Raw genomic sequence first — 265,741 nt, forward strand, 5'->3', positions numbered from 1 at the left:
CCCACTTCACGCTCCGTCTAGCAGAGCTGGGCCCAGGCCCAGCCCAGATGCAGCGCTGCTGGGTAGAGGGTGGGGAGCCTCTGAGGGGCTCCCCTCGCTCTCCCAGCCCCGACATGGGGGCTCCCGGCGGGCAGAGCCAGGCCCCCCTGCCTCAGGGCCTTGTGGTCACCTTGGCTCCCGGGGGCTCCCGTCGGACACCCCTGGGGCTGGGCCTGGCCGAAGCTGACCCGGCACAGCCAGCCTCCCCAGCGGCCGCCACCACAGGACACCAGAGCACAGCGGGGAGAGCACCTTTATTGTCAGAGGGTTACAGGCTTCCCGCCGCCTCTGACCGCCCCTTCGTGAAGACAGGCCTGCAGGAAGCCACGTCTTGGCTCCCACACGGCCAGCCCTGCCTCAAGGTGGGCAGTCGAGGCCTCAAGGGCAGGGAGAGGTTACCAGGGCCCAGAGGGACCAGGCCACAGCCTCCCAGGCGCACCAAGGGCGGTGGGGACGAGTCGCTCCTGCCACGAGGGGAGACGCACCTGGGGCGGTGCCAGCACCTGTGAATGTCTGAGTTTGCAGCCGTCGCTGAGACAGCGAGAGAGGAGCACCAGGGCCAGTCCAGGGCACAGGGGACCCGACACCGGAGAGGCCTCGAGCGCTGTGGCCTTGAGAGCTGCTCTGGGGCACCGGGGACCTGGGTGTCCGCTGCGGAGCCTGGCTGGGACCACAGCACCGAGGGAGGGAGCATCTCTCCCCAGCAGGGCCTGGGAATCAGGCAGCAATCCCTCCTCCTCCTTGGGACATAGGACTTGCCGTGTAACGCAGAAGTGGCCAACCCTGCAGCTTTCCAGAGAGCCTGGGAGAGGGCAGGGCTGCAGGGATGGCCCCTGGAGGGTGCACATTTGCATAAATCCTCCCTCCTCCCAGCTCAGCGGTGGGAGGCCCTGGCAGGGTGGGTGGGGTCAGAGAGATCGGGATGCAGTGGTGGACAATGCCAATTCGGTCTGAGGGTCTTTGCACCCCAACGCTCCTCTCTCATGGTCTCCAAGTCCACGTGACTATTATGGGTTTAGTCAAGGTCTCCCTGGCCTCCGAGAGCAGCTACAGGCCAAGCTGCTCCCCAACCCATGGACCAGACCCCGAGCCCAGGGAGAGGAGTCGAGGAAGGAGGCCCAGGGCCCCCGCTGTCTCGTGCTGGGCAGGGCCCTGCCCTCCTTCCCAGCTGGAGCCTCAGGAGCCACCCGGCCCGACACCCGCCCTGAGTTTCCCCGTGAAGAGGGGAAGCCAGCAGGGTAGAGAGAACATGGGGTCAAACCCTGCCCCAGCCATCCATGGTCCGGGGGCCTTGGGCAGGTGAGTTACCCTCTGCAAGCCTCCGTCCCCCGTGTAAAGTCGGGGTAACAAGCCTACCTCCTAAGGGTTAAATGAGACAATGTAGGGAAGCTCCTCGGACAGGCCCAAACGATGCAGTGACCCAGTAAAAGATGAGTATTATGACTATTCTCACAGCCCACGCGGCCCACCAGACCCCGTCTCCAGCAGGGAGTGCGGGTGAGGAGGGAAGGGACCAGGGCAGGGCTCTGGCCTCTGGCCCCTGCCCCTGGAGCTGCCATCTGTCCCCAAGGCCCCCAGCCCCCAGGAGCCAGTGTCCCTGACGATCGTCCAGGCCTGGAGCCCGGTCCCACTCGGGGTGTCCTCAGGTGCCAGTGGCAGCACAGGCCCCGGGGCTGGGTCTCTGGCGGAGTCGGGGCTTGTCCTGGAGCGCTGGCCTCTCACTTCCCGCCGCTGGCCCGGCCAGCGCTCCTCTGCCCAGGGTCGGGGCCAAGCAGGGCAGCCAGGGAGCCATCGGGGGGGGGGCCACCACGCTTCATCTTGAGGTTGGCTCTCAGAGCGGCGTCCTGGCCGGAGCCCCCATCAGGGGAGGCCAGGGGATCTGGAAGGAGAGCAGGAGGGTGGGCTTGCGCAGGGCCTTGGGAGCAAGCAAAGCACCTTCACTTCCAGCCCCGCCAGCAGCGGAAGCTCTGTGCCCAGTGAGGACGCGACAAAGCAGCAGCTGGTTTCTACTCGTCACGCATCCATTCACTTACTCATTCATTCATTCATTCATTCATCCACTCATCCACGTGCTCATTTCATTCATTCTCCCAATTGCTCATCTATTCATTCACCAATTCACTCATTCACCCATTCTTCAACAACTGCTAACCAGGGCCGGGCTCCAGGCCCTGCAGAAGTGCCAGGGAGAGACATGGAAACCCCACCCCACAAGGGAACTGAAGGCTCAGCAGAGCACGGTGGGGAGACAGGAAGGCGGCTTCAGGGAGGAAGAGATCCTGGCGCAGGTCCTGAAGCGGGAGCTGGTGCTCAGGAGGCCGAGGGACCAGCCTGAGCAAAGGTGCAGAGGTGGGAAAGGGCCTGGGGTAACCGGATGATGGCTCTGTGTCACTGGACACCAGGCTATGCTGGGGAGGGACTTGGGACCTGGATGTCGGTCACGGGCAGCAGGGAGCCCCTGAGGGTCCTTGAGCAGCGGTGGGACAGGGCCAGACTGGCAGCCAGGTGAGGGGCCGCTGGGGCAGGGAGAGCAGGCACCAGAGGCAGCAGCATGAGGGCAGCAGGGAGGGGGAGCAGAGGTAGATTTGGACTCAGCGGCCACCTGTGGGCCTGCCTGTCCCCAGGTCCTGGTCACTACGCACCGTGGATCCCAATCATGTGCTCCAGGATGAGGACCCTCTCAGCCAGGATCTTCAGCGCCTCCCGCAGCTGCTGCACCCCCTCGCCCTGGGGGGGAGGAAGCAGCCAAGGTCAGGGCCGTCCTGCTTCAGTGTACTGTCCCAGCCCTCCCCACGCCCGCCACTTCCCTCCTGTCACCAACATCAGTACAGCAGCCATCATAAGGTGGACATCCTGGTGCCAGGGCTGGGGTTCACAGACACGGAACTTGATGCACAGAGAGGGTAACCAGAGTCCTGTGGCCACACAGCCTGGAAATGGCCGACCGGGGCTTCACACCCAGACCCGTCTGCCTCCAGCCTGGGCTCGTCCTGCTCCCATGGCTGCCTGCTGCTTCCTCTGTGTGCCCTTCTTTCCAGAAAATACTCTGCTGTGGGCAGAGCACCTAGTACGGGCCCACGGGTTGGGGGTGCTTTGCTTGTTTCCTTCCTGGCACTGCCCAGCCGAGAGATTTCCACAGTGTCACCCGGGCGAGAAAAAGAGAGGGAAGAGCCACGGCTTCTGGAATGCCAGCAGGAGGACGCGATGATGGCACGTCTGCATTTCTGGGACCCAGCCTACACACGGGCGAAGGACCTCGTGTGTCGAGACACGTGAATGAGCTGATTAATTGAGAAGACAGGTGACAAGGCCACTTTGAAATAAAAAGTGATGGTGGAGAGACAAGGCCCCGCCCTGGAGTCAGCAGCAAACAGGCATCTCTGGCTGGTAGAACATGACAGTTCTGTCATGACATTCAGATTAATTGAGCTTAAAACAAAAGAAAACCAAAAGCATGCTACTGAGTTACAAGAGAGAGGTCTTCCCACCATAGGCCGTGAGAAGCCGGGCTGTGGGTGGTGTCTGGGATGGGGGTGTCCCAGCGAGGAGCAGGGGGTCCAGGCCCCCTCTGTCAGGACCCGGCTAAGCCTCGGTCCCTGGGCCACAGGATGCACGCCGATGAGATGGGGCGGGGGAAGTCGTGGGTATCCTCTCTGTCTCCCATCACAAGTGACCCCCGCATCCACATCTTCCTCCCACTGCCTCCTGTGCCCAGTACGGCTGCCCTGATTCCAGCCTCTTCCCCCTTCTCCAGTCCCGCAAGGACCTCCGGAAGGTCCCCTGGCCCCAGCTTCACCCCTCCAGCCCAGCCCGCCTCCCGCAGCTGTCCGCCTCCAACGCCCACCTCCCACCTCTGCAGATACCCCCACCCCCGGCTTAGAACCTCCCTCAGCTCACTCAGTTAAGGGGCACTGTGTGCCCGCTGAGCTGGCCAGCCCGCTGAGCCCTGACACTCCCACGGGACTCATTCTCAGCTTGCAAGACCTCCCCTGCTGGCCCTACTGCCTCCGCCCCCTTTATCCATCACCCTGGTCCCCAGCCTCCTCTCCTGGTCCCAGAAGGCATGGCTCCCCACAGCCATGCTGGCACTCCATCTGTGCCCCCTCCCCGTCCCATCTTGCCCTGGCCCCTGTGTGCTCCCAACCTCACTCTTTCCTCGTCCTCTCCCACATCCACATGCCCACGTATCCTTCAGTCCACCACCGTGACCTTGGGCACACCCGTGTGCCAGGTGCTGTCATGGGAGAGTCCTGTCCCTGGAGAGGGACCCCACGGCTTGAAGCCTCCTTAAAAGAAAGGTCTTTTCTGCAGGTCCGTGTTTCCTCCGGCCCTCTCCGGCAGGGTCTCCCCCCAACTCAGGCCCCAGGCCGGTCACCCCATCTGTGCTACCCCACTGCAGCCAACTTCACCCTGTGCTGCAGTCGCTATTCACTCAGCTGTCTCCCCCGCTGGGCTGGGACCGCATTCACCCCGTGACTGATGCCCGGCTCAGGGCCGATGGTGGCAGTCCAGCTCTGTTGGGTACCCGCTCTCCTGCTGAGACACAGCCAAGGGGCAGGAGGGAAGCACGGGCCCAGGGGCACAGTTACCTCGGCGGTAGCTTTCTCCTCCTCTTCCCCCTTCCCGCCAGGCTCGCCCTGGGAAGAAAGTCATGCAGTCAATGATGGGTGCGGGGTGGGGCGTTTCTCCACCCTCTCCAGCTTCTCTCCCTGGGCACCCCTGCACAGCCTGGTACAGGGTTGATTTTAGGGGCTTAATTCTGTTTCTAGGGAGGGAGGAGTCAGGTTTGGAACCCCATGAGCTCAGGTGTTGGCCCTTCCAGGGATCAAGTCCCCTGCATCTCAGGCCTCTGCTTCCCTGACTCTAAAATGGGGCCAGTAACATCAGCCTCACAATAACACCTAGGTGGTCACTTACTCCTGTGTGACCTTGAGCAAGTTACTTTACCTCTCTGTGTCTCGATTTTCCCATCTCCAAAATGGAGCTAATAATAGCCTCATAGAGCTATTAGGAGGATTAAATAAATCAATCTCAATAATAAGCTTGGAGAAGGCATGGCTTTGGAGGCTAACACTCCTGGGTTTAAATCTTGGCTCTACCGTTGCCTAGCTGTGTGACCTTGGGCAAGTTGCTTAACCTCTCTGAGCCTTAGCTGCCAGTTCTGGCAAATAGGGAAAATAAAGCACTGTCTCATGGGGTCACTGTGCAGCTTAAACACTCTGTGGATGAAGAGGGTTTCCACATAGAAGATGCTCAGCAAAGATCCACCCCTTTCCCCCCAGCCCCATGCCCCTGACATAAGACTTGGGCACGAAGGAGGTACCCACCTCCTTGGCCCTGGAGATAGGGGCTGAGACTCATGAATTCTTATTTCCAAGAGGGGAATTAGAGGTCAGCTGTCTATGTCTCTATTCCTAGAAGGTTCAGAGAAGGCAAGGGACTCTGCAGGTCACACAGCACATTAACCCAGGGGCCTGGGCTCCCTGGAAGGGACCTCAGGACTCTCATCCAAGCCTCGCAACAGGAGGCTATTTCAGTCCTTACTTCATACGTTCAGTGAGGGGGCTCCCACCTCCCAAAGTCACCCCTTCTCAACTTGGGCAGCTGGCACTGCACCCAGGTTGCCCGTTTCTCTCCCCCCGCCCCATCCTGGCTGGGCTGGATCTGGCCATGCCTGGGGAGGCTGGGGGGCTGAACTCAGCCAGGCCGCCTGGGGCAGATGCCCGCCCACCTGGTACCCTGGGACTGCACCAGAGCCCATCGTCCTGGGGGTGGCCCATCCACACGGTCCCACACTTACAGGCGGCCCTGTCACGCCCCGCTCTCCAGCCAGGCCCTGCAGAAAATCAAACAAAGCAGATTAGGCTTTGCCTGTCCTTGACAGCCTCTCGGTCCTCCGCTGGCCCTCCCCCTGCACTGGGCTCTGGAAACCTGAAAAATGGATGGGGGGAAGAGGATGGCGTAGAGGAAACACGAAGGCCACAGCTGGGGGCCTCCCCGGTCCTGACGCCCCCGCTACTGGCCTGTGTATGACCCTGGGCCTCAGCTGAGCCCTCCATCTCCTCACCTGTGAAATGGGGCAATGCCAAGTATGGTTATCACTCAGAGAAGGGGACCGGCTGGCAAAGCACACATCCCCCCAGCACGCGAGAGAGGGGCCCTCAGAGAACGAGTGACAGCAATGGTGATCGTGAGGGTGCCTGCGTGGACACCCCATCAGCGCTGATGCCCAGCCGCAAGGCTCCCCGGGGCCCCAGACCTGTGCATCCAGCCGTCCTCCAGCACCCTCAACCGGCCAGCCAGGAGGCGCTCCCCCTCGACTTCTCCAAAGTGGAACTCCTGGTTTCCCCCCAGACCTGCCCCCACCCTGCAGTCTCTCCTCTCGGAAACGGCTCTGCGGTCCCGCAGCTGCTCCCACACACACCTTGGAGTTAACCTTCCCTTTCCCTCCCTCACCAAATTTATTCCATCAGCCAGACCTGTCAGGTTCACTTTCTAAGTATGTCTGTTCACTTTGCCATTTCCTCTGTGCTGCTGTGGCCTCCTCCCTGGTCTCCCTGCTCCACCGCCGCCTCCCCCGCCTTCCATCCCTCCCGCAATAGCCAGAGGGGCCTTGGAAAGCTGTAAATCAGGTCACGGACTCTCCCTCCCTGAACCTCGATGAGTCCCCTTTCCACTGTGACCCAAATCCACACATCAGCCCTGCAGGTAAGGCCCTGCCCAATTCCCCCCCTCATCTCTCCCCACACTCTCCTCCGCTCAGTATGCGCCACGCGTTTCCCTGCTTCAAGACCTCTGCACCTGCTCTCCCCTCTACCTGGAACGCTCCTGGCATCTCTGCAGGACTGCTCTTTCCCGTTCCTCGGGTCTCAGTCAGAATGTCACCTCCTCCTATCTGTCACCCCCTCCTGTCACCATAGGTCCTTTCCCAGTTACTCTCTATCACGTCTGCCTCCTGCACTAGACTATCAGCTACCAGAGGGCAGGGATCCCCACTTCCTTGTTCTTGTGCCCAGTACAGTGTCTGATGCAATTGAGGCCCCAGGACATACGTAGTTAATGAATAGCATTCATTAAGGGTCTCCGAAGAGCCTGGCATTCTCCACCTGTTTTCCCCATTATTTCTCACAATGAACCTACCCAGAAGGGATTTTTATCCTCATTTCACAGATGGAGAAACTGAGGCCCAGGGGCTCAGGGACTTGTTCAGGGTCACCCAGCTGGAAATTGGCAGAACCAGGCTTCAAACCCAGGGCTGTCCATCCCACTCAGGAGAAAGTCGGGACCACGTGGTCCCCTGTTATTGTCCCTTCTCGCTCTTCTTTGACCCCTGTCTAGGAGACATCCCTCCCCACAAACCGCCAATTCTCAGAGGCCTCGACTCCTTGGCAAGGATGGAGACGGAGACTGGGTCATCAGACTGGCCCCACCATCCACAATGAAGCCACGGTCCAGCCCACCTGGTGGCCGTTCTGACATTGTCAATACTGGGGCAATGGAGAATTGGAACCCAGCTCCATCCCTGCAGTGTAGGGGCCTGGGTGGGTCCTGGCAGTGGGTCCTGGAAGGGGGCTCTTCGACACCTGTTCAGTGGGGCCCTGGGGAGCCAGGGACAGGCCGGGCACTGCCTGGTGCCCCTGGCATCCCAGCCCTGGCTACAGACCCTCAGGTTTAAGGAAGGACCACTGCAAGGAGGAAAGGGGCCAAGATGCCACCAGCCTGAAGACGCCCCATGCTGATGCCCGGTCACACCGTCTCGAGCGGGGCTAGACGAGCAGCTCTAACTTGGTCCCCTTGAACCTCATTGGAATCTTGCAGGTCCTGGGTCCCCACAAGGCTGCTGTGGGCACGGTCTCCACAGCCACCCAAGGCAGCCCCGCCCGCAAGGGCCTGGAAGACCCTAAAAATCAACAAGCCGGCAGGATCAACCACCCCAAAGCACCCATTGGCACTCTGCCGTCCTGCTGTGTGACTCTGGCAGGTGACAGAGTCTCTCTGAGCCTCCACTGCCCCATCGCTGCTGGGACAGAATGATGGGATCCCTTCGCATCGCTGACCTGCCCTGTCACTGTGCGCTTGGGCCACTGGAGGAGCCCCACTGCCCTCAGCCCTTTCCGTGAGAGCATCTGTCGGCCTTTCACATGCCCTCCTCCCCCTCTTCCTGCCCTTTTGTCAGGGCTGAGCAGGCCCAGCCTGAAGGGAGGAGGGAGCCCCCAGCACCGGAGAACCAGGAGAGACCGCGTTGCTGGCACAGAGCTCCTGGCGTATGGAGCTCGGCCAGACGCCCCCTGCCAACCTCCTACAGTTCCCGGGGCCTCTCCGACCCTCACCACAGTCCCGTCACTGTCACTGTCATTCTCTCTCGCCCGCCCCCACCCCTTCTCTCTGGGGCCTGTGGCTGGGAGCCTGAGGGGCCAGGAGGGTGCTCTGGGGGGCCCCGACCCCTGGCTAACCTGGCCACCCCACCTGACTCAGGAGCAGATCAGGTCTGAAGGCCTCCTTCCCCCCCTGCAGCCACCCCCCACCCCCAGGCCCCGCCTGCCGGCCTGGTCTGTACCACATCCGCCCTGGCTCTGCCCTACGCCGTGCACCCCACTGGCCCTTCTCCTCCACGCCACATCCTCCTGGTGTGAAAACACACGGGGGACGACAGAGAGAGATCAGGAGCCGTGGGACACTGGTTCTTTGACGTCTAGAACATGTGCTCTAGAGGGCTGGCCTCTGGCCCCAGGCTCCGGCTGTGTCCTCGGCTGGCGTGGCTGGTGCCCTCCCTGTGTCTGGGGAATATTTGTCAAATGACTAAAGGGATGAATGAATGTGTGGGACTCCTGAGGTCCCAGCACCCACAGGGCCAAGGCCCGGATCCACCTCCCTTGCAGTGGGATGGGGGGCACCTCTCAGCCACTCCACCCCACCAGGGCCTGAGTTCCAGGGACCTCAGAGCCCTCGGTCTGGATGAGGCCCAGGGGAGGGGCTGCAGGAAGCTCCATGCAGACATCCCCAGACGCCACCCTTGCTGCCTCTACGTCCCGGACCCCCCCCTCCTCCATGTGACCTCCCCCCTGGGCCCCTGCAGCACAAGGCACGTCCCCCTGGCAATTTATTTCTCTTTCACTCCCTGTGACAATCCACCAGGGAGGCCCTGTACACCCCGTCTTAGCAGCTGAGGAAGCCAGAGCCCAGAGAGGCTGCCTTTCTGCCGAAGGTCACACAGCTGGGAGGCAGAGCAAGCTGGGGTTCCGGGCCGCACAGTCAGGCATCAGAGTGCCCCCCTCAAAGGCAATTCTCCTTGAGGAGGGGCCACGGGCTGGGGTGGACCTTCTGTGATCCTGGCCCAGCTCCACCACACCCTCCGGACGACCTCGGGTGGCACCTGGGTCTCAGCTCATTTATGTACCAGGAACCATGTTAGCACCTCCTTGGCATAGGCAGAGTGGGCAGCAAAGGGTCGCTGCTGCTAACAAAACCAGGACCCCATGCCTGCCTTCCCCTGAGGCCCTCGTGGACCCAGGTGGGGACCGGCCAGGTGGGCTGGCTCCTTCCTGAGCAACTGTGCTGGTAAGAAGCCAGGCTCCTCCTTTCCTGGCGAGACAATGCCCCCTCCCTTGCCAGAAATGGGAAAGACCTTACCTGGGATCCTGGTGCACCTGGGGGTCCAGGGGGACCGTGTGGTCCAGGGGGACCTGCCGGCAGAGTCACAGATGGTCACCTGGGGCCAGAGAAGCCTGCTGCCCCCATCAGCTCTGGAGAGGACCTTTCCACCCTCCCACCCCAGCCCCTGCCCTGGGTCGGTCTCCATGGGCAGCAAAGGAAGGTGCGGTGAACGAATGGTGGGGGAGGGGGGCACCCGCTCCCTTGGCCTCCCCTGCCCACCGCCAGAGCGGAGAGCCCACCTCCACCCACTCTCCCTGCAGCCCTGACACCACAACCAGAGCCCCATCCACGGGGCCACCCCGCAGCCCCTCCCCAGCCGGCTAGTCCCCCGGCAAATCTCGAGCCTCTCCCTCCTCGGGACCTCAGACCTGACCCCTCTGAGGCCATCCTTCTTGCCTGGGTTACTACAACTGCTGCCTGACCATCTGCCCTCCACGCAGCCCCCCAGAGTGACCTTTCAAATAGGTCCCTCTCAGCCCAGCCTCCTCCACCTTCATCAGTCAGATACCCCCTTCTGGAAAGTTCCTCTGCATCCGTGCTTTTGCCGATGCTGTTGCTTCCTCCTGGAGCTTCTCCAACCCCTCCACACCCCAGAAAACTCTTTGCTACTAGTCTCAGGCTAAGCATCACCTCCTCCAGGAAGTCTTCCAGGAAACTACCCCGCCTCTTCTCTAGGCAAAGCCCTGACACAGACCAGCCGCTACCTCTGGCCACTGTCGGTTTGCATGCCTGCCACCCCCATGGGCCAGGGAGTGCCCAGAGGGTCAGGCCAGGCCTGATGGGTACAGCGCAGGGAGTGGTGTTCCTGACTGAACTTCCCGAATGCTTGGAAGAGGGAGGCCTCCGTCCCCAGTGGCCAGCACAGGTCTGTGCCTCTTGGGCTGCTAGGCTGTACCATTGTGCCCCCGGCATGCTTAGGGAGGACCCGCAGGAAAGTGTACCCCTGGTGGGGTGACGATCTGGAATCAGTCTAGCTAAAAGACAAACACCCTCCCAGCTCACTCCCAAATACCACCTTTTAAATGGGGCCACCCTGGCCCAGCTGCTCGCCCAGCCCTGCTTTCTCAGACCCTATGGGATTCACTGATAGTATTTGGGTACTGTTCGCCTTCTCCACTAGAATGTAAGTACCATGAGGACGGGAATCTTTGTTTTGTTTATTTAAGTATCCCAGGAGCTTAGAACACTGCCCAGCTGAACAGTGCTTGGTGAATATTTCCTGAATTCATGAGAGAGTGAATGAACGACAGAGAATGAGTGCCCGGGTCTGGAGCCCTAATCAAGAGGTGCCCCACCCGCTGGCCCTCAGGGCCTCCGTTGCTCGTTCATTCACAGGTAGAACCTGTCAGAGGAGACTTCCACACACCTGGGTGCCAGCCCTGCCCCACACTCCCCTCCTCCCCCAGCGAGGGCCCCATCCCGTCCCCTCCCCACACTCCCCTCCTCCCCCAGCGAGGGTCCCATCCCGTCCTCTCCTCACACTCCCCTCCTCCCCCAGTGAGGGTCCCATCCCGTCCCCTCCCCACACTCCCCTCCTCCCCCAGCGAGGGCCCCATCCCGTCCCCTCCCCACACTCCCCTCCTCCCCCAGTGAGGTTCCCATCCCGTCCCCTCCCCACACTCCCCTCCTCCCCCAGCGAGGGCCCCATCCCGTCCCCTCCCCCAGGGCCCTGCTCTCTGCCTGCAGGCCCAGGGCCTCCCGTCGCTTCTGGGCACCTGCCCCGCCAGCTCCCTGGGTCTCCCGCGTGGCCCTCACACCGCCCGTGCGGACCCTGCCTCCCCATACCCAGAGAATCCCTGCTCTGGCTCACACGAGGGCAGCCCGGGGCTGCATCATGTGGGTGTCAGGGCTTGTTCTGGCAGAAACACTGTGGCCAGTCCCAGGGGAGCTGCCGCCCGGGAACAAGAGGCCCCACCTCAAGCCACTGCTGGCTGGAGCAGATCCAGTGCCCTGCCAAGGCCATGACCCCCAACTGGCCCCCTCAAGGCCCCTTGGTCCAGGCCAAGCCCAGGAGGGGTTACCAGTGGAGACCAGCCTGTGCTGTGGCCCTCTGTGCTCACCTGGAGGGCCGGGGGGGCCCCGGGGCCCTGGGACGCCCGCCAGCACCGTGTCCACGGCGGCAGAGGCCAGCTGCGTGTCTGCATCTGCGGGAAGGGCAGAGCGGCCCGTGACCTGGGGGGCAGGGCTGGCGGGGCTGGGGGGCTAGAGCTGAGATCCCCCGGAGCCGGGACGGGCATGCCCGGCCCCACTGGGCCTCACTGCAGCCCTGGTGAGCAGTTGCCACTGCTCCCACGACTCAGAGGAGCACACAGAGGCCAAGTCAGAGGGCAGGGGAAGCCCCGTGGGCTCCATTTAAAGCACAAACTCCTTCCTGAACACTCCAGGCCCTTGACTCTGGCCCCACCTTGCTTACCACCCAGGCTGGACGTTCTGCCAGGGTCCACCCCACACACCCATCCTGACGTACCTGACTAGCTCACTCCTGTGGGGCCTCCTCCAGGAAGCCCTCCCTGCCCACCCCTCTGAGCTGCAGGGCCCTGGGCTGCCTCCATCAGGGCCCCAGAGCCGGGTGGAGTCTGTCTAATGGCCTGGGTCTCTCCAGGGGGAGCCCCGTGTGACTTCACCCTGCCCTATTCTCAGAGCCAGGACCAGACAGCCAGGCTTGGAAACGTCTGGACGGGGGTGGCTGCCTCTGCCTCTCCGCAGTGCCAGATGCAGGGCGTCGCGCCCAGGCCAGGGCAGGCTGCAGCTCTTCTGGCCCCGGGATGCCGGCTGCTGAGCCCTTAGACGCCCGAGGCACTTTACACGCATCATCCATTCTCCCCACTAGGGGGCACCACTGAGCCCACCGTGAGGGTGAGGAGGTCGGGTCGTCAGGGAGTTAACACTTTCTCCTGCCCCTGTACCCACTGAGGGCAGCCCAGGCCCCTCAGTCCCCTTGGGAATGAGCCCCTCCCTCACGGCTGGGGGCTGTGTTTTCACCCCCAGAGCAACTCCATCAGGATGTATTACCACCCCTCCTCTACGCAGGGGGAAACTGAGGCTCAGAGAGGGACACTGTGATTCAGGCGCAGGTCTTAACCCTCAAGGGAGGGCTATGCTGCCGCGGGGCGGAGGGGGCTTGGGTTTCTCCGACAGCTGACAAAGCGGTCCCTGGGATGTCACCCATTCAGAATTTCAAGTCAGTCCTGCTTCTTAAAACCCTTTCCACTCCCCAGGGCCCTTAACCAAAATGATGCCCGCGTGGGCTGCCGGCCCCACCCCCACCCCCGTCCGCGGGGCCTCCCTGGAACCGCCCTCCCCGCGCGCTGGGGCGGCTGTGTGTGTGCTCAGAGGCGCCCTCTCGCGCTAGACTGTAGCCTCTGCAGGCAGGAGGCTGTTTTGCTCAGGGCTGTACGTGGCGGGCGGGTAAAAACAGAGTCCCACACGTCGTAGGCGATCCATCAACACATGTCCAGTGGCCTACAGTGAGGGGATTTGTGGAGAGGACATGGGGTAACGGATGACCCGAGGCCAGGCCAGAGAGCGGAGTGACCCGTGGGGGTCAGACCCCGGGGCAGGAGCTGAGCGCGGGTTGCCGCCCCGCCCCGCATCAGTGCCCCCAGGCGACCCCGCCCCCCACTTGGCAGAGCCGAGGCTCCCCTCGCTGACAGTCCGCTCGCTTCATGGGGTCCTCTGGGGAGGGCTGGTCCCCCTGAAGACAGGCTCAGGCCCGCTCTCCCGCCCCACCCCGCAGGCATGACACTCACTGTCCTTGTCTGTCGGCGGCTGCAGGGAGTAGAGGACGCCTTGGGGGCCGTTTGGAGGGAGGCCTGGGCTGCCTGCTGGGCCGGGGGGGCCGGGGGGGCCGGGGCGCCCCATCTCTCCAGGAAGCCCACGGGGCCCTGGCGGCCCCAAGAGGCCTGCAGTGGGGAGGAGAGGAGTCACAGGAGGGCCGGGCCTCGTGGCTGACGTAACAGAGACGAGAAGCAGACCCTGAAGGGGACGGGGCTGGCGAGGGCCGGTGGTGGCCTCCAGGCCCAGGGACACCCTGGAGGGCTCTTCCGGGAGCTAATAACATGACTCCCCTTCCCAGCCCAGTGCACAGGGGACCCGGGGCAGCTGGGTGGGAGGTGAGGGAGGCAGGGACCACAGACCCACTGGGGGCTCCGGCCAGATGCCCTCTGCCCGCTCCAGGGACCTCAGCTCTGGGGAAGGGGCGCCGAGGGTGGCAGCCAGCCTGGGCCAGCCCTGTACCTGCCCTGACAGGGCCCAGGAGGAGCTGGGTGGTCTCTGGAGGTGTTGTTTACATGGCTGAGCACAACCCCCAGCCCCCAGGAGCCCCCCCGGACACCTGTGCCCACAACTCCAGAAGCCTTCTCTTCCCACAGCCCAGGGCGAGACGGAGCCCTAAGGTGCTTGGGGTGAGGCTGCCGTAGGGGTGGCAGTGGGAAGAAGTGAGCCTGGAGCCCCCCAAGATGGCAGTCATTAGCCCCAGCAAGAAAGGGGGTGTCTGGGATGCCTCGCCTGCTCAGACAGGGGAGAAACCCCAGCCCCCTTCCCCCCGTGGACAGAGTCGGGTCGGGGCGTGTGGGGGGGTGTCCTTACCAGGAGGACCCGCTGGGCCCTTCTCTCCTGCCTGGCCCCGGTCACCTTTGGAGCCTGGGGGACCTGCAGGCCCTGGTGGTCCCGTCTGTCCCGGGGGCCCTGGGGATAGAATGAAATGAGGCCTGAGAACACTGTGGGCTGAGCTGCCCCCTGTGGCTCCAGGCTTGACCACCTGGGCTGTCCGGTCAGACATGCCTCCAGGAATCCGGCCCACCTGGGGCCCCTCACAATGGGCAAAGGGACCATCATTAGCTCACATCAGTCATTACAGCTTGCAAACCATTTTTGTTCCTATTAACTTCTATGATCTCAAGAGCTACTTGTGTCCCCACTTGACAGATGGGGAAACTGAGGCTCAGAAAGGTGCGGCCCTTTGCTCAAGGTAGCAGAGCCAGGCTGTAAATGAGTCAGAATCCTCTCTCCACGTCCTGCTGTCTCCTTGCTCAGGCTCAGGAACTGGGCTTCTGGCAAAGAGCTTCCAATGAGGTCTCCTTAGAGACCCCAGGAAGCCCCGAAGGACATGCCTGTCCAGCTTCAGGGTCTCCAGGCCCCAAGGGTGGGCAAGAGTAGATGGAGAGGCCAGAGTCCCCCTGTGTGGCCTGGGGACAGCCCCTTCTCTCCCTCTGGAAGCCCTGGGCCTGGGGAGGGTGCTCAAAAATGCCTGCTGAACTGATGGAGGCCCTGGAGCTGCCCGTTTCCAGAGAGATTCCCAGCTGCTCGCCAGGATTCCAGGACTCACCCAGGTGTCAGCATTTATAGGGTTTTTACTCCACCTGGTGGCCATTCTTGGGAACTGCACGTCCCGGTAAGAAGAAAGGTGCCCCAGGAGACCCGGAGCCTCTCCCAGCTTCCTCCCTCCCCTCCAGGGGGTGTTGGGGCCTGGGTCCTCCAGGGGATGAGAAGCTCCCCCTTCCCCCCAGCCCCCGCCCCCTCCTCAGTCCCTGAAGAAGGATCTGAAGATGAGCATGGGGCAGCCCTCTGGAAATGAGACTTTGGGGAGAGTGGCTAGAGAGGTGTGGGGGGCTGGGGGGGGGCCCAAAGTGAGACGCCCCCTCCTCTCATAGCAGGCCTAAGCTCACCCCTACACCCTCCCAGCCTCCAGAGACTGCAGAATATCTGATGCTTCCCTGGCCCCGGGACTGCCCACTGGAGGCAACTCTCCCACTGCTGGGGGTCTACAGGCAGGGGAGGGGATGGAGCGTGTGCTCAGAGCTGAGTCTGGGCAGGAGTGCTAAGAAGCTGGGGGCTCAACCTGGGGACAGGGGGAGGGAAGGCGTCACCTGCAAAGGGCTCCTCTCCATCTACTCCTGCCCACCCTTGGATATAAAAATATTTAATAACTGGCACAGCACGGATACTGACCAGTCAGACGAGATCTCAGCCTTAAACCCTTGAGTTCAGCCACACAGACAGTGCCAGCTCACCGCCCAGGGTAAAGCCCCAGCGCTTCTCCTGGCACGTGGCAGCATTCAACAATGCTGACTACTAGTATTACAGTTATTATTACTGTTCTGCAGTCCCAGGGAGCAGAGCCTAAACCAATGGATAGAAGCTGCAGAGAGAAAACGTTTACCTCTGACTTCAAAGTATGGTGGGAAGGGTGAAAACAACAGGTGAGTGGATGTCTTCCAACTTGGGTCAGAGAGTTCAGAGAGGAGCCCCCAGAAGGGGGGCAGTCAGTAAGCTGCCCTGGTGGTATGCAGGCAGGGCCTGCTGTAAAATTGAGCCAATCAAGGATGGAGCTGGGCTGGGGGCCTAAGTGCAGATGCTAAGGGGCAGCGGGGCATTCAGTGAGGACAGTAGCTGGACTGTGAGGCAATAAGGAATGGTGAGGACTGTGGCAAACTGCAGAGCTTGAACGGGATCTGCAGGGGCAGCTGTGACTTAGCTGCAGCCAATTGTTTCTCTTTTTTTTTATTTTTATTTTTTATATTTTTTTTTGGCCACACCACACGGCATGTGGGATCTTGGTTCCCTGACCAGGGATCAAACCCTTGCCCCCTGCATTGGAAGTGTGGACTCTTAACCACTGGACCACCAGGGAAGTCCCAGCCAATTGTTTCTATTAAGAGACAGCCAACCCCAATGGCCAGATCTTCCATTTTTCTAAGAGAAGCGAGAAATCCTGGTTTTTATGTGAAATCCCCCCAGGTTTTAAACATTAGCTCAGTTTTTCAAAATACCACGTGGGCACGTATGACCTCCTTGTGCAGGCCCTGGGAGGCCATGCCTCCCCTGTAGGCCTCACTCACCGGCCGGGCCCGTGGGCCTTCTCCTTTGGGGCCCGGGGTGGGCGAGAGGGAGGGCGTCAGGGAGGAAATCCTCGTTCCAGGGCGGTGGGGTGCTCTGGGGGGTCGGCAGGTCATTGTCCGGGCCCGAGGGCCGCTCTGCTGCTTCCAGAAGGAGAACCTGGGCCGGAGAAGGGCAGAGGGTCAGGCCCAGGCCAGGCCGGGGACACATGTGAATGGGAACGTGTGCCCCGGGAGACCAGCAGCTGCCCGCTGCTCTTGGGATCACCAGTCCCCTCGCTGGAATGTTCTCCCACCCCTGCCCCGCTCCCCTTCCCATTTCAGGAAGCCCTCCTGACCCTCGGGCTCAGGCAGGTCCCCTTTGGACACGTTCAGAGTCACCGTACTTTTCTCCTAGAGCGGCTGTCTCTGGGATTAGACAGTGGCTGTTGGAATAACGACCACGGCCACCTCCACTTCCCCGGCTCCTCCCAAGGGAGGGACTGGGCCCGCCTCTCCCCCACACGCCTGGCTCAGGGCGCAGACAACGCAGACAACGCAGTCAGGGAATGTTTGTGGATGAACCCGGGCGCAGACAAGGCAGTCAGGGAATGTTTGTGGATGAACGGATGGATGGAAGGAGGGAGGGAGGAAGGAAGGAAGGGAGGGAGGGAGGGGCAGAGGGAAAGAAAGGGAAGGGGAAAGGAAAGGAAAGAAAAAAAGAAGAAAGAAAAGAAAAGAAGGAGAAAGAATAAATAAATGGGCCCAGCTTGATGCATGATATTTAGCAGGAGCTCCAGAGAAACAAAGGTGGCCATGGTCACTCAGGGCCAGCCTGGAAAGCAGCCTGTCCCCTCCCCTGGAGGAAAGCAGGGGTCAAAAACCGAAAGGACCCAGGGCATCGGTGGGAGACTCTCCCTAATTCACGTGAACTGGGAGCCAGGAGGCCTCAGAGGCCCTGCTGTCCCCACAGAGGCTAGCAGGGGGCGCTGCGCGCACGGGATCCGCACAGGGCGGGCAGGCAGGCAGATGCTAGCACACAGTAGACGCCCCCAGCAGAGGGGGGCCCTGGGGTTCCCGGGCCACATCGGATGGAGCCCGGCTTCCTGTCCCGATCTGCCAGACGGGAAGGAAGAAGTCCAGTGTCTCACCTCCCCTCCAGCTCTTAGAAACCCGAATCCCGCGTCCTGCTAGAGTCTCGGACTCAGTGTGTGAGATGAAAGTGTTCTGAGGACGGGGCTGAGGGTGGCCCTGGCTGGGACCCCCCACCCCAGGCCTCCCCCACCCCCATCAGAATCACTGGCGTCTAATTCTGCAGGTGCTGCTGCCTGAAGGCATCCAAACTCCAGCCCCCTGGCCTATACCCCACCCTACGCCCACCCCAACACGGGAGTCCGTACTTCCCGGAGGGCCTAATGGGCCCCCAGGCCTCTTCCAGTGCCCCTCCGCCTGCCTGTGGCCCTCACTCGGCCCGTTGTGTCCCCCCTCCCCAGGCCTGTGGCCTCAGGCTCTGTGACAGCCCTCTGCCTCCCCCACCTCCGCCTGCCCCCTCCCTCTCCTGCAGCCCCCGGTCCCCACAATCAACAGCAGTGGGTGAGGACCTCCTGCAAAGCAAACCCCCCTAAAAACTGCCAGTATCTACTCACATGTCGTACACAGGCGCCCGCCTTGGCCTCACCTGCGTCTCTTCCACCCCGCTCTGCTCCAGCTGCTCTGAACTCTCCCAGTGCCCCTCAAGCCCAAGACCGCCCCACCTCCAAGGCCGAGCTCCTGCAGGGCCCTCCACCAGCCCTGCCCCCAACCCCGATCCCCCCCCACCGGCAGATTCTGAGATCCAGTGAGCTGTTCCCTCCTCCCTGTGTCTGGCTGACCCTCTGGGCAGAAGGGGGCCCTCCCCTCCTGTGTGTCCCCTCAGCTCCTGTACAGTCACTTTGTGCCCACGGCCAGGGCGGCGGTGGGAGCAATGCCACCAGCCCCGCCCTCAGGAGTCGGGACCACCTGGGGAGGGGGCGCCCTCCTTGCTCTCGGTCCCCAGAGCCCAGCACAGGTTAAGTGCCATGTGATGGGGGAAGCTCAGACCCTGCTACCAGCCGGGCTGGTTTGAATCCCTGCTCTCCTACTAGGTGACCACTGTGTGACCTTGTGCAAGCATCGTGACCTCTATGGGCCTCAGTTTTCCCATCAGCAAAATGGGGGTGATAACACTGACCCTGCAGGTCCACGGGAGATCGGGAGCATTCAATACATGGGCACCCTGGTTAGTCCTGCTGATGCTGGGATGGTGGGGGGGTCACGGGAACAAACGGCTGCCTTCCCAGCGCCCAGGCCTAGCTGGGCTGAGGTTTTGTGGCTGTGCCGAAAGGGTTCCTCTGCACGCCCCCTCCCACCAGTTCTGCAGTGTCCCGGGGCCTGGGTGACAGAGTCTCTGAGGACTCTTGGGAACAAAGTGGCGCCCCTGCATCAGATCTCAGGTCCCCATCTGTGTTGGGTGGGTGGGTTCCTGACCCTTGAGGCTCCGGTGACCCCCAGGGCCCCTGTCTCTCAGCCCCTCTCCTTTCTGGTCCTCACAAGGGCTCATGAGGCAGGAAGGGCCGCTGCAGCCCCATCACAGGTGAGGTGGAAATAGAGGCTCAGAGACTGCAAGTGACTTGCCCAAGGTCACCCAGCAAGTAGGTGGTGGGGCCAGGGCCACATGTGGCGCCTCACCCACCTCCCCACAGCCGGGCCACAACCTTGGCCTCAGTGGAGCTTCACGGAGGCACAGAGAAGGGGAGCAGCTGGCTCAGATCACACAGCAGCTCAGGGGTGGAACCCCCCTCCTGAGCCCCGGAACCCCCTCTAGGAAGGGAGGGTTACAATTCCTGCCCCAACTACTGACTGTCCACTGGGAAGCTGACCGGCCACGGCCAAGTAGAGGAGCTGGGCGGCAGGGCAAGGAGACTTGTCTGTCGGTGCCCTGATGTGGGACCCAGAGCCGTGGGTGTAAGGATGGAGGTGAGGAGAATTGTCAGTACCTGGTGCCCCAGGGCTTGGGGGCAGGAGGGTGGGCGAAGGCAGGAGTAGCTCCCTTGTTTCTGGCCTGGCTCCGGGGATGGTGGGATTGCCACCAGTCAAACAGGGGCACAGGAGAGGGCAGGTTTGGGGGTGAAGGTGATCAGTCCGGGGGGTGAGTTGAGATGCAGTGTCTTGGGGGAACCTCCAGGTGGATATATTTAACAGGGAGTAGCCAGGAGCAGTAGGGGGTTTGGAGCAGCTTGGAAAGATCAAGGAGGGGGCACCTGGCCTGGGCTCCTGGGGTCAGGCCCAGCTCTCCTTTTGTGGCAGAGCTCCCAGGACTCCCAAGGGGACCCGCCACCTGCAGCCTTGCCCCTGCACCAGACACCCGGCTCACTTCTTCCTGGGGCACTTCCCACGCAGACACCAAGGCCCACAGAGCCCACAGACCCGGGCAGAGCAGCCCTGGCCACGGTCAAGTTAGAATCAGCCCCCACCAGAGTCCAAGTCCTCCTGGCCTGGCCATGGCCAACCTCCCAGAGAAACTGACCCCGTTCCTGCCGGGCATGAGCACACCAGGGCGGGCAGCAGTGGGCATGGGGACTTAGCCCAAGAAAACCAGACCTCGGCCAGCCTCGGAGGGCAGTGGCTCTGATGACGTCATGGCGGCCTGGCTGATTGGCCAGGACGCCGCCCTCCTGCACCGGAGAGCAGCCGGAGTTCCAAGGCTCCTGTGACCCTCACTCAGGGAAATGCCCTCGGGCTGCCTCCCACTCAGTCTGGTCCTTGGAGTCAGAGTGTAAATTGAGGGGCAGGAGAGGAAGGAAGGCAGGAAACTTTTTCTGCTGGCCTTCCACCCCACCATCGCCCAGCAGCCATTCCAGCCTGTCCCAGGGAAAGAGGGTGGCAGGAATCTAGATGAGCTCCTAGGTCTGGGTCCTTTGGCAACTCGGGCACCGTGCAGAGTGTAAATGGAACAGTTCCTTGTGGTCGCCTGGTCTCCAACCTCCTCCTCTTCCCTGGCTCCAGAACCCCCTACTGTGTGCCTGTGGGTGTGCCCCAGAGGAGGAATCATGACTGGCCAATTACTCATTTTCCCAGCTCCCTTGCAACTAGGAGGTGGGCATATAGCCCAGTGCTGACCAATGACACATAATGAGTCTGTTGGGGTGCTTTACTTCCCCCCCTACTTCCTGCCTTTGAACAAGGTATAAAGATGTGAGGCCTTGAGCTGCAGCAGCTACTTTGTAACCATGAGGCACTGACCATGAGACCAAAAGCCAATTCACTAAGGAGGTGGAGAGGAAGACTGTGAAGAGTCTGGGTTCTTGAGCCACCAAATTAATCCTGAGACCACTAACTTCTGGACTTCCTATTGAACTAACAATAAATGGTAAGGAATAAGCTGCCAGTGGCTGGGTTTCTGTTACTTGCCGCTGAACACATCCCTTCTGATATGCCAAAACAGGTTTCTTGTCTGAAGAAGCAGCAGTTGCAGTTTCCAGGCCTCAGAGTTACTGCTCTCTTATGTCAGCTGCCTGGGTTCTGACTCCCCATCTGGGGTCTGCCTGCCCGGTTCTGCCTTCACCCACCTGACCCCAGCCCCTGACCCCAGCTCCATGTTCTCTCTGACCCCTGCGGGCTCACCTGACCTCAGCACAGCCCCTGAGGCTGCGGGGCTGTCCTGGCTGCTAGCCTGGCTTGTGTCCCCCTCCCTCTGCAGGCTACTGCCTCTCAGGGCCCTCTGACCGGGCTGACGAAGCTCCCAGGGGCCCAGTTTCTCCAGGGAACACTTGGGCATAAAGCAGGCAGGTGGGCAGCTGGAAGGTGATCCAGGTAAGACGCAGGAGTTGAGACAGGAGTCTCCCGCCCCCTACCTGGGGATCCAGAAGAAACGCAGTGGCAGCCACGTCTCTGCACACCCGTCTCGAGCTCCCTCTCCTGCTCCCCACCCAGGAGCTGCCTGAGCTCACGCCTGTCCGCCAGCCTCAAAACGACCCAGTGAGGGGCCGGGAAATGTCTCCTTCAATTTCCATTTTACAGGGCAGCAAACTGAGGCCCGGAGCTAGGAAGGGACCTGCCAAGGCGGAGCAATTACTGGGACAGCCCGACCCCCTCCTCTGTAGTCCCCTGAGGTCTACAGAGGGGTCATGACCCTCACCCTCAGGGCCAGAGAGTAAGCCCCACCCCCAGCCCGCTGCCGTGGCCTTGGCCATGGTCGTGGTGCAGCCTCTCTAGGCAGAGGGAGGTGTCAGGGTGGGAGGACCAGGGGAGGAATTGCTCATGGCTGGAGGGCATGGGCGAGGGCTAAGTGGGCGGGGGACAGCTGGCACGGTGCCAGTCCTCCCCCAGAGCTGTGACTTTTAACACCCCAGGGTACTGGGCCTGGGCCAGGGCAGGCTGTCAGCCAACGCTCTGCCAAACCATGCAGAGGTTTCAGGTGCCTGGAAAATGTCCATCAGGCCAGCCAGTCTGGGGACCCCCACCTTTTCTAAAGTCTCGGGTACCAGAAGTTCATCCCAGCATCTTCCCCAGCATCCCTCACCCCTGGGACCCTCAGGTTTCTTGCTCACCCCACTCCCTTCCCCAACCCCAGGAGACTGGCCCGGCCCAGAGAAGGTTACCCAGGACCACTGAAGCTCCAAACAGCACCCATCCCCCAGGACCAGGCTGCTCAGCCCTGCTGGGCTCCCTGGGGCTGATGCAAGCCCCTCCCCAACCAGCTCCCCAGGCCCAGTATCCCCAGACCATCTGACCTTGGCCTCCAGCGTGGTCAGCCGGTCACTCATGTCACTGAGCCGGGTACAGTTCATGCATTCTGAAAGAGAAGAGGTGAGAGTGGAGTAGATCCTGGGGAGAGAGCAGCCCAGCCACAAGGATAGCCTCTGGTCAGGCAGGCAGGGAAATCTCTGAGCTGTTGCCAGCAAAACTCCTACCCATCCTTCAGAGCCTAATCCTTAGCGTCCCCTCCTCCATGCAGTCTGCCTGACCTCTGACCCTCCTTTCTGGGTATCCACAGCACAGAGTACTGTCTGTTTACTCAGTGAATTGTCTGAGCCAGCACCTGGGATACCTCGTCAGTCTGTGGGTGCCGTATGGGCGGGGTCTTTGTCTATTTTGTTTGTTCATGAATTTCAGTGCCTGGTACAAAATAGAGGCTCAAAAAATATCTGATAGTTGATGAATGGATAGTAAATGAGACACGCTCCCTGACTTTGAGAACTACAGTCTGGGGAAGGATACAGGCAAATAGACACAGGCTGGTAAGGGCTATAAGAACAGAACATGCAAAAGAGCATCATGGGGGATGTCAAAGCCCATCTGGGGTGGGCAGTGGTCCAGGAGGGCTTCCTGGAGGCAGTGGCACCTAAGGTGAGGCCTGAGGGATGCACAATGACTGGTCAGGTTCAGCAGAAGGAGGAATAAGGGCTGAGGCCCCTAGGAGAACAGAACAGGGGAGCGTCTGCCAGCAGCCTGGCCTATCCCAGCACACCTGCGGGTCACCAAGGCTGGAGCAGTGGGCTGGGCCCTGACACAGGAGGCCTGGGGGGAAGAGCTTGGCAGTATCCTGAGGCCAATGGGCTGCTGTTGGAGGGGGTGAAAGCCAAGGTCAGATTTGCATTTTTAAAAGCTCACTCTGGCAGCGGAAGTGTCCCATGGGTGGGAGTGGGAGGGCCTGGGAGCCGGAAGGCCAATTAGGAGACCAGTAACTGTTAACCTCCCAGGCATACATCTCCCTGGGCTGTAATCATCTATTTATGTCTGTCTCCCCCAGAGACCCAGAGCTCTTTAATGAGGAAATAGATGGTTCAAAGCTGTTCTAAAGAGCTTTTATTGCTCTAGAAGTCAAGAGATGCTTAGATTCCTCCCTCAGTGCAAAGCCTGACCCTACAGGAACCCCATTCTGGTTAAACAGACACACGAGAGGTATTAGGGTAACTCGGCAGGTCCCACTTGGTGTTCAGAGGCCCCTTGGCCACAGCGAGGCCCCCATGCTCACCAGCGGGGTCCCCGGCCCCCCATCGTCAGCCTTGTCTGTCCCCCATCTCTGTCGCTGAATGCAAACCACCTTGTAAATGTCCCTATTTTAAAATAATGATTGCTTTGTGAGAGATGTGAGGAGACCACCAGGATCTTAGGACCGTGGGAGTAGGTGATTCAGGCTGTGTCCTCCCCAGGGGCGCCCAGCCTTGAGGCCAGGGGTGCTGACAGTCCCCACTTTTACAAGGCACCAGCCCTACCTGGGTTTATGTGGGCTGGCAGGGGTCCCCTCATCCTCATCTCCCTCCGCATCTACCCTGGGTTGGGCCCAGTCAGTGGTTTATAAGCCTTTTTTAGGAACAGAACTCTTTTCTCCCCCAATAAAACCTTGCCAGTAACCCCGATACATAAAAGAGATTAAAGACTGAGGCGTAAACACTGAAACTTTAAAACAACCAGAAGAATGTATACAGTTGTCTGACTCGGGGACGGGGCAAAACTTCACAAAGGATCAGCGAGAAAGGAGGCGGTTTTCTGGTTAAACATGGGGGATTGAACACACATGTTTCCCTCTAGTTCCTCCCAGGAAAGGGATGGTAAAGGAAGAAAAAGGTACAAACCACAAAGCGGGGAGATGGGCAGAGGAGACTTCTCAGTGAAAGGCAGCCAGGGGCCGTGTCCCAGGCTCGCAGACACAGGAGGGCTTGGAGATCAGGGAAAGGCGAGGGTCCTCTCTGGGCTCAGCGACCCAGCCAAGGGGAAAGGCCCACAGGCACTGATACCTGGGGAGGCCCCCTTCCCCCCGCACCCCGTGTACAATGGCCTCCAGTCAACAAGGCCAAAACACACGGAAAGCGCCCCACAGGGCTTTTAGTGCCCCCCTCCTAAATACAGATGGTCCAGGATTCCTGTGCCTCTGAAAGAGGCCCTTCATGGGAAAGACAGACATCAAAACAAACAGGGTCCCATTTGTCATTCCACCCACCCTACCCTCCACCCATCCACCCACCCACCCACCCTACCTCCACCCTCCATCTTACTTTCCACCCACCCACCTTCCCATTCATCCATCCCCCACCCCTCCCTTCACCCCCCGACGCTACCCATCCCCAACCATCCCTTCCTCCACCTGGAGGCACCGTGGCTGCCCGTGAGCCCCTTGGTGACCCCGTGCTGATCCTGATGGGTGGGTGGCAGGGCAGCATGAATGGGGTGCCTGCCCTCGCAGCAAAGGCCCAAGAGCATCTCATGGGGGAACAGGCGCTGACTCTGGAGGAGGGCTGGCCTGGAGAACTTTCCTGTTTGAGCCTCAGCTGTCCCCTCCACACACAGGAGGGCACCACCCCACCCTGGGGCCCAGCAGGAAGTGGGGGGGAGGCAGGATGGCCATGGGTGAGGTGTCAATCAGAGCCCCAGCCCCGCCTAGTGAACATTCCTGAGGCATTTAGGGGCCGTGAACACATTTCCAGGGTGTGAGGCAACAAATAGGACTCGCTGCAGGGGGGAAGGCCAGCAGAGGAAGGGGTGAGCCTTGGGCTCTCCCAGAAACCTATTTCTGGAAAGTGTGCTGGGCCCAGACCTAGTTTGCTCTGGCACCGGGCACCCTGCTTGGCCTGTGGGGAGCGGCTTGGCTGTCAGCAGGCACAGGGGTTCCAGCTCCCCAGCCGCGGAGAGGCACAGCCAGCGGGCAGGGGCGAGGTTGCCAGCTCAGTCTTCCTGTGCCACCTGCCCGGGCAGGCGCTCTGAAACCGGGCAGGTTTCATGGTTCCCCTGGCATTCTGTCATCGACAGCAATTAAATTATGCATTTGACTTTCTCTAACTATTCCTCGGAGCGGTGGAAATATGGAGATGGGCCTGGTGGGGACAATCCTGGCTGTGTGACTGGCCGAGGCCCTGCCGCCTGGCTCTGGGCCGGTTCCCCCTCCCGGAGATGCAGACTTTAACTCTCTGGGATTCTAAGGATTCCCACGTTCCCAGCACACACAGGCCCATGAGGGTTTCCTAGTTTCCTAGCACACTGGTGTGTGTGTATGTGTGTGTGTAAGAGAGAGAGAAACTGACTGCTTGGCGTGGTCAGTAGAGAGAGCACTATAGAGGCCACTAACTCACTGTGTGGCTTGCGAGGCCCTCTTTCTCTCTGCACCTCAGTTTCCCCATCTGTAAAAGGGGTTTACATTGCTCAGCTCCAGGGACCTCAGGCTCCTGGACTCTTTGCTCCTGCCCTCGCCGGCCGGCTGCCCTCTCTGCCTCTCTCTTTCTGTTCCTCTTCCCAGGGCACCCCACCTTGGTGCCTCCAGCTTCTGCCTACCTCACCCATCCCTTTCCTGCTTGGGCCACGAGACCCTGACAGGCGCAGCCAGGGCACTTGGATGGTTCTGTCCCCAGAGGCCCAGCTCCCTCTGAGAGGTCTCTGAGATGGTCTGCAGGTACGGGGCATTCGCAGGGTGGATGTCACCTGCGGCCAACTCAACGGGGCCCAGCTGGAAGAGACCCCTAAAACCCCCCGGGAGAACTTTGACCCTAGTCAAGACTCCTAGGGGAAGAAACTTCCAAGGAGGTCAATAGGGTAAGATACTGCGGGGAAAGGGGTGGGGCAGGCCAGCTAGACTGGCCATGGGTGCCCACAGGGCACCACAGGAACAAGGAGGTCCTGAGTGATCTGTTTCCCTAATGTGACAAGAGCTATGGAGGTAAGCTCCCCCCCCACCAAAAGCCTGACTCTAGGGAATGAAAATTGGGGGTAAAGAGGGGTACAGGGGACTCTCCTTTCTCACGGTAAGCCTTGAAGAGCTACTGGCCTTTTTAAAACAATGTATATATTTAATATACATAATATAATTTAAATTTTTAACTGGGTGAAAACATGAAACGTGCTTATGATGCTGTGTGGAAAATATATAATATTGTATCTATTCATGAGCTGGCAGGAAACAAGCCAGCTGCAGGCTGGAGTTCCAGAGATGGTGCCACCAAGACATGATCATTCCGGATTTTTCCAGTCCTGGTGTTTCCAATTCAGCCTGCAGCTCTTAAGTGCCCTCTGGTGCTCTGAGCCTAGCTCCGTGGAGAGCAGCGAGGACCTGGTAGGAATTTTGTAAAATACCTTCCCTGCGGGGTTTCCCTGGTGGCACAGGGGTTAAGAATCCGCCTGCCAATGCAGGGGACACGGGTTCGAGCCCTGGTCCGGGAGGATCCCACATGCCGCGGAGCAACTAAGCCCGTGCGCCACAACTACTGAGCCTGCGCGCCACAACTACTGAGCCTGCGCGCTAGAGCCCACAAGCCACAACTACTGAAGCCCGCACGCCTAGAGCCCACGCTCCGCAACAAGAGAAGCCATCGCAATGAGAAGCCCGTGCACCGCAACGAAGAGTAGCCCCCGCTCACTGCAACTAGAGAAAGCCCGTGCCCAGCAACAAAGACCCAACTCAGCCAAAAATAAATAAATAAATAAAAATACTTCCCTGGGCCTGGGAAGCCACCTTTCCACTTAACTTGTAGAGAGAAGCTTGTTCAGGTACTTGCAGACAGATCGGATTTTTCTAAGACACATACCCCAGAAGGAAGCGTGGAAAGGACAAGGCCAGGCCAAAGGCGGGGGCCCTACCCTGGGCCCCCCTGTGCTCCTCCACACGTGCCAGAGCAACGAAGCCCATCGGGGGCCGGGAGCCCGCTGGTTGGATGGAGCTGTGGCTGTTTGCCAGGCCCAGCCGCGGGGCTAATGGACAGGACAGGATAATTAAATTCCATCTTTTTCTATATCACGGATCACAGAGAAGGCCAGATATTTTTTCAAGAACTTCTGCCAAGAGTTTTTATTGAAAAGTAATTTGCGTTTCTTCTTGGAGAGGGGCAGCCTTGCAAGGGTGTCATCGCGGTAGAAACACAAATCCCCAAAGGCCCAGCTGCGCTGAAGCTGCTCAGAGCACAGTGGTAGCTGGCCACCTCCCCCCCGACACCAGCGGCCCCTGGACTGCAGAGCTTTCCAGCGATGTTCAGAGACCCCCCGCGGGGAAAAGGGACAACACTGCTGAGTGAAAGCAATTCACTAATGTTAATCAGTCACCTACAGGGTGAGAGGCAGAAATACCCTGGCATGTGTCCCTCCCTTTATGAGTGAGGATGATGAGATTCAGAGAGGTTCAGCAATGCACTCAAGGTCACACAGCTTGTCGATTAAAGGCCAGAATCAGAACCCAGGCCTTCCATTCCCATAAGGCCATGGTGGGCTGGGCTAGGTGCCCTGGCTGGGGCAGCAACTCTCAACGTGATGTGAAAACAGTGCCTGGACCATGGCTGGACACGGGTGAAGTTTGTGATTTCTTCACCCCACCATGGCCCTAAAGACTCTGCTGACCTAACTGGCCAAGTCTGTCTTCCTCCCTCTCTACCTCCACATCCAGCCCAGAGTTCAAGATTGTTGGGTCTTGTACCATGGCTGGATCACACCCCAAAGCATCTTTGCCCCAATGAAATCTAAAGAGGAATTATTGGAATTATTAAGTTAATTTAGCAAGGTTGATGGAATACAAAGACAGTTTATAAAAATCAACCATATTCCGGGACTTCCCTGGTGGTCCAGCAGTTAAGACTCTGCGCTCCCAATGCAGGGGGCCTGGGTTCAATTCCTGGTCAGGGAACGAGGTCGTGCACGATGCAACTAAAGGATCCCGCATGCTGCACGCCACAACTAAAGATCCCCCATGCCACAACTAAAAAGATCCTGCCTACAGCAACTAACACCCAGCACAGCCAAATAAATAAATAAATAAATAAATAAAATAAAAAGCTTGCCTTCAATTAAAAAGAAAATCAACCATATTTCTATAAACTGACAATAACATCATTCACAAAAGCATCAAATTATCTAGGAATAAATCTGCTGAAAACTATAAAACATCACTGAGAGAAATTAAAGAAGATCTAAATAAATGGAAAGATATGTTCATGGATTGGAAGGCCTTATATTATAGATGTTAACTCTCTCCCACTTGATCTATAAATTCAATGCAGTCCCATTTAAATCTCAGAAGACTTTGTGTATGTTGTGTGTGTGTGCGTGTAAATTTGCAAGTTGATTCTAAAATATATATGAAAATGCAAAGGTCCAAGAATAGCCAAGGCGACCTAGAACAAATAGAACAAAAGTGGAAGACTTTTAGGACCAGAAATGAGATCTATTATGAAACTACAGTAATTAAGACACTGTATTATTGGTGCAAAGATAGACAAAGAGACCCACACTTACACATTCACCTGGTTTATTAAAAAGGCACATATGAGTACAGGAGAGAAAGGATGGACTTTTCAATAAATGGTGCTGGGTCAATTGGACATCCAAATTGAAAAGTAAAATAAAAGAATCTGACCCGTAACCCACACTACACATGAAAGTCGATTCCAGATGGATTGTAGATCTAAATGTTAAAAGAAAAACAATACAGCTTTTTTTTTTTCAGTGCAGTATGGCTTTCAGCATCTTAGTTCCCCAGACCAGGGATCAAACCCATGCCCTGGCAGTGAAAGCTCCAAGTCCTAACCACTGGATCGCCAGGGAATTTCCAACAATACTGGTTTTAGAAAAAATAGGTAACTTACCTTCATGACCTCAGAATAGACAAAGGTTTCTTAGGACACAAAAAGCACTAACATTAAAGAAAATTTTGATAAAATGGATCACATTAAATTTAAGAATTTCTTTTCATCAGAAAACATCATTAAGAGAATGAAGAGGCCTATCACCGAGTAGAAGAGGTCCTTGGAATACATAAAACCACAAAATAAGATGCCAAATGATTCACCTGCCAATGCAGGGGACATGGGTTTGAGCCCTGGTCCGGGAAGATCCCACATGCTGTGGAGCAACTAAGCCCATTCGCCACAACTACTGAGCCTGTGCTCTAGAGCCCGCGAGCCACAACTACTGAAGCTCGCGCGCCTAGAGCCCGTGCTCTGCAGCAAGAGAAGCCACCGCAATGAGAAGTCCACGCACCGCAACCAAGAGTAGCCCCCGCTCACCACAACTAGAGAAAGCCCGCGCGCAGCAACAAAGACCCAACGCAGCCAAAAATAAATAAATAAATAAATAAATAAATAAATAAATAAATTTTAAAAATAAATTTAAAAAAAATAAAAACATCTTAGTGATGGTGAAGAAATTTAAAAAGAATAAAAAGGGATTCCCTGGTGGCGCAGTGGTTAAGAACCCACCTGCTAACGCAGGGGACACGGGTTCGATCCCTGGTCCAGGAAGATCCCACATGCCGCAGAGCAACTAAGCCCATGCGTCACTACTACTGAGCCTGTGCTCTAGAGCCCGCGAGCCACAACTACTGAAGCCCGCGCGCCTAGAGCCGGTGCTCCACAACAAGAGAAGCCGCTACAATGAGAAGCCCGCGCACTGCAAAGAGTATCCCCCGCTTGCCGCAACTAGAGAAAGCCCGCGCGCAGCAACAAAGACCCAACGCAGCCAAAAATAAATAAAAATATAATAAATAAATTAAAAAAAAAAAAGATGCCAAATGGCCCACAGTCATAGGCGGAGGGATCAACTCATTAGCCGTATCAGGAAATGCAAATTAAACCACACCCACAAGAATGGCTAAAATTAAAGACTAACAATGCAAGTATCAGAGAGAGTATGAGCCACTGGAACTCTAAGAGAGCATCAATGGAACGTCCATGGAATAACCACATTTTTAAAATGTGGCAGTTTCTAATAGGGCTGAGTAGGAGCAATTCCATCTCTAGATACAAAAATGAATAAATACTATTACCAAAAGACACGTGCAAGAATGAGCAGCGTTGCTCATAATAACCAAAAATTATAAATAATCCAAATTCCCATTGGTGGCCAACTGGGTAAATTGAATATTCACAAAATGGACTATTGACACAGTAAGAAGCACACGCAAACCACGTGCAGCCTCGTGGATGAACTTCACAAAGATGACAGACGCCCCCCAAAAGAGCACACACTGTGTGAGTCCATTTATCGAAAGTTCCAGCACAGGCAGGACAGGTCAAAGGCAGTGGCCTGCGGGTTAGCGGTTACCTTGGGGAGGGCAGTTACCAGAAGAGGCAGGAGAAGGGCTTCTAAGATGATGAAAATATTCTCTTTCTTGAGCTGGACGCTGGTACACAGGTGTGGTCAGTGTATGTAAAACATGTCAAGCTGCTGTCCTGCTCATCCTAAACCACCAATCTGACACGTCACCCTCCAATGCTCCCCGATGCCCTGAGGATAACCCCCACCCCTGGGATGGGCTACTTGCCATGCTCTGAGCACCTCTAACTCTTCTAGGCCTTTAGCATTTGTCTGTCTTGTCATCGCATCTAGAAATGCCTTGCAACCACCCCATTGATCAGCGAATTCCTAGTGAAGCACCACCTCCTCCAGGAAGCCTTCCTTGACCACTCTAGGCAGATTCAGGCACCCACCTTCCCACCAATTGCCATGCATCCTGTGTACACCTTGCTGACAGCACTCGGCGGCGTGGACAGGGAACCTCTTGTGTACCCCTCTTCCCTGTGGGGCCATGTCTCACCCATTCTCGTATTCTGAAAAATGGGGGCAGAATGTTCCTCCATCATATGGGGCTGCAAAGATGCTCGTGTGTCCTCTTGGGAAGCAGCAGTGCCACCCTTGGGGAGGGGGTGAGCAGATCTGGAAGGGGACTCCCAGCTCATTGTGCAGGTAGCCTGCCTTGGAGGACCTCAGGGGGCCCCGGGGGAGGGAAGGGACTGCTCTCCTCCTGCAGGGGGCCGTCTGTCCCAGGTGCACCCTGGCAGCCCTGTGCCGGGAGCTTCCTCACTGTACACGGCAAGCGCTGCAGCCCCTGAGCAGCTGTTTTCCATTTCCACCAAAGTCAGGAAAAGCGGAAGGGGTTTAAAGTAGAGATAAGGAAGATGTTTTGATGCTGAAGTTCATTATATTCTGGCTTGTGTCATGGTGGGAGGGGAGGAAGGGAGGAAACGTTCTCTTCCGATTTCACAAGAGCAGAGGGTCTGGCCCATGTGGAGCCATGCAGGTCATAATAATGATCAAAAGAAGAAAAAGCAACTGGAGTTCACGGAGCACTCAATCTGCCAGACGCTAATGGAAGGGTGAGACCTTGATGCACCGCTTTTCATGTAAATTTGTCTAATTCCCGCAACAACCCAATGAGGGAAGAACCATTATTATCTCTGTTTTACAGATGAGGCAACCCAGGCACAGAGAGGTTAGGTAACTTGCCCAAAGTCACACAGCTAGTAGGTGCCAGAAGCTGGATTCAAACCCAGGGAGTCAGGGGCTGTCACTGGCTCTTAGCCATCATCCTGGCAGCTTCAGGAACTGGCCTGCTGAAAACGCCTGAAGTCCCAGGGGTCTCCTTGGAGCCCTGCCCTCGGTGGCCCCCACCCTGCTGTCCTCTGGAAGTCCTACCCCCAGGGTTGTGGGGTGGGGCTCCACAGCCTTTCCCCAGATGCCATCCTGGCCTCTCACCCCAGCTGAGGGCACCACGGCATTTCCTTTCTAAAACATTAGGGCCCTCGACTTCTGCGGGGAAAAGACAGGAATTAAATAAATGCAATTCTTTAAGAAATGAGACCCTTCCGAAAAGTGAGTAGAGTCCCGCTGCTATGTAGGGATGACATGGTCCCTTTGCCCCCCTTTCCCAGAAGGCAGCTGGGCCCTATTGAGAAGAAACCCAATCTGGCAGTGGCATGGGGTGGGGACTGCGGGGCCAGAGGGGCTGGCATACAGGGAGGGGCATCAGAGCAGCATCAGTGGCTCCAAGAGGGTCAGGGCCCTGCTGCTGGGGAGGGCGTGGGGGAGGGGGCCTAGAGAGAGACCAACCCACAGGCCACGCCCATGTACCAGAATGCAGACATTCAAGGGTGCGCGTGGGAGTGAGCATGAGTGTGGATACACTCAGGTCTAAGGCAGGGGGTCTACATGGGAGTGTCTCTGCGCGTGGACATTTGTGTGCACATTGTGTGTGTGTCTCTGTCTGGTACTATTTCTTTCTTTCTTCTTTTTGGCCGCACCACACAGCATGCGGGATCTTAGTTCCCAGACCAGGGATCCAACCCGTGCCCCCTGCAGCGGAAGCACAGAGTCTTAACCACTGCACCGCCAGGGAAGTCCGTGTCTGGTCCTATTTCTGACATGTGGGTGGAAGCTCAGAAACATTCTCCACTTCCATGGGCCCCGGGGTTTACAAAGCCCTTTCGCATCTTTGACATCTCTTGGTACCTTTGTGGCCAGTGAGGCCCCACAATCCATGGTCCCAATTTATAGCTGTGTTAAGGGCAGCTCAGAGTGGGAGAGGACCTCCCCAGGGCACACAGAACTGCAGCAAAAACCCCAATGTGTTCTGGGGAAGGCCAGGAACCCTCCCACCCCACCTACACCCACCATGGGGACCCAAATGAGCCAGAAGAGGCTGCAGGAGGAGGAGCTGTTAAATCCAGGGGGCTGGTTCCCTGCTCTGGGAGCACACGCCTTCTGATGGACCAGGAATGGGGTCAGCATTAGGAACTGTGCTGTGTGTCCTCAGGCAGAGTGCAGCCCTCTCTGGGCCTCAGCGTCCCATCAGTCAGATGCAGGGTTGGACTGGATGCTCCCTTTCAGCCTTTTGTTCTCTGAGTCAGTAACCGTAACCGGAGCCAGAAGGCACATCAGCTGGGCATCCACCTTTCCCCTTCTCTCTCCTGTGGGAAAAGGAGCCAGGCTTTGCTTCCTGCAAGCAAATGGATCATATCACGGTGGCCCATTCCCTGGCTTCTGTGGTGAAATGTGATCCCCTGGGAAGCATCCTGTTGGGCTGGAGAGGCCACCTGGTGGGTCCAGGCAATCCACAGCCCAGGTGAGGAGCAGAGGCCCTGGTTCCATCTTGGCTCACCTGCTCCCCATCACTGGGCCCTCAGCTTTCCTCCACAATAAAATGGGACAATAGTCCCTGCCCTGTGTATTCATGAGGCCCAACCCAGACCTTTGCCATGGGCTTCGGTACTCGCGCTTGCGCAGGAAGGATATGCAGGAAGGGACAAACTCTCCTGGGTCCATGCTGGGCGGGGCAGTTGCTTGGACATCCAGAAGCCGTCAGGAGGACAGCACAGCCGGAGAGAGCACGGCGTCCTCGGGACCCTCCAGGCAGCAAAGATCCAGCCTTCTGGCCAGCAAAGCCTTTGGTATTTGGACCATTTTGGAGAGGAACTCATCTAAGAAGTACCTGACTGCCCAGCCCCCAGAGTGGAGGTATACAGCACACCTGTGCTGACCACTCACAGGGCACCCAAGTGTGGAGGGCGCTCACCCCTGAAATGAATGTCTCCACTGCACCCCTCCTTCCGCCCTCACTAACCACCGGGATTCCTGAGCCCTGGATTCTGGGTCTGGATTCATGCTCTCCCTGAGTCCTCTCTGTGTTGATGATGACCTAGTAACGAAAGCCGTTCTTCCTGGGCATCTCTAACGCTCTTCGGGCGTCACCATGTGCATTACGCATCCTCCCCATAGGTGTTTTGGTTCCTCTGTTACAGGTGATGAAAACGGAGACTCTGAGAGGTTATGAAGTCGCCCCAGGCCCCACAGGCAGGGGCAGGAACCAGATCAGAGATGCTCCAAAGCCAGTGCTCTTTCCTTAACGATTCCTGGCTTCTGATTGCTCTGGCCACGTTGGAAACCTCCTAAGCAAGGGAGTTAGAACTGTAGCGTCGGTGAGTGCACCCAAGAAAAGTGTGTGCGCTTTAGTGCCTGGACCCTGGGGCCCCCCGAGGCTGCTCCATCCCTGTCATGGCTGTCTCTGGACAGGTGAGTTTTAGCAGGTGATGGCAGGTTTGCTTGACACAATGAATGACTTTCTCATCAGCACTGCTCCCAGTGGGCTGTGGAGTGGCTTTCCTTCAGACTGGCATGGCTGGGAGAAGCCCATCCCCAGAAATCCACGGCATGAGAATGGAACAGCCAGAATCCCGCAGGATAAAGGACTTCTTGGTCCTTGGTTGGGGCTGGAGTAGGGTCCCCACAGCTGGGGGCGGTGCTTGGATGAAGGCGGCTGTGGGACCATTTGCTCAGCGGAGCGATTTCCAGCCTTCCAGGAACATTCCTCAGGACTTAAAGGGGGCTTTATCACAACAGAAATAAGAGATCCAGTCTGTGCAGCCATTTGGGGGATCGAGAAACTGGGGGGGAAGGTCATCCCTGCATAGGTTTTATCTTTCAGGGTTCACTGATCCAGCTGCTTCTTTTGGTTGGATTTCTGCGGTTCGTGTTCTTAATCTGAAGTTATTGTTTGAAGTGCTCTTCCTCTTTTTTCCTCATCCAGAAAGAAATCATAAATATCTCCAGGGTCCCACAAAGCTGGCAGGCGGCCTTGCCTGGATCTGAAAGCTGACACCAGGCACAGCCCAGGGAGACGAGCTCTGATTTCCCGACCCTCTTGGACTTGTGGCGTCAGTACTGCCACCATCACTCTGTGTCAGTGGGAAAGAACCCCTTTTAACAAGGCTCCAAGCCCAAGGTCAAGGTTCAGGGGCCATAAAGCAAAGCTTGCTGACCGAGAGCCTCCAGAATATGGGAGGGGCTGCCTGACTCTGCTGGGTAGAGCGCCCACAGCCTCGGCCCCGGGCTGGGGCCTCCCCCTCCTGCAGCGCTGGTCCAGGCTCAGGAGAGGTGATGAGCTCTCTTGGGGAAACAGATGAGGTGCCCCAAAGACAGCAAGAAGGGGCCATAGTCACTTTGGTCTTGGGGCTTTCAGAGGAAAATGGTGGCAGAATTCAAAGTCCCCAGGCGGGAGGTCTGGACGGGGCAGTGCATCAGAGGAAGCCCAGGCAAAGAGGCCTGGGAATCAGCTCTGACCTTTCCCTGCATGCACCTGGGCAGGCCCCTTCCCCTTTTGGGGTCTCTATCCCTCCAAAGGCAAGGGGAAGGCCCAAGGTGGCTTCAGCTTTTATTCAGGGGTCATCTGGGCTCCAGGAAAGGCCTTGGTCTCTTCATGGCGCCATCTGCCTCTTGATGGTTGTTTAGGGGAGCTGGGACATGAGCGTGGGATGCTTCCTCTGACACCAGGTCTCCGGAGTTCTCTATAAGAGGTCGAATCTCAGTCTGGAGGACCATGGGCCTGACCTCATGTTGGAGAGGGCCCAGAGTTATCAAATGCTCTTTTTTTTTTTTTCTTTGGCTGTACCCCACGGCATGCAGGATCTCAGTTCCCTGACCAGGGATCAAACCCGTGCCCCCTGCAATGGAAGCACAAAGTCTTAACCACTGGACCGCCAGGGAAGTCCCATCAAATGCCTTTTTTTTTTTTTTTTAATTATTTATTTATTTATTTATTTTTGTCTGTGTTGGGTCTTCGTTTCTGTGCGAGGGCTTTCTCTAGTTGCGGCAAGCGGGGGCCACTCTTCATCGCCGTGCGCGGGCCTCTCACTATCGCAGCCTCTCTTGTTGCGGAGCACAGGCTCCAGACGCGCAGGCTCAGTAGTTGTGGCACACGGGCCTAGTTGCTCCGTGGCATGTGGGATCTTCCCAGACCAGGGCTCGAACCTGTGTCCCCTGTATTGGCAGGCAGATTCTCAACCACTGCGCCACCAGGGAAGCCCCCAAATGCCTTTTTAAAAGGAAGAAGTCTTTTTCCTACACACAATAGCTTCTGGGATCCCAACAGGTAACAAGTCAAGAGAGGCTGCTCCGACTGCAGGGGGTGGGAGCCTAGAGCCCCCAAATCAGCCACCATCTGACCCCTGGGTTCAAGGTGGGCAAGAGGTAGATGGGTCTCGGTGTCCCCACCCCCGGTTCTCAGACACCCAAGGAAACAGCATGTGATGAGGCCCGTCCCACGTCCAGTGGGGGATGTAGAGCCCACACAGAAGCTTCCTGCTTCGTGACAGGGGGCCGTCTGGACTCAGCTCCCCCAGGCAATGTCTGGGGCTTACATTCTTCCGGGCCTGGCCTGCCCTCTCCCTCAGGGGCCACCATGCACTGGTCAGCTGCCCCTCCACCCTCCTAGCCAGGAGTGGGTCTGGCTGGAGCCCAGGCCCACGTGGCCTCCTGTCGAGACACGGAGGGAGGAGGAGTGGGCAGGTGACAAGACTCCTGACTCCCAGGGTCAAACCTGGACTGCATCCTTCCCAACAGGAGGAGGTTGTCATGGCAACTAAAGGACCACTTGAGATGGGGCCAGTCCCCTCATCAGGCACAGACCTTCACTGAGGATGGATTTTTCTGCTAATTGCCTGTAGTTTCCAGCCCCTGATATGACTTTCTAGATCACAAGTCAGACACAATCTGACTCTTTCTTAGAGACACTTTCCCTCTGCCGACTGTCCCAATAGCTTAAAACACATTCGAACAACAGAAAGGCATTTGTGCAGGATTTACAGTGTTTGCCTAATAGCTCAAGGCTTAGTCATCTCTCTGGGCCCTGCCCCTCGACAAGCTGTGTTACCTTGGGGAGGTTATGAATTTCAGCTGCTTTGGCCCAAACGATGAGGATAATCAAGGCCACCTCCTAGGGCCCTGAACCAGTTAGAGAGAATGCAGGATCAGCACAGAGTACGTGCAGAGAAAAGGCAGCTATTATCTGTACTCATATTAGAAAGCAAATCTCCCATACAATTGTAAAGACCAGAAGGGGCTTAGGGCTATCTCACCGGGCCCTTTCTTTTAACAGATGAGAAAACAGATCTGGGGTGGTAAGTGGTTCATGGCCAGTCACACATTTGAGGTGGTGGCCCACCCAGGGCTAAAACCCAGTTCTGGGTATGCACCTTTTCACCTTCCCAGGGCAGGCACCTCATTCCTCCCCCTTAGTCATTTACACCATAGTAAGAATGAGTCCATACTGTACCACTGGGAGCACAACACCTTACAAAGCACTCTGCCGTCCCTCTCTCCTGCCAGAAGAGCCTAAGAGGAAGATAATATAATCCCCATAATTAAGGAGGAGCAAGATGGTCCAGCCCAGAAAGGTAAAATGTGGCCCAGGATCCGGAAATGCCAATCCTCCTGGCTCAGCGGCTCCATCTGCGTGCAGATTAGAGGAGGCGGACGAGAAACCTGCTGCTCAGGCACGGAGTGCGGTTACTGGGTCGGGGTTCTTATTGGCCACATTTTCCCGCATCCAGATCCTGGTCCGGAGCAGCGGGAGAAGTTTCTTTTCCATGAACAGGGCTCATGTCCACATTGGTCCTACCCCAGGCTCCTGGGAGCCCCGCTGGACTCACCAAGTGGCAGATGGGAGAAGGCTCGGGCCAGAAGCAGAGCCGTTGAGGGGGAGGTGAGGGGACCGCCAGAGGCTGGCCTCAGTGTCTGATGCCTGCTCCCTGCTCACAGCTGGGCTGCAGTATGCGGGGAGGGAGAGCCCCACCCTCCTCCCTTCAGCCTCTCTGAGCTTTAGGGATATGGGGGGCGGGGGGGGGGGCAGGCGGGCCGGGGATTCCGGCAGATTCCAAGGAAGCGGTCTCGCAGAACCCAAGGGCCTGGGGTGGAGGGGCAAAGAGTGGAGCGGGGAGGGGCTGGGGTAGGACCCAAACAGCACCGCTTTGGGACCACTCACCGTCCCAGCCAGAGCCAAGTCCAAGGACGAAAGGAGTCTGGAATGTGCCTCCCTACTGGGAGTGCGGGGCACCCGGTCTCCTCTTCCTCCAACACCGCCCCCTCAGCCCCGTATCCAGGAGCCCCAAGAGGCAGCCGTCCAAGACTACAAAAGTCTGCCCATCTGGTGGGTGTGAAATGCTATCTCATTGTGGTCAGAATTTGCATTTTCCACACTGCTAATGAGGCTGAACGTCTTTTCATAGGTTTTGGAGCCATTTCTCCCCAGCGCCTCCCCTCCAGCCGTGAAAGGCCTGTCCGTGTTCTTGACCCATTTATCTATTGGATTTTTCTGTCTTTTCCATATTGATTCATGTGAGTTCTTTCTGTATTTCTGATACCAACCCGTTGTCAATTTTACGCATTGCAAGTATCTCCTCCCAGCCTGTGGCTTGTGTTTTTGCCTTTGGTAAGGCTGCCTTTTGTCAGAGAAAGTTTCCCAAACTACTTTTTTTTTTTTTTTTGCCACGCCATGAGGCATGCGGGATGGTAGTTCCCCTTACCAGGGATTGAACCCATGCCCCCTGCATTGGAAGCTCGGAGCCTTAATCACTGGACCACCAGGGAAGTCCCCCAAACTATTTGCTTTTAATTCCTTTAAAGGTTTCAGGTGGAGTCGTGATAGTACCTCCCTAGCCCGTTCACAACTTTAAAGGGGCAATTCTAATGACTCACTCATACTAGCGTGATATTGACTGACTCGGTAGCTGAGTTCTACACGGCCAGAAGTTCCTTCCTCTACCTTGTCTGCCAGGAGTTTCCATCATGAATAGGTGTTGAATTGTATCTCTTAAACTGTTTGTGAGCTGAATCACATGAATAGACTTTCTAAATTCTCCTTGGTTACAATCTATTACTTTTTGTGCATGGCCCGATTTAAATAGCTAATATTTTATTTCAGATTTTTCACTTGACTCATCTATAGCTCCAACCCAGAACCAACTTGGTGGTCCCAGAACTAAGGTAACTTTCAGTCCTGAACGTGTGGGAGGTTGAAGCCCAAGGCTTTGGTTTCTCAGGCTTATTTTTCCCCTTCCAAAGTCCAGACAGACAAGCTTCCTCGTTACCGCAAGTCAGGGGTGGACTTTTCCTGTCTCTTCTTTCACTACGTCTCAGCTATCGCACCCCGTGACACAGGAGCCCACCCTTTCCCCCTGTTTTGGCTCAGGTATAAACCTTGGTCCCAGATTCCCAGGACCCACTTCCCCGCCTACCACGGGCAGTCACAGCAACAGCGTCAGACCCTCTGCTTCCTTAGCTTACTGGGCACCGGAGCTTGAGGGGGCCACAGAGCCTGGATGGATGCTGTGGGCCCCCGCTTGGTCTCTGCCCTGGAGCGGAGGCACAGAAGCACCGGCAACCTCTTCCCTGCTTTTTTTCAAGCTGAAGTTCTATGTAAAATGTAAAAGAAATGCTTCTTGAAAATGCTGATGAATGAGGCAAAAGGATACAGTCTTCCTCCTAGCCAACCAGCCGATCCAAGCACAGGGTAATAATACACAGTACTTAAGTGCTGGTAGAATTCACAGTAGTCTAATGTTAAGAGGTCACCTGGGCCTGGATTATGGAGAGATCCTCTGTGTGTGAGCTCTGCCCTGGGTTCACACCTTTATGAACAAGGGCTCCTGCACCTGGCCAGAGCCAATTCCCTTGGGCCCAAAGTTCTTTACGTAGCATACACATATATAATATTTATATATATATGTGCATATATTCACAGACATATATACACACATATATATATGCCCAAGGACTGATGTCCAAGCTCTGAATGAGCATGAAGAGTCTGATGCTGGGATCACACACACACACGAACATGCACGCACATACACACACAGGCACACACATGCACATATACTCACAACACATGTGCAGATGCCCACACACATACCACTATACATCGTGACACTCTCTGAAGTCTTCCTTTTTCTTTTTTTTTTTTGGCTGAGACTTGTGGCTCGTGGAATCTTAGTTCCCAGACCAGGGATTGAACTCAGGTCCCCGGCAGTGAAAGCACTGAGTCCTAACCACTGGACCGCCAGGGAAGTCCCTGAAGCCTTCCATATAGGACATTCCAGGTTGAGACTTGACTCAAAAGCCAAGAGTTGGGACACCCCTCCATCCAGCCCCAAGGCCTGTGGCATGTGAGGGTCTGGGGGAGCCAGGCAGAAACAGCAGCCAGCTCTGGGAGGCAGGCCTGAGGCTGTATGTGAAGGGGGAGGCGAGGTTTCAGCACCGATCGGCTCCCAGAGCATTCCCCAGATGGCAATGACCCTGGAAAATTCCGGAACACAGAACTGGGCACTCAAAACTGCCCAACATTGGGAGAAATAGATAGTAAATAACCTCACAGATATTCATTTGGCAAACACTGCCCAGGACCCTGGCACTGGCCCTGGCATTCAAGATTCAGGGAGTGAGAACACAGACCCAGCCCTTGAAAGTTCCATGGCCCTGGGAGAGGCAACCTATGGGACCACTATAACAGCGAGCCAAGGAAGCCAAGGGGGGGGGCAGGGTAGTCAAGGAGGGCTTCCTGAGGGTGGCGGCCAGAATATAAAGAGTAAGTCGGAATTACTGGGAAGGGAAAGTGGTACTTAGGTAGTTTCCAAATCTAACTTGGTTCATAATTCCCCAGACTGATGCCAGGAATCCAAGACTCCAGCTCAGGCGTGCCCAGGGCTCCACCAGGTGCCTATTGGTCCAAAGCAGCAGGATCTCTCACCGACCATAGAACCTCCTTCCCAACAAGTAGGGCTGATCTGCATTCCCAGGAGTCCATGATGGCTGTAACCATAGTTGGTCCCTCAACGAACATTGAGGCTAAACTCCATCTTATCTAGATGGGGACAATGGCCCAGGGAGGGTAGGAATCTACCCAAGAAAGCCCAGCCAGTCAAGAGCAGAGCTGGACCAGAGCCTGGGGCCCACACGCCAGCTCCAGAAGGGCTCAGGCCTCTGCAAGTTCTCCATCCTGCAGTTGTCCTCAGCCCCGTCGGGGTTCCCCAGGCTGTTACCAGCTCCCTTAAGGAAAGTCTCAAATTCTCTGGACAACGGGCTCCCCATCACCTGTGGTGTCAAGTGCAAACCCCTCAGTTTGCCCTTCAACACCCTCACAGAGTGGCTCTGGACACCCCAGCCCGAATCCCCCACCTGTCCCCTTCCCCACATCCTCCCTCTGCATCACATCGCATGGTCTGCAGCTCCCAGAACAGACCTTGCCCTTCTCTGGCTCCTGAACTTCGCACATCATCTCTGTGACAGGGCCCTCCTTGACCCCACTGACGGATGCCTCAATCATGGCCGAGCAACGGACCTGGAAGGACTGGGGCCCCATGTTGGGAGGTTGGTGGTCTCGGGGGACTTTGAGGAAACCATTGCTCCTTGGTGCTTTGGGCAGGGTTGGGCTCTGCCCATATTTAGCACCACTGTTTATGAGCCGACTGCAGCCCCACCCTAGGACAAGACATGGAGACTACGGTTTTGATCAAAGGCTACAGAACCCAGACCAAGTGCAAATACAAGGAGGCACCAAAGCATCCTTCACTTTTTGAAAAAGGAGGGGGAAGAATTTTACCTTGAATAAAGATAAAGAAATAGACTCAGCAGATGCAAACTATTATATATATAGGATGGATAAACAACAAGGTCCTACTGTATAGCACAGGGAACTATAATGTCCTGTGATAAACCATAACGGAAAAGAATATGGAAAAGAATGTGTGTGTGAATATATATATATATATATATATATATATATATATGACTGAATCACTTTGCTGTACAGCAGAAATTAACACAACATTGTAAATCAACTATATTTCAATAAAATAAATTTTTAAAAATAAAATAGAGGGCTTCCCTGGTGGCGCAGTGGTTGAGAATCTGCCTGCCAATGCAGGGGACACGGGTTCGAGCCCTGGTCTGGGAAGATCCCACATGCTGCGGAGCGACTAGGCCCGTGAGCCACAATTGCTGAGCCTGCACGTCTGGAGCCTGTGCTCCGCAACAAGAGAGGCCGCGACAGCGAGAGGCCCGCGCACCGCAATGAAGAGTGGCCCCCGCTTGCCGCAACTAGAGAAAGCCCTCGCACAGAAACCAAGACCCAACACAGCCATAAATAAATAAATAAATAAAATTAAAAAAAAAAAATGAAATAGACTCAGAGACTCAAAGAAGAAATGGGAGTTAGACAAGATCACGCAAAAGAAGCCAGGGCTTGAACCCCACCTGCCTACCTCCCAGGACAATGCTCCTTCCTCCATCCACACTGCCCACCCCACCCCAGGCCAGGGGGGCTGGAGCTGGGCTCCTCAGATGGAGAGTCAGCACCGCTGGACCAGCCATCTGCAGGTCGCAGAACCCCCGCAAGCCTGCGAGGGGACAGCACCTCCAAGCTTCGTGACCTGATGATAAGAAGATGTCTCGAGAAGCATCTCCATGGGAGAGGCTTCCGTCTCCACATCTGGCCAGGAAGGGCTGCCTCCAGCTCTGTGAGTCCTTGGAGGCCCAGCAGCAGAGCCCAGCTGGGGCTCTGGGCAGCTGCAAGTGATGCAGAAGCTCGGTGGCTGGAGCCCTTGTCGGCCCGCGAAGTGAGGGAGCATCAGTCTGCTCCATTCTGGGAAGCACAGGAGACCGGGCAGCAGGCCGGCATCACGTCGCCAAGGCCATGAACCTGGAGGCGCTGGGGCTGGTGGGGAGGAGGGAATGGCTGGTCAGGGGAGTCTACATCCCACGCCCCATCCTCCCGCAGGCGGCCGAGGGCTCTGGGTCACTGAAGCTCTTGGGGCTTAGGGAGAGGAAAAGGACCGCACACTGAGGCCAGGAACAGAGGAGCCCTCAGGAGAATACGTCTATTGGAAAGGCAGCGGGTTATTCCCCTAAATGTATCACCCAGCCACACTCGGCAGAGCGCAGGATGCTCGGCTCAGCAGGGCTCAGCAGCTGTGTTAAGGCCAGTCGAGGGCTCCAGGCAGGATGGGAGCCCAGGATGCTTCTCCCTCCACCGTTCACACATTCAACCTTCCATCGTCCGTTTATGCGACAGATGCTCTACTGTGTCCTGCCGCGGGTCAGGGGCTACGGCACATAGTAGCCAGGGGGTCCAACATGCTCCTTGACCCTGAGTCTGATGGAGGAGACATGGGGTCACCAGACGGCTCCTGTGATGTCCCATGTGCTGTCACAGTAGTAGTGATGGGCCATTTGAGAACACGGAGTCATGATTTGTCAGCAGAGGCCCCCAGAGCGGGAGCAAGCAAGTGAAGATGGCAGGGACGCTGGTTAGGGGAAAGGCCAGCCCGGGCAGGGGCCCCAGAGCACAGAGAGCCCAGCACGTCCCGGGTCAGGGTAGCTAGAACACGGGCCCCGGTCTCATCATGCCGGGCCCTGCACGCCTGCTAAGGTGCCTGGGATTTATCCCCAGAGTGGCAGAAGCAGAGGAACAGTTTAAAAGAGGGAATAAGAAGCAGCAGAGGCTTCACCATGAAGCTTAGGCTTCTGGAACCTTCACTTGCAAGGAGTCCTTCAAGAGAAAAACTCTAGCCAATGTGTTCACACACTCACAGGTTTTTGTAAAATTCACCAAAGTAAGAGTTTTCTGTGTATTCTTTTTATTTAAAAGCCCCTCAAATTGGATAAGCTCAGGGCCCGTGAACCTGGATCTGCCCCTGGATGATGAGATCAGATCTGGTTGTTAGAAGGTGCTCCCAGCATAAGATGTACGACACCAGGGGTGAGCCGGAGCGTGAGCGATAGACCTTGGGTGATTAGGGTGTGTCCGTGTAGGTTCATCCATTGTGACAAATCCACCCGTCTAGTGGGGGATGTCAATGATGGGGGAGGCTGTGAATGGGTGGTAGCAGGGGGTACAAGGGAACTCTGTGCTTCAGCCCAATTTTGCTGTGACCCTAAAGCCGCTCTGAAAAAAATTAAGTCTTTAAAAAAGACAATTGCTGGGGAATTCCCTGGCGGTCCAGTGGTTAGGACGCTTCCACTGCAGGGGGCACGGGTTCCATCCCTGGTCGGGGAACTAAGATCCAGCAAGCCACACAGCATGGCCAAAAATAAATAAATTAATTAATTTTTAAAAATTGCTGTTGGAAGGTGCTGCTGGGCTGAGTGTGGGAGGTGGACGGGGTCCACTTTCTTAGAAGAGGGTCTTGCCCACTTTTTCTGGACACACAGTAGGGTATTCCAGGAACGCTTGCTGATGGAGTGAGACCTGCCCCCTTCCCTTTGGGAAAACTTCTCCCAGCCCTGCACTTAGGTGGGTTCCAAATGCTGAGGGCATTTCCTATAGACAAGCAAGATTCCCATCACTTGCTCAGCCCCCCTGTGGCCGGCGACTGTGACACCTCCCAGGCCCACACCTGACCCCATGGGACGGGGCAGCTGCAGGGAGCTGGTGACAGAGCCTGGCCTGGGAAGACCAATGGCATCTAATATTCAGTCTGACATCATCTGGCTGCAGTTCCCAGAGACTAAAATTAGGCCGAGGAAATTTAGGATGCTGCTTCAGATTTCCAAAAGAAACAGGGGTGGGGGCCAGAAAATGGATCATAAAAGAATTTTTGTGACTCAGTCCCAGCTAGGGAAAACAGACACGAGCACCACTTGTGGGAAGAGGTAGAGGAATCTTTTATCCATTCACTATAAAGGGAGACCCAAGCTCTCTGAGCTAGCACACTCCCACTAGGGGTTTCCTGGTTTAGCCCCATTTCACCAGTGGACCCGAGAGACGCCAGGCCCTGTCCAGGGTCAGTTGGAAGCTGGCTGGGCTCCATCTTGAGCCCAACTCCTCCATACACTGCTCTGCCCCCCAAGCACAGAGTTTCCTTGGGGTTTCTTCCCCAGTTATGAGCGATGGAGGGGTCCCAAACGTCCTGCTGTTCCATCAGAACTTAGTGTGTTTACCCCCAAGGATCAGCTGAGAAAGGTCTGGGCCACTCTAGTGGGTGGGCAAGTGCCTGAGAATTTGTGGGGGTTTTGTGGCTCTTTTTGTTTGTTTTTCTATAAATCCATTTATTTTATTTATTTATCTTTGGCTGCGTTGAGTCTTTGTTGCTGCGCGCGGGCTTCCTCTAGTTGTGGCGAGCAGGGGCCCTCTTCGTTGCGGAGCACAGGCTCTAGGTGCACGGGCTTCAGTAGTTGTGGCACACGGGTTTAGTTTGCTCCGCGGCATGTGGGATCTTCCTGGACCAGGGCTCAAACCCGTGTCCTCTGCCTTGGCAGGCGGATTCTTAACCACTGAGCCACCAGGGAAGTCCCAAGTGCCTGAGAATTTGAAAAGTGACCCTTATCCCATGTGAAATAGGACCCGGCAAGGATTAGGGGGGTCTCTTCTTGTTTTCCCACTGAGGCTGAAGGACCTTGGATGCAGGGTTCTTAATGAGAGATCAGGGAACCCTCGAAGGTTTTCAGTCTCTGAACCCTTGGAAACTGTAAGCAAGATGATCTGTCCTGCGCATGTTTTAGAAGAAACTGTCTGAAGTTTTGTCTAATTCTCAGAGTTGGGGATCCATGACCCCCCTAAATGTTAAGACCACTGCCTTGATTGTCCAGTTCAATCCCTCCTCTTTGAGGGAGGATTGGTTGGAGATGCTGACACACAGACATGCAGGTCAAAAACAGGTAGAAAGATGGAGCGGAGGAAATATCAGGGCAGAAAATGGAGCCAGGGGTAAGTGAGGGGATGAAAACTGGAACTGGGAAAACCACCACAACTGTCAACCGTTTGATAGTACGGGGCTCTAGGCTTTTTAAAAGGTAAAACAGAGAATCACATCCCTAGAACAGAAACCACCAGCTGCTGGAGAAAACGGAACTTGCACTTCTGGCAAAGGTCTGAGGAGCTCCTTCAGGGTCTCCCAAAAAGGAGGGTAAGTGGAAAGGTGATGTCCCCAACGCCTCCACAGCAGAAAGCCATCTCGGCACATAAGGAGCCTCTCCCAGGACCTCCCAAGGCCTCTAAAAGCAAACCTGGGCAAGGCAGCCCCCTCACCTGTCCTGTGGGCCATTCTACTGCCCTCACACGGCTATGGTGAGAATTACAGGTGCCAGCTGGCATGAATCCCCACCCCACACCGAGCCAGGCCCAGGGTAGGCAGGAGCTGTATACAGATGTGAGTTTTCTTCCTCAAAATGAAAAGAACAGGGACTTCCCTGGTGGCGCAGTGGTTAAGAATCTGCCTGCCGATGCAGGGGACACAGGTTCGAGCCCTGGTCCGGGAGGATCCCACATGCCGCGGAGCCACTAAGCCCGTGCGCCACAACTACTGAGCCTGCGCTCTAGAGCCCGCGAGCCACAACTACCGAGTCCACGTGCCACAACTACTGAAGCCCGTGTGCCTAGAGCCCATGGTCCGCAACAAAAGAAGCCACCGCAATGAGAAGCCTGCGCACCGCAACGAAGAGTAGCCCCTGCTCGCCACAACTAGAGAAAGCCCGCGCGCAGCAACAAAGACCCAACACAGCCAAAAATAAATAAGTAAATTAATTAATTAATTATTTTTAAAAATGAAAAGAACAGGACAAGTCACCATTGATGCCTGTTGCAAGGTAGGGAGAAGCCAGGTGGGCAACTGTTAGGAATTTTCTGGCATCTTCAGGACTGCAGTATTCCGAGAGCATCCCCCAACAGAACTGTAATCCTGGCAGCGCAGCAGAGACTTGGGTCTAGTTTGGGGATTTCATTTCCAACTTACTGGGCAAATGCTTTCAGAGTTGCAGAATAAATAAACAGGGAGGCGGATGGGAAAACTAACATCCTCCACCCACACCCCCAAACAGCAGATTGAAAGTCTGACTCCAACACAAGGGCTATGGAAGACTGCAGACCCGGAAGATTTTCAGTAGCTCCACCAACGGGAAAGAGAAATGTGCTCTCTGAAGAAGCCAGAGAGGGATCAGCAATAAGTGGGAGCCAGGAAAGGGCGATACCCCTCCACACTGGCAGAGCCAGCTCGGAACCGGCCTCTGCCCACGGCAATTACAGCTCAGAACATGGAACCCTTAAGGCAGCCCCACAGCCTCAGTGCTGAGCAAACCCAAGGGTTCATTTCACAAACAAGGACATGGAGGCTCAGAGAGCCTAAGGCCTTCCCCACAGCTCACACCGGGAAGTGGCAGAGCCAGGGAAAGAACCCAGGCCTTTAAAAAAGCCAGAGCCATAAGTCTTGGCCAACTGATTTTCATCAAGGGTTCCAAGATCATTCAACGGGGAAAGAATAGTCTCTTCCACAAATGGTGCTGGGAACACTGGATATCCACATGCAAAGAAGGAAGTTAGACCCCCCACCTCACGCTATATACAAAAATTAACTTGAAATGGATCAACAACCTAAATGTAAAGCTGAAACCATAAAACTCTTAGAAGGAAACACAGGGTAAGCCTTCATGACCTTGGATTTGGCAATAAATTCTTAGATATGACACCAAAAGCACAAGCAACAAACGAGAAAATAGATAAACTGGGCTTCATCAAAATTAAAAATGTTTGTGCATCAAAGGACATTATCAAGAAAGTGAAAAGACTACCTACAGAATGGGAAAAATATTTGCAAATCCTATATCTGAAAAGGGTCTAGCGTCCAAAATATCTTGCAACTCGACAACAAAAAGACAAACAACCCATTTTAAAAAAGAGCAAAGGACCTGAATAGATAGTTCTCCTAAGAAAATATACAGATGGCCAACAAGCACAGAAAAAGATGCTCAACATCATTAGTTATTAGGAAAATACAGATCAAAACCACAATGAGCTACCACTTCACACCCTCTACGATAGTTAATAATAAAAAATTTTTGGAGGAATTCCCCAACGGTCCAGTGGTTAAGACCCTCCGCCTTCATTGCCGAGGACGGACGTGGGTTCGATCCCTGGTCGGGGAACTAAGATCCCACAAGCCTCACGGTGTGGCAAAAAAAAAAAGGAAAAACAAAACAAAACAGAAAATAGCAAGTGTGTACGAGGATGTGGAGAAATTTGGAACCCATGTACATTGTTGCTGGGAATGAAAAATGGTCCAGTTGCTATGGAAAACAGTTTGCTGGTTATTCATTAAGGTAAACAAAGAACTACTATATGACTTAGTGTAACAGGGAAGAGCTAAATCAGACTCCATGTTCGAACTATTTCTTTTTTTTTTTTTTTTTTAAAAGGAAGCAAGTTTTGTTTTGTTTTTTTAATTTATTTATTTTTTATTTATTTTTATGGCTGTGTTGGGTCTTCATTTCTGTGTGAGGGCTTTCTCTAGTTGTGGCAAGCGGGGGCCACTCTTCATCGCGGTGCGCAGGCCTCTCACTATCGCGGCCTCTCTTGTTGCAGAGCACAGGCTCCAGACGCGCAGGCTCAGTAGTTGTGGCTCACGGGCCCAGTTGCTCCGCGGCATGTGGGATCTTCCCAGACCAGGGCTCGAACCCATGTCCCCTGCATTGGCAGGCAGATTCTCAACCACTGCGCCACCAGGGAAGCCCCCCCGAACTATTTCTTTGACTTTAACTTTTGCTTTTTGTTGCTTTTGTTATTGTAATCATACATAATGGCCTGCCTCAGGGAACCCTGCCCACCTGTGAATGGCTGCAAGAATAAAGAAACTAACACATCCCCTCACCAAGGCTGGTCATTCCAGGACATGTTTTGCAAGACTGATGGCCCTTTTACTTATTACTTCCTCACCGCCTCTCCCTCTCTGACTCTATAAAAGAAACTGGCACCCAGACCCAGATAAGATGGTTTTTCAGAGACACTAGTCTGCCATCTTCTCGGTCTGCCAGATTTCCGAATAAAGTCGTATTCCTTGCCTCAGCACCTCGTCTCCGATTCATTGGCCTGTCGTCCGGCGAGCAGAGCGAGCTTGGAACCGGTAACAAATTTGGCTTGGCCAGGCACGAGCCTTGCTGCCTAGCTGGTCCCGCTCAGGAAACGTTGGGGCAAGGCCCTAGCAGCTGCCAGGACCATTTGTCCTGAGGACCTTCCCTTCAAAGTTCCCTTGAAGTGGCACCAGGTACCCCAGCACTTGGCAGTTGAGGCAAGGAACCGAGAAACTTCCATTTGGGGAACTTCGGTTCCATCTGGGGCTACAAGTCGACAGACTCGATTCGATTCTGGGGGGTAAGTCGCTCTGGCGTGCACGCTGGGAACATATTCCCCCTTCAGTCTGGGCTTTTCCTTTACGGGAAAGCCGATCTGATCGGGGTACCCTGCTGGAGGGGGGAATTGTTGTTGGACTCTACCTGATTCTGGGAACCGGTTCACTGGGAACTAGTTCGTTGGTTTTGTAGGGTAAGTCTACCCGATCTGGGAACGGGTTCGTTGGTCTTGTCTTGGTTTTGTCTTGGTTTTGTGTGCATCAGTGCTAGAATTTGTGCCTTTTGTGTTGGAATTAGTCTGCGTCTTTTGTGTCTTGGTGTTACAAACTTTTAAAAGTGGAAAATATCTATCCTGAAGGAGAGCCCTTTGGGGAATATATTAGATAAATGGGCAAAACATAGTCGTGAGGCTATGACTAAGAAAGACATGATGTACTATTGTAATAGGGTGTGGACCCAATATATGTTAGGATCCGAAGAACGATGGCCCCTGAACGGCTCACTCAATTATGACACAATCTCACAGTTAGAAATGTTCTGCAAAAGAGCAGGAAGGACTTCCCTGGTGGTGCAGTGGTTAAGAATCCGCCTGCCAATGCACGGGACATGGGTTCAAGCCCTGGTCCGGGAAGATCCCACATGCGGCAGAGAAACTAGGCCCGTGCGCCACAACTACTCAGCCTGCGCTCTAGAGCCCACGAGCCACAACTAATGAAGCCCGCGCGCCTAGAGGCGGTGCTCCGCAACATGAGAAGCCACCACAATGAGAAACCTGCGCACCGCAACAAAGACCCAACGCAGCCAAAAATAAATAAATAAGTAAATAAATAAATTTACTTAAAAAAAAAAAGAGCAGGGAAAAGAGATGAGATTTCATATGTAGGAGCATTTATGCTATTGCATCAGGAGGAAAAAGAGTCAGAGGGCTGCACCTTTATGGCGCAGCGGCCTGAAAGGAAACCCAAGGGGAAACCTGTTCTACAAGGGAATAGAAAAAAATGAGAGTGGGGACATGTTATTTCAAATCTTAACCCCCCTTCCAGCCTATCCAGCTCCCCCAGTGGCTGAGCTGGCTGCACCGGCAGTTGTTCCAACTGCCCCCCTCCCGTGCCGCCAACATATTCACTGCCTCCTGTTTCCCCTACCCAAGGGGATCAAATAGAAGTTTCTATGATAACCCCCAGGGCACAGGGACCTGGTTTAGTACCACCATCTAAGACCCGACAGGGCACCCAATTTGGACCGGGAGCCGCTTCTGCAGCAGGGCAATTTCCCTTGCCCCAATATCTTGTAAGAGGCCAGGGGACTCCCTTGCACTTGAGGCGTCAGATTCTGATTTCCCCACAGGGGCCTGGGTAACATTGACAGTGGGGAACAAGTTGATTGATTTTCTAATAAATACGGGTGATCTTAAGAGGCTTGTAAATACTAAACAAAGGGGAAACAAAGTCATCCTAGGAGAAACTTGACTGTATCTTTGAGATACAAATGTCCTATCTGGTCTTCTCAAAAACCCTTATCTCTGCTGTCTTTTTAAAATGCAAATTTTGAAAAAGCGGGTACAGTAATTTAGAACTTGACTTGTTTTCCTTTCCATAAATATTAGTAGAAAGGGTTTAGCCATCTAGACAAGTGAGCTTGATTTCTTCCATCTGCCAGAAAACCAACTTTAATCCAACCTCTTGTAAACTGATGGGGTTTACATTGCCGTACCTGACTCAGGGCTGAAATTTTGAAATGAGAACTATGATGTCTCTCTGTTTGTGTGTTTGTATGTGTTTGTGTCTTTGGATAACATTGCTGAGGTTAATCTGTAAATGAGCTCTATTTAATTGGCTTAAAGAAAAGTAAGAGCTTACAAACCAAACAATTCTACATACAAGAGAAATTAGGGCTTCCCTGGTGGCTCAGTGGTTAAGAATCCGCCTGCCAATACAGGGGACACGGGTTCAAGCCCTGGTCCGGGAAGATCCCACATGCCGCGGAGCACCTAAGCCCATTCGCCACAACTACTTAGCCTGCGCTCTAGAGCCCGCGAGCCACAACTACCGAGCCCGCATGCTACAACTACTGAAGCCCGCATGCCTAGAGCCCGTGCTCTGCAACAAGAGAAGCTACCGCAATGAGAAGCTCGGGCACCGCAACGAAGAGTAGCCCCCGCTCGCTGCAACTAGAGAAAAAGCCTGCGCGCAGCAAAGATGACCCAACGCAGCCAAAAATAAATAAATTAATTAATTAATTAATTTTTTTTAAAAAAAGAGAAATTAAGCTAAATGAGTTTCAGGTTCACGTGAACTGGGAAATATATAGTATTAAATTAATACCTGGTATTAATGTTTAAGTTTGTTGATCTAATTAATATAGACATGTCTTTAGAGCCATCAACATTAAGTATAGTACTTTCACTGCACCTAGGTTTAATAAAAGTTAAATAAATCTTGTTATATCTGTTGCAAATTTGTCAGCAAGAAAAATAACTTGATATGATGAAACTTTAAATATAAATGAGATAAGAGCTTTTAGGTAAACTATAAGAATAATTATGGGGCTTACCTGGTGGTGCAGTGGTTAAGAATCTACCTGCCAATGCAGGGGACACAGGTTCGAGCCCTAGTCCGGGAAGATCCCACATGTCACAGAGCAACTAAGCCCGTGCGCCGCAACTACTGAGCCCGCGCACCTAGAGCCCGCGAGCCACAACTACTGAAGCCCACGTGCCACAACTGCTGAAGCCCGTGTGCCTAGAGCCCCTGCTCCGCAACAAGAGAAGCCACCACAATGAGAAGCCCGCGCACTGCAACGAAGAGTAGCCCCCGCTCGCCGCAATTAGGGAAAGCCCGTGCACAGCAACAAAGACCCAACACAGCCAAAAACTAAATAAATAAAATAAATTTAAAAAATAAAAGAATAATTATGTTCTAAAAATCATCGAAAATAGTTTCTCCAGATTTTGGTAACTATTACTTGCCTCTTGGTTGTCACTGGAAATTAAGGTTTTTAAGAATCGAGGATTCTAATTTAAATATATAATTAAAGCTACTGAAAATAATAAGACATTTCAGTATGGTAGAATGTGTGTTTCCAGTTAAGAAGGTAGTAATGGAATTACATTTTACTGAGAAAGTTTTATACATGGTCAGGATTAACTAAATTTACATTGAAGTTAACTAAGTAAATGGATTTTGTTAAGTAAGCTAATACAAGACTGGAATTTGATCTCTCTCTGTTAGAAGTGCTCCTTTTGATAACAGATGATCCGTATTTGTATTCTTTTAATCGTTTTGTGACTTTGGTTAAATGAATAAGTACTGTTTCACAGTGACCTACAATCCTGTTGTGTTTTAAAACCTTTTTGATATTTTTAACAAACTTCCCAAATATCAAAATCTGACTAAAGCTTTTTAGCCTCCAGCTGACTCTGGGATACTTCGAAAGAACATCTGAGACATCTCAGAGAAAAATGTCAAACTAAGTTTATTTGCTATGTTAAATTACTTCAAAAACATTGTCAAGTGATTGGAGATGAACCTTAGGTTATAGTGTACGGATAAATGTCATTTATATAGATATTCCAAAATTCATATGGAATCCCTAACATCTGATATGTCCTGATATGTTATCAATCATAATACTAGTTATTCTAAAATGTTATATCCAAGTTTCCTGCTAATTGCATTGTACTCAAATCTTTAACCATGCTATTTTAAGTTTTGTCCTGATGCTTTTACAAAATGAAGATTTTCAAGAAGACTGATTAAAAAGGAACTTTTTAACAAATATAAGTTTCTGATAGCCTTTATTTTTATTTTTATTTTTTTAATTAATTATTTATTATTTATTTATATTTTGGCTGTGTCGGGTCTTCGTTTCTGTGCGAGGGCTTTCTCTAGTTGCAGCAAGTGGGAGCCACACTTCATCGCGGTGCGTGGGCCTCTCACTATCGCGGCCTCTCTTGTTGCGGAGCACAGGCTCCAGACGCGCAGGCTCAGTAGTTGTGGCTCACGGGCCTAGTTGCTCCGTGGCATGTGGGATCCTCCCAGACCAGGGCTCGAACCCGTGTCCCCTGCATTGGCAGGCAGACTCTCAACCACTGCGCCACCAGGGAAGCCCTCTGATAGCCTTTAGATAATATCACTGGACTTGCCTGAGACCTGGGACATGACCATCCTCTCTGGCCCCACTTTTCTTTCCTGCAACAGGACTATGGGTAGGGTTGTTTTTGTTCTTGTAAAAATTCATGAGGAAGGACACACGAGGTGCTCACCATAGTGGGCAATTAATGTGCATTGTTATTATTCATTTTCCCCTTCAGCTTCCTTTTGTAAAAGGGCTTAGTTACTCCATAAACAATATCGACGAAGGAATATTTATTTTACCATTTTGAACTGAGATCCTACATGATGCTACTTCACTTAAAACCAGTATGAAACAGCAAAATGCTCGAAATGAGCTGAGGTGATTTTCAGGACAAGCTTTGGGAAGTTCCTATTCTGAGGCCAGCATTGGGCTGGGGCCTGAACATTCACACCCTAATAAAACCTCTTTCCTGCTGGCAAGGAGCTCACAGCCCAGGGACATCTAAGGGACAAGGGCTATGCCTGAGGGTCACCCAGGGGCTGGGGGAGCCTGGAGGAAGAAGGGAGGGGACCTGCCTGGTCTTGGTCAGGAAAGGCTTTCTAAGTCCTGAAGTGTGAGTAGCTGACCAAACAAAGAAGGGCAGAGCAGGGTGGGAGAGAGGCCATTCTTAGCAGAAGGAATATATGCAAAGGACCAAGATGTGAGATGATGATGATGATAATAATAATATAATAAAAGATACTAATAGCATTTCGATGCGCCAAGCCCTATTTTATTTTATTTTATTTATTATTTTGGGTGGCTGCGCCACGCAGCATGCGGGATCTTAGCTCGCAGACCAGGGATTGAACCTGTGCCCCCTGCAGTGGAAGCACAGAGCCCTAACCACTGGACCACCAGGGAATTCCCCACCAAACCTTATTTTAAACATTTTACAAATATTAACTCATTTAATCCACACAAAAACCCAGTGAGGAGGGTCTTAGTCTCATCCCTATTCTACAGATGAGGAAACTGATTGGACCCAGAAGGTAAGGAACTTGACAGCCGGCGTGTGGTAGAGCTGGGATTCTGTCTCCCGAAACATCCTTAACCACCATACATTTGGAGCATAGACAGCTCAATACCCTTGGAGGGTAAGATGTGAGCGGGTCAAAGGGGCTGGAGATATGAGGGCCCTCAGGAGATGTCTGGATTCGGGCCACTGCGCATGCACAACCCTAGGGGGCGCCATCACTGCCCGGCCATCAGAGATCCGTATACTTATTACAACCATTTTCCAGCAGATGGCAGTCAAGTGCCTTGAGGAAGAAGCACCTTTTCCTAATCTGCACAAAGACACTGCATGCACTAGTGGTGATGCTGCTTGGTTTATATCCAGAAGGGTCTCAAAGAGGGAAAGGGAATGTTTAATTTGCATCTTGGACTGGAGGCTGCCGGGGCGGTCCAGGTGTTAGGTGGGCGGAGTCTAACCAGGGGCTAGAGAAGAGAGGATGGGTTCAAAGGCTGTGAATCCACAGGACTTAGGGATCCCTGGAACTGGGGTTGCAAAGGAAAGGAAAGCATTGGGGCTTTGATGTTTCCGGACTCAACAGCCGCTAGAGCAACACGCATCCCTAAGCAAGGAGAACCCGAAGTGGTTCTAGGGAGTGGTGAGGAGTTGGCTTTTGGACGTGTAGGGGGTGAGGGGACCTTTGGAATCTAAGCAGGACATCCAGAGGGTGGTTGGACGTAAAGGAATGAATCTCAGCGCACGACCCATCAATTCGAGATGCTAGCACTCTGGCTGGGAATCCCATCTGATCCAAACCATCCTGCAGAGCTATCATGGGAAACCTGGGAGGGAGTGGGATCTTTCTGTGGTCTCAGAGCAAGTCGAGGTGAAGCCAGGATATACTTCCATCCCACCTGAGTGGGACCCTGAGTCACTGTCGCCCTGCCGTGCCAAGAAGATCCTTAAACATACTCTCTCAATGGGGGCTGCAGAGCCCACTTACTAATAAGAAGGAATCCGTGTTGCTGGGAACAAACGGAGCCCTGACACCCCAGAACACTGCAGCTGAACCAAAAAGAACAAAGAGATCCAGCGTCCCACAGCCTGGATGCAGCAGACACAGGCTGGCACCGAGGACCCACCTCCAACGTCTGGACCAGCCGCATGGCCCACCCAAGGTCTGGGGTCCCCTTCCCAGCTCCCTTGAGCCGGAGCCGCTGTCGCTGTCCATGGGGGCTGGGTGGGCAGGTCTGGCCTGGGATGGGTTTGGTTTCTGCTAAGAGGCCCCCACCAGCTCTTTGATTAGCAGCCAAGACATGCTTCTTTCCAAGTCAAAAATAAAATAAAATAAAGCATGTTACAAAGTGACTCCCTCTCCTCGGCTCATTTTAATGTGGTTTTCGGCATCAGCTTATTAGAGAACATGTGTGTGCAATATGGCTGTCACAGCCGGGATCCCGGGAGGCCGCCGGGCCGCGTAATCAAGACGAGCAGGAAGCAAGTCAAAGGCATGTCTTTGAGGATCAGGTAATTGGTGACTCTCAGACATTTGTCCTCAAGGCTCTGAATGGGTTGGCTTTTACTGTGTCCTTTCCCTTTATAAAACCAAGGCTTTCTCAAGCCTGGTGGAGGGGAGGGGGGAAGACAGAGTGGGAGAAATCAAGGGCTGTGGCTTGGGGGTGGGAGGACAGTCCCGGGTCTGGCTTCTCCTGTCTTAGGGTCCTCAGAAGTGGAACAAGGTGGGGAGGGCAGAGCCCTCCAGCAGGCGATCAGAAGACCGAAGGTCTAGCCTATAACAACGCTGTGTTATCCTGGGCAAATGTCTGTTCGGCTCTGGGCTGCTAGGTCTTGGTTTCCCCATCTATAAGAGAAGGTGTTTGACCTAAATGTCAAAAGGTGACTTCCATCTCTGACATTCTCTGGTTTCTCTCGGCTGGGGGACGGGGGGAGACGGGGAGGCAGGACAGTGGAGCAGGCCTGGTGGAGTGGCCCCAGTCCCAACTGGATCTTGTGGGGTCCCTGCAATTAAGTAGAGTCAGAAGGTGACTTAAACGCGATCAAGCCCACCCCAGTGTGCCATGTGACTCTTCGCCTCAATGTCCCCCCACCAACAAGAAGTCCACTGCCTCTCTGGGAACCTGCCAGGGGGTCATCTCTCCCTCTCTGTCCCTTGGTCCTAGGTGTGTTTGCTGGTCCTCCTTCCCCACCCATGACAGCACTTTAGATGTCCGGGGAGCAGGGACAAGCCTCCTCTGAACCCTTGGCCCAACGTCCCACTCTTCAGCCTCCACATGCAGGTCTGGTGTCCATCTGGGGCAGGCTCAGGCGAACAAGAGCCCATTCTGCTAACAGCCCACTCCACCGCCCCCTCCATGGGTGTGTCCAGAGGCAACAGGCAGAGGAGGGCAGGGCATCTCTTGAGCACCTATGATGTGCCAGGCATGCTTCCCTCACGTTCTGTCATTCACTCCTCGTGGGGACCCCTGTTTTACAGTCTTGTTACTTGCACAAAGTCGCCTGATTCGTGTGTAGCACTCAGAAGTATCAAGAGGCAGTGGAGCCCAGTGGTTAGGACCTGAGTCTAAAGATTGGCCTCACCTCTATTTAGCTGTGTGACTCCCGGCAGGTCGCTTAACTTCTCTGAGCCTCAGTTTCCTCATGAGCAAAACAGAGATAATAATAGGACCCACTTCCTTGGGCTGTAGTGGGATCTAGTTTACGTAAAGCACCTGGTACAGTGTCACACAGGGAGTGTCACAGTGCAGCGCTGAGGCACCATGCGGTGATCCCGGCTCCATCGGACTCTACAGAACAGTGGGGGATGAGCAGCCACCTGACAAAAGACTCCTTTCAGGGGCGGGGTGGGGGGCCACGAAGGTAGCATTTGCTTCTTTGTGAAATGACAAATCTCTACGGATTCTAGAACACTTCCAAGGATCGGAGGCACAGAGCCCTTGCTCCCCGGGCTGTCACACCCCACCTGGGAGGCTCAGACCGGGAGTGTGAGCCCCAGTCACAGATCCTGCCCTTCCTCTCTGTGCATCTTCCTTTTGTTCTACGGATGCTCTGTCCCAACTTAGCAGAACCTCCGGGGGCCCGGTTCCAAGGGAGCTGGACTTGCCATGGACGTCAAAATGAAAAGCAAATATTGCAGTCTGTGGTTTCCCATGGTCATCCCAGTCCCCAGGCCATTTCTGAACGGCAGGGGAGGGACAATGCCACACATGTGCTGTGTACAAACACGCACACGCATGCACACACACATGCACTCATGCACACACACGGGACTCACACGCATGGCCACATCCAGGCCCACTCAGGCCCATCCACACACGTGACTAGATACACAAGCGCACACACACGCGCGTGCTCGCACACACACTGTGGGCGGGGCTGACAGTGGCCCGAGCCCTCGCTGGAGTCAGAGAATCTGAACAATAATCAAGAGCCTAGGCTGTGACACTTGGTGGCCAGGGACTCTGAGCAAGTCACAGAGTTCCTCTGAGCTCGGGGGCCTCGTGTGTGTAATAAAAAAAGCATCATAAAAACCCTCTCCACCCCGATGGCCTCCCGGGGCCTGGGGAAGAGGACCTATGAGGCAGCAGAGGGAGATGTTTTATGAATCACAGATTCCAGCACACATATCAGAGCTCAGCTTTGGTGTCGCCCGGACAGACAGAAATGCTGGAGCCTTGGGCATGAAGAGGAGCTTGGTGGAAACCCCCTGAACTGGGAATTGCATATGGGGGGACACAGCCTGGATCCCTAAACCCTGAAGCGTGAGGAGGGGTCACCTTGAGGCAAAGAGGGGGCACTGGCTCACGTGGGGCAGTAAACCCAGGGGGGCTGAGAAGTTGGGGTCCATAGGAGCCAGATGGCCATGAGGGTTCAGGTCAAGGCCACCTCCCTTGTCCTGAGCCCGCTGCTGAGAGAAAGGGTCAGCTGGTGCCTTACACACACCCTCTTCCCAGAAGTCACTGTAAAGGCTGAACAACTGTAAAACAGGAAGGGGCAGACCCACAGTAGCCAAAACATGTTTCTACGACAGCTCCGGAGCTGTATTCAATAACCCAAAAGAAGGCTGAAGCAAAGGACTCTGTATGGACCACAGCAACACCTGCCACACACGCCCCTTTGCTCTCCAACCTGCCCAGTGCCCACGATTTCAGGCTGAAAGATGAAAAGTCCCCACGTCTGGCCTTGAGGCTCCTTCTCTGGGCTCTGTGTTTCATCAGCACCTTTGCTGCTCCAAGTGGGGTCCACAGACCAGCAGCATCACATCTCCCGGGAGCTTGTTAGAAATGCAGGCTCTCAGGTGAGGCCCCAGACCTGCCCAGTCCAAATCTGCATTTTACCGAGACCCCAGGTGATTCGTGAGCAATGAGATAGTTTGAGAAGCGCTGGTTCACACCTTATTTTCCAGCCACGGTTTCTGAGACACAAAGAACCAGGAACAGGGAGACAGGGCAGTGACAGCTGTGCCACCACCAGTGCCCTGCATCCTCAGGGCCACAGGAAGGAAAGCGTTGCAGGAACAAAGGAGAAGGGGAGCCCCGCAGAGTCTCTGCACCTAGGACGCTAGACCTGGGTCCTGCCATGAAGTCCCATCTCTGATGAGAGAAGAAATAATGAAAAAGGTGTGTGACAGGAGGGACCCAGTACATGTAGCCCAGGCTTGATTCTTTGCGGGTAATGGGCAAACTGGGGCGGTTCTGGGGGAGCAGGCAGGCGGGGTCCTGGGGAGCCACAGAAGGTACTGGGCCAGTTCACCCTGGGGAGGAGGAGGTGGCCCGGGCCAGCAGATGAGCGCTGGGGACAACCAGAGTGAGTGTGCAGACACCACACAGGGTCCCAGTCCCCTCAGAGGAGGTGCTCCCTGCAGAGAGCGGGAGGGAGGGAGGGAGCGCCCATCCCTAGAAGTAGCCAGGAAGAGGGCGGACAGCCACTTGGTGGGCATGCCGAGGGGAGGATTGATCTCCCAAGAACGCATGGGCTGAGGCGCCCATGGGCTGAGCCGCCCATTCACACGGGGCCAGGGAAGGAGGTTCCTGGCCAAGCCACCCTCCCAGGTTGCAGCTGCCAGGCCCTGTTCACGGGTCCCTGAGGACGGTGGGGCTCCAGCCCAGCTCCCACCCAAGCCCTGTCTCCTTCCTGGCAGCCACCAGTCCTTTAGAAGTCTCCACCTCCAGCTGTGAAGGAGTTTCAGAGTCGGGGCCAGGAGGTATGGAGCGCCCAATACCCCCTCTGAACCTCGGTTTCTCCATTTGAACAAAAAGGGGGTTGGACCAAATGACCTCTAAGGCTTTTCAGGGCTAATCCATCCCACGTGTATTCTTCTGGAGAGCTGTTTGAACTAGGATTGCAGAGCCATGGACACACAGCTCACACACAAGCATTTATGCACACACAGAGTCCTATACACACACATCCTACGTTCACACACGTCCCAAGCACACACATACTATGCACACAGCCCAGGCTTGCACACGAGGTGCACGTACACACCAGGCTTAGGCACACACACCTAGAATCCGAGCACCAATGTAGACCAGGGTGTGTGCTGGGCACTGTGGGGACAAACCCAACGACCATGTTGCCAAAATGGAGCGTGTGGCCGAGCAGGGGATCGAGACCTGGGGCAGAAACAACAGGCAGAGAGTGACAAGAGCTGAAAAGAGGGCAACTCCTAGAGAGAGCCTGGCTTCCACCTGGAGAGACCCAGGTAGGCATCCTGGAGGAGGTGCCCAGTGAATCCGGAAGAAAGAGTAGAAGGTTTTGGGGTGTGAAGAGATAGGCCGTCTCAAAGGGGGTGTCACCTCTGAGCTCACAGCCCCTCCTGGCCTCACCCCACCGCCGCCACCACCACCAGACCCAACGGGGTGGCAGTGGGAGCTGGAGCAGGGCCAGCAGTGAGGATGTGTGCAGGTCTGCCGGCCAACAGCTCTCACGGCCACCATCCCATTTCCTCCCTAATCCTGCAGGCTTATTTCAGTTGGCAGCTCCCTACATGATATTTAACGGCCTTGTTTAAATGATCAGGGCAATTTTCTTTTTAATAAGAATAAAAATAAAACACCTCCGGATATGAGGCCCAACTCCTGAGCCCTGCAGTGAGAATCTGGTTCTAATGAAGCGGACGACGGCCCCGCCCCAGAGGCCTGGCTTCATCCTGGAGCCGATGCTGCTGGACCGATGTGAGGAGATGGCTGGCTTACACAAAGGACATTAAAGATGAGCGTGACTTACAGAGGATCACCCTGGAAGTCTGTGATATAGGATTTGCTGTCAAAAGACCCCCTTCCTCCCCAGATCAGGGGTCTCTGCATAAGGCCAGGTGCAGCATGCTCCTTGGGCCTCACCATGATCTGGAAGAGATGCCACCAGCCCACCAGGCCCGGTTCCATGCCCACTGGGCCAACTTTCTATGTGGTTCCTGGGGCCTCCGGTACCCAAGCCCTGGGCATGTCAGCCAGTGGAAAGAGAGCCCACAGCTGGGCATTTTTACACACCCTCCTAAACACACCAACTCCCAGCAGAGGCCTGAGATCCTCGGAGATTCAGGAGGAAAGGGAGTGGTTTGCAAGAACAACCCTGCTCCTTCCAGCAAGGTGCACGTCAGTAGTTCAGCCTGTGTTAGCGTCTCGAGGCTGCCTTTGCCCCCATGGGCAGGGACATTTCCTGCACGTGAACTTTGGAAAAAGGCAGATCTCATTCTGGCCCTTACGTCTGGATCAAGGCAGAAAAGCCCAGTGGGTAAACAAAGGCCTGGCAGTGACCAGCCACCTGCTGGCTGTGTAGCCTTTGACAGGTTACTCGATCTCTCTGAGCCTCAGTTTTGTCATCTGTAAATGGGGATAACAATCGTAATAATATATGATAATATATATTGTTATGTTATATAATTACACATATATTAATGTGATGATATGAAATAAAATAAAATAAAATAAAATAATATAATATAATACAATACAATATAGCCTGCTTCATGGCGTTGTTGGGAGGATTCAGTGAGAGAACGCTGGCAGCAAGAAAGCGTTCACTAACTGTGGTATTGTTTCCACGATGAATCAGGACGTTCCCACTGGAAGTTTCCACTAAAGCACTAAGCTGTCAAATACCAAAGTGAATTTAGAAACAAACCATCATGCAGGAAGTTCAAAGCAGGTGACGGAGAACCTCTTAGCTCGCTCCCATCAGCTATCCAAGAGTTGAGAGGATTTTTGAAGTTTCATTCGGACAGGATGGGGCGTGCTGAGGAACCCCAAAGTGCTGGCCTCTCACCTCAAGTCTGGTGAGCGGGCTTCAGTGGGACGGCTGGTCCGGCCACTTGGAGAGCTTAAGGGGAGTTCCTTGTAATTACAGGACACTGAGGCTGTCAGGTGGCCCTGGCCCTGGAAATCTAGAGGGTGAGAGGCTGGCAGGCTGGCTGCTTTGGCGGCACCAACAAGAATTGTAGGATCAGCCTGCCTGGGCATGATCTTAACTCCTGTCCATCGCGGATGAACAGACCTCAACAGAAGTCAGAGGTGGCCTCTGGATTCCCGGCCGTTGAAAAGGGCAGAAGCAACTGCCAGAAGAGAGTGCATTTGCCCAGGTGATTGGGACGGGGAAGTGAGGGGTGCCCCTCCAAAAAGAAGGCAGCTCTAAGCATGGAAGCCCCACGCAGAGAAGCCATTTATGAGCATTACACAAGTAGCCGCTCTCCTGCCCTTCTGGCCTCGCCTCCACCCCACACCGCTGCTTCAACCCTGGAGAGGCCAGAAACAGTGCTGAGAGAGATGGGGGCATAGCGATGAGGCAGAGAAGGTGAGAATGCCCACTCCACTCTGAGTAGCCCAAGAGCCGGGGAAGAACTCCCACCTTGAAAACATTTTAAAGGGAGTATGGGAGACAATAATAAAGGTGCTTCCTGACCACATCCACAAGTCCTGCTTCTCACACACCTTTTGGGATAAAGGCATCTGCCCCATGGAAGGGCATGTCCTTTGTTTGTTTTCCAGCATCCTTAGAGGGATGACCAACATTCCAGTGGAGAAAGATAATTAGCATGATCATTATTAATTAATTAATTAATTAATTAACAGTAGTCAATTATGTGTCACTCATAGGTTGTGGGTGATACATGTCATGGGGAGAAATAAAGCAGAGTAAAGGAATAGGTAAAGTGGGGCAGGGGCCACTCTGCTTAGATAGCTTGATAGGAGAGTGTCCCAGCTGGAAAAAATCGTAAGTGCAAAGGCCCTGGGGTGGACGTGGGCTTCTGGTGTTGAGGTACAACCAGAGGGTCAGTGGGGCTGAGATGGAGGAGGCAAGGGGGCCTGAGAGGTGGGGAGGCGGGAGGCAGATGCCAGAAGTTGCCCTGTTCCGTGGCTGCCCCCCAGGGTGGGCAGAGGCCAAGTTGGAGAAGGGTCCCAGACCCCTGAGAACAGATCACACAAGGGTGGGACTCTGGGAGGTGGACATTTCCCGAAGCATTTCTGGGGCAAGAAGCAAGGGGCCTGGGGGGAGGCAGGAGACCGCAGTCTGTCCCCACCCAGTCTATGACTCGGACCCCAGCAAGCTCCATCACCACCATTGCTCAGCTGTAAACTGAGTCCTAACACCCACCTTGCAGGATGGGAGGACATGGAGACCACAGCTGGAGACGCAAGGTCTTGGGGTCAGCCAGTGGTCCTGCACCCACGCGGAGAGAGGGGCTGAGGGCCTCCCCCTCCCCAGCCCGACCTTCCCAGAAAGAAGCATACCTCTGCTCCCCCAATCTGGAAAGCATTGAGACCCATGGCTCCATTTCAAGAGCAATTATTACAAACCCTTCAGGGAATGTGCGTTCCAAAATGAAATCTCTCTGTCAAAACTTTCATTAAGGCGCTGTTGCTGTGCGCGGATCAGCTTACACCCATGCCTGCGAGCGTTCAATGGAGACCAGATTCTCGGGGGTGCCGCGTGCGGGGAGCCACTGCACGGCCTCTCTGTCTCCCTCGAGTTTGCAAACCCCAAAGAATCCGTCTCCAGTCTGTGTCTCCAAAAGACAATAGCCTTCGCCTTGGGAACACGTCCGCTGGGATTTCGCGAAAGCTGGTGACAAACATGTCAAGGAAAACACACTACTGTTCGCTAGTCTCCAAGAGCCCTTCCTGACCTCAAACCAGCGTCATGAAGTAACTCGTGGGTGGGTAGCATCTTGAGGACACCACGCATGTTGCAGATAGAGAAACGAGGCTTAGCGGCTGGGCGCTCAGAGCCAACATGAGAACCCGGAGCTCCCAACCCCGTGCCCGGTTCTCACACCTGGATTTCCTCTCTCAATCCCTCTGATGTGACTTTGATGGCCCCCCGGGGCAGGATGCCCAGGGAAGCACCAAGCAACCTAGCACAGGAGGCAGCCTTGGGTTTAGTTTTCCTATAAGGTGAACTAAGGGCTTTAGTTTGGGGCAATTCCTGGACCAGAAGCCTCCTTCCACCAGTTCACGCAGCTCTTCTCAAACGGACGTGGTGAGTGAGGGACAGCAGAGCAGTGACCACCACTGTCCCTGAATTCCCTCCCCGATCTGGAATCCTCCTCCTGCAACTCCACAGACTTCTTTCTGAAACGTGGGTCTGAGTTCTCCTCGCTTCCCCGCTCACCAGCCTTGAATGGCTCCCCGTTGCCGACAGGACCAAATTCCAGTCCGCCTGGCCAGGCGGCATCACCGCGTGCAGCCACGCCCCCCACGCACCCGTGCTCCAGAGCTTTCAAAGAACCACTCATTTCTCACTGAATCTGCCTCCATGTTTTTGCATTTGCTGTCCCCTCACCAAGAGGGCTTTCCCAACACATCTCACCTGGTCAATTCCTCCTCGTCTTTCCAGGTCCGCCTCCTCGAGGAAGCACTGCCCCTGGGGGAGCTGGCCGCCCCGCCCCTGAGTGCCCACAGCCTGTGTCCGCCTCTGTTATGCTACATATGAGGTTGTGTCCAGTTTATCTGTCTCTATGTCTGTCCCCTTGCTGACTGGCATGAGCTCCTCTGGGACAAAGACTGGGTCTTATTTCCCTAATTTTCCACTTATTGCCTTAGTGCTTGGGGCCATAGATCATTACAGGTTATAAGTTCAAGTCCCGACCCTGGCACTTATGTGCTGGGTGAGTTCAGGCAAACTATTCAACTTCTTTCAGCCTTGAGAGATGAGTTTCCTTGGCTACAAAATGATGCCAGCCTCTCATGGTAGTTGCAGGGATTCAGTGAAGATTAACTATCTTTAAAGGGCTGAGCCCAGTTCCTGGCACACAAGGCACTCAGCACAGGACAGACAAAATGAGACGAACACAAAATTGGATGAACTTCCTGCCGCCCTAGCCGCAGGTCTCAGCTCCAAACACTGGGAATGCAGAGCAATCGCCCACCTTGCCCGCCAGCAGCCATACAGGCAAGGTCCTACTTTGCTTCCTAAATGCTGCAGACCCATTGTGGTAACAAACTAGATCCAGAGGAAGTAAAAAAAAACAAAGGCTAAGGATGACGCACGTTTTCCAGCCTGCCAGACAGAGCATGCTGGGAGCCACAGGCACCCACCCCTTGGGGACATCTTGCTCTGATGAGGCCATGCTACCTTTGGCGCCCGGCAGGTGCACGTTCCTCCCCCCGATGGAGGCCAATGGCTGAAGCCACACTTTGCTCCTAAGACCTGATGGCTCCTGCTGGATGTGGCCTGCCATCAGCCCCATGGCCCTGGCCACAGCCCCCTGGTCCAGGAGTCAGCTGCACCGAGACCCTGCTCCACTCCAGACGGTAGCAAATGATCTTGGCAAATGTAATGTCAATTTTGCCCGCAGACATGGGGCTGCTAGAGGCCAGGTCACATGGAGGAACGCTGAGCCACTTTCTGGTTTCTGCAGAGGGACTTTGAAGGCTCTGGGCCCAGAGCGTCTGGAAGGGGTGCACAGCACCCCGGGCTGTCCACAGTGCCTGGCTGTGCCCTTGCTCCAAATCCCATCGCCAGAAGTCCCCTGGAAACTTGGAGAGCTGGACAGCTTCTCTTGGGAAGAAAGGGAAATTGAGGCCACGTGCTTTGCAAAGCCCCGAACTGCCAGAGCTTGGATAACGTTACAACCCTGTGCTGCGTGCCAGTGACAGCTGGGGGTGATGGCTCCTCTTCCCAGGCAGCTCCCTGATAGCCTGACATTCTCAGCGGATAGTGTAATGCCTCTTTAAGATAACCCTCGAAGTCTTTTTTCTCTGGGCCAGAATAGTATCAGGTCAATTAATTTCTCCAACCGTGGCAGCTCCTTCAGGCTGCGCTTGCCAGGAGGAAGGTTTAGAAGCAGGGGGGAAGCTGGGGCGTGATGATTACAGCTCCCCTCTCCCAGGGAAAAGATGAATCACAGCCAGTTTGAGGCAGCAAGTGACAAGCACTGATTCCGAAAAGGGGTCTCACTTGCAACCTGTGGTGGTCCAGACAGCCAGCGTATGCTCCCATCACAGAGCCGGGCTAAGCCAAGTCACGTTCACACCACTAAACCAGTAGAGGTGGAGGACCAGAGCCTGCGGAAGAGTGACGCCTGGCCCCCTGCCATGCTTTCCTTCACTTAATTCACTCACTCACTCACTCACTCACTCACTCTTTCAACAAACCTGCTGTTTGCTAGATTCAGCTTGTGTGCAGGGTCCAAACCAGGCACGACTCAATGTCCTGGAAATGCAGACAATCCCGGCCCTCAAGGAACCCTGACTCTGGAGCACAGGTTCTTAGCCGGGGTCCAAGGATAGAAATCAGGAGTGTATGAACTGTGATGGGAAACAGAATTATATATATTTTTTAAAAAATAAAATTTATTTATTTATTTTTGGCTGCATTGGCTCTTCGTTGCTGCGTGCGGGCTTTCTCTAGTTGCAGCGAGCAGGGGTTACCCTTTGTTGCGGTGCGCAGGCTTCTCATTGCAGTGGCTTCCCTTGTTGTGGAGCACGGGCTCTAGGCACGTGGGCTTCAGTAGTTGCGGCGTGTTGGCTCAGTAGTTGTGGCTCGCAGGCTCTAGAGCGCAGGCTCAGTAGTTGTGGCGCACGGGCTTAGTTGCTACATGGTATGTGGGATCTTCCCGGACCAGGGCTCAAACCCATGTCCCCTGCATTGGCAGGTGGATTCTTAACCCCTGCAGCACCAGGGAAGTTCCCTAGAATTACATCTTTATTTTCACCAACTTCTAACTGAAATTTGGCACTTCTTTCCATGGTGACCGTACTAACGACAATGTGAACGATGCAGAAGTAGAAGTACCTGTATCTTTGTTCCCTCCAGAACTCACAGAATTCACGTTACCGTTGTTACAGCTATCTAGAAATATTATTTACGCTCAGCACTACTTTGACGTTCTGGGAGCCATTAGGCTCGCTATTAGATCTTCCTATTTGTGTGTTAGTATAGAAACACATGGGTTAGTCTACCTATAATTTGTATTTTTTAAAAGTTGGGGTTTTTTCGGGTTATTTTTGGTTTGCCAGGAGGCTTGTGGGATCTTAGTTCTCTGACTAGGGATCAAACCTGGGCCCTTGGCAGTGGAAGCGCAGGGTCCTAACCACTGGTCCGCCAGGGAATTCCCTAAAAAGATTTTTTGATAACTGTAGCTTGCAGCAATTTGTAATCCTGATCATTTCTTTTATGCATTTAAAAACATTATCCTGAGAAAAGACCTGCAGGCTTCTGCAGACAGCCAAAGGGGTTTGTGGCACCAAAAGTGAAAAGGGGCGGCCGAGATGCCCAGCAGTGTTCACATAGTGTGGCCAGGGCTCCGATGATGGAGCAGAGCTGCCATTGCAGGACCCCCGGGGAATCTGGGGCGCTTCATGGAGGAGGTGATTTCTGAGCTGGGTCTTTGCAGAAGAGCAGAGCCTGCTGGGCAAACAGGGAGGGGCTGGGGTGGGAGTCCTTGCCTAAGCTTGGATGGAGGAAGGAAGAAGCGTGGCCAGTTTGGAGGGGAGGGGTGAGGAGGGGTGGGGAGGGGTGAGCAGGGGTGGGGAGGGGGCGCAGGTGCTGCGGGGGCAACCAGGGTGCGGTGAGGGCCAGGCTGGTCTGTCCCAGCTTCTCTCTCCCTAGTGCAGTGAGTGGGGCTCATACAGCTCCGGGTTGGACCCCAGCTCTGGCCGAATGTAGATTTTGTTGAATTTTGCAAATTCAGATCCAAATTTGATTTTGCTCCCCTGTGGAAGGGGTATGACAATGCCTGGCTTGTTTGGGCGTTAAATGCAACAAGGGGCCATAGTTTGCCGACCATACCTGGCACCTGGCAGCGGCCCAAGAAATAGTGACAAATCGTTGTCATCATTATCCATATTATTTGAACCACTACTTCAATCTACTGTTTTTGTTCTTAAGAAAAAGCAAAGAAGGCTTTTCCCAGAAGGTCCCACTGTCTGGGCAAGAAGAGAGAGTAGGAAATATCACTGCCAGCAAAGTTCAATTCTTACCCTCTTCTCTTAAATTCAGCACCCGTGCTGACCTGGATTCTGAGCCACTGGACTCTCCCTCAGGCATCCAGAGTCTCAGCCTCCAGGCCAGGGCCGCCCCCTTGTCAGCCCATCCAAACCCAGTGATCTTGCATCCTTTTACACCAAAGTGCTCTCACCCCAGAGGGGACAAGTGTCCCAAGTACAGGGCACCAAACACCTGCCATGCATTCGCACAACCTCCAGTGGCGTGCTGGCAACTGGTTAACAACCGGTTCTCCGCAGGGGCGATCCTTTATTTGTAGCGTTTGCTGGTTTCCATGGTGGAAATACTCCCCCCCCCGTGGCCGATTTCAAGCTACCAAAAGGACATCACTGAACACAAAGGTGGATGGTGATATGCAACATCGGCTCTTGTGAGCAAGTAGGAGGCAGCTCCAGTGCACAGCTGACCAGACCTTGCAGGGAAAAGCACGATCGTCCCCATTTTACAGATGAGGAAACTGAGGCTCAAAGAGCTTCCTTGGAGACTCTGAATTTATGTCTCTCTGCTGTACCACGAGGCCTCCCATAAAAGTGCATTATTTTCAGAACAACCCTGGAGAGCTGGCAGAAGGACAGATGGACAAAGAGAGGCTGTGGGGGATGTTATGATTGCTGGGAGCCAGCTGCAAGGGGAGCTCCACTACCCACAGACCCCTGGGAGGGGCCCAGCCTCGCACCCGCCCCGCACCCGCCCCACACCGCCGCCGGTGCAGCCCTGGACTCAAGGTGACCTGCCGGCTCAGACAGCTGCGGAAGGGACCAAGCCTGCAATTTCCCCCAGTGACAGATGCATTTTTTTAACCAAATGAACAGCCACCCAGCAGGCGGTATTTACATTTCCCCTGCAAACGCTTTTTATTGTTTTGGTTTTTTCTTTAACAACTCCCTTTCTTCTGAACCAAACAAAAGCCCATTGTCTGAGTGGTTCCAGGCACCCTGGAATGTGGTTTGCTCCCCTGGGGACCACTTGGGTCCCTCTGCCTCTTGACCCTCCAATGTCAGTGGGTGGACAGGGCTGGAGGCCTGGGACCCTTAGCCGCTGTCCATCTGGCCACAGTGGGACCTTGGGCTGGTCACCTGACCCTCCTGAGGCTCGGGAAGTTCATCTCCACACCTCCCAGGGATGTCCCAAGGGTCAACAAGAGCAGACGTGATGGGCCCAGAGTAGGCACTGGCACACAGGAAGCACTCAGAACCTGGCCAGATCCAAACTGGCTCCGGGGCCTTGGCAGTAACACAAGCGAGTTGGCGAGCGACGTGGTCGCAGGACCCCGTCCAGCTCTGGCTGGCTGACTGTGTCCTTGCTGTCGTTTTCTCCCAGGGTGACAGGATGGAATATATCTGACATCTCTTTCCCCAGCTCTGACAGCTGAGAAGACCCCAGGCCTTGCCCTTCCTACAGCTGGGTAAAGGCCCACCCCCAGCCCTTCTCCCCACCCCCCTCCTCTCCCTTGTGACTTTCTCACCTGTCAGATCTGAGCTCCTCACAGGTTCCCAGTGAGGCTAAGGTACAAGGAATCCCCAGCCCTGCTGAGTGTCCACGTAGTCCAACCCCATGTGGGAATGTGACTTTGGCTGAGGAATTTCAGGGGTAAACCACTTCGCCCCCAGCTCCGCAGACTATAATCTTGTTAAAGGACCAATTCTAGGGCTTCCCTGGTGGCGCAGTGGTGAAGAATTCACCTGCCAATGCAGGGGACACGGGTTTGAGCCCTGGTCCGGGAAGATCCCCCATGCTGCGGAGCAACTAAACCCACGTGCCACAACTACTGAGCCTGCGGTCTAGAGCCCACGAGCACAACTACTGAGCCTGCGTGCCACAACGACTGAAGCCTGCACGCCTAGAGCCCGTGCTCCGCAACAAGAGGAGACACCGCAATGAGAAGCCCGCGCACCGCAACGAAGACCCAACACAGCCATTCATTAATTAATTAATTTTTTAAAAAAGGACCAATTCTAACAAAAGGGAAAAAAAGCCATAGTTCTCTAACAAACATAAAATGAACATATGTCAAAGATTTTATTTAACGCATTAATTAAAGAGGGAACAAACCAGTAAGATGCTACAAGCAGTTCAAAGGAAAACTCTGAGAACCACAAGACCATGTAGGCAAATAAGGAATGCTGGGGTGAATTCACAAATAAATGCAAACCGACCCATCCCTAGGGCAATAACCAACTGCATTTCACTGGACTCAATTAATTTGTTTTAATATGGGCAAGCATCATTCGCGTTATTCCTAGTTTGGTACAGCTTTACAGAGCTGTAAAATACCTCAAAGACAACGAGAGGTGGCGATAACCCAGAAGAATACATTGGTCAGGAGACACAGTCAACTTTTTTTCCCCTTTAAAAGTCTGCAATTTAATTGGGATGATGAAAAAGTTCTGGAGATGGATGCCGGGTGATGACTGTACAACAATGTGAATGTACTTAATACCACTGCGCTGTGCGCTCAACACTAGTTAAAACGGTCAATTTGATCTTATGTATATTTTACCACAATTTTTTTTAAAAGGCTTCCACGTGAAAGATACGGCGGTAGCCCCACCAGTGACACGGAGGGTTTGCTTCGTGGCCTCGGAGACCAGTGTTGCGAAGGGCTTTGACCTGCCCCAGGGGCTCTTTTCTGCTCAGAACCTCTCCATACCCAGCTTCAGGGGGGGGGAGGCGTCCCTCACAGGGGGTGGAAAACTAAAGGGCTGCAGGTGAACATGACCGTCCCAGAGGAGGGACGGGAGCCTTGAACTCCATCCACCTCGAAGCCCCCAAAACACACCCCCAGGCAGGGCGGCTGGTCCTGAGCCCCTCCCCTTCTCGAGAAGGTGTCCAGGACGGCAGGAGAGAACACTGAACACCTACCTGGTCATAAGGGGAGAGGTTGAGGTCACATGGAGGAGACCCTCCCACCCCACCCCCTGGGGCCATGTCAGCCCCTAGCCCCCAGGGCCTGGCAGCAGGCAGAGGGGGCAGGCATGACTGGGGAGCCCTACACGGGGTGGCGGGACTCAGACTACAGCCCAGGCTGTCCGGTGAGGAAGGAGCTGCCCACCAGGGGGGGAGAGAGCTGCTTCCTCCTCAGCCTCCCTCATATCAGCTGCCCTGGGGGCAGGAAGGCCCCAGAGATCTGCCTGGGCTGTGCACCCCTGGAGTGTGTGTGGTCCCGAGGCACAGGGCACAGAAGAGACCCCTGTGTCTCCCCCACCCTCGGGGCCTGAAGGGAGAGAGTTCCCCGGAACCCATGCTCCTAGAGGCTCTTTCTCTAATTCAAACGAAGGTACCCTGCGCGGGGAAGGGACCTGGCAGAGCTGGGGGCAGGCTGGGCAGTGCATTGGACACACTCTGCACTCAGGACCAAAATCCGCAGGCTTCTCCAGAACCTGCACATGTCCACAACACTTCTGATGTGTCTCTCGGGCTCAGTGATGGCTCTGGGCAAAGAATGCCAGCCTCAGCGAGGGGCAGTGACCGTGCTAGGGTCAACCGTGAGCAAGAGCGCTCAGGTCGCCAAGCTCAGCCTCGGGTCCAGGTCTGGTGGCTCCCAGGGCAGTGTTCTTGCTCACGTGGCCTTGCCCTCCTCCGGGAGACACCTCCCTGGGGCTTCGTCCCTCCTGGATGCCCAGGGTCCAAGTTCTCTTCCCCAAGGGCTCAAAAACCCTGGTCCAGTGTCTGTGACCAGCTCCCCAGGGGTTCTGCTCATCTCTGGGTTTTTCAAACATCTTGTGCCTCCCCCTCCTGGCTCTGCATCCTCTCAGCTCCCTTTGTCCCCACCAGCACCCTCTGGCCTCCTCTCCCACGCCTGCCTGGAATTCCCTTAATTGGGAGCTGTCGGCCTGGGCTCCCTCCCTCTCCAGCCCCTGGACTGTGCTTGGGTTCCTGGTGCCTGTCTGATGACCAGGGGGGCAAACAGAGAACTCCTGCCTCCCTGGAGATTGCCCAAAGGCTTTAGAATTAATAGTACAGAGTCTGATTCCAAAATAGCATAAATTACATCCTGGAATCCATTACGTTCTGATCTGTTAGGCAGGAGGAAACGTGGTCTGTAGCAAAATAAAAGACATCCTGGAACCCATTATGGAGGCCGACAGAAGACAAAGGCAGCAAAAAAAAAGGACATTATGGGATCGAGGTGCCTAATAAACGACGTGTTGGCATCCCCCTTCCCCGGGATGTGGATTAACAACAGATGTACTACACTAATGTCGATTTGTATGCTAATCTAAAACAACTGCGTGGCCTTTGCAGACAGGGTCCTCTTCCCCGCAGCTGCTGGGGACAGAGGCTGGGGCTAGCTGGAGGAGCGCGGGTCTGGCTCCAGCCCTTCCCCGCAGAGCCGTCTCGGGGACCCCCATCTCAGGCTCAGATCCCCAGCCCGCTCTCTTCACAAGGCCTCTGCTGAGCCTCGTCTGTGAACCCCAAGACCCAGGGTGAACCCCAAGACTGCTGTAAGGTAGGCACAGGCAGACTTGGGCTCTGGAGGAGCTTCGGAATCAAGAATTCAGCTGGGTCCTCTGCGGGGTTTGATCCCTGACCAAACCTTTCCCAAGGTTCAGGCATGCCAGAAGGTGAAGACAGATCCCAGAATCCCAGAGAATCTCAGACCCGCTGGGATCACTTTGCCCCCCCAACACCACCATCCAGGTTGGGAGTCGGAGGCTGAGAGAGAGAAGTAGCCATCCCAGAGTCACACGAATGCAGCGGCCAGGCCTGGACCCACCCCAAGCCTCCCCTGTCCACTCCCCGACAGCCCAGGCAACACAGGTTTGTAACAACCTGCTCTCAAGGATGTCAGAACAGTCATTTGTGTCCCACCAAAGAGCCTTTCCTGAGGCCTCTTCAGGGTCAGGCCCTGTCCTGGACACTGAGATAAATTAGGTGAAGACCCCAGCTTCCTGACCAAAGCAGACATGCAAACAAAGGCAGCCACAGGTCAGGGGACAGAGGCTGAGATCATGAGGACCTTTCTGGTCCATGAGCTCCCAAGTGGATGTCCCAGGGGAGCCTGGGTGGCCCCTGCAAGCACAGCAGCCTATGGCACAAAGGATCCAAACTCACACTTATCACATAGCATTCATGCCTGACTTTGGAATGTGTCCACAACTACGCATGTGTCTGGCATGGCATGACTAGCCCCTGAAGCCAAGGGGTGAACCCCTCACACAGGTGAATTGGAAGGCTGATCAGGCTCCCCTGCTGCTGGGGCTTCAGGGAGAGGCAGCGTCACCTCTCAATGCCAACACGTCCAGTGCTGACCTCTGGGCTCCTCTCACCTCCCTGCGTGTCTCTGGCCCTTTTTGTCCCCTGGCAGAAGTAGATACCATGGAGTCAGAAGGTAGAATCCAAATTTTGGCTCTACCACTAATTAGAAGTGGCATCTCACATGAGTTCCTTAACCTCTCCAGCTCCTGTTTCTTCATATGCAAAGCTACCTTGAAGCACTGTTGAGAGTTGAGAAAGTAGGACACATGCCTAGTACAGTGCTGGACACTTAGAAGGCGTCTGAGAAAAGTTCCTATCTTTCCATCCTGCCTGTGGCAGAGACAGATGTAATCACCCCAGACCCCATTATCTTCATTATATTTCCTCGACTCCTTAGAGTTGACCAGTGCCACATGACTAGTTTGGGATAGTAAGTTATGAGAGATTGAGACAGTGAAAATCCATGCACAGCTTTCCAGTTCCCCACCTGTTGTACAGGGTGCAAGTGCAAGATGGTGGAACTTCTGTCAACCTGGAGCCCTAAGGAGCTCTGACATGCTGGGTCCTCTTCTGCCCTGCACTGGACATGCAGCTTGAGCAAGAAAGTAACTTTTGTTGGATCAACTTCCCCTAAAATCATGGGGCTCTTTGTTACCATCCTGACTGTTACAACATCCTATGTCATGGGGTTATTATATGGATGATATGAAACAATATATATTATTGTAATTAGCATACCATGTGAACCCTAACTTTTAGTTTTATCGCTTTTCCCCCACCTCCCTCTGAGAATAAATATGGTACAATTAAAGACCACAACCTGCATTGGGAGAAAATTAGCTATTTTATTTTCAAAGGTCTCCAGCTAGTCTACCCACAAATATCAATAAAAAGAAAAAACACATATGATATCAATGTAACAGTAATCATTATTGCTAGCATTTATTGAGTACTTACCCTGTGGCTAGATTGATTATGTAAATCTTTACTTGATCCTGATAACTCTTTGTAGAAGGCAACATTATTCCTACCTTCTAAGTGGAGAAATTGAGATGGAAGGAGATTAGAGACCTCGGGTTCTAACAAGATGGTATATGGGAAAATCAGAAAAACGCCTTTCTACAAACACTTAGAAATGTTGGATTAAAAAAAAAAGAAATGCTGGACAAAATACAACAAAGATTATTTTGAATGCATAGCTGACTTCCCAAGAAAGAAAGGAGGTATTTACAAGGATAAAGAGGAAACTGAAAACAGAGTAGCTACTATATGAGCAGATGGTCTAACTGACCTTGGGGAAGGAGTGAGAAGGTTATCACCAGGGTAACCTGGCTGCTTCAGTGTGGGGTTTCCACACCCAGGTGCTTTGAGTGTCTGTGAAGGGGGGAAGGGGAGCACCCCCCATGAAAGATTTTCTAGAAGACTATCTGCCAGTCAGCACAGGGAGGGAATAATGAAGCTCCTCTCTTTTGCCTGGATTTAAACAGAAAATCTCCCCTGATGCAGCCAACCTCAGGCCTGTGCCTTGTGTGGATCTTAGGTTTGAATTAGTATTATAAACCCAGAAGAATTTACCTAGAAACCCACAAGCCAAGAAATTAACATAAAAATCTATTCCTAGTCAGTGATACTCTGAAGTACCTTATAAAACTTTGTGGGAGAATGGTTCCACGATCCAGGCTACAAGGCATCCTTACAAAAAAAACAAGCAGTGACAAAGAAGAGCTCACCATAAAATAAAATTACAGAAGAAACAAGGAAAACAGCTACCATAAGTGAGAGAGCAAAGAAGACAACCAGGAAGAGTAAACCCCAACAATGGGAGAAAATAAAATTCCAGTAAGAAAGAAAATATGAAATATATATAAAGTAAGGATGTTTTAAAATATTAGAGTGCTAAAAGAAAGAAGTTGGAAATTGGATAGAAATAAAAATGAACTAAATATAACCTATAAAAATTAAAAATATAATCATTAAAAATGAAAATGAAATAAGTTAAAAGGCACGTTGGACACTGCTGAGGAGAAGACTGATAAAATAAAAGTTATATCTGAGGAAATTTTGCCCAAAGTGCAAAAGTGAAACATAAAGAAACAGAAAGAATGAGTGGTTAAGAGACATGGAAGACGAAATGGGGATCCTATCTGCCTAAAAGGAATTTCAGAAGCACCAAATAGAGAAAATGGTAAAGAGACAAAAATCTGGAGAGGTAATGGCTTGGACTTTTCTGGAATTGATTTTAAAATATATGGATCCTCATATATCAAAGATTCAAAGACTGCAATGAGTCCCAAATAGGTAAGTAAACCGATCCAGACCTAGACAAGTCACAGTGAATCTGCAGAACACCAAAGGCAGACAAAAACTTACAATCAACTAAGAAAAAAAAAAAAGATGAACTATCTCCAAAGACATCTTCAGTAGACCACTCAACAGCAACAACAGAGGCCAGAAGATAATGGTACAGTATCTCCAAAGTGCAGGGCGGGAAGTAACTGTCAACATAGAATTTTATACCCAACTAAACTATCATTCAAGAGTCAGGGCTACATACAAACATTTTTGAACAAACAAAACCAGAAAGAAGCTGAAACTCAGAGGTACTAGGGGAATGCAGATCTTTAAATTGATATACATTTTTTCATCTAACAGAGTACAAAAAAATCACATCTGGCAACACCAAATATTGGCAAGGACATAGAGCAATGGGGAACTTTTGTACACTGCTGGTGGAGTGGAAATTGGAACGACGAGATTGGAGAGCAATTTGACACTATCTAAAAGAGTTAAAGATCAGCATTCTCAGTCTGGGCAAGTCTTTGCTCATGTGCAGAAGGACCTGAGGGCATTCTCTGTAGTCTTGCTTGTATTTGTGAAAAAATGGAAGCAATACGTCTTTTAGTGGGAGAATGATAAATAAATTTGTGCAGTGGAGTAGTATAGTATACTCATGCAGTGGAATACTAGAAATCAAAATTGATGAACTAAGGGTAACAAAGTCATTATGAATAGAGCTCACAAATATCTTAAGTGAAAAAGCAAACTGCAAAAGGATGCATTCAGCAGAACATCACGTATGCAAATTTTAAAACACAGTCATATATATTTTTATAGATATAAATATATATAATAATTGTATAGAAATTTGCCTGAGAAGGGCACACACCAACTTGAGGTTAGTGTTTTGTCTGGGAAGGAAAAATAGAAAAGGCATGGAGGGTGGGGCTTCAGCTGTATCTGGCTTTAGCCATACCTGTTAACATTTTATGTCTTTAAGATACTGTTCTGAATTATTTCAAAGTTTAAAAAGAAAAAGAAAAAACTGTTCTGAAGCAAATATGAGATGATGCTGACGACCACTGTTTAATCTCAGTGGTGGGTACCTAAGTATCTTATGGGATGTTTTATGTACTTTTTAGTTAGTTTGAAATAGTTCTTATGTACATTTTTTAAATTAAGAGTTTAACTTGGGCTTCCCTGGTGGCGCAGTGGTTGAGAATCTGCCTGCTAATGCAGGGGACACGGGTTCGAGCCCTGGTCTGGGAAGATCCCACATGCCATGGAGCAGCTGGGCCCGTGAGCCACAACTACTGAGCCTGCGCGTCTGGAGCCTGTGCCCCGCGACGGGAGGGGCCGCGATAGTGAAAGGCCCGCACACCGCGATGAAGAGTGGCCCCCACTTGCCTCAACTAGAGAAAGCCCTCGCATGAACCGAAGACCCAACACAGCCAAAAATTAAAAAATAAAATAAATAAATAAAGTAGCTATAAAAAAAAAGAAAAGTGCTTTAAAAAAAAAAAAAAAAAAGAGTTTAACTTGACCATTCGTATGGTAAAAGAGGTACTAAGGGTTACTGAGCTAAGTTGCCCTGTGTCGTGACATGCATCCACAAAGGGACGTGCCATTTTCCTTGGCTCACCTGTTTTCAGCAGAGATGTCAGATACACGTTTATCAACACTCTCCTGAAACCCCACTAAAGTGACAGGAAGAGTTTTGGGGGTTTGGGTTTTTTAAAGATATAAATTGACAAGGATAAAGAAAATAGGAGGGGCTTCCCTGGTGGCACAGTAGTTAAGAGTCCGCCTGCCAATGCAGGGGACACGGGTTCAAGCCCTGGTCCGGGAAGATTCCACATGCCGGGGAGCAACTAAGCCCATGCGCCACAACTACTCAGCCTGCGCTCTGGAGCCCGCGAGCCACAACTACTGAGCCCACGTGCTGCAACTACTAAAGCCCGTGTGCCTAGAGCCCATGCTCTGCAACAAGAGAGGCCACAGCAATGGGAGGCCCGCGCACCACGGTGAAGAGTAGCCCCCGCTCGCCACAACTAGAGAAAGCCTGTGCACAACAATGAAGACCCAACACAGCCAAAAATAAAAATAAATAAATAAAATTTATTAAAAAAAAAAAGAAAAGAAAATAGGAGAGGAGTCAACTGCAGCAAATGTGAAAACTGCAAAACAAATGGACAAATGGGAGCTGCCCTTGCTGACTCAAGGGTGTTGAGTCCTGAGTCAGCAGTTGGACAGGCTGAGAAAAGCTCGTTTCCCTCCCCCAGAGGGCAGCGGATCAGGTACTCAGAAAAGTGAAGCTATATGGAGGTGCTAAAAATAGGACAGGTGCAAAGTCTCAGGGAGGAAGAAGTTTCTAGGTCCTCACACCCACTCAGGCATAAAACTGGAGACTTATTCTCTGGAGAGAAAAAAACAGAATCTCGTGATGGAAGAATACCAGGTGTGATGGAGGGTGAGGGAGCCATACAGAAAGCCTGCGGGTTAAGTGCAAGTTTACAGGCTGAGGGTCAGAACCTCCCCCCCAGCCCTCCTCCCCACCTCAGCTCCCAGTATGCAAGTGGCCAGACGGACACCCTCCAAGTTCAAGATTAGACATATTATCTCAGGGGAATCCAACCAGTCCACGAGAACATCACGGAGGGTTTACTACACACTCACCACACATCTGCACACACCACACACAGATAAACCTCACACACTAATGCACACATGTGCACAGACATTACACACATCATAATTCACTACACACACATACCACGTAGACACAAATACCTTACAATCCACTCGCCAAAATACACACCCCTCACATGCTCACACGTATCACAAGCACCCACCATGCATAGACAGCACACCACCCCTCACACACGCATGCACTTGCACCAGTGTTATGCATACACGGACAATATGCATAGTCACCGTACACATCCCATGCACACTAGGCGCACGCACACATTATAAACAGGACACAGAAGCACATGATATAGGCAAATAGCCCTGGTCCATGAGTCCACCTTGTGATCCAGTGGCCTGGACATCCAACCTGGCCCTTGGTCTCTGAATGAGGCCTCTGGAGACCTATCCTGATGCCAGAACAACCAGCCAGCCACCTGCTTCTCTTCATCTTGCCCAGGCCTTCTCCCCCAGCCCGAGGAAGCAGAGCCAACTGCAGCCACAGCATGACCGTGTATGTAATCATTCATTCATCCATTCATTTCCTCCTTAGTGAGTGTGGAGCAGTTCAAAGGCAAGACCAGGTTTCTGGTCCAGGATCAATCACTTACTAACCATGTGGCCTTCATCTACCCACTTAACCACTTAGCCTCATCTTTCTCATCTGTAAAATGGGAACATGGCAACGCCTGCCTGTTCCATGGGGTTACGGGGAAGGTAAAAGGAAATCGTGCCCTAGGGCCAGGTGCAAGGCAGCACCTGCTTCTTTCGGGCCAGGCACTGGACTGGTTGAGTGCTCCCAGGAGCTGGGCAGTGAGCTGGGCACTTCCAGAAGCCTCTAGAACCTCCTAAGACCCCTGCAGAGTAAGCCTTAACTTTCCCATTTCATTGCTGGGGAAAGTGAGGCTCTAGGCAATCATTTGCTTGTCCAAAATTTCATACCTAAGAAATACTGGGGCCAGATTTGACTGTAGACCGAGAGGCTCCAAACCTCATTTTTCCTCCTTTGGGTAGTGTCCTTGCAGACCAAAAAGCAGCAGAGAAAGACCCAACCCCCAGGCAGCTCATAGAGTAGTTGGGAAGATGGACATGTAGGCAATTGAGAGAAACAGGAGGAGGAGGGGAAGAAGGAGAGGGGGAGGGGCAGGAGGAGAAAACCCCAAGACTGGGAGAGAAGCGCTGAATGAGAGGCCCAGGCAATAAATAACTGTTCAAAGCAGAGTGAGGCACAGGGATTCTGGAACATTCCAACCCCAAGTCAGGAAATGCAGCCTCTCCTGAGGGGCAGCCCAGGCAATGCTTGGCCACAAAGAACATTTAGGAGGTTCTTATGGGAACAGGGGACCCAGGGCCAAATGCACCCCCTCCGCAGAGCCTGAGGGTCCCAGGGAGGCCCCTCCGCCCCCTGCAACACTTCAGCTGGAAGGAGTGAAGGTTTGCGCCATAGATTCCAGTGTTTATGGGCTCCTCAGATATGTGGGCACTTCATAAATGCGATTTGATGGTGAAACAGCTAGCTGAGGGACAGGCTGTCCTCATCCCAGCTGCTCTGTGGTCCCCTGGGGGTCATTTTCCCTGTTCAATCACATTTTCATGTGATGAACATGACCCTGGTCTAAATGTACAGGGATCGCAGAGTCCGTATCCTTAGCGCATGCAGTGTACCACTGTCTGGCATCGATGCCTTCCATGACTGAATGGGTCCACCTACACAGCAAAGGCACAAGTGCCCCGCAAAGCTAGCCACCCTGTTCAAAAGCTTGGCCATCCCTCTGCCACATGCATGACTGCAGCGGAGCCCTCAAGCTGTCAGGTACATGACATCTGGGAACAGACCCCTGTATTGTGCCCCATGGCTTCTGGCACCATGGAATGTCATTGCCAGACGCCAGGGCCTCCCCTGTCTCAAACCTAGGGCCCAAGGTGGGCCTCCTCAGCATCCTCAGTATTGTCAATCCCAGCTGCAAAGGCCTTCGTGTCTGTGGTATTATAAAATGTATATATTCGATCTCTGGCCCCAGTTCCTGGCACCAAGCTCCTAAAACCCTTGGAATTTCCAGAGTGAAGGGAGCATCTTTTGATATCCATAAGGAGCCCCTTTCAATCACACCTGAGTTCATACTAATGAGGTGACTCCTGTTGGGTCCCTAGATAACTTTAGGTTGGGGGCTGGTAGCCAAGGGAACCAACCACGTGATTAGGAGGTTGGAAATTTCGGCTGGAGGGGCTGGAGATTGAATTCAATCACCAATTGCCAATGATTAAATCAATCGTGCCTATGTAATGGAACTTCCATAAAGATCCTAGATGGTGGGGTTTGGAGAGCTGGATGGATGAACACACAGAGGTGCTGGGAGGGTGGTAGACCCAGAGAGGCCATGGAAGCTCAGCACCCTTCCCCCCACCCTCGCCCTGTGCATCTGTTCCATTTGGCTGTTCCAGAGTTGTATCCTTTATGATAAAACTGTAATGGTAAGTCTAGTGCTTTCCTGAGTTCTCTGAGTCATTCTAGTGAATTATCGCACTTGATGGGGTGTCGTGGGAACCCACAGATTTGTAGTCAGCAGGGTGGCAGAAGTGCAGATGGCCTGGGGACCTCATCTGCAGCTGGCGTCTGAAGTGGGGGGCAGTCTTGTGAGACTGAGCCCTTAACTTGTGGGGTATCCACTAACTCCAGGTAGTTGGTATCAGAACTGAATTGGAGTGCTGAACCCCCAGTCGTGGTCAGGGAGTTGGAGAATTGGTGTTGGAACAATGTATTTGGTGTCAGAAAGAAAAACAAAAACACAACAGCGTCCATCTATGCCACAAAGATATCCCCTAAATTGCTACCAGCATAACATTCAGCCTTTTTCACAGAAGGGGACCCCAGGATTTCCGGGCCAGGCCCCCTGACATCAGCACTTTTCAGCCTCCCAAGCTGTTCCTCTGTCTTGCTACATTTCTCATCACCAAAGCCACAGGAGGTAAGTCTTAAATGCAAAAAGGCATTCCTTCCGCTCCACACGCGTGTCTACTGCTTTGCTCTGCCAGGCCCTAGAGGACTGGTAGGGGGAAACGTTCGTGCAGGAAGCTTCTCTCTTCCGCTCCCATTTTACAGATAAGGAAACTGAGGCCCTGAGAGGTTGGGACTTGCCCAAGGTCCACCCAGCTCATCAGGGCAGAGCTCCAGCTACCAGGTCTCCGGAAACCAGTGCCGGTCACTTCCTGCTCTGGAGGAAGCCGCCACCTGGGACCAGAGTCTCCATGAGTCCCAAGGGCCTTGCCCCAAAGGCGGTGCCTGCCACCCACAGATGCCAGAGAGGAAGTGAAAAGGGAAGAAAGCGCCTTTCCTCCTCCTCCTCCTCCAAGAACAGTCTTTCCCAGCATATGTTGGAGTCACAGAAATCTCTCGTTAAAGTTTTACAGTCTAACCACTGAACATGCTACTTTGTCTCCATAATTTATACCTGACCTGGGTGTCTAGACATGACATCATGGTAAGGTATGCCTCGTTCTGTGGGAAGTTTACAATAACCAGAGCTCAGCATCATTGTTACAACAGCCTTGCTCCTGCTGAGGGGAGCCCAGAACTGCAGGCTTGCAGACCTCAAAGCTACACCCCTCCCCAGCAGAACAACCGTTTCCAGGGGAGAAACCGATGCGCAGGTGACTTAAAAAGGTCGCCTGGCCAGGGATAGTCACAACTTCTGGCCTTGCACCCCAAGCTCTGTCCACACCACCTGCCACCTCCCAGGTTCCATTCCCAGCATCCTTGGTGTTGATCAGCTGCCTTGAAGGGGAATTTGGTTGGACCCCAGCCCCTGGCTGTAAATTTCCACTCCCCAAAGGAGAACAGCACCTCGGCAGGTGAGATCACTCACCTGGCCTTCAGCCTAGGACACCCAGCACCGCCAGCAGGACCAGGGACCCCTGATGCCCTCTCCCTGTTGGGGCTGCTCAGAGTCACTGGTAGCTGAATGAACTCCACTTCTGTGGCCCCTAGTGCCTGGGAAACTGTGGGCCTAATTCTCATGCTGCACTCAGACCCCAGTCCTGTTCAAAAACAGCAGAGACTGAATCAAATCTTTCTCTCTCTCTCTCTCTCTCTCTCTCTCTCACACACACACACACACACACACACACACACACACACACACACACGTGCGCGCACGTGCGCGCACAAGAACAGAGATTTTAAGGTCCATTTCAGCCCTAAGCACCCGTATTTGGAAAGGAAAGACACCATAATCAGTCAATGCATATTTCTGGCATCATGTCTAGCACTGGGCAAGTTGGGAGAACAATAATAGTAACAAGAACCACTTATTAAGGGCCTCCTGTGCCCATCAAGTACTTTTTATTCATCTCATTTGATGTGCAATAGAATTAATAATTCTGCAAGACAAGTATCATTGTGCCCACTTTACAGATGAGGAAACTGAGGTTCAGAGAGAGGAAGTGACTTGCCTACAGAGCGATTGTGTGGAGCCAGGATTTCAGCCCTTGGTCTGGGTTGAAGCCTGTGGCCTTTCCACCGTCCAAGCGAATGAGGGATACAGAATCTTTCTGCAGAGATAGACTGATTGCTCCACGGTGCTGGGCATGTGAATTGTGCTGGGAGCCAAGCCTAGATCCCCTGTCTGGGAGCTCTAACTGGGAAACAGCCACCATGGGCAAAGCAGGACCATAGGAAGGGGGAGGGTGACCAACCCTCCCTTTCCTCCCAGATGGGTGGAAAGCCATTGCCCCGTGGTGCCCAGGGTGCCCTTACTCTGGGCCAGCTGGCCTGGCTCACTCCACACTCCAGGGGATCATGTGTGGTTCCTCAGGGAGGTGAGACTTTGTTCTCCACTCTGCTTGTCCTGTTTGTAAAATGACCACACTCTGCCCATGGGTTTCCGGTTACATGGGAAGGGGCCTGATGCCTTATATCACCGCAAGGTGCTTCCTGATGTCTGCGTGGGCTGGAGTTCTCCCCTCCCCTCCCCAAGCCCGGGGCCCAGGGGCTGCAATTCTGTTAAAATGGTGCAGAGAGAACCTTCCTGGGCTCCCAGTGGACCCCAATTAGGCCTTGGTCGGTCACGTGGCATTGGAAGAAAAATATTTAAATGGAGCCCATAAAGCAAATCAGACTGAAGCTCCACCCACTGGTCATGGTATAGTTCATCCACCATGGTCCCCAGGGGCAGGAGAACCAGACAGGGCAGCAAGGATGGAGGCCACGGTGGCCTGTGTGATCTCGAAAAGGATTGGGGAAACTGAGTCTGCTCAGCAAGAGAGAGGGAGAGATACTGTATGATGGGAAACTGTAAATATGAAGCAGGGCTTACACGTAGACACAGGCTCAGGGTGGGATTCAGATGAGATGTTAAAGAAGCTGCCTCTCTGAGCCCATCCACCTAGGACGTGAGGATCCAGGTACCAAAAAGTAAGATGGAGAGAGGGATAGAGGGATGGATAGATATGTCACCAAGCAAATATGGGGGGTGGGCCCCCATGATGGGATTAGTGCCTTTACAAGAAGAGACACCAGAGAGCTCTCTCCCTCTCCCTGCGTCCCCACCATGTGGGGACATAGCGAGAAGGTGGCCAGGAAGAGAGCTTTCACTGAGAACCGAATCTGCCAGTATCTTGATCTTGGACTGCATAGCTTCCAGAACTATGCAAAACAAATGTCTGTGGTTTAAGCACCCCAGTCTATGGTATTCTGTTACAACAGCCCGAGCTAAGACAAGCAGATCCAAAGAGCCTGTCATTGAGTTCATGAGAATACAAACTGTGCTGTCACCTCATACAGGTAAAGTGGGTCAAGCTTCCCCAAGGGGCACTTGGGCAGCCCAGAGGGTGGCTCTCTATCCTTCCTTGGGGGAGGACAGCCCAGCCACCCTCACAGAACAGTGCCTGACGGGGCTGCATTGTGCTCCCTCCGGGGACCCTGGACGAGCCTGCGGAGGTTGGAAGGGTGAGCTTGGCGACATCAGCCAGGACTCCAGCATCCCCACCACCTCCTGCCATGACTCCCACATGGCTGGTGAGGGTTACGGTCAGGCACCAAGAGCGCAGGCTTGCGCAGCTCTGGCACGTGCTTTGCACACACAGCTGATTCTGTGGTTCCAGGAGACTCAGCTCCCACCAGCCCCTCCTCACCAGGAAGGCCCCACCATGCTCTCAACTTCCCATCCTGAGAGCTGGGCCCTCTCTGCCCAACACTATGATCAACTGTAAGAAAATGTCCTGTCCAGCCTTCAGAAGGGCTGGACTGCCACCCACCTCCATCCTCTTTCTAGAAAAGACTGAGCTGAGCGTCAGGATGGCAGCAGGCCTTGGCAGAGGAAGCCTAGTCCAATGATCCCACATCTGTTTGTCCATCATGGCCTGTCCTTGCCACCTAAGAGGTCTGGACCACTCTTCTGGGGAAGGAGAGGGTGGTTCACAGCCGCGTCACTCTTTAAGATCATGGGTCACGGTGGGACACCCTCCCTGTAAGCCCCTCCTCAGCTCAGGCATGGGGCTCATGGTTTGCTTTGCTTAGTCTCATCCTGTGGACACCACTGTTCTCCAATCTTCAGTATACCCCAGTTCTAGGACTGTCGTGATGGGTCCAGACCTCCCCTCACCCTCCCATGTGTCACCTGGGGTCGAGACACGGAGGTCCCCAGTAAGAGTACGGGGAGCTGCTGATGACACCGCAGTCCTGGAGGTCCCAGGAGGAGGAGCAGAGATACTTAGACGATGGAGTTGTCGGGTCGAAGGTGCTCCCTGGGTGGGGCCCAGATAGCGCCATCCACCATAACCGGCCAAGGCTTCTGCCCAAGCACAGGCAGGCCCCAAACAGTCACCCCTAGACCCTGAGGGTGGGGCTGGGGTGGAGCAACAGCCTCTGCCAGCCACTGGCTCTGCCCAGCCTGGGCAGCATCGCATGTATACGCTTATGGCTGATGCCCATTGGCCAAGGCCCTTCCCCTCTCCCGGCCACAGCGCGGCTGTGATGTGCTCACTGCCTGGGACCCCAGCCCCATTTGGAAGGTTCTGGAAATGCTTCCCTGCAGCAGGCCAACCCAGTCCTCTCCAGTGCATTGGCCCTGGCAACTACTGCAGCCACCCAAAGCCAAAGTGTGTGACCTTGAGCCCCAGCATGTGGACTTGGCCCCAGAGAGGATCCTAATGAGAAGCAGGAGGAGGAGGAAGAAAAGCAACTCCTTGATCTGCTGAATTAGTGTAACTACTCCTCTCTTTATGTTTTCCCCTATTTTCCTAATACCACGCCACCCCACCCCAACTTCTCCCTGCCAACATGCAGGCTGTGTTCTAGAGAGTCCTCCACTCCCTTCCTGAGTGTTCTGGAAGGAAGCCCGCTGGCATCTAGCACGTCACTTAGGGGACGGACACGTTCTCCCTGGAGCCTCAGATGTTAATTGAGGGACCCAGTTTCCCCCACAAAGGCTGCCTTGGCCCAGCCACTCAGCGGGCAGAACACACATCTGCTGCCCTCTGCCTGGCCCCCCCTTCTCGCCCATGCACAGTTCCCTGGCATCTCACCCCATACCGGGTCTATGTGGTCCAGCCCCCAGCCTCTGGACTGGCCGATACTCACCTCTCAAAGAGGTGGTTGACTAGAGCAAGAGAGCCTGACTGTCCCAGGCTCTGCCCACCTCAGCAGAGGCCCCGATCTCCCTCCCTGTGTTCAGCACATCAGAGGGAGTGACAGGAGAGCCTTGTCTTACACCTGGAGCCTCTGCCCCGGAGAGACGCTGGATCCCTGTGGCCAACGGGAAATGTCTAGGTTTCCCTGGAGGTCGTGTAACCCTGGCCAGGAGAGTCTCAGAAAATTCACGAGCTTAGCAATCATCTCCCTTGGCATCACTGTGGCCCCTGCCATGCCCTGTGAAATGCCCATGGATGCAGAAGCAGCAGCCTCGGGGAGGGCTGAGAGCCCTCTGGATGTGCAGACAGCCCAGCAGTTGAGCAATGCGCCAGCGACCTGGGCTAGCCCCCGTGCAAGCGCTTTCCAGGAAAAGAAAAGGCAGGTGACATCTGTGGATATTTACAGCCCCACACAGCATGACGGGAGGTGCCGAAAGATGCTTGCCTGACAAGAAAACCCATCTCGATGTCTGGAACCACTCCAGGCTGGGATGGAGTATCAAAGGGCCCGGAATCTCATCAGTGAGGCCACACTGTCTGTTGAAGCAAAGAGCAAGAGCAGATGCTGAATGGAGCAGATTCATTCAGCCCATTCTCCACATCAGGTCAGGGCCGGAAGTCTACCAAAGATGCCAGAAAAGAGGCAGGTGTTATAAGCGGTTGAATGGTCAGTGCCCTAGTGGTCCTCCCAGCTCAGCCAGCCAGAGAGCGGTCAGTGGTGATGGTACTTTCTTCTTCCCATCACTCAGTCTCCAGCTCCCCCATGGGCTCCAGAAGGGCCTCACATAAATAATATCAACATTTCTCTAAGCCTCAGTTACTCGTCTCTACAATGGGGAGAATCATCCATCCACCATCTGAACCTCATATCTCACACCCATGAAAACGGCTTTTGTAATCATTCATTCATTCAAGAAATGTATTGCATTCCAGCTCCCGGCCAGTGACCGGTCACTCAGTGAAAAGACTCTCTGAGTGGTAAGTGGAGCAGAGGTTTTACCTTGCAGGTTGCAGAAGACCCTGGAAGCAAGGAAGCCAAGTCAGGGAAGGCAGGGAAGCCAATTCTTCCAAGAAGCTTGGCCAAGAAAGGAAGCCCGAGATGGGATGGTGGGTAAAGGGTGATGCAGATTCAATAAGATTGTTTTCGTAAAGATGGGAGATGCTTTATGTGCTGACGGGAAGAAACCAGTGAGTGAGAAAGATGGAACCTACAGGAACTAAGGGATGCCCAGAGGAGTGCAGACCTGAGAAAGTGAGCTGAGTTGGACCCAGAGGGTAAGGTCTTGAGCTGGAGGAAGATGGCCCCCGCCCCAATTCCGACCTCGGGTGGGTCCCAGAACACCTCTAACAAGTCTTTAGCAAAGCCTTTCTTTTGACCAGATTATCTGCTCACCCTCTATCCTCAGCACCCAGCAACACATACACAACCCCCATCTGGGAGCTCCTGAGGTCTCCTTTTCATCAATGTGACCCAAGCATCTTGCACAGTGCCTGGAACCTCCAGGCTAATTTGAATATATGGCTCTACTGGCTTGTCCCACCCTTTAGTGGCAGCCATGGTAGCAAGTCTCGGAAACATCATCAGATTCACTGAACATCATTTCCCTAAAATGCTGAGCTCTGCAGATTGGCCAGGAGGCTACAGCCTCCTCCCAAGAGAACTCCTTCTGGCTTTGAACCCTCAGCCATTCAAAACACAAACACACTCATATACAGAGCTCGAGCCAGGGGTGAAATGTCAGCATCGTCTTGGACTCAAATCAAACAGTTCAGTGCTTGGATGCACTGGCTGAGCCACCTCGCCCCAGGCCTGCCCTTGCCCATATGGAGGCCCAGAGGATTCATTTCCTGTCCTGGCCAGGACTCCAGCTCACACACACACACACACACACAGAGGAAACATCCCCTAGTTGAATGAAGCTTATCATCTCCTGATGAGTTTGAGGCAAAGCTCCTCCACGACACCAAAGCAACATGAGATCTGGCCTTTAAAACACCAGGGACCAGGCCACAGCAGGTACTGCATGAAGGAGCCAACTGACCTGTCCTTTGTGCTGGGGCAAATTTGAGTGGGATTCCCCAAGACCTTAAAGGTCACAGGTAACTAAGAGTAAGGATCATTTAATCAGGAGCAAGAGACCCAGGTTCCAATTCTGCATCAGCCACTTCTCAGCTGGATGAACTTGGCCAAGTTCCTGGTTCACAGGTGTCTGTCTTCTTCAACTGTCCTCACATGGCAGAAGGGGTGAGGGAGCCCTCTTGGGTCTCTTTTACAAGGTCACTAACCCCATTCATAAGGGCTCCACCCTCATGACCTAATTACCTCCCAAAGGCCCCTAATATACCTATATTTTGAGGAATAGGTTTCAACATATGAATTTGGGGGGGTGGACACAGACAGTATATAGCGGCATCTATACTGTGGAAATACAGAATAACGTGACTGAAGGCCCTTTTGAAAGTATAAAATACCATCTCAGAGGTGAGGAATACTGACATGATTATATGAGGTTGGTAAAGGTGTTGGTGTCACTTCTGCTGCCAGCCAGTTGAACTCACTGGAGGGACATCTACTGATGGAATGTGACTTAAGGAACACTTTTAAAATTAGTTTTAGTGATGAAGTAACGGTACTGTATCCCATGCTTAATGCTGACTCCTTTGATCAGCACTGGCAAAAATCATGTTCCAGATTCAGAGTCAGTCAACAGCCTTTACAGACCCTAAGTGCCAGGCACTGTGTCAGGTACCACAATGGGAAATTATCCTCTAGAATTTCTCAATCTGTCCACAGCAGTGTAATCAGCAACCTTTCTAGGGGCTAATTTAGCAGTATGATTAAAAAACCTTGATGTGGTGTGTATGCTCCTTGACCCAATAATTCTGCTTAGAAATTTATCCTAAGGAAATCATTAAAGGTGTGGACAAAGATTTAACAAAAAAGATGGTCGCAAAGTTCCAGTGCCAGTAAGGAAAGAGTAGCTTGTGTCAGACTAATTCCACTTTAGATAAAAATAACAAACTCTAGATAAGAAATTTTAAACAACTATTTGAAGGCACTAGAGAGCAACAAAAAGCCAGTAGAAACTGGTGGGAATTCAACCCTTGCAAAAAAGGGAATAGCACCGAGTGAATTCTACATTACATGGCTTTTCCCCCAAGGGCACACCCCAATTCAAGCAGTGCAGGGTGGCCAAAACTCAAATCAAAAACTGCAGTTGTTTAGTCTTAAGGCTGCCAGAGGACCTGGAAACTGGGGGAAGAAATCTAATTAGGGAGGAACAACATAGAGCAGAGAGACTCAAACTCTGTGTACAAACTACCCTGAAATCCTTGGCTGATCCCTGAACTGTGCATGTGTAGAGGAGATTCCAGTGAGCTCAGCAGAAAACAACAGTGGGAAGGCTACAAAAGCTGAGCTGATATATCAGCTGCTACCCAATAAAAGGAAGGTGATTTAGAGCTTGAGTCTCTCCAAGTTAAGGGGCTTAGTTAACACCTTACTAAGCTTGCCTTTGAAACCAGAGAAAGGCTATGCCTTAGGTGAAAAAGCTATATCCCAGGTCTAAGAGATTTACATATCCACCCCAATAAAGTATAAAAACCAAGCCTTCACAAATGTATAGTGATTTAACTGCTTGCTACAACAAAAATCAACACTCTCCCAAGAAACCAGAATCTCTACAAAATATCATTCAAAGGGTCCAGTTTACAAGCAAAAGTTGTTAACATGGAAGGTAGGTAGGAAGGAAGAAAGGAAGAAAGAGGGAAAGAGAGAAAGAGGAAGGAAGGGAGGACGGGAAGAAGAAAGGGGGAAATGCTACCCAAGTCGAGAGAAAAGTGTCAATACAAACAAACCATAAGATGACCCGGATGTTGGAAATAGAAGACAAGGACCTAAAAGCAGCTATTACATATACATTCTTGGATAAAAAATAAATTATATGCAGAAATCTTATCAGGGAAATATAAACAAAACAAAAAAACCACACATATACACAAGGACATTCTAGAACTGAAAAGAATAATATCTGAAATGAAAAATTCACTGGATGGCTTAACAGAAGATTGTAAAAGTCAGAAGAAATAGTCAATGAACTTGAAGACAGATCAACAGAAATTATCCAATCTGAAGAACAGAGGGGAAAAAAGATCCTCAATGACAGTATCAAGCAATCTAACATGTATGCAAATGGAATCTCAAGAGGAGCAGAGAGAATAGGGCAGAAAAATCTATTTGAAGAAATAATGGACAAAATTTTCCGAATTTCGTCAAAAACATTGACTTATAGATCCAAGATGCTCAAACAACCCCAAGCAGGATTTTTTAAATCCCACTTGGCAACATCATAGTCAAACTGCTGAAAGGCAAGGATAAAAAAAATCTTAAAACAACCAGAGGAGAAAGGGAAACAATCTTAGTGTGGAAACAATATGATGACAGCAGATTCTCACCTGAAATAATGGATGCAAAAAGACAATAGAACGACCAAACTTTAAAATAACTGAAAGAAAAAAAGAAAATCAATCCACAATTATAAACTCAATAAAAGTATTTTAAAATTAATGGAAAATGAAGTATTGTAGATAATGTGTAGAAACTGGAGCCCTTGTACTTTGCTGGTGGAAATGTGAAATGGTGCAGCCACTATGAAAACAGTTTTGCAGTCTCTCAGCAAGTTAAACAGAAAATTACCACATGACTCAGAAATCCCAATCCTAAGTATATACTAAAAAGAATCGAAAACAGGTGTTCAAACAAAAACGTGTACATGAATGTGCATAGCAGCACTAATCACAATAGCCAAAAGGTGGAAACAACCTAAATGTCCATCAACTGATGAATGAATAAACGAAAGTAGTGCATCCATATAATGGAATACTGTTCATTATTCAGATATATGCCACAACTTGGATGAAGCTTCAAAACATTATGTTAAGGGCTTCCCTGGTGGCACAGTGGTTAAGGATCTGCCTGCCAATGCAGGGGACATGGGTTTGATCCCTGGCCCAGGAAGATCCCACATGCCGCAGAGCAACTAAGCCCATGCACCACAACTACTGAGCCTGCGCTCTAGAGCCCATGAGCCACAACTACTGAGCCCGCGTGCCACAACTACTGAGCCTGCGTGCCACAACTACTGAAGCCCATGCGCCTAGAGCCCATGCTCCGCAACAAGAGAAGCCATGACTATGAGAAGCCTGCACACCACAACAAAGACCCAACACAGCCAAAAGTAAAAACAAAAAAACCCCACATTATGTTAAGTAAAAGAAGCCAGACACAAAAGCCACATATTGTATGACTCCATTTACATGAAATATCCAGAATAGGCAAATCAATAGAGACAGAAAGCAGATTTGTGGTTGCCAAGGGCTAAGGGAAGGAGAGAATGAGAAATAACTGCTTAATGGGTGTAGGGTTTCCCTTTGGGGTGATAAAAAATTCTGGAACTAGATAGCATGATGGTTGCAAAACATTGTGAATGTATTTAATGCCACTGAATTATACACTTTAAAATGGCTGAAATAGTAAATTTTATGTTATGTGTATTTTATGATATATATATATATAATATAGATAGATGATAGATAGATAAATATTAAGGCAAAATAGATACTAAAAAATTTTTTTAAGTCGAGAGAATTCACTACAAGCAGATCTGTACTACAAGCAATGCTGAAAGAACTTCTTGGGGTTGAGGAAAAAGGATTCTGGATGAAGGCTCAGAGTTCCAGGAAGAAATAAAGATCACTGGAAATGATAACTATGGAGTACAGAGAAGACTATTTTTCCTTCTCTTCACTTCTTAAATAGTAATCTGACTGTTTAATGCAAAAAAGTATAATATTGAATTGTAAAGTTTATAACATATTCATATTTAAAGCATATGAGGGACTTCCCTGGTGGCACAGTGGTTAAGAATCTGCCTGCCAGTGCAGGGGACACGGGTTCGAGCCCTGGTCTGGGAAGATCCCACATGCCGCGGAGCAACTAAACCCATGAGTCACAACTACTGAGCCTACGCTCTAGAGCCCGCGAGACACAACTACTGAGCCCACATGCCACAACATTGACACAGACATTGAACAATATGAGCACTGATTCCTGAGAGAAGGAAAACAAACAAGGTAATTCCTGGAAGCACTTTCTGCACTGGAGCACATGAGGGTGACACTAGGTAGAACACAGCAATCTCTCTGAAATGGAGAGAGAGAAGTCAGAGTACAGGGAGGCTGAGGCAAATTTGGTGAGAGGAATACCAGAGAAAAGAGAATTATGTAGAAAATTATTCATTCATGGGGTCAAAACTTATTGAACTGTATACTTCTGGGGTGTGTAAATTAAATACATGTAATGAGTTGTATGCAAATTACACTTCAATAAAGTTGATTTAAAATGTGTAAATAATTATTAAAATAAGAAATAGAAAACATGTGTGGCCCTATATAGATGAAAGAGAATGAATTTGTTATCAAAAACTTCCCCACAAAGAAAACTACAGGTCCAGATGGTTTCACTGTGAACTCAAAGTTCAATTAAACTCTTAAGGAAAAAGCAATATGATCTTTAAAAAAAAAAAAAAGATTTCAGAAAATAGAGGAGGAAAAATGCCCAAGTCTTTTTATGAGAACAGCTAAGTCCTCATAATTAAAAACTGATAGACATTAGAAGGAAAGAAAATTACAGATAAATAACAAACATGGAAATATAAAAAAGAATAATGTATCCAAAAGAAGTTTATCCCAGTAATAATCAGGTTATTCCCAGGAACAAAAAGTTAGTTTAGTATTCCAAATCAATGCAATGTGCCACATTAACATAATAAAGGATAAAAATATAATCATCTCAATATAGATACAGAAAAAGCATTTGATAAGATTCACACCTATTCCTGATAAATACTCTCAACAAACTTAGAAGTGACTGTCCTCATCTGATAAATGGCATATATAAAAAATCTGCTGCTAATCACATACTTAATAATTAATTGTGAAATATTGAGAACTTCTCCCCTATGATAAGGAACAAAGCAAGTATATCTGTTCTCACCACTTCTATTAAACATTTTACTAGAAGTTCTAGCCAGTCCAATAAGGCAAGAAAAAGAAATAAAAGGCAAAATATTTGAAAGGAAAAAGCAAAAATGTTTTTATTCACAGAAGACATGATAGTTTATTTAGAAAATCCAAACAAATCAATAAATAAGCTGCTAGAACTAATAAATGGATTTAGCATGGTTTTCAGACACAAGGTCACTATTCAAAAATCAAATATATTTCTATATAGTAACAGCAAAATGATTATAATATGAAAAATTTTAAAGTAATCCCATTTTTTAGAGGCACTAAAAATATGAAATGCTTAGAAATACATTTAATAAAAGACAAGCAAGCCCTCCACTGTGAAAACTACAAAATATTGCTGAGAAAAATTAAAGCTTTATATGAATGGAGAGCTATACCATGATCATGAATCAGAAGATTCACTATTAAGACCTCCATTCTCCCCAAACTGGTCTGCAAATTCATCACAATCCTAATCCCAATTCCAATAGACTTTTTTTTGGTAGACATTGATAAAAGGACTGTAAAATTTTTATGGAAATGCAAAAGAACTAGAGTGGTCAAAACAGTCTTAAAAAAGAAGAAATTACAATTACATACTATTCCATTCTTACCGGAACAGCTAAATTTAAAAAGACTAATAACATCAAATCTTAGCAAGAATGTGGAACAATTGGAACACTTTGCTTGTGAGAGTATAGAACGTTAACATCTCTTTGGAAAACAATTTGGCTGTTTCTTATTAAAATTAAACAACTCAGTTAAAAATAGGCAAAAGTCTTGAAAAGACACTTCACAAAAGAAGATATACAAATGGCTAGTAAGCACATCAGTTAGGCATACAAAAAGATGCTCAACATCATAAGTCAACAGGGAAGAGCAAATTAAAATCACAATGAGAAAGCATTTCATACCCACTAGAATGACTAAAATTAAAGGCTGACAACACCAAATGTTGACAAGGATATGGAGCAATTAGAACATACTTTGCTAATAGGAGTGTAACATGGTAATAAAACCACTTTAGAAAACAGCTTGGCTCTTTCTTATAAAGTTAAACATACACCACAACCAAGCAATTCCACTCCTAGGGATTTACCCAAGGGAAGTAAAAACATACATATTGATAGAAAGACATATACAAGAATGTTCACAGAAGCTTTATTCTTAAAGGCTAAAACTAGAAATATCTCAAACATCTATCCACAGGAGAATGGGTGAATAAAATTGTGGTTATTTATGCAATGGAACAATACTTAGTAACAAAAATAAACTACTGATACACATGTAACAACATGAATAAATCTCAAAAACATTATGCTAAGTGAAAGGAACTATACACAAGAATATATATTGTATGGTTCCATTTACATGAGGTTCAAGAATAGGTAAAACTGATCTCTGATGATAGAAATCAGAACAGAGGTTGCTAAGTGGGGGGAACTTTCTGGGAGGTGATGGAAACATGTATGCATTTATCAAAACTCATCAAATTGTACACTTAAAATTGGTGTACTCTGTATATGTGAATTTTACCTCAGTTAAAAAAAAAGATGTTTACAGCAATTTTTAAAATGGAAACAACTTAAATATCTTTTAGTGGGGGATAGTTAATAAAGTGTATACCCAAACTCCACACCATTGAAAATGATACGAGAGAAAGCAACCTATTGACAAGGAGAGATGTTCATGACAATTTATGTGAAAAAGAAAGTTATCAAACAGCATGTAGAGTACAACAGATATGTAAGCACAGAAAAAGGTCTGGAGGCTTTTCACCAAAGTGAGACTGGAGGTTACCTTAAGAGGTATAATTCTGGATGTTTTCACTTTTTCTACACGGAACACGTACTTGCTTTTGTAATAAGAAAAAAAATATTTCTAGATAGATGTTATAGATCCACAGATACAGTTAATTCTCCTTATTCGTGGTAGTTACATTTTGTAAAGTCCCCAGAACTCTGAATTAGTGAATACTGAACCATCACTCATGGGGGAAATACAGGATTTGGTTCCTGTGAGCGTCTGGGTCACAACATTTTCGTCAGCTAATCAATACATAACCTTGTTTTATGTGGGCTTTTATCTAAAGACATCTTATTGAATATATATTGTAGATTCACTAACATTGAACTCACAGGCAACAGCACTATAACTCATGCCGAACAAAGTTTACTTAACGCATATATTTTCTCAGGAAGGCACATCATAGTCTTTTTGCATTTAAGAACACTGGACAGCACTATGCTTGGGGACATTTTAGACAAGGGAATTGTCACAAAAAAAGGGGGGGGCACAAAAATGCAAAAATCACGGCACTAAACAGACCATGAAAAGGACACTTGTTTGCATGAGAACTGGAACGAGGAAGCAGAGGGTCACCTTGTTCAACCTCAGCTGGTAACACACGTGTTAGGCGACTCAAATTTTCTGTCACTCTGCACATAGCTGTGAATGACCACAAAAGTGGTCATTGATTTGGGGGGGGGGTAACAAATAAATTTTAGCAAGTAGGCCAAATTCACAAATATAGAATCCTCAAATAATTAGGATCAACTGTATATAGACTTATCTATGGAGGAAAGTATCCCCAAGCCTCGGACCAGCACTCCTGGGGTGTCCAGGGAGGAAAGGGAGGGGGAGACCCAGCAGGGGGGAAGCAGGCCCAGAGACAGGCCACCTGGGAGGCAGGAGCCACCTACCCCCAGGCAGTCCCAGCCCCAAGTCCTAAGACCAGAGACCTGACAGCTTGGAAGGAAAGCCGGACACAGCAGAGAAAGATGCTTCTCCTGGGGAATCTCATCTGAACCAAAGCAAAACCACAGAGGAGGGCCCCTCTGACCTGCTGGCTTTCCAGAGAGGCTGGACTGGGAACCGGGTGGGAGCTCATGGTCCAGACCCCTCCACAACCATCTCAGGAATGTGTCTGAAGTCACGGACACCGCCTTGATTTTGTCTTCTGTCATTACTGTTTCATGTTTGGGAATGCAAAGTCTTTACCGGGGCTTACAGGAGCCAGTCCCGACCTCAGCCCAGGGCCTCACGCTCCCAGGAATTCCTCAGCCCCACAGGGTTCCCAGGACCCTCGTGCTCAGAGCTGGGAAGGGGCTGCTCAACCCTGACACTCCCTGAAAGAGGCAAGCCTCATCCCATGCCCTAAGATGAACACGCATCCCTCATCGAAGTGGGCGAATCTGGAAGGTTCCTCCACCAGGGAGGGGCTGGCAGAGACTCTGAGGCTGACAGTGTCTGGAGTGGTGCCGACACCTCTTAATAATTAGCTCAGGACGCCCAGACGTTTCTGGTGAGTGCATTGATAATCCATATCCCTGTGGTCTACCAGGTCAGAGCTTTCTTCTGGAGGTGAGGTGCTAAGCTCTCAAGGGCGGGCACCTTTGGGGGCATTTGACCAGCTCACAGTTACATCTCCTCTCCCAGGAAGGATGGGCCCCCAGCCCTGCTTGAACCTACTCCTGTCCTGATGGGCAGAACCTCCCTGAGGACAAGGATTGCCCCCCACACATGCCAGGTCTGCTGCTCGCCAAATGCTGTGCTTCGTCCATTCGGTCTGCAAGAATTACCCAAAACATGGACGTGGGCAAAAAGGTGATGGCCTAACCTTTTAATGTCACGCTACAGCATTCTCTAAGGAGCCCACCCAAGGGCCATGGGACATCCTGGGGGAAGCTCACCTTGTTTACTTGCCATTCACTGTGGATTACAACCCAGGTTCTGCAAAGTTGGATGTTAACTTGTACAAAACTGGGGATATGTAAACAATTTCTGCTCAGTAGAGAGGATAACCCCAAAGGTTTTGTTTTTATTGTCCTGTAGGATCTAACGCAGTGATTTTATTTCAGGTTCTTATTTCATATATATTTAAAATATATCATAGTTCCTATATTTTCATATGTATGAAATATATGCATTATATATGCATATATTCATATATATGTGTATCCACACACACACACACACACACACACACACATATCAGTAAAGGATTAACCTAACTCAAAGAGAGGTCTGGCCTTTGCACTTGGCTCCTGGGAGGTATCTCTAAGCTCTTGAAATGTCCTATCTGGTAAGAGGGTCTGGGAGCCTTGGGCCAGATAGTTTATGCCAACACTGTGATTTCTGGGGGCATCCCTTGTGCCAGCTCAACCACCAGAGGGGCTAGAAACATCTCAGCCATGCAGGAAGCCACCGTGTATACACAACTGAGTCCCACTAAGAGCTCTGGTTCAGGGCAGCAACCTAAGCGTGGTCTTGGGGACCCCAATCTGCATATCTATCAGTTTCTCCAATCTCTTTTGAATCAGCTTTGCCATGTTGCTGGTTCCACAATCCATGAGTTCAATACAACGCACGCTCACAAGCCACTTGTGTGAGAATTATGACTTACACATTTTGAGACTTACACTTCATCTCGTGGTTCATTCATTTCTCTAATGAAGAGAGTATGAAGAGAGATGAAAAACATATACGCTCCAGCACTGCAGTGTTTCCAAGAGAGGAAGGAAGGGGCCCCATTCGGGTGCGGCTTAGTTACCCCTAGAGGAACTGGACAGCCCTGCAGGGTGGCGAGGGGTGGGGGGAGGCCAACGTGAAGACACATGATTACAGTTGGCTGAGGCGATGACGAGGTGGCGGGGGGCGGGGGGCCCTCGGAGGCTCCGGAGCTGAAAGAAGGACCCAGGAGCCTTCCTAAGGCTTAGGGAGGCTTCTAAAGTGGAGGTCTTGATGGCAAGCAGTACTTCATCGGGTAGAGCCAACGGTATTCATTTTATTGGTCACTGAAAAGCGCTGAGTCAGTTACTTAAGGGTAAATCAGTCACTGCCCTTGAACGCCCTGTCTCCCCAGCCCCTCGCAGAATCCAGAGGACAGGTCTGCTCTACTCTGTTGGAGGGACCAGAGGTCTCTCCCACAACCATGGTCCAAATCCTGGTTCTGAGGGCCTCCGGCCTCAACAAGGGACCCAGTGTGAGCCGTGGTCATTCAACACATAAAGCACAAAGTCCTGCCGCCCACGCCTTCACCTGGGGGAGCCAGGCCTCCCCTCAGCCCCTCACACCTGGGGTCCCTTCTGTTTCTCCCCAAAGAAAGGCCCAGGCAGTCCTGTGCCCCCCAAGTATGGGCCAGCCCCTGAGGCTGTCCACCTCCCTTCCCAGAATCAGGCTCACAAACCAGTAAAGGAGGTACCACTGGACTCTTCCACGTCCCAACCCCTTCCTTCAGCCCAGCTTTGGGCCACAGGCTCACTGAAACATCACCATCATTATCATTACTGCCCTTCCTGTTCTTAGGCTATTATTTGTAATCCAAAGACTTTTAGGCAGTTTACAATAAAAGCATACACATATAGAGTACTTATATTTTAAATATACATATAACTAAAATCAGTAAGTTAGGTAATAAAAAAAGATAAGAGAGGATCATTTTGTCAGAAAGTCGAGGTTGAGGAGAACTACTGTTTCCAAATTCAAAACTGACCCCTGAGCCTTGGGACTGCCCAGCTCTTCTGGAAAACCAGGTGGGCTGCAAACCTGTTTGTCAGGCAGGACCCACTGTCCCTGGATGTGAGTGCTGCGGGGATGGGCTCTGTCGCTGTCTCTGAATCCCACCTGAGCGCTGCTCTCTGGGCCCGTCAAGCTCCAGTGCCAGGCTGAGCCTGGCTCCGGGGCTCAGAGGGAAGGCTGCGGCTCTGGGTCCCGACCTCCCCTCCTCCCTCTGGGCACCTGCCCAGCAACAGGGCCAGGGCAGCAGGGTGAGGTCTTCCTGCTGCTGCCGCCCACCAGGTCCATCTGCCTTATTCTACAACCAGCGTGGCTTCAAGGCTCCTGGCTCCTCATCTGCATTTGCTCAGAGCCCAGATATCCAGCTCTGCCTGCCCCGGCTCTGGGGTAAGTCAGAGCCAGAGCAGAAGAAATAGGCTGTACATTGAATCTCCTCCCCAGGCCAGGGCTTACGATTCTCCTTCATGCCTGGCCCAAGCAGTGCACACGGGACCCCACCTCTGTGCCCACAGGCAGGGTGCCGGGCTCACCCCAGTTTGGCCAGTCCTGAGCATTTGGTTCAGAGATGCTTAGGAAAAAGAAGGAAGGAATGTGGAAGAAAGGAGAGCTGCTCGCAGAAGGAGGGCAGGGGAGGGAGGAGCATCCGTAGACTCTGAAGCTCGGCCTGGCCAGCACCCCCTCCTCTTGCCCCCTGCCCCCGGCGGACTCACCCTCGTCACAGTTGCTCCCGGTAAAGCCAGGGCAGCACCTCCACTCCAGCGCCGTCACTGTGCGGTAGGACACTCTGTACGTGGGTCTGATCAGAGTCCTGTAACTAACACAAGGGCAGAGTCAGGACAGTGTGAGCACCTACCCGCCCACCCCAGATCCCACTCCTACTGAAACCACCCAGCCTAGGGCTCTGGGAGCCCCCCAGGCAGTAGAGCCCATCATCCTAGCTCTGTTCCCACAGGCTATGCGGCCCTGGGCGAGTGACCACCCCTCTCTGTGTCGGGTGCATTGTAAAGTCCCTTCCAGCTCTGCCTTCCCACAAGTCTCCAAGGGTGGCCCCCTAGGGTGGGGAAATGACTGCTACAGACTGAATTGTGTCTCCCAGAAATCATATGTTGAAGCCCTAACCCCCACAATGTGACTGTACTTAAGCATAGGCTCTGAAGAGGTAATTAGGTTAAATGAGGTCAGAGGGGTGGGGCCCCAATCCAATAAGATTGGTGGCCTTTTAAGAAGAGGAGGACAGACAGAGATCTCTCTCTGCGTACATGCACACACTGAACAAAGGCCATGTGAGGACACAGAGAGGTGGCTGGCTGAGAAAATAAATTTCTGTATTGCAGCCATCTGGTCCATGATATTTTGTTAAGGCAGCCCAAGATAATGAATACGGAAAAGAAAAATATCATTAGAACCTGTACAACTTCCAACCACCCACAAGTCACTTAACTCCAACCTTTTTCCCAATCATTATTTCTTTTGGTTGATTCATCCAATGAATATATATACGTATTTTTTTTGGCTGCGCCCCGTGGCATGTGGGATCTTAGTTCCCCAACCAGGGACTGAACCCGTGCCCCCTGCGGTAGAAGCATGGAGTCTTAACCACTGGACTGCCAGGGAAGTCCCCAATGAATATTTATTGAGCATCAACTACATGCAATACTGTGGTCACAGATTAATAAAACGGAGTCCCATCCTTGAGAAAATCCCAGCCTGATAGATGAGAGAGAGACACTTCAGTGAAAACTTGCAATTCAGTAGTGGGGCCCTTGCAGCAACAAAATGCTCCTGCAAACTGCTGTGGGATTCCATGGTAAATTTTCACACAATTTTGAAATTTTTCTTGAAAATAAGTTTGATACTATTTTGTGAAACTCCAAGAATAGTGAATATAAAATATATGACCAAACCACACCTCACAAACAGATATCACCTCACACCTGTTAGAATGGCTATTATCAAAAAGACAAGATATAAGTGTTGGTGAGGATATGGAGAAAAGGGAACCTTCATGCACTGTTGATGGGAATGTAAATTGGAAACCATGGAAAACAGTACGGTAGTTGCTAAAAAAAGTTGGAAATAAAACTACCATAAGATCCACTTCTGGGTGTTTATCCAAAGGAAATGAAAACACTAACTCAAAAAGATATCTGAACCCCCATGTGCACTGCAGCATTATTTGCAATAGCCAAGATATGGGAGCAACCAAAGTATCCATCAGTGGGTGAGTGGATAAAGAAAATGTGGCACACACACACACTAGAATATTATTCAGCATAAAAAAGAGTGAAATCTTGCCATTTTTGACAACATGGAAAGACCTTGGACAAATACTGTATGATCTCCATTATAGGTGGAATCTAAAAACAAAAAAATAAAAACAAACCAAGCTCACAGATACAGAGAACAGACTGGTGGTTGCCAGAAGCTGGGGGACGGTGGATAAGGAGCAGTGCAAAATGGGTGAAGGTGGTCAAAAGGCACAAACTTCCAGTTATAATAGGTCATGGGATGTAACGTACAGCACGGCAACTATAGTTAATAATACTGTATTGCATATTTGAAAATCGCTGAGAGTAGATCTTAAAAGTTCTCATTACAAGAAAAAAAATTTTTGTAACTACTTGTGGTGATAGATGTTAACTAGACTTATTTGTGGTGATCATTTCACAGCATACACAAATATTGAATCACTATGTTGCACACCTGAAACTAATTCAATGTTATCTATCACTTATACCTCAATGAACACACACACACAAACACAAAAACATATGACTGATTTTCACGAGGGGCAAAAATTCGGCTTTATTATTCGATTTACATGCATCATTATAACTTGGCTGCTTGATAAAGTCTGCACAACTTCCTCTTGAAAGCAAAACTGCATGACTTCACAGAATTTGCATCTGCTGACACCAAGCAACTTAATCGTGAATGGGAAAATTATGAATTAATTGGTGGCAGCAGGCGTGACGTTTTGAGATGCACTGTTGACAGGAAAATACATAAGTCAGGTTTTGAATTTCAGAAATACTGCACTAAATCTGAAGAATCCTGCTACACTAATTTTTCTTTCAAAAAAAAAAATCCTCTCACTCATGTTTCGTAAACATTCCGGCAAACCAGCTTCCCTCTGGAGCTCTAAGTGGGAAGCGGCGGGGGGTGGGGGGGGGCGGTGGCGGGGGGCAGGGGCTGGCAGTGTGCAGCCAGGGGCTGGAACTTTCAAGTGAGGAGCCAGAAGTCTGCACGGAGAAGTGCCCAAGAGCAAATGCAGGCCTTTGGACTCTCAGATCCACGGCAGGAAGCAGCTGGCATAGGCCACTGGGGAGGGGGTGGGGGGTTGGCAGAGGACCAGTCATTGTCACCACTCCTTATAGAAGGAGCCTGGGGGGACATAAGTGGGTAGGCGAGCGTGGGTCCAAGGAGTCCAAATAGACTGTCTGTATGATAAACACACGATTTCTCACTCACATATACACTCACATGCTCACACACATGCTGTCACACACACACACACACACACACACACACACACACACATGCACACACGCTCACACCCTCTTCCTGCTGCAAATTTCCCAGCCAGGAACTGGCCCAGCTGGGAAAGGGAAGATGCTTTAATTTCAATTTAAAAAGTCAGTTTTAAAATTAATTCTTGAAAGAAGATTGTTGCTCTGGCTGAGAGGGACCAGAAAAGCTATGGAATCCCTCCCATAACCACTGCACCATGGAGGAGATGGAGCCCCGGGCTGTGGGGGCATAAGCTGAGAGTTTAGGGCCCTGCCCCTGATTCACGATGTGAATTGCACACGTTCCTTAACCTCCCTGAGCCCATTTCCGGGTCTGCCCGCTGAGGACTGCGATGCTGGGTCTGGGGCTCCCTGGGAGAGCACGTGTGACAGCAGAAAGGGACGTGTAGCTGCTGCGCTTGCGAAACACAGATCTGACCCCTTTCTTCCTGGCCAGCACCTTTCGCCTGTCCCCACTGTGGTCAGGAGAGAGTCTGAGCTGTTTAGCCACGGGGGCCAGTCCTTCTCCAGCTGCCACAGCTGCCCTCAGGCCCCCTGTGCCATAGGCTGCCCCTTGGCCTGCAGCCCATGAGCCCTCCAAAGGTGCCAGGCACTCCTCACTTCGTGCCCTGAGTGATGATGGTGATAAAATAATAATAGCTATAGTAAGAGCTTTGCACACTTACCACGTATCAGGCACCGTTCTGAGTGCTTTACATTTGCTGACTCATAACAACCCTGACAGGTGGATGTTATTACTATTCCTAATTTACAGATGAGGAAACTGAGGCACTGAGAGCTTCAGTAACTTTATCAAGGTCACACTGCTAGAAGGTGGTGGAACTTGGTTCCAAACCCAGGCAGAATTAGCAGAACCTAGTAATACTAATTTGTGTTCGTTCAGTATAGGGGAACATTGTTCCTCCCTGCATCTGCACAAGGTACTGATCTCAGGCCCCTGAACCAGAGGGAGAGCTCATCCCCCAGAGGAGGTCTCTTTCTGCCCCCTCCTTCTGAGGGCCACGGGCTGGCCTGTCCCACTGCGGGACCAGAAGCATCCTGGTGGCCTGCGAAGTCCAGGAGCAGGGCGAGCCAGTAGGTGGCGCTGCTTCCCCAGCCCAGCAGGCCAGGGCTCAGACCCTCAGATCTCTCCTGAATGCCCAGGGCAGGTGCAAGTGTTCATGCTCTGTCCCCATCGTTTCACCCTCCATGAAGAACTCCCAGCCCTTCCCCTGGGCTCCAGTCTGCAAACCCACTGATCTTTCTAAAATGCAGATCCGCTTTTGTGACTGCCCTCTCTCAAAACCTTCCATGGCTCCCATAGACTTAAGACCACACCCTTTAGGTCAGCAAATAAGGCCCTGCCTACCTTTCTCCCCTCCACTCCTCCCACCACAGCACAAACAAGCAGCTCTTCCTGCCTCTGGGCCTTTGCACATACATGCAGGCTCCTCTGCCTACTCACCCCTCCTTCTTTACTCTGCTGAGAAAAATCCCCAAGGGGTTTCAGGGTGTGACTCCACATCCCCTTCTCTGTGAAGCACCCCCAGCCCCAGCCAGAGCTGACAGGCTCCCTCCTCAGTACCCCCAACACCCTGTACACAGCTTGGTTTTACATGTGGGGTGCCTGCCATGTGCCGGGCACTGGGGATACAAGAATGAAGGAGGCAGCACGAGCTCCACTCTGCCAGAGCTGGTGGCACTAATCCTGTATCACACTCGTGAAAATGTGGCCATGCGCGGTGGTCAGTGCCAGGGAGGAAAGCGCTCAGTTCACTCCTCACATTGTAATGGATTTGTTTTCTCTTTTTAAATTAAAATATAATTTACATGCAGTAAAACACAGATTGTCCCCAACTTATGATGGTTTGACTTACAATTTTTTGGATTTCACGATGCTGCGAAAGTGATACGCATTCAATACAGACCATACTTGGAATTTTGAATTTTGATCTTTTCCCCAGGCTAGCCATATGGGGTACGGTACTCTCTGGTGATGATGGGAAGCTCCCAGTCAGCCCTGCGATCACAAGGGTAAACAACCAATACTCAACAGGGTACTGTGTTACCAGCATTTTTTTCGATACTGTGTTTCGCGTTTTCCCATCCCATTGTGTCTACAAAATGCCCATCTTTGTCTCCTGCTTCTGGTGAGAAGAAGAAGAGGAGGGCAATTACTCTTGAGATGAAACTCAAGATAACCGCCCAGCATGAAGACGGTAAGCCAGTAACAGCCATCGCAGGTGAGTTAGGACTTTGGCAATCGACGATCTTGACCATCTTAAAGGATAAGAAGCAAATGAGTGATGCAGTGAAATCATCAGCATTGGTTAAATTCACTGTCATCATGAAGAAAAGGGCTGGGCTGACGGATGACATGAAAAAAAAAAAAAAGTTGTCTGGGAATTTCCTGGTGGTCCAGTGGTTAGGACTCCGCGCTTTCACTGCTGAGGGTGCGGGTTCAGTCCCTTGTGGGGGGACTAAGATCCCGCAAGCCACACCGTGCAGCCAAATAAATAAATAAATAAGAAGAAAAGAAAAAGAAAAAAAAACTTGTCATGTGGATGGAAGACCAGGTATAGAAGTTCATACCGCTTAGCCTACTGACCATCCAGGCTAGGGCAAGAAGTCTTTCCATACACTAAAAAAGTGTGTTGATGATTCTACAAATAATGCAAATGTTTATACCAAGTTATGGCCGGTTCCAATGCTTCAAAAGGCAGCATAATTTTCATAATGTGAAAGTCAGCGGTGAGGCAGCAAGTGCCAATACTGAAGGTGCCAAAGTTTTTAAGGAAGAGCTTCAGAGGATAATTGTGGATGAGAAATATTTGCCAGAACAAATATTAAATGTCGATGAAATGAGCTTGTTCTGGAAGCATATGCCAGAGCGTAGATACATTCATCAAGAGTCCAAGACGATGCCAGGATTCAAGGCATTCGAACACCGTGTAAGGCTGCCTTGGGGTAGAAATGTTGCAGGGTTCCAGTTAAAGTTTTTCCTAATCTACCACTCGGAGAGCCCTAGAGCATTCAGATATGTGAGCAAGCATTCGCTTCCCGTTTGTTATCACCATCACAAGAAAGCCTGGATGACATAAGCATTGTTTGAAGCCTGGCTTTTGAAGTGTTTTATCCCTCAGACAGGAGAATATTGAAGGCAAAACAACATCCCATTCAAGAGTCTGCTGATCTTGGACAACACTTCAGGGCATCCACAGCATACCAGCGACACGCATCCTGATGTCAAGGTTGTGTAGTTGCCACCGAACACAACTGCACTCATTCAACCCAGGGACCAAGGCGCCACAGCTACGTTCAAAGCACACTCTTTACACCAACGGTCTGTGCAGGCTGTTGAAGAGACGGGATCTGGCCGAACACTCTGAGAGTTTTGGAAAGCTTTTAACATTCTAAATGCTACCCAGACCATCGCTGCCTCATGGGAAGAAGTCACGTGGCAATGCATGAACAGCATTTAGAAGAAAGTTTTAAAGACATGTGTGAACACGTTCAAAGGCTTTAACTAAGATTCTGCTGTGGATGAAATGGTCCCCAGATATTAGTGCTTGGGAAACAGCTAGAATTGGACATTGACGAAGAGGATGCTCGTGAGATTGTTGGTATCGAAGCTGAAGAACTTTCCACTGAGGAGCTGATCGAACTGGAGGAAGAAAGAAGGAAGGAAAGAGGAAGAAGTTATGCCTGAGGCACCAGGAAAGTTCACAGCAAAGAAACTGGCAGAGACGTTTGCTGCTATCAGCAGTGGTGTAAGGATGTTGGAAGAAATGGACGTCAATTATGAGACATTCGCAAGAGCTGACAGGCAGATACAGGATGTTCTTGCTTGCTCTAGAGAAATATAAAATGGAAAGAAGAAACAAACCGGACAGTCCAAACTTGATATCTCCCCGAAGAACACTATGCCTGCTAAACCATCAACAAGTGCCGATGCCCCAGTGCCTTCTCCCAGCTATTCTCCAGCCTTATCAGAAGAGAGAGAAATTGACGATCTTGTCGCTGTACCATCCCCATCATCCAGCAGTTAATCTTAGTTCAATGCTTCAAACATTCTTCAGGCCCAACGTGCCTTCAGCTGTGTACGGTAACGGTGGGTACCCTTCCATTCTGTTCTTCACTTTTAGTACAGTATTCAATAAATTACATGAGATGGCCAACACTTTACTATTAAACAGGGTTTGTATTAGATGAGTTTGCCCAACTATAGGTTAATGGAAGTGTTCTCAGCATGTTTAAGGCAGGCTAGGCTAAGCTACAATGTTCAGTAGGTGTATTTAATGCATTTTCGACTTGCAATGGGTTTATCGCGAATGTAACCCCATCATTAAGTCGAGGAAGATCTGTAGATAAATCTAGTGTTTCGCTCAACGAACTCTTACCTATTCAATATGTTTACACCAACATTCCCATTGCTCCAAAGTCCTTTTGTGCCCCTTCCAAACTGATCACCCAGCCCCCAGACATAACCATTCTTCTGACTTCTCTCGCCAGATACTAGTTTTGCCTATTCTAGAATTTTATATAAATGGAATCTTACAGCATGCACTCATTTGTGTCTGCCTTCTTTCACTCACTCATCATGTCTGTGAGATTCATCTATGCTGTTAAGTGTAGCACTCCTTTGTTTCTTTTTATTGCTAAATAATATTCCATTATGTAAATATACCACAATGTGTCTATTCTCCTGTTCATGGACATTTGGGTTATTTCCAGTTTTGAGCTTTGATGAATAAAGACACTATGAGTGTTTTCGTACAAGTCTTCATGGACACTTTTTCACTTCTCTAGGGTATATACCTAGAAATAAAATTGATGGGCCATAGGATGGTTATATGTTTAACTTTAGCAGATGCTACAAACACTTGTCCCAAACCTATCTGGATGAACCAAGTTCACATGCCCAGCAGCAGTGTATGAGTTCCAGTTGCTCTATAACCTCGCCAACATTTGATATTGTCAATCATTTTCATTTTAGTCATTCTAGGGTGTATGCAGTACTCTTTCATTATGGTTTTAACTTGCAATTCCTATTGACTAAAGCTGAACCCCTTTTCATGCTTGCCAGTTAGATATCTCCTTTTGTGAAGTGCCTGTTCAAGTCTTTTGCCCACTTTTAAATTGGGTTTTGGGTCTTTCTTATTGATTTGTAAGATACATGAGAGACCTTTGTCAGATATATGTATTGTGAATATTTTCTCCCAATATGTGGCTTGCCTTTTCATTTTCTTAAAGGTGTATTTTTTTTTTATTAACTTGGAAGTATTTTTGATACCAGTTTTTAAAAAAAAAATTTATTTATGTATGTATGTATATATTTATTTATTTTTACCAGGTCTTAGTTGTGGCAGGCGGGTTTCTTAGTTGTGGCATGCAAACTCTTAGTTGCAGCATGCATGTGGGATCTAGTTCCCTGACCAGGGATTGAACCCGGGCCCCCTGAATTGGGAGTGTGGAGTCTTATCCACTGCGCCACCAGGGAAGTCCCTTAAAGGTGTATTTTTAATGATCAGGTTGTAAATTTTGATCAAGTTCAATTTATCATTTTTACAATTTTACTATCTGCTGGGTAGGAGTCAAGGTTCATTGTTTTCCATTTGGATATCCACTTGCTACAGCACAATTTATTGAAAAGACCTTCTTTTGGCCTAAATTTTCCCACTAAAATTAAATTATTTAGTGCCTTGTTGAAAATCAAATGATTGTTTAAATATGAGTCTATTTCTTGACTCTCTGTTCTGTTCCATTGATCTGTTTGTCCATCCTTGCACCAAAACCACACTGTCTTAATTAATATAGCTTAATAGTAAGTCTTGAAATACAGTAATGTAAGTCCTCCAATCGTGTTCTCCTTTAAGGTTGTCTTGGACACCTAGGTCCTTTGCATTCCCATTGACTTTTTTAATTGGCTTATCAATTTCTACAAAAAAAAAAAAAGCCCACTATAATTTTGATAAGGTTATATGGAATCTATAGATCAATTTGTAGAGAATTGACATCTTAATAATTTGAGTCTTCTTATCCATACATATGGCATAACTTTCCATTTATTTAAGTCTTCTTTAATTTTTCTCAGCAGTGTGCCATCTTTTGTTCAATTTACCCCCAGGTATTTGTATTCGTCTGCTCATGCTGCCATATCAAAATATCGTAGACTGGATGGTTTAAAACATCCTCACCAACACTTGATCCCAATACATCTCTGCCCATCTGTGAGCCGTTGAGCAAGTCCTGCCTCTCTGAACCCCCTGTAAAGTCTGTCCTTGCCTCTCTGAGTCTCCTGTGAAGTCTGAGCTGAGATGCAAAAACATACAGATCCCTTGCTACCCTGAAATTCTCCAGATACAATGTGGAGTCTCCTGTCTGGTGTCTCACTAGCCCTGGTTGTTTTTTTTTTTTTTCCAAGACAGACCAATTCTAGGGACTTCTGATCTCTGTGTATTTGTTCCCTCTGTAGGGCAGATCCTGGGACTTCCCTCACTATCACTCGGCAAATTCAGGGACATATATTCTCCAGGGGGTTGTTATTCACTCAACAAATATCCATGGAAACCTTGACCCTACCCCTCTCTGGCGCCTCACACCGACGAGTCCAGGGAGATCACTCACCAAGTAGATCCTACCTGTCCACTGCTCTCCCCCACCCCGCCCTAGTCCAGCCTCCCTCATCACCCTCCCAGACAGCAGCAATGGCCCCTGACTGGTGCCCAAGCTTCCAGCCTATACCCAGAAGCTGGCTCCAGTGATGTTTTCAAAGCACAAATCTCCTCCATGCACCCTTCCTGGCTTCTCTTCAATCTTAGGACAAAAACCAAATCCTTAGTATGACCACGTAGACTTCTAACTAATGTCCACCTTGGCTGCCCCGCTGCTTGCCGCCCCCCCTCCAGGCTACTCAGAACTCCAGCAGCAATCGGCTTTTGAGTTTCTGAACCCCCAGAGCTCCTTCCTATATCAGGGCTTGTCATCTACTGTTCCCTCTGCCCAAGATGTCCACTAACTCCAATGCAGCCTCCAGTGTCGCCTCCTCTGAGAAGCCCTCCTTGATCAGCCCACCCTTCATTTCCACCCACCCCACTGCAGGCTGAGTCCCTTCAATTTACACTGTCATAGAACCCTGACTTCTAAACACTTATCACCCTTCCAAGTATATAAGGGTGATCGCACCTGTGCGATCATTTGTCTGATGTCCGTCTCCTCCACTAACCCCAGGCCTAGTTCAGGGTTTGGCACATCATACATGTTCAATAAAGACTGGTGGAATGAATAAAACAATCGCTGAATAATTTGTACCAGATGGAGTCCCAGGCCAGGAACTGTAATGCTAACCAAGACGGGGTGGCTCTCTGGAGGAGCTCAGGGTGACATCCATGGAAACTGATGGATGCAGGGAGAGGGAGCAGGGCTTGGTCACTTCCATCCACCAGGAGGGCCCAGCAAAGACTTCCCACACGAGGCGACACTTGAGGGAGCTCTGCTGAGCTAAAAAGGTGAGGAGGCAACCAGCACCAGGAGAGCCAGGAAATTTGGGTGAAGTTTGGTGCATCTGGGGGGCAGAGTGCTTGGACAGGCAGACAGGGCATTCGGGGCGGCTGTGAAAGCCTGTAGTGCAGGCAAGGAGTCTGCACTGCGTCCGTGGAGACTGGCCATGCTCTCCAGGCATCCGGGGGTGCTCCTGATCAGTAACATATTTCTGAGCCTGCAAGAGAGTCTATTAATTTATACATGTATATATACGCATATTATTTACCATCTTTGCATGTATAAAAAACAGTAGAGCTTAATTTCTCTTTTATTTTGTAGATTAAAAAATAAACAGAAGACTTGATACAGTCTTTCCACCCCTCGACAGACAGCCTTGTGTACCCACGGGGAGACCACCCTTTTCCTGGCCATGGGGAAGCCACCCAGGCACCGTGGCTCAGAGGAACATCATGATCAGATCTGCCTTCCAGAAAGAGCCCACCTGTGTTGGCACAGCAGCCGGATTGGACAGGAGAGATGCGAGGTGAGGAAGTGGGTCAGGAGGCTGGCCGAGGAAGAGGGGCCAGCAGGGATGAATGGCCGCACTTGATGGAGGGGAAACTGAGGCCAAAGAGGGGCTCAGATTCCAGGTGATAAAGCAGCAGAGGTTTGACTGAACCAGACCTCCTGATGGGAGCCCCATGTTCTCTCCCGCTCAACAACACATCGAAGCTGCCCCCCCGACCCCTCCCAGGAGTCAGAGGAGGACCTTGTCCTCTGCAGCGCCCCCGGGACCCTCCCAGTGAGCACAGCGGTCATGAGGTGCTCTGAGAGTCCTGGCCGCAGTCCTCCAGCCACTCAGTGACTGCCCTAGATAGGGTGCAGATGAGTCCTGTGTGTCCTCAAAGGTGGCCCTGGGTGCACAAGGTCATGTGAGAGGGAATATGAAGAAAGAGCTCCAGGAGGGGTGAGATGCCCGTCACTGGAGGTGTGTAAGCCCAGGCCATGGCTCTCTGGCATCCAAAGGCCATGTCCCCACAGCATCATGAGGTCCTTCAGTGGGTGCCAGGACAGGGCCATCGTCTGGGCATTGCCTGCTGGGAACGACTCTGCCAGGGCAGAGACCTCATCGGGTGGAGGCGGGGGGCCTCCCTCCCTCACTGGGCACCGCAGCTTGCAGGCCCCGGCTCCTGCCCCGGCCCCACTTCCTCAGCAGGGACCACCACGAGGAGGACCAGACTGGGAGGTACCGAGACAGACTGGAGACTCAACAGGAAACGGGAGTGGGGGTTTCAGAAAGGGAGGCAGGAGATTATTAATCTCTTGATTAATAGCAGCGGGCCGGCGGGGAGGGGGATGGGCTGTCCCACCGCAGTTCTGCGGCAGCCGGCAGGGTCCTCCAGGCTCTGGCCTCCCCACAGTCCAAGCTAGTCTTTCCCAAGTGCGGACGGAAGGGACAGAAGGCCCAGAGGGCAGTGTCCCCCGCCCAGGCCGCCGCTCCCACTCAAGACCAAGACCACGGTCCAGTCGGGGGGGAGGTGGACACATCGTGGGCTTCTCGAACCACACAGGCTGGCCGAGGAGGGGCAGGAAAGCAGGCCACGTTTTAAGAAAGCACTAAGTCCAGGACTTCATGTGGCCTTGAGGGCGGCAGGCAACCCAACCAGAGGGGGGGAGGCGGCCTGGCAGGGGGCCGTCTGGCGGAGGCAGATGAAGTTCCGGCAAACCCCTCGGCTCAGCACATCTGGAAAAGGTTGGCTCTAATGCCATCAAAGAGCTCGGAGGGGCCAGGGAGAGAGCCGAGGGCAGGAGAGCCAGGCCGAGGAAAACTTAACCCCCGAGGCCCTGGGGTTCCTCCTTCCAAATCTGTCTGGCCCTGGGGCCCACCCCCTCCAGCAGCTGAGCGGGGGCTCGAGAGGGCAGGAGGGCAGCGACGAAAACGTGCGACATCCTGCAGCAGTGAACCAGGCACAGCCAGGGCTGTGATTTCCACCCCAGAGCAAGACGGGGGCGTTTATCCCCATTTCCCAGAAAGGGAAACTGAGGCACAGGGAGGGGCAGCACCCCTAGTCCTCTCCACTGGTTCTGAAGGCCCCTCACAGGGAAGTGTCCCGGTCCAGCCCCTCACTACAAGCCAGGAGGAGAAGCCAGCAGGGAAGGGACTCCCCCCACCCCACCCCGCTCCCCTGCCCCGGCTGTTCCCTTTACCTGACCTGCACCCCCTCCCCTAGCGAAATCCCCTCATCCCCCAGATCGCAGCTCAAATGCCCCCCAGGGAAACCCCAGAACCAGGTCTTATAGCAGGACACCCTCCGCCCCCGCATAGCTGTGAGTCTTTGATTGACATGTCCCTCCCTCCACTCGCCCCCCCCCAACCCTGAGAGGGAGGGGCCGTGATCTTTTTGCACACTAGTGCCTGGCGCTTAAGTGCTCATTCAGTACCAAACAAACAGCTAAACAGACCAAACGCATGATCTGAGAAACCCGAGTCAGAGCTGCAGGTCCTGAGACCAGACCCGGCCCGGCAGGACCCCGCTCCACACCAGCTTGGACTGACTGGGCGCCGGGCACCATCCTCTGGGGCTCATGTTTGTATGTGAACATTAGGTTTGGGTGCCACCCTCACCTACATACATACAGACAGACAGACAGACAGACACACACACACACAGACACACACACTACAAAAACCCAATATAAAAAAATCATGGAATGGGAAAATCCAAGCGGGACACAGTTGTATTACAATTTTTTTTTTTCATTCAACAAGAGGATGGATACGTTTCTTTAATGAACATTTGTTAAGCAGCTTAATGTGCCCAGGCTCTGGGATGAGGACACTGTGGTCCTGCCTTTGAGGTGTTCATGGATGGGTGGAAAGAGTCAGCCCCGAAATCAGACCGTCTGGGTGTCACATGGTTGGACCCGCATGGGTGATGGGTGCCCCCCACCCCGGCGTTCTCTCCTAGTGCTGCCCTGACAAGGCCCTCCCCCTCCCTTCCGGGTCCACCCCCCACTCCTCTCACACCCCTTAACTCCCCCCAACCCCTCACTCCCCCACCTCCCCCCACCGCCACCCACCCCCACCCCCCGGGCAGCTTTGCTCCTATAGCCACCCTCTGCTCGCCTTCACCAGCCGCCTCCCCTCTCTCCCAGGTCATTGCTGGCAGTTTACAAACATGCTCCTGTATCTCCTACCTTAAAAACACACCAAAAAAACACCTCCCTGGACCTCTTACTCCCCTCCAGCTACCAAGCCCCATTTAAAAAAAAATTTTTATTGGAGTATAGTTGCTTTACAATATTGTGTTAGTTTCTACTCTATAGCAAAGTGAATCAGCAATATGTATACATATATCCCCTCTTTCCCATTTCTTCTTTTTTTAATATTTATTTATTTGGCTGCGCTGCATCTTACTTGTGGCACACAGGATCTTCGGTGCCGCGTGTGGGCTCTTCCTTGCGGCATGCAGGATCTCTTTTTTTTTTTTTTTTTTAGTTGCATCATGAGGAATCTTTTAGTTGTGGCATGTGGGGTCTTCAGTTGCAGCATATGGGTTCCAGTTCCCTGACCAGGGATCGAACCCAGGACCCCTGCATTGGGAGCACGGAGTCCTAGCCACTGGACCACCAGGGAAGTCCCCCAAGCCCCATTTCTTGCTTCCTTCACAGCAAAACTTCTTGAAAGAGTTTTCTATCCTTCGGATCTTCATTTCCTCACCGCTCGTTTTTCTCCTCCACCCACGCCATCTCAGCCTCCATCCTCACCACTCCCCAAAACTGCAGTTGCCAGGTCCCCAGTGACTCCACATTGCCAAATCCAATGGTCACTCCTCAGCCCTCATCCCATTGGCCACCCAGAAGCACTGAAAGACTCACAGTCTCCCTCCCAAAAGTCTCATCCCAGAACACTGGGTTTTCTTGATGCTCCTTCTGACCTGGCTGCTTCTTCTCATCTCCTTAGCCCTATCTCAGAGGCTGGGGCCCAGACTGTTCCGGGACCAGCACCCCTTCTCCATCTATTCATCCCCAAGTTCACCTCCAGTTCCATAGCTTTAAATACCATCAAAATGCTTGTGATTCTCAATCATCAAGTTTCCCCAATTCTAACATGCACATACTGTGACACTTTAACATCTCTGACATTGGGATTCATGTAACAGTTGATGGTGCACTATAGCTTAATTAGCAACATTCTTAGTGATCATAAGATAATGCACTTCTTCCAAACCAATGGCATCTGAGAATCCATGAAATTCAGTATGGCCCCAGGGTCTTCCTGGAACTCCAAACTTTTAAAATCAACCTCTTGCTGGATACCCCTCTCCCCGTGGATGCCCCATAGGCATCTCACACTTCACTTGGCCAAAGCAGAGCTGTTGTTTTCTGCCTCCTAGGGGTGACCTCCGGTCAGTGTCCCCAACTCAATGAACGGCATGACCAGCCAGCCAGCCACTCACACCAACAATTTAAGGTTATCCCAAATTGCTCCCACCCATAAGTGATCAGACACTCCTGTCGTCTCAGTTTCCAGAACACCTCCTGAATCCACTCACTTCTCTCCACTTCCCCAGCTATCACCCGCCATCATCTTGAGCCTGTGTCCATTTTTCCCTCAGCAGCCAGTGATCTTTCTGAAACCTAAATCAGCCCATCTCAGGAACCTCCAAAAAGCAGAGAAAAAATAAAACCAAAGCAAGCACAAGGAAGGACATAGTATACCTAAGAGCAGGAGTCAATGAAACTGAAAAGAGAAAAACAATACAGAAAAATCAATGAAACCAAAAGCTGGTTCTCTGAAAAGATTTTTTTTTAAAATGATAAACCTCTAGCAAGACTGGCAAAGAAAAAAGGAGAGAAGACACAAATTATCAATATCAGGAATGACATTGGGAAGATCATGATACACATAAATTTAACAACTTAGAGGAAAGGGACCAATTCATCAAAAAACACAAATTACCCCAACTCACTCAATATGAAATAGATCATTTGAATAGCCCTATAACTACTAAGGAAATTGAATTTGTAGCTGAAAAACTCCCCCTAAAGAAATCTCCAGACCCAGATGTTCACTGGAGAATTCTAACAAATGTTTAAGAAAAATTAATACCAATTCTATATAATCTCTTCCAGAATATAAAAGAGGAGGGAGCACTTCCTAACTTATTTTATGAGACCTTGATACCAACGTCAGACAAAGACAGTACAAAACCAGAAAACTACAGACCAATATCCATCATGAATATAGACACAAAAATCCTTAACAAAATATTAGCAAACAGAGTTCAGTATTACATTAAAAAATTATATACCATGGCCAAGTGGAGTTTATTCCAGGGATGCGATGTTGGTTCAATATTGCAAAGTTAGTCAATGTAATCACCATATTCACAAGCTAAAGAAATCACATGACCATGTTAATCAATGCAAAAAAAAATTTTGGACCAAATTCAGTGCCCATGATAAAAACTCTGAGAAAAATAATAATAGAATTTACTCAACTTGATAAAGAACATGTACAAAAACTTTACAGTTAACATTATAGTTGATGGTGAAATGCCTTCCCCCTATAACTGGGAACAAAGCATTCTCTCCACTCATTTATAAGTTCTGGAAGTTCTAGTCAGTGAAAGGTTGAGAAAAGGAAATAACAGACATACAGGTTGGAAAGGAGGAATCAAGACTGCCTCTATTTACAGATGACTTGATTGTCTTTGGAGAAAATCTCAAGGCATATACCCCAAAACTCCCAGAACTAATACATGGATTCAGCAAGGTCATAGGATCCAAGATAAACATACAAAAATCAACTGTGTTTCTATATAATAGCAATGAACTCATGGACATCAAAATGAAAAATACAATTTTACCAACTGTACCAAAAAAACCTATTTACAATCACTCCAAAAAAAAAAAAAAAGAATAGAACTTGTATGCCAAAAACTATAAGAAATCCAAGAAATCAATGAAGAAAGATGAAAGAAATCAAAAAATATCTAAATAAATGAAAAAAAAATCTAAATAAATGAAATCCATAGTTCTGGATTGGAAGAGTCAACGTAATAAAGATATCAATTTTCCCCAAGTGGATATACAGGTTTAATGCAATTCCTGTTAAAATCTCATGAAGATTTTTGGTAGATATAGACAAAATTAGTCTAAAGTTTATATGAAAAGACATAGGAACTCTAGTAGCTAAAACAATTTTGAAAGAGATGAATAAAGTGGGAAAAATCAGTCTACCCGATTCCAAGACTTGCATAGCTACAACAATCGAGACCATGTGATACTGGCAGAACTATAGACACACATATCAATGGAACAGAAAAGAGAACTTAGAAAGAGACCAACACAATTGTGCCCAAATGATTTTTGACAAACATGCAAAAGCAATTCAATGAAGGAAGGATGTTTTCAACAAATGGTACTGGTGTAGCTGGGACATCCATAGACCAATAAAATGAACCTCTCCCTAAATCACACACCTCATGCAAAAACCAACCCAACATGGATCACGGACTTATGTGTCAAATATAAAACTTTAAACTTTTAGAAAAAAAAAATAGGAGAAAATGGTCTTAGACTTGACACCAAAAGCATGAATCATAAAATGAAAAACTGATCCACTGGACTTCGTTGAAATTAAAAACTTTTACTCTGCAAAAGAGTGTTAAGAAGATGAAAAGGCAAGCCACAGAGTGGGAGAAAATATTTGCAAACCACGTATCTGACAATGGGCTAGTATCTAGAATATATAAAGACATCTCAAACCTCCAAAAAAAAAAAAAAAAAAAAAATCCAATTAGAAAATGGGCAAGAGACATGAAGAGACATTTCACAAAAGAAGATATCTGGATGACAAATAAGCACATGAAAAGATGTTCAACATTATTAGCCCCTAGGGAAATGCAAATTAAAACCGCAATTAAACAGACTACACAGAATGGCTAAAATAAAATATTGTGACAACACCAAATGCTGGCAGGGATGCATGAAACTGGATCACTCAGACTTTGCTGGTGGGAATGTAAAATGGTACAGCCACTCTGGAAACAGTTTGGCAGTTTCTTTAAAAACTAAACATGCAAATACCATATGACCCAACAATTACACTACTGGGCATTTACCCAAAGAAATAAAAACTGATGTTCACACAAAAACTTGAATGTACACGAATGTTTAAAGCAGCTTTATTCAATATAGCCCCAAACTGGAAACGACCCAGTTGTTTTTAAATGTCTTTTAACAGACACGTGGTTAAACTAACTGTGGCACATCCATACTACAGAATACTACTCAGCTATAAAAAGGAAGGAATTCTTGACACACCCAACAGCCTGGATGAATTTCCAGAGAATTATGAATAAAAAGACCCATTCCTGAAAAGTTATATACTGTATGATTCCATTCTTGAAATGACAAAATTATAGAAATGGAGAACAGATTAGTGGTAATGGTGGTTTCCAGGGGCTGGAGGGAAGGGAGAATGGGGAGTTATTGCTTAATGGGTATAGAGTTTCAGTTTTACAAGGTGCAAAGAATTATGGAGATGGATGGTGGTGATGGCTGCACAACAGTATAGACGTACTTAATACTGCTGAACTGTACACTTAAAAATGGTTAAGATGGCGGGACTTCCCTGGCAGTCCAGTGGTTAAGACTCCACGCTTCCACTGCAGGGGGCGCGGGTTCGATCCCTGATTGGGGAACTAAGATCCCGCATGCCATGTGGCGTGGCCAAAAGAAAAAAAAATGGTTAAGGCAGCAAATTTTGATTTATGTGTATTTTAACACAATTAAACTGTCTTACAACTGCTTATGAATTTACAATGACGTTGAAATAAAAAGTTTAATTTTTTTTTTAAACCTAAATCGAGACATTTATCATCAGTACTTGAAACCTTCAATGACGTCCCAGTACTCTTACAATAAATTCCAAACTGAGGCTTGTTGAGATCAGTCTCTGCCTCTGTATCCTCCTCACCTGCTCTGCTTCTGGACACGGACCTTTCTCTCTGTTCCTTCATCTGGGACCTCGCTGCCTCAGGGCCTTTGCACCAACTATCTCCACCCCATCTTCACACGGAGGCTCTTTCTCACCATTCATGACTGAGCATCAACGTCATCTCTTCAAAGAATCTCTCTCCCATGTCCTCTAAAGTAGCCCGGATTTATACTCAGTCATTACCCTATTTTAATTTCCTGAACTCGTTAGGAGGGAATATTTTTTTCTTGTTTTCATATTTACGTGAATAGAAACTCCATCAGAGAGAGGATTTGGTCTTACTCACCATCATATTACCCCCCGGGCACAAAGTAGGCCCTTAATAAATATTTGTTGAGACGCTTGAGTGGATGAACAAACACAAAGAGGCCTACGTGGAGCTCCCGGGGGAGTGGGTGGGAGCACAGGGAGGGACTGGGGACACATGCCAGTCCTCTAGTGCATTCCAAATCGGCTTCAGTGTGCCCAGATTCTGTTACACTCATGTTTTGACAACCACACCCTCCCTTCCCCCACTTGAACAGTTTTGTCATAAAAATGTCATCGGGGTGTAATGAGATAATGTGCTGACTTCATAGCGCTCAGCAAAGAGAGGCGCCACCAAGGATTATGGCCCCGCTGATCCCCAAATCTAATTCTGCAGAATTGCAGAAACCCCTTCTCCCTGTGGTGGCCCCAGCCCAGACTTCACACTGAGCAGATGGGCAGCAGGAGGACGCTGGTGCAGGTGCCCCAACCACTCGGCAGCAAACCAGCTCTGTGTCCCCTCATGAGTCACTTGATATTTATACCTCTTCTCTGGGAGTCGTAGCCAACGTACCAAGAGCATATCACCAGCAAGACACTGGCCTACACATACCATCGCCCCAGTACTGAATCCCCCCAATAACTTCATACAACACATCATTTTTACAAATGAAACAAGTGAGACCCCGATCCCCACCCCTTTCTCTTCCTACCCTCAGCTCCATCCCACACTTGGTGTGTGGACCCAGCCTGCACGTCCCAGCTCCATCCATGATCCTCACTCCCACAAATAGCCACCCCTCACCCTCCTCTTAAGGCTAGGGGTGCACCCACCACAGGCACCGTCCCCCAGATTCAAGGAAGAGGCCAGAGCAGGCCTGGAAGCCACTCAGGGCTGTTTAGCCAGGTACCCAGAGAATGGTCTAGAAGCGGGGCATAGGCTCCAGATGGACACATCCCCCTGGCCTCATGGACTCCTTGCCCCATGAGGATGGGCATGGCTGAAGGAGGGCCAGAGTGGCCTCCCTAAAGGGTCCCCTCTGCCTGGGTAGAAGGGCCCTAGGACCCAGGCACTCTGTTCTGCGGGGTAGGGGAGGGGGTGCAGGTAGGCCCCCATCATGCCTGGTCCGGCTCCATCTCCTACGGCTCCTCAGGTGGTAGAGCGTGGCCAGTCTGCTCCTCCGAGAAAACCCAGAGCTCTGAGCCAGCAGGACACTCCCCAGGCACAGATGTGATGGGTAGAGGGCTTCTCACCCAGCTCACGCTCCTTTCTGCCTCCTCCCTCCTGCTTTGGGCTCTCGCTGCCCAAGGTGCTCCCATCAAAGGAGAAAGCAGTCCCTCAGCCAGTTGTCTTGGCAGGAGGGGTGGGGAGATAATTCTATTTAACTGAAAGCTCCTGGACTAGATGCTGCAGAATCGAAGGGAAGGACCAGCTAAGCCCCAACTCCTCAGCTGAGTGCATTGGGCCTGTGGTCCCCCCACCCCTGCTTCATGGGCCCCCCTCATCTGTCATCACCCAGTCCCATGCAGGGGTCTGGAGCCCCTGAGCCCCTCTCATCGTGGCCACCAGCTGTTCTGTTTCTTTGCTGCGAGGCCCTGCCTCAGCTCAGATGTCACCTCGTCCCAGGAGCCTTCCCAAGCCCCCTGTCAGGATGAAGTGCCTGGCTTACCTTGGACCCCAGCCACCATTCAAACCATCCTTCCTCGCTCCTGGAGAGTCATCTCTTTGAAGAGAGACAGATAGCCATGCGCTCTCTTTTGGCCAGGGCCTGGCATGCAGCCGGCCTCCAGGCAAACATGAATGAATGAGTGAATGAATGAATGAATGAATGAGTGAACAAACAAGACATTCCAGGCCTCCTGGGAAGGGATATCCAGGGACAGGGGTTTTCCGAGCAGCCCAAATCATGTTACCTATTTCTAGGCAAAGCTAAGCGCACCTCTAGGAGAGTGACGAGGCCATTGCTGATCCTAGGGGTGGGAACACGGCACAGCCTGTGTGCCCCAGGAGAAGGTCCCAATATCTCCTGGACTCCAAGGAGGGGACGCCCGTGGACAGCCGTGTCCAGGTGATGGGGCAGGCCCACCAGCATCCATTTATTAAGTTCGACTCCAGATCGAGCTCACGGTGAGTGAATGGAGTCGGGGGAGAGGGACGGCCTAGCATCCGGGCCCAGACTCCGCACCCAAACTGGGGAGAAGGGAGGAGGAGACCAGCAAACAACCAGCGATGAAGACAGTGCTCCTGACTGGACCACAGGCTCCAGATACACGGGTCAGAGAGCAGCCCCTCCCCTCCCCAGGCGGCGCCCAATCACGTGCCACCCAGAGCACTTCCTGGCCCCGCCCACCGACCAGCCCTTCCCACCAGCAGGCTCACTGCCCGAGACAACAGCCAGGTTAAACCCGGACATTCCAACCCTTCTCCACCGGGGCTCGGGCACGCTCTCCTGACAACTAGGCTGGGGCCCCATGTCCTCCCTTCTGGTCACACTGTCACAGCCACACGAGGGAACTGGGATGGAGCCCCGTTTCCAAACACGGCCAGAAGAAGACAGGACGTTTAGGGTTCTACAAGCTTCCTTGTCATGTTTATTCTTTTCTGGTCCGACTGCCCACAATTCTACACAGGACCTGGTGAAGCCTGGTCCAGGAGTCTTCAGTTAAAGATGAATTCCCCTGAGGTGTGTCACACCTCTGGTGAAGGGATCCAGCTGAGGGAAACCCTTCCTTATAGGGTGGGAGCACCCCAGCCAGTGGGGGAGTGGGGGGCAGGTAGCAGAAAGGAGGGGGATGTAGGCAAAACTTTACCAAGTTCGTGATAACCTTCTCCAGGCAGACACAAAACCCCCAGAGGATCTCAGGGTGAACAGCAGACACCGCCTGCCCTCGAGGGACAGACTCCAGCAAGAGGAGAGATGGCCAGGCAGACAATTAACTAAAACAAGTCCAGCTGTGCTCTAGGAGAGGACAAATAAGATCCTGGGGGAATATAACTGAAGGACTTATCACTTCTGCTGGGAGGGTGCAGCTGGACCTCCAAGGCAAAGAAAGAATTCACTGGCCAAGGGAAAATAACAGTTAACAAATAACTGTCATTAGCATGTCCCAAAACACATCACGCACACAGCACGAACTAGCACTTTCTCTCCTGGAATCCTAACAACCGCCCTACAAGACAGGCATTGTCTCCGTTTTAGAAATAAGGCTCAGAGAGGGCAAGTAACTTGCTCAAAGTCACACAGCTGGTCTTTCTGACTCTGAAGCCCACCTTACTGTATACCCCCCAACCCCCATAACAGGCTATAAGGATGGCAAGGAGGCATGAGATGCATAGAACAAAGTAAACAAAATGCCACAGAGAGAAAGAGAGTGCAGGTGAATTATTCCCAGGACCAAAAGGAAAACTCCTCCAAGAGTCAGAAATGAAGAAGGAAATAAGGGAGGAGAAAAGCACTGGGGGGAGCCTGGGTGTCTTTAGTATGCAATGGTGAGAACAGCCTCTTCCTTTTCCAGTGAAATGTGGACAAATATCTGTTCAAACACGATCACATCATCTTAGATGACACGTTTGGGGGACATTGTGCACAAGCTAAACTATATCAGCCCCAACCAAAACATTCACGGGGATCTTGACAACTTTGCACCAGCTCTCGTGAGAATGAGTCACCCTCCCTCTTTCTCTTTCTTGTGTCGTCGTGACCAGAAATCTAGATACTGATGTAACGTGATAAGGTGTTAGCTAAGGCTACTGCAGCAATTAGACTGTAATATATAAATGTATCAACTTGTACAACTCAAACTTACACAATGTTGTGTGTCAATTATGTCTCAATTTTTTAAAAAAGAAAAAAGGTAAGAAATCTGGGATTTGTTCATGTCCTAGAGATCAAAGGGATGGTAAGATGGAGGGATGAAATGGAGAATTGGGAGAGGCAATCTGCCACTGATCACGCCACAGTCATGCGCCATCTTGTTTTCTGTGGCAAAATTCTGTGTGAACACAAATAAAGCATCCAAAATATTTCCAGAAATGAAGGGAACAACGGATTGAAATATGGCAAGACACAGCTGAGTAGCCAGGATTATAAACAAGAGAATACAGCACAAGGTGGCTATGGGGGTTCAGCTGGGGTTTGCCACCCTAACCTCAGAGTGAGAAATGCAAGCTCAGAGCACGCCCAGGCCCGAACTACCTGCTGGGAGCTGACTTGGGGTGGTTTTCCTGGGATCTGCTTCTTTACTTATTTTTTAAATTTTATTGAAGTATAGTTGATTTACAATGTTGTGTTAATTTCTGCTGGATAGCAAAATGAATCAGTTATACATATATATATATATTCTTTTTCATATTCTTCTCCATTATGGTTTGTCACAGGATATTGAATATAGTTCCCTGTGCTATACAGTAGGACCTTGTTGTTTATCCATCCTATATATAATAGTTTGCCTCTGCTAGTCCCAAACTCCCATTCCTGCCCTCCCCTACTCCCCTTCCCCGTTGGCAACCACAGGTCTGTTCTCTGTATCTGTGAGTCTGTTTTTGTTCTTAGCTGAGCCATGGCCCGGCCTCAGGTTGCATTCCCAGAGCACTTCTTACAAGCCAGGGTCTGTGCAGGACTTCCCCCACTGAACTTCAAACCATCCTCCAACAACCTCTTAAGGAGCGCTCTATCACTCCCATTTTAGAGGTGGGGAAACCCAGGCTGAGAGGACAAATCCGGGCCAATGAAACTTCAGGGGAATTAGCTGAAGGCTCTGGAAAAGACAATCCTCTCTGACAGGAAAAAACGGTGCCAAATCCCCTTTCCTCCTTTTTTGGGACACTGTTATATGAGACGTGATGCCTGGAGCTGCTGCCGCCCTTCTGTAATCTTGAGGAACCATGTGGCAGACACACAGGGGCTGGCAGAGAGGAAGATAAAGGAGGCCGAGATCTTGAGCATATCATCGGCCCAAACGGAAGCACCTCTTCCAGATTGTTGTGAGATTAATAGGCTCCTGTTATCGAAGCCTCTTTCAGCAATGTCATCTATTGTTTTCAGCCCAAGGTATTGTGAGACACAGGAAAACATGCATAAGACACAGTCTCTGCCTCAAAGGGCTCCCAGGGACCTCCCAAGCTCCTCCCACCCTGAGGCTCTGCTCTGGGTAATCAGCCCAGCACACAGACTTTTGCAGCATGCAGACTCTTAAGAAAACTGTAAAAGTATGCTTTAAAAAATTAGGCTAAGAAACAATAATCTCACTGAGACAGGGCTATACAGTCTGGAGCTTTGTCTTTATTTTTTGGCCACACCACGTGGCATGTGGGATCTTAGTTCCCCGACCAGGGATCAAACCCATGCCCCCTGCCCCTGCGTTGGAAGTGTGGAGTCTTAACCACTGGACCACCAGGGCAGTCCCTGGAGCTCTTTCTTACCTCGGAAAAGTCCCCTCACAGGATGCCCCAGCTCAGGAAAGCTCTCCCCGCGGGTCTGGGCCCCACTCGGTCTCCACACAGCACCAGGAACAGACATAACTGTGCACTTGTTACTCTGGTGCTCTGACTAGTGTTCCCCTCCCCAGCCCCACGGTCATCTCTCCAAGTCAGGAACTGGTCCGTGTTCTCACCCGCACTCTCCTGGGAGCCTCAGGGCCTGTATACAGGAGGAGGTCTACAAATGTTCATTTGGGGGAAAAGGGAGCTGGGCCTTGAAACCTCAGGAGCAACCCAATGGGGCCTGCTTGATGGGCCAGCATCAAACCCAACCCAGTCGCTGTGACTCTCCTTGTGACCTTGAGCAAGTCATTTTGCCTCTCTGAGCCTCCATCTCCTCATCGCAAGTTTGCAGACCGGTTTAGAAGACAAGAACTTTGCTCCATAGAGATCTGTGCTCACAGCTCACCATCAACGCACTCGCTGTGCACGATTTCAAAGTGTTCTGACAACTTTGATCTCATTTCAATCCTCCCGACATAGAACCATCAATTCGGTAAGGCTTTTTCAAGGTTTCTTGAGCCCCTGAACGCTAGGCACTGGGGGTACAGAAGGGAGTAAGACAGCCCCACCCCTCCCCCAGCCCCAGGCTAGAGGGCCAGGCAGACGATGACCAGGCTGACCACAGGACGAACACTGTGGGTCAGAGAGTGACAAATGCTAAGAATAAGATTAAGTGGGATAGGGCTTCCTGGTGGTGCGGTGGTTGAGAATCCCCTGCCAATGCAGGGGACACGGGTTTGAGCCCTGGTCCTGGAAGATCCCACATGCCGTGGAGCCTGTGCTCTAGAGCCCGCATGCCACAACTACTGAGCCCGCGTGCCACAACTGCTGAGCCCACGTGCCACAACTACTAGGCCCGTGTGCCTGGAGCCCGGGCGCTGCCACGGGAGAAGCTCCCGCAATGAGAGGCCTGTGCACCGCAACGAGGAGTGGCCCCCACTCGCCGCAACTAGGGGAAGCCCATGTGCAGCAACAAAGATTCAACGCAGCTAAAAAATAAATAAAATAAATAAATTAAAAAAAAAAGATTAAGTGGGATAAAGGCTGGAGAATTATGGGGGCTGAGGAAGACAGACGCTGGAGCAGAGAACTGAATCACGTAATGGAGATCCAGCTTTTCAGCTGCTCGGGGTGAAAGCAGTCGAGGCAAAAGGACAAGCAAATGTGAAACTCCGAGGAGGGATACAGCCTCCAGGCCAGCAAGGTCCGTGTGACCGGAGCCCAGGGAGCGAGGCAGCCCATGAAAGGCCATGGGGTCAGGAAGAGAACAGGGTCCATGTCACATGAGACCTTGGTTGGCCGCAGAGAGAGGTGTGGACTTTTAGGTGAGATGGAAGCTTCTGGAAGATTTGGAGTAGGGTCGTGCCATGATCTGCCAGAAGGAACTGGAGGGGGACAGGAGGGACGTGGGGACACAAGTGAGGTGGCTGCTACAAAAACAATGCATCGTATGTGAAACCAGCAGAACTGGGACCTGAAAGCAGGATGCACGTGATACCCCAGGTCACCGGGGAGCAACCCGCCACCCTCCTGCCCAGCCAGCGGCCGGAGACCACAAAGGGGGTACACCCCAGTTCTAACTCAGATATGAGTTACTGGTGAGGAAGAAAAGTGGGGTAACCCCTCCTTCCTTAACAAATAACAATAACAGAAGTAGAAATGACAATTACATCAGAAATACAGAATTCCTTGAAAGAATGGGAATTAAGTTTTCCTTAACAAAGTTCCTGCTGGCTAAGTCTTGAAGGCAGAGGGAAGGCTCGTGACAAATGCACGTCTGCTCTGATTGAACATTCTGTTCTCAGCTCCTGATGCCAAGGAGAGGGAGAGGCCTCCCTGAAAGGCCTGTAAACACCCACCCCAAAGACAAGACCCTGATGCTTCTGAAACATTATTCCTGTAATCTCTTAAGCCATAAAGTAAAGGGCATTGTGAAAATTAATGATCATTTAAACATTTTTCAGTTGAGGTCAGTAATTCAGTACTTAGCCTCGTTTGGCTTTTCTTAAAGGTGCCTTACTGTATTAGAAAATATAAAACCTCAAGCTGTAATTTGACATTAAGAAAGCCAGCCCACTGTTCCCTTCCTTCCAAGGTTTTTTCAGTAAAGGGAATCCTGACAGTTCATTCTCTAAACCCAAATACAATACAATGGCACGTGCGTGTGCGCGCACATGCGTACGTGCTCTTTTTTGCTTCCACCTTGGGAGCTGACTGTGGGGTGCACCCAACACATGGGACTGTGGCTAAAGTCGAGGCATAAACTCTTCGTGTGCCTCAACTCCAAAGACAATATGAGTTTGCTGAAGTCAAATCCCATGTCTTGTAAAGAGCCACTTCCAAGCTTGGCTCCCCACTTGCAAAAAGCGAGACTGGTGGGGTCGGAATTGTGAGACAGGCATAGCCTTGCTTCTCAGTGGCCTGAATTCTGGGACCAACCAGCAGCTTTGTTGTCTGAAGGGCAGGGCGGCCACTCCAACACTGAGCAGGAGCCACACTGTCAGGTCCACTTATAGACCAGACTCCAAAGACCCCTCTTCTCAGAAGATGCTCCCAGGATCAGGGGGTGGTGACCTGGGCATCTGACGCTCCCTGATGATAGGAAAGGCAGGAGGTTCTTGGAATTCGGCTCCGGGGACATGAGGGAGGGGGGGAAAGGCGGGGGGCGGGTCTCTGTGCCCTCTGCTGAAAAGGAAAGGGGGTCAGCATCTTTTCTTCATTATGATCCATTGGCCATCCCTCTAACACAGCATTTAAAAGCAGTCCTTTAGGGACTTCCCTGATGGCACAGTGATTAACAATCTGCCTGCCAGTGCAGGGGAACACGGTTCGATCCCTGGTCCAGGAAGATCCCACATGCCGTGGAGCAACTAACTCTGTTGCGCCACAACTACTGAGCCCGCGCGCCTAGAGCCCGTGCTCTGCAACAGAGAAGCCACCGCAATGAGAGGCATGCACACTGCAAGGAAGAGTAGCCCCCCACTCGCCACAACTAGAGAAAGCCCGCACGTAGCAACAAAGACCCAACGCAGCCAAAAATAAAAATATAAATAATAAATAAATTTAAAATAAAATAAAGTTTTAAAAAAGCAGTCCTTTGCCTTCAATTTTAATGGATGTATCCATTTACTTAGCCATCCCTCCTGCAGAATGAGAATATAAAAAACACTTGTGTACCATGCGGACCCCAACTTAAGAACCTCTACTACTAAAAAAATGATGAAAATAGAAAATCACTATTTGGCCAACACCATAATAATAATTATGGCAAGCAAGAATCACCAATGGATGCTAAAATTACTGGATGAAAGTAGGATGAGGAACAGGACATTTGCTAGACTCAGATATCTCCCCGCAATGATACTTATAAATGACAAAGGGAGAAATAATTACACAACAGTGGGAGAAACCTGGCAGACACCACCTAATCAGTGATCAAAGTTAACATCACCAGTATTGATTGATGTACCTCCTAATATGATGCCCTGAGAAAAGGTATAACATGCCTTTTACAGTCTCCTTTCCAAAAATGCATAATCTCCATCAAATAACTGGCCAGTACTTTCACAAGTGTTAAGGTTTGTGAAAGACAAAGTAAGACTAAGAAATGGCCCCAGATTAGAGGAGACTAAGGAGATATGGCAACTTAAATGAAAATGGGGGAAAAAAACCAGAAAAGTGATATTAGTGGGACAGTTTGGTAAATTTGAATAAGGTCTTAGTTTATAGTATTGCATTGTTGGTTAATTTCTTGCTTGGATAACTGTACTATGGTTATAGAAGACATTAATTTTTTTTTAAGATTTTTTTTGATGTGGAACCATTTTTAAAGTCTTTATTGAATTTGTTACAATATTGCTTCTGTTTTATGTTTTGGTTTTTTGGCCACAAGGCATGTGGGATCTTAGCTCCCCAACTGGGGATCGAACCCGCACCCCCTGCATTGGAAGGCAAAGTCCCAACCACTGGACTGCCAGGGAAGTCCCAGAAGATGTTAATCTTAGGGGTATGCTATAGACTCAATATTTGTGTCACCCCACTAAATTCATATGTTAAAACCTAATCCCCAGTGTAATGATATTTGGAGGTGGGGACTTTGGGAGGTGATTAGGTCATGAGGGTGGAGCCCTCATGAATGGGATTAGTGCCCTTATAAAAGAGACCCCAGGGAACTCCCTCATCTCCTCTGCCATGTGAAGATACATTGAGAAGAGGGCTGTCTGTGAACCAAGAAAAGAGCTCTCTCCAGACAGTGAATCTGCCAGCACCTTGATCTTGGACTTCTCAGCCTCCAGAACTGTGAGAAATAAATATTTGCTGTTTAAGCCACCCAGTCTATGGTGGTTTGATATAGCAGCCCAAACAGACTAAGACAGGGAAGCTGGGTGAACGGAAAAGTTATGCAGAAACTCTGTTTACTATTTTTTGCAACACTTACGTAAATCTAAAATTGTTCCCCAAAAAAAGTTTGAAAAAAAAAAAAAAAAAACACTTGTAGGGACTTCCTTGGTGGTCCAGTGGTTAAGACTCCATGCTCCCAATGCAGGGGGTCCGGGTTCAATCCCTGGTCAGGGAACTAGATCCCACATGCATGCCACAACTGAGGAGCCCACAAGCTGCAACTAAGGAGCCTGTCTGCCGCAACTAAGAACCAGTGCAACCAAATAAATAAATAAATATTTTTTTAAAAACACTTGTAAAAGTATTAAAATATATATAATGATGCAATTGAAGCATAGTCTGGAATGGCTAAACTAGGAAACCACTTAAATATCCATCAATTGAGGACATGGGAAATAAATGATGATACTTTTCTACAGTGGAATACTACACAGCTGTTAAAAATGAGGTGGCTCTGTGGGAATATATTTCAAAATATTTTTCTGAGGGAAAAGCAAGTTGTAGAACAAAATAACATCATTTAGTATTTGTTTAAGATACATTTATAATCAGGGACATAGAGAAGAGACTGGTGGTTGCCAAGGGTGGTGGGGAGGGAATTGGGAGCTTGGGATTAGCAGATGCAAAGTGGTATATATAGAATGGATAAACAACAAGGTCCTACTGTATAGCACAGGGAAATATATTCAATATCCTGTGATAAACCATAATGGAAAAGAATATGAAAAGAATGTATACATATGTATAACGGAGTCACTTTGCTGTACAGCAGTAATTAACACAACATTGTAATTCAACTATACTTCAATAAAACATAAATTACAAAAAGAAAAGAAAATATATTTACATATATACATATAAGTGGAGAAAAAGTCTGGAATGACATATTAATAATGGGATTCTGGAGGTGGCATTGGGAGAGGAAGACTGCTCATTTTTTACCTTATTCAGTTATTACTGAATGTTTGAACTTTTTCTGGCAGTGAGTATATATCACTATCTTCATAATAAAAACAACAATAATAATTCTGGCCCAGGACCAGACTCTCTGCCACATTTGTGGGTCCCACTAATTCATGCTGCAGGCTGATTCTGGTGTCAGCTCCCACGGTGAGCCCTATAGGGGGCAGCACTGTGTGGGTACAGGCCCTGACTCATGGGCTCATTCTCCATCTCTGGTGATGAAAACATATCCAAACTCATGATGACCCTCTGATGGTTAATTTATGTGTCAACTTGGTTGAGCGACAGTACCCAGATATTTGGTCAAATGCAAATGGATGTTGCCATGGAAAGTATTCTTTAGATGAGATGAATATCGAGGTGGTAAACTTTGAGGTAAAGCAGATTACCCTCCATAATGTGGTGGGCCTCATCCAATCAGGTGAAGGCTTTCAGAAAAAAGACTGACTTCCCCTGAGGAAGAGTACATTCTGTCAGCTGATTGCCTTCTGATATTCCTTCTGCCTTCTTCTTGCAACATCAGTTCTTCTCTGGGTCTCTGGCCCATTAGCCTATCCTGCAGCTTTTGGATGCGCCAACCTCTACCACCACATGAGCCAATCCTTAAAAAATCTCTCCATCTCCTATATATAATATCCAACACACACACACACACACACACACACACACACTTATTCTATTGGTTTTCTGGTTTCTCTGGAGAACCTTGCCTAGTACAGACCTCATGCAGTAAGTCCTTTCAGCGGAGGGCACAAAGAGCTCTCTTAACACAGAAGGGAAGGGATTTGGAGTTTGAGGAGGGTGGTCCCAGGCAGAGATGAGGAAGGGTCTTTGAGGCAGAAAACCGCAGGGCTGGAGAGGTTTGGGGGTGAGGGCGTAAGGGAAGCCAGTCCCTGGAGCTGGGAGCAGGGCCTGGAGGGGGAGAGGACAACGAGGCACTGCAAGGTGGGTCTCAGAGACCCAGAAGGTATGGTCATTCATTCAGAAGCTCTCACTTTTGAACGTCCAGGAGCTGGTGAGGGCTGGGAGAGGAAGGCACTGGCGAGAGGAGCAAGACTGTGAAAGGGGCCAGGCTTGAGGTGGGTGGGGGCTGTGGGGGCGGGCCTATGAGGGGGCGGGGCTTGAGAGGCGGGGCTTGTGGGTGGTGTGTGAGGGGGGCCTCACCTGGCCCTTCTGCTCATCAATACCCACGGATTGTGAGGACTCTTCCGTGTGGGGAGCATGTCCCTTTCATCTTTGCGCACGCACACCCCCCATGCCCCGTACACAAAAGGTGCTCCATAAATGCGTGTCCGACTCTGTTTCCGAGAGTCAACCCCCCTATCCCAGCAGCTGTGCGAGGGTTGGATTCATCCAAGGGAACAGAAAGGCAAGGCAGAGCTGGTCAGCCCCCGCGGCCTTTACTCACGAGGTTGGCGCAGGGCCCGGGCAACCGGCCAGCTCTGGTACACGCGCTGGACCACTGTCTCTGAGCCGTTCTGCACCTGGCAGGACACCGTCCGTGTCACCGTGTGATGGCACCAGTGCCTGTGGGGAGAGCAACAGTCAGGTCAGTCCTGCCTGTTCCTGAGGTGCCGACTGTGGATCAAAAGGCCGTGCGGGCCGAGGAGGGGCCCCTCCACAAGCCTGAGGGACGGTGCTCCTGGGTAAGGGGCCCACTGAGACCCTGCGTACCGGTCTAAGGGAAGGGAGAGTACCCACACCCCCAGCCATCAAGCCCCAGCATCATTCAGTCTTCAAACACTCCGTGCAAAATCAGTGATAAAGGCTGTCCCCCTGCCAGGAAATCCCACTCTGGAGGGGAAGACGCTCGGCGAGATGAAAGAGAACACACGGGAACACTGGGTCACAGGAACAAGCACAGGATGAGCACAGGAGCTATGGGGACCCAGCAGGGCCCCCAACCCAGGTCCTAAGAAAGGCCAATCAGCTGAGAGCTGAAAGGTCAGAGTCAGCAGACCCAAGTGTGGGGGCAATGAGGGGGGGACAGTTCACAGAGGAAGAGAGCAGGGTGAGCAAGGGCACATTGGTGGAGACGGACTGCAGCGCCCAGGGACCAGCATCCTGAAGGCTGGAGGAAGGGGAGTAGCCAGGAGAAAGGAGAGGCGGGGAACCGGCCAGAGGTGGGTCTTATGACATTGGTGGGGAGCCACTGAAGGACTGGGGGGTGGGTGCGGTGGGGGAATGACTCAGATGGGTCTGATTTTAGAAAAGCCCCTCTGGTGCAGTGTGTAGAGCTGAGGAGGCCTGAGCTGGGGCTGCAGCGGGGAAGAGGGGACCATGTGCAAACAATATGGTGATTGGATCAAGATGGCAGACACCTCCCCCTCCCATCTCCAGATCCTAGATATTGAAAATCTAAAAATAAGTCCCCCACTGTGACATCGGCAAGATGGTGGGAGAGGAGATCCCTTACTCAGTACCCTTCAGTAGCAATAATTGGCAGCCATTCTCAAACAAAAATGCCTTTGTGGGAGCTTGGTATTTTTGCAAACTATCTGATAAGGATTGATATCCAAAATATATAAGGAACTCATAAAACTCAATAGCAAAAAATAATAATAATAATCCAATAAAATGGCCAAAAAAATCTGAATAGACATTTTTCCAAAGAATACATCTAGATGGCCGACAGGTATATGAAAAGGTGCTCAACATCCACTAATCATCAGGGAAATGCAAATCAAAATAAGATATCACCTCACACCTTGTTAGGATGGCTATTATCAAAAAGACATGAGACAACAAGAGTTGCTGAAGGTGTGGAGAAAAGGGAAACCCTGGTACGTGTTGGTAAGAATGTAAATTGGTTGCAGTCATTATGGTAGGTTCCTCAAAAAATTAAAAATAGAACTACCATATGATCCGGAATCTCACTTCTGGGTATCTATCCAAAGGAAACAAACTCAGTATCCCGAAGAGATATCTGCACCTCCACGTTTCACTGCAGCATTATTCACACAGCCAAGATGGAAGACAACCCTCAGTGTCCCATCTACAGATAAAATGGAATAAAGAAAATGTAATGTATATTATACAATGGAATACAATTATTCAACCTATAAAAAAGAAAGGTAACCCTACCATTTGTGACAACATGGATGAACCTAGAGGACATTATGCTCAGTGAAGTAAGTCCAGACAGAGAAAGACAAACATCTGTATGATCTCACTTATAAGTAGAGTCTGAAAATGTCAAACTCATAGAACCAGAGAGTAGAATAAGGTGGTTGCCAGGGGAGGGGGAGAATGGGTAGAGATGGGGAGATGTTGGTCAAAGGATACAAAACTTCAGTTATAAGATGAATAAGTTCTGGGGATCTAATGTACAGATTAGATCTGTACATAGTGATTATGTTCATAATACCATATTGTATACTTGAAATTTGCTAAGAGAATAGATCTTAAGTGTTCTTACCACCACACAATAAAAAGAGGTAGCTATTGAGATGATAGATGTGTTAATAATCCATGGTGATCAGTCACGATGTATATGCAATTAAAATCATCATGTTTTAAACCAAAAAAATCAAGTTGTACAACCTGAATAAAACACTTTTTAAATTGTCAATCGGAGCTCAATAAAGCAGAAAATACAAATAAAATAAAAATTAAGTCCTAACAGCATTGGAAAACAAAAAGCAGTGGCCAGATATTTTGAGGAATCCCTTGAGAGACTAAAAGCACATGGGAATAAATTGAAGGAGGAAGCACAGTCCAAAACACGCAGGGAAGACTGGGGCTCAAGGTGGGTGCAACATAGGAGCAGCAGAGGTGACTGTCAAAGACCATGGTAGAAGGAGCCAGACAGGTAAGACCAGGATCCCTATCCCGGCTGGTGTCAAGATCAGGCAGATTGAACTCATTGTTTTTGTGGCAGGTGTGGTCAGAATGGGTGCCTCAAAGGCTGATGGACCTCCAGAAGAAACAGGGACCCTCTCAAGGTCAGACAACTGAATTCTTGCACATTCTTTATCCTATACCACCAACCCTCCAAGAGGCAAAGCAGCAGTGAACAGAGAAACAGAGACAAGCTAATGGAAAACCCCAAATGGCCAAGAATTTCAAATTATTTAAGAAAAAGGCCAATACCCTAAAGAAAGGCACTGACTCAACAGATAATAAATCACACTTCAAGAAAAACAATTAATGAAGCAAATATGGAGACAGTTTTTTCAAGCACAATTAAAGGTCCTTAAAGAGATAGAATTTTTCACTCATAAGAAATATTATGAAATCAAAAAATTAGATATGTTAGAAATGAAATGTATGACTGTGAAAATAAAAGGCTCAACAGATGGGCTGAAAACACAGAACAGACAAAGCTAAGGAACGAGCTGATGAGCTGGAAATCTGAGCCGTGACTTTCCAAGGATATACTGCAAAGGGACATAGAGATGGAAAATGTGTGAGAAAAGGTGAGGTACCTGGAGGACAGACCAAATTCCAGCATACATGGAATTTGTAGCCCCGGAACGGGAGATCAGAGAGAGCACAGGGAAGTATAAGACTTGAAGCATAATAGAGAATATTTCCCAGAGCTGAAGAAAGACATGATTCTTTTGTGTGTGTGTGAATAATGTTTATTTTTTATTTTTGATTGAGAGATAGTTGATTTACAACAATGTTTCAGGTGTATAGCAAAGTGATTCAGTTTATATATACATATTCTTTTTTCAGATTCTCTTCCATTATAGGTTATTACAAGATACTGAGTATAGTTCCCTGTGCTATACACTAGGTCCTTGTTGTTTATCTATTTTTATATTGTAGTGTGTATCTATTAATCCAGATTCCTAATTTATCCCTCCCCCCACCTTTCCCCTTTGGCAACCGTAAGTTTGTTTTCGAACGTCTGTCAGTCTATTTCTGTTTTGTAAATAAGTTTCATTTGTATCATTTTTTAGATTCCACACATAAGTGATATCCTATGATATTTGTAAAAAGACATGAATTCTTAATTCAAAAGGGCCCCACTGAGTGCTAAGCAAGATGAACAAGAGACTATTTCGGTGAAATTTCAGAACACTCAGAAATGAAGAGAAAATACTAAACACTGAAGAAAGAAAAGAAAAAACAAATCACCTACAAAAACTGAAATTAGATTTCTTATGAGCTATATCAGAATCAAGAATATAGTGACACAACCGCTTTAAAAGTTTTGAGGGGAAATATTTAGAACCCAGAATTCTATAACCTGAACAAAACTCTTCTTCAAAGGTGAAGGCAAAATAAAGACATTTTCAGATGCACAAGAACTCAGAAAGTTTACCAGTCACCTTTTCTGAAAGAATTACTAGAGGACGTATTCCAACAAACTAACGGACATAGGAGAGCATAGGAGGAATATATTAAATATGAGGAGCCATTACAAACAAGAAACAATAATAAGATTTAAAAAAACAGCCTAGAATCTAAAATCCAAGTGATCTCAATATGGACAATGCAAAGAAAGGGGCAGAAGGAACTAATATTTGCTGAGATTTTTGTCTTGTTTAAGGAAAGGCTATAGAAACTGTGCAACTTTAAGTGCAGTAGATAAATATGCAATTAAGTTTTTAAAAATTTTTTAAATGTAAAGATAAATAACTAGGAAGCGTAGGAGAAGGACATAAAAACTGGCAAACCATGAAAGAAAGAAGTAAAACAAAGAAAATTTGATTAAACCCAACAGAATGCTAGAAAAGCAAGAAAGTACAACAGAAGACACAATAATTAGAAGACAATGGAATTAGAAAGGAGAAGAAAGGAATTAACAAAGATGGAAGCAGAAATTAATGAAATAGGGCTTCCCTGGTGGTGCAGTGGTTAAGAATCCCACCCCTCAACGCAGGGGACACGGGTTCGCTCCCTGGTCGGGGAAGATCCCACATGCCGTGGAGCAACTAAGCCTGTGCACCACAACTTCTGAGCCTGTGCTCTAAAGGCCTCAGAGCCACAACTACTGAGCCCATGTGCTGCAACTACTGAAGCCCACGCACCTAGAGCACGTGCTCCGCAACCAGAGAAGCCACCGCAATGAGAAGCCCGCGCACCGCAATCAAGAGTAGCCCCCACTCGCCCACAACTAGAGAAAGCCCGCGCGCAGCAAACGAAGACACACACAGCAGCCAAAAATAAATAAATTTTAAAAAAAAAGAAATTAATGAAATAGATTACTATTCAAAAGTGAATCAACAAAATCAAAACAGCAGGTTTAACAAAATCAAATAGACAAAACCTAGACAATTTTTAATGAGAAACAAACAAAAGACATAAGAAGACATTAAGAGCAAGAAAAAAATCCATATAGAGATTAGAAATTGTAAATAAATATTATGTCTGATCTTACATCAACATTTTTTAAAATCTTGACAATTGGACAATTTTCTAGGAACATATATTGGCACAGTCAAAAATACCATGAGAGAACATGAAAAAGTAATCAAAAGTTGATCCCTCTCCCCAAAGGCATCAGGAGACCTGGTTCTGCCACCAGTCTGCTGTGTGACTTGAGCAAAGTGATGTTCCCTCTCTGAGCCTCAGTTAAATGAAAAAAATTCTACCTCTCAAGGTTATTGTGAGGACTAAATGAGCAGATCCATGTGGCACTACCTGCCCCAAGGTGTCATGATTGATTAGCTGGCTACTGAAACCCCACCATGTTCATACAAGTGTAAGGACTGTCCTTCCTATTTTGCAGATGGGAAAAGAAGTACTGAGAGATGAAACCTCACTGACCATGGCTCAATCAGAGGCCGAGCTGGGAAGGGAATCCAGCCTTCCTGCCCAGGCGGCCAGTAGGGGTCCCACCTGTACATGCAAAACCACTGCCTCTTCTAGTTACTCAGGGAAATTGGGCCTGGACCCCTCCTCCATCTCTACCAGGGGAGCTTCAGCACCACCTCTGGCATTCAGCATGATCCTCTTCGGGATGACCTGCTGTCCAATCCAAGGACAATGCTCCACCCTGAGGTCTGCCCCGGCCATCTGGAACAACAGAGTCCAGCCACTTCTGGGTCACAGCTTTCCTATAGGGAAATGAGCTATGAAATTGGAAAAACATTTTAAATGCCTTGATTCATCATCTCCAGACATTGATCTTTTAATGGGCTCTAAATGGCTTCCCAAAATTAAAACCTGGCCAAAAACAACGAAGAAGGCAGGCAGAGACAAGGAAAGAGGGCTCCGGGCCTTTTCAGATGGAATTCTAAACCCCATTCATCTCCAGGCACCCGCAGTTCCAGGGAATCTCGATGTCAGGCACTCTGCTCCCATATGGGGTCCCCCTTAGATCCCCTTCTCCTGAGGATCATATCTATGTCTCCTGTTTTGTGGGTGGCATCACAGACCACCGGCCCACCACCACCCCCACCCCTGACCATGGTGGTGCACAGTGATGGGTGAACAGGCTGTAAGGGCTACGGGATGACTCCGCCCACAGACAGGCTTGGCAGGAGAATTTTACATCGCTCTGTGACCCTGCTGGAGGGACGGGCCCAGGGGCAGAGATTTCGGGAGTGTCAGGGCTGGTCTTCAAACTGCCTAAGAAGTAAGGTGGCCTCAGCAGCCTTCAATCAGGATGGGGCAGGACTGGCTTTATTTGGGGGCATCATCTCAGCGACATCCCTTCATCATCTCCCCCCCCCCCGCCCTCCTCAGCTGAGCTCTCATGGAGGGTCCCAGGATGGGCAACTCACCCCAGCCTTGGGGACGGATCTGCTCCCCTCCAGGTCCGTTTCCTTATGAGGAGAGGCCCGCTCCCTGATGGGAAGAGCAACTGAACTTGCCCTACGCCACCAGGCCTGGGGGGCTGCTCCTACAGCAGCTTTTGCCCGCTACGTGTCTGGCTCTGTGGCTTGGCCAGCCGTGAAATCCTTAATTTAGAGTCCTTTGGGAAAACAAGTGCTAAGTGCTTTCAGGAAATCATGTCATATGAAGGAGGGGTCTTCAGGACACCGCCAGCCCATGCCCACCTCTGAACATAACTAAGCAACCCTTCTATTTCAGCCGGGGGATGCCACCACATCAGCCCTTCTCCCCTTAACCCTGGGACCCCCCTCCCGCACCGGCCCATGAGCCCCAGTTCTATCTGAGCTTTGCTTTGGGACCTGATCTCACCTTCCCCTCCACCCCCAGGACCCTGAGCCTGAACCAAGCCTGAGGGCTTTGACAGTGATCTCCCTCCCCATGAAGACCACCCAGTCTGCCCCCATGTCACGGTCCCATGCTCTGCTCCACCCAATGTGGCATCACCTCAAATCTTCCTCTTGAACCCCAACATATGTGCCCCACTTGCATGGACACACATCCTCATAGCCCATGGAACACCTCAGACACACAACCATGTTCAATCATCCACTACGGAGACCATCGCTATCACCCCTTCTTGCTCCATCTTGGTGACCAGCACCACTAAGTTCCCGGTCCCCTGACCCAGAACCCCCAGGGGCAAATCGCCACAGAACCCACATTTTCCCTCCCTTACTCTCCACAGCTGAGCAGCCCCCACGTCAGGCAGTCCTGCCTGCATCCCAGCCCTGGTCCCGTAGCCCTGATTCCCACAGCCAGGCCCCTGCTGGTAGGCCAGCATCCACCCTGTTTCCCTGCAGGTCTCCTGAGGTGCACCAGAGGGCGCTCCCTAAACCACAAATCTGGCCCTGTCACCTGCCTCTGGAAACCCTTTCCTAGCTCCCCATCCTCCACGGTTTCCCACCCACCTCCCCGTTGTCACCATCCACCACACGCTCCATCTTGCCATTTAACCCTGTCACTTTGTCCTCCCTTGGCATGCCATCCCCCCCTTCTTCACTCAGCCAACTCTTACCCTACCCGTCTCCATTCAGAGCTCTGTCCCCTCCTGGAAGCCCTCCCTGACTCCCTGACACCCTGCCCTCCCTGTATGCCTCTATCTTAACCCTCATCAACACCTGAAAGACCACAAGCTCCGGAGGACAGCAGGCTCAGGGCAGGCCCCATAAAGTGTGCTCATCTGACCCCAAGCCCCACATCCCAGAGGGACCTTTTCCCGTCCACATTCACTCACTCTCTTACCAAAACGGCTTCTCGGGCTCAGCACCGTGGGTTTGCTCCTGTGGCTGCAGCACCCACCTCAAGGTTGGGGGTGTCCTTGTCAGGGGTGCCCCTCTCCACCTGGCCCTCACTGTTCTATTACCTGACCACACCTGCCTGACCCCTACAGAGGCCAATTCCAGGGGGTTGCCTGCCAGCTTGGCTCAAGAAAACTCTGTGAGAACTGAGGTTTGCGACCTAAAGGCCCATGGCCCAAGTGATAGGCAATTCGGATGAACGCTGAGGCGGCCACACCCATGACAAAGAGCCCACAGGGCCTGGGCTGGTCCCTGAGAGATGCAGGTAGAAGAGGCCAGCCCCAGCCCCTTCCAGGGCGGGAAGAACAACTCTGGCGCAAATAGAATCAGCCTGCCAGGACCCTTACCATACAGAGACCTCTTCTGCGGGCAGAGTCAGGCCCGGTACCCCAAGACCCGTTTTATGGTTGCAAAGCAGTTTCACATACTGTTATAGGCTGAATTGTTCCCCCTCACACACAAATTCATCATTGAAGCCCTAACCCCCATTACCCTCAAAATCTGACTGTATTTGGAGATAGGGTCTTTAAAGAGATAATTAACATTAAAAGTGAGGGCCTTCGCGACAGTGAGAGGCCCGCGCACCGCCGATGAAAGAGGGGCCCCCCGCTTGGCCGCAACTGGAGAAAGCCCTCGCACAGCAACGAAGACCAACACAGCCCAATAAATAAATAAATAAAATAAATTTATAAAGTGAGGGCCTTAGGGTGGGTTTCTAATCCAATAGGACTGGTGTTCATAAGAAGAGGAAGTTTGGATTCGAATGTGAACACAGGGAGAAGGTGGCCACCTGAGAGGCCCTCAGGAGAAAGCACCCCTGTCAGCACCTTGATCTTGGACTCCAGCCTCCAGAACTTAAGGAAATTAACTTCTTTTGTTTCAGCTGCCCCCTGTGTGGTACTTTGTTATGGCTGCCCTAGTCAACTCACACACCATACGTGACCTTGTTTAATCTTCTCAACAAGTGTCAGGTAGGAATTCTACAAAGAAGGAACCCCAGACTGCAGGGGAGACTCGAGGTCACACAGTGATAAGTGATCAGTTTAGGTTCTTTTCTTTTTTTTTTTTTTGAATTGAAGTATAACTGACCTACAAACACTATGTTAGTTTCCAGGTGTACAACATAGTGGTTCAATATTTCTATACATCACAAAATGATCACCACGATAAGTCTAGTTACCATCTGTCACCATACAAAGTTTTTACGATATCATTGACTATATTCCCCATACTGTACATTTTATCCCTGAGATTCGTTTATCTTGTACCTGGAAGTTTATACGTTTTATCTTAGGTCTTGAAGATCAGCCTTCTAATTCCAAACCCCAGGCTGTATCCACCTTGCCAGTGAGGACAGCAGAGAGTTAGACAGCAAATACAGCATCCCCTGGCAGGCCCTTACGAGCCGTGTCCCTCAGGGGACCACCTCACATGCAAAACAGCAAGCAGAGGGGACGGCCCCCACCTCATGCGTGAAACCACTGGGACAACTGTTGAGGGCAGTTCAGGCCACAGCAGGGCTCATAGGGTGGGCTCCGAGCCGGTCCTGTCCCCTGCCCCCTCCTCCTTGCGGTTACCTAAGTCAGACCTCCATTCAGCCTCACACAATCCTGGGTGGTCAGAACGGCTGTTATGCCAGTTTTCCAGGTAAGGAAACCGAGGCACATCCAAGGCCACCCAACAAGTCAACAGACAACCAGATTCGAGCCGAGCCCTTAGCCACCTGGCTACCCTGCCGAATTGACTTAGAGCTCACCCTGAGTGCGTGGGTCTTGGCATACGGCGGTCTGTCCACCTGGGGCCGTGCTGGCCAGGAGAGGGGCAGTGCCACAGACCGTGATGAAGGCAGCGGGGCTGCTGAGAGAAACTGCGGAAGACCAGGAGCTGGCAGGTGCAGGGCCCTGGGTCTTGGGAGGGGGTCAGGGATCCAAGCTAGATCTCCCCAGCCCAGAGCAAGGAGCCAAATCTAACAAGATGAAACATGACCAGGCAATGTGGAGTCCTGCACTGCAGCCTCAAAACCCAGCGCGACAAGCCCCAGATGGGGCGCAGTGGTTCTCGCCAGCAATAAAGTTCACCGTGACTCAGAGGTGTGTGCAGCTTCCAGAAAGCAAAGGCAATCTCAGGCCGTCTTAATAGCAGAGTAATGTCGAGAACAATCCCTGCTCGCCTCTGCACTGGCCCACAGATGGTGGACCCTGGGCTGTGCCACCCAGATCCCCCTCGATGAAGGGTCTGTAGACCTCAGCTGTCCAGAACCACCTCGCCCAAGGCTCGGCTCTTCCTGGGGCCCCGTCCAGTGTCCGGTCCCTGCACAAGATGAAAGGCTCAGTCATATGGACCTCAGGACAACTCGAAGGGCCATTGTAGGTGCAGGGCCCCCGGGAGGTCAATGGTAGTTGTCACTGGGTCCACATCAAAGCTCAACTTCTCCTTCTAACTCCTGCTTCTGCCCCTCCCTTCCACGGGCATCAATCTTAAGAGGCGCCCCCCCCATACACGTCCTCCCTCTTGGACCGCATCTCGGAATCTGCTTCCTGGAGACTCCACCTGGTGTCTGCCATGAGCCCCAACAGGAAAAGGAAACAAACTGAGACCAGTGCGCTGGGAGGAGAGGGCTGCGACCGCTGTCCTCTGAGCAGGAGACACCAGGGCTGGGAGGAGGGGAAGGTTGGCCTGCAGAGCAGTGAGTGTCCATGGAGGAGGACAGGTCAGAAGCCCAAGATTTGGTGACGTGGAGGGGAAGGCCCATGCCCCTCGGGTCCACACCCTGCCCTCTCCAGCAGCGGAGGCCTGTCGACAATGCAGCGTTCAGATATACTGAGTAGAAAGTAAGCTGAGGGCCCTGGTGGCGGAAGGCAGCTCTGGGAGGCCAGCTTTCCTTCCCCCCCCGCCAAGATAAGTGCAGGGGAGCTAGACAACACTTGCTCGTGGGGCCGCAGAGGGGCCCGGAGTCGGGTCAGAACACGACATCCACCAGAAGGCAGACTTCCACTCAGGCTGGGGAGGGTACCTGCTTCCGGAGGGTGGGCCGTGGGTGCAATGAGCTGCCCGCACGTTTGTAGTGGGCGCCCCGTCCTGGGAGGGGAATGGGGAGCAGAGGCAGGACACCCACTCGCTGGATGGAGGGTGAAGATACACAATTGACCCTCAAAGAGCATGGAGACTCACCCTATTGGAAAAGAGGAGATAAGACATGGAAAGATTTTTGGGTTTTTTTGGCTGCGCTGTGCGGCTTTGCGGGATCTTAGTTTCCCCAACTAGGGATCGAACCCGTGCCGTCGCAGTGAAAGCGCTGAGTCCTAACCACTGGACCGCTAAGGAATTCCCAAGACTCGGAAGATTTTAAATGAGAGGGGAACCCGGTTGGTGGGGTTCCAGGAGGAACCCTCTGATGGCAGGGGGGAGGGCAGAGGCTGAGCCCATTTGGGATAAACGGGCACAGACCATGAAGGGACCAGCCGAGGCCCTGCGGAAGCCCCTGAAATGGTCTTTACCACCTGGATCCAAACGGGGCCAACGCATTTACCACTAACGCGGTGTCTCCCAACAAAGTAAGCATCTCTACGGCTGACTTTGCTCTCCATCGTCTCATCTCTCATCCACCTAAAACCACTGTCCGGAGTTAGGGTTTTGTTTATGTAAGGATAACTGGCTGTATGTTTACACTAAGGCCTGATGGGTTTTCAGGGCACAAAAAACCAGTAGGAGTGTTTGGATAAGCAGATCAATTTGCCTGTATCTCCTGACAGTCGTTTTTACTGGAACGGTAACGTTTCAAGGCAACACTGGGGAGGAATTTAAGTACATTTAAGGGTCACTGACTTTTAGAGTACAGGATGTTGATCCGAAAGCCCCGCGGCAACTGACCAAACGTTTCTGTAAAAAAGGAGAGCGATGGCACAGACTCCAGGGTCCCGCACGCACGGAGGCTTGGAGGGCAAAATGCAGATTTGCGTGTCTGGGGGGCTGGAGAGCCGGCAAGGCCCCAGGGAGCACGGCTGTGCCATAGCAGCCTCTGGGCTTCCTCCCACTTCATTATTGTCTGCATTCATCCTCTCTAGCACCTTCCACAGCGGAGAATTCCTGAGGCCTCCCCCACCTGAGAGGAGGCTGGAAAGAACCCAGCACAGAACATCAGCTACTTAGGGGTTGGATTTCCCATTCAGAGGAGGGCAGCTAAGGGAGTATATGATTTGGCCGAACAGACCATGTGGTTTTGAGCATTCTGGTTCTGCCACAAGTTGTGAGAAGATGGGGCCAAATGCATTGCACGGGGTCAGCGTTCCTGCCCACGTTAGGGGGACCACGTGCTGAGATGCTCTCTGGCTAAGCAGACCCCATGACCAGCACTTTTCATCACGAGAACCCCTGAACCTGGCACATCGTAAGTGCTCAGTAGACGTTACTCTTATTCCTGCTTTAGCTTCCAACTTCCTTCAAGTGGATAGGGTCACCTTCCTTACTCAGCATCACCCGGAACCTGTTACACATGCATATTCCTGGTGCCCGTCCTCACAGAATCTGAGTCATTAGGTGGTTTTGAGAGATGGTGCACTTGAGAAAGACCATGAAGGACCGTGTCTTTTGAGAAAGACAACTGCTAGATCCTGTCCTGATCTTGGACACAAGAAAGCTCCGCTTTCCGCAGAGGTCACTCACTGACCAAATGCATCCTGGTGCCCCAGTGGACACCGAGGACCGTTGGCAGGTCCAGAACAAAGGCGCAGCACCTTGCTGACTCATTGCGGGGATGAGTAACGTTTACTGAGCGTTTACGTTGATTGTACTTCATAATGGAAATATAATCATGATCCTGAACTAGCTCTACCTTTTCTGGGACAAAGAAAGACTTTGCTCTTTACCCAATGGTATCCGCATTCTTTTTCTCCACTAGATGATGGACAGTTTCAGAGACTTTATCTGGGTCTGTGAGGGTCAGACTGCTCTGGCTTGACCAGCTCCTTGGTTGGGGTTTAGGATCCTTGGGGATTTAAATGTTGCACTTCCATAAACAATCAGCATAGCATGTGCCCCAAGACTCCTACTGTTGACTGCCACCATGCGCTGCTCTGCATGGCGGGGCCAAGGGGGCATCACTCCGCCGATTGGCACAAATGTCCATGAGCCCCCTGCCTCATGCAAGGCCCCTGACTAGCTGCGTGACCCCACACACTATGGGGATGTGGAAAGTGCCCAGGATGTTGGTGGCTCAGGAGAGCTGGGCTCCAGTCCCTGGTTCTGCTCTGCCTAGCTGAACGGGCTTCATGGCACCTGAGCCTCTGTGGCCTCCTCTATAAAATGGGAATAATAACATGCAGCCTGGGATCCACAAAAATAAATGAATGCGTAAGCAGTTTGTCACTTGTAAGAGGAACATCAGTGGTAGTGACCGCCATGGTTACTGCTGCCAACAGTTACGGCCAAAGGCCATACAGCAGACTGCCGGGCAGGGAGGTGCAAACTACTGGAACATTTCCCTGAGGGCCCAGCCCCTTGGAAACTCAGAATGCCCCATCTCTGAGAATCTCTGCTGCAACATTCAGGGAAAGGAACGGTGCCCCCGTGAGGGAGGGGACACATGGAAAGGGTCACCACTCCTAAGCTCCACCACTGCAGATGTGCTAAGAAAATTCTCTTGCTTGGTGAAGCAGTCGGAATGTTGTTTAGGTGTATTTTCTCAGACAGCATCTCACTATGGACTTGGATGGAGGATTACAAAAGCTTTGTACCACAAGAGGTTTTGCAAAGATCATCTTGTCCCAACCCCCTCTCTTTACAGGTGAGAAAAGAAGGGAAGGACCCAAGGTGGATGGCAAGCTGGTGGCAGAGTCGGGACGAAGCCAGACTCCTGTTTTTAATTTTCTCCCCTCCTTCTGCAATCAGCGGGGAGAGTGGTTTCCAGTGTTACACTTGAGGAAAAAAAAAACTGATAAGAATCTGAGGAATGTGACGGCTGAAAGGGACTGACTGTGGAATTTGGCATTTGATACCCGCCGAGGATCACACACAATTACGACCAAGCGAGTCTCCTGTGAGCAGAACACCTTCTGGACCTGCATCCGTTTCCAAAGGAAAGGGGTTCCGGCTCTAAACACCAGGCCCAGCTGGGTGGCCCATGACACCCAAGAAACCCACAGCTGTCGGAGTCTCTAAGGAATGCCTCAGTTCCCCTGCAAAGGGCAAAATCCAGGAGAATGACTGCAGTGTTCCGAATTACACCCTGCCGTTTGTGAAGTCTGCCTTTTCTTTGGGGTCACCACTTCTCGAATCTGCCTTTGCTTCTTACCTCTTAGAGGTATCTTGCTATCAGCACTAATCATTGACGGCTCATTAACCCCTCCAGCAGGTAGCCGGCAAACATGGGTAAACACCAGTGGATCCTGCCCTTTCCATCTGAGGTCAGCCAGTGGGTTCCAGGGGTCTTCCTCACAAGAGCTTCCAGAGCTGTGGATTGGGGGGGGGGGGGGGTCCAGCTGCAGGAATTGCTGTGTGACTTTGTACAGGCCCCATCCCTCTATGGGCCTCTGCCTCCTCCTCAGGCAGCAGATGGAACCCACAAGGCAGCATCAGAGCTGGGGGACTGTTACAGAGGCCATCACCCCCACCTTGGCAGAAGGGCCCGAGCAACACTGCCTCTCGCCCAGAAGCCAGAACAGTTGGGGAACCGGACTGGCCAAGCAAGGTACCACGTCCTCCAGCCGGCCAGGGCCAGGCTTCTACCACCCACAGGACTGGCGGTGTCAGGGAAAGCCTTAGCCCTACATCCTTTCCAGGCAGGTAGTTCTGCAAACACCTGGGTCTCCAAAATCATCCCCCAGCCAGGGGCTCGGAGAGAATTTCCAGCAAAGCAGAGCCACCCGTGTGGGGCTCGTCAGGCACAGATGTGAGCGGTTGTCCACCTCCCCCGTCTAACTGCGGCTTCCAGAGCAAAGACACTCGAGCTCCTCATGGTGGTTCTAAGCCATTCGGTCCATTAACTTTTTTTTTAATATATAAATTTATTTATTTATTTTTGGCTGCATTGGGTCTCCATTGCTGCGCACGGGTTTTCTCTGGTGCGGTGAGCGGGGGCTACTCTTTCGTTGCGGTGCACGGGCTTCTCATGCAGTGGCTTCTCTTGTTGCGGAGCACGGGCTCTAGGCGTGCAGGCTTCAGTAGTTGTGGCACTCACGCTCAGTAGTTGTGGCTCGCGGGCTCTAGCGCGCAGGCTCAGTAGTTGTGGCGCACGGGCTTAGTTGCTCCACGGCATGTGGGATCTTCCCGGACCAGGGCTCAAACCGTGTCCCCTGCATTGGCGGGCAGATTCTTAACCACTGCGCCACCAGGGAAGTCCCCGTCCATTAACTTTTATTAAGCCCTCTCTAGGCACCAGCCCCTGACATGGTCATTGGCTGACAGAGCAGGAAGGAGACCTGCGATCTGGGGGAAGGACACAGACGATGCGAAGGACCACAGAAATAGGGGGCAGGTGATGAGAACAGGCCAGGACCTGGGATGCTGGGGGAGCCCTGAGGAGGAGATGCCTGGCTCTGCCGGGGAGGGATGGTAAGGTCAAACCACCCCGGCCCTGCCCCACTGCCCAGGGACTCTGATCCCCCAGAGCCACGTCCTGCCTGGGCAGGGCCCTCCCTGCCGGTGGCAGCTCAGTCTTCCCTGGTCCCACCCAAGATGCTCTGCTGTCCCTCCCCCTCCCTCCTCCTCCTTTCCCCCCACCTGCAGGCCGCCCACCTCCCAATCCACTGAGAACGCTGAGCCCACAGGCGCACACTCCCTTGGCTTCTTCCCCAGCCTCCTCCAGGCTTACCAGGGCTGAGTCCTCCCCCTCCCACTCACCTGGAAGCAGGTGGCCTCTCTGCCTCTCAGCTCACCTGGGATCAGGAGGCCATGCCAGGTGTCCCCCCACCTCCCAACCCCTATATATTCCCTGCTTTCATGTCCATTCTCCACTGGATCTTACTCCAGTGACCTGCATGTTCCAGGCTCTCGCACCAGATCCGGGTCCCCACGCCCAGGGTTCGTCCTTCTCTCCCCTCCTCTTCTTCGGGGTCGCGGTTCTCAAAAGAGGAGTCCACACGCCCGCGTCTCAGTCCCCCGTCTCCCAATCTCCGCTCCTGACTCTCTGAACCCGTCAGCTCCTCCCCTTCCTCCTCCCTCTCTGAGCCTATCTAGATGTCGGGGTACCGCAGATCCATGAACCCTCCCCCGTCTCCCTCTGTGCCCGCCTGGAGGGAGCTCGTCACTTCAGACCTCTACCGGGAAGGCCCCGGTCATCTTCTCCAGGACTCGCAGGCACCTTGCACCCCTCCCCAGGCTCAGATGCAAACCCAGCATCACACACCAAACCGACTTCCCCTTCCCCACACCCCCGGCCCTTCGTCCAGCAAACAGCGCCATTCCCCAGCATCTCGGCCCCCCGCCTGCACCAGGGCTTTATGCCGTCTCCTCAGCACCACTGGGCTGCTGCATCACCCTCTCACTCCTGCTGCCACTGGTCCAGGCCTCCCAGGCCCCTCCCAGGATGCACACACAATCCCGGGCGGATGGGAGGACCCCCAGCACCAGCCTGACCTCCGAGCCGGGGCTGAGGAACGTTCACGAGGAGGATGGTCACTTGCCAAAAGCTTGAAAGCGCTAGAATTGCCAGAGAGCGGTATGCTGCTGGAGTGGCCTCGGGGTTCCAGGCCTTGGCCTGAGGCCGGGGGAGGCCTCAGAACAGTTTTGTAAGCAAGGGCAGGACGTGAACACAGCTAAGTTCCAGAAGGTTTTCTCCTGAGCCCCTGTGTGCACGACCCCAGGGCTGAGACCCCACCCGAAGGCTGCAGCCTTCAGAGAAGCCCGTCCAGTGTAATTCCTCAGCCCACTTTGTTCTCCGCTGTGACTGAAGGCAGAATGTCCCCCTGCTCGGGCAGCCCACCTTCCCCTCACCTTTCCCCTCTCATCCGCGGCTTTGCACAAGTCCTCCAGGCACCACAGGGCCGGCCAACAAGAAAGACACAAATCACCGGAGAAGAATTGCCCCCTCTCCCCTGGCATCCGGCAGAGAGGCGCACTTTCAAGTTCTTGTTTGTTTCTCTGCAGTGCCATTGTCCTCCAGTCCGCTGATGAAAGGGCTTTCCTCCCAGGAACGCCCGCGACAGGTGATTCCCACAGAGCAAACTCAGGAGGCCCTTCCATCTGCACCTACTCCATCCCAGGAGCACGGCCGCCAGGACCAGACCGGCTAATGCGCTCCTATTTGTGGTTTTGCCATGGGATCAAGACAGAAAATTAAAATCCATCACAAGCTGCAGGATGCTGCGAACCAGGCCTCCCAACGGTCGTTCACACAAGAAAAAGCTGAAACTAATGACTTTGCAAGTTTTCCTGCTAGAAAGGTTCTCTTTTAATCAGGCCTGTGGTGGGAATTGCCGAACTTTGGGTTAGAATTCCTCTGATAAGGGTTTCTCCCTCCAGAAGAGACCCTCACAACCGTGAGGCCTGGAAACCCCGCTTCTTTTGGTTTTCTAAACCTTTTAATTGAGGTATGATTGACGTACAAAAAGCTGTACATATTTAATGGATACAAACTTGATGAATTCAGAGGTAAGTATATGCTAGGGAAACGATCACTACAATTCTATGTCACAGACATATCCATTACCTCCAAAAGTTTTCCTCCTCTGCCCTATTTATTATCATTATGATTATTACATTATTTTGTGGTAAGAACACTTACACAAGATCTACCCTCTTGGCAAATTTTTTAAACACAACTACAGCATTGTTAACTACACAGCATTTCTAGAACTTACTCATCTTTGTAGCCTTTGACTAGTACCTCCCCACTGCCCCTCCTCCCACCATTCCACTCTCTGCTTCTATAAATTACTTCTATAATATTTTAGGTCCCATCCTATAAGTGGTCTCATGCAGTATTTGTCCATCGGCATCTGGCCTATTCCATTTAGTATTCTGTCTTCCAGTTCCATCCATGTTGTCACAAATGGCAGGATTTTCTTCTTTTTAAAGGCTGAATAGTATTCCACTGCACATCAATACCACATGTTCTTTATCCATTCATCCGTTGATGGGCAGAAACCTGCTTTAGGTGACAGAAAGTTCCAGCAACAGCCCAGAAGAGCGGAAGGTCTCCTGCTTTCTGATCCCCAGAGCCTTGGAGTCAGGACGTGGGTGCTGTGACCATTCTCCAGATGAAAAGACTGTGGTTCAGAGTGGGGACATGGTGTGTTGGTTGTGTGCTAGGGCTTGCTGTGACAAATTACCATCAACTTAGCAATGTAAAACGATATATATTTATTATCTTACAGCTCTGGAGGCCAGAAGTCCAAAATCAGTCTCACTGAGCTAGAGTCAAGGTGTGGCGGGGCTGGACATCCGTGGGGCTGGTCCCCTCTGGAGGCTCTAGGGGAGAATCTGTCCCGAGTCTTTCCAGCTCTGGAGGCTGCCGACAGTTCTTGGGCTCAAGGCCCCTTCCTCACATCACTCTGACCTCTTAATTCCGTCGTCACACATCTGCCCTCCTGCCCTGCCTCCCTCTTAGAAGGGCGCTGATTAGCTTGTGCTCACCCTGGAATCTAGGAACATCTTCCACATCAAACAGCGCTCATTTAGTCACATCTGCAAAGTCGCTTTTATCACGTAAGGTAACATATTCACAGGCTCTGGGGAGTAGATGTGGGACATCTTTGGGGGATTTTATTCACCTCCTACACAGGGTTGGCCCCAGGCCACACAGCTGAGCAGTGGCCACACCAGGCCTGTGGGGAGGGAGGTACAGTTCAGACAAGTGGGAACTGGGTCACAGACCTTTGCCACCTTTTCGAGGTTCCCAGATGTGACCATAAGCCTGGTTTTGGGAAACTTGGTCCCTAGTTAATACAGAAGGCGTGCAGTACAAAACAACAGATATGAAAAGAAAGGAACTATTGGAAGGTGCCTACAGACAGGACGCAGGGGCTGGGTGAGGATGACTCAAAAGGGCCAGACCCGCTGCCCTCGGGGCGCCTCTGCTCCTGCTGTTTCCACAATCTGGAGAACCCTCCCACCTCGGCACCCACCTCCACATCCAGCTTGCTGTGAGCCCAGAGTGACTTCTTCCCTCCCTGGGCCTCAGTTTCCCTGCCCTAGAAATGGGGATAATACCAGCACCTAACCTGCGGGGTCATTGTAAGGAATGAGTCAATATACGAAACACAGGAAGAAGACCTCCTGGCACAGAATAAGCACGAATGAAGTGTTTGCCATTGTAATTAGGCATCGAGGATGTTCCAGGGACTTCAGTGAGCAGGACAGACCCTGTCTCTAAGCTCTAAGGCCTCTGGAACTGGGTCCAAATGCAGAGATTGCTCCCTCCCCCAGAGAGCCTTGGAGAAGACGAAGACTCTCTTTTCCGCCTGAGGTCTCCTGGTCCAGCTGTCACTTCAACCAGATCTGTGCCGACACACACCCAGGGTACACAGGAACTGGGGGGGGGGTCACGGCCCCTGCCCGGGATGAATTCACAGCCCAGACAAAGTCAGGCCTTCAGAAGGTAAACAACAACCAGAATCCCCAGCAGGCCCCAGCACTTCCAGCAAAAAGGGGGTGACCCCACATACACACACACATTCCCACGTGTGCTTGTGTGCAAGCAAACTCCCGAGACTGGAGAAACTCCCCTCTTGTACTGGAACCGGACCCCCGGCGAGGCAAACAAGCCTCTTTTCTTCGCCATCTGCTCCGGCTCTGAAGGCTGGGGCCCTCCCCATCCCCCTTTCCTTCCGCTTCCCCATCCCCCAGGCATCCGCCAGGCAGCGCTGACCTTGGACAGAAGGCTTTGGTTAGCAGGTCAGGCTGGGGAGGCAGGGTGGGGACAAAGGGCACAGGCCAAAGAGGAGACCTACAGAAGGGGGATACTCTTCGGAGGGAATCCTGGAGCCACAGGGGAGGAGAGAGGGGAGCGGAGCTCTGGGGGTGTGTGGGAGGCCCCAGCTGGCCAGGCCCTTTCCCACCCCTCCGCCCAAGGCCCTCTGCAGCGGGCCCTCAGCTTCCCAGCCCCAGAGAAGGAGTTCCCAATTCCTAAGACCTCACCAGATATTTACATTGAGGGCTGTCTCAGGAATTTTCTGGAAAACTCCTTCTCCGCCCACTCCCACTTCAAAGAAAAAAGCAAGAACCCCTAAAGCTGGTGGCCTCTGTGGCTTATTTAAAGTGGGCTTCTGGAAAGCTGATCTGGTGGGAACAAAGCACAGAAGAGGACTTTACTCCAGGATCCCTTGGAATTATAGACTGCCCCCAGAGGAGAGGTGAGGCCAGTGCCTTCAGTTTTCCCGGAAGATGGTGGGTCAGGCGTTCACTTGTGTGTTCACTTATTTGTCCCTTGCTTTTGTCCCCGGTTGTTTTGTACCTGTGACTGGGCTGAGGTTTGAGTCTTGCTCCCAGTGGGTGTCTGACCCATATGAGCCCCTGCAAAGTTGACTTTGGCCTCAGTCAACTCCATAGTTTCCTGGCACTCACAGGCCCCACCTGGAGTGTTTGAGTGTGAATTCCCTACAGGCTATTTTCTCTGTGGCCTTCGGAGAAAGGCTCTGGTTCTTATCTTCCCAGATGGGTCCCCTCTTCCCCTCCCCAACCCAGAGCCCTTATCTTGTGCACAAAATCCTTCCTGGTTCAGCACAACTAATGATGCTGGTTAAAATATCAAAAATACATATTACTGAGTGCATGCTAAGTTGGAGGGAAAGGAAAGGAATTTGTAAGAGGCCAGAAACTAATAAAAGGTATGAATTCAGAGGGATGAGCTCGCATTGCTGGGTGTATGGATCCCTGGCAGTCTAGCCTGAGGATGGTGGGAAGTCAGTGGGAGACCCTGGTGCAAAGCCCCGTGGACAAGGCAGGCAGGAGAAATATAATGTCTCAGCCTTGGCTCTTGGGTAGAACACCTAACCTTAAGCCTCGTAAACCATGCCACCTTTCTCAGAAAGCTACTGGAGGATGTGTTCCATCACAATGAGGGAGCAAACCAAAAAGAGTGGATATGAACTGTAGGAAAGAGGGTGCCCAATACAGCGAGGAAGCTTGGGCAAAGGAAATCCCCATGTTGTTGGTGGAAAAGCAATCCCAATATTGTAGGTTTCTACCTGCCCAGATCGCAGCAGATCAGAGGTTCAAGGAGCAACTGCTGAAGAAGATGAAAGTAATGGAATATCTCATGCAGTGTCAGGAGGAAATCTGCACAACTGGGAGAGAGTTTGGAGATGAATTAATAAAAACACAGAAAAGCTAAGTGAACAAAAACAAGAAGGGTCAAAATGTGTTCAGGAAAAGCCATCATAGTACACTACATGGCTCAGCTATCACTTGGCATAGAATGTAAGACCTGAGTATTGTGCTAACTAGAATTGTGACATAAAGTGTCTTGGGAAAATGGGGGCACAGGAAATGTGTGTGAAGGGGAGGGCAGCGTGTGGAAGATGCTCCGCTCTCATCTTTCATAGTGGAAAATTGATACCTAATGCCCGAAACAGAAAAATCAAGTTGTAGCAATGTAACTACGTATCTTAGAGATGTGGGTGCAAATACTAAAAATTTGAAAAGTTAAAAGAGTTGGAGTGGTTGTCTCTGGAGAACATGAGAAAGGAAGTGGATGATGGAGGGCTGTTGTTTTTCATTTTAAGCCTTGTAGAACTATTTAGTTCTTGAAACTATGTACATATGCAACTTTCATAAAAATTTACAGGGCTTCCCTGGTGGCGCAGTGGTTGGGAGTCTGCCTGCTAATGCGGGGGCCGCGGGTTCGAGCCCTGGTCTGGGAGGATCCCACATGCCGCGGAGCAACTGGGCCCGTGAGCCACAATTGCTGAGCCTGCGCGTCTGGAGCCTGTGCTCCTCAACAGGAGAGGCCGCGATAGTGGGAGGCCCGCGCACTGCGATGAAGAGTGGCCCCCGCTTGCCACAACTGGAGAAAGCCCTCGCGCAGAAACGAAGACCCAACACAGCCAAAATAAATAAATAAATGAATTTTTAAATAAATAAATAAATAAAATAAAAGTTTACAAATGAAATTAAAAGTTAAAACACATGATCCAAGATGGATAATACCAAGTGCTTTAAAAGACATTTCTTGTTTAATCTTCTCCTCCGGGACTTCCCTGGTGGCACAGTGGTTAAGAATCCACCTGCCAATGCAGGGGTCACGGGTTCGAGCCCTGGTTCGGGAAGATCCCACATGCCACAGAACAACTAAGCCCGTGCGCCACAACTACTGAGCCCGTGTGCCACAACTACTGAGCCTATGTGCCTAGAGCCCTTGCTCTGCAACAAGAGAAGCCACTGCAATGAGAAGCCGGTGCACCTCAATGAAGAGTAGCCCTCACTTGCCACAACTAGAGAAAGCCTGTGCGCATCAACAAAGACCCAATGCAGCCAAAAGTATAATTAATTAATTAATTTAAAAAATAATAATAATTCCTAATGTGATAAATTATATTGTAAATCTTCTCCTCCACTTTTGGGGTAGATATGATGGTTGTCCCCACTTTACAGATGAGGTAATCGAGGCTTGTGGAGAAGAAATGGTTTCTCCTAGGTCACACAGCTGGCAGATGGTAGAGGCAGGACTCAAACTACGAGTCAGACCCTTGGCCACCAAATTATACTACCCTCAGAAACAAACCCCCAGGCAAGATCACCTCCCCTGTGCTACATTAAGCCTCAGCCTCCACAGGCCTTGAAAGAGGGTGGTGGTGAATTGTGACTGGTGAGATATTCTCCGGAAGGTTTTACCATTTGCCATTTTACCATTTTACCGTATGCCAAGCTGTACTCATCTCTCTGCAGACTGGTGACATAGCATGAGCCCCTGACTTTATATGGCTGCAAGGCTCTGATGGGCGTCATATCTGGTGGCCCATATCACTCCACTCCAATCCTTCCAGACCTCCAGAGTCTCCTCATGGCCCCCAGGATGAACCATGCTCACCTCAATCCTTGCTTCTGTCTCTCGTTCTCAGAACCCAGGGCCACACCATGCCAGGCCCCCTCCCACCCTCTTGCTGGGCCTTTGCTCACTCCTTGTTCTCAGTCTTCCCCATCTCTGCCTCTTCTTCCTCCAGAGCCACCTCAAATGTCACCCCCTTTGGGAAGCCTCCCCAGCTGTCCTGGGTACCACATTGCTCCTGCCTCTGTTTCCTTGTATCCCTTTGTCCAGACTTTTGTGACTCCAGACCTCCTGTGATAATTGTTCATTTAGTCTCCTCTATTGGACTTTGAAGACAGTGACCTTCTCTGAACCATTTCTGCACACTCAGCAACCGTTTAACAGTCCCTGCTAAACCCTGGGCATCTGGAATATCTACATAATGACTGAAGACTGCTTCATTGAGGCTTCCAGGCAAATGTGTTAAAAGGCAGGACCCGGGGCTTCCCTGGTGGCACAGTGGTTGAGAATCTGCCTGCCAATGCAGGGGACACGGGTTCGAGCCCTGGTCTGGGAAGATCCCACATGCCGCGGAGCAACTAGGCCCGTGAGCCACAAGTACTGAGCCTGCGCGTTTGGAGCCTGTGTTCCGCAACAAGAGAGGCCGCGACAGTGAGAGGCCTGCGCACCGCGATGAAGAGGGGCCCCCACTCGCCACAACTAGAGAAAGCCCTCGTACAGAAACGAAGACCCAACACAGCCAAAAATAAATAAATAAATAAATAAATAAATAAATAAATAAAATTAAAAAAAAAAAAATTCTGCAAAGCCCAATTAAAAAAAAAAGGCAGGACCCAAGACTAAATATATTGACTTTCCTCCTTAACAAATCCTGTGTGATCTCAACTGTGCAAAACTATACATATATATATATATATTATATATATATATATATATATATATATATATATATATATATATGCAAGCACACAGCAAAGACCAAAGGAAATATGCCTCTCAAAAATGGAATTATTGGGAAAGGACAGTCTTTTCAACAAAATGTGTTGGGAAAATTGTACACATGTAATAGAATGACGTTGTAATAGAATGACGTTGTAATAGAATGACATTGAACCCTTACCTTACACCATTTACAAAAATTTACTCAAAATGGATCAAAGACTTAAATGTAAGTCCTAAAAGAATAAAACTCCTAGGGCAAAATAGAAAAGAAAATGTAGGGCCAAAGCTTCTTGACACTGGATTTGGCAATGATTTCTTGGATATGACATGAAAAGCACAGGCAACAAAAGAAAATATAGATAAACTGGACTACATCAACATTTAAAACTTTTATGCATCAAAGAACACAGTCAACAGAGTGAAAAGGCAACCCACACAATGGGAGAAAATATTTGCAAATCACATATCTGATGAGGGGTTAATATCCAGAATATATAAAGAACACTGACAATTCAACAACAATAACAACAACAAAAAAAACCTGATTCAAAATTGGGCAAAGGACTTAAATAGACATTTCTCTACAGATGATGAACAAATGGCTAATAAGCACATGAAAAGATGCTAAACATCACTAATCATTGGAGAAATACAAATCAAAACCACCGCTTCACACCCATTAGGATGACTACTATCCAAAAAAATTTACAAAATAACAAGTGTTGGTAAGGATGTGGAGAAATCGGAACCCATTTGCACTGTTAGTGGGAACATAAAATTGTGCAGCCACCATGGGAAACAGTATGATGGTTCCTCAAGAAAGTTAAAAATAGAACTACCACATGACCCAGCAATTCCACTTCTAAGTATCTAGCCAAAAGAACTGAAAGCAGAGACTCAGAGAAATGTGTACACCCATGTCCTTATCAGCATTATTTACAATAGCCAGAAGGTGGAAGAAACCCAAGTGTCCATCAACAGATGAATGGATAAACAAAATGTGGTCCACCCATATGATGGAATATTATTCAGCCTTAAAAATGGAGGAAATTTTGACACATGCTAGAGCATGGATGAGCCTTGAGGACATTATGCTAAGTGAAATACGCTAGTTACAAAAGGACCAATACTGTATGATTCTACTTATACAAGGTACCTAGAGTAGTCAAAACCATAGAGAGAGAAAGTAGAATGGCAGTTGCCAGGGGCTGGCAGGGAGGAGGAAATGGGGGGTTAGTGTCTAATGGTTGCACAGTTTCTGTTTTGCAAGATGAAAAGGGTCTGGAGATGATAGTGGTGATGGTTGCACAGCAATGTGAATATACTTGATGCTAGTGAACTGTTCATGTAAAAGTGATTAAGGTGGTAAATTTTAAGTTGTGTGTATTCTATCACAATAAAAAGAATTAAAATTTTTAAACCTACAAAAATGGAATTATAAATGATTTCTTTCTTTCCACTTTTCCATATTTTCCGAATGATCTATGATAAATATAATCAGGGGGAAAATAAACCTTTTTTGAAAGAAGATGTCAGGCCTCTTTCACCTAAACATCTGTGCTGGCCACCGGAGCCCCAACCCCTGCTGCTCCCAGCCTGCTGGGCCTAGAGCTTCCATCAGCTTTCTCTACCTGACACCAACATTTGGTTTCCATTCCCAACGCTTCACATAATTCTTGGAGATCAGCTCCTGCCGGTTTCGGGTCCAGCGGAAAGAAAGCGGCCCTTGGGAGGGTCAGCTTGCATCCCGTCGGGGTGCATTTGGCTGGGCCCACACTGAGCTGTCTTGCCCAGACACCCCCCAGCCCCCAGAGCCCATCCATCCTGCCGGCTACCCACCCACTGTCAGTGGGGCAGGCGAATTTCCTGGTGCGCGGTAACCCAAGCCCCTCTCTGCTCCCCACGGGCATGGCCAGGCTCTGTTATTAATCTTGGGGCAGATCCTATGTCCGAAGCTGAGACAGCTGTCCCCACATGCAGCTGCCCCGGGCCAGCAGGCAGACAACTTCCAGCCCTCCCGCCTCCCTTCCAATGGCCAGCCAGGGAATTGAATTTTCCTTCCAAACCCCTTGCTCGTGCAATGCCTGGACTCTCACACTGCGTCATGGCCCAGCGGGCCCCTGTTCACTCCCTGGTTCATTCCAGGTTAGAGTGCAACTCCAGGATCCTGAGTGACTTGGACTTCTTGGCCTAGAAAGCAACTGTGGTGTCCCAGTTGGGCTGCGGTTGAATCAATAAGGGATTGTTTGAGCCCACGCTCCATGCTCAGCCCCGGGTTACCTGCTGGGGCAGACAAAGCCATCTAGGATGGGACTCCTGACCCCGAGGGGCTCAAAGCCCAGCTGCAGAACAAGCACATGAAACAAGAATAAAGCAAGCCAGGACAGGACCTGGGGAAAGCTGCCCGTGGCAGCCACATGGCCAGGTGCTCCGCCATCCAGAAGGCAGAACAACCCACCCCAGGGGCCACTGTTCACTCTAGATTCCAAGTAGAACACACAGCCCTGATTCAAACAGCTCATTGAATGCTCCCACAGGAACTGGCTAGGATTAGTCCCATCTCACAGATGTGTAAACTGATGCAAGGTAACAGGAACTTGCCCACAGCTAGACAAGGGGCCAAGGTTCTGATGTCAATTTGCCTGACTCCAAAGTTCTGAGTATTAGGTCTGTCCTTTTGGGACCACCCACCGCAGCCCAACTTGGCTGAACCTTTATAAACTGACCTGCCTACCTACTCACAGATGGCAGATGCCCACCCAGCATGAACCTACTTGGCTTTATCACCTATTTCTGGCTCCATATGGGCAGATTCCAGGGATATGGCGATAACCAAGGCAGACAATCCCAGGCCCCCCAAAGCTTCCCTGCTAGGATGTGCCAAGATCCCAGGCACTGATGACTTTGGCCCTCTGTATTCTCTGGGACACAGCTGTGACTCAGTCTTAGCTGTCCCTGTGATTCCCCCACCAACGGGTGCAGAGGACCAGAGTCGGCCCACACGGCCAGCCCCGGTCCATACACAGCAACTGGACAGCTAACACATGGACTAAAATACAGCTGGCATCAGCCTATAAAAGAGTGTCATGCCAGTCCGAAACATTGCTCTCTCGCCTTGGGAATGCTTTGGGCCACCTGTGGTTTTCAGGGAACACCATCTACCTGAGTACCAGTGTGGAAGGACATAGGTTCATGTTCTTGGCTCTGCTAAACAAGATGGCCCTTGGTTTTCATTTTAACTGCATTTCCTGGCATAGGACAAGCTGGGTGGGAGAAGGGAGGAATTCACATGCTCCCCACTCCCAGCTCAGCATCTGCCTCCCCACCCGCTTCAAACAGATGCTGGTTTTGTTAGAGAAAAAGAGATAGACCAAACAGAAGCTGACAGCTCATGGTCTAGGACCAGGGCTGTTTTCAGGAAGAATAAGTTGTCACTGATGGGGAAGGAGAGGGCAGATGCGTGATAATGGCAGAAATAATTTAGCCTCTTCAGAATGACTGGTCCTACAAGGAGTCTAGAAACCGCAGTCTGTTATTATGCTATTTGTTTAATAAAGGGGGGATGAAAGGGAGGGAAAGGTGGGTGAATCCTGGGTCCTCGGACTCCAAAAATATCCTATCTATAAACCAAGAAGTGAGGCAAATATACCATCATCTTTTAACCACGTCCAGGACCCACACATTGTCTGCCTCTCTTCAGAGTAAACAAGGAGGAAAAGAGGGAGCAGAGAAGATGACTCTGGGGGAGACCAAACCAAAACCCACTTTCCTTTCTCTCTCCTCAGAGCCCTCTACCTCACCATCCTTTGTAAGAAAGATGAAGCCTCATTCTTCCAACTCAACCAAGATGTTGGCTTACACAGTGACCAACACACACACGCATACACACAAACATACACACGCACACACACACACAGACACATTGGAAGACTATAGGATTCTCTACCTCAAAAACCCTAGAGAACCACCTGAAAAACCATTAAAATATTTTTTTTAATGCCTTATGGTAGCAGGACATAAGATCAACGTACCCCAAATCAACAGCTTTCCTATTTGCCAGACATCAACATTTAAAAGTGTCAGGGAACAAAAAGAACTCATTCACGATAGCAATAAAAACTACAAAATGCCTAAGAATAAATCTAACAAGCTCTGGATAAATGGAGCAGAAAGACTGAAAAACACACAGTATTATAAACATTGAATTCTATTAATCCATTAAGTCAACACACCCTAGATCAAAATCCCAACAGCATGTTTTATAGAACAAGAAAAGATGATTCTAAAATTCACCCACGATCTTTCAATTGTGTTCGCTGCTGCCGCCGCGCCACTGTCACTCTCCAATGCCAGCGCTGCCTCTAGCTCTCGGAGCTCCAGCGGAAGGAGAAGGGGGGTAAGTCAGGAGGTCTCTTTACCATGGCTCGTACAAAGCAGACTGCCCGCAAAGCGACCGGTGGTAAAGCACCGAGGAAAAAACTGGCTACAAAAGCCGCTCGCAAGAGTGCGCCCTCTACTGGAGGGGTGAAGAAACCTCATCGTTACAGGCCTGGTACCGTGGCGCTCCGTGAAATTAGATGTTATCAGAAGTCCATTGAACTTCTGATTTGCAAACTTCCCTTCCAGCGTCTGGTGCGGGAAATTGCTCAGGACTTCAAAACAGATCTGCGCTTCCAGAGTGCAGCTATTGGTGCTTTGCAGGAGGCAAGTGAGGCCTATCTGGTTGGCCTTTTTGAAGACCCCAGCCTGTGTGCTATCCACGCCAAACGTGTAACAATTATGCCAAAAGACATCCAGCTATAGCGCGCCATGTATGTGGAGAAGGTGCTTAAGAATTGACTACGATGGGAAACATTTCATTCTTTTAAAAGAAAAAAGAAAAAAAAAATTTATCTTCCTGTTATTGGTAGTTCTGAACGTTAGATTTTTTTTTCCCCCATGGGGTCAAAAGGTACCTAAGTATATGATTGCAGGTGGAAAAATAGGGAACAGAAATCAGGTATTGGCAGTTTTTCCATTTTCATTTGTGTGTGAATTTTTAATATAAATGCGGGGACATAAAGCATTAATGCAGGTCAAAATGTTTCAGTGAACAAGTTTCAGCAGTTCAACTTTATAACAATTATAAATAAACCTGTTAAAGTTTTCTGGACTATGCCAGCATTTGGATTTTTTTGGATTTTTTTAAAACAGGTAAATTTCTTATTGACTGCAACTAAATGGTGTTTGTAGCACTTTTATCATACAGTAGATTCCATCCATTCACTATACTTTTCTGAGTTGTCCTATATGCAAGTACATGTTTTTAGTGTTGTCTGTCTTCTGTGCTCTTCTTGTAAGTTTGCTACTAAAATACATCAAACTACTAAAATAAATAAATAAATAAAATTTAAAAAATAAAATTCACCCAAAAGAAAAAGTGTACAAATGCTAAGAATATTTTGATAAAGATGAACAGCAAAGAGGAATTGCTCTATCTACTAACAAAACATAGAATAAGAATATAGTAATTAAAATAGTGTAGTTTTGGCTCCAGATCAGATTAAGAGTTCAGAAAAAGGGCTGTGTACATAGGGAAGTTTAGTATGTGATAAAAGTGGCATTTCAAATTATTGGGAATAGATGGATTATTCAGTAGAAGCATGAGGGGAGGTTTGTGGTGAAAAAAACAGAAGTTAAATCCCTACCTCACAGCCTCTGTAAAAACTTCAGTGGGAAGGCCATGCCCTCATCAAGACTCTTTACACAAGGTTGAGTCTTAACAGGTTTTTGAGGCTCAAAGCCACTTTCAGTCTTAATACTGTTTGAAATCTAACATCAATCCAACTCTTCAAGGCCCCAAATCTTTCCCTTTTCATTTCCATTTGTGCTGTAGGCTAAATAATGCCCCATCCCAAAAGATGTACTCATCCTAATCCCAGGAACCTGTGAATACGTTATCTCACATGGTAAAAAGGACTTTGCAGGTGTGATTAAACTAAGGATCTTGAGGTGGTGAGCTGATCCTGGATTATCCAGTGGGCCCAACCTAATCACAAGGGTCTTATAAAATGGAGGCAGGAGGATCAGAGTCAGAGAGGGAGGTTGGAGGAGGCCCTTTGAAGATGGAGGAAGGAGCTATAAGTCAAGGAGTGCCAGCAGCCTCTAGAAGCTGGAAAAAGGAAGGAAATGGATTCTTCCCTGGACACTCCAGGGAAGGACCAATCCTGCGAATACCTTTTATCCCAGTGAGACCCACTTCAGACTTCTAACCTTGAGAACTGTAAGATAATAAATTTGTGCTGTTTTAAGCCACAGAGTTTATGGCCATTTGTTACAGCAGCAGTAGGAAACTAATACAGCTTGCAAAGTGGTTAGTCCTTTCCTGGATACTCTCTGTGATCCGGGCACTCTGCAAGAACCAAGAGATACAGCACCAAACCAGATCCCTGCCCTCGGAGAATTTACAGTCTTAGCACAGAAAACTATTAACTAATTATCAATCAATTAATTATAGGATTGACTTACAGTTATCATGAACTTCTAAGTAGGAGAGTAAGCTCTGAGGGCATTTAACAAAAGGGCCTTACCTTACCTTGTGGAGGGGGGGCCAGCAAAAGGTTCCCTGAAGATGTGATGTTTAAGCGGATCTCTAAGCTTTGAGCAGGAACTAGCTAGGCCAAGAAAAAGCAAAAACTGATCAAGGCAGTGCAGAAGCCCTGAGGCAGGAAGCAGCTTGAGATTAAAAGGTAGCCAGTGATGAGCGGAGCACCCAGAGAGACAAGAAGCAGGCTAGACGGGGTTAGACGGGGCTGATATAGGGGTCTCTCCCATCAGTTCAGCTGCCTCTCCAGGAAGGTACGTATTCAGAGCTCTTGCATGAAGACTTTCAGGATCTGAGCTAATTGTCATCGTCAGCCAGGGGACAAAAGAGAGAAAGAGCCTGGCAAACCCTGTAGAGGCCCAGGATCCCATGACCCCAGAAATAGAGGGTGTCCGGGCAGGTTGAGACCTCTCAGAAGGGAGAATCAGCCGTCTGGCCAAGTCAATCAGGGAGGGGCAGGAAGAGGTAAGTGCTGATTCCCCAGATAAGCCCTTGCAGGAATGACAAAAATGTCAGATGCCAGAGGCAACTGGCGGGGGTGCAGACAGCTGGAGCCAAATCAGAAGGAAACTGCCACCTTCTCCCCAAAGGCCTTGGCGCCTCCGGGGGCCAGCAGGGCCGGCAGGGTCAGCGGGCAACCTGCAGCAGGGCCAGATTCCAGAAGGTACTCTCTGGGGAAGAGGGAAGCCTGAGCCTTTCACAATGGCTCCAAGCAGAGAAGCCCCTCTGCCGGGCCTCCTGAGTGCTAGGAACTGGGGGACCTCTCAGCAAATGTCACACAGTCCCTGACCTTCCAGAATGTGGAAGGGGGAGGGGACCAGACCCTTTCAAAGACATAAAATGTTTCAGCTGCAAACTGCAGCCAGGCATGGGCACAAACACACACACACACACACACACACACACAGACACACACACACGCGCGCGCGCGCGCGCACGCATGCAGCAAACATGTCGGGCTGGAGGGAGCTGCAAAGGTGGGGCCCTCAGCCAGTGAGCAGACTGCGCTAATAATGAGCCCGCATATTTAATAAACACATTTCCTCATTTGATCTCAGCCCAATCCTATTAGTTTCAGGTTACTTGTGAGGCGCTGAGTCAATGAAGGGAAGCGCTGGCCTGACTGTGGCTCCCCCGGTCCCTTCTCCCCCATCCTGGGGCCACACAGGGTCCCCTCAGCTGTCACACTCCCGGGACACAAAGCTCCTCAGAACGCCTCAGCCTCTGACTCGCCACGGGCATCTCAGGACCCCAGACCCTCCAACCTGCTCCCCAGTCATATTTTGAGAGCGACCCTCTGTGTTCATCCACCGCCCCACCCCACCCAGTGGTGGAAGCTCTGCTGGGAGAGAGGACCAGCCCCCATCCCTCACTCTTGTCCTTGAAAACCTGAGTGGGCTCTCAGGGATTCCGAAACGCTGACAGGACCCTCCCTTCTGTGCTTCTCCGGCTCCTCCACAGCCCCAGGGTGGGCAACTGCAGGGCAAGGTTGCAAATGACCCCAGCCAGAGGGCCTCTGCAAAAGGCAGAGGGCACCATAACTGCTGAGGCATTTAACCTTGACCCACTAGGCCAGCGTTTCCCAGAGCACCACGTCTGGAACACCAACCAAACAACACGCTCCCCAGAAAAGGATCCAGTGGTCCCAGATGTCTGCGAAACTCCTCTTTTCCCCAAGCTTTGCAAGGTCCATCATCACACTGCCCACTCTGGGAAAGCCTTTATCATTTCACGGGGCTGCACAGAGTGTCTACTAGATACTGTTCTAAGCCCTTTATGAATATTAACTCATTGAAGCCCCAGAACGACCTGAGGAAGTAAACCCATGCCCATTTTACATATGAGGAGACTGAGGCACAGAGAGGTCAGATGATTCGGTCAGGGCCACCCAGAGCGGGGATGCAGACCCAGGCTGCCTGCCTCCGGAGGCTGCTCTTCACACCCTCCCTCTTTCTTAAGGAAACTCTTGAGCTTGGTTCACCAGCATTTCCCAGGCTGCTTCTCGTAACTTCCATTAACACCTGACGGAACAAGCTTGGCAACATCGTTACGGGCAGCAGGGGAGCTGGCAAAGGTCAGCAGTCAGCTGGCCAGCTCTGACCTTCCCGCCCATCACTCCGGAGGCGACTGGGGGTGGGGCAGACAGAGGCCCAGAGGGTGGGAGCCCCCGCCTCTTGCCCAAGTGTTACAGAATTAACCTGCACTGGGTCCAGCTTCTTTCAAGGTGGTTTTGTCCAGGCCACCAAAGAAACATCTAGACCCTGGTTTCAGGGAGGCAGGGAAAGGAAGCCCAGGCAAGGAAGCGGGGGACCCCTGACTCTTCAGAGAGGAGAACAGCGTGCCGTGTGTCTCCTTCCATAGGATCAGCTTCAGGATTCCTGAAAATCCTCTAACAGTTAGTTATTGTTACTCTATTCCCCTGCTCCAGGCAGAGCTGGTCTGGGTCCAGCTTGCACACTCCCAAAGCGGCAGTGAAGTGTCGGACCAGTTCAAGCCAAGAGAAGCCTGCAGCCGTGTTCTTATTGCCATAGGAATTGTTTCTCTGGGAATGGATTTTAAAATAACAGAGAAGCTGAGGGGGGAGAGGACAGCCAGAGGAAGGGCGAGGAGATTCAGAAAACCCTGGGGCCTTAAGAAAAGGCCTTACCAGATATTTACATCGAGGTCATTCCATGTGATTTTCCACCCAATCCTACTTCAAAGGAAGAAGCAGGACCCCCTAAAGCGGGTGGCCTTGGTGGCTCCCCTAAATGTGGCTTCCAGAGCTGGCCTGGTGGGGGGTAGAGCACAGAGAAGGACCTCACTCCAGGACCTCTTAGAACGACAGAACTGCACGGGGGCAGAGGTCACCCCCTCGGCTTCCCAGAGGACAGAGGTCAAGGCACTTGTTCATTCACTTGCTCAAAACGCAACCACGGAACACCTGATACGCGCAAGCCTGCGCTAGATGTTAAAAATACAAGTATTTTACAAAAACACAAGGTGCGTGAACACCACGCTTTGTTGCCTTTTCAAAGCTGAGAAAACACTGGGGAGTCTTTGCAAGGTTCCAGGAAGCAAAACAGCCAGCTTCTGGCATCCCACGGGCACCGGGAAAGTCCAGGAGCCCCAGGCTGCAACCTGTTCTGCCTGTCCGCGGTCCAGCAAGTGGCCGGCCGCTGCCAACTGCACAGACTCTGAGCTCTCGTCACTCGGCGGCTCCATCCCCACTGCCCCAGCCCTGTTTCAGGGTTCCTGACACTGCCTGTTAGCTGCCGCCCTCCTCCGGCCCCATCTCCTCCACACCAGTAACGCTGACACAGGACCCACTGTGACCAAGCCTCGACCCAAAGCCCAAGCTCCTTCGGGCTGGCAGAAAGGGGGCTTCACCCTCAGGCTCCGAAGGCCCCACCTGCCCCACACTCGCAGCCCTTGGTCCAGCCACTCTGAACCCAACTGCACAAACCATACATGTCAGGCACCGTCACGCCTCCCAGCCCTTACACAGCTGTCCTGTCTGCCTGAAATGCCCCCCCCCAGTCACTGCAGAGAACAGCCCCCCTCACCCTACAAGACCCACTTCAAACATGATTCCTCTAGAAAGGCCTTGGCATGTAGCCTTGGTCCACCAGGCCAGCGTTTCCCAAGGTATGGAGTCTGGAACGCCATCCCAACAAAAGGATTCCACAGCCTCATATGTTTGCGAAACCCCCCCTTCTTGGCAATCTTTGCAAGGTTAGCACACTATACACCACAAGCACGAACAGAATGTTTAGTACATATTTCTCGAAGCAATTTATTAATTTTAACTCATCTAAGCCTAGAATAACCTTATGAAGTAGATCATCCCCATTTTACAGAGGAGAAAACTGAGGCACAAAGACACTCCAAACTCCCACACACCTAACTCCCCTAAACAAGTACTTGTTCATACGCCCCTTGCCTACCTGGCCCACTTTGCACACATTTGTGTCACAGCAAATTCCACACTTGCTCCTGGGTCTTCCCCAACCAGCCTCTGAGCTCATCAAGGGCAGAGGCTGAGTCTGAATCAGCAATCATCTCACTACCCCCAGCACCAAGCATGCAGTAGGTGCTTGTAGTAACTTCCTGAATGTAAGGCTCCAGGGAACCTGGATCCAGTGGCAGGGAAAAGGTCCACAGGTGGCGGGGGGGGGGTGGGGGAGGTGGAAAGGGGATCATTCACCCCCCTGGAGTTTACAAAGAACCCCTCCCATTCAGGGCTCAGGGCAGAACACCCCTTCCCCCATGGTTCAGCCCCCAGCTTCAGCCTCCAACCGACCGACTGTGGGATCGGAAAAGGTTGGGTGGTTAAATGCCCAGCCTGGATAAGCTCCCATGTCCAAGAGGAAGGGGTGGATGGCAGGCAGCCCAGGCTCAGGGCACAGGCCCAGCTCATGCACTCATGTCCCAGGTGGGCCCGTGAGGGCCATGCTAGGGAGGAAACAGGTAGGAGAAATGATTCCATCTGCGGGGAAGGAGAGCAGGAAGTGAGTTCTCGGTACAAAAACCACAAGCAATCACAGATACAGGAGGCGCAGGGAGCTGCCCACAGAGAGGGGAGCAGAGCAGTCCAGGAAGACTTCCTGAAGGAGGGGGTGTGTGACTGCCCCCAGAAGAGGGTGGAGCCGAGGTATGGGGTGGGGAGGGCACAGGCCAAGCACCTCAGCTCAGCAGAAAGGACAAGAAAGAGGTTTCGGAGTCAGAGTCTAGAGAACCAGGCAGGGGAACTGGGGTGATGGGGCCAGAAGACCCCTGAATTCCCCCAAGGCACGGAGTCTCCCACTGCTGGTCTTAAGCCAGAGGGGCTGTGGAATCAATTTTCTGAGTCTTGGCAAGCACTTTTTTATGAACTAGATAGAGTACCATAAAAAAGAAAGTATCACATATGGTAATAGTAAGCATGATTTTGCGAAACTTATTTCAGGGGTATGTGCGTGTGCATTTGGGGGGGTGTGTGTGTATGAATTGTGCGCGCATGGACTCAGGCACCATATAAAAGGTATTTCCTACTACGGGTCATGATGAAAGAATCTCAAAAAATTCTGTTCTCCACGCAGTGCTTCCTAAACCTGGTGGAAAAAAAAAAAAAAAAAAAAACCCACTTGGGGAGGCCATTAAATACAGCTCTCCAGGACCTAGACCTCCTGAGTCATGTGTGGGTCTGGATACCCAATTCTTTAATCTCCCCAGTTCATCGTGATGAGCCAATCAGCAACCTGCTGTATCTAAGACCAGCTAAATAATCTGTGGGACTCATGGCAAACTGAAGTTAAGGGACCCCTCATTCAAAAAGCTGGGTCATTAAAGATAGTAGAATACAAAGTGTTTTCCTCTCTTCTGTGGTCTCTGTCTCTCTGTCTCTCTCGATCTGTCATTTGTTTAGTGTTTCATGTGTGCTCCCTTGTGCACAGGGATCCTTGGGGGGCAAGTGCAGACCTCTCCCTGCAGCTCCATGGTGTGTAAGTGCGCGTGCCACCCTTCCCACCAGCCAGCGGGCTGAAGCACAGCGCCCCGGTCCGGAGCAGGGAAGTCAAGCCAGGCGTATCCCCTTCCCAGGGGCCCACCATTGTACGACGGATGGGCAACGCTTCAGGGTATTGCAATCTCTCCCCAGGACACACTAGGATCGGTGTGGCCAGAGGCTCTCCCCTGCTGAGTCACCCTTTGAGCACACGGTAGCACTGCCAGCCCAGGGCGGGGACTGCAGCCGCCACGTCCCACTCCAGGGTGGCACAGGGTGCGGGCACCCAATCCCAACCCTCTCTGAGCCCACACCCAGGCTCTGGCCAGAGGCAGAGGGTGGCAGCAGGCACTGGGCGTGTGGAGAGGGGGAGGCCAGGTGGACCTGGGGTGCCAGAGGGGTGAGGAGTGAGTAGCGGAGAACCCGCCCCAGGGAGGCAGTAGGAGGTGGTGAGAGGTGGGTCATGGTCAAAGCCGAGGATCAAGTTCCTGGTGCCCCATGGTCCCATCGGACTTCACTTACAAAGCACACGTTTAAGAATAAGAGTATCGAGAATTTGGAGATGGTGAGCGCAAAGCATTAAGCTCCAAGCATGGACCCTGCTGAGCGTTGCGCCCTGGCCTCTGCACTGGTCAAATGGCCCTGCCTGGGAAGCCGGGGGTGGGGATGGGGAGGCTGGACCAGGAAGAACGGGGAGGAAATAGCGCGGTCCAGCACTGTCATGATAGCAGGGGTCAGACCCTTTCCAAAACTGACTCCCAGAGAATTTCTCAACGGAAAACCATAAGCAGTCGCATGTTCTGAAATCCATCCCACCATTTCTTAGAATAGTCTGAAAATGGGTAAATACCCTAACGTCAGGCCAGAATACAGCTGTGTTTCTAAAAGAACAGGAGTAAGTCCCTGGGAGCCACCCTGAAGCCTCCTTTCCCAAAGCTCCCCATCATCTCCGAAAGGGGTCTTCACATCCACGGAGAGTATGTGACCCGTGCCACTGGGGCTGCAAAGTGACCCCCCGTAGGACCCACATCCGCTCTGGATTCAGGGCTTTGGTGGGTCCTTGGTGGATGCGATCCGGTTCACTCCACACCACCGGCAGAGCCCGACTCCATTCTGGGCCCTGGGCTGGGTCGCAAACAGGTGGGCGATGTCCCACCTGGCGCTCACTGTCTCACGGGGGACATGGCAGGGAGGACACGGGAAGGGAACATATGGACACAGTGTAGCTCTGTCACCATGATGCAGCCTTTTTTGACCGTGGACATCTGGGGAAAGGCTGTCCAACTTTTGAGGATTCAGGGTACACGTGTCCTTGCTCCATCCCCAAGACTCACTCCACATCCCCCCAGAACTGCCTTAAACCTGGGCGAGAGGAGCCCCATCCTGGGCGCTGAGGTTTCAAGGACCCCAATCTGGCCCCTCTCCAGCCACACCCCACCGCACAGGGCGAGGAGACCATGGGGCCGAGGGGATGTGACCCTCCAGAGACCACAGCCCCCCTCATGGAGCAAAGGTGGGTACCCAGGGGCCTGGAACTCCCTCCCCAAACAGCTGGGCACACTCAAGCAGGAGGTATGGCCAAGTGGCAGTTGTCAGGGTAAGGAGAGGGGCTTCTGGGCTGGACTAGAGTGTCCACGGGGTGTGGGTGAGGCCTGACCAGGGCCGGGTATCTGGAGGGACAAGGAGGGAAGGGGAAGGTGGCTCTTCCTGCACCGCCAAACTCCCACACAAAATTCATGGAGGCAAGACTTCTAAACCTGAGCCTCGACCCCCACCCCCAGGTCATGAGGAGGGGGTGTTTGTCAAAGTCAATGACAGAATTTATTTTATTTAACAGTCCGTAAGCTTGAATTATATCTTTTAAATATTTAGACATACAATGTGTGGGCTTCCCTCTGTACCCTTGCCCCAGACCCCTCAAATGTGAGGAGTGGGTCAGGTTGGCAGGTGGTATAGGCCAGGGAAGGCCGCTCTCATCCCCACAAGGCTATTTTGACCCAGCATCATTGAAGTGTCATCTTCAAATGTATCCCAAGAAAAACCTGCTGATGGGAATACAAAATGGTGTAACTTCTATGGCGGGAAATTTGACACTATCTGGCAGAATTACGCATGCATTTACCTTTTCACTCAGAAAATCCGCTTTAAAAAAATGCATCCTAAAGATTCATTTGCAAAAATATGAAATGAATAACTCACAAGGCTATTTAATATGGCATTACACGTGACACAAAAGGTTAGAACAACACGATGTCTATCAGTAGGGGACTTGCTGAAAAAACTACAGTCATTGGCACCACCGAGAACTACATAGCTACGAAAATGAATACAGGAGGGAATTCCCTGGAGGTCCAGTTGTTAGGACCCAGCTCTTTCCCTTCAGGGGCCCGGGTTAGATCCCTGGTCGGGGAACTAAGATCTCGCAAGCCGCAGGGCGTGGCCAAGAAAAAAAAAAAAAATGAATGCAGGAGATGAACATTCTGGTGATGGCTGGACAACCCTCTGAATGTATTTAATACCACCAAACTACACTTAAAGATGGTTAAGATGGTAAGCTTTATGTGTATTTTAACCACAAATTTTTAAATCGTGAAAAACAAAATGAATGCAGAAGCTATCTATGCCCTGATCTAGAGCAATCCCCACAGTACAACGTGAAACAAAAAAAGCCAAGTGCAGAACAGGGTAACTAGTACACCACCTCTGCATAAGAAAAAAAGGAAGGGATAAACAACAAGGTTCTACTGTATAGCACAGGGAACTATATTCAGTATCCTGTGATAAACCACCATGGAAAAGAATATAAAAAAGAATTCTGTATATGTATACATATATATGAATCACTTTGCTGTACAGCAGAAATTAACACATTGTAAGTAAACTAAACTTCAATAAATTTTTTTTAAAAAAGAAGGAAGATACACCCACTTACATTTGCAAAATGAAGCAATGAAAAGATAAATTAAAAATGAATTCAAAACATGATTCCCTACAAATAGTAGATAAGCGGGAAATTATTTATACAAGTATTCCAGTAATTAAATGAAAAAGAAATGTCAGAATTAGAATAGGACCGTTTTGTAACCCTTAATGAAATAATGACCTAGGCAGTGATCATCAACAACTGTTAACATCAGAAGAGGAGAGATGACAAGATGTTGTGTGATTCCTGATATGATTCTTAATGGAAGAATGCTATACAACCATAGAGGTAATTTTGCCCAAACAAATAATAATAATAAGGAGGAGGAGAAGGAACCAAAATCTAATCGAGCCTCCCTATCCAATTCCAATTTTCTGGACACACTGAGGACAGGGGAACACGTTAACAGGCACCAGGAGGATATAATCAAACAAATCCTGAACAAGGAAAACGCTATCAAAGCCTAGTTTCTTCGAAATAAATTGCAAAGTAAAGAGAGCAAAGAAGGAGGGAACCTATAGGCAGTGGTATTCTGGTGAAGGTTTGACACCCAGCTCTCCAGGAGAAAAAAGTCATGCCCTCCCATATTAGTCAGCTCAGGCTTTCATAACAAAACGCCAGAGACTGGGTGACTTAGGCACCAGACATTTACTTCTCAGATCTGGAGGTTGGGAAGTCCAAGATCAAGGCTGATTTAGTTCCTGGTGAGGACCATCTTTTTGGCTTGCACACAGCAGAGTTCTCTCTGTGTATTCACATGGGAAGGAGAGAGAGAGAAAGAGAGAGAAGGCACTCTGGTCTCTCTTCCTCTTCTTATAAGGACACAAATCCCATCATGGGGACCCCACCTTCATGATTTCATCTAAACCTTCATCTTCATAATTACCTCCCAAAGGCCCCACCTCTAAACACCATCACATTGAGAGTCAGGGCTTCAACATATGAATTGCGGGATGGAGGGAACATAAGCATTCAATCCATAACACCTCCTGATATGATATAACACGATCCACTGGACCAACTATAAAGCGTTCTTGTCCTCCCCCACCACCATCAAAAAAAAAAAGATCCTAAATCTAATCAAACATTTACACCTAATCTCTAACATAGAAGAGATACAGGGCATAGAGAATCCAATTATTTACACCACTGGGAAGCAGTCAGCCAAATCTAGAACCTGGGATTCTACAGGACAACTGGCCTTCTTCACCAAGTCAATGGCAGGGGGAAAAGCCTTCTTTTATTAGTTTTTTAAAAGTATTTATTTGTTTGGCTGCGCCGGGTCTTAGTTGCGGCACACGGGATCTTTAGTTGCAGCATGTGATATCTAGTTCCCTGACCAGGGATCGAACCCAGGCCCCCAGGCCCCCTGCATTGGGAGTGCAGAGTCTTAACCACTGGACCACCAGGGAGGTCCCTGGAAATGCTTTCTTTTAAAGGAGAGGATTCTCCCACAATGAAAAAGACTAAAGAGTCACAACAAGAGACACAATGAAAAAGACTAAAGAGACACAGGAAGTTGAAGGTCAAAAAGCAGTGAAGATGGCTGGGCCGTGGGGAGCCTTCCCCCTGCCACCACTTGCCAGAGCAGAGAATTCTAAAGCGTCTAAGAATTCCTCATTTGAACTTGGCTTTCCAGGTCACTGTGAAGGTATTACTCATCAAGGTTAGAGGATAGGACCTACTTATTTAACCATCCGTTAGCTTGATTCATAACCTGTAGATATTCAGCCCTATAGTATGTGGTCTCTCTTTGTTCTCATGCCTCGGGTCCTGTACAGAAGGAATAGGTTTATGGAATGCGTGCCACTCTTCAGGGGAGAAGCAAAAAGCAACTCTGTCCCTCATCCCCTGCCCCACGAACCCGCCCTCTGGGTGTATTCATTCCTTCCCCTGCTTAAAATCCAGGCAGGTCCCACCACTCTTCTGGTTTCTCTTAGAAGAACATTCCCACTCCAAGAATTAATATTAACTTTTATCCAAATTAAAACCTCTCCATCAACAGCTGGGAGATGTGCACCCCAGATGGGGTGCGGGTCCCCCTTTCTGGTTCTCACTCCTCGTGCCCGGATGACTCGCTGCTATGTTGGACCCTTTAGGGTTGGATACAGAGACGAGGAGCAGACAACAGACAAGACTTCTAATCACCACCTGTGAAAGGGAGGGAGGGAGTGATCAGGGGAGGGAGGCGGGGAGAAGAGTGAGATATACATTCATTAAAGAGTTTCACCAATGTGTTATCCTTATACTGGCAAGTTCTTCTGGGAAGAACAGGGCTGAGCAGCTGAGAGGCTCCATCCTTGTGCAACCCTGCCAGTCAATTAATGTTACATTTCCCTTTAGCTTTTATTTGGCATCCGAACAGCACTGTGGATGACAAAAGTCATGAGTGGCCCAAACACAGGGCTGCAAGATTCTACTGGAAACAGGCCTCTAAGGAATTGGGGTCTTCTTCTTTTTGCCAAAATAGCTTCATCAGAGGGGCCCACCCTGGGCTTGTGATGAAGGTGACCAGAGCAGAGCATCCCTGGGCAAAGCAAGATGCCCCCAGCACGTGTTAGACACAGACACCCAGCCCAGGAAGGTAGGTACAGGTACACACACATACACACACACACATACACACACATACACAGAAAGGAGAACACAAACTGCCAACAGGAGCAACAACCATGAAATAAGACTATTTGTCAAGAAACAGCCCTGTAGCCCTGCCCATCAGCTGAAACCAAGCCACTGTAAACACATGTATAGAGCCAAGCAGAGGCCAAAGCTGTGAAGAGCCCTGTGCCAAACGCCGTCCCCAAGGCTTCTGCTTCTGGAGCGAATAAGACACAGGAACATGTGACACCAGGCCAGCTCCAGCCCATAACTCGCCCAGACCCGAATCAGGTGCCTGCAGTGCCCACGCAGGGCTTTGCATGGAAGGGCTCAGTTACGGTCCGGAACACCCATCTCAAGCATCTGGAACCCGCCCCAAGTCCTTAACACCCCCCAATATCCTATTCAGAAATCCATTTTCCACAAATTCATCCAGATCCTCCCTGAACCTAATTATACCTTCTCCCTGCTCCCATCCTGGTAGAAAGAGTTCTGGAAGATTACATTTGTTTGGGCTTCTTTTTATTTGTGCTAAAACTATCCTTTCCAAGTGTCTCTGGAGGTCCCCAAGTTCCAGCCCACCAAACGCCAGAACCCCTGTCCCCATTCACTGGCTCCCTTCACGGACTTCCCCTCTGGCCCCTCTCTGCATGCAGAGTCCAGGCTGCCGGAGCCTCCCCCCGCCACCCCCACTCCCAGCCCCCAACACACACACACTTTTGAATTACAAAAGTAATACATGAATGTACCCTCCTTGTAAAACATGCAAACAAAACACAAGCAGAGGGGCTTCCCTGGTGGCGCAGTGGTTAAGAATCCGCCTGCCAATGCAGGGGACACGGGTTCGAGCCCTGGTCCGGGAAGATCCCACATGCCGCGGAGCAACTAAGTCCGTGTGCCACAACTACTGAGCCTGCGCTCTAGAGCCTGCGAGCCACAACTACTGAGCCCACGTGCCACAACTACTGAAGCCCGCACGCCAAGAGCCTGTGCTCCACAAGAGAAGCCACTGCAATGACAAGCCAGCGCACCGCAACAAAGAGTAGCCCCCGCTCAATGCAACTAGAGAAAGCCCGCGCACAGCAACGAAGACCCAACGCAGCCAAAAAATAAATAAATAAATTTATAAGGAAAAAAAAGACACAAGTAGACAGGGAAAAAATGGGAGTCCTCTTTCACTCTCTCCCCTAGTCCAGCCCCAGGTCTCTCCCTATAGGTAACTGCCAAAAATGGTTTCCTACCAACTTTTTTTCTGGATATATATATATATATATATATATCTAGACATAGATCAATTTTTTTCATAAGTGAGATCATGCTAGACATATCATTCTGCGATTTGAGAAGCTTAGTTTTTAAAATATGTTCCTATGGAAGTGTGCAGAGTCCACACTACTGTGGGTGTTTGGAGAGTAATACTAATAGAAGCCTTGGAGAAGTACAAAATGAAGGAAATAAACAAACAAACAAAATTTCCAAACAAAATGAAGGAAATAAAATTGCATGCAAAATTTTCCTGAAGCACTTTAAATGCTCTTCTGAGAACGGCCTTATCCAGCCATTAAGTGTACCGCTCTTCTCAACACAAAACACCCCTGTCTCCTTGATGCAAGACGCTGCCAGAATTCATCTTGATAGCCCTCCCTGGCTTGGTAAACACCATGGAGGACAGAAGAACTGGGACCTGTCTCTTGCCTTGCTCCATAAACGATACGCAGAGTGGTGCCATGGAAAGCACAGGATTTGGAGAAAGAAGACACGAGGTGAGTCCTGAGTTGCCACCGAATTTGGGGACCTCTCTCTGAGCCTCAGTTTCCTCCGCTAAAGGAAAGATAATACTCTAATAGCGAACCCTGGGGTGGTTTTAGGATCAAAAGAGGTGGATGCTACCAATGCAGGTTGTGTGTTCTAGAAGGCTGTTACAGCCGTGTGAGTCGTAGTTACTATTAAATGGGAAAAGCTAAATTCGAATGAGTTACGCAGACGAGGGATTTGGCAACTTTTACTTGAGTACTTAACGCGTTTTCTGGGGGAATTCAACCACGGATTGAGAAGTTGCTGCCCTAACCGTCCTGGGGTGGCCAGGGCGCCACCTGCCGGCGGAGGAGGAGGCCGCGGGTGGGTCCGGGCACCGCGGGCTCCGTGACCCTGCTCCCTCTGCGACCCCACCACGGACTCATGCGATCGGAGCCGGCTCCAAGTTCCCAGGTGGCTGGGGAGACGCAGCCGAGGCTCCTCCGCGGGCCCAGCCCCGAAGACCGGACGGAATCGCCCCTCCGGCGTCCCTGGCGGCCGGCGTGAGAGTAGGGGGCCCGGATGCAAGGCCTTGGCATCGCGGGAACCTGCTCCGAACACAAAGCCGCGGCCGCGCAGGTGAGCTCGGCGGAGCCACGTGAGCCGGTAAACGTCCAGGAACTGAGCCACCGAGCCCCAGCCAGCCACGGTCACCCCTTCGCGCGCCCCCGCCGCAGGTCTGAGCCACCTCCACCCGGATTCGGGAGCCGAAGGGGCGAAGGTTGGGAGAGCAAGGAAAGGAAGGGGGGGTGGGCGCGGCCAGAGACCACCGCAGTCCCAGCCCCGCACCTTCAGTCTCTCCGCCCCGAGCCCCCTGCCCCCACTGTCTGTGCCCCGATCACCCCGCGACCCCAGCCCCCCAGTCCTCGACCGCCCCACGCCCCCAGCCCCCAATCCCACCTTCCCAAGCCCCAAACCCCGCCCCCGCGCCCCCAGCCCCAGACCGCCCCGAGACCCGGCAGCCCGCGCCCCCAACCCCCAATCCCAAGATCCCAAGCCCCAAACCCCACCTGCCCGCGCCCCCAGCCCCGGGCTGCCGCGCGCCCCCAGGTCCTGCCGCCCCCAGCTACTCACCGGCGGCTCCCGTAGCCGCTGCCGGGAGAGCCGGGGCCCTGCTCAGGGTAGCCGCGCTGCTGCAGGGCTGCGGCCGGGAAGGGGTAGAGGAAGCCGGCGGCCAGCGCCGACCCGCAGAGGCAGCAGCACGCCCAGGGCAGAAGCAGAGCCAGCTTCATCTTGCGCGGCCGCCCGCGGGGACCCGGAGTCCCGGGCGGCAGGACAGTCGGGAGCGCACCGACGGCCGGACCGAACCCGCGGCCCCCGCCGGGAGCCGAGCGAGCGCGCCGGTGAGCGAGCGGAGCCCAGGTCCGAGCTGGAAATGTCTGGGGGGCGCCCACGCCTCTCAGGGCCGCCTTTTCAAATTCGGCGAGGTGGGCTCTGCGCCGTCAAAGGGGGCGTGGGGCTTTCTCATTAACCCTCGGCGGTCCGGGGCCGAGGAGGCGGCAGTGGCTGCAGAGCTGGGGGTTCCTTCTCTGCTGGGAGTCCGGGGAGCCGCGCGCCCCGAAAGCCAGATCTTGTGCCTGGGTCCCCAAACACACACACTCTTTAGAACCTTCCCAACCAAACCCTCTTCGGGTCGCAAGTGCTTACGGAGCACCCACTCTGTGCCTGGCAAGTTCACCTGGGCAATGTTGTTTAATCCCTACAGCACTGCTCTCTATATAAGGTGGTGCCGTTCCCATTTTTCAGAGGTACAAACTGAGGCTCAAAAAAGTTAAGCAGAAAAAATACACACTCCTTGTCCAAGGCTCTTTTGACCAAACCATTGCACACCCAGACTTCCCCAGAATCCTATCCCCCTTTCACCTCCAGCCTCTACCTTGCCAGCTGTCTCTCTAAGCTGAGAAGCAGCTGGGAAGGAAGGAAGCATTTGATGTGGGGTGAGAAGCTGTCCCTAGACTCACAGATTCCTGAGGCATCGTATCTGGGAAGGACCTGGGGGAAGATGTAATACAGTCCCACCTTTTACAGATGGGAAGGCTGGGTCTCAGATCGCACACTGAGCCCAAGGCCAGCCTGGCCCCAAGTTGGTCTTTTTTCTGGACCGCAGGATCCCCATAGGGCTTGTACCCAGCACAAAGCAGGGGGAACCTGAAATCCACCCTGTGCCCCACTCCCCCAGGGAGAAAGTCTTTTTCTAATTCTCCCCAGAGCAACCAAGGGTTGGCAGAGGTCCTGAGGCCAGCTCTGTCCCTGCTAACAGTGGGGAGCTCCTAGTCCCGTAAAATGCCAGTAGGTCTGGAGAGAAGCCATCAGGTATGGAAGTGCTCCGTCGACTGCAACCCATTTTGTTCAAGAACTGCGGGATTGTTCTTAAAGGAAGAACCGGAAGATGCTGTTGAAAATGTGGAGGGAAAGGGCCGCTCCCAGGGCTTTTGTCCTCTTGTTTACATATCCCAATATGTATCCATATGTACATTTCCCCTATGTACCCTCTTGAGTACAAATACCAAGATATCATCTCCAACCCCCTTTATCCTCTCCCCAAACCAGCCATTCAATTCCCTCAAATCCTACCTGGGCCTTTTATTTCTTTTTTTTTTTTTTTCTTTTTTTGGCCACTAGGCATGCAGAATCTTAGTGGGATCTTAGTTCCCCCACCAGGGATTGAACCCTCGCCCCCTGCAGTGGAAGGGTGGAGTCTTAACCACTGGACTGCGGTCCCCTGCCTGGGCCTTTTAAATGGAACTTCCACACTTCCCAAGTCCAGAATTTCCATCTAGGAATCGGGATGAACAGAGCCCATCTCAGAGTGGACAGCCCCCTAATGGGAAACGTCACTTGCACCTAGGACCACTTCCTTCATCTCGCCCTCCATCCTTTTCTCAAGGCCTAAAAGATTTGGAGAATTTGGGTTATCAGGGGATTTTCAGTGCCTCCCCCAAAAGGAATCTGAACTGTGTTCCTTGGGCTGTTTTCCAACACCCAATAAATGATGAGGTCATCCTCCCCCCCCCGCCCCCCGCCAGGAATTTGTACGCATCTGTCTTCCTCCTTTCCCTCCTTTACTTGCATAGTGAGATCTTAAAGACCAGAGGAATTCCATGTTGCTGTAAATCGGCTTTATGCTGTAGACATTGCAATAAGGGAACAAGAATTTAGTTTTTATCTTAAATTCATTTTTCCAGTGCCATGGGCTGCACCCAAGCTAGAGGGACCAAGGACAGGAAAGGATACCACTCTTCCGTAACTGCAGGATTCTTTTAGGATGAAAAGCTTTAGGAAAAGAATTAATACATCCCAGAAACTTCAGGACTAAGGCAGGTCTAGTCTGGTCCTCTGTTTCACTTCTTGGACAAAAAGTTCATTCTGGCCCTGTGAACATGTATTGAGAAACTTCTGCGTGTCCAGCACTGTCCTGGTGCAGTGAACGCTCTTAGAGAAGCAAATAACATGGTTCTCACCCTCAGGATGCTTACACTATTCTTTAGGAAGCGTTAAAATGGGCTTTTTTTTTTTTTCCTTCAAAAGCCAGCAGGGGGACTTCCCTGGTGATCCAGCGGTTAAGAATCCGCCTTCCAGTGCAGGGGACGCGGGTTCAATCCCTGGCCGGGGAACTAAGATCCCACATGCTGCGGGGCAACTAAGACTGAACGCCACAACTAGAGAGCCCACGCGCCGCAACTACTGAGCCCTTGTGCTCTGGAGCCCCTGCCACAACTAGAGAGAAGCCTGCGTGCCGCAACGAAAGATCCTGCATGCCATAACCAAGACCCGAAGCAGCCAAAAATAAATAAAATTTTTAAAAAGCCAGCAGGCAGTCTGGAGAAACACTCTGCAAACAAGAGGAGGTTCCATTTAGAGGGCAAGGGATTAAAAAGACAAAGACGCAGAAAATCAAGAAATGTGATATCACACAAACCACCCAGACGCAGAAGCCCCAGGTCTGCTCCTGGTGCCCCTGTTGACTTGCTGGGCGACCTGGAGTAAACCCCTTCCCTCTCCGCTCCTCCCCAACATCTTCATTTGTAAAATGAAGAGTGGACTGGCTTGTCTCTGAAGACCTTTCCAGTTCTGGCCTTCTATAATTCACTTTCCCTTCATCCTCCACTTCTATCACCAAGGCAGCTGTGGATAAACCCAACCCTAGCAAGCCATCACTCTTGTAGGCAAGATTTCCAGCGGCAGCAGCCCCGTAAGGGAGGCCATGGGAGCCGAGAAGAATGCAGAAGGAGTCTGTGGTATCACATTCTAACCCCTCCCTCGCCCCCAGAGGACATCAGGTAGTAGAGTCCAACTCCAACCGGTACCAGCTGTGTGACCTTGGACAAGTTACCTAACCTCTCTGAGCTTCTTCATCCATAAAATCAGAATAATAGCTGTACCTAATGTATGGGTTTGCTAAAACAATTCAATGAATTATTCACACAAAGTGCTTGGAATCATGTGCCTGACACATTGTAATGCTCCATAAATGTTAATGATTATTATTTGCAGAGCTTTGGTGAAGGATAAAACTGAAGAATGGCTCCCTTTTCAAAGCCCCAAGCGGGCTCATACCCAGGAGCGCTTGGAGCTTTCTCAGGAGACTCTGGAGCCCCGGGATAAACCTGGTACATCTTTCTCTGTGGTCAACAATTTAAAATGAAACTTTATTTTAAAACAAATAAGGGAATAGTATTGAATAGAATGCGCCATTTGCATTATTTTTCAAGATAAAACATACTTGTGAGTGGCGGCAAAAGCGGGAAAGTTTGAGCAGTCCCGAACTAAAGGGCGTACTGGTGCCCTCAGAAGGTCCAGTGCCTCCTCAAACGTCAGCCACCCCGGCTGGCCTCTGATCCAAACTCCACATGAGTATTGGTCTCTGTATTTCTATACTGTGCCCGCGGCACTCACCAAATACATGCTAAAGCCCCAGGAGAGACAGAAGCCACTGTTCCCAAGAGCCCAAGAAATCAAGCATTGAAGCCTTGGAGTTGGGACTGGGGTCATAGTTCTGGCTCCCTCCTCCTCTCTTCCTTGGTGATCTTCAGGCATCATACAGCGTGCCCCCACCCCCAAACCTCGATAAAATGGAAACTGGACAAATGAGGGTCAGCAGGGCGCCACTGAGCCCTTAGCTCCTCGACCTCTCACCACAACTCTGACACAGACAATCAGGGTTCTCAGAATCTCCCCATTTTTCATATAAGGAGATGAGAGAAGTGATCTGTCTGCGATCTTGTGCTCTCTCCCCCGTCTGTAAGTTCAAAAGCGCCTTAGAAACAGGGTTGTTTGTACAAAGAGGGATCAGATTTCTTGGTGGAGGTAGACAAACCCCCCAACACACACACACTAGAGAAGTGGGCTCCTCCGCAACTATGTTTCCAGGCCTTTCTGATAAGAAAATATCAGTCAGCATCCTCTTGGGCAGACAAAAAGCAGATCTTCGCTTCTGCTGAAGTCAGCAGAGAGACCAACTGAACGGAGAAGTAAATACTCATCAAGCTGAAGCCAAGGTAAATATTGACCTTCTGGCATGATAAACCCTCCTGTTAATCTAAAACAGAAATCTCCCCCTCCCCCGTGAGTACCCTTATAGGACATGGATCCTGCAATTCTCCCAGAAGTTCAGGGAAGCAATAGTAGGGACAGCCTGGTTTTCATACTGATCTCTCTAACAGCCCATCCTCCCAGCTGTTCCAGATCCCAGGCCAGCACAGGAATGGGCTGGATTGACTCAACATAGCAGGACAGTTGCAACAAAGGGCCTTCTTTGTTTTGCTCCAAGATTTCTGTACTTGGCCAGGGGCAAAATATGAGCAGAATGTGGATATAATGGAAGATGCCGACTCTGAATTTTCTTCTTTACCTGGACACCCGCAAAATTCCACCCAGCCCTATAAAAGGGAACACTTCCTTGCTCAGCATACCTGTTTCCCTAAACTTTGGCAGTGAAATAGACGTTCAGAAGACAGCAAATTAAGACAAATACTTCATGCATCTGGGTCTTTTTTGCATTAACATTCACGTATGGCTTTAGCAAGTCAACTGTCTCTGTCTTCTCTTGTAAAAAATAAAGAAATGATGACACAGACACACACAAAAAAAGTAGACAGCAAATTAGATGGCTACCACCATAGCCATCACACACACACATAGCCAAACACAAATTTGGAAGGGAAAATGAAGTATTAAAAGCAAAACCTAAAAAACGTTAAAAACATGGAGTCTGCCCAACTGCCAATGCCAAAAGCCTAACTCAAACGTGGTGATAAGAAGTTTGACTGCTGACTAATGCAGCCACAGCTAAACAAATGCTTCCCTAAGAACTTAATGAGATTACTGGGAAAAATGAAGAAAGGGGATGTCTTTGTCTGGCTGGCTGCTATAACAGAATCCCATAGATGAGGGGGCTTAAAAACAACAGAAATTTATTTCTCACACTTCAGGAGACTAGAAGTCCAAGATCAAGGCGCCAGCAGATTCGTAGCCAGGTGAGGACTTGCTTCCTCATTCACAGAGAGCTGTTTTCTCACTGTGTCCTCACATGGTGGAAGGCACAAGGGAGCTCTCTGGGGTCTCTTTTATAAGGGCACTAATCTCACTCAGGAGGGCTCCACCCTCATGACCTAATCACCTCCCAATAACCCCACCTCCTAATACCAAAACCTTGGAGGTTAGGATCTCAACATATGCATCTGGGGGGAACACAAACATTCAGTCCATTACAGCTATAAAATAAAGAAGAGGCAACACCTGGGGAGTGTTGGCTTAACAAGCTTTATCCTCGCACAGGCATGAAGATGTAGGGGGTTTAGACACAATGAACCCATGTCAACGATAGCCCTCCCTAGCTGCCCCTAGCTGGGGGTCTGTGGTGGGGGCTCTGCTTAGAGCTCCCCACCCTGGTTCGCCATACCCCCTCCACTGCCCAGTTCTGCAGTTCAGCACTTGGGGCTCCTACATGAGAGCTTGTTGGTAAAACAAACCAACTGTGAGTGAAAAGGAGAGCCATCAGGGCAGGTAAGTAACAAGAGAGACGTTGGGCTTAGAAAAGGAAAGGGAAAAAAAAAAACCATGCAGGAAAAAAGAATTAAACTTGTTCTCTGAGCCACAGGGATGAATTGGGGGCCAGTGGATGGAAGATGTCAGCTGAATATAAGGAAGAACTTTGAAATAGGTTGTCCACAGTTGGATTTAGCTGCATGGTGGGTCGAGGGGTGAGTTCCCCATCACTAGCGGGATCCAGCCAGAGAGTGGGGTAGCACCTAGTAGAAACATTATAATTAAGCAGAAAGCACTACCTATGGCCCTGAGACCATGATTCTTGAACCTCAGAGGCAAGAAAGGGATTTAATTAACTGTAGAACTTTCCCTGAACAGGCATGAATAAGTATGGTAGACTTTACCAGTGCTCACCAACATCTGGATCTCCTGTCCCCTCTGGGCACAAAGAAGACCTCCCTTACCAGCCTCTCTTGCACTTAGGCAAGGTCATGTGACTAGCTCTGGCCAGTGAGCTCTGAGCAGAAAGGAGCTGTGGCACGTCCAGGACAAAGAGGAAAGAAAGAGTATGAGTTCTCTCCAAGCCCTCTCTGTCCCTGCCACAGCAGATGTTCTCCAGGCTGGGCCTTTGTCAGCCTGGATCCCTGAGTGCAGAAGACACTCCCCACCACCAAGCCTCTAACTAGCACTGAACATCCTTTGTTTTGTTCAGCCATTGGGATGTTAGGGTCAAGTTGTTACAGCATCACCCAGGCTTTCCTGACTAATACACTGAGAACGTATGTGTGGTTTGGTGCCTTGGTGCAAAGGGGCCTTTTGCCCTGCAGGAGCTGTTACAAAATGACCGCGTGAGGGCAAGGTTGGACCTTCTGATGCCTGTCCATCTGCACTTTTGCAGGACCTAGGTCGCACTTTCCCAGCTGTGTCCTTTATTCTCACTAAGTCCTAATCCATGACAACCAAACTTCATAGGTGAGGGTCGATGCTGGCCCTGGTGGTGGCCAGCCAGGTTAGGCATCACTTTCACCCTTAGTTGGACTTACAGGATCCTTAAGAAGGATGTAAATAAAGAGGAATTGCCCCTGATGCCGTATGATCCAAAGTCAGCAGCTCTGAGGAACGAGTGGGGGCTGAAGGTCTGGTTCAGGGACATCCATGCAGAGTCGATAGGCCTTGAAACAAGAGGAAGGATTTAGACCAAGCTGAGAGGCAGGGAGGGCGCTGTGAGCGGTAGCCTGGCAAAGGGGTGAAGGTGGATCATGTGCTGTGGTGGAAGGGCTGAGGAGTGGAGGGGCTGGGATGGAGGGGGAGGGGCATGCTCAGCTCAACACTCCTGTGCACACACCAGGTACACGCACGTGTGTGCAGGCACAGACCCCTCCTAGAGCTGGAGAGAGGCCATTGCCCAAAGGCAGCTGTCCAGGTGAGCGAGGGCTCTGGTCCCCGACACCTTTCTCTCCCCATCCCTGACTCTAGGAATCATCTTCAACTCAGCTCCCCGCTGGAAGCCCAGGGCTCATGAGAAAACCCATGAGGAGGAGTCGTTTGTGGGACTTTGGGGAGCCCCCAGGCTAAGGGTGGCAATAGGGGACCAAGGTCTTCTTATAAGCAGGTCTAGCGTCAGAGGGCTGAATGTGGTGAGGATTGCAGATCCGAGAGCAAAAATCAAAGGTGCGTGCAAAAGCTGGACCCTGGAAATCGCCGACAGGGCGGTGCTTCTGCTGCTCAGTCCTATTGCTCTGAATGCCCGAATCCTCTGAGCGCCACAGGCTGCTGCCACCTACTGCCCCTCGGACCGCTGCATCCTCATCTCCTGGAGGCCCCCAAACTCAGCACGTTAAAACTCAACTCGCCTCGCTAGGGCCACTGCCAGCCCATGCTTGTGCGAACTAGGGAAAGGTGCCCCCTATTTTCTGGGTGGACATAGCCCCTGTCAGGCTCAGCCCTCAGAGCCCAGGCTGGATGTCAGCTCCCACTTGTCCGTTTGGAGAAGCAGCAGGACACCTACTCACCAGCCCTGTGGGCCGGCCCCCCCGTGTCTCTTCCACCTGGAATCCGTATCACAGTGTTACTGCACCCCCCCACCACCCAAACTGAAATCCAGTCCCCCTGCCCCAATAGCTGATGGGGTCTCCAAATCCCATCTATTCTAGATAACTCTTAAATTTATTCCCTGCACACTCCCACCCCTGCCAGCTCTCACGGCCACCACCATTGCCCTTGTTCTGCCTGGCCTTTGTCAGGTCCTCTATGAGCTTTTAGAATAACTTCCTAAGAAGTCCCCTGGCCTCCTGTCTCCCCTCCCTCTGCCCTTTCTTCTGCCTGGCTGCCAGAAAGCTCCTTCCAAAACACTCTGTGATCCCCTCGCTCTTGCTGAAAGAGACATCTGCTGCCACCCCATCATCACAGGGAAAATCCTCACTTCCTTGACTGGGCACTCACATCCTCTCCCACCTGTTCCCGTCCTGCCTTCCTTGTCTGTCCTGCCACCACACCACCCCCACTTCCGCCTACCCCGCCCCCCCATGCTCCAGCCACAGAGCAACACTTGCATTCCCTCAACAGGCCGAGATCTTTCCCACTGCCATGGCTTTGCACAGATTGCTCTCTCCATCTGGCATGTTTTTGGCATAAACTGAATGTTTGTGTCCCCTCCAAATTCATATGTTGAAATCCTAACCCTTAATGTGATGGGGCCTTTGGGAGGTGATTAGGTCATGAGGGTGGAGCCCTAATGAATGGGATTAGTGCCCTTATAAAAGACCCCACAGAGCTCCCTCCCCTCTTCGGCCATGTGAGGACACAGCAAGGAGATGACCCTCTATAAACCAGGAATCAGGCCCTCACCAGACACCACGTCTGCTGGCACCTTGATCTTGGACTTGCCAACCTCCAGAACCATGAGAATTATCGTCCCCCCAGTTCATGGTATTATAGCAGCCCGAATGAACTAAGACACTTCCATCCTCACTCAGTCTCCTCCTGGTGAGCATTCTTCAGGACGCAGCTCTTCACCAAATCCCCCCAACTAGGACTGATACCCATCCTGTGCTCCCAGAGGTCTTTCCACAACCTTCTTAGTCCACACCCACTTCCACTTGCCATGGTTACTTCTTAACATGTTTGCCGTCTCCCCTACCACACACCACACACTCTAAGGACAAGGGTAGTTTCCCACCCATCTCTGTCTCCCTGGGCCTAACAGCAACACACTCAGTCCAAGCTAAATAAATATCAGCTGGATATCTGAGTAAATCAATAAACCACTTGGTTCATTTTCCCAAGCTCCCAGGAAGAGGAGGGCCGGTGTGCAAAGGTGCCCTCCGAGGGGTGGCGTCTGGAGGACATTCGTTAAAGTTGGGAACCTGAGCAACACAATTGTTTACTCTGTATTCTTCCTTCTTTGCATGTGACAAAGAAAAAGAGAGAAGCACAAATGAAAATGTCAGGTGGGTCCTACAGATGACCAGACCAAAGAAGGAACTTGCCATTCATTTCAAGAGAGACTGGTATCTACCCCACTCACATCTCTATCCAAAATTGAGTTTATCCTAACTTAAGAAAGGATTGTCAGGTGCAATCTTCAAACCAGAAGTCTCCAGATAGCCCTGTAAATACCAGCCCACCAACATCTTATAAGGATTTACCATGTTGGTCTTTGTTGTACATAATCTAAAACACCTTTCCAGTGCTTCTCGGAAGGCGTCTTTTGCTGAAAAGCAGAGAGGAAGGCAGACCATGTTCCTTAGGGTGGTTTTGCACTGATACCAAGACCCAAAACAAAGAGAATGAAAATGGTGTTCCATTTGATAAAGCCTCACTGCAGGGACTTCCCTGGTGGTGCAGTGGTTAAGAATCCGCCTGCCAATGCAGGGGGACACGGGTTCGATCCCTGGTCCAGGAAGATCCCACATGCCACAGAGCAACTAATCTCCTGAGCTACAGCTACTGAGCCCACGTGCCAAAGCTACTGAAGCCTGCGCACCTAGAGCCCATGCTTTGCAACAAGAGAAGACACCGCAATGAGAAGCCTGTGCACCACAACCAAGAGTAGCCCCCGCTCGCCGCAACTAGAGAAAGCCCGTGCGCAGCAACAAAGCCCCAACACAGCCAAAAACAAATAAATAAATAAATAAATTTATTTTTAAAAAATCTCACTTCAATTTACTATCATGAAGTATCTGTTTGAAGTCGAGACAAGTTCTAGATAAGCCCTTCATTGAGAAACCAGCAAAAAAGGGGAGGGGGGTCAGAAAGCAGCCAGAGTGGAACTCTGATTATAGAGTCATTAATTAAGACCATGACAGTCCATGGAATTGCCTTTGATTGCAAAAATAGATGACTGCAGAATTAAAGGCTTTGGGGGAAATCTTTTCATGCCTAAGGAGAGCCAAAACTTACTTCAAGGATTTTAAAATTAAGGCACTATTAAAGCTAAGGCGTTGGTTGTGACCAGAAGACCCTGTCAATTTAATCAAAGTCTTATGGGGAGGAGGGGGACAAAGTAAGTGACCCGTTTTGTTTCAAAGCCCTGTACAACTGTCTGATTCCACGCACAGGCTTTTTTTAGGCTGGCCTGGACACCCTCACAGAGCCACTCAGAGGGACCCCGCCATGGGGTCTTGGGGGGGGGAAGCAGCCCCCAAGTCCAGCGTGCACCTCTCGGTGCTATCCAGACCTGCTACCCACCTGGTGTGAGGGTGGGGCTCAGGGTGCAGCACCAGCCTGGTCCCACCCGAATCTCTCCCTGGTGTCCCCACTGCCATCTCCTGGCCCTCCAGCAAGCATCCAGGCCCAACAGAACCCCAGCTCAGACACTTAGTACAGGGTGCTTTGGGCAACTTTCTTAACCTCCCTGAACTTCAGTTTCCTTCTCTCTCTGTGAGGTGGAAAGAATACTCTCACCCAGGGTCACTAGGAAAATCCATACCTATACACATTCATACCAACAATATTTGAAAAGAACCGGGCCTATGGAAGCTCCATGTGTATTGGTTCTCTTCCTCACTTCCTCTCTCCAACCCTTCCCTAAGTGACCTTCAGAAAAGATGGTTCTAGAATGCAGATCATATCATTGCCCTCCAGGACTTTGCAGAGGGTGCCAAGGATTTAGATTTGACCTCACTTTGAGCCTGATGCTCAGACCAAAAGGCCCTCTTGGCCTCACCCCTTGCCCTGCCTGCTCTCCCGCAAACACCTGCCATGGCTCCCGACTGCCTACAGAATAAAGTCTGAACTCTCTTTGAACTGGCATTTTTCGAAGCCCTTCATGAACTGGCCTCAAACTACCCTTCTGGAATCATCTCTCACTGCTTCCTCCTTTACCAGCACGTATCCCAGAGCAAGCCATATACACAGGGTTGGGAAATTGCATGAGCTAAGATGCAACAGTGCATGGCTCAGTGCCCAGGACCCAGAGGGCTTGGGGAGACAGATAAGTGAACCCACAGATACAAGCAGCATGACACCTGCATGGAGTGTGTAGGCAGTCCCAGGAGAGGGGCTGGCTGCTGGACCAGCCTGCGGCAGTTAAAGGTGTCTCAGAAGAGGAGCTAAGACCTAGGGATGCGTAGGAGTTCACCCGAGAGAAAGTGGGGACAGTGTACCGAAGGGGAAAGGAGGAGCAGAGGCAGAGAAGATGTGGGCGAGGGCAAGAGATGAGGCCACTACAGCTGGAACGGCACAGACACATCATTAGGGGCTTAGTGGGCCAAAGCTGTCCCATTGCAGAGGATGGAGCCCCCCGGAGGAGTTTCAAGAAACAAGGGACAAGAAATAATCAGGTTTGCATTTTAGGAACATTTCTCTGGCTGCAGGATGTAGAGCAAACAGGCGCAGGGACGGTGAGAGGCTGGGAAACCAGTTCAGAGGCTCTTGCAGAAGCTTGACTAGAAGTGGAGATGGTGACGAGGGAGCAGATTAGAGAGAATCCCCCAAACTGTCTGCCCAGTTAGAGCTGCATTGCCCAGCGCAGTAGCCACCAGCCGCTTGTGGCTGTTGAGCTCTGGAGATACATCTGGTCCAAAGTGAGATGGCCTACACATCTGGCATACACAACAGATTTTGAAGAGTTAGTTCAAAAAAAATTTGTTCAATATTTATTTTGTTTATTTATTTATTTATTTTTATTTTTTTTTGGCTGCATCAGGTCTTCGTTGTGGCACGCGGGATCTTCGTTGCAGCACGCGGGATCTTTTTGTTGTGGCGCGTGGGCTTCTCTCTAGTTGTGGCATGCGGGTTTTCTCTCTCTAGTTGTGGCGCATGGGCTCCAGAGCGCATAGGCTCTGTAGTTTGCAGCACGCGGGCTCTCTAGTTGAGGCAGGCAGGCTCAGTAGTTGTGGCACGCGGGCTTAGTTGCCCCGCAGCCTGTGGGATCTTAGTTCCCCGACCAGGGATTGAACCCACCTCCCCTGCATTGGAAGGCGGATTCTTTACCACTGGACCACCAGGGAAGTCCCTAGTTCAAAATTTTAAAAAGAATGTAAAATAGGGGCTTCCCTGGTGGTGCAGTGTTTAAGAATCCACCTGCCAATGCAGAGGACACGGGTTCGAGCCCTGGTTCGGGAAGATCCCACATGCCGCGGAGCAACTAAGCCTGTGCACCACAACTACTGAGCCCACGTGCTACAACTACTGAAGTCCACACACCTAGAGCCCGTGCTCTGCAACAAGAGAAGCCACCGCAATGAGAAGCCCACACACTGCAACGAAGAGTAGCCCCCGCTCGCCGCGGGAAAAACCATGTGCAGCAACGAAGACCCAATGCAGCCAAAAATAAATAAAATAAATTAATTTTAAAAAAAGAATGTAAAATATCTCACTAATAACTTCTATATTGATTCTACGTTGAGATTATATTTTTGAGATACTGGGCTAAATAAAAGTGTTAAAATTAACTCTTCGTATTTCTCTTAAATGTTTTTTTTCTTTTTTCTCTTTTCTCTCTTAAATGTTTTTAATGTGGCTATTAAAAACTCAAAATCACGTCTAAACCTTACATTCTATTTCTATTGGGTGGTGCTGGATTAGCGGGACCGTGGAGGGGGAGGGGGTGCCTACAATGACTCTGGGTATCTGCTCAGGAGACTGAGTGATGATTAGGGTGATAGCGGGTACCACAAGCAGCCCCCGCTTCCTGGATGCAGGTATGGTCCCAAGCGCCCTGAGCCACGTGCTCTTTTCATTCCTCCCAACAATCTAATGAGGCGGATGCCAGTGTTATCTCCATTTTACAGATGGGAAAACTAAGACACAGAGAGGTCACAGGCAGAGCAGGGATGTGGAGCCAGGCAGTCTGACTCCAGGGTCCAGGCTCTTAGTCACAACCGATACTGCACTTCTAGAAGTCCCATGAACGGAGGCTGGGAACGGGGCGGCAGGCTGGCAGGGTGAGAGAAAAAAGGAATTCATTTAGGGATGCGTTGAATGTGGATATGCCTCTAGGATATCCAAGAAGGATATTTCGCTGGAAGGACAGGCCTGGAACTCAGGGGGTAAGTCCACCCTGGGGATGGAAACTACAAATCACTGCACAGATCATGACGAGAGAAACAGCAGGATAACTCTCCACACAGCCTGTCCTGAGCCCCTTCCTTCCTCCCTCACCCCCTAATGGCCCACCTCCGACATATACAGGATCATCGATTTGCTGATTCATTTGACAAATATTTATTGAGTGCCTAGGACATGCCAGGCCCTTAAGTGGGACCTCCAGTCATTATGTGCTTCACAAGATGATGCAATAACAGCATCATCCACGGAGAATCCCTGTCTCAGAAAGACATGGAACCTCAATCTCATGAAGCCTCTACGTTTAACCGTGAATTTATTGGAAATACGGGAGACAGAGGAACATGTTAAACAATACCAGAGGGAAGCAATCAGCCAAGTCCAAATGCAGGACGTTCACCAGGCCAGTTGACCTGGTTTCTCCCAAACACAAAGGGCATGAAGGAAAAAAAAATAAGGTGATTAAATTAGATCAAAATTTAGATGAAAGAGACTTAACCAAATGCTATGGTATCCTGGATTGGATCCTGGGACAGAAAAAAAGATATTAGTGGGAAAAAAACCTGATGAAATCTGAATTAACTCTGAAATTTAGTTAATAGTAATTTTTCATGTTAATTTCTTACTTTTGACAAATGCACCATGATTGCCTAAGACATTAACATTAAGGAAAACTGTGTGAAAGGTATACAGGAACTCTTGTACCAGCTTTGTAACTTCTTTATAAATCTAAAATTATTCCAAAATAAAAAGGTTTTTTTTTTAAAGAGAGACGGGCTTTAAAAGTAGAAGAGCCAAATACAGTGAATGGCCCTTGTTTGGATCCTGGTTTGAACAAATCCATTGTAAAAACGTCTTTACGACAATCGGGGAAATTTGAATATGGACTGGATGTTAGATGATATTTCTCAGGAATCGTTGTTCATTTTATTAGGTGTGATAATGACATGGTGGTTATGTTTTTTAAAAAGCCCCTATCTGTTAAACACATGTATGTACTGGTGAAATGACATGATGTCTGGGATTTACTCTAAAATACTCCGGAAAAGAAAAGTGGTGATGGTAGATAAAATGGGGGCGAATATGGTTGATAATTGTTAAAGCAAACGATGCGTATATATTTAAGTTGTCCATATTGACAAGTTAAGAAGAGGAAGGAAGCGGGGAGGAGGGGGGTGGAGGGGGAGGGGGAGGGGAAAGAAGAGGAGGAGGAGGAGGAGAAGGAGGAGGAGGTCTGTTAATGGGTTTAGAGGCGTCCCTCTGAGATGGAACAGTCTGGTCATCAGCTTGCTTTGTTTCCCTGATCAAGACTCACTGCCACTCTCAATGCAGGGGGCCCGAGTTCGATCCCTGGTCAGGGAATTAGATCCCACATGCATGCCACAACTAAGAGTTCGCCTGCCGCAACTAAGGAGCAGGTAAGCCACAACTAAGGAGCCTGCCTGCCGCAACTAAGACCCGACGCAACCAAATAAACAAATAAATATTTGTTTTTAAGTCTGCTCTTAAAAAAAAAAAAGACTCATTGCCAAGTCACCAAGTGACACACATCCTACCCTAATGATGGCACCAGCAAGGTAGCAGGACAGGGTAGCAGCAGGGAGTTGGGTCCTGGCTTCACACAGCCTTCATTCAAATCCTGGATGGCCTCAAACAGTCCCTGTACCTTGGTTCTACCTTCTATAAAATAGTAATGAAGGTAATAATAGTACCTACCTATGAGGTTGTTGAGAATTTTAAAGGAGTGGATAGGTGCAAAGTGCTTCAAGTTGGGTGTGGCGCCCAGTAAGGACTCAGCACATGTTAGCTGATTTCATTACCATTAATACACGTTTCCCAGCCACTATAACCCGGTGACCATCGTGTTCCTGTCTCCCGCTCCCCAGCCTCTCCTGGACTTTGTAACGTATCCCACATGAATGCTAAGAATTGCCTCAAGTTGTTTGGCTAGAACTGTGCCTTTTAGTTTTCACATGCTCCTAATCAGAAACAATTTGATTAATGCCCTTCACCATTTTGAGAGTCTTCAGATGGGTCAAAGACATCTCTTTTCAAGTAAGAATTTGCCAAACTCTCTGGCCTTTCCTTATAACTAGCTGATGACAGAAGCGATGTGATGGTGATCCTTGATGATTCATTTGCCTGGGGGAGAGGGGACCTCATATCCTGTGGCACCAGGCTCTCCGGCCGTCTGTGTAGGAGTGAGCACGCCTTTGATTTATGATCTGCTCTGCTGTCCTGCAGCCCAGCGTCCTGTCCAGCCTTTGCAAGACAGCTGTGCCGTGAGCTGCAAGACATTGAAAGGAATCCTTTGCTGACCCATCCTCATCCGAGCACACTTGCTCTTTGCAGGGCAGGTATGTAACTAGTCAGTTTACACGTGACGGCATTACACAACACAATCAAGCCTCTTTCTGGCTCCTCTTGTGGTTCTAATTTGTAGTACTCTTAAGTGCCTTTCTTAGCAATTTTTCATGCCTATGGAGAAAGACCATTCCACGAAAAAGCGTTACCCTGGAGTTGGCCCAGGTTTGCACAGTTCTAAAAATCTGATGGTGATGGAGCCCTTCCCAAGTACCAGGAACTGAGCTGAGTGCCTGGGGTGGGTTAGCCCATTTGTCCTCAAAACAGTCCTACAAAGCAGGTGCTGTTATTATGGCCATTTTACAGGCAAGGATACCGAGGCACAAAGCAGTTAAGTAACTGGTCCAAGGTCACCCATCTGGGAAGTTATGGAGCCAAGCTTTGAACTCAGACCGTGCAGCTTCAGAGCCCAAACTCCTTGCAGCACTGCTTTGCAGAGCAACTCACCCAACAGGGACAGCCAGGGACTATAAAGTTCCTATCTGATTTGTTGGGATGTTTTTCTGATGGCTACTGAACTGATTGGATCAAACCATTTTGTTGTTGATGATGGTAATGATGTTGTTTGGTTTGTTTGTTTGGTTGGTTGGTTGGTTGTTTTCCCTGACTGAATTAATTCTGGCTCTGATGTGTCAAGCATCTTCATGTACATTATCTCATTTTATCTTCCCAATTATCCCATGACATGCAGATTACTATTCCTATCTTACAGAGGCTCAAACAAAGACTTATGCTTACCCAAAGTCATATTACTAGTGTTTAGACAGAGTGCACAAAGCTGAGCTGCCAGTGGCTATGGGAGAGGGCCTTCGGCTCATAGACTAGAGCACATGATCCTGACCTCCAAACTTCCAGCAAGAGATTCAAAGAGAAAAGCTGGAGGCGAAACAGAGCAGGACTCTCCCAAGGCACCAATGGGAGGACAGCTACAGGAAACCTGCCTTCTTCTCCTCATGCTTCCTGACTTGCAGTCACCATGACATGAGGAAAACCATCTTCCCTTCCAAAACTTGCTATGAAGATTGATTAGATACCAGAGGCAAAGTGCTTTGAAGGGCACTTTGATGGAGGAAACACCCTGTGTTTGTGTTTGGCTTGATTCCCAAGGGACCTCAGACAACGCTTAAGGCCATTGAATGGATCTGCTCTGGTGGCTGGGCTGCTTTGTGTGAGAAAGAAATTGTTTCCCAAAACATGTCTCCTGGAAGGGCTGCCAAAGTCACCAGGCTCTGCTCCACACCCAGGCAAGTCTTCCTTCAGCCTGGCCATCACGCGAGGAAAAGGAAACTCACACAGTCAGTTCCACCACGGGCTGGTCCATGAAGTGTTGACACGTACTAAGACATCAAAGTGTGCCTTTGGAGAAAACAATTACCAAATGTTTTAGAACATGACTCCAATATGTAAATTTTATTGGGAGGGAAGAAGAAGATGAGATCAGTGGATGAGACACAGTATCAAACCACAGAATCAGGATGGAAGGAGCATCTCAGGACACTTAGTCCAACCACATCCATGGTCTATTCCTCCTCTCCCAGCCAAGGAGTCAACAGCTTGTATCTGAATACCTTACCCACTGGGCAGGTGGTATATGAATTACTAGCTGATGATAAGTAAGAGAAGAAACACATTATAGAAGTTAGCCAATGTTTTCAACATACATTTTCCTATCCCAAGCCATAGGTATCGTTAGTTTGGGAACTTTGAAAGCTGATTTTATAATATACTCTGTGGATGACACTGAAGGAAAACAGGGGCTGTCATACATTGCTGGTGGAAATGGCACAATCTAGGTAGAGGTCAAATTAGCTCTATTTATTCAAATCAAAAAGTGCACATATCCCTGGTAATCCAGTGGTTAAGACTCTATGCTTCCACTGCAGGGGTCACAGGTTCGATCCCGGTCGGGGAGCTAAGATCCCACATGCCATGGGGTGTGGCAAAAAAAAAAAAAAAAGTGCGTATACCCTTTGACCCACTTCTGGGAATTTATCCTACATATATACCAACGCATGTCAGAAATGAGATACACATAGTGTTTGTTATTCATTGCAGCACAGTTTGCAATGGTATCATGATGGAAACCACCAAGTGTACATCAAAACAGATCTGGTTAATTAAAGTATGGTACATCTACATGGCAGAATACTGTGCAGCTGTAGAAAAGAAGACAAAAGCTCTCACTACACTGATATGGAAAGATCTCCAGGCTATACTGCTAAGTGAAGAATAGAAAAGCGTGGAGGAGGATATATAGAGCATGATGCCTTTTGCGCAATAAAGGGAGAAATAAGGCCATATACTAATATTTGCTTATATGGGGAAACAATGCAAGGTGCATGAGAAATCAAGAAAAGTGGTTCTATATTTGGGAAAGGGGTTGCAGAGTGGGGGGGATGGGAACAGGTGGGAGAGAGACTTCCTCCGGATTTTTCTTTTTCTAACATTTTTATTTTTAACCATGTGAATTTGTTACCTATTTAAACACACAAATAAACATAAATAAAACAAAATTTAGCCTTAAGTTTTTTGGGAGAAAGTTGGTGAGCAGATGGTAGAGAGTCCCATTTAAGCCAAGGTCTCCTGAGCTTTCTCTTCTCCATCCCCCTCCGTAATCCAGCCTTCCAGCTCAGGGATCCACCCCTGCTTTGGAACGCTCCATTCCCTCCCCACAGGGAGAGGAAACCTTGCTTTTCTCTCCCTTCCTGGGTCTTGCATCTCCAGGGCCTCAGACTTTGTGCACAGGCTACTGAAGCACTGCCAAGGCCAAGGGGAGGACTGAGCGCTGGTTCCCAGGCTGAGGAAGGCTACTGTGGGCAGGGGGTTTCCTACTTCAGTTTCTCTATCAACCAGCATTGCAGCTAATTTCCTTCCTAATTATTTAAGAAGCAAGCATATCTCTCCAAGTCAAATAGCAATTGTTTCAGGAGACAACGTGATCTAGTCTCATAGGAGGAAAAAATATTCCTCCTGTCTCTTGGGAAATGATGACCTGGCATTATCCTGCTAGGGCACCTTGGATGCTTCTCCAGCCTGGCCTGGAGGGCAGGTGCTGCCACGAGGAAACAGCTGTTCCCGGCTCCTCTTCCCCGTGTAGGGTGCCACGCAGTACCCCCCAACGAGGGTCTTCCTGACCCCAGCTCTCCCACCTCTAAAAGAGGGACTGAAAGAGTTTTTCTGCACTCCATCACACAATAATTACATCTCCAAATACAACCTATTAACACAAGGTTTACCTGATTACTGATATAAAATAAAAAATAGTGATTCAACTGTATTGAGAGGATGCGGAGACAACAGGTGGAGGTGGTAACAAGAGAGCTAATACTGGGACTTCCCTGGCGGTCCAGTGGTTAAGACTCCGCGCTTCCACTGCAGGGGGCACGCGTTCAATCCTCAGTCAGGCAACTAAGATCCCGCGTGCCACATGGTGTGGCCAAATTAAACAATATATGTGAAAAAAAAAGAAAGCTAATACTTCACATATTATCATAACAGAAAAGTCAATCAATACACTATGTCTAAAACTGATATATTGAGAAAAAAAGCAGTGTAAGCATAAAAATTTTGTATTATAGAGATAACCACCAAAAGAAGTGGGTGGAAGTGGTTGTCTGGGTGACGGGTAGGGGGACAGTGTGGGGAACGCGCTGAGAGGTGAATTCTCACTATTTTTCATTACAGATTTTTAAAAACACATATGGATATTCCTTTCATACATTGTTTTAGCTTAAAAATTAAATGTAAATAAAAGAGAAAAAAAGGTTTAAATATACAGTATTAAAGGAACAAGTAAATCCTTCAATCCATCCATACCAAGCGGGAAAAACAGTCTATAAAAATAATGACCTTTATTGAAAGTCAAAAGGTACATTTTATAATATGTTAACTACTCTTAAGTGATGGGCTTTTGAATGAAACATGTGCTTCTGATGCTTCAACATCCAGGGCATTGCTGACTCTGGAGAGACTATCCCTCCCCGGACTAGCTAATTCCTAGAGACTGTAAACCACAGGCCTGCCTCTGAGCATGCTTTTCATATGCAAACCAACCAATCCGGAGCCCACATCCCAACCACCTCCTTTCTCTCAAACTCTGGACCACTATCCCCCTGCCCTAATCACCTGAGGGCCAGGTGCCAGGCAACTAGGGACAGCGCCTACATCCCAGAGCCCCCTGAAATTATTCAAACCAGCCAATCCTAATCCTGCTGACCCTGCCTTACCCTCTCCTTCCTACAGAAACCACAATAAAGGCTCCTGCCCACAATTTTCTCTTGCTCCCTCTGTCCTTCCACTGACCCTGGTGCTTCCCCACGTGGTCCCCCATGGGGTGCTGTGCACCCTCCTCTTAGGAATTGTGAGAACAAACTATCTTTCCAATTGCAACCATCTCCTGATCTGTTGGCCTCACCAGACCTGAATAATAAAGACGACATTTCAAAACAGCTTTATATGAGGGTGGCATTCTTTCAGAAAAGAAGGCTCTAGAATCATCTTGGTTAAATTTCAGATTAAAGTCTGGCCCCGGAAGAGACAATGCATCAAATCTGAAACTGCATTAGGAAAGTAAATCTTTGCATGAATACATAAATGTTGCACACTCCATAACACAAACCTTCTAAGCAATCCACAGGTGTATCACAGTGTTTCCCAGGCATTGTCAGCTACAGTTCCACATGCCTACATGATCTAATTTGCTCCTAAACAAAATCTCAGCGTGGGAGGTGAGTTAATGAAGACTTCTTTAGGTAATGAATGTGGCTGGAATTTGCAGCTACCCGTTGACTGGACACTAGCCTTCATTTCAAGCAAACAGAATCTGGAGCAAACTAAGTCGAGAAAGCAGGAAATTAGCTAAGTTCAGCAAGAGTGAAAAAACTCTCTATGAAGAAATTTCAACAGGAATATATCATGTGTTAGTCAAGGCATTAACTTATTTGCAATAAGTTAAACATATAAATGCTCCCTCCTCTAAAAGGAGGGGGGAGGGGTACAGCAAAGGTAGATTAGTGCTCAAAAGGTACAATCAATATAGTGGGAAAACTCTTGTGATCAAGGGCATGGAAAGAGTGCATCAAAAACATCACAAGTGTTATAAAGATCTGAGAGTGTTACAAATGATGGTAATTGCCAGATATCAACCATCTAATGTACCAGGAACTGGGCTAGATTGCTTGTACGTCTTATCTCATTCAATCCTCCAAAATACCCTATAGGATTGGTCTAGGAACGCCATTTCACTGCGTGAGACACTAAGGTTCCGTGTTATCTATTGCTACATGACAAATTACCCCAAAACTTAGCACCTTAAAGCAACAATAAACATTTATTATCTCAGTTTCTGTGGGTCAAGAGTTTGGGAGTAGCTTAGCTGGGTGGTTCAGGCTCAGAATCTCTCACAAGGTTGTAGGTAAGATGTTGGCAGAGCTGCAAGTCATCTGAAGGCTTGACTAGACCAGGAGGATCCACCCAGGATGGCTCACTCACATGGCCAGCAGGTCGATGCCAGTTGGTAGGCAGGAGGCTTCAGTTTCTCACCCCATGGGGCTCTCCACAGGGTAGCTTGTGTCCTTAAGACATGGCAGCTGGCCTGCCCCAGAACGACTGATCAAAGAGAGTGGAAGACAGAAGTTACAGTGTCTTTTTATGACCCAGCCTCAGAAGTCACATATCCCTCACTACCCTGTTGGTTACACAGGTTAGCCCTATTCAGTGCAAGAGGGACTACACAAGAGCACGAAAACCAAGAAGAGAGAGTCATGGGGCCATCTTGAATGCTGGCTCCCACTGAAGCCCAAGAGTATAAGCAATCTTCTATGGATCACACAGTTACTTTCAAATTCCAGCTTACTCCGAAATCAGCGCTCTTTCCACCACACAACTGCCTCCCCAAAGCCTGCATGCAGGACACTGCCAAATGAAGACAAAAGGTCCTAGTTATGCCACATCCCTGTTTCATTGTTTTTGCCAAAAGTTTTATCTTCAACCCCCTGGGAATTTTTTTTATATATATATTGAAAGCATAGCTCAGGCTTTCTAATGGGAATTGATGAAAAATAATTTTATCTTATTGACTTTTCCCTAAACCAAACTTGCTGAACCTTATCCTTGGCTAGAGCTTTTTAAAAGACAATAATAAAAATAAGGGATGCCTGCATTAATAGAAGACAAAATACTTCCAGGTTACAATCCATTTTGTGATCATTCTTATCTTTGAGAGTTCATCCGAATATGTTCAAATCTCTATGTTGTAGGAGGAGGTGATTGAAGGGCATTTTTATTCCCTTGAATAACAGGAAATCCATCATTTACTCTTTAGTAATAAAAACTGCTTGTGTAAGAATTGGGACCATGGAAGGTCAACTCAAATTGAAGATTTTATGACAGGGAGGTTATATTAAATCTTTTCAACAATTTATAGAAAGGATTTGAAATATGTCAAATGTATTTCTTTAAGTTTTTTCAAGTGAGAGGTTTTATTGCATCAAGTCACAGAATCAGGAGAAAACTTACTCTTAGGTCATCCAGGTCTGGTCCCTGCCAATGTCATATTGCTCCCTTCAGGACCAAAGGCTGGGTATTAAGCCATCTGAAGTCAACCTCTTCTAATTAAAATGAAAGTCATAAAGCAAAGTATTTCAGTAATCTACTATAATAATAATCCCAAATTTATATAGTACCTACATCCAAGAAATGTAAAGCAATTCACAATTTTTATTTCTCTCACCTGGAAACAAAAACTAAAGCCCCCAAGGCAAGTATAAGGGAACTTTCATTAACTTACATATTTATAGAATAAATGAATGTGCACGTGTATGTGTGTCTGCATGCGTGTGTGGGGAGAGAGGGAGATGGAACTGAAATTTATTGAGCACCTACTGTGTACCAGGCTTTGAACTGGGTCCAGTGGACCTAAACATGAATAAGATTCTTCAAAGAAGTCACAGGTTGTTAAGGGATGTAGCATCTCCCAGTAAGGCTCAGGAAACACAGGGGCTGAGGAAGCCCTGACTCTGGACCCGACACAGCTGGTGCAGACTGAGAGGCAAAGCCATTTCTGTGCACAGAGGACACACAGCATCTTTTCATACAGAAAGGAGAACCACTACAAAGCCTCATGGCTCCTGCCTCCTCCCTGACATCAATTTAGGGTATGGACTCATCACGTGCCTTTTAGTAATAGCTCCAGTCGTGAATTAAAATGAGATTATATTTGGAAAAGCACAAGGTGAAAAGCACAATACAGGTTGGTCTCCCCATCTAGACTCGAGCTCCATGTCTTGAGCAAGATGGTAAGATAGTAAATGTATAGGAGTCTACACATTTTTCAAAACTCAAAGAAGACTTAAAATAGGTATACTCTATTATATGTAAATTATAACTAAATAATGTTAATTTTTTTAAAAAGGACAGACTCAACCAGAAAAGCATATGCTCTTCCCTCTTCTTCTTTCCTTAATTGCAGGCATGATGCCTGGAGGCACAGCAGCCATCTTGTGACTATGAGGTAACAAGTATGAGGACAAAGACTAAACCTTAGGACAGCAGAGAAAAAAAGGTGTAAAGAACCTGGTGCATGAGGCCATTTTTGCGCTGCCGTACCATCTCTAGACTGTCAACCTTCACACTGGAATATAGTTTTGTTATTTCAGTCAAATTAGTTCACACCCAAAATACAAAGCCCCTCCATCCAGATTATTTCCACTCCATCTTCATTTTTCATCAACTGAGAATGCATCGCTCCTCTTCCTCCAGAACCCCAATCTAAGGATTCAAGCACATACTCTTCAAAGGTGCATTGTGAAAACAGGGGCCTACCCAAATGCCAGGGGATACAAGTTCTCTGAAGACTCATGTCTCACTTGACCCGAGATGAGCAAACAGCACGCTCTTCAAAGAAATTCTCCCTCTCTCCCTCTTCAATTTCATGACTCTTTGATAACTTCCAGGTGATGTGCTTAAGTTCTACAGAAAGGGACTAGACTCTGGGAGACACGCAACACCTATTGTCAGCCTTTCAAGCCTCAGCCAAAACTGGATAGAGTCACCTTTTAGCAACCTGTTACAGATCTCTATGTATTTAGAGCCTTGTAGAATGGGGATTTATGAGATGTATGGAGAAAAATATTGAACGATGCACCCCAGGTTGTAATCATAGCCTCTCCGTTGGGAGTTTACTCACTGTCTGTCTCTTCCCTAGAATGAAAACTTCAAGCGGTAAAGAGGGAAAGGGAGAGGTCAAGGGCGAGGTAAGGGAGCCAAACAAAAAAGAAAAAGGAGACTGCACCAAAAGAAAGTAAACGCATGATCATATTTAGCCATTTTTACAAAGCTATACGTATGTGTGGTCACGTGTTTAAAGATAGTAAGTGAAAAGTATTTTTAAAAAATGATCAATGACCTCCACCACATCTGATGGTTGATTCTTCACCTTCCTTGACTTCCTCTCTGGATCTCTTGGAAGCATCTGACAAAATGGATCACTCCCTGTCTTGCAACACCATCCTGACTTGGCTTGCACGATGCCATACTCTCCTAGTTTCCTTCCTGCCTCTCTGGACGTTCCTTTTCAGCTTTCTTTGCTAGATTCTCCTCTAAAGAGCAGAGTGTCCCAGGGCACTATCTGTCTACACTTACCTTCTCTGCCAACACTTACCCCCTACGTGTTCTCATCTAGTCCCTGGCTTTAATGGCATTCCACATGCTGACTGGTATCTCGTCCAGACTTATAGCTCTAGTCCTCACCTCACCCATCAGGTACAGAATCTTATATCCCATTTCTACCTCAACAACTAGCAGGTATCTCAAAACTAACATAACCAAAATAGAACTCTTAATCTCCCACCACAAACCCTGCCCCAGTCTTCCCAAGTCTGGAAATGGCAAACATTATTCATGTCAATGAATAATGACATTCATAAGTCAATGTCCTGGGACTCATCCTTAACTCCTCTTTCCCTGACATCTAATCCATCAGCAACTCCTGCTACCTCTACCTTCAAAATGTGTCCCAGATCCAACCTCCACTGCTGCCCTAGCCAAACCACCATCATCCCTCTCTTAAGCTACCTGAATACCCTCCTAATTGCCATGTATGCATCCACGCTTGTCCCCTTTGTCCCACACGGCAGCCAGTGACCACTTTTAAACATAAGTCAGATCATGTCAATCCACTGCTCAGAATCTTCCATGATGACTTTTTTGGCTGGCCAGTTTCCTAGCCAATATCAACTCCCCATCCCCACCCCCACTCCCACTCTGGGCCCCACTTCTTGGGAAAAGAAATGTGCAAAGCTACAATCTATATTTCCCAGATTCCTTTGCAGTTATGGAGGTTACGTGACACAGTTCTAACCAATGAGACAGAAGGAGAAATCACTGGATAGGGATTCTAAGGAAGCCATTGTTTTCCTGAGAAAAGGGAGTCTGTAGTACTCTATATCTTTTGACCTTTGCTCTTCTCCTTTGTTCCTGCCTAGAAAGCAAATACACAAAGGTGGAGCAGCCAAAAGACGTCAGGAAAGTAAGGAGAAGGCAGCTGCATCAGCCCTTGTATGCCCATCCTTGGATTCCTTGTTAGGTGAGAAAATAATAAATCCCTTATTTGGTTAAGTTGCTGTGGTGGAGTTTCTATGACACATAGCCAAATACAATCCTGGCACAGGCTTCCAATCACCCTTAGAATGAATCCCCGAAGTCTTATACAACCTCTCCAAAAGCATCTCCTACCACTCTCTTCCTTACTCTTCCTGCACCGGCGTCACAGGCCCTCTGGGCCATTTTTGGAACATACCACGTTTATTTCCACCTCAGTGTCTTTGCCCTTGCTGTTCTGCTGGATTGCTCGTACCCTAGATCTTTCACATGCTTTATTTGCGCCCTCTCTTTACTCAGTTTTCTGCTTTAATGTCACCTCTGCACCAAGGTGTTGCCTTGACTACTCCATCCAAAATTGGCTCCTTCACACTCCTTAACTCTTTAGTGATTTATTTTTATTCATAGCGTTTACCAATATCTAAAATTGTCTCTACCTGAGAGTACTTTTTTTATTAACTTGTTTACTTAATATCCATCTACTCCACTGGAACGAAAGCTTCAAGAGGTATGGGCACATCCCCAGTACCTAGAAAAACACACAGCAGGCATTCAAAAGATATTTATTCAATCAATCAGTTAAGGACATCTTGAACTTAAGGCGGACTCTTCCTTACAGTTCACCTTGTTTTTTTGTTTTGTTTTTTTTTTTTTTGGCTGTGTTGGGTCTTCGTTCCTGTGCGTGGGCTTTCTCTAGCTGCGGCGAGCGGGGGCTACTCTTCGTTGCGCTGCACGGGCTTCTCATTGCAGTGGCTTCTCTTATTGCGGAGCATGGGCTCTAGGCGAGCCGGCTTCAGTAGTTGTGGCTTGCAGGCTCTACAGCGCAGGCTCAGCAGTTGTGGCGCACGGGCTTAGTTGCTCCGCGGCATGTGGGATCTTCCCAGACCAGGGAATGAACCTGTGTCCCCTGCACTGGCAGGCGGATTCTTAACCACTGAGCCACCAGGGAAGTCCCAGTTCACCTTGTATTGCAAAAAAAAGCAGTTTGGTATTGGATTTATTTTGGTTTTGTTGTTGTTCTTGTTGTAGTTGTTATACTAGCACTTTTGGGGGACTAGCGTATTTTGTATTGGCACCCTTAGCATACAATTTCATGGCCTCACCCAAATTTCTGGACCGGCTCCGCCTCCGTAATTTAAAACTGACCTAGTGACTGAACTCAGCAGCAATGCGTTCAGACACCTGCACTGCCCGTGAACAAGGCCGGGGCATTATCATCCTTTTGGTTTCTCCCAGATTATCCAAATGACGGTGAGTGGTGAACCACAGAGACTCCTTTTCTCCCTGACCTTTTCTAGACTGGGCCAGGGATATGATAAATCCGTTCTCAATGCGGACAGTATCATGCCAGAGTGATATAGGCGTCAGATGCCTGGTTCTAACCCCACCTCACCAGCTACTTGGCCCGTTTGAGCTCTCGGGGTTACGGGGAGGAATAAAGGAGATTTGGGAACCCGCGAGCTCTGCGGGCTCCCCCGCTCACAAGCGAATCTGGATCCGGGTTTTTTACTTCCCTCCTACCCTCTTGCTTTGCCTTGCAGCCCACCTCCAACCCGAAACCCACGCCGCCCACCAGGCAGCCGGCAGACCACCCCAGAGCCCCTCGGGCGCCCGGCCGGTCCCCAACCCCCGGCAGAAACCCGCCCACTCCCGTCGGCCCCTGCGACCGCTCCCGTCTCCATGGGAACGAAGGCAGCCAACCGGCGCGGCGGCTGGCGCGGCGGCTTCCGCTCCGCCCTGACGGCGGCGAGGACTCTGGCAGCGCCTGGGGCTCCGGCGGGTCTGCGGGCTGCGGGCCGCGATGCTGAAGGCCAAGATCCTCTTCGTGGGGCCCTGCGAGGTGAGGCCTGGGCCGGCGGGGCGGCAAGCGGGGCCCGGGCGGGGGTGGGGCCCAGGAGCCGGGAGCCCAGTCCCACCGCGCCCATCCTGGTGTGCGCCGCTGGCTTCACCGTGAACTCGGTGTTCCCAGACCTCGACCCGGTTGTACTAAGGCCCGAAGGCCCAAGGTAGTGAGTGGCGTTATGGAATCAGAGCCTACATCTCATGACTCTCCTTTGTGCCTGTGGCTGTCCCTAATGAGATATGTCTGTGGAACAAGAAAACCAGGAGGAAAGACTGAACTATTACCTGGTCTTGGAACTATTAGCTTTTCATGTGGGTGGTGATGGCGGGGGATTAAATCTACCTGTGTACTTCACACCGTACACAAGAATAAAATTCAGATGGACCAAAAAGCTAAATGTGTAAAAGAACAACTGTGGAAGTAGTAAATGAATAACTCTCCAACTTAAACACCCATCAGAATTGCCTGGTGGGCAGTTGCACAACTCGCTGGTCCTATCCCAGAGTTTTGATTCAGTAGGTCTGGGAGGGACCTGAGAATTTGCATCTTGCTGATGCTGGTCGTCCAGGGACCACTTGCTGGGAACCACTGTATTAGATGAATATATGGAAAGCTATGTTTTTAATCTTGTGACAGGGAAGGTCTTAAACACAACACAAAAATGAAGAAGCCTTAAAAGAAATGACAGCAAAGTTAAAGCCAGGGGAAAGTATTAGCAAAATGCATGACAAAGAAAGGATTCATAGGTAGAACATACAGGAAAGTTTAAGAATCAATAAAGAAAAGAGAAGCAACTCAAGATAATGTAGCAAAGTCTGTGTACAAGAAATACAACTGACCAATAAGTATGAAAAGATGCTCAGTCGCACAGTCACAGAACACAGAACAAACAGATGGCACTTATTTGCTCATCAGTTTGGATGAGAAAAGTTTAGAATATTGATAACATGCAGTGTTAGAATGCTTTCAGGGAAAGGAGTATTCTGGGATTGCAATTTTAAATGTGCACAGCTTTTAGCGTGGCAATTACATTTCTCAAAAGCTACTGTAGCTAAAGACTCCTCCACGTTCCCCATGAGTCCTATACAATATTGAACAGATGGAAACACCCTCGGTGCCCATCAATGAGCAAATGTCTGAATAAACTAAGGTACATTCTTACTTTGTGCAGCAGTGAAACAAAATAAGGCAAATCCATGTAAACTGACACAGAGAGCTCTCCAAGACATAAATTGTTAAATAGGCAAGTAACAACAATATGCTTGGAATTATGAAAAGCAAAACAAACATAGATATCTTTTTTAAATGGAAATTCTCAAACATATACAAGGGGAGAGAGAACAGTGAACCCTAGTATCCATTACCTAGCTTCCAACAACAAAATAATTTCTGCACATACACATCTCCCTCTCCCTTACTACTCTTCTAATTTACCAGCCTTTCTAGTCCTTAAATGTGCCACGTCCATTCCTGCCTGGTGCCTTTGAACTAGCTATTCCCTCTGCTTGGAAGCAGGTAAAGTCACCCAGCGGCAGAGCCAGCACTGAAATCTGTGCTCCCTGCAACCCAGAGCAGGCTGTGCCCACCCAACCAGAGAGAGCCCTCTGCCCTGGTGATCTCAGGGTGGCCGTGGCCTCTACTGCATCCCACCTGGGTCCAAGCTGGCTATTGGAGGGCCTGCTTATGGTTTACTTTTCTGGTCTTCAGCAACGATCTTTCACTGTCTTCATTTTCACAGAGTGGAAAAACTGTTTTGGCCAACTTCCTGACAGAATCTTCTGACATCACCGAATACAACCCAACCCAAGGAGTGAGGTGAGCCCTGACCAATCCGCGTCCCATGGAGTCCCTGACCATCACCCACCCCTGACTTTGGTGCTGGTGGCATCCGCAAAGTATAACGTTTCCTAAGGAGAGGTGCTGCTCTTGTTTTTATGTTTAGGATCCTGGAATTTGAGAACCCACACGTTACCAGCAACGACAAAAGCACGGGGTGTGAATTTGAGCTCTGGGACTGTGGTGGCGATCCAAAGTACGTTTCCTTTAGAGCATTTGTTCCATCAAATGATTCAAAAATCAGCTGCCTGCCAGGCACCTTGGACTTGGGCCTAGCGAGCGCCCTTCCTAGCATGTGTTAGGGGCTCCATCAATTACTGATGACATGCATTGCTCTTGAAACTTTAGTGACTGGGTTATGATATAGTGAGAGGTCATCCATTCATGATTAATACTGAGACATTATTTTCAGAGTCCACAGTTAGAAACCAGAACCATTGCTTATACATGGAATCTAAAAAAAATGGTACGAGTGAACTTATTTACAAAACAGAAATAGAGTCACAGATGTAGAAAACAAACTTACGGTTACCAGGGGGGAGAGTGGCGGGCGGCTGATGAACTGGGAGATTGGGACTGACGTATACACACTACTGTGCATAAAATAGATAACTAACAAGGACCTACTATATTAGCACAGGGGACTCAATACTCTATAACGACTTCTATGGGAAAAGAATCTAAAAGAGAGTGGATGTGTGTATATGTATAACTGAATCACTTTGCTGTATAGCGGAAACTAACACAACAGTGTAAATCAACTATACTCCAATAAAAATTAAAAACAAAACAAATGCAGAAACCAGAGCCACCTACCCTTCACGCTGCATCCTTTTCTGCCATGCAGGTTCGAGTCTTGCTGGCCAGCCCTGATGAAGGACTCTCACGGGGTGGTGATCGTCTTCAGTGCTGACATCCCAAGCCACCTGAAGGAAATTGAGATGTGGTATTCCTGCTTCGTCCAGCAGCAGTTTTTACAGGATACTCAATGTCTGTTAATTGCACACCACAAACCAGGCTCTGGAAGTGACAAAGGAAACCTGGCTTTGGGTAAGGAGCCTGGACTTCTCCTTTCTGCTGTAGTCTGAAATGCTCTGGGCATTTGTATATTGCCCTGTGTCTTGGAAACCAGCAGCCCTGTGCAGTTAAAGAGCACTTGCTGTGTCCTAGACATTTGTTTTTCTTACCACGTAAATCAGAACTGCTGGGTTGGAAGATCTGCTGTACCATCCAGTCCAGCATGCAGACACTTTAAAAGTAGGCAGACACTAAGAGGGGAAAAAAACCTGGTTTTAGCCACTCATCGGTACTATTAGGGACACTCTTTCCTGACTTGCCTTTAAGCTCCAATTTGCATGTGACACACACCATTACAGAGGTGTCAAAGTGATCATAAAAAACAACTCAAAATTCAGAAATGCCTCCCTCTGGTGTAAGAACAAAGAAGGCCTGGAAGTGGCTTGGAGAGCTGTGATCCTGTTGCCGGGTGGCAGCGTGATGAAACCTTTCTCTGTTAAATTGTGTCAAGCAAGGCACAACTTTATTTTTGGACTTGGGAAAGTTAAACAAATTGGCTCCTGTAAGACTCAGGTCCTGGGACTTCCCTGGTGGTCCAGTGGTTAAGACTCCTCACTCCCAAGGCAGGGGGCCCGCGTTCGATCCCTGGTCAGGGAACTAGATCCTGCGTGCCACAACTAAGATCCGGCTCAGCCAAATAAATAAATAAATATTTTTTTTAAATAAAATATAAAAGACTCAGGTCCTTTGGAGCTAGAAATAGCCCCTCGCTAAAAGTTCATGCCTAATTACATCATTTTCCTTTTTAAGCGCCACCCTTGAACAAGCTGAAGCTGGTGCACTCAAATCTTGAGGATGACCCAGAAGAGATCAGAATGGAGTTCATAAAGTATTTAAGAAGCATAATCAACTCAGTGTCTGAGAGCAGAGACCGGGAGGAGATGTCAATTATCACCTAACCGGCCTTCACCTAGACGCTTCCGCATCCCAAATGAAGTCAATTTCAGTGCAGATCTGAAATCCATCCACCTACTAAGGTTCTCATCTCCCTTTGGCTGTAGAAGACATTTTCCTTATTTGGCCAAAGGTAACAGTCAGCCAGGGAGTTGACTCATACCATCTATTCTCTGTCTTCAGTTCAGCTGAGAAACTCCTGTTATTGAATTCTGATTCCTTTCCCCAGATCTCTCCAGAGAGCTGGAAAACTGAGGTGGTTTTTTTTCCCCTTCACATTATGTCATACTATAAAAGTTGTGGAATTGTAACTGTCATAGCCCAGTGATACCAACAGTAGTTTAATCCACGTAGATTGGTTTAAATGTGATTTTCATTCCTTAATCTGTACAATTTGCCTAGGATATTTTTGAAAAATATTAGCATTTAACCTCTCCAAGATTTTATTTTTATTTAGATGTCCTTGATATCTGGACACCATATCACACTGGAAGATGGAATACATATACATCTCCTAAAAACGTTTTTTATTATCTCAGGGGAATTTAATTCTTAAATATTATTTCATGTAATACAGGGGAAAACAATGTTTTGTTGTCATAACAACCATTTGTAAAACTAGTCAAAAGATTTAATGCTCAGGATAAGCAAATATGGTGAGTTTATAGCTTATTGTACAAGTGAGTTTGTTTTAGTGATCTTATGAATTATTGTTCTTTCATAATTTGTACTTTTTGAATTTTTTAATACAGCCAACCTGAAAATATATTAAGTAGATCAAAAGTTAGATGTAGGGACTTACCTGGTGCCGCAGTGGTTAAGAATCCACCTGCCAACTCAGGGGACATGGGTTCCATCCCTGTTCCGGAAGATCCCACACGCCACAGAGCAGCTAAGCCCATGAACCACAACTACTGAGCCTGCGTGCCCCAACTACTGAAGCCAGTGTGCCTAGAGCCCGTGCTCCGCAACAAGAGAAGCCACCGCAATGAGACGCCCGCGTACCACAACGAAGAGTAGCCCCTGCTCGCTGCAACTAGAGAAAGCCTGCCTGCAGCAACGAAGTCCCAGCGCAGCCAAAAAAAAAAGTTAGATGTAGGTCTTTTCAACTGAGAGTGGAAGAAAAGTAGAGACACAAGAGATGAAAAATATGCTTGGCTGCGTTTCACTCTTACAATGAAGAGGGCTGAAATGCAGCTGTGTGGGCAGTCTGCTTGAGAGAGTGGTGTTGGCAGATAATGACAGTTCCCTGGTAAATTATTTATTTGTTTATTTATTTTTAAATTTTATTTTTATTTATTTATTTTTGGCTGCGTTGGGTCTTCGTTGCTGTGCGCGGGCTTTCTGTTGCGGCGAGCAGTGGCTACTCTTCATTGTGGTGTATGGGCTTCTCATTGTGGTGGCTTCTCTTGTTGTGGAGCATGGGTTCTAGGTGCACTGGCTTCAGTAGTTGCGGCACACAGGCTCAGTAGTTGCGGCACACAGGCTCATTAGTTGTGGCTGATGGGCTCTAGAGCTCAGGCTCAGTTGTGGCACACAGGCTTAGTTGCTGCGCAGCATGTGCGATATTCCTGCACCAGTGATCGAACCCATGTCCCCTGCATTGGCAGGCAGATTCTTAACCACTGTGCTACCAGGGAAGCCCCCCTGGTAAATTTAGATTGAACTACAGTCAACTTTAGTAAACTGCCTGGATTATCCATGAGCACATTTTAGGCCCAGGTTAATTTCCTTCTGCCTGACCTGCTCTCAGTTGGAACTTTTGCAAGGAACACAAGATTATGTTAATGCAAACTGTAGTAAATCTTCTTTACGTAATAGCTGCAATAATAATAATTGATCTTGAGACTACAGCTCCAAAACAGAGATTATTTTTATCTGATTTTTAATGATTATCCAAGAGCTCAATAGAAAAATTAACCCAGCAGCTTTCATTTATGTTCATAGCCAGAGTACAACCCTTGTGAGCCCTTGAATCGAGAAAAATGTTTAAAATTTAAGAGGCCACATGTGCACAGGTTACAAGAGACCATTTAGTGAAGAAGTCTCCCTGTCTTCCCTGTCCCCAAACCCCGTTCCTGTGCACATACGATTGTGCTTTATTAATGGAAACAGTAGCAAACTATTCACACTTTTTTACAACTTTTTTCACTTTTTTTATTTGGAGGATTTGTGTAACTATATACAGAGCTGCCTTTTTCTTTTTTACAGCTGCGTAATATTCCACTTAATCATTTATTTGGGAATTTTATATTACAATTACTAACAATTTATGTTGAAATATTATATTTTTATTGATGGACATTTAATGGCATTGAAAAACATGATTTGGGACACAAGTACATTGAATGTGGAATTTTACGGAAGTGGTTTCAACCGTCAGCGCTTTTGAGGGAAAGATAAGACGGCTGCTCTTAGAATCCTACTTCTGATTTACAGTGTCACAGAACCATTTTCTAAGTGCACAATGATTTTTGCTGCATGTGCTGGCATATGGTTAAAATTCCTTTCTCTGTATCACAGATGTGACAAGGCACATGAAAGCCACAGAAGCATGAAACAGCTCAGACGTGTGGGAAACTCGGTAGTGGATCGTCACTCAAGGCTGTGTGGAGGAGGGAGTGTCTGAGTGAGTGAGGTGGAGTGTGTAGAGGAGGGGAGTGGAGGTGGGTGGGTGTGCGTGTGGGTGAGGAGAGAGGACCAGGGGTCAGATGGTGAAGGGCTTCTTACACCCGGCCAAGGTGTCAGGGTTTGAGCTGCCACTGAAGGATGTTCACTGCAGGTTGATGTGGTCGGATCTCCATGGTAGAAAAGCCCCTCTGACCGCAGTGTGAGGGCTGGATCGGAAGGAGGACGAGTGTAGAGGTGGCTGCTGTCATTCCTTGGTTTGTGGCTCCATCACTCCAGTCTTCAAGGCCAGCATCTTCAAATCTCTCTCTGCTCCATCTTCACATTGCCTTCGCCTCTGTGTATCTGACTCAAATCTCCCTCTACCTCATTCTTGTAAGGATACTTATAATTGCATTTAGGGCCCAGGATAATCTCCCCATCTAAAGATCCTTAATTTAGTCATATGTGCAAAGACGCTTTTTCCAAGCAAAGTATCATTTACAGGATGTGCACGTTACTGGGAGTGGGGCCTGATGTCTTTGCGGGCCGTTATTCAGCCTACCACAGATGCTGTTCACTGAGGCGTTAATGGAAGAGGAGGAGCAGGTTTTGGGGGGGTGACAAATGACTAGTCAAGGTGACTCAGCAAGTTAGGGACAGGGACAGAACTGGATCCCATGCCCCCACTCTTTCCACTGTCTTGTGTAACTGGGCAGATGAGTCTACAAGTGGACCTGGCTAAGAGTCTCACCCTTTGAGACTGAACCTAGTAAAGCAATAACAACCACAGCAACAACAGCAGGGCAAATAACCATTTTTGGAGCTAAACCACCCAGAAAATGGTTTGCAAGTATGTTGCAGATATATATAGCATCATATTTCTTGAAACCAATCAAATGACCAAGTAGTATTCTGAAGCTCTGTTGTAAAGAAAATTACAACTTATATTGTAACCTGAATGTCCGTATCTCAAAATTGTTCAGGAAAGCTCCTGGAGATCATTATACATTTGCTGGAATACCAGAAGACCCTTATGTCCAAAGTGTAGGCTAAGTTGCTATAACAACAGATGGAGCTTTGCTGGTAACTGAGAACATATAAGAGTTAATAAAAGAGCAGTGCTCCTGATACCCATTGAAAAGGTAACTGCATTGGTACCACTTAAGAAAATCATTCTGAACTGTGGCCCTTCTAGATCTTGACTTCAGCCTTCCCCACCTGATTCCTGAGAACTACATGAATATCCTGGCCTTGGCTGATGCTTTTTCAACAAACGTACTCTTTCCTCAGGCAAGAAATGAAGGATTCTACATTTTAAAAACCAAAGCCAAAGAAATTAAATAAATGAGGAAGATGGAAACTCTGCTTTTGAATGTTAAGAGATTACGTATTTTTGACTGTGACTTCTAAATGGCTTTATCAGTTAAATAATTCTCTATGTTTATGATCTGGGCCATTCTTCCTACCGAAGTTAAAAGCTAATGGAAATGTTCTGTCTGCCAAGTATTCCCACTTCACAAGGAAAGTTTCTTGGTGCTTTGATGTGGGCAACACCTCATCTGTCTTCTTACACGTACAGTTCATTCCTATCTGGGCTTTCTGATAGCCTTTAAAAGTATGCCTCCTTTCTCTAAAGCCTCAGGCAGATTCACTCCACGCTTACAGCTCTTTGGATCAAGTGTATAGATCTTAGACTTTCAAAGTGTTGTATAAAAAAAAAAAAAAATCTATTAAGACTGTTTATAATCCTACCGGAGTTTTGTGATAAGTAATTCATACAAGAACCATCGTGTTTTTGATTTTTGTTTTAATCTTTTGTGTGACTTTACAAGACCTGGAAAACACCTAGGTGTGAATTAACCAGATCATGTAATGAAATATTTTGTTCAGAGAAATAAAATCCTAATTTTATCAAAGTATGAGGAACTTGGTTTCTACTGATAGAAACCTATTTCAAGTACTTTTCAAGAATATTTTGCAAATCCAGCTACACTTGGAATGTATCACCCTTTTGGGGGGGCAACTGTTAAAAGCAAGAAGTTGTGCTCTGCAGTTTTAAAAAATGGTGGCAATGGCTTTAAGATGTCAATCACAAATGAGATGAACAATCTAAAGAGAATGGTTCTTACATATGAGGAGACTAGTGGGAGACAGTAGGTGAGAGGGCAAATATACATGCCAGCTGGTTAATGTGGACTTGGTTCTATTAGCTGTGTAAGAGCCCTAAGAGAGCAGGGACAATTACTTTGGTGGCCGTGAGGAGAACAGATTTAAGGGAGTGTCTGAAATACAGCACTGAGGGTTGGCACGAAGAGAAAGGGAGAGATTCTGTACGCATTGGGGAGGTAAATATTGTGCTTGAGTGGAAAAGAAGGGAGAAGCAGGGAGGATTCAATCCCGTATCCTTACTGTAGGTGCTCGAGGTAGTAGCTGTTAATCAATGACTACATTTCCCATGGCCCTTAGGGCAGCGCCATCTGCATTTCCCAGAGGGCTGTGCGATGCTCACGCTGGCCCTGAGCATTGGTGGAAACAAAGTTAAACAGGAGGGAGTGTACTCTTTATGTTGCTTTCTAAACGAATTTCCCATCCTCATTCTCTCTTCTATCCCTCTTCTCTGTCTCCAACTCCTCTGTCCACGGGCTTCAGGGGCCCAAATACGCCGGGACTGGTCTTCTTGGCAACAACTCGATGTTACCTTTTCGGTGCCCCGCGTGAGCGTGCCCGGAGGCTTCTGGAAAATGTAGTTCAGCCTCCCGGCGGCCCAGACCCAACCAAATGGCTCTGCCTCCTCGGGCCCCAGAATCAAGGGCTGGGTGGCGGGCGCGCGTGGCCGGCCCGTTTGGAAGCCGTGGGGGTAGAGGCTGTTCTGCACACGGCCACCCGGAGGCCCAGGCCACGGACAGTCTCAGAGCCGACTATCCCGGCCCGTCTCCGTGGTAACCGGCTGGCTGCAGAGGGCTGTGGAAAGTGTAGTTGGGCAGGGCCGGCCCGTGCGCAAGGTCTCTGCCTTTACAGCTCGCTGCCGCGGTCAGAGCGATTTTCCGGCGTCCGGGCGAGCTCCTCCCGTTTTATCTCGACCTCCTAGCACCCCGACAGGTGGGCGGCCGCCCAGAAAGGTAGGGTGTCGGCCCGGCCTGCCCCCACCGGCGCCGCTCGGTAGGGTCAAGGCGAGGGTTCCCTGGGAGTAAGTTTGACTGCGGTTCGCGTAGACCCACACAGTGGATCCTAGAGATGAGATGGGGATCCGAGTGAATCAGAGTGGAGCCTTTAGAGAGCATCTAGTCCAATCCTCTTCTGTTAAAGAAGCGGGTACTGAAGCCCAGAGAGAGTCAGTGATTTGCCCCAGATCTGCTCACGCCTTTATTTCCAGCACAAAACACAGTGCCTGGCACAGAACTGGTGCTCGAGCATTGTGTCATTCCGTTCTAAGGACAAACTGTTGAAATACTTCAACAAATTACTAGATTTAAAAAAATATATTTTTTAAGAGGGAAGTGGACCTGAAGAGACTATCAACCAAATGCAACCTGTAGACCTTATTTGGATTATGATTCTAACAACCAACTGTGAAGTTTTTTAAAATCAGGGAAATGTGAACATGGATGATATTAAGGAATTACTGTTTAAAATTTTTAGTTGTGATAATGATATTGGGGTTATGCTTTAAAAAGGAAAAGCGTTTTAGAGACACATACTGCCGATTTTATGGGTGAAATGATGTCTGAGATTTGCTTGAAAAATATCCATTGTGGTGGGAGAGGGGAGAGCAGATGAAAGGAGATTGGCTGGTGTCTACTGGAGGTGGAGATGGGTACAGGAGATCACTAAACTATTCTGTTATCATACATATTCCCCCCAAACGTCAAGTGTAATTTAATTATCTGCTAGAGATACATACTGAGTTACCTATCAGAAAAAAAATATACTGTCTGAGATTTACTTTAAAATACTCCACAGACACATACACACACAAAATGTGGTGAGGTGTGGTGGAAACAGGAATGGCAGTAAATGAATAGCCATGAAGGTTAGGTGATGGGAACATGAGAGTTCGTTGTATTATTATATTCTCTTTAGTGGGATTGAAAATTTCTATAATGAAGGGGTTTTATTTGATTTTTTAAAAAACACATTTTACGTATTTCAGAAGGTTTCTGGAATTAAGCTCCTGAGGAGTTTCTTTGCAATGTAACCCTCCCACGGCACAAGTGAGCCTCCTTGGGAACTTCTCCAGTCAAGAATGACCCTAGCAATGATGGGGGCTGTGTCCTTGGCCCTCCAGATCCAGTCCCTTAGACCAGCATCAGGGAACTTCCTAGAGGGGAGGCCGAGGAGCTGCCCCGCCCCAGAGAAGAGTTTCAAGCAGGAGAGAGAAGAGAGGAGTTGGGAAGGTGACCAGAGTGGCCAGAACTGCCGGCCAGGTGAGCTGCTTGTCTCCAGCCAGAAAAGTTGTCCAGGCAGAGACCCCATGGATGGAACACGCGTGGCTGTAGTTTCTGAGCAGACCCAGCCCTCATTACAAGCCAGAGACCACGCAGAAGAGAACCCTCCAGTGTGAGCGTGTGGAATACACTTCCAGGTCACCCAGAACCTGGCGGCTGGGGCCACTGCGAGACCAGGTCAGGAGGGTGCTACTCTGATGGGAGAAGGATGAGCACATGCGAGAAAGGCAGAGGGGCAGGGACCCCGAGGCTGGGTGTGTGTGAGCTGAAGGACGCAGCTAGAGAGAAACGGCCAGGAGGGCAGCCTCCAGGAAGCCTGGTCCCCAGCACGGACCTTCTCAGCGTGGCTCGTGCTCCACAGGTGTGAAATGCCCAGGGCTGCCCGGGCAGCAGCTTCTCACCAAGCCACTCAGCTCTCGCACTAGCCACCTGGCCTCCACTTCAGTACCCCCTTGGGGCACTTTTCTGTCACTTCTGCTCTTTTTAAAAAAAAAAAAAATACATTTTTTTCTCTTATCAACAAAAGTAATACATGACCAAGTTTTAAAATACGTATAAACGCGATGAAAAATTTAGTCACCTATACCAGAATCACTGGTAACACTGAGTGTCTTTCTAGCATTTTCTTTCTAAGCATATATATACATTTTCTCCACTGTTCAGGTTTCTCAAAAAACAAACAAAAAAACAGGTGGGAACCTCCTGGGGTCCACAGCTCCTTGCAGCCCCAGCTTCATTTCACTGGGCTTCCCCAGCGAGAACCTAGAGCCTGGCCAGTTTGGGAACACGGGTGCAGTACCTCTTTTGGCCACAGGAGGGGGGTGCCTGCCCACGCACGTCCGTCCCAAAGCTCTTGTGGGGACCTTCAGGTCTGCCCTTCACGCACCAGAGGTTTCCTCCTTGGGATCAAGCCACCTGCATTCGGCCCTAGCTTTACTGCTCACTCGGCTCACCGCGCACCTGTTGGAAACCTCCTTGGTTCATGAGGAAAAAGGACAGAACTCACACGCTCACTCTGACCACATCTGCCCTAGTTTAGACGAATCCTTGGACAACTCTCTCCTGGCGGTTGCAGCCCTGGGCTTCCGAGGGAAGGGATAAACTGCAGACTGCTCAGGGCCTCCCCGCGATTAACATTCTTCACGGCTTCCCTTTTTTCTTAGGGTCCAGTCTGGGCTCCTTCTAAGGGCCCTGGATGACCTGGTCCCTCCTCGCCTCCCTCCATGTCTCGCACTGTTTTCCTCACATACATGACACTGGCCCTCTTTCGGCTCATCACCCACAGACCTGCCGGCGCGGTTCTCTCTGGAAGGCGCTTCCCAGCACACACCAGGCTGATGCTTATTCTTTCAGCTCTTACCTGACGCGTCAGCCCTTCCCAGAAGTCAGTCTTAGCGGTGCAGGTCGAGGTTAGGGTTCTCCTCTGGCTTCCCCTTCAAAACGCGTAGCCTCCTGGATCGCCCGCCTCCTTCTAGAATAGAAGTCCCGTGTCCGTCTTCCTCACTCACATCCCCAGCACCGAAGCACAGCGCCCGGTCCTCCGCAGGGCTCGGGAGAGATTTGCCTAGTGGATAAAGGCGGAGTGAATGAATGAGTGTGCCTTTCTCTGCTCCCTAAAGTAGAGTCTGCCAAAGCCAGTCCCCTTCTCCCCTTCCATCCCCTTTCCTCCCGCTTCACCAGGGGCCTCCCACTGTCCCCGAGGCCTCTGGCAACATCGCCCAAGGAATGGTGGCACTAAAGGACCCATTCTCTCCCTGTGGTGATGGGAAGACACTGGGATCAGGAGTGAGACAGACCTAGACCAGCTGTGCCGCCTGCTAGCTGTGCATGCACCTGATTTTCTTTACAAAGTGGGGACCACGGATGCCACGCACGCAGGGGGCTCGGAGACAGCACATGCTAGCCTGTCACGTGGGAGGCAGTCATTAGATCAGAGTTCTTCCTCCCTGCCTCCCCAGCACTCTCTCCAAAGCCCCCCTCTGAAACCAGGGACACAGACACCCCTGCAGTCTCGAAGGTGCTCCTGGTTTCCTGATTCCCCTCTCTCTTCCCCAGGGTGGCCCGAGCCACTTGTGGCTGACACCTCCTTTTCCCCTGTCCTTTATCCCAACACAAACAATGTGCCAGCTACAGAGTAGAGGAGATGCTTGAAAGGTATTTGTTGAATGAATGAAGGGACAGGTCACAGCAGCATCCCTTGGGGCGTGTTCGCAAGTTGTCAGATGAAATGGTGGTCATCACACTCTTGGTGGGCAGATGGCCTCCTGCCCCCTGAGCAGCACCAGTGACAGGTGGGCACGTGGCAGACACAAGGCCAGGACTTTACTGAGGGGAGAGGAAGGAGGAGGGACCATGAAGAAACATCGACATCGAGGCCCTGTGGAAAAGGAAATTGCTGAGAGCTCCGGAGCCTGGCTTCTTCTCCCCTGCACAGCACTAGGTCCCTGGGCAAGTGGACCCCACGGGCTGCAAGCGAACGACCGTGTCCCCAGAGCAGACTCTCTCCCAAGGGGTGTCTGCATCCCTTCCAGCCCAAGTCTGTCGTTCCATTACAGGTGCTAAAAGTGCACGTTCCAACAAAATCGTTTTCTAAATTTGCCCTTTCATCATGTTTTCCTCTTCCATGACCATTTGATACGACGTGTGCTCTGAGGTCCCTCTGACAGTCCTCCTGGGGCCCTGCATGGTCTCCGTGTTTCCTGAGGCCGGAGAACCCCCAAGAGCCCCCTCATTTATGACGAGCATCTGCCCTCTCTCCAGTTGGAACCTTCGGGTGATGAATGAGGGCTGATTTCTCTTGAAATGATCACCACCCCTGATTCATTACATGAATGAATCTGCAGAAGGGCTTAGCCATTGTTGGGTGAGGGTTGTGTTTTCTCGGAGCGCCGTTGTGCTCATGAGGATATAGGTTTTCTCCCGTGTGATGGGCTCCAGGCTGAGCTCTTTGTTTGCGCTGTCTTTGCTTCCCGTGCCCCCAGCCCTCCCCCTGTGAGTTCTCAACTGTGATAGTGGCTGCCTCGCTTGGAGGATTTTCCTACATTGGTGCCATTCATAGGGAATCTCTCTAGTATGAATTACGAGATGAATGGAAATTTCCCCTTATTCAGAATATCCAAAGATTTCCTCTGCCGAATGAATTCTTTGATCTTCTGCCAGAATCCGGTCCAAGTGTTTGGCCACGTGTGTCATGCCGGTGGAGCGAGGTTTGGGCTTAGAGTCTGTGGTTTCCCAAAATGATACCTTCAGCATAAAGGCTCCAGATCCTGGCCTCTGAGGAGCAGCGGTCCCCCAGGATGGCCCCCGCCGTGCTGCTTTGGCACAAAGGCTGAGCACAGGTGCTGACAGCATGTCCTTGGCCCTGGCCTCACGCTGTGATGACACCGTAGGAAATGAGAGTGTCACAGGCCCCCACTTCGGCCACACAAAGCTCTATGCCTGCACGAACCCTCTAGCCTCTGGCTGTTGTGATTACAGCAGCGAGAAGAGGAACCACTGGCTGAATCCTCTGTTTCACAAGGGGGTGATGAGGGAACCATGTTCTGAGCACCCACGGTCATGGCTCACGTGCAGCTCCCCCAGGAATGCAGCCGCCACCACCATCCCTCCGAATGCTGCCCACCCTTCAAGCCTGGCCCAAAGCCCACCTCTTTCATGAAGCCTTCCTGGGACCCTGCAGGCCTGCGGTTGGGCTCCCAGCCTGCACTGTGCTCACCAGATCCACTGCCCCTGAGCCCCGTCTAGCACCCCGGTAATGCTCTGGTCCTTCGTGGCCTTCTCATGCCTTTTTCTTCTCGTACAGACAGAAAGCTCTTCAAGGAAGAACCACATCTTGTCCTTTGTATTCTCCACGGCACCTATGAGCACCGAGGGACTTGGACGACTTGGGGATTGGCGACTGTATGCGGCTGTGGACACCGCAGTGGACGCAGAGAGATGGATTTGTGGTTCAGGGCCATCTCAGATGGAGATGCGCTTACCCTTGACTGAAGACATAGCCTGCCTTCTCTGGGATGGCTGTCGGCCATTCTCCTCCAGGTCACACAGGAGGAAGGTCAACTTGTCCTTATTGCCACCCCTTCCCCCCGACCCGGAAGCCAGATTAGCCCTGATGTCCATAAGGTGGCAGATGCTTGGTCCCCATTGCCTCGGCTCTGCCTGGGAGGCGTTGCTGGCTGCCGTGCATTGCGCTAACCTTGGGAGTGACCTTGAGCGGGGGAGGCAGGGAACAAACAAGAAATCAGGATGTTGGAGAGCTCGCCAGTGTCCTGGATAGGGATGGCTGGCTCAGGGTCCACCCTCAACATGAAGTTGGAGCTCTTTGAGAACAAGGCCTATGTCTGAAGCATCTCTGTATTCACAGTGCCTCGCTGAACACCTGGCACTGAGTGCTCCTGTAGTTACCAGCAACCAAGGTTACCAGCGCGGAGGTAACCAGGAGAACGGATGTTGATGACTGTACTGAAAGGTCCCACCTGTGCCACCCCCGCCACGAGTGCATCATCCTTTCGTACACGGCGAAGCTCTGGGTCCCAAGCACGAAATGCAGGAACATCCCTTGTCTTTTGTTAGCTGCAAAATCTCTATCTCCCCTACCAAAAAAGGGGACAGATTCTGTGTATATCCAGGGATTTATATAGCCATGGCGCTCTCTTCTAAATTTCTTTAAAAGCTAGTAAGTTAGAAATGTTCGTGGTGGGGTTGATAAGAGTTAATGCCTAGTGTTGGCTCTGCCCATAAGAACTGCATTTCCTAGAAAGCGAAGGCTGCTTCTAAACAGCTGAACCTCGAACCTGGTGAAGATGTGAGCAGATTGTTGAGCAATAAGGAGAGAAAGGGAGGGCCCTTGCCAGCTGCCTCTTTGCCTGCTTACCCGAGGCTTACGAGCTCACGCACGCCGCTGTCTCTGGGCAGGAGGACAGCTGCTCACTGGGTTTTCGTGCTCCTGACTTGAAAGTGTATAGCTGGAACGTCATTTACACTGGATCTCCAGAACACCCTCTCAAATCACTCCTCTAAGGACTATCCCAAGACCAAATCTTATCACCCTTAAATAGGGTGACCCGAACATCTGGATTCGGCTGGGCAGGTTCAACTGCGGCCATAAGTCAAGGGCCTTGGTTCTGTCTGCCAGCCAGGTTCCTCTCCTCCACATGGCATCCACTAAAATGGGGCTGAAATGTCCAAAAATGGCTTTTTCCCTCCTGTGCCTGGTGCCTCCGTGTTCTGCCATGTGGCGTCTCTCTGTGTAGAGTGGCCTGATCTTCTTGTTTCCCTGGGCTCCAGGAACCCACTGTCTCTGCTCTTCTCCACTCCATTACACCTGCCCCCCCCCCCACACACACACAGCCCCTCCTGTGGGGAGCGGCCTCATTCAGCCCCCCCGCCAGGTGGCTGTGTTGTATCACATGACCCCCTCTCTGTCACCCTCCCCACACCACACACACAGGCAAGTCAGGGGACCAGGATCTCTATAGGCTGGCCAACAACTTTTGAAGTTACCTGACTCAAAAATATAAAGGAAACCAGTCAGGCCAGGCAGTTTCCCCTTTTAGGAAATTTGAACCCCCAAATCAGACCGTATAGGCAGTGTGTGACACGATGTCATGAGGGCAAGTAGGGCCATGTGCTGGCCAGAATTACACTGAGGAGGAAAATTGGAGACTGAAGAAAAGCAAAACAAGCTGTGACAGGGAGAAAACGCATTTCGAGTTGCGGGAAGAATGAGCCTCTTGCGGAAGAAGATAAAGGAGGGAATAACCTGAGCAGAGCTGGGACTCCGTGAAAAAGGCGGAGAGAGGAGCCAGCCCTGGAGCCGCCCTGCTGCCCGGGCTCACCAGGCCTGCCTTGCCCCGCCCCCCCACCCATGTGTTGCACTGCAGCAAGCTCGTAACTTCTTCCCTTTGCTGTCTGTTGGCTTAGAAGTGGGTGCGTGACTTAGTTCTGCCAACAAAACTTACAGGGAAATGGCTGGGGGACCTTCTGGGGAGATTTTGCTTTCTGATTAAAGAAGAGAGAGTGAAGAGGCCTGTCCCGTCTTCCTGCTTTGAACAGGGATGTTTGAGACGTGATACTTGGAGCTGTAGCAGCCATCTTGAGACCAGGAGGCAACAAAACCAAGGGAAAAAGCCAACATACCAAGCTTGGCCGAGTAGACAGACAAAAAAAAGCCTGGGTCCTTGATGATACCGTTGGGCCACTATACCTATCCTGGAACCACCTACTTCCAGTCTTACTGATCGCTAAATTGAATGTCTTTATTTTCTAAGCAGATTTCTGCTATTTGCAGCCTTTGGCATTCTTAACCAGTACAGCACTCCTCTGAACCTCTCTGTCATCAATTCCTTAGAGCCCCATGGCTCTTGGTGTAGCTCCAAATGGAAAATCAGCCCAAGTTTAGACACTGGAAATCTTACTTGCATGGTAGGAAATGCAAGTCAAGATTAGCCACAGCCTACATAGGCAAGCAACTTTAGCACTTAGTTCCAACTCCCAGGGCCTACAGGGCACCGACAAGGAAGGAAAGATTCAGGAAAGTTCAGGCGTATGAGCATGTCTTCTAAAATGGGGCTCATCTTCTAAAATGGGGCTTAATGATGAATTTTAGAACAAATCAGTGGGATAGGGGCGGGGGGGGGGTGGTATTAATCCCTGGGATGCAGAGCCTAAGCACGGGCCAGAAGGCCACGGAAGGCACACGGAAGGAGCAGCAAGTTGGAATGGGCAAGTGGTGGGTTGGGTTGGATGAATTCTAGAGAAGGAGGCCAGTCTCATGTAGCAGGATTTTATGAGCCCCACGTACTAGCTGGAAGAAATGTATGGCAGCTAGAACTAAACTGGTGCAAAACTAAGCCCTTTAGTTCCTCTCCAGCCAGCCTTAGTGACATTGCATATCCTCTTGGGAATAAGGTGCCATGAGTTGTGGCCACTCCCCACTTTCTCCATTCTTTGTCCCCTTTCCACCTGTCCCTTTTTTCTCAACCTTTTCTTCCTGTCTTCTCTGTGCAAAGCCAGGAGCCAGAAATGCACACAACCTGAATCTCTTCTCCCTCAACTGGGGAATGGATATAGTGGTGAGCAAGGATGTCTTCTAGGAGACCCAGAATCCTAGGCTAGGGGTAAGGAGTTAGGTTGGGAGGAGAGAACACAGTCGGTGGATAAGACCCTGATGAAGCTTTCTTCTGATCCAGGTTCCATCAAGCAATGTGGTTTTCGTGTTGCTTCAACACAAGAAAATGTGCCTGACCCTTCCCGCATGAAATGAGAAGTTGAACTCAAGAACTGTAGCCCTTCCTCTTTAAATGTCTAGTTTTAGATACAAAACAAAGAGAAACTGGCATCCTCCTAATGTAGCCTTCAAATACGAATGATTCCATTACATTCAGACTTGAGAAAAATCACCACCCCCTTTTCCCATCACAAAATAGTCTTCAGCAGTAAAGAGATGTGGCCCGTAGAAGTTCCTCGAGTTAATGGGGCCCGAACACGGATATGTTGCAGTCCTAGTAGAATCTGTAACCTCCAGATCCTGCCAGTAAGCCTCGCCCCCTCAACGCAGTCCTTACACGCCCTACATGACTTATGGAGTCCTGACCCCGAAGGCCCAAGCCAGGCCGACTCTGCTGTTTACCGATTGCATGACTTCATTCATTCAGCAGAAATGTACTGAATACCTACTAGAATTAGAAGTTAAGCTTATAAAAGCAAGCTTATAAGCTTATCTTCCTTACCTTCCTTAAGGAAGATAAGTCATTAGAGACAAAAAAAAAATTCTATGAGATAATCAGGGACAGAAATGAAAGCTTTGGTTGCAGTGGAAGAAGCAAAAAGTTTAAACCCCTTCTTAATGCAATTAATGCTTTAATGCGATACTTAATAAACCCTGAATCCACCCCACTCCACCCCGGCAAAGTTTCCCCATATATCACTAAGGATTCTCTGAAATCCAATAAGGAAAAGAACTGAAGGCTTTTCCTCAGTCTCCACAATCAAGGTTTTTCTCCAGAATGAATTAGCCTGATTACTGACTAAAAGCTCTCCCACAGTCTTTACAACGAGAGTGTTTGTTTCCTGTGAATTCTCCAAAGATGAGAAAGGGCTGCGCTATCCCCAAATGACGCTCCACGTTGGTTGTACTCACAGGCTTCTCTCCAGCATGAATGATCTGACGTTCAGCATACTCCACGCTTCCCCTAGACAGCTTCCCACATTCATCACACACGCCCGCTTCACATCCCGAATGAATCAGCTGACATTGTCTAAGGCTAGAACTCCGATTGAAGGCTCTTCCTCATCCATTCTGCTCCCAGGGCTGCTATCCGCTCTGAAATCCCAGATGTCTAATTAGCTCTGAGCACTGTCTAAAAGCATTTTCACAGCCATTACGTGAATATGGTTTTTCTCCAGTGTGAATTCTCTGACGTTGAATGAGCTTTACTTTTCCTGAAAGCCCTCACATTTATCGCGTTTGTAGCGTTTCTACTGCATGCGAATTAGCTGATGCCGTGTGGTGTCGGAATGCTGCCAGATGCCTCCTGCAAACAGGGATTCTCTCCAAGATGAATGTTAGAACGTTCAGTAGGCTGGGAGCCCTGAGAAAAGTGGCCTCTGTACATAACAGAGATGTTCTCTCCAATATGCATACTGTAATATTGAATGAATTCTGAATTCTGTTCTAAGAGTTGGCCACATCTATCTTATTTGTGGGTTTTCTCACTTCTAAAAAACATGTGTATAGAATTGCAGATTTTCCCATATTCATCCCATTCATGGGACGGGGTCCCTAATGGTTCTCTAGGATGTCTCTGTATTTACAGACCTCTCGAAACTCAGACCTGGTCAGTATCCCACAGGTACATTCTCAATGCATCCACCTATGAATCTGTGGCTGCAGAAAGTTCCTGTTCAGGCCAGATTGTCGTTCTTGGTCCCAGGCTCGCAATATGAAATTACAGAAAATGTAAATTTCAAATGTTGTCTCTTAAGATAAAATTTCTTGGACTGAGAATGAAAGATTTGGGGAAACTGATGATAAGAGTGCCTTTGGGCGAATATATAAAGCGATGGGTGTGACAGACTGCTGGTTTCTGATATTCTCTTTTTCTTTCTTAACCCAATTTTGGCCACAGTGAGAAGTTACCCATTAAAAATGCTCACCTTCTCCAATGACTGGGAAGGAGCACGTGGGCAGTTGCAAGGAGGTGGTTCCCACTGTTTCTTGACCTGGGTGCGGGTCAGATGGGTGTGTTCACTTTGTGAAAATCCCTAAGTGGTATACTTTTTACTTTGAAAAGTTTTTTTAAAATCACTTCCCCATCCTCCCAGGCAGCCCCAGGACAGTTCTAGCAGATGAGATGAGATCAGAATTGGGCTTCCAAGAAAACTTGTGACAGGGAGCGAACTCTGGAGCAGAAACCTTTTGCCTTTCCCCTACCTGCCCCCTTCTTTCTGCTGGATCCTGGTCGTGATGCCTGGAGGTGCAGCAGCCATCCTGTGAGCACATGCAGGAGGGCCACATGCAAAAGAAGGCAGTGAGCCTAAGGAAGGTGCCCCGTCCTGGTGGCCTTAAATTTCTCATCTCCAGACTTTTCATTGTTTTTATTCTAGTGGAAGAGAAATGATTTACATTTGATTGTGAGTAAGGTTAGGCATCTTTTCCTATGTTTTCTGCCTCTTGTTTTATTTTCTGTTTGTCTTTCCCTTTCTTCCTGTGCAAAACGTCTGTACTCATTGAAAATGTTAGCCCTTTGTGTGTCAAATGTGTTATGGATAGCCTTCCAAATGTGGCATTTGTTTTTTGAGTTTGTGTGGTGTGTGTTTGTGTGTGTGTGTGGCGTGCGTGTGCCTGTGTGTGTGTGTGTGTGTGTCTTTAAACCAGAGGTTATTGCATTTTTATTTTATGGCTTCTGAATTTTGCATAATTTTTATACTTTTCCCATTCCAGAACTGTTAAAATACTAACTCTTTTTAATAGTACCTTTATGGTTTCATTTTATTATGTTTAAATCTTGGATCCAAGTAGAATTCAATACAATGTAAAGAATTAGGTCAAGATCCAGGTTTCTCCCTCCCATCACCTCGCAACACTGTCTAGGGAGGGAATAACTATCTTTCCTAGCTATTTTGAAATGCTACCTTTATCATGTGTTAAATTCCATTTGAATTTGGGTCTTTTCTTGAATCTCTGTTTATCGGTCTGTACCTCGACCAATACATCATCATCTTAATTATTTACTTATAAGTTGTTCAATATCTGATAAGGTTACTTCCCTCATTGCTCTTCTTTTTCAAAATGCTTATGGGTGAAAATAAGGTGGGTAAGTTGGAGCTGGTGAGAGTCAGAGACGGAACACTGTCCTTGAGAGACTCAATGTGGCCAGTCATGTGTATGACCAAGACATTCAATCAAACGGAAAAGGATGTAGGAAAGGAAGAATAATGTAACATCCTCACAAATATTCTGTTTATTATGACGTCAGGGATTGCACAAAGGTTCTTTAACACAGGTAGCATTTTAACAATATCCTTATTTTAAGCACTTATCCTTTCCTCTACAATGTATTCCTGGAACCGTTTTGTAAAAAAGTCATATTTTCTCTTAATAACTCCTCATATCCAGAAACTCGGCATCAAACAAGTTATGGTTCTAATAAATAGGTCATGAAAGCCCAAAGAGAAAACTTCGGATGGTCTTTAGTAATATAAAAGGGTAACATTATGTTTCAAGTCCTATTGCATGGCCACGTGTGTACTCAAGATGATTCTTCTACAGGCCTCAATGTACTGTGAAGTCTACATAAAGCACAGACCATTCTATCTAGCCTAAAAATAGCCCCGTCTATGTCAAAAGGACAAATATAACATTAACAATTGTGCTTCCCTTTTTGGAATTTCAGAGAGTCATGAGGAAATTATATGTAAGATCCAAGACTCTTCTTAAAATAAGCTTTCTAAAGAAAACTGAAATGGCTCTATTTCTTCTGATAACTTTCCTTGAGACAAACAGAAGCATTCAGAATAATTCCACTGGTCTTATGGCTGCATATGGTTTTAGGTTTTTCCTAAAAATGGCTGTTATAGTATTTAAAGACTTCCTTAGGACATTAGTTTTGAGTGCCCAGAAGTATTAAGAGAACTAGTCTCTCAAATCATGCCTTTTTTTTTTTTTTTATTTTTTTTTTGTAAATGCTTGATATTGGTGTAATGAATATTAAAATGAAATGTTTGGGAAAATATAGACCCAGTAAATTTTTTTTTTTTTTTTTTTTTTTTTTGCTGCGTTGGGTCTTCATTGCTGCGCTTGGGCTTTCTCTAGTTGTGACGAGCGAGGGCTACTCTTCATTGCAGTGTGCGGGCTTCTCATTGTGGTGGCTTCTTTTGTTGTGGAGCATGGGCTCTAGGTGCGCAGGCTTCAGTAGTTGCAGCACGCAGCTCAGTAGTTGTGGCACACGGGCTTAGTTGCTCTGCGGCGTGTGGGATCTTCCCGGACCAGGGATCGAACACGTGTCCCCTGCATTGGCAGGCAGATTCTTTTTTTTTTTTTTTTTTTTTTATTATTTATGGCTGTGTTGGGTCTTCGTTTCTGTGTGAGGGCTTTCTCTAGTTGTGGCAAGTGGGGGCCACTCTTCATCGCGGTGCGCGGGCCTCTCACTATCGCGGCCTCTCTTGTTGCAGAGCACAGGCTCCAGACACGCAGGCTCAGTAATTGTGGGTCACGGGCCTAGCCGCTCTGCGGCATGTGGGATCTTCCCAGACCAGGGCTTGAACCCGTGTCCCCTGCATTGGCAGGCAGATTCTCAACCACTGCGCCACCAGGGAAGCCCGGCAGGCAGATTCTTAACCACTGCACCACCAGGGAAGTCCGGACCCAGTAAAAATTAATGCCTCTAATAAGTCAGAATTTGTAAGAGGAAAACAAGATCTGATGTAAGTGTAAAAAAAGATATTATAATGGCTGCATAGTGACTTCCTTCCAAAAAGCACAATATGGAAATAGGAGGAGGGGGGAACTTCACAGTGGAGAAGCCTGACAAACACTGCCTCAGCCAGGTGACGGTCAACATCACCAATGATTAGACATGTTGATAGTAGGTACCCTTGATATGATGTGATGACAGTAGCACTTCGTCTCTGTGGTCTTTTCCCCCAAACCCATAACCCCAGTCTCATCATGAGAAAAACATCAGACAGATCCCAGTTGAGGGACATTCTACAAAATGACTGAGTCCTCAAACTGTCAAGGTCATCAAAAACAAGGAAAGTCAGAAACTGTCATATCCAAGAAGAGTGTGAAAAACATGACAAAATGTAATGTTGTATTCTGGGTGGCATCTTAGAACACTGGGTAAAAACTAAGGAAATCTAGATAAAGTATGAACTTTAATAATATATTAGTATGGGTTCATGAATATGACAAATGTACCATAAAATGTTAGTAATAGGAGAAACTAGGTATGGGGTATATGGGAATTTTCTATCTTTGCAACTTTTCTGTAAACCTAAAACTATTCTAAAATTAAAAGTTTATTTAAAAATAACCTAAAAGTATTAAAAGAGGTCAATGATGGTTACAGACAAGATGACATAGACACAGTTTCCTCTATCCCTCCCACCAAGTACAGCTAAAACCCTGGACATAATGCATAACATTATAGGAAGAGTCTGAAAGGTAGAGAGAAGACGGCGACTATCTAGGAAACTTGAAACTCAAGGGATGACACAGCAATGAGTTACCGGATTTTCTTTTTGCTCCCTACATATCCTAGACTAGCACAGAAGAAGCCTGCAACCCAGAAAAGCCAATATGTACAGAAAAAGAAAGAAAAAAAAAAGCCCCAATCAAAGCCTGCTCTCTCTAACTAAAGGACCAGGAAAGGAGCAGCCTATCAAGACAAACTTATTTTGACAATGTCCACCCTACTCCAGACAAACGCCATGGGGAAAAAACCCACCCCAGCCCAGAATAAACAGAGATGGAGTGTGAGTCTAGACCCCCACTCTCACTTGCTACTGATGGGGTGCTCCTCCCCCTCCCCACTGTGTCATCAGTGGGGAGCCTAAGCTTTCATCTCTACCCTGTGATAATGAGGCAGCCTCCACTTTGCTTCACCAGTATGGTGTCAGCAGAGCCCACTAAAATAGAAGATTTAAATAAGATTCAGAGTCTTATGATACCCCAATTGTCCAGGATACAATAGAAAGTCACTCGTAATACCAAGAATCAGAAAAAAGTCTTCAAAATAGTTATGTTATTTCTTAAAAGAAACAATGTATTACCTGTAGGTATCAAAATTTGTGGGACACAGCTAAAGCAGTCTGAGAGGGAAATTGGTAACACTAAATGTTCACAAAAAGATCTCAGATCAATAATTTAAGCAACCACCACAAGAAACGAAAAAAAGAAAAGTAAAATAAGGGGACTTCCCTGGCGGTTCAGTCGTTAGGACTCTACACTTCCAGTGCCTGGGGGCCCAGGTTCGATCCCTGGTCAGGGAACTAAGATCCTGCAAGCTGCATGATGTGGGAAAGAAAGAAAGGAAAGGAGGGAGGAAGGAAGGAAAGAAGGAAGGAAGAGAGGGAGGGAGGGAGGAAGAGAAGGGAAGGGGAGGGGAGGGGATGGGAGGGGAAGGAGGGAGGGAGGAAGGGGAGGGGAGGGGAGGGGAGGGAGGGGGGAGGGAGGGAGGGGGGGAGGTGTGAGGGGGAGGGAGTGGGTTATTTCGAGGGGAGAGGGGAGGGGGAGGGGGAGTGTGATGGGGTGGGTTGGTGCGATGGGGTTGGCGGCTTTGATGGGTTTTTCGGGGCGCTTAGCTTTTTCTGCCCCTCCCGCCTTCCCCCCAAACAGAAGGAAGGAAATAATGAAGAGCCAAAATCAATGAATGAAAACGCTAAAAACAAACCGAAAGGCATTTAAACAAACAAAATAAATGGTTCTTAAAACTAAAAAAACAAAAAACTGGTTCTTTCCAAGACCACTACACCTCTCATAAAACTGATAAAAGAAAGGACGCACCCAAATTGCCAATCTCCAGAATAACACACTGAAGGCTTCTGCACTGGTGAATCTTCTTGGACGAGCAAGCAGGCATGTGAGGGTCCGGGCAGGGAACCGCACGCTAACTCTAGTCCAGGTCGCACGACGTTTCTAAGTTCCTAAGCCCAGGCCTGCCTACCAGGGAAATGGAAGTCCTCATCAGAAGAGCCTGGGGTGAGAATGATGTCCCGCACCCAACGTCACCTCCGATGTGCCAAAAGCAGTGGCTGAACACGTAGCCAGAGAAGCAGCAGGTTGGGGCATACAAGACGGTGCCAAGGTAATGGCCCACCAGGATGCACACAACACGCCACGCAGCACCATGGTAATAATGCCTGTGGGGCGTAGTGGCAAGTCTGTGTTAGGTCCCACCTATCCCCCTTTAGCAATTTCAGAGGAATTAGCCCAGTTTCTTCCAGACCCAGGGCCTCCAGCAAAACAGTCTCCCCCGTCTGTTGTCCAGAAAAACCTACAATAAAAATATACGCATCATCGCTAAGCTCCTTAGGTCTTAGGTCTACCCCTTAAGTCTGCCCCTCACCTTGGATAGAAGAGAAGATCCACAAACCTTTTCTGAACAAACTACCTACGTAGTTCTACCCCTTGAGAGAAATTCCTGATAATTCTCATCACTTCACCAGTGCCAAGGCCAGGAAATCAATGTCCCACATTTCTGGGCACCCACGCCAAGCACAGCACAGAGCAGACCAAAGTATGGAGGAAAGTGGAAGACATCTGTATGGGTAGTTTTCCAGCCATTGTCACCCTGGTCAATCATCATCTCATCCAAGTCGTACTGAACCGGGTCATTTCCAAAGCATGCACGTGAGAATCACAGCCACAAAACCCACTAGTAAAAACATAAGCACCATGGAGCTGATGCTGGATGACCAATAGATTTCCAATGTTTGGGGAAAAAAACCTCCACCAGCATCACCACAACACCTGTCACTCCAACACTCCACTGAAGCCTCAGACCAGCACACGCTGTAAGTGTGGGTGAGGCTGTGACCCACCCAGGCTGTTGGGTTTGACGTCCCACACCGAGATGCTGGCAAATGTAATTCAGTATCCGTGGAATTCTAAGTGCAAGTCCAAGAGGTCCAAAGCCCTATCCTGTGGTTGTGTGGCAGGAAGCCACTCCCCCTCCATGTAGCCCACAAAGCCATGGATTGTCAAGTCATTCACCACAAATTCAAAGCAATACAGCCTTGATGGCCTGGCACAGCTGTGCCACCTCAAAGAGCTGGTCAGAAGTCAGACAAGGTCTCCTGAGGCATAGGCTTAAAGCAGGGTTGCTTAACCTTGGCACTGCTGACACTGTGGGCTGGATAATTCCCTGCTGTGGAGGCTGTCTTGTGCACGGTAGGCTATTTAGCAGTATCCCTGGCCTCTTCCCACTAAATGCCAGTAACCACCCCCAGTGTGACAGTCAAGAATGTCTCCAGGGGCTTCCCTGGTGGCGCAGTGGTTAAGAATCTGCCTGCCAATGCAGGGGACATGGGTTCGAGCCCTGGTCTGGGAAGATACCACATGCCGCAGAGCAACTAAGCCCGTGCACCTAGAGCCCGTGCTCCGCCACAAGAGAAGCCACCGCAATGAGAAGCCTGCGCACTGTAATGAAGAGTAGCCCCCGCTCCCCACAACTAGAGAAAGGCCGCGTGCTGCAACAAAGACCCAACACAGCCAAAAAATAAATAAATAAATAAATTAAATAATTAAAGAAAAAAAAAGAATGTCTCCAGACATTGCCCAATGTCTTTTGGGGGACAAAATTTCCTCCTGTTGAGAACCACTGGGTTAGACTTTATAATGCTGGAGTCTCCAAAAGAGCAAGTATGATTTGACCTAGAGAAAGGAGAGAGGCCAGGAATAAGAAGTTCTGGAGAAGAATAAGCAAAAGATCTCTAAGATAGGATTTGCTTTAAAAACAAAAACAAAAACAAAAACAAGCATGACATGGAAGGTTAGGTGGAGAATAAAAGAGCCAGTTAAGAAAGAGCTGAAAGATAGGTATAGAATGATACAGAACTACCTAGGAGTGATATCTGGGACCTTATTATTAACAGAGAAGCCTGGAGTCAGGAACCCTGGGCTCTAATATCAGCTCTGCAATTCCCTATACATGTAGTCTCCCTACAGAAACAGACTCATAGATACAGAGAACAAACTGGTGTTTGTCAGAGGAGAGAAGTTTAGAGGGTTGGGCAAAATAGGTGACAGGGATTAAGAGATACCAACTTCCAGTTTTAAAATAAGTCACAGGGAGGTAATGTATAGCATAAGGAATATAATCAATAATACTATAATAACTGTATGGTGACAGATGGTTACTAGACTTATCATGGTGATCATTTTTTATTTAATATATTTAAATGTTGAATCATTATGTTTTACACCTGAAACTAACATAATATTTATGTCAACTATGTTTCAGTTTTTTTGAAAAAGTATGTTTCTTTCTCAACTCAATGTAAATAATACCACGTGTCTTGCCTGCCACATAGGGTTATAGTTAGAATTCCAGTCAGGTAATTTTTCCATAAATGTGCTTTGAAACCAAAAAGAATAAAATATTGGCTATCACTACAAGCTCTGTAGAACATAAAAGGATAATAAGGGAATACTATAAACAACTCTACCCATATAAGTTCAACAACTTGGATGAAATTAACCAATACCTTGAAAACCACAAACTACCTAAACTCACTCAATATGAAACAGATAATATAAAAAATTGATTTGTAGTTTCAGAAAAACAACTTCTTATCTCAGTGGCCCCACAACTAGTTTGGTGATTCACTGAAAAGACTCACAGGACTCCATATAAAGTTATACTCAAGGTTAAGATTTATTACAGCAAAGGATGCAGTGCAGGAGCAGCAGGAAAAAGATATACATAAGCAAAAGCTGGAGGGGTCAAATGTATACTTTCTTATCTCTCTACAGGGATAGCACAGACACACCTTCTCCACGTGCAAACTGCAGGGACATATGTGAGACGTCCTTGCCTAGGAAATTCTACTTGAGTCTTGGAATCCAACATTTTTTAAAAATTTTATTTAGTTTTGGCTGCACTGGGTCTTCGTTGCTACGCACAGGCTTTCTCTAGTTGTGGTGAGTGGGGGCTACTCTTTGTTGCGGTGCACAGGCTTCTCATTGTGGTGGCTTCTCTTACGGAGCACGGACTCTAGGCGTGTGGGTTTCAGTAGTTGTGGCTCGCGGGCTCTAGAGCACAGGCTCAGTAGTTGTGGCACACGGGCTTAGTTGCTCCGCGGCATGTGGAATCTTCCCGGACCAGGGCTTGAACCCATGTCCCCTGCATTGGCAGGTGGATTCTTAACCACTGCGCCACCAGGGAAGTCTGGAATCCAACATTCTTAAAGGGATTTGGTCACATACCTTCCATGTGACCAAGCATGGCCCCAAACGAGGCACCAGGGGCACAACATGAATCATTACATTTACTTTAAACATGTTGACAGCCTAGTTCTTCTCAACCCACTACTTGGGCCATATAGAATAACATCTACCCATTGCTATGTGAACATTCCAGAAATGTAGTTCTCAGAGTTTGACCAAGGGTCATCACCATGGATACAGAGACAAGTGAGAAATGAGTGAAACAGACCTGCTGCATTCAGCAGACACAGATAGTTTCACTGGAGAATTCTACCCATATTTAAAGAAATACTAACACCAATTATACACAATCTCCAGAAAATAGAAGAAGGAGCACCTTCTACCTTATATTATGAGGCCAGTATTACCATGACCGCAAAACCAAAGACTAGAGACTTATATTCCCCATAAACACAGATATAAAATCTTCAACAAAATACTAGCAGATTGAATCCAGTGCTATATAAAAACAATTTTACATCACAACCATGTAGGGTTAATTCCCAAAATGCAAGGTTGGTTCAATATTCAAAAACCATGCAACTAGAGATTATCATACTAATTGAAGTAAGTCAGAAAGAGAAAGACAAAAACCATATGATATCATATATATGTGGAATCTAAAATATGACACAAATGAACCTATCTATGAAACAGAAACAGAATCACGGACATAGAGAACAGACTGGAGCTTGCCAAGGGGGAGGGGATTGGGGGAGGGATGGAGTAGGAGGTTGGGGTTAGCAGATGTAAGCTTTTATATATAGAATGGATAAACAACAAGGTCTTACTGTATAGCACAGAGAATTATATTCAATATCCTATGATAAACCATAATGGAAAAGAATATTTTAAAAAGAATGTGTATATATATGTATAACTGAATAACTTTGCTGTACAGCAGAAATTAACACAACATTGTAAATCAACTCTACCTTAATTTACAAAAATTTTAAATGTAATCCACCATATTAACAGGCTAAAGAAGAAAAGCCATACGATCATATCAACTGATATAGAAAAGCGTTTGACAAAATTCAACACCCATTTGTGATAAAAACTCTCAGCTAACTTGGAATAGAAGGGAACTTCTTCAACCCAATAAGGAGCATCTACTAAAAACCTACAGTGAACATTATATTTAGTGGTGAAAGGCTGAATGCTTTCCTCCTAATACTGGGAACAAAGCAAAGATTTCTGCTCTCACCACTCTTATTCAATATACCGGAAGACATAACCAAAGCAATAAGGCAAGAAAAGGAAATTAAAAGCATACAGATTGAAAAGGAAGAAATTAAACTGTCCCTATTTTCAGATGACATGATTGTCTACCAAAAGACAAACCCTCAAAAAACAACAACAATTTTAAAAAAACTTCTAGAACTAATAAGTGAGTTCAACAAGGTCTCAGGATACAAGATCAAAGTACAAAAATTACAATACATGTACACAGTAATTACAAATAACAAACATCTATTATAACGACTAAAATGAAAAATACTAATAATAGCAAATACTGGAAAGAATGCAGAGAAATTGGATCTCTCCCATCTTTCCAATGGGACATTCCCTTTTGCCAGATGTCTGGGGCACTATCAAAACCAGAACCACTTTCAGCTAAATTCCCTGCTTGAGTTTTCTTATACCACCTCTGGAATGCAGATTTAGTCTACTATTCCTCAGGGAGGCTAGGTTTGGTTTACTATCTCACAGGAATCTTTTCCCTGTGCCAAAAGGACACAGGTTTACATCTGGTCTAACCTTACCCTGAATCCAAAAATGTGTTGGGTTAGGGATAGTTAGCTTTTTCTTATCTCTCACCTTAGATGTCCCTTGGACTTTCACTTCTGTCCCTCTCAAGCCATGAGGTAAGCAAAACTGTAATTCAGTTTCATAACAGTTCCCTGCTGAGTTGGTAAATACCTTCAGGGCAAAAGCAGTTTTAAGAGTTCATTCACACACTAAAAGCAAAGGCAACGAAAGCAAAAATAAACAAGTAAGACTACATCAAAGTAAAAAGCTTCTGCACAGCAAAGGAAATCATCAACAAAATGAAAAGGCAACCTATGGAATGGAAGAAAATATTTGCAAATCATATATCTGATAAGGGGTTAATACTCAAAATATATAAAGTACTCATACAACTCAACTGCAAAAAACAAACAAATAATCTGATCAAAAAATGGGCAAAGGACCTGAACAGACATTTTTCCAAACAAGACAACAAATGGCCAATGGGTACATGAAAAAGTTCTCAACATTACTAATCATCAGGAAAATGCAAATCAAAACCACAATGAGATATCACCTGATACCTCTTAGAATAGCTATTATCAAAAAGGCAAGAGACAACAAGTGTTGGCAAGGATGTGGAGAAAAGGGAACACTTGTGCACTGTTTTTGGGAACGTAAGTTAGTGCAGCCACTATGGAAAACAGTACGGTGGTTCCTCAAAAATTTAAAAATAAAACTACCGTATGATCTAGCAATTCCACTTCTGGGTCTTTATCTGAAAAATGAAAACAAAAACACTAACTCAAAAAATATCTGCACCTCCATGTTCATTGCAGCATTATTTACAACAGCCAAGATCTGGAATAACCATATGTGGTGATGGATGTTAACTATTAACTAGACTTAACCGTGGTCATCATTTCACGATATTATATACACACATATAGGATCATTGTGTTGTACACCTGAAACTAATGTCATGTTATATGTCAATTATATCTCAATTTTTTTAAAAAAATTGATTTACCACCTCTGAGTCTGTCTTCTAAATCATGGCCTGGTAATGTTTTGCTATCTTTGTTAGGTCTTTAGTGTTTTCAAGATGCTTTATTAGATTTCAGCTACCATTTTAGTTGCCCTCAGTGGGAAGGTTGGCCTGAATAACCTAGGAAGTGGAAATGTCCACAGCATACAAACACCCTGTTCACTCTGTTTAAGATGACCTTCTCCACCTGACAAGCATATCCTTTATGACCCAGCCAAAACTTTCTCACGTCTTCTAAGAAGAGTTCCCAAAGCACGGCACACACCGCACCGTTACAGGCTTTGTGTTTCTCTATTGTTGGTATGAGTCTCGAGAAGTATGGTCTGTGTCTTCTTCATTCATAAAACATCAGGCACTGAGTTTGGTCGAGGACATATAAACACGAACTTTAGTCCCTGACCTCAAAGAAGTCACAGCTTTTAAAAGAGAAATAGAGAGATTTGTAATTATACATGATGGGAGCTGGGAGACTTGGGAGCAGAAGAGGCTGCAGAAATCCACAGGAGAGACGCCTCACTGAGACCAAGAGGGTCTCGGAGAAGATGCTTGAGCTGAATCTTGAAAGACATCTATGAGTTAATGGGCTAAAGAGGGAATTAGCCCTCAGCAAAGGGAGCTATCCGTGCAAAGGTCCAGAAGTATGAGAGATCCTGGTGTAAGTAGAACAGTTATGAGAGGTGAGACAGGACCAAGAAAATCTTAAACTGAGGAGTGTCAGGAACTGGTCTGCTGTTGAGAAGATTCTTCTGGTAGCAGGGAGCAGACAGCCCATGCGGTGCGGAGGGTAGTGACCCAAGACAAAGAGCAAGTCGATAGCAGAAGTGCTGCTGAAGTTATTAATCATCTCTGTCCCGTATGTCAGTCTCTCTTCTGCTGGCACTTTCCCCACTGGTACTTGACCATGTGCAGGTCTCTTTCCAGTAATTATTAATGTTAATAATCAACTAACTATAATAAATACATATATAAAACTGAACCCACGTGTCCTCCTCTATCTGCCACCTATCTCGTTTATCCAAATGACTTCCTCCGTTCCCTCTAACTGAACCGCCACAGCACTTCCCTTTTTGCTAAATCCAAGCAATCCTCTTCTTACTTGACTTTTCAGCAGGCTGTGATAATATGGACCCTTCCCTTCTTTTTTTTTTTTTTTTTTTTTTTTTTTTTTTTTATTTTTTTTTTTTTTTTGCTGTTTTGGGTCTTTGTTTCTGTGCAAGGGCTTTCTCTAGTTGCGGCGAGCGGGGGCCACTCTTCATCGCGGTGCACGGGCCTTTCGCTGTCGCGGCCTCTCTTGTTGCGGGGCACAGGCTCCAGACGCGCAGGCTCAGTAGTTGTGGCTCATGGGCCTAGTTGCTCCACGGCATGTGGGATCTTCCCAGACCAGGGCTCGAACCTGTGTCGCCTGCATTGGCAGGCAGATTCTCAACCACTGCGCCACCAGGGAAGCCCTGGACCCTTCCCTTCTTAAAAACTCTCTTTCCTTGGCTTAGGCATACGTATTCCTGGTTCTCCTCCCATCTCTCGGGCTACTCTTCAACCTTCACTTAAATGGGTTTCCGACTATTTCCCTAAGCTCACCTCCTTCTCACTCTCCAGTCCAAGGGAGCAGCTGCTTTCCTCCCATCCTGATGCTGATGCCGCTTGGATCCCCACACCCTGCACAGCACATCCTCATGATTTTTAAGCCCATCATCCCCAGCATGTGGCTCACGGGCTTAGTTGCTCCGTGGCATGTGGGATCTTCCCGGACCAGGGCTCGAACCCGTGTCCCCTACATTGGCAGGCGGGTTCTTAACCACTGCGCCACCAGGGAAGTCCCCTGAATAAAGTTTTACTGTATGGAATTCCTGGCTCTGCTACTTGCTAGCTTGTGGAAATGTAGCAAAATTATTTCACCTCTTTGTGCCTCAATGTTCTCACCTGAGCTTGTGTCTTTATCTGGAAAATGGGTATAATAATAGCCACCATGGAGAGCTGCTGGAAGGATGAAGGGAGAATTTATCTGCAGGCCGGTATACAGTAAGTGCTTAAAAAGTGATGCCTGTTATTAGACTGTAATATACACCTTCAAGAAGGTTGGCCTCTCTACCCCACCCTTAGGGCTAAACACCTTTATTAACATTTCATGCGAATCACCTGGGACTGGGCTCCTGCGCCCCCCCCCCCACCAGCCCTGCGAGGCTGCAGGGTGTGTGGTCAGAGGAAAGACCCCTCCCCACACCCAGAGCTCCCTGCAGGGCTGTCAGGGCCAGCTAAGGGGGCCGCTCTGGATGCTGAGAGCTGAGGGGAAGTGGGGTGACCCAGGTCTGGCCAGAGGAGGGGAGGAAAGTGCATTGGGGCTCACAGGTCTCCAAGTCTAGCCCCTCACTGAGCATAAGAACTACCACCCCGCGTGCTTCAGAAAGGGCACCGAACGAAGCCCGGCTCTGTGCTCCTCCCTCCAGCCCCTCCAGACTCACCAAGTGAGGGAGCTCCCCACCCCCTGTCCCCCACAAATCCCTGCAGCGGAACACCAAGTAAGGTTATCGGAATGGTGAGGGGCCACAGATGCTAACACACCCCTGCAGGTGTGATGCCACACCCCTGACGATCACAGGAGGTGTGCAAAGACCTTTGTTTTAGAGGTTAACCTTTTGGAGTTAAGCTCCAGTATCTGAAAAACTCTCTCTGCATTCCACACTCAGAGTGAATGGCAGAAGCCATCAGAGAGGCCGGGAACGCACAAGGCTGGCCTGGGAATCAGGTCCAGAAAGCTCTGGAACAGAACCCAAGGGAGGATTGCATTGTGCACTTACCAAGGCTTCGTAAAGAATATTTTTGTGTAATTACAAAAAGAAATGAGTTTTCTCATGCAAAATGACTTTTGCGTGTTGTATTAGTTTGCCAGGGCTGCCCTAACAAAGTACCACAAACTGGGAAGGGTTCCCAGTTCTGGAGGCTAGAAGCCCAAGATCAAGGTGTTGCAGGGTTAGTTCCTTCTGAGGCCTCGCTCCTTGAGTTGTACGTGGCCATCTTCTCCCTGTGTCCTCACACTTTCGCTCTGTGTGTCCGTGTCCTAATTTCCTCATCTTCTGAGGACACCAGTCATGTTGGCTAATGGCCTCATCGTAACTTAATTACCTCTTTAAAGATCCTATCTCCAAATACAGTCATCCTGGGAGACTGGAGGTTAGGATTTCAACACATGAATTTGGGGGCTCACAATTCAGCCCATAAACCTCAGGCCATTCCACATTGAACAAAAACCTTCCAAGCACATACAGATTTATCTAAACTTCAAATTTCTTTGGGCTTTTCCACTGCTTTCATCTTCTCCCAGCTGTGAAATCAGTAAAAGTCCCAATGTTCTAAAAATACCTTCACAATTTTGACATTTAGGAAGGTTCAATGCCTTAGCTGGCTCTCAGATTTGCCCAGCTTGATATGATCTCATTTTTTTTCAGAGGAAGCAGCCTCCGTTCAGCTTTTAGTCACAGCTGGCCTTCTGGAACATCCTTTCTAGCATCTGAACACTTCCAAGTGGTGGGAGGGATGTTTCTGAGACTGGAACATTTTGAGTAATCTAGCTCACGCAGACATTCTTCTTCAAGAATGACTGAGCTACCTAACTTTCTACCAGAAACAGATGATTGTGCATCAGAATTACTTTTTTAAAAAGCTGATCTACCACACATCAAAAGAAATATTAGTGCATAGGAAAACTGCTGTGGACCGAGAACCAGGAGACCTAGGAGCTCTGAGAACGTTACTTCACCTCTTCAATCTTGTTTTCTCACTTAAAACACGAGTGGCTGGATTAAAGCTCTGCTGCTCATTCCTGCTATAAAATTCTAACCGTTAGATATAAAACAAACATGCAGCTTTCATCACACCGGCATCCTCCCAATTCACCCTAAAACTACAGATTAAATTCTGACCTTCGGCAGAGTTACCCAGCTACTACCCATCTCAAATATTCCTTAGCAATGCAGAGATGTAGCCCACGGGAGGGGCCGGGGTTATAGGGCACAACCCTGAGCACGCTGCAGTGCTTTAGAGCAAGCAGCCCCAATTCTGTCATGAGGCCTCCCCAATTAGCCAAAATGGATTCTTCCGACTTGGCCCTCGTGCTTTCTCAGTGTCTTATGGAGCCCTGCCCCATGACTTACAAAGGTCCTTGCTTTCCTATATTTATTATTTTTAGGATCTTTTGAAAACTATGGACCCATTCTTCTCCCCCAAATGTATTTGCATATATGTGTACACATTTTTCCCCACATACAATTTTGTGGAGTTCACGAACTCTTTCAAAGCCCAAGTGTAGATACTGTCACCTACCCCCAGGTCAAGGACCCTGGATGTCTGCTGGACTATTAGGGAGCAAAGAGGATGGTGTGTTCAGTGACCAACTTCATTCTACTCTTATAAAAACAGAGCTCAGTTCAAAACAGATAACAAACTATTCTAACTATTAGAAGCATGGCTATTTCTTTGTCAAGCAATTTATGAAATGTTAAAAAATAGTTTGGTTTTTAAACTATTGTACTTGTGTTTTATTTTTATTTATTTATTTATTTATTTATTTGGCCAAGTGGCCTGCAGGATCTTAGTTCCGCGACCAGGGATCAAACCCAGGCCTCGGCAGTGAAAGCATCGAATCCTAACCACGGGACTGCCCAGGAACTCCTTGTACTTGTGTTTTAAAAGGTGTTTTACAAATGAAATTTCACTTAACAAGAAGACTGATTGTGGCTATTTAGCTCAGGGTATGAATAATTCCTGCAGTTCTTGGCAGATTATGGTTAGAAATCTTTTACCTACCCCTGCACTGCAATAAATATTTTTGCTTTCTTCAACAGTAGGTGTCAAAGCAGCTAATTTTGTTGCTCTATCATTGTGTAAGTTCATGCTTATGAGGAGGAAATCACTGAAAAAGGCTTGAAACTAAAGATTATTTTGCATGAATCATGCATAGTTTATTGAATAAATGAAATCTAAAAAAAAATAAAAGGTGTTTTATACTTTTGAATAATGTCTATAGAACAATGAATGTGTGAATACATGTGTAAAAACAATGAATGCTTTAATGAAAAACATTTACATTTAAAAATATACTTTGCATCATGTTTTGTTTAATCACTATCTTAAAGTAAATGTGACCTATGTCACCTCCTCCTATTTCCCCAGGTAATCAGAAATTGATGGTGCCTTCTCACTATACTACACAGGTTTCAAGGGAATAATTAAATTATTTAAGTGAGCTGACAACTTCCAAGCATCTTTTTTCATCCTGATTTATCTACAAATAGTCACTACTTCAGCGAAGAACATTCCTATTACAAAATGACCCTCAAGGGTTTTTATTAATTAATACTAACCCAGGTCAATTTACAGTACTTGAAAGTGATAAAACTACACACTTTAAAAAAAAAGAAAAAAACTCACAACTTTTAGTGAAAGACCTACCATAATACTCTCCTCATACACTAATTAGTTTGAATTCATGTGTGAAATTAAAGTGTAGCAACCAGGAAAATACAGCCATGTAAGTGAGAAATCGGAATAATAATCTAGAACATTAAATAAACTGGATTATTTTTAATATCATGCTAGTATTGTTTAAGGGAGTGTGACATAATAGAAAATAAATGTATAGGTCTCTGCCCCCTATTCCTGGCACAGAGCTCCTAAAACCCTTGTAATTTCTTAATAAAAGCACTAGGAGCATAGGAGCATCTTTTGTTCTGATGTGTGGTGTTCGACCCTGGTTCCTGACACAGGGTTCCTAAATCCCTTGGAATTTCCTGACTGATAGGAGCGTCTTTTGTTCTAATAGGATGACTCTTGGTGAACTGAATGAGAGGCTTGTTACCAGAAAGACCAAGACATGATGAGAAGCTTAGAATTTTCAGCCCCACCCTCATTCTCCAGAGAGGGGAGACGGGCTGGAGGTGGAGTTAATGATCCATCATGGCTACATGAGGAAGCCTCCCTAAAAATCCCAAATGTTTGGGGTTCAGAGAGCGTCTGGGTTAATGAACAAGTCCATGTGCCAGGAAGGTAGTGCACCCCCAACTCAAAGGGAACAGAAACTCCTGAGCTCAGGACCCTTCCAGACCTCAACTTACGTATCTTCTCATCTGGCTGTTCATCTGTATTCTTTACTATATAATAAACCGGTAAACGTGTTTGCCTGTGTTCTGTGAGCCGTTCTAGCAGAGTCGAATCCAAGGGGGGATGCTCATGGGAACCTTCAATTTGTAGCCAAGTCAGACAGGAGTTACAGGTAAACTGGGGAACTATCACTTGAGACTGGCATCTAAAGTTGGGGGGGGCCAGTCTTGTGGGACTGAGCCTGTCACCTGCGCGGTCTGTGCTAACTCTAGTTAGCGTCAGAATTGAATTGAATGGTAGGACACCCAGCTGGTGTCACAGAGAATTGCTCGGGGTGGGAAAACCCCACACATCTGGTGTCATAAGTGCTGCGACTGTGGTTGTAGCATGAGAGTAAAGGAGAGACCCAACAGGAAGAGCGAGTTTTACACAGGCGGTGAGCCTGGGACTGAGATTATAGAAGAAATAGATGACATAAGATATGAGGAAGTTATACTCTAGGTCTTCAGCAGGCGGAGAGTGATTCAAAAGTTTAGTGAAAATATTATTTCTCAACTACCCTAATGAAAGCATTATCATTTCAAAACAAATTCCATGTTAACCAGATAGGTCCTCTGATCACTGACCTGATTTCTTTGAAAACAAATGCCCTATGTCCAGACTGGGGCTTCCCATCTTTAGAGAGGTGCAGCCCTTTTATTTTCCCTATAACCGCGTAAGCTCGGCGGCATGTTGTTGGTCAAGATCAAGAGAATAGAGATAAGGGTTTAATGATTTAAATATATAAAACGTTTTCACTCCTATAATGTGCCAATTTGCTACACTCCCTGCTGTTCAGATAATCCTGGCAAACTATACAGAAAAAGGCAGTTCAGCAGTTGTGAGCCTGGAAATAGACAAAGTAAAGCCTTCAGATGACCATAAAGGGTCCTACTGATGAGAATATGTGGACAGTGTATCTTTCTTTTTATATATGACTGACTTATCTCACTTAGCATGCCTTCAATGTCCATCTATGTTGTCGAAAATGGCAGGATTTCATTCTTTTTTTTACAGCTGGTAGTATTCCATTGTGTATTTATCACATCTTCTTTATCCATTCCCCCATATCTTGGCTATTGTAAATAGTGCTGCAATGAACATAGAGGTGCAGATAGCATTTTGAATTAGTGTTTTTGTGTTCTTCAGACAAATACCCAGAAGTGGAGATAGAAGGGTCACATGGTACTTCTATTCCTAATTTTTTGAGGAACCTCCATACCATTGAATAAAAGTGGCCAAAGTGGCCTTGTCTTATTCCTGATCTTAGAAAACAAGCTTTCAGGGACTTCCCTGGTGGCACAGTGGTTAAGACTCTGTGCTCCCAACGCAGGGGGCCCGAGTTCAATCCCTGGTCAGGGAACTAGATCCCACATGCCTCAGTTAAGAGTTTGCATGCCACAACTAAGGAGCCCGCGAGCTGCAACTAAGGAGCCCACCTGCTGCAACAAAGACCCGGTGCAACCAAATAAATAAATTAAATAAATATATTTTAAAAAATATAAAAACCATTCACTTTAAAAAAAGTAAAAGAAAACAAGCTTTCAGATTTTCACCTTTGAGTATGATTTTAGCTGTGGGTTTTTCATATATACAGGCTTTCTTATGTTGAGGTATGTTCCCTCAATACTCAATCTGTTAGAGTTTTATCATAAATGGGTGTTGAACTTTGTCAAATGCTTTCTCTGCATCTATTGAGATGATGATATGATTTTTATCCTTCATTTTGTTAATGTGATGTATCATGTTGATTGATTTCTGGATGTTGAACCGTCTTTGCATCCCTGGAATAAATCCCTCTTGATCACGGTCTATGATCCTTTTAATGTATTGCTGGCTTCAGTTTACTAATATTTTGTTGAGGATTTTATGCAGTTTCTTTTTTTAATTTATTTATTATTTATTTTTGGCTGTGTTGGGTCTTCGTTTCTGTGCGAGGGCTTTCTCTAGTTGCGGCGAGCGGGGGCCACTCTTCATCGCGGTGCACGGGCCTCTCACTGTCACGGCCTCTCTTGTTGCGGAGCACAGGCTCCAGACACGCAGGCTCAGTAGTTGTGGCTCACGGGCCTAGTTGCTCCGCGGCACGTGGGATCTTCCCAGACCAGGGCTCGAACCCGTGTCCCCTGCATCGGCAGGCAGATTCTCAACCACTGCGCCACCAGGGAAGCCCTGTTGAGGATTTTAGAATCTATGTTCATCAAGGATATTGGCCTGTAATTTTCTTTTTTTGTGGTGTCCTTGGCTGGTTTTGGTATCAGGGTAATGCTGATAAAATGTGCTGATGAAAGTAAAATGTGTTGGGAAGGTTTCCCTCCAACTAGATATTCTAGTTCTTCTTCTGGCAGCTGGAATTCATTGCTGAATAAAAACTCACTGATCCGGAAATTTCTCTTGCCTCTGATTTTTGCCTCCTTCCCTTTTCCAAATCCTAAGACCAAAGTGGTAAACAGCAAAGGCGATGTCATTCCCAGAACAGACAAGTAGGAAAATCACACCTAAATAGTTTAAGGTACATCTGTTGTTTGGGTGGGGGGGGGAACCCTTTTGTCTGTTATTGCTCTCTGAAACTCACTCATTTGGAAGAGGCACTCCAAATAAATGAAGTTATTCATTGTCCAAATGAATGGCTTTATGGATAATCACCATGGCTGAGAGGTAACATTGCTGTGGTAACTACCACTGCAGCCCTGTCTTTTCCGCTTTAGTGGCCTGGAAGAGTAAAGTCATTTCTCCATATGCTTACCACACCTCCCCCCATTCCTCATTCCTTTTAAAGTCTTTTTCTGCCCCTGTCACACTAGTGAAATTACTCTAAGCTCTCTAGGCTCTAATAACTATTATAAAATGTTTATTATGTGTGCCAAGTGCTTTACAATCATTATCTCATGTTCCCTCCTCATAATAGATTCACTAGGAAGGCATTAGTATTTTCATCCTGATTTTTCAGCTGATGAAACTGAAGCTTAACTAGATAAGGCAAATTGATCACAGTCACAAGTCTATAGAGAAATGAGGCTCAATTTGACTTTTCCGCTGTCCAGTGGTTCTCAAACTCCAGCGTGCATCGGAATCACCTACAGCATTTGTAAAAATACCGACTGCTGGGCTCCATCCCCAGATATCCTAATTCTGCAGGTGTGGAGCCGGGCTCGATAATTCGCATTTCTAAACAATTTTCAGCTGATGCCCATGCTGCTAGTCTGGGGACCGCATTTAAGAACCACTGTTTCGGGACTTCCCTGGTGGCACAGTGGTTAAGAGTCTGCCTGCCAATTCAGGGGACATGGGTTCGATCCCTGGTCGGGGAGGATCCCACGTGCCAAGGAGCAACTAAGCCCGTGAGCCACAATTACTGAGCCTGCGCTCTAGAGCCCGCGAGCCACAACTACTGAGCTCCCGCGCCACAACTACTGAAGCCCATGCACCTAGAGCCCCGTGCTCCGCAACAAGAGAAGCCACCGCAATGAGAAGCCCACGCACCGCAAGGAAGAGTAGCACCTGCTCGCAGCAACTAGAGAGAGCCCACGCGCAGCAACGAAGACCCAATGCAGCCAAAAAAACCCACTGTTTCACACCTTTGCTCCTCAAAGTGTGTTGGAGAATCCACATCAACGGCGTCCTCTGGGAGCTTATTAGAAACGCAACATCTTGGGCCTTACCCTAGACCTCCTGAATCAGACTCTGCACTTTTAACAAGATCACAGGTGATTCATGGGCACGTTGTGTGCACTCATCACATACTTTCGAGCCAAGACAGACTCTAAAGGAGGCAACAGGTAAATTTTAATTTACAGTGAGCCTCGCTGGGGCATGGGTTAGCAAGTAGGGCTTCATTCACCCCCGGGCACAAGGGCGAGTTGTGAGGTTCGGGGCTCCCAGCCCTCGGCACCACTCCTTCCACCTCTCAGTCGCGCCGCGCCGCGCCCCCTCCGCGCCCCGCCCCCTCCGCGCCCCGCCCCCCCCCGCGCCCCGCCCCCCCCCGCGCCCCGCCCCCCCGCGCCCCGCCCCCCCCCGCGCCCCGCCCCGCCCCGCGCCCCGCCCCCCCCCCGCGCCCCGCCCCCCCCCGCGCCCCGCCCCCCCCCCCGCCCCGCCCCCCCCCCCCCCGCCCCCCCCGCGCCCCGCCCCCCCCGCGCCCCGCCCCCCCGCGCCCCGCCCCCCCCCCCCCCCCGCCCCCCCCGCCCCCCGCCCCCCCCCCCCCCCCGCCCCCCCCCCCCCCCCGCCCCCCCCCCGCGCCCCGCCCCCCCCCGCGCCCCGCCCCAGGCTTCTCTCGGCTCCGCCTCCCTGCGGAGGGCGACTACTGCGCAGAGGCAGACGCCGCCCTCTTTCCCCCTCGAGGCTCCCCGGGTCCTCCGGATCACCGAGCACTTCTCCTAGAGCAGCCCCTGAGGAGGTACCTGTACCCACTTCTCCCATCTTCGGGTGCCGACCGAACCGCCACCCGGAAGTGCAAACGTCTCCGAGGTTTTTAGCCTCTTTCTTAGAACTCCGGCCGTTACTTTTTCATTCACCCCACCAACGATTCTTGGGTGCCTGCCCTTTGGCAGAGAGATAAACAAGACACGGCCTCTGTCCACATAAAGGATTGCAGGACTGGGTGATAAATGCTGTACCTCCTAGGGGCTGGAGGCGCGGGGGCCGGATAGAAGAAAGATGTCCCGGAGGGTAACGGCCCTGAGCCCGGCTGCTAGTTGCGGGCCATGTAGGGACTCAGGTGTTTGGTGGATGGAGATCTTCAGTTGGAGAACATTCCGGGTGGAAGAAAGGTGGCCGTCCCACGAAAACTCTCCGTGTGCAGGGCGCGTGGGTGCCTGGAAATGAAGCTGGAGAGGTAAGCAGAGGCGATCCTGAAGGGCTTCGTATGCATAAGAAATTTAAACAATGTCCTGAGTAGTCTAGACGGTATTTTAAACAGGAGACGTGAAGTCTGATTTGCACTTTAAAATGCAGCTGGCAGCCAGGCTAGGTTGGAGAAGGAAAACACGTGAAGGCTGTTAGAGAATGGCGACAGAAAGGAGGCAGAGGTATCTGACGTCATGTACTTATTCGATAGCTGTCTTTTCTCTTCCACTAAGATGTGACTTACATGGGGGAAGGACTATGTCTGTTTAGTTCATTTCTCTTACCCAGCACTTAGAAGGGTGCCTGGTACACAGTAGACCCTTAACAAATGTTGGTTGGATGGATGAATGAATCAATTTGCGGTTGATCGGACTCCCTAACTAATTAAATAGTAGATGAAAGTGGGAAGTAGAGGAGACAGATCACTGAAGATTGGAAGAACACAAGTAGTGGAACCCTGTTTAGTGGGTGTTTGCTGAGAACTTCTCCTGGGCTGACCACTGGCAAGATGCTGTAAGGCAGAAGTCCAGAACAGGCTCCAATTTCTGGTGTAGTCAAGGGAGGGAATCTGCCACCAAGTACCACTTCTAGGTTTTAGTTCCACCAACAAAAAATGTCCGTTTCTTTTCTGCCCACTCACAGGACTGAATCTGAGAAGTACACACTTCTTTGTTTTGTTTTGAGTATTATCAGCCACATGCCTAGAATCCAAATGACTATAACTTTAAGGCTGTTTATTATTATATTGATGTAACGTAATATTGATGTGCCATCATTTAATAAAACCATTCCCTGGTGCTTTTTTTGTTTGTTTACCTTCGAAGATATGCAGGAATGAATATCTTTTTTTTTTTCAATAAATTTTCTTTATTCAGCATTACAATTTTGTAGATTTACCACGTTGACAAATGTGTCTGTACTTCATTTTCAATGTTCTATATTCAATTCTACGTGTATATACCATAAAGTACTCATTCTTAAATTCATATAAAAGGTATTTGGGTTGTTTCCAGTTTGAGGGGGTTTTTTCTGTTACTAAAAATGATGCTATAAACATTCTTAGACATGTTTTGCCCATGTGCAAGTTTCTCACTAATGAATAGCTGGCAGTGGAATTCCTAGATCAGAGGTATTCATATCTTTTTTTTTTTGAATTTTATTTTATTTTTTTATACAGCAGGTTCTTATTAGTTATCTGTTTTACACATATTAGTGTACACATGTCAATCCCAATCTCCCAATTCATCACACCATCACACCCCCACCCCCCCACTTTCCCCCCTTGGTGTCCATACGTTTGTTCTCTACATCTGTGTCTCGATTTCTGCCTTGCAAACCAGTTCATCTGTACCATTTTTCTAGATTCCACATATATGCGTTAATATACGATATTTGTTTTTCTCTTTCTGACTTACTTCACTCTATATGACAGTCTCCAGGTCCATCCACGTCACTACAAATGACCCAATTTCGTTCATTTTTATGGCTGAGTAATATTCCGTCGTATATATGTACCACATCTTCTTTAAGGAATGAATATCTTCATGTCTTTTCTTTCTTTCTTTCTTTTTTTTTTTTTTTTTTGGCTTTTGTTGAATATTTTTTCCTCACAGGAGTAGATTACTAGTTAAATAATATTTTATCTTATAGCTCTTACTATATATTGCCTGATTCTCTTCCAAAAAGTTAATCATGGCAACAGCAATATCCATTTATGCAACAGTTACAAATTGAGTGTCTACTCGCGCTAGGCACTGAGCTCTAGGAGCATAAGATGAGCAAGATAGACAGACCCTGCCCTCCTGTCGCTTCCAGTCTAGTACAGGAGGGTGGCATTTATCAGCTCATCACACAATAATTAGAAACTAACACATAGTGTGAACTAAAAATACAGGCCGCTTGCCAAGAGGCAGAAACCAGTTTTACAACAATCTCAGCAGCACTGGTGGTGGTTTGGGGGGTTTTGTTTTCAATTTTACTACCGTGTTTTACTAAAAAAATGGTTGGTCAGGATTGCTTTGCCTGTTTTGATTTTGAATTAATCTGAATTTTTCCTTCCTCGTTCATCTGCTGCTAAAGGGAAGTCCTCTACCGTGCAAAACCAAAAAATTACAAATTTACACCTACATTTTTTAAAGATGAAAAACTAGAGAGTACTTACAAACTTGTCATATCCTTTCTTTCTATTTATTCTTTAACTGACTCTTCATCTCTGAAGCTGAAGCAGGACTCGGGTTTGAATCCCAGCTCCTCCACTTCTAGCTCTGTGACCTTGGGCAGATGACTTAAGCTTTTTGAGCCTCTGTTTCCTTATGGATCAAATGGAGCTCATACCTTCCTGGTATGATTTTGGACCACAGGTCATGTGTGAGCATTCCTTTACGGGGGAAAAAAAGAGACGAGAACAGAATAAAGTCTCTGGCTCCTGGCAGATGTTATTACCATACCCAAACCAATACTTGTGTGGCTCACAAAAACACAGGGCGAACTAAGAAAGGAATGAGCAGGTTATAGTTTTATATTCTTAAAATGTAGGACTGGTAATGCTCTGCCTCTCTACAGGAGACCTCACCTAGTCTGGATGCCAGGGAAGGCCTTCCCTAAGGAAGAGCCTTAGAGCTTAGAACTGAGGGTCAGTAGGAGCTCACCAGGTCACTCAGCGCACAAACCTATCTGTCACCCTACCTCCCTCTCACACATCCGATCCATCAGCAGACCCTGCTGACTCTCCCTTCTGACCATATACCCTTAACCCCTTCACCCCCACCGCTGCCACGGTAGACCAGGTCACCGCCGCCTCTTGCCTGGGCCACCACAGCAGCCACCAGAGGGATTCCTTTACGATGGATCATTTCACTCTGTTGCCCAAAACCCTCCAGTGCCTTCCCATCACTCATCAAATTAAATCCAGATTCCTTCCCAGAATCTACAAGGCCCTACATGATCTGCCCCTGGCTACCCCTCTGCCCTCACTTTCTAAACAACTCTTGTGCATTCCTTCCTTAAGGCTTTTGCAGCTGCCCATTTGTCTGCTTGGAATGTTCTTCCGCCATTTACCTGCATGGCTCATTCACGCCCTTCAGTTCTCTGCCCAGGTGTCACCTCTCCAGGGTGGGCTTCTTTGAGCTCTCCTCCAATAGTATCCTCTTCTCTCAATCCCTTCTCTCAATCCCTTTCCCCTGCTTTATTTGTTTTCAAAGCATTTTCAACTCCTGCCATTATTGTGTTTTTAGTTATTTACTTGTTCAAGTATTTTTTCTGTTTTCCCCACTAAAATGCAAGTTCCATGAGAACAAGAACTTTATTCAGCACTGATCCCTAGCACTTAAACAGTGCCTGGCACATAGCAGGTGCTCAATGAATATTTGTTGAATGAATTAAATCATGAATGAATGAATGAATGAGCCATATAAACAAAGGGGGAGGGGAAAGATGTTCCAGATAGAGGGGACTGCATGTGCAGAGGGCCTGTGGCCACTGGGGGTTTCAGACCTGAAAGAAGGCCTAACAGGGAGAGGCAGTGATGGAGAGATGAGGCAGAGAGGTAAGCACAGACCAGACAATGAGAAGGACAATGAGAAGCCATTAAAGGGTTCCAGATAAATTGAGAATTGTGTTTTTATAAGGTCCCTCTGACTGCTGGGTGGTAAACTGACAGTAACAGGGCAAGAATGGATGCAGGGCACCAGTGAACTGGCTGTCAGTGTCTCCCAAGGCAGAGATGACAATGGTTTGCATTTGGATGCTGGTTGAAGAAGATGGAGAAACATAATTTGGATGTAAAATTAACAGGCACTACTTCTTAACCCTGTGATCCAGGGTGGATGGCTATGCTAACTAGACCAGAGAAACACAAACTCAGACTTAGGATCTCTTCACTGGCACAGAATTGAGCCATGTGAGTAAGGCATTCCTTTCCCCCCCACAAATATACATTTAACAAACCCTGATGGAGCTTTTGCCACATGCCAGGCCCGTGCCAAGAGCTGCAACAGATACAAACATGCATAAGGGGCAGCAGGCCACCCAAAGGAAGTAACATCCTGATAGAAATAATGCCCTTTTGGCTTTCTTATATTCCCTGCCTTGCTAGTAGTTGCTCTTTGTGCTCGGTCCTGTTTTCACCCATCTGCTTCGTATTCCGTACATCTTTTTACCCTCTCTGCTTACCTCAAAGCCCAGCCAAAATTAGAAGCTCAATACATCTTTGAATGAATGTGAATTTTTCTCCTTGACTATTATGGAGCCAGTTCCCTAAACTGAGGTTTCTCTCAGTTTACTGAGCTCATATCACAGTCATTTCAACTGTCCAAGCCAAATAGAGAAGAATAACTTGCCAACTTAACTCACAAGGCTATTATGAGGAAAGAAAAAAAAAAAAAATCAAGGGGCCTTGCAAATGTAAAAGGTGTTTGGATGATAATCCTTTGCACTTGCACTGCCGTCATTACTACTGTCGGCTTCATTTCCTGTTTATTCAACGAATATTTCTTGAACATTTACCTTGTGCTCGGAACTGGAGATGCACGGATAAACAAGATACAGTCTCTGCTCTCGTGGAACTTACATTCACATGTGTACTGGAGCACTGTGGGTCAAGGTAAAAAGAAATTTGAAAATGACTGCCTACCCAGTCCCATCACTGCACAGAACACAGATGCCAGAGTGGCATGCAGCATTTCTCCTTTCCATGCTTTGTTGCTTCTCACTGCCAAGCTCCTTATTGTCCATGACCCCACATGGCAGGCCTTTCCCCCTTGGGTACACCCAGAGGATGCTTTATTAAATAATATTTAGAAGACTGGACCCTCTCTGCAAGCAGTGGCAACAGCTTTTCTTTAAATTCCCATTGATAGCATCCCCCATTATTATGTATTCCAGTCCTGGGTGTATGGTTAACAGATCAGTTTTCTTTCCTCTTGCATTATAAGAGTCAGCCGGGGCCCTGGAAACCCTGGTACTAGTTATGATTTTCTTGCCGGCACTGAGAAGTCACGTAGCCTCTAGGGTCCTAGATATCTGGGAGGGGAGAACTGGGGGGGGGGGGGGCGGGGAGGAGCGAAGGAGGGTTACACTGGTCCCTAAAATTAAGTGATTCACGCCCAGTTCCCCACCTTCTCTTTCCGCTGTTTTCAGTCTGGGGGCTAACCACCAAGACATAGTCTCAGAGTTTAGTGAGGCAGCCTCCGTAGACGGAGGCAAACGCAGGGTACCCGGGAAGACTGGCTTGAGGACAGGTCCGGCACCGCCTCCGGCCTGCGAGTCGTGGGGGAAGGAGAAGGACCTGTTGGAGCATGCGCATCACTGATCCAGGCTGCTCCGCGGCGGCGGGGGTGGGGACGGGAGGGGCGGGCTCGCGGCGGCTACGTGAAGCGATTGGCTCTGCGTAGCGGAGGGCGATCCCGCTTCCGTCGGACGCCGGAAGTGACTCTCCGCCCCGGTCAGTGGGCCATGGAGAAGGTGGCACAGTAGCGTCTGAGTTGTGAGCATTGCGGGGCCGGCGGCCATGGAGGCCGTGCTGAACGAGTTGGTGTCTGTGGAGGACCTGCTGGTGAGGCCCGGCCCTGAGGGAGGGAAAAGGAAGATTCGGAAGGGCGGGCCCTGAGGAGAGCCCGGGTAGGGGCCAAACCCTCTTCCCAGCATCAGCTTTGCCTAGGGAAGTCGAACTACGGCTCCCGGCAGCCCCTGCAGCGTCCAGCTCCTGCCCAGAGGTTCCACTTTGCCCCAAAGGCTAATGGGAGATGTAGTTTCCTGCGCCACCACGCCTCAGCCTGGGGGCCTGGAGTTTGACGGGTGCTGAGTGCATGCAGGAGCTAGGAGGTCAGGGTGCGGGCACCCGATTTTGAGTGCTCCTTCAGTGTCAGGGGGAACACAGTGACCACCTTAAACTTTCATATATTAGTCACAATCCGGCACGGTGCTGAGTACCTTTCAGGGGAGATCTCAATCTTTGTAGCTCTAGTAGGAGGTAGGCACTATTTTTATTCCCGTTTTTCAGATAAGAAAGGGTCCAGACCGGCAGGGTGAGGGTGGGGATGGGAGAAGCAGTCTCCGACGAGGGACCGCGTGGGCTGTTGTTGAGCAGTTCTGACAGCGTGTTTACTGTTCAGCCTCTCGGGGTCAGCTGCTCCGGGAGCGGTGCCTGGAGCCGCCAGCAGGTGGCATCTCCAGTCGGTACCACTAGGGGGAGGGAAGCAGAGGGGGGCCAAGACAGCCCGCCACTAAGAAGCAGAATGCCTGGGTCCCAGGGATGGAGATGGCAGAACCTGGGGTACCAGGCCCCAAGACCCGCAAGGGAAATGTGGCAGAGGGGAAGATGGAGAGTAACAGGGAAAGGGACACCCAGGTCCTGCTACAGTGTGGCTTGCCCCTTCACCTCTAAATGACTCCTCTCCTCTCCTATGGCAGAAGTTTGAAAGGAAATTTCAGTCTGAGAAGGCAGCAGGCTCAGTGTCCAAGAGCACGCAGTTTGAATATGCCTGGTGCCTGGTGCGAAGCAAATACAACGATGACATCCGTAAAGGCCTTGCTCTGCTGGAGGGTGAGGTGCTAGGCTGGCTCCCCAGCTCTCCCCTTCCCAACTGCCATCGTCCTCAACCACCGTTGGCCTGGTTCACTCCCTCCATCTCAAGTTCGGGGATCCTTTTTCAACATGGGACCTCATAGTGCAGTCACCTCGCAGTTATTTACCAGTAAACGCACTGCAAAATAAGGGCTATACTTAGCCTGACTTCTCCCACTGTGCTTTTGGCTACTTGCCACCTCATCGATGGTTGTTTTGCCAGACAGAGTCATAGCATGTCGGTCCCCACAGGACTTTGGTGATCCCGTAGTCTAGACATAAGGAAAGTGGCTTGTCTCGGGTCACACAGCTGGTTGATTTATGGCTGAATTGGGACTAGAAGCTCCTGCTTGTGTGTCCCAGTCCCATGCTCTTTGCCCCCCACCCCCACCGTGTTGCTTATTTAGCAGCTGTTGTTGAAAACCTTTTGGGGGGGCGGTGTGGAAGAAGTACAGAAGACGGTTCCCAAAACCTGTGAGCACATGGTGCTTTTTTGATCAGAATCCTATTTCCTGCTGGTTTTGGATGGGTCACCATTTGTCAGAGGCCACAATACTTGACCTTTAAATTTCTCTGTACCCCCTTTCTCTTGGTCAAGTAATGGTGTATAAGCAATCACTGTACTAGCCAAGGATGCCTGTTGTAAATCCATAAAAGTAAGACTCTTCCTTAATGCAAATCATCGCCGCCTCCATTTGTCTATTTCTCAGGTTTCCTCTACAGCAGGGCACAGCTGTAGAATTGGTCTCTAAACATGGCCAGTCTAGTTGAGGAGGCAGTACAGACACTTGGGAAGATGTGTAAACACCTGCAAAACCACTTAGCAGCAAATTCTAATGCAGAGTACAACTGAACACATGAGCCTCTGGGAAGTCACTGAACTAAGAAAGTCAGGTGGGGTCTTTCAGGGAGGGGTAACTGAAGGTGAGTTTGGAGCTGTTTTTTTAACGGGGGAAGGAGTGCAAACTGGTTTTGAACACTATTCTGGTCAGCAAGCGGCTGTAGTTAAAATACACAGCAGATGCCACAGCTGAGTAGAGATGCCTTTTGGCTTCTCCGGTGCCTTGATTTCCTTTCAGTTCACTTGGATGAACCAAAGCTGACTGTAGTGTTGATACCGGGGTGTGGATCACTGGGGCATTGGGGCAGCTGGGGTTCATGCTGCCCCAGAGCTCTGGCTGGGAAGCCCGGAGTGACCGGAGCTGAAATGGAGGCTCAGGACAGTGACTTTCTCCCAGGATCTTATAGGTATTCAGGGAGTGGAGGGGGCCTCTGGGACACAGGCACTAGGAAGGGAGAGAAGGGGTTTTTACCCTCTTCCCTCCCTCCCTCCCTAGAGCTGCTGCCCAAAGGGAGCAAAGAGGAGCAGCGGGATTATGTCTTCTACCTGGCCGTGGGGAACTACCGGCTCAAGGTAAGGCAGAGAGCTCCTTCTCCCCCTCCACCCGGCCTGGGTGGCCAAGCTCCCTCTCGTCCCTCTCCTCCATCACAGAGCCCAGGCCCTCTGGAAGGCTGAAGAGGGCGGTAGGCAGGGGGTGGTGTTGGGTACAGAGGCGCAGGGTGATAGCAGGACGCTGAGGGAAGGTGAGAGACAGAGGATCCAGGTGCCGAGGGTGTGGGGAGCAGTGTGACGTCAGCAGTGGGGTGCAGCCCCAAGCCTTGGGCTGTTATCTCCCTCGGCTTATCAACCCCACACAGTTGGGGTGGTTTGTGGACTCTACTCCACTGGGTGGGGCTGGAGGGAGGGAGGGGGGAGGTAGAGGGAAGAGCCCTGGGACCAGCGGAGGGAAGGCCCTTCTGATGGGGAGAAGGAGGGGTAGAATTCTGAGGGGGTGTGTCACTCTCCCCGAGCGTAGGAATATGAAAAGGCCCTGAAGTACGTGCGGGGGCTGCTGCAGACAGAGCCGCAGAACAGCCAGGCCAAGGAACTGGAGCGGCTCATCGACAAGGCCATGAAGAAAGGTGAAGGCCGTCCTCTCTGCCCTTCTCCCTCCGTCTCCGTCCGCTCCCCACCCTCGTGTCTCCCTGGCCCCCAGCATCCCCAGGTCCCTCTCAACTCTGTTAAGTCCTCCTCCTTCCCTCGTGCCTGGGCCCTCTGGGCTCTCTTCAGATGGTGCCCTCCAAGCAGTTCCTCCCCAAACCCCCTTCTTTCTCCATCCCTCAGGGGTCCCTCACCCCGTGACTCCAGATAGAGAGGCACGTCCTCTGTCGAGGAGCAGCGGGCGGCAAGATGGTGGCCGAGGTCCCTGCAGGGACTAGGTTTCTGGACTCGTGACGGTCTCCCTTTTCCTCTCCCCAGATGGTCTAGTGGGCATGGCCATTGTTGGAGGCATGGCCCTGGGCGTGGCGGGACTGGCTGGGCTCATCGGACTTGCTGTATCCAAGTCCAAATCCTGAACGAGACGGCATCTCTGCCTCTGCGTGGGGGTGCGTGGGAGCCCGTGGAGGACACTGGAAGAGAGGCCCACCCATCCTCGCCGTCCCTTTCTTCTTCTGCACCTGTCACTGTCCTCTGTGACCTTCAACCTCCTCTCCCCTGGGACCTGTCCCCTAGCCCCAAATCATGTGTTTTGGGATGAGTGTAAATAAAATTGGGCTTTGGCTTGGGAACCTCTGTGTCTGTGTTGAGGAAGGGGCAGGTTCTGTTGGGCCCAGGGGTGGGGGTCATGCATGGGCTTTCCCTGCTCTGTGCCCTCCTACTCCTGCCCCCCAGGCTGGTGTGGAGTTCTCCTTTGTCCGCTGAGCTGCCCAGACCCTACACCCTTCCTTCCTCCCCCGCCTCAGCCCAGCCACGTCCTTGAGCAGTGGCAGGCAGCATAGGGACATGCCCTTTGCACGGCTGTAGAATCCTGAGAAAAAGCAGTGACCAGAGGTGGAAAGGGCAGAGCTGAAGGGACAGGCAAGAATTTACGTCTCCCATCTCCTCTGACCCACTCAGCTGCCTCTCAGCGTGTGGAGTTTTCCACACCAGGGGGCCCCCACTCAGTTTCCTCCAAAACCTCCACCCTTCCCTCCCTTTGTTTTCCTGCGTCCTCCCCTTCCTCCTCCCCATCCCACTCCTTAGGGGAGGGGGGCCACTGGTGGGGGGAAGGAAATGGGCATTTGGCATGGAGTCGGCAGAGGTCTTGGGAGAGGTCAGGAACCCAGGACATCCCAGTTGCAGAAGGAACATCGGGACCCAGTCCCCACACAGCCTGCTTTGCCCAACACCCGCCCCGTGCCAGGCTCAGCATGGGCCTGACTTGCTTCACTGCATACTTCTCGTTCCTCAGCCCAGCTTGGGGGGGGATTGGGGCAGAGGCACCTGGGGGAGCACAGAGGAGTCTGACACGGGGAGGAGGGGATGGGGGACTACACCTCAGAGCAGTGATGCCCATGGGACCGCCTGGGTGTAGGACGGGCCCCTTGGACTGAGCCCCAGCCTCACCTGCCAGAAGAGAACCAGAGCTGCCCCAGCCGTGGCCTTGGGGCGGGAACTGAGACCGTCTGTACTGGGACAGGTGCCCAGCGTCGGTTTGGGGTGGGGACCCAGAGGTTTCTGATCTCTCATAATTAATAGAGCTGGTGAGAGTTCTGATAACTCTTTGCTTCTTAGCTTATCAGAGGATCATGTCCTGGGCTTGTGATTTAGCCCCCTTGAGGCCCCTTAGCAGCAAGATCAAGCTTTTTGCCGAGAGTCAAAGATCATCCCAACAAGGGGGGAAATTCAAGTTCAGGAAGTTGAAGTTTGGGGGAGAGCAACCTCCTGGTGGCCTCACCCTGGCCCTTGGGCGCCCAGACCCAGTGCATTCACCAAGTATCAAGCAATTCATACTTGTGGGGAGCTTTGATCTGTAGTCACAATTCTTAATACAACCTATGAAGTGAGGAGGAGTAGTTCTAGTTCACAGAATCAGAAACAGGCTCAAGGGGCTCAAACTTCATGCCCACATCCCTTTGGTAAATGATGGGACCTGGTTTGAATCCAGGTTGGTTGGATTCCAGAGCCATGGGTTTCTCCCAGACTCCCCATTCCCTTTTTCAACCTTCATCTTCCTTGGAGACTCAATGCCTCAACCCCTAGGTCTTTGAGTTTCTTGAATTGTTCTCACCAACATTCAGAGAGGGTGGCTCCGCTCCCTTGATCCTTCCCCACTGAAAGGTGCAGGGGACCCGTCTGTGGTCAGTCTCCGTCTCTGTCTCTTGTCCCCCATACTCCATTCTCTGGCCCCCGATTAAAGCTGAGTCAGAGGCGGACGCTTCCCCTTGGCTCCCAGTGCCTCCCGTGGGAGCCCTTCCTTGGCGGCATCCGTTAGTCCCTCCCCGGTAAGTCCTCTCCCCACACCCTCGCGGGGCGGGGAGCCCAGGGCAGCCCAGAGACTGGGGGGGAGGGGGTGGACTTTTGGCCCGTTTCGTTTATTCCATCTCCTCTTCAACAGCTGCCGTGCACTCTTGTCTCACTCCTCTGACCGACCTGCAGGGAAGCGGAGAGACCCGGAGAGAGGGAAGAGACCAGCCAGAGACAGACCTGGGCCAAGGAAGAGGCAGAGACTGCAGCCTGCCTCCCTCCCTCTCCCCAGCCTGCCTTAACCGCCCTCCTTAGCCAAAGCCCCTCCAAGTTCCCCTGGGGCTCAGTCCCTCCCCTTCTCTGGGGCCCCCGGCTCCCCTCGGGGCCTGTGTCCCACCATGTCGGTGGCTGTGGAGATCTTCGGCTTCTTCATGGCAGCCCTGGGGCTGCTGATGCTCGGGGTGACCCTGACACACAGCAGCTGGCGAGTGTCCACCGTGCACGGGAACGTCATCACCACCAGCACCATCTTCGAGAACCTCTGGTATAGCTGTGCCACCGACTCCCTCGGAGTCTACAACTGCTGGGAGTTCCCGTCCATGCTGGCCCTCTCTGGTACGGGGTGGGGAGAGCTGAGGGGAGCAGAGGGAGGCGGGAGGTTGGAGAGACCCCGGCAAGGGTGGGTGCTGCCTGCGGTCTGACCTTGGGCGCCGTACAGATCCGGGAGGCCCAATCCAGCTGGGAGACCTGGGTTCCTGAAGCCGGGAGTGCTGGGGGCAGCCCTCTGGAACTGCGGTGGAGGCCTCACCAACACGTGGCCCCCTGCTCTGACTTGACCCTCTGTCTTTGTGGCTACAAGTGCAGGCACTGGGGCCAGAGTGCTGGCTTCAGCACCTGCCTTTGGCTAGCTCTGTGCCCCGGGCAGGTGACAAAATGAGCTGCATTTGACCCATCTGTAAGATTACGGTCATAATAGCACTGGTTCACCGGGTGGTCGTGAGGATTTTATGAGATAAGATGTGCAAAATGTTAATGTGATGTGAGCATCTATATTTGCTCAATCAAATTCAGCATTTTAGTTTCAGGGTGGGAGTGCTGGGGCTCATGGGGTGAAGAGGAAACCTCATCTTGGATTCTTGGGGGTTGAGATACTTAAAAGTCTCAGTAGCTTCGCCAGGCTTCCACTGGGGCATTGGTCTCACTGCCATGGTGAGTTCTAAAGGACTGTTTTAAAGGGAGTCCTCTTGCACATCTCAGTGTCCACTGGAAGCAGGGGTGTGTGTGTATATGTGTTTGGGGTTCTCGGGTCAACGTACTTTTCTGAGGTTCTTGGCGGGCTGGAGCCTACAGCTCTTTTGGCCCAGAAAGTTCCTCCCTGGTGGCTGGAGCATCTTCCTGCTCCCTGCTCACCTATGAGTAGCACCCCCATCATTCCCCAGGAGAGTCCTTCAGTCGGCCTCTCGCCAGGCCAGGAGGGGATGACGAGGAACCCTATGCAGTGCAGCTCCCATGCCCTCACTGGGTGCTCATGGAGTCGTCATGCTCTTCCAGGCCCCCTGCTGCAGGGGCCAGGTGGTAGGGGAAAGAGCCGAGGTCAGCATGCCACGAAATCGCCCCCGTGTATGTCAAAGATGCTCTGAGCCGTTAGGGAGTCCAGGTGGGTCTCTCGTGCCCCCACTATTCCCAGAATCTCCTGAGGCAGCTGCAGGGGCTTCATGCTCTCATCCCATCCAGGATGCCCCTCCCCGAAAAAAAGCCCTCTGTAAAAGTTGAGTACAGTCTGGGCCAGACACCCAGAATGCTGGGTGGCCAGAACGGACATTGGCGGCAGCCACTCAGCAGCCCTGGCCACCCCCTTCTGACTTACCCCTCAACCACACCATGGTGTAAGGAGGGACCCCAACTTGGACCGCTGCTTGAAACCTCTCGTGAGTGTGCACGAAAGACAATGAAAGACAGGGGTGCGAGGGCGTGCTGAGGGGGAGAGCAGAGAGCGCAGCTGCCCAGGTTGAGGTTCCAGGCATCGTGCTGCATGCTTCACATGCACCATTTCAGTGCTGATAACAGCCCCGCCTTTGGCGGTGTTAGTAACCTCATCTTCCAGAAGCTGGAAAGCTGCAAGGTGGCCTGCCCAGAGCCACACAGGTGCGGGGGGGCTGGAATCCAGACTCGTGTGTATCACGAGCCAGCTGATACTTCCTTCCCAGGCTGGTTCTGGTCCTGGGAAGCTTCCTATCAATTATTCACCTCGCAGCCACCCAGCCCATGCTCTTATGGGCCCTTCAATAATCTCTCTTTGTCTACCAGAGCTACCTGAGGATCCGGAGCTGGTCTGCCCCAGGTGGGGATGGGTGGATGGATGGATGGGGAGAGGGTAGGAACTCCGGAAGGAGTGGCTGGGAATAAGAAAATGCTCCCAGAGAACTTTGTCGCTCTTCCCTGCTCCCCAACTCTGGGCCGCTTCACATCCTCCTGGCAGGGACCCAGCCTTTCCTCTTCAACACAGGTGGCACTGCCCCACCCGGTAAAGGGGTGCAAGGTCCTTGGGAGTGCTTGGCAACTACCAAAGACAGAGAAGGAGGAAGGGGGGGCCAGAAAGGGAGCAGCCTTTTTCTTCGAGTTTGAGAAAGGGGAAACAGGCACTGAAAGCATATGAGCTAGACTGACGTGGATTGGTCCTAGGCCCAGGTATCCCACGTTCCAGATAAGAAGCTGCCCTTTACCCAGTGACCCATAGGCCACTGCTGCCCCCTATCGGTCACTCCAGGAAGAGGCTCAGTTCAGGATGTCGGGCACTGCGCTGGGCACTAAATGGGACCTAGTAGATGTGGGGAAAGGGAGGGGGTGCTTGGGGGCAGTGTCTGTAATACCCAGCAGAGCACGGCGGTTCTCAACCAGGGGTGATTTTTTTGACGATGTCTAAACATTTTGATTGTCCTGTTTGGGGGGACGGCTGCTGAGGTCTAGTGGGCAGAGGCCAAGGATGCTGCTAAACATCCTACAATGCAGAGAATGCCCCCCAGAACAAAGCATTATCCGGCCAAAGTGGCAGTGGCGCCGAGGAGAAGCCCTGTGACGGCGGTAGAGGCGAAGTGCGCCTGCGCAGGCGGGAGGGTCAGGCGGCGCTAAGCCTCGTTGGCACTGAGGTGAGCTCCTGGGATGGAGGGGGGTGTGACCCCTCAGCCTGACCCCTTAGGCTGGATGGGGCCTGAAGGACAGGGAGAGGACTTGACGGCCTTTAGGGACTGAGGCCTGAGCAGGTTGTATAAGGGGCTGACTGTCATAGCCGGGAGAGTAGATGGAGGGGAAGGGGCCGGCTCTGGGACCCATGGCTGCGCCCCACCTCCCTAGGGTACATCCAGGCCTGCCGGGCGCTCATGATCACCGCCATCCTCCTGGGCTTCCTGGGCCTCTTCCTAGGCATGGTGGGGCTGCGCTGCACGAACATTGGGGGCCTGGAGCCCTACAGGAAAACCAAGCTGGCGGCCACCGCAGGGGCCCTACACATACTGGCTGGTAATTGGGGGAAAGTTACGGGGGGAGGCTGTGCCGCGGTGGGGGTGGGGTGGCCCTTGGCCCAGACTGCACGGTTGCCTCACCTTCCCCTTTGCACTGACACCTGCCCTCTCTCCCTGCTCACCCCACTCTCACCCATACTCACCAAATCCCTTGGTGAGTCCATCAAATCAGTCCATCAGCAATGTTTCTTGAGCCCGCACTAGGAGCCAGGTAGGAGTGAGGTGTGGGAGGGACTCCAAAGGTGAGAGTTTCTGCCCTCCAGAGCTTACAGCCTGGATGGGAAGAGTTAGGACATGCACACACACACACACACACTCACACACACTGTACACAATAACAGTACCATGTGACTCGCCATCCCTTTTCAATTTGCAAAACATTTCTGCACACATCACCTCACAACAAGCCTGTGAGGGAGGGCAGGTCTTGTCCTGTTCTCCAGATGTGGAAACAGGCTCAGAAAGGCCAGGTGGCTTGCTGGAAGACAAGCCCCCAGGGGGCGGCCAGGCTGGACCTGTAGTCCGGGGGCCCGGCTGGCTTCAGGCCTTCATGCACCGAGTGGTGAAGACCTGGCACAGCGCTGAGGGCTCTAGGAGGCCAAGGAAAGGGGAGTCGGGGCAGGCAGGGCTGATGGGGAAGACTGCTTGGGCTTCTGAGGACGGGTAGGACTTGGATGAGCAGATTCCCAGTGAGGAAACTATGTGGTCCAGGCGCTAGAGGTAGGAATGCCAGGGCAGGTCGGGGATAAACAGTGGGAAGAGGGTCTAAGGAGCAGAGTGGGAGACCACAAGAGATGTGGGCTGTGGTAGGGTCCTGGGGGCTGGATCGAGCAGCCTGCAGTTGACCTAGGAAACAGAAGCGTCATGAGCTGGAGAGGGGGAATGAAAGGGATCCAGTGAAACTTGCTCTTGGACTTGATGCCCACGTCCTGCTCTCTGGGCCGCCCTTCCTCCACAGGGCCTAGTGCGGTTCTCCTCTCCCTCCCCCAGGTGTCTGCGGGATTGTGGCCATCTCCTGGTACGCCTTCAGCATCACCCAGGACTTCTTCGACCCCTTGTACCCTGGAACCAAGTGAGTGTGGGACCCCCACCCACGGGAGTAATGGGTGGGCCTCTGCCCCCCCCCCCGAGCTAGCACCACCTGCTCGTCGTCCTTGTCCCCAGGTACGAGCTGGGCCCCGCCCTCTACCTGGGCTGGAGCGCCTCCCTGCTCGCCATCCTGGGTGGCATCTGCCTCTTCTCCAACTGCTGCCGCTCTCGGGACGAGGACCACGGCGCCAGGTAAGGGAGGGCGTGCCGCGAGGGGCGGGGCGCGGGGCGCGGGGCGAGGGCCGCATCTCCCTCTGACCCGGGTTCTCTCCCCTGCCAGCATCCGGCCTCCCTACAAGGCCCCAGCGATGCCCGCCAAAAGCCTCACTGCCCGCCTGCCCACCTCGGCCTCGGATGAAGAAGGCGACAGCAGCTTTGGCAAGTACGGGAAAAACGCTTACGTGTAGGAGGCCTGGCCTCCCATTCCCTTCCCACTGCCCCCAGTGGAGAGGGGTCCCTGTAAACCCGGGGCTGCAGGCGCAGGCCCCTGCTCGCGGTAACAAGCTCAGGGCCAAGCCACGCTTCAGGCTCCGCCCCGTGCCTGGAAGCCGCGCCCAGCTCTGACCTCAGGCCCCGCCTTCCCCGTCGGAGCTCCGCCCCGGTCACGCCTCTTTCGTCTGGCTCCCTGGATCCTCTCAGGCCAAGAACCCGCTTCCTGAGAACTCACCTCTGGCCCCTGAGGCTGGACCCCTCTTAACCTTCTGAGTCTGGGTTCTGGGCCGTTAAGGGGGCGGAGGCGTCCCCGAGTGTTTGTGGTCTGTATAAACACTTGCATAAATAAATTTGTATTGGGAACTGTCCAGGGGTTGAAGGTGTCATGAGGCAGTTGGCCCAGCAAGGGGTGGCTGAGGCAGCACCCAGGGTCGCCTCAGTTCCTGGATCCCAGGCTGTCACCTGTTCTCCTCTCCATCGCCTTTGGACTGTCCCATCCAGCAGAAGAGAAGAGGAGTGGCAGGTGATTTCTAGAGTGTGGCACTGTTACAACTACCGATAAGGGCCATCAAGGAGCAGATAAGGAATATCCAGCTCTAGGAACCGGAATAGCAGAGATACCCTCTGGCCAGACTGATAACAGATCACTCCTTTTACTCTGGACCTTTCTCACTGCTGTACAAGGAGACAGTTGGTCTAGAGCAGAGTTTCTTTACCTGGGCCTGAGAGTGGATATCAGAAACTGACAAGCCCTTTGAAACTGTGTCAAATCAACCAGGCCTGGTGCAAGTACAGTTTTCTGGGGACGGTTCAATAACTTCCAGAGGGACTTCCCTGGTGGTGCAGTTAAGAATCCGCCTGCCAATGCAGGGGACACGGGTTCGAGCCCTGGTCCGGGAAGATCCCACATGCCGCGGAGCAGCTAAGCCTGTGCACCACAAGTACTAAGCCTGCGCTCGACAGCCCGCGAGCCACAACTACTGAGCCCGAGTGCCACAACTACTGAAGCCCACGCACCTAGAGCCCATGCTCCGCAACAAGAGAAGCCACCGCAATGAGAAGCCCGCGCACCGCAACGAAGAGTAGCCCCCACTCGCCACAACTAGAGAAAGCTCGTGGGCAGCAACGAAGACCCAACGCAGCCAAAAATAAATAAATAAATAAATTTATTTTAAAAAATAATAACTTCCAGAAAAGGCACTGGAGGTCTGTTCAGAGAGGCTTGCGTGTTGATGGTGTGTGTGTGTGACTCAGTATCCAGCTCGGGTGTGGCACGGGGTCATGGGCATGCCTGGCACAGGCCCAGCGAGTACTGAACAGAGCGGCCAGTACACACTTGAGACAGGAAACTGAGGCCGTGAGAAAGAAGCCTGGCATCTGGTGGAAGGAGGGGGGACCAGGGCCCTGTCCTGGCACCTATCCCCTGCCGTGCTGAATACAGCGACCAGACACTTCGGGGTGGCTTGGGTTCTGACCTTGGCCCCCTCCCCTTTCTCTTTCATCCCATCTGCTCACCTGCACCAACATTCTCCTGGGTTGTAGGGACCTCCCACATCTGCATTCTAACTGGGCCCTCTCTCCGGAGCTTCAGAAGTCATGCACCCCCTGTGTGTTTTCACCAGGCTCAGTAAATTCATCACTTTTCCCCAAAGCCACAGTTGCTGTCATGCCAAGCTCTGAGTCTCACAGACTGACATCCTCAGTCATCTCTGGCTTCTCCCTTCACTTCCTCTTCACCACCTCCCCTCAGTTGGCTGCCAAATCCTATCAACTCTCCTTCCACAGAGTTTTTCCACATCCACCTAGTTCTCCCCGTTGACCGCCTGGTGTTGGGTCCGGCCCTCACCTCTCTTGCCTGGACTCATTACAGAATTCCCCTAAGTAAGCTTCTTATCCCATCTTTGTGACTCAGTCCCCATTCCTCTACTGGAGCACTGTTCATTGTCCTGCCCTGGCAGCTCCCCGGTGCCTCAGAAAAAACAAAACAAAAAAGACAGTTACAGGGCTTCCCTGGTGGCGCAGTGGTTGAGAATCTGCCTGCTAATGCAGGGGACACGGGTTCAAGCCCTGGTCTGGGAAGATCCCACATGCCACGGAGCAACTGGGCCCGTGAGCCACAACTGCTGAGCCTGCACGTCTGGAGCCCGTGCCCCGCAACGGGAGGGGCCACGATAGTGAGAGGCCCGCGCACCGCGATGAAGAGTGGCCCCCGCTTGCCACAACTAGAGAAAGCCCTCGCATGAAACGAAGACCCAACACAGCTAAAAATAAATAAATAAATAAAGTAGCTATTAATTAAAAAAAAAAAAAAAAGACAGTTACACCTTGACACACTACCTGGCCCTAGCCTGCCTTTCTGTCCCCATTTCTTACTATTCCTCCATGCAACCGTGCTCTCTCAGCGAGCTGGACTGCTCACTTGGACACACATTTGAGTCAGGGCTTCCTACTGGGCTCCGCCCAGAAACAATTATGCTTTTTGCGCTGTTCCCTACATAAAGGGTTCCATGGCCTATCCCTGCCCCTCCACCACCAATACTCTGCTTTCGTACCATTTGCGGATGTCCCCTGGCCAAGTCCAAAGTCCACGTGGAAGGGACTGTCCAGGAGCATAGACACTGGGAAGTGTATTTCATGCAGGCCCTTAGTGTAACAATCTACCAGGACAGGCCCTGGGCCACGTGATGCTGACCTGCCTCTTCTCGTCCCTTCCCCCTTTCAGGAAAACAAACCGGAGCCGAGTTTCACATTCGAGCATTTACTATGTGCCTTAATATGACCATGGGGTTAAATTTTGATTTCTTTGTCCATTGTGCGAGGGTCACATGGCTATAAAGAGCTATCGACACATGTACCTTTTTTTTGTAGTTTTTTTTAAATTGAAGTATAGTTGATTTACAATGTTGTGTCAATCTCTGCTGTATAGCAAAGTGACTCAGTTATACACATATATACATTCTTTATATCCTTTTCCATTATGGTTTATCACAGGATATTGAATATAGTTCCCTGTGCTATATATTAGGACCTTGTTGTTTACCCATGCTAAATGTAATAGTTTGCACCTACCAACTATGAGGAATCTAAAATAAGGCACAAATGAACTATCTACAAAACAGAAACAGACTCATAGACACATGTACCCTTTTCAACACTATTTTCTTCTTTGCTAGAAGCTACAGCAGCAAGACCGGGCCCCTGCCCTCAGAGAACTCACAGGCTGGGAGCAGACAGAAATGCAGACAGCTAGTTACCGTGTAATAGGCAAGGTGCTAAGGCTACTCCAGGAATCCTCCAGTTTTTGAGGAACTAGCTATGAGAAAGCTCAGCAACAAACTGCTTTAGGTCTTGGGCAATGATGTCAACAGCTGAGTACTTACCAGACGCCAGGCACTGGGCTTGGTACAGTCTCATTTAATCCTCACAGTTTCTGGGAGGTGGCTGTAACAGAGTCAAAGAGGCAAAGTGACCTGTTCAAGCTAGTAATAATTGGTAGTACAGTAATTAGTAAGTAGTGGGCCCAAGATTTGTCTGAGACTGAAGACCCAAATGGCCTGTTTCCCAGAATTCCTGGCTCTCCAAACTAATCCATGTCAATTATTATTATTATCAATATTTTATTTAGTTAGTTAGTTAGTTGTGCCAGGTCTTAGTTGCAGCAAGTGGGCTCCTTAGTTGCAGCTCGTGGGCTCCTTAGTTGCGGCACGTGGGCTCCTTAGTTGTGGCATGCAAACTCTTAGTTGTGGCATGCATGTGGGATCTAGTTCCCTAACCAGGGACTGAACCCAGGCCCCCTGCATTGGGAGTGCAGAGTCTTTTTTTTTTTTTTTTAACATCTTTATTGGAGTATAATTGCTTTACAATGGTGTGTTAGTTTCTGCTTTATAACAAAGTGAATCAGTTATACATATACATATGTTCCCATATCTCTTCCCTCTTGTGTCTCCCTCCCTCCCACCCTCCCTATCCCAACCCTCTAGGTGGTCACAAAGCACTGAGCTGATCTCCCTGTGCTATGCGGCTGCTTCCCACTAGCTATCTATCTTACATTTGGTAGTGTATATATGTCCATGCCACTCTCTCACCCTGTCACATCTTACCCTTCCCCCTCCCCATATCCTCAAGTCCATTCTCTAGTAGGTCTGTGTCTTTATTCCCGTCTTGCCACTAGGGTCTTCATGACCTTTTTTTTTTTTTTTTCCTTAGATTCCATATATATGTGTTAGCATACTGTATTTGTTTTTCTCTTTCTGACTTATTCACTCTGTATGACAGACTCTAACTCCATCCACCTCACTACAAATACCTCCATTTCGTTTCTTTTTATGGCTGAGTAATATTCCATTGTATATATGTGCCACATCTTCTTTATCCATTCATCTGATGATGGACACTTAGGTTGCTTCCATGTCCTGGCTATTGTAAATAGAGCTGCAATGAACATTTTGGTACATGACTCTTTTTGAATTATGGTTTTCTCAGGGTATATGCCCAGCAGTGGGATTGCTGGGTCGTATGGTAGTTCTATTTTTAGTTTTTTAAGGAACCTCCATACTGTTCTCCATAGTGGCTGTATCAATTTACATTCCCACCAACAGTGCAAGAGGGTTCCCTTTTCTCCACACCCTCTCCAGCATTTATTGTTTCTAGATTTTTTGATGATGGCCATTCTGACCAGTGTTAAGATGATATCTCATTGTAGTTTTGATTTGCATTTCTCTAATTATTAATGATGTTGAGCATTCTTTCATGTGTCTGTTGGCAATCTGTATATCTTCTTTGGAGAAATGTCTATTTAGGTCTTCTGCCCATTTTTGGATTGGGTTGTTTGTTTTTTTGTTATTGAGGGGAGTGCAGAGTCTTAACCACCACGCCACCAGGGAAGTCCCTAATCCATGTCAATTATATTTAAAGCTCATTGAGGTCTTTAGGTGGGAGCGCCCCAGTCTTCAGCCTTCCAGATCCTAGCATTAACCTCTTCTGCCCCTGCGGGCCCAGGAAGGGTCTGTGCTGCCCTATCACATGACACTGGATCTAGAAGCTTCTAGCCTCTAGAAGCTTTGGCATAGTGTAGATTTCCCAAAGACCAAGGTGTTTCCCAAGGTGGGGACCAAGTCTCCACTAGTACACAGGAAGCTGGCAAAAATTGCTCAAGGTTTTCCTTGAGGAGTTAAGGTTTCAAATGCGGGTCTGGAGAGCCTTCCTAGAGAAGATCAATGAATGACTTGGGGACCTAATCAGCATCAGAGCATCGGGAGCCCCTGGGGTCTGGCTCTGTCCTATCAAGGGCAGTTGGGGAAGACTGAGTGTGTCACTGAGTAGACAAATCTTACAGCAAGCGGAACCTATGTGATTCTTTTTATAGCAACAAAATATGAAACAAAGTCAGTAAATTTAGGAAATAAACCAAAGAGATTGTGCTGACTCAGTGGAAATCTGACAGGAATTCCGACGCAGGTGATCACAGTGAAGCACAGAAGGTGTTTCTCAGCCCAGAAATGGTCTTTTTTTTTTTTTTTTTTGCCATGCCTGCGGCTTGTGGGATCTTAGTTCCCCAACCAGGGATCGAACCCAGGGCCCCGGCAGTAAAAGCACCGAGTCCTAACCATGGCACCACCAGGGAATTCTATTTACTTTCTTGAGTATAATTCTTGGTGGACAGAAAAACAGAAAGGTTAGGATCTAGGAAAGTTTCCCTTCCTGAGAGCAAGATAATTAATCTAGGCCAAGAGTTAGCAGCCAGCAGACTGAATTCCTCATGTCCCAGTTACTACTGCTGTATAGCCAACCATCCCAAGACTCAAAGGCATAAACCATTTTATTATACACAGAGATTCTGCAGGTCAGGAATTTAGACAGGACACAGAAGAGACGGCGTCTGCTCCACGATGTTGAGGACACAGCTAGGAAGACTCAAATGGCTGAGGGTAACTTGATGTCTGGGGGTTGGAATCATCAGGAAGCATCTTCACTCCTATGATGGAAGCCTGGGCTGGGATGGCTTGAAGGCTTGGCTCAGCCGGACCTGTCAGTGGGAGGACCTGCACATGGCCTCTGGGTGTAGCCTGGGCTTCCTCGCAGCATGGCAGCTTCAGGATGCTTGGATTTCTTACATGGTAGCTGAAGGCTCCAAAAGCAAGTGTCCTAGGGACAAGGCAGAAGCTGCACTGCCTTTTACCACCTCGCCTTGAGTGTCATGTGATCGCTCTTCTACCATTTTCTACTGGTCCAAGCAGTCATAAGCCTGCCCAGATCCCAGGGGAAGGGGACCAAGCACCACCTTTTGATGAAAGGATAGTAAAAAATTTTACAGCCGTTTTTCAAAACCACCACACTGAGGACTGTCTCTAAACCCTGTCCTCGCCACCACCGAACACGAAGACGTCACCAACACCACCTGCCCAACCAAGTCTCCAGAGGAAGGGCAGGAAGCTCCTCAGGAAGACACTGGGAATATTTGGGCCAACCCCAAGAAAGTCCCCAAGAGTGGGGAGAAGAGCCTAAGAAGTTCCCTGACACCAGCTTGGCTGGATCCCATTAATATCCTACTGAAGTAATTTGTGCAACAAGTATTTCCTAAGCACCTGGTTTGCTAAGTTGCAACAGGGTATGGGGCCTTAAGACAGCAACTCCAAGGCACTTAAGAGCTCACAGCTTGAAATCCACTTAGAGAAGGTGTGGGCGTAAGAAGCTCTAGTACCACAGAAGTTACAGCATCCAGGGCCACCAAGAACAGGAGCCTCTATACCGTGAACTTCCTGACGCGTCCCAGAAATTTCTGGGTTCTCTCTGCTGCTAATAATTTCACACACCACAGCCCCTGGTAAGAGGGGCTTCCTAAGGACAAGTGCTCCCTCAGACGGGCAGCACCAAGAACGAGGTCCCAGTCTCTCCCATTTGGTGAAGAACCAGAGGACAAAGACAGGGCTGGTGCCTTCTGTGGTACCCTTCTATACCCCCGTCCCCACCCCTCCCCTCGCTCCACTTCCCCATCACCAGTCCTGGGAGCCAGCGGTACTCAAAAGATACCCAGAGGAACTAGAGAAACAAAATTAA

At 49.8% G+C, this 265,741-nt stretch overlaps 5 protein-coding genes and 1 long non-coding RNA gene across 11 annotated transcripts; 4 read left to right on the forward strand and 2 right to left on the reverse strand.

Moving 5' to 3' along the window:
* Positions 1–310: 310 nt before the first annotated feature.
* COL26A1 (collagen type XXVI alpha 1 chain) lies at positions 311–173,760 on the reverse strand. Its single transcript, XM_036827463.1, is given in 15 exon segments — positions 311–1,918; positions 2,682–2,766; positions 4,629–4,676; positions 5,840–5,875; positions 9,670–9,722; positions 11,754–11,837; positions 13,443–13,595; positions 14,281–14,379; positions 16,533–16,689; positions 22,259–22,320; positions 98,778–98,881; positions 111,267–111,271; positions 129,567–129,593; positions 129,595–129,685; positions 173,549–173,760. Coding segments are annotated over 15 exon segments (1,323 nt in total). The 5' UTR covers positions 173,707–173,760; the 3' UTR covers positions 311–1,757.
* LOC118881995 (histone H3.3A-like) lies at positions 157,501–157,912 on the forward strand. The gene has a single exon (XM_036827464.1). It carries the CDS (start codon positions 157,529–157,531, stop codon positions 157,910–157,912), a length of 384 nt encoding a protein of 127 aa, XP_036683359.1. The 5' UTR covers positions 157,501–157,528.
* Positions 173,761–200,611: 26,851 nt separating the features above from the next.
* IFT22 (intraflagellar transport 22) lies at positions 200,612–220,489 on the forward strand. 5 transcript variants are annotated; one of them, XR_005016583.1, is made up of 7 exons: positions 200,612–200,771; positions 202,513–202,589; positions 202,717–202,806; positions 203,458–203,660; positions 204,438–204,714; positions 207,105–207,210; positions 215,439–220,489. XR_005016583.1 is itself a non-coding variant. In XM_036826860.1 (5 exons), the coding sequence occupies exons 1-5, from the start codon at positions 200,733–200,735 to the stop codon at positions 204,584–204,586; spliced, it is 558 nt and encodes a 185-aa protein (XP_036682755.1). In that variant the 5' UTR covers positions 200,612–200,732; the 3' UTR covers positions 204,587–205,258. The 5 variants fall into 5 exon arrangements, 1 of the variants encoding a protein (XP_036682755.1); XR_005016584.1 differs by lacking the exon at positions 215,439–220,489 and adding an exon at positions 208,387–208,942; XR_005016582.1 differs by lacking the exon at positions 215,439–220,489 and having other exon boundaries at positions 207,105–208,942.
* Positions 220,490–244,409: 23,920 nt separating this feature from the next.
* Positions 244,410–248,116, reverse strand: LOC118881263. The gene is made up of 3 exons (XR_005016488.1): positions 247,932–248,116; positions 247,321–247,405; positions 244,410–245,194 (listed from the first exon to the last, which is right to left on the reverse strand). It is a non-coding gene; the product is annotated as an uncharacterized LOC118881263 (long non-coding RNA).
* A 98-nt stretch (positions 248,117–248,214) lies between these two features.
* Positions 248,215–251,989, forward strand: FIS1 (fission, mitochondrial 1). Of its 2 annotated transcripts, XM_036827511.1 has the most exons (5): positions 248,215–248,368; positions 249,226–249,358; positions 250,717–250,793; positions 251,236–251,341; positions 251,679–251,989. In XM_036827511.1, the coding sequence occupies exons 1-5, from the start codon at positions 248,324–248,326 to the stop codon at positions 251,774–251,776; spliced, it is 459 nt and encodes a 152-aa protein (XP_036683406.1). In that variant the 5' UTR covers positions 248,215–248,323; the 3' UTR covers positions 251,777–251,989. The 2 variants fall into 2 exon arrangements, with proteins under 2 accessions (XP_036683406.1, XP_036683405.1); XM_036827510.1 differs by having other exon boundaries at positions 248,228–248,368; positions 249,226–250,793.
* Positions 251,990–253,553: 1,564 nt separating this feature from the next.
* CLDN15 (claudin 15) lies at positions 253,554–259,052 on the forward strand. Its single transcript, XM_036824247.1, has 6 exons — positions 253,554–253,684; positions 253,798–254,261; positions 256,998–257,162; positions 258,155–258,236; positions 258,329–258,445; positions 258,534–259,052. The coding sequence occupies exons 2-6, from the start codon at positions 254,045–254,047 to the stop codon at positions 258,658–258,660; spliced, it is 708 nt and encodes a 235-aa protein (XP_036680142.1). The 5' UTR covers positions 253,554–253,684; positions 253,798–254,044; the 3' UTR covers positions 258,661–259,052.
* Positions 259,053–265,741: the final 6,689 nt, after the last annotated feature.

The sequence above is a fragment of the Balaenoptera musculus genome, chromosome 15 (genome assembly GCF_009873245.2).
Source record: "Balaenoptera musculus isolate JJ_BM4_2016_0621 chromosome 15, mBalMus1.pri.v3, whole genome shotgun sequence".
Classification (NCBI taxonomy): Eukaryota; Metazoa; Chordata; class Mammalia; order Artiodactyla; family Balaenopteridae; genus Balaenoptera; species Balaenoptera musculus.

What these genes read in the sequence shown, in the direction of transcription:
- IFT22 (XM_036826860.1), top strand. Translation starts at nt 200,733, where the DNA reads ATGCTGAAGGCCAAGATCCTCTTCGTGGGGCCCTGCGAG. An exon ending in TCTTCGTGGGGCCCTGCGAG is followed by an intron (nt 200,772 to 202,512) that starts GTGAGGCCTGGG and finishes TCATTTTCACAG; the next exon opens with AGTGGAAAAACTGTTTTGGC. An exon ending in CAAAGGAAACCTGGCTTTGG is followed by an intron (nt 203,661 to 204,437) that starts GTAAGGAGCCTG and finishes TTCCTTTTTAAG; the next exon opens with CGCCACCCTTGAACAAGCTG.
- LOC118881995 (XM_036827464.1), top strand. Translation starts at nt 157,529, where the DNA reads ATGGCTCGTACAAAGCAGACTGCCCGCAAAGCGACCGGTGGTAAAGCA.
- CLDN15 (XM_036824247.1), top strand. Translation starts at nt 254,045, where the DNA reads ATGTCGGTGGCTGTGGAGATCTTCGGCTTCTTCATGGCAGCCCTGGGG. An exon ending in GGCCCTACACATACTGGCTG is followed by an intron (nt 257,163 to 258,154) that starts GTAATTGGGGGA and finishes TCCCTCCCCCAG; the next exon opens with GTGTCTGCGGGATTGTGGCC. An exon ending in GACGAGGACCACGGCGCCAG is followed by an intron (nt 258,446 to 258,533) that starts GTAAGGGAGGGC and finishes CTCCCCTGCCAG; the next exon opens with CATCCGGCCTCCCTACAAGG.
- FIS1 (XM_036827510.1), top strand. Translation starts at nt 250,401, where the DNA reads ATGCCACAGCTGAGTAGAGATGCCTTTTGGCTTCTCCGGTGCCTTGAT. An exon ending in TGGGGAACTACCGGCTCAAG is followed by an intron (nt 250,794 to 251,235) that starts GTAAGGCAGAGA and finishes CCCCGAGCGTAG; the next exon opens with GAATATGAAAAGGCCCTGAA. An exon ending in CGACAAGGCCATGAAGAAAG is followed by an intron (nt 251,342 to 251,678) that starts GTGAAGGCCGTC and finishes TCCTCTCCCCAG; the next exon opens with ATGGTCTAGTGGGCATGGCC.